At 38.6% G+C, this 286151-nt stretch overlaps 21 protein-coding genes and 2 non-coding genes across 50 annotated transcripts in view; 10 read left to right on the top strand and 13 right to left on the bottom strand.

Moving 5' to 3' along the window:
• The window catches only part of LOC103712903 (KH domain-containing protein At4g18375-like), a 13590-nt gene extending 10943 nt beyond the window's left edge, over positions 1-2647 (top strand). For all 6 annotated transcript variants that reach the window (XM_039128760.2, XM_039128761.2, XM_008799609.5 and 3 more), the window contains 4 exons: positions 1-78; positions 1491-1546; positions 1628-1727; positions 2077-2647. The exon at positions 1-78 is cut by the window's left edge and continues 225 nt beyond it. In XM_039128760.2, the coding sequence (XP_038984688.1) occupies positions 1-78; positions 1491-1546; positions 1628-1727; positions 2077-2244 (402 nt within the window). In that variant the 3' untranslated portion in view covers positions 2245-2647. The remainder of the gene's footprint in view (positions 79-1490; positions 1547-1627; positions 1728-2076) is intronic.
• Positions 2648-4166: 1519 nt separating this feature from the next.
• On the bottom strand, positions 4167-5888 carry NAC058 (NAC domain containing protein 58). Its single transcript, XM_008799608.5, has 3 exons — positions 5582-5888; positions 5077-5342; positions 4167-4978 (listed from the first exon to the last, which is right to left on the bottom strand). Exons 1-3 carry the CDS (start codon positions 5733-5735, stop codon positions 4460-4462), a joined length of 939 nt encoding a protein of 312 aa, XP_008797830.1. The 5' UTR covers positions 5736-5888; the 3' UTR covers positions 4167-4459.
• A 14890-nt stretch (positions 5889-20778) lies between these two features.
• LOC103712900 (uncharacterized) lies at positions 20779-23098 on the top strand. The gene is made up of 6 exons (XM_039128762.3): positions 20779-21050; positions 21122-21480; positions 21575-21880; positions 21972-22346; positions 22453-22655; positions 22757-23098. Exons 1-6 carry the CDS (start codon positions 20815-20817, stop codon positions 23000-23002), a joined length of 1725 nt encoding a protein of 574 aa, XP_038984690.2. The 5' UTR covers positions 20779-20814; the 3' UTR covers positions 23003-23098.
• A 3552-nt stretch (positions 23099-26650) lies between these two features.
• Positions 26651-40520, top strand: LOC103712899 (caffeoylshikimate esterase-like). 4 transcript variants are annotated; one of them, XM_008799604.6, is made up of 11 exons: positions 26651-26898; positions 27107-27149; positions 27236-27491; positions 29635-29664; positions 29880-30006; positions 30112-30258; positions 35802-35932; positions 36009-36146; positions 36415-36513; positions 39646-39877; positions 40213-40520. In XM_008799604.6, exons 1-10 carry the CDS (start codon positions 26685-26687, stop codon positions 39871-39873), a joined length of 1413 nt encoding a protein of 470 aa, XP_008797826.2. In that variant the 5' UTR covers positions 26651-26684; the 3' UTR covers positions 39874-39877; positions 40213-40520. The 4 variants fall into 4 exon arrangements, with proteins under 4 accessions (XP_008797826.2, XP_088578152.1, XP_038984692.1 ...); XM_039128764.3 differs by lacking the exon at positions 40213-40520 and having other exon boundaries at positions 26805-26898; positions 27226-27491; positions 39646-40086; XM_088722026.2 differs by lacking the exons at positions 27107-27149; positions 40213-40520 and having other exon boundaries at positions 26782-26898; positions 39646-40198.
• Positions 40521-44986: 4466 nt separating this feature from the next.
• LOC108511508 (zinc finger protein STAMENLESS 1-like) lies at positions 44987-47584 on the bottom strand. Its single transcript, XM_039129669.2, has 5 exons — positions 47455-47584; positions 47243-47349; positions 46892-47014; positions 46637-46718; positions 44987-46413 (listed from the first exon to the last, which is right to left on the bottom strand). Coding segments are annotated over exons 1-5 (822 nt in total). The 5' UTR covers positions 47457-47584; the 3' UTR covers positions 44987-45905.
• A 19943-nt stretch (positions 47585-67527) lies between these two features.
• On the bottom strand, positions 67528-76654 carry LOC103712898 (cleavage stimulating factor 64-like). 2 transcript variants are annotated; one of them, XM_008799599.4, is made up of 7 exons: positions 76459-76654; positions 76234-76311; positions 69799-69837; positions 69138-69707; positions 68975-69055; positions 68205-68393; positions 67528-68115 (listed from the first exon to the last, which is right to left on the bottom strand). In XM_008799599.4, exons 1-7 carry the CDS (start codon positions 76552-76554, stop codon positions 67990-67992), a joined length of 1179 nt encoding a protein of 392 aa, XP_008797821.2. In that variant the 5' UTR covers positions 76555-76654; the 3' UTR covers positions 67528-67989. The 2 variants fall into 2 exon arrangements, with proteins under 2 accessions (XP_008797821.2, XP_088578151.1); XM_088722025.2 differs by lacking the exon at positions 76234-76311 and having other exon boundaries at positions 76459-76582.
• A 9506-nt stretch (positions 76655-86160) lies between these two features.
• Positions 86161-106732, bottom strand: ATSYTF (C2 domain-containing protein). Of its 9 annotated transcripts, none has more exons than XM_088722019.2 (14): positions 106564-106732; positions 101964-102038; positions 101779-101886; positions 100809-100841; positions 100618-100707; positions 99800-99925; positions 96929-97072; positions 95833-96252; positions 95557-95691; positions 94060-94281; positions 93646-93921; positions 93295-93432; positions 87865-88170; positions 86161-86665 (listed from the first exon to the last, which is right to left on the bottom strand). In XM_088722019.2, the coding sequence occupies exons 1-14, from the start codon at positions 106600-106602 to the stop codon at positions 86450-86452; spliced, it is 2328 nt and encodes a 775-aa protein (XP_088578145.1). In that variant the 5' UTR covers positions 106603-106732; the 3' UTR covers positions 86161-86449. The 9 variants fall into 9 exon arrangements, with proteins under 9 accessions (XP_088578145.1, XP_088578148.1, XP_008797817.1 ...); XM_088722022.1 differs by having other exon boundaries at positions 100789-100841; positions 106564-106613; XM_008799595.6 differs by lacking the exon at positions 106564-106732 and adding an exon at positions 103807-104335.
• Positions 106733-124420: 17688 nt separating this feature from the next.
• On the top strand, positions 124421-125430 carry LOC103712926 (uncharacterized). Its single transcript, XM_017844241.5, has one exon. The coding sequence runs from the start codon at positions 124546-124548 to the stop codon at positions 125218-125220; it is 675 nt and encodes a 224-aa protein (XP_017699730.4). The 5' UTR covers positions 124421-124545; the 3' UTR covers positions 125221-125430.
• Positions 125431-127635: 2205 nt separating this feature from the next.
• LOC103712895 (uncharacterized) lies at positions 127636-142154 on the bottom strand. The gene is made up of 9 exons (XM_008799594.6): positions 141597-142154; positions 140749-140983; positions 140441-140610; positions 138073-138215; positions 137716-137893; positions 136950-137517; positions 133977-134089; positions 128942-129185; positions 127636-127999 (listed from the first exon to the last, which is right to left on the bottom strand). Exons 1-9 carry the CDS (start codon positions 141785-141787, stop codon positions 127772-127774), a joined length of 2070 nt encoding a protein of 689 aa, XP_008797816.4. The 5' UTR covers positions 141788-142154; the 3' UTR covers positions 127636-127771.
• Positions 142155-149487: 7333 nt separating this feature from the next.
• LOC103712894 (uncharacterized) lies at positions 149488-158403 on the top strand. The gene is made up of 10 exons (XM_008799591.6): positions 149488-150119; positions 150227-150364; positions 153947-154135; positions 156349-156486; positions 156600-156721; positions 156810-156942; positions 157034-157163; positions 157301-157380; positions 157486-157620; positions 157814-158403. Exons 1-10 carry the CDS (start codon positions 149631-149633, stop codon positions 158042-158044), a joined length of 1785 nt encoding a protein of 594 aa, XP_008797813.3. The 5' UTR covers positions 149488-149630; the 3' UTR covers positions 158045-158403.
• Positions 158404-162400: 3997 nt separating this feature from the next.
• LOC103712893 (protein MAO HUZI 4, chloroplastic-like) lies at positions 162401-167866 on the top strand. Of its 2 annotated transcripts, none has more exons than XM_008799589.6 (6): positions 162401-162553; positions 162742-162928; positions 166845-166945; positions 167073-167201; positions 167287-167375; positions 167578-167866. In XM_008799589.6, the coding sequence occupies exons 1-6, from the start codon at positions 162506-162508 to the stop codon at positions 167714-167716; spliced, it is 693 nt and encodes a 230-aa protein (XP_008797811.2). In that variant the 5' UTR covers positions 162401-162505; the 3' UTR covers positions 167717-167866. The 2 variants fall into 2 exon arrangements, with proteins under 2 accessions (XP_008797811.2, XP_089786900.1); XM_089930774.1 differs by having other exon boundaries at positions 162413-162553; positions 162792-162928.
• An 89-nt stretch (positions 167867-167955) lies between these two features.
• On the bottom strand, positions 167956-170108 carry LOC103712925 (uncharacterized). Its single transcript, XM_089930773.1, has 4 exons — positions 169337-170108; positions 168990-169263; positions 168702-168901; positions 167956-168436 (listed from the first exon to the last, which is right to left on the bottom strand). Exons 1-4 carry the CDS (start codon positions 169675-169677, stop codon positions 168151-168153), a joined length of 1101 nt encoding a protein of 366 aa, XP_089786899.1. The 5' UTR covers positions 169678-170108; the 3' UTR covers positions 167956-168150.
• A 971-nt stretch (positions 170109-171079) lies between these two features.
• Positions 171080-175754, bottom strand: LOC103712892 (endonuclease 2-like). Its single transcript, XM_008799588.5, has 8 exons — positions 175396-175754; positions 175069-175237; positions 173820-173921; positions 173597-173736; positions 173367-173459; positions 171794-171861; positions 171449-171522; positions 171080-171365 (listed from the first exon to the last, which is right to left on the bottom strand). Exons 1-8 carry the CDS (start codon positions 175504-175506, stop codon positions 171241-171243), a joined length of 882 nt encoding a protein of 293 aa, XP_008797810.4. The 5' UTR covers positions 175507-175754; the 3' UTR covers positions 171080-171240.
• Positions 175755-177997: 2243 nt separating this feature from the next.
• On the bottom strand, positions 177998-182196 carry LOC103712891 (endonuclease 2-like). Its single transcript, XM_008799587.6, has 8 exons — positions 181998-182196; positions 181737-181908; positions 179595-179696; positions 179366-179505; positions 179182-179274; positions 178633-178700; positions 178418-178491; positions 177998-178341 (listed from the first exon to the last, which is right to left on the bottom strand). The coding sequence occupies exons 1-8, from the start codon at positions 182118-182120 to the stop codon at positions 178211-178213; spliced, it is 903 nt and encodes a 300-aa protein (XP_008797809.1). The 5' UTR covers positions 182121-182196; the 3' UTR covers positions 177998-178210.
• Positions 182197-183027: 831 nt separating this feature from the next.
• LOC113463085 (U1 spliceosomal RNA) lies at positions 183028-183189 on the bottom strand. Its single transcript, XR_003386772.4, has one exon. It is a non-coding gene; the product is annotated as a U1 spliceosomal RNA (small nuclear RNA).
• A 4503-nt stretch (positions 183190-187692) lies between these two features.
• Positions 187693-187787, top strand: LOC148703596 (small nucleolar RNA snoR109). The gene has a single exon (XR_015987766.2). It is a non-coding gene; the product is annotated as a small nucleolar RNA snoR109 (small nucleolar RNA).
• Positions 187788-192533: 4746 nt separating this feature from the next.
• Positions 192534-197414, top strand: LOC103712924 (endonuclease 2-like). The gene is made up of 9 exons (XM_008799635.5): positions 192534-192741; positions 193639-193810; positions 194828-194935; positions 195061-195116; positions 195194-195277; positions 195462-195554; positions 195732-195799; positions 196910-196983; positions 197062-197414. Exons 1-9 carry the CDS (start codon positions 192625-192627, stop codon positions 197151-197153), a joined length of 864 nt encoding a protein of 287 aa, XP_008797857.3. The 5' UTR covers positions 192534-192624; the 3' UTR covers positions 197154-197414.
• LOC103712890 (universal stress protein A-like protein) lies at positions 193652-201350 on the bottom strand. 4 transcript variants are annotated; one of them, XM_089930772.1, is made up of 4 exons: positions 200998-201350; positions 200623-200714; positions 199237-199355; positions 193652-193790 (listed from the first exon to the last, which is right to left on the bottom strand). In XM_089930772.1, the coding sequence occupies exons 1-4, from the start codon at positions 201230-201232 to the stop codon at positions 193775-193777; spliced, it is 462 nt and encodes a 153-aa protein (XP_089786898.1). In that variant the 5' UTR covers positions 201233-201350; the 3' UTR covers positions 193652-193774. The 4 variants fall into 4 exon arrangements, with proteins under 4 accessions (XP_089786898.1, XP_026662665.4, XP_089786897.1 ...); XM_026806864.4 differs by lacking the exon at positions 193652-193790 and adding an exon at positions 194442-195380; XM_089930771.1 differs by lacking the exon at positions 193652-193790 and adding an exon at positions 195961-196437.
• A 3675-nt stretch (positions 201351-205025) lies between these two features.
• On the top strand, positions 205026-219479 carry LOC103712889 (endonuclease 2-like). The gene is made up of 9 exons (XM_088722017.2): positions 205026-205142; positions 206018-206189; positions 217440-217547; positions 217675-217730; positions 217815-217898; positions 218036-218128; positions 218337-218404; positions 219160-219233; positions 219313-219479. The coding sequence occupies exons 1-9, from the start codon at positions 205026-205028 to the stop codon at positions 219405-219407; spliced, it is 867 nt and encodes a 288-aa protein (XP_088578143.2). The 3' UTR covers positions 219408-219479.
• Positions 219480-224578: 5099 nt separating this feature from the next.
• LOC103712888 (uncharacterized) lies at positions 224579-230608 on the bottom strand. 3 transcript variants are annotated; one of them, XM_089930770.1, is made up of 6 exons: positions 226885-230608; positions 226652-226771; positions 226398-226463; positions 226220-226319; positions 226081-226143; positions 224579-224944 (listed from the first exon to the last, which is right to left on the bottom strand). In XM_089930770.1, exons 1-5 carry the CDS (start codon positions 227272-227274, stop codon positions 226118-226120), a joined length of 702 nt encoding a protein of 233 aa, XP_089786896.1. In that variant the 5' UTR covers positions 227275-230608; the 3' UTR covers positions 224579-224944; positions 226081-226117. The 3 variants fall into 3 exon arrangements, with proteins under 3 accessions (XP_089786896.1, XP_008797805.2, XP_017699726.2); XM_008799583.6 differs by having other exon boundaries at positions 226081-226158; positions 226251-226319; XM_017844237.5 differs by having other exon boundaries at positions 226251-226319.
• A 4704-nt stretch (positions 230609-235312) lies between these two features.
• Positions 235313-242178, bottom strand: LOC103712887 (alpha/beta-Hydrolases superfamily protein). Of its 4 annotated transcripts, none has more exons than XR_005512743.3 (8): positions 241700-242178; positions 240684-240728; positions 240419-240566; positions 240131-240200; positions 239966-240014; positions 239229-239342; positions 236924-237062; positions 235313-235647 (listed from the first exon to the last, which is right to left on the bottom strand). XR_005512743.3 is itself a non-coding variant. In XM_008799581.5 (8 exons), exons 1-8 carry the CDS (start codon positions 242081-242083, stop codon positions 235489-235491), a joined length of 1092 nt encoding a protein of 363 aa, XP_008797803.4. In that variant the 5' UTR covers positions 242084-242151; the 3' UTR covers positions 235313-235488. The 4 variants fall into 4 exon arrangements, 3 of the variants coding, with proteins under 3 accessions (XP_008797803.4, XP_088578141.2, XP_088578142.2); XM_008799581.5 differs by having other exon boundaries at positions 239229-239326; positions 241700-242151; XM_088722015.2 differs by lacking the exon at positions 236924-237062 and having other exon boundaries at positions 241700-242174.
• Positions 242179-252388: 10210 nt separating this feature from the next.
• LOC103712886 (transcription factor MYB2-like) lies at positions 252389-255833 on the top strand. The gene is made up of 3 exons (XM_008799580.6): positions 252389-252823; positions 252978-253107; positions 253340-255833. The coding sequence occupies exons 1-3, from the start codon at positions 252676-252678 to the stop codon at positions 253980-253982; spliced, it is 921 nt and encodes a 306-aa protein (XP_008797802.3). The 5' UTR covers positions 252389-252675; the 3' UTR covers positions 253983-255833.
• A 7614-nt stretch (positions 255834-263447) lies between these two features.
• Positions 263448-273280, bottom strand: LOC103712885 (mannose-6-phosphate isomerase 2-like). 2 transcript variants are annotated; one of them, XM_008799579.6, is made up of 5 exons: positions 272807-273280; positions 272458-272625; positions 267411-267623; positions 265727-265993; positions 263448-263999 (listed from the first exon to the last, which is right to left on the bottom strand). In XM_008799579.6, the coding sequence occupies exons 1-5, from the start codon at positions 273113-273115 to the stop codon at positions 263685-263687; spliced, it is 1272 nt and encodes a 423-aa protein (XP_008797801.4). In that variant the 5' UTR covers positions 273116-273280; the 3' UTR covers positions 263448-263684. The 2 variants fall into 2 exon arrangements, with proteins under 2 accessions (XP_008797801.4, XP_088578140.1); XM_088722014.2 differs by lacking the exon at positions 265727-265993 and having other exon boundaries at positions 272807-273239.
• Positions 273281-286151: the final 12871 nt, after the last annotated feature.

Genomic DNA, 286151 nt, shown 5'->3' with positions numbered 1-286151 from the left:
GAAGGCTTTTCTGGTAGAGGATTACCATCACCTGGCATGGTTGGATCTGGGAATGCTGTTAATTATGATCATCCAAAGGTATTATAATATTTTTATCATTTACCCTTATTTCTGTTGCCTCTATTCTTATAAATGGTACTCTTTTATTTTCTTATTGATTGCTATGACTTGTCAGATTGGTAAACTATGTGATTGTCCTAGGAGCTTAATTTTCTTCTTATGGTTGTGAATATGTATTTGATGTTTCTTGTTCTTCTTTAACATGCATCATCAAGGTTGCATTTTGGATGTATTGTGGAATAATGGACATTTAGTAATCTCGCATGCTTTTGAGGATTGAAGTTATAATTTCTGTAAGTGGTTGTTTGGGTGTGCTTTATATTGGTTTATCTGAGATTATGAGTTTATTCTCTCAATCAGCAGTTATAGTATACTGTTAAACAAATCTCTTCCAAAATAATGCTAATTATCAATTTGATTTTCAAATTTAAAAAATTATTCTTTTTTCAATTAGATGTATATAAGGATAGCGTTATTTTTGAAAGAAGTCGGTTACTCTCACTTACTAACAAGTTAAAAAACTTCATGCGTAGCATACCTATTAGCATTTATGTTGAATAGATTATATTTATGGTCTTCAAGTATGGTGCTTAGGGTTATGTCAGGCACTTATATGCTTGATGCAGTTTCTTTTAGGGATATAAATGGTCTGAATTAAAATTTTGCATGTGCTCTTCCTGGAGACAAGGCAGCCCCTTTATCTAAAAATATAAGGCTTTTGTTATTAAAATAGACAATCCCTCACGAGTCAGTTAAATGTATTCATATAATAAAGTCATTGATTGAATCAATGCATCCAACTTATTTAAATTATATTGAGTATTTCAGATGCATCACTGCTTCCTGGGCTTAGATTATTGCATCAATAAGAAGGAAAGGAGGAAGAACATTTATCAAATGTTATATTTTTAAAGGTTGAATTATTAATTCATTTGAATGCTTATGAAAGAGAATAAATAACTAGGGTTAACATTGACTCTGTAACTTTATGCTGTTTTGAATAATTATCACGCCATGTCAAGTGATTTGTGTTTTCTTCTTGTGTATTTAGCATTTAGTTCTTAGGTCCTCAAGGACCTCAACTTCTGGTTTATGTTCTTTTATCTCTCATCTTGCTGTTACCAGTAAGTACGATACAAATGGTTGATAATAAACTGAAGCATGTATAATACCTCAACAACAAGAAACTAATAGCTCGGTCGAAGCACATAGTTTCTTATGGTTATTTTGCATCCAATTCAGCCAAGTTGTGATGGATTGTCCAGCCTAAGTTTTGATTGAGCTAGAAACTTTGTCTGCAATGGTTTCTAAGTGAAATGTGTTTATTTGCTTATTCATTATTAGTTTCTCTCTCCATTTATCTTTGTTTGATGTACAGATAATCTGGATTCCAAAATGAAACATTTATTTAATTTTCTTTTTTACCCCAGGGTTCTGGAATGATATATGAAGCTCACAGTTATCCAGGTCCACGAAATGCTACCGGGTAGAGTACCTTCTAAATTTATTCTATATCGAGTTATTTTTATAGATGTTGAAAGGCCTCTCACTTTTGTATCTATTCCAGTTATCCAACTATGAATAGTTCTTTGGAGGTTAAGATTCCTAATAGTGCCGTGGCTTCTGTTCGTGGATCAGGTGGTAGCAATATTTCTGATATCCGTCAGGTAAGCCATTTGGACATCTTCAGGATTCCTTGGAAAATTGTAACTCCATGAAAAAAATCTAGTTAAAATAATCACATTTCAGATATTCAAAGATATATCGGGAATTATATCAATTTCTGAGAAGCCTTACATTTAACTAGTGATATTTATGAATGATGTTCCACTCTGATTGTCTGTCAAGTTGGAATCAGATCCAAATTTCTCAACGAAATACAGACCATTCTTTCAATGCCTGTTACTTTTAAACATGCAGCCAGTTAAATTATTCCTTTCTGAGATTCTTTAGTATAGTATACCGTCTGTTAGTTCAGTGAGTGAGAGCCTTTTGTGTTCTTTTTGCCAATTTTAGATATCCGGAGCAAGGGTTAAGTTGCATGATCCTCTGTCTGGTGCATCTGAGTGCGTTGTTGAGATACACGGCTCTTCTGATCCAATGAAGGCAGCACAAAGCCTCCATCCGTTCATAGCTTCTGGCGGACAGAACCTACCACCACCGCAAGCTCCCCGCCCGTATTAGTCTTTCACCTGGAACCAGAGGTCTTCCGTTGCCATCTTAGCTGTGCAATGCTGTATGGCTGTTGTTTTCATGGCTTTGCTGGCATGAGTAAGCCACTACTTTGACTGTTTGAGGTCCTGATTTACAGTGATTACTGTAGGCGATTACGGAAATTGAAATGTTGACAGGATCCAAAAATGTGAATGTGATTATCAAGTGGTTCAACAATGGAGGTCTGTTGTGTATGGCCCAAAGGTTAGATCGTTCGATTAACTATGTGACTTTGTAGGTCGAGCATTTTGGTGCTTTGAATTCCTCTGTTAACCAGATTTAATAGATCCTTTTTTTTGTATTTTTGTTTTTTTTTTGTGGCAAAGTTCATGTCTGAATAAGTTATTCCTTTATCATTTTCTTCCATTTTCTATGGTTTAATTAGTCTGCATGATTCTGACTCTCGTGAAAGTTTCTGTTTGCCATTGTGCTTATAGGTGGTGTCAGGTGGTTTGTGTGATTTTTTAAAGTCTAAAAAGATGTCAGGTGAGGTTTATGGAAGATTTCATAAATGCTGTTGAACAGTTATGCTCAGATTGCAGTAACATCGCGAAAATATGTCGTTTGTTTAGTTTGATGTAAGTTGTTCAGAATTCTCAGTTGGCCTTTCTTCTTGCGCAAAAAGGGGGAATTGTAAGATGTAAATGTTGTGGAACCAGATTATAGGGTGACATTGAGAGAGTTAAAATGCAGAATTCTCCTTAATTGGCCGTCGGATTCAATGGCCTTCTCAGATCTGACGCCTCCCCATATCCTGCAGCCTGATTGCCTGTTATTCCATGATTGGATGTAGAAATACGGAATGCTGTAGGCTGTGTTGATCGAGGAATGAGGCTGCCCTTGCTCCTGGTAAACTAGCCTACTCCTGAATCCGGCATTACAACTGGAATAAGGTTCTATATTCATGTCGTGCCTCAGTTTTAGATGCCTCCCTGGACTGTCGTTTGTGATGATTTGTTAAATTTGACGATTATTTTGTACCATTATCTAACGCTGTTTAAATGGACCTGCAGTCTGCAGCAGTAGGCATGGAAGGGCAATTGACTTGAAAATTGTCTAGGTTGGGCTGGGCCAAACTTGATTGTCTAAGCATATCCTAACAAGTGTTTTATGTTTGGAGACAGTCATTCAAAAAGGCTAGGCATGCTATTATTTAGCATCCTTCTCTCGTACCCACACTTTATTATGTCGATTTAAACGCATCCCTATACTATGGGTCCTCATAATCGATCTGCGATCCATATGGATCCTCAACATAGAATTTTTCACGCTTAAACTCCCTCGTATTGCATGCAGTAAGAGTAGAAAATATATTTGAGGACAAGAGATAGACAAATTAGGGATGAGGAAGGGGGAACCATATCAACTCATAAAAGCACCATCCTTCTTACGGATGACCAAAAAAAAAAGAAGAAGAAGAAAGAAAGAAAAGAAAAAAAAAATGTTTGTTGCGCTGGAGAATCACCTGCAGTTTTTTATCAAATCAATTATATGCGAATAAGACTGCAAAAGAAACACTAAATAAAGTGTTGAAGACAAAGGTTCCTGCAGTTATCTAAACTGAGCTCCAAAAATTTCTTAGGTGATTTATCTGCTGCTTAATGTGAAACGGACCGTGAAATGTGCCGCCCTCAGCTTCAACAGAATAGTAAATAATTACTTTTTCGCGATGCATGATATAAAGAAGAGCGAATAACGAGTTTGGAGGGGAAATAAATCTACAGATATATGAAATATCACTCTCATTTTGTCATCACGGCAACTAATTTGGCAGGACACCTCCACAATCAACTCCAATCTGTAAGAGTCGTGTCATTTTCCTATTGTATGGTTCCGGTGAAGGCATGGTTCGGCCATGAGCCAGTACGGAACAAGCATGAAACGACTTAAAATTATGCACCTCACAAACATTCTTTTCCAATGGGCTATGAAACCAAGACAACTTCATCTGATACATACTGATAACTTGAGACAAATGTTGGTTTCGTGCAGAGACCTGCATGCGACTTTCATGCATTTGCTTTATAATTAACAATACCTACTTAACAAGTGACGGACATTGTACCCTTTAACTGGTTGTCTAATTTAATTCTGCACTTACACGAGGGTTTGATTCCAGTTAACCAACCTTAATACCTTATACTAAGATGAACTTAACAACTTTATAGTTAGACTTTTCACACAATCAATAGCCTCTCCAAATTGGTCCTTGATCAAATGGCTGCTGCTGTTGTGGGACTTCTATAGCTTTAGCGGAAGAAGAAGGGAAGCTCGATTTTGATTCACTTCCAAGGAGGGGATTTGCTTGTGCCGCGAAAGAGCTTAAGCTTGTGAGATTGGTGGCTTCCTGTGGTTGACAACCGTTGAATGGCAGTGCTTTCAGTATTGCTGGACTTGGTAAGTAGCCCATGCCTAACAAGCTTGACGTCCATGGAAGTGAAGGTTGGCTTGTAGCTTCTCTAGCTAAGACCCAATTCATGTACATGTTCATATCCACCTCCTTGTTGATGCTGTCATTAACTTGCATACCATCGGGACCATTTGTGACGAGATTACTTAAGATTGATACATCAAGTTCTCCTAGCTCGCTTAACGAGGTTGTATTGCATGGAGACTCGAGCAAAGGTGGCAATGGTGGAGTGTTCGGTTGCGTTTTCTTTCCGTTGGAGCTCTTCTTGAAAACCCTACAAACAACCCATTCCTCCTGTGGAACAAAAGGGAATGTTATATATCCATTGTTATTGCAAAGGTCTTACGTACAACGATTACGATGCTCTTTTGAAAGTTCCATTTTTGCAAGACCTTTGTGGTTCTGTAGGGAAATTTGGTCTGGAGCCTATACTCATGCATCACCCAATTGGTCTTCTCGCCCTTGGGAGCTCTTCCTTTGTAGAACACCAAGGTTTTCTTCATCCCAACCAAGACCCCGCAGTGGAAGATCTCCTTGTCTTTGCCTGTTGTCTTCCAGTAACCAGCATCGGTCGCTCGGTTGGTCCGCATCCCGGTTGGGTACTTGCGATCCCTCAAGCTGAAGAAGTACCACTCTTTCTCCCCCATGCTTGCCTTCGCTGCAATCATTTAGAACCAAACCAAATTCTCTTGAAGTATTACCACCAATATCAAATAAGACCTGCCGCTGCAATATATCCTACAACTAATTCTTTGTTCTAAACAAGATATCTTTATTAGTCGAAATAAAGATCATGATTCGGTGCCATACAAAGTGGTGTTATGAAAGGGAAAACACTAGTATGAAGACACAAATTAATGAACATGTAGCTAGAGTTAGAAGACGAGACTTGCGTACCTGGGAGGTCCCAAGGCTCGCACTTATTGAGATCGACATCGGCAATGGCTTTAGCAGCGAATCCAAAGTCCGAGACCTTGCGGGTTAGGTAGTAAGTGATGAGCTCTTCGTCGGTAGGGTGGAATCTGAAGCCAGGAGGAAGGTTTTCCTCCATTTTAGGCTAAATGTGAGTACCTCGCATGGTCTCTGGACTTGGGGACGAAGAACTCCTCTCGTTTTGGGATCTGTCTTGGTAGAAGAATAGCACCAGTAGCAGTGGAACATGAAGGACTGATATTAATAAGATCCGGGAGTCTCCCCTGCCCGTAATGGAGGCTGTCCTTCTAGATCTTTTTTAAATCTCATCCACCTCATTGAAAAAGATGGCGAACCTATTCTATAAGTTTGGACTGCCGGTAATTACAAAAAAATAAGTTCTATTACGATAATGCCATTGAAGTACCGAATGGGAAAGGTAGTTCTGGGGTTTCCTTGGTGGTTTTTGGGTAAAACAGGGAGGAACGGAGGGCATTTGAGGGGAAGTTGGAGTATGGGTCACACTCCTCCAGATCTCCTTGTCCCCCGTTCCAACCAACTCCAACCGTTCCTATCCACCCGTCTACGCCCGAACAGCCGCACACGTGGCTGCCATCAGCCAATAGAAACAGGACACAGTTTCCCCTCCGGGTCTTGCACGTGAGAAAAAGGCTCCACTGCAAGCTTAGTTTTTGTACGGAATTCCTGTCCGAAGAGACGCTAACAATTATTTTATAAATACAGAAAGTCACAAGTACTGGACGATTGCAGACACTTTCCATTCCACTTTGAGAAAAAACTTATCCTTGTTACTTGACGTATCTTTGGCATTGCTTTATCTTCAGAAAAATGGAGAGTTCTCTAGAAATTGGATTTTTTTCTTTTTAACTTCTGCAAAATATTCTTTTGTTATTTTAAGCACTTTTTAGATGATGTTATCAAATATTTATTTTATTTAAAGATATTTTTCAAGCAAGTCAAATCAAATTATGTCTAGTTTTGGGCACTTGTCAAGGTATTAACAAATATGGGTAAGTTTCTACATGGGAAAAAAATGGATGTTAAACAGCAATAGCGGTATGTAGAAATAATCCTATACATGTAGGCTCGAGGAATAGAGAAAGATAAATGCCAAAAGAGTTACCAACCATGGATGGAGTATAGCCATTCTAGCATGGATCGATCCTCTTCAAATAACACGGCAAAGCTTGGTACACTATATCTATGCAGTATTTGTAATCCTTGTTACCATAATGGATTGTTAAAATTTTTCTATATGGGCAAATAAGCTTTGCCCAATCTATATTTTATGATCATAATGACTACAGAAATATATGTATCATATATAAAAACAGCAAATATTTATATTGTTAAATATGATTACATTTACATTGTCAAACATGATTGAATATCTATTACAACTCAATGTGCTTTAGAAAATATAAAAATATACATATAAAACTTCTAAAAAAAATTCTAAGGGCTATTAGGAGTCCATGGTAGCATCATCATCAACTCTACGACTACTGGAAGTATGAGGAACCTATAAGAAAAAGATAAAAATTTTAGAAGTTGAGAATATAAAAATCATAAGATATTATAAATCATTAAGCTCATACAAAAATATACATGATAATTATATAAAATATTGAAATAGATATAGTTATTTATCTGAGGAGGGACAAACCTATGCAATAAGAATACAATCTGGTCAAGCTGAGCCCTCAAAAATTGTATCTCTCTTTGATGCCTTTGCCTCATCTCCTCTATCTCTGCCTTCAGCCTACGAACATCAGCAATGCTACTATTATATCTAGCATCCTTGGTATATCTGCTCACTGCAAATAATTAAGTGAAAATAACCCTAACGCCATAATCCCTCACTCAACTATAATGCTCCGGTCCCATCAGTTCGATGAATACTTGAGCTTCGATGCGATTGATCTCTCTAGAGGATGATGAGTCTTTGACATGCTCTGCAATAAGGAATGTAGCCCTCTCCTATATTTAAGAAAAAAAGTCACTTATTAATATTTTAAAAAATAAAACTATAAATCATTGCATAAATCGATTATCAATGCATACGACTATCTCTCTTGACTTCTTCCGAACAAAGCTGCCATCTCGGTAGGTATGAGTCATTCTGTAGAACTCCACCTCACCAGATTCCCTCCTATGCTCTTCCATCTACAATAAAAAGTATATGATACATGATACATAGTTCAATATGAAGATTAAACTTTTAATTTGAAGTAAATGAGTCAAAGAATTTTAATAAGACGTATAAGTATCATGATACATGGTACACGATACATAATACATAGTTTCATTGAGAAGCATAAGTGTTTCAATATAATAGAAATAAATTTAATAAGGAGTTTGAAACATGACAAAGAGTTTCAAAGAAATATACAACTTCATCTCTACGCCTCACATAACTCTTAGAACCTGATGTGTGAGTAACCACCTGAGATCCTCGTGCAGCTCTACTAATATCAAAATATGTCTGTCAAAAAAAATAAACAATGTAATATATTCAATATGTATATTTGCAATCTATATTAATAATAAATATAATATAAGGTATTGAGAGAGTATATACAACCTGTTCTGTCTTAAAAAGCTAGTAGTAAACAAACTTCTTCCAATGATGAGGGTATACATCATGAGGACAATTACGAGCAATCTCTCCTCTATCATACCCTCTCCTTTGTAATCCTTCTTCAACTTTCTCTTAAATTCTTTTTACTTGCGATTGAAGAACTTCAACACCATGTTATGGCTCTATAGAGGGAGCATAAACTTATTTTACAACAAAGTAAAGAATATTATAATTGTTAAATCAAATTACATAATTATGATAGCTAGCAAATTAACATACAATATCAATATCAATTCTTTACCTATACAACTCGTAGAAGCTCAACCTTATATGAAGGAAGCATATCATTCTACATACTTGAGCGAACAAAACTGACCTTCCGCGCAATCGATCCTAGAAAACCAGCTAATATGCTTCTAGCCCTCTTGATGGGCTCCCCCATTTGGTTGCATCAGATGATAATCCTCTCGCCTTCATGAAGCTGCCACACATCCCATGCTCGAGTGGTTCTCCATTTTGTCCTCACTATCCCCTGTCCATCTATGAAAAACACATATTCAACACTATTAAATATGCATTAAATAAAATAAAGTCAAATGTAATAAAATATTTAAATTGTAATAGATATTAAAATATAATATTTTAATTAAATTATCCTAGATCTGCAAGTCATCCATAATAATCTTCTCACTTGGGTAATCAGCAGGAGGCGTGTACCAGAACTAGGGCTCGTGCTGCTGGAGCTTGTGGGGCTGCTAGGGCTCGTAGGGCTGCTGGGACTGTAAGGACTGATCAAAAGACGATCTAGCCTGAGAATGCTAAAACTCCACATCTCTAAATGAGAGACTTTATAAACTCTGATTGCAGTATGTGTATTAAATTCTCGACACATGAGCTATTAAGTTGGTAAAAGATGAGAGAACAAAACTTTCCATTCTTATCAATGCATGCCAACCACATAATACAAGTATCTACTATTTAACATAGTTCAACATATTGGGATATATCCATATCATGTAATAATTATGTTTTTTTACGGGTGATTTCAAATACTCTGTCCCTCCCTTGTTTGTAATAAAGTAGGGCCAAGATATCCAAAACATGTTGCAATCAACGAATTCGGGAATAAATTTGATTTCTGATACATATAGAACAGTACCAGATAGCTGCCCGCAGCCTCTCAAAAGTCTCCCCTGTTCACAAATCTTTTAAAATTGCAAAGGTAATGTCTCCACTAAACAGCATCATCACATAACAGGGGAGAATCAAAAGGTATCCTATTGACATTCTTTTCCGAGCATAAGTTTCCCCAAAGATGGAAGGAGTGGAGGATCAACACCTTCCCATCTTTGACATTAGTATTTTGGTGTTAGAGTAAGGCCTTGTTTGGGGGAGCTGTTGGCAGTAGAGCTGTTGGAAGTAGAGCTATTGGAAGTAGAGCTGTCTGAAGTAGAGCTGTTATAAAAAGCTGTTTGCTGTTTGGTAACTACATTCGTAAAGTGCTGTAGTACTTTGTTTTGTGTTTGGTAAACAAACTGAGAAAGTACTTTTATATGACAAAATTACCATAAAGGACATTGCATAGTATTATACAACACAACATAATAAAACATAACATAAATTAATACATAAATATACGATATAGTATAATATTATTGTAATATAAAATAATATTATGTTAATATAGCATAATAGTAATATAATTATTAGAGTAAATTAATATTTGGTAATATAACATAATATTAAATTATTTAACCTAACATATTAATGTATTATGATATAATGTAATATATATTATATTTATAATATAATACAATAATAAAAATATAAAATATTATAATTATTAGTATAAATTAATTTTTCATAATATAACATAATATTAAATTATTTAAAATAACATATTAATGTATTATAATGTAATGTAATATAATACAATATTTATAGTATAATACAATAATAAAGGTATAAAATATTATAATTAATATTATAAATTAATTTTCCATAATATAACATAATATTAAATTATTTAAAATAACATATTAATGTATTATAATGTAATGTAATATAATACAATATTTATAGTATAATACAATAATAAAGGTATAAAATATTATAATTATAGTATAAATTAATTTTCCATAATATAACATAATATTAAATTATTTAACATAACATATTAATGTATTATGATATAATATAATATGATATTATATTTATAGTTTAATACAAAAATAAAAGTATAAAATATTATAATTAATATTATAAATTAATTTTTCATAATATACCATAATATTAAATTATTTAAAATAACATATTAATGTATTATAATGTAATGTAATATACAATATTTATAGTATAATACAATAATAAAGGTATAAAATATTATAATTATTAGTATAAATTAATTTTCCATAATATAACATAATATTAAATTATTTAACATAACATATTAATGTATTATGATATAATATAATATGATATTATATTTATAGTATAATACAAAAATAAAGGTATAAAATATTATAATTATTAGTATAAATTAATTTTTCATAATATAACATAATATTAAATTATTTAACATAACATATTAATGTATTATGATATAATATAATATGATATTATATTTATAGTATAATACAAAAATAAAGGTATAAAATATTATAATTATTAGTATAAATTAATTTTTCATAATATAACATAATATTAAATTATTTAACATAACATATTAATGTATTATGATATAATATAATATGATATTATATTTATAGTATAATACAAAAATAAAGGTATAAAATATTATAATTATTAGTATAAAATAATTTTTCATAATTTTTCATAAAATAATTTTCCGCGGTCAAGGGGCTCTTCTTCATGGTCCACGCTCGAGGAGGACCTCAGCGTGGGCCGCGAGGTTGATGATAAAAAAAAACAATAGATTGATTTTGGAAGGTATGGAAAAGGATTAAATTTTTTTTCTTCTAAAATGTGGTTCAAGAGATGCATACAAAAATTGAAAAGAAAAATACTTTTTCTTACGGAAGGGAGTCTGACGGCTTGGGTTCTTGGCTCTAGCAGATTTTTAGGTTTATACAGGGATAAACTATGTAATTATGTTATTTTAATATGGGCATTTTTGTCAAAAATATAGCTTTCCGAAAAAGCTGAAACAGCTTCCTCCCAAAAGCTCCAAATTGGAGTTTCCTCCCAAAAGCTGTTTTCAGCTTCCCGCAAAAGCTGAAACAGCTTTTTGAAAAATTTACCAAACACAGTTTTTCATCTAAAAGTACTTTTGGAGGGCCAGAAAGTGCTTTCTGGCCCTCCAAAAGCTCCCCCAAACAGGGCCTAAGAATCTCTAGTTGTCCTTTGTCGATAAATGAAATGCAAAAGGCCCAAAAGCTCAACAACACTCAACTTTCAGTCCAGCTGAGTCCACTGTAATTCTAGAAGAATCGATCGAGTGTCATGATTTCAAGACTATAATAAGCCAACAAAAATTGCCACCGTTGAGGGATAGAACTCTCCCAATGAAATAAAGTAGGTGGCACATCCGAACATATATATACAATGTAACAAATCATAATCATAAATCAAGTGCTTCAACTACAAATCAGCAATATCCGATCGATTAGGATAAGAAATCAGTAATGAAATTATATCCAAAATTATGACATGCATAAAATTCAGATGTCTCAATCACCTCGGTGGGACACTATCCAAAGATCTAACATGCATAAAAAAAAAACCATACACATCATCAATCCCCATGGTCACTTAAAAATCTGTCACAAAATGGATAGTACGTTTGAGCCGGTTAAATCGAAAACCTATACCACTTGGGGATTATTAGAGCATTATGCAAAAATACCACCAGAGAGAAGAAACGAAAAATGATCATAGTTGAGAGTGGGTTACCTGAGATTCGTGGGGGCGGTAACAGCATCATCGATAGAGGAGGACGATTCACCAGAGTTTCAAAGACCACCGCAAATTGGTGGTGGCTAGAGATGGGGAGGAGGAGGAGCAGCTTACGAAGGAGGAGAATGAGGCCGGTGGAAAGGCGAAGGAGGAGAAAGAGACCAGTGGAGAGGCTCTCTGGAGGAGGAGCTCGGCTAGCGGCTCTGTGGAATAGAGAAGAAGAGGGCTGATGGTGGGCCGGGTAGGGATTCAGAGAATGTATGGCTTCCAACGACGCTTATAAGCGTTTTTTTGTTATTAGCTTCTGATGACGCTTATTCGCGTTGTCTTATTATTGGAATCCGATGACACTTACCAAAAAGTGTCGGTAAAAGATTTTCGACGCTTATATGCGATGACTAATTCTTGGCTTCCGATGATGCTTACCAAAAAGCGTTAGAAAAACCATGTCCTTCGTTCCTGACGCTTTTAAGTGTCGTAATCTACTGACGCTAATAAAAAGCTTCGCCGAATTTTGGCGCAGTAGTCAAATTACCGACGTTTCTTTCTAGCGTTGGTACATTAGGGTCAAAATTTTTTATTTTTTCTATAGTGTAAGCAATTCTATCTAGCTACACCTCTATTCCTTCTAGCTAATTGATCAAATCATATGCCTAGGACAGTACGCTTGTATTTGAAATATTTGAGAACCACGGTCATCGTATCAATCTTTCATATGGTATCACAAACGTCAATTCCGTTATGTTATCGATCGCTGAATTTATTACAAGTAAAAGCTCAAATCTAGATATGAGTTTTCATGCAGTTCCTGAGCCAGTAGTTGGCAACTTGTCTATCAGGCTCTGGTGCTGCATTGCTTTCATTCTACAAACTGAGGCAGGTGTAATCTCATATTAATGATTTTGTGGAAGCTGTATACACAAATATGCATGAGAAACGGGCACCTGTATAATTTTTTTTTTTTTATGCATGCAATAGACTTCTTAACCTATGTGATTCACTCGATGATCCCTGCTATATCATAGTATAAAATCATTCTAAAACTCTTCTAACTCTTGCTAATACGTGCCTACCACATTTTCTGATAGAGTACGGGCACCCACTTTAGCCATGCGTCACCACAATCATTTCCTTCTAACAATAATCTAATCAGACTCAGCCACTCGAGAGCTCGACAACTTTCGAATATCATTCAATGAAGTCACATCATGCTGACCTTCGTACTAGCTAATGAAGGAGGACTCGCATACCACACAGAAACAGATATACTTAATCTTGTTGGTCACACACACTGATTACTTTATTGGTCAAGTTAATCGCCCCATCCAAACTTCTCGTCATGCAATTAGGATACGCAAGGTTTGGCGGACCACGTAAACAAACAAGGAGGCTACAGTGGTTAACAAGAGGTCACCAAACCTCAGGACCCTATCTCGTCCGGATGCGTGCTTTGGCATTTCGTCGGTTTTGAAATCTTGCCTTCATGCAGCTTCTCGGCTGCCCGTTATCGCAGGGAAAGCGTGGTTCCGAAGGTGAGAGAGCATTTCGCGGACCGTGGCCTAGGTTCACGCCTACAGACTCCGGGTGTTCGTTCCTAACAAGAAAAATTTCGTTGGCCGAAAGCGATGGCTTTCTTGGCAAAAAAAAAAAGCGATGGCTTCTCGAAATCACCCTCCGTGGTACTACTGACCAATTCCTCTATCATTACCAAACTTCATTTATAAATGCACGAAGGGAAAACAGCTCAGCTCCTCGCAGCACTGCGTGCTTCTAGATGTCCCTTGCTTTCGTAGGGGAAGAGGTCTTAACTACTGTTTCACTGGTTGTGGCCGTCAGTCGCCTCTTTCACTAAAACAACTCGCAGTTTGGGTCTGGTTCGGTCAATTTGAAGTTAGGTTGGCTGGGTCATCAGAGTCCAAAGGTCATGTAACCTGAAGTCAACATAAATTTCTACGTTGGGTGGTTTTCCCCTACCATTTTAACCTAGTTTAACCAGAAGTTGGCACATGCGGATAGCGTTCCCTTTCGGGGAATGAAACATATATGATACGGCTCCTAGCCCGGCGTAAACCATCCATAATTTGGCCCGGGTTGGTGGGATTCCGACTGCATGCCAAATCTATATATAAAACCAATATAATATGTTGAAACATATGATATGGTTTCATGTTGCTCTGTAATACATAAACAGTAAAAACTATAACCAAATTAGAAAATCATAATCATTCATATTTTCCTGTCAAGTGAATGGCATGCACCGAATTGGATCCACCGTCCAAACACTAGGGCAACTTAAAACTTTTAATGCCTATCCTTTGGAAGAACTAGACTGGACTTATCAGTATCCCATATGCTAGAAACTCTAGTTAATAAATGCAGTTCTCCAGAACAGTGCTTTCTTTTTTTATTTTTGCTCCTTTAATTTTGATTCTCTATAATCATAGAGGAATTGGCCGGCTTCTTAGCAAGTTGACGGAGATTTGGAGGATCAGTTTCATCCCCTGTATCAGTGTGATATCAGAAACAACAGTGCAGTTTTAAGACATGCCCTGCAAGGAGTTGATTAACCCCTAGGACAGATCTTTTAGTTTTGTCCTTCTACTTTAATATTCCTTCTTTTCCAGGCACAAGATATAAATCGTGCACCTCGTTGCAAATTCCGATAGACACAAGACAGAAGTGCTAACTCACATCCTTTGAGCCTATGGAGAAGTGGATTAACACCCAGAACAGAGTTGTGCCTTTCCCTAGTTTACCTCCTCTGAGTGGCAGAATTAGACTCTATCTCCAGATGTCTCGAACTGTGGCTTTCTTTTATCTTATCTGCTGCCAAATTGGCAATCCTAGATGTAAAGCTTACATGAGAGATTCCTGGAATCCTAATTTTGTCGGAAAAAAGGATCATGGGACAAGTACACTTCATTCGAGAGCCGTCCACGTATAAGCCTCATGGATACTCGTCAAAAGGGACACCATCATCCTCATCTCATCCACAACCTTCGCGCCCAAGTATTTTTATCTACTGGGTGATGCATGAAAAGGGACATATGAGATAGGCTTTAGCTCCTGTGGGATTTTAGTATGACCTTTCCTCCTGCCTAAGAGGCAATCTCAATATCACATTACTGTAGAGAGTTTTGAAGCAAGGAGCAGATCAGCTAGTTCATTGGCTTCCCTACAGGTGTTTCGTGTGCATCGTACTTGTTCTTTACTCTTTTAGATGTAATTTGTACACAGTGTAACTGAAACGATTTTTTCAGCTATATTTCTACCCATATGTGGTTATCTGTGAAGCTAACCTACGATCGGCGATTCTGAAAGCACGACTGAAGTATTTTTCAGAGAGTGAGCATCGATCGCATTATCTTGCTTTGAAATTAATGGAGTCATGGTTATGATCACGGTTGAGTATGTCTTAAGTTTACGAGCTCTAAAAAAGCAAAAACAAACTTTTTCTCCTAAGCAAAGTAAATGAAGCATGGTGCAACAATTGGGTTCGCAGAGGGTGTTTCTGCCATATCTGCAATGCCCTTTTGACCTTTTTAGGCAGGCTTGCTGGTGAGGAGATTTAAAGTAAAGCTGATCATGGGCCAGATTTGAGGATAGAAAATATTAAATTTTACGTAGTTTCGGTCTAAAGACTGATTAAAAATGAATGAAGTTTAGGCCCGAGATTTGGCCCATGTTCTAATTCTAAGATTCGAAGTTTTGAACTATGACCGAGTGGTTTGTCCAAACAGCGTATTTAGCCCATTGGTTTGGAATCGTGGGTGGTCCATTGCTGGAGGGATTGGTTTTGGAATCGGGCAGTACGTTTGGGTTGCTTGGGCTCCTCTGCACTTTACTTTGTTTTTTATTTATTTTTTCTTATTTTTGCCCTTCTATTTTATGTTTTCTGTGCTCATTTCATATCTAATAAAATGGTGATAGGTTCTTTTATCTGGAGTTCCATAATTTCCATAAATTTGAGTGCCTTTCTCTCAAATCATCTTTCTTTTTTTTCCGGTTTTTTCTCTCCCACAATTTTCCACTCGGTGCCTTCGTACCTACGGCCATATCTACAAAAGCACCAGAATTTCCTTGGGGTGGCATATTATCGATGCTGTACAGATGTCATTCCTCTTGTTTTCTCTATAAATTATATTAATTAATATCTAGAATAAATTATGTAGGTACATGGTAAATCATGAGCCAAGTCGATCATGCTGCTTAGTGCCGTGTTGATCAATCCTAGTATTGGAAATTAAGATTCTCCTCATTGCTATCATATCATATGACATGAGTGTATTGGCACAGTTTGAAATGCCATTTGATTCACGGTGGTAACATGCCATAAAGTACAAATCCTATCATGCCATTCGGCATGCTTAGTTGCGAAAGAAAATTTTGATACTAGATTTGCGCTCTGTAGTATTTTCTATATTGAAGTAGGCTTACACGCCAAACTGAGTATTCCGAATTCCCACCATATACTGCTCAAATTATAATATTATATTATAAAGCTTAGCTCTCTCTGAACTCCTTTTGGTTTCTAGATATCTGATGACTTAAAAAAATTATTGTTGCATATTTGGTTGACCATGAAAAAGTGGTATATTTCAAATTAATTTATGTTTAGTTGAGTATTTACTTTTTTTAAAAAAATTATATAAACATGTTATACTCTTACCACATTCTATTTAAAATCTTAGAAGTAGTTTTTTTAAAAAAATTATTCTAATTTTCAGTTAGTGAAAATTAAATTTCATATAATTTTTTATATAAAATATAAAAAAATATTCTTATAAGAAACTATTTTTTATTTTTTAAAAAAAATCAAATATAAGATATTTCTTTATGTTTTCATTGTTTTTTTTTTTTTTTGGCGAACCCAATGAATTCAGAGAGTAACCAGCAAGTCCAATGAGATAATAGGCAACAAGATTGCAGTGGAGCTCATGTGAATAGAGCATGAGCCGAGTTTTCTGGAGTCAGAAGGCAAGTGGGGCATCGCCAAAGAGTAATTTTTTTTTTTTGCAACTTTTTCTTCTCATGGTTTGTCCTTATGATTCATTAAGCTCGAACTTTTAGACCGTTCAGAAGTCGACCCGCGTGGGGTAAAGGGGGCGGAGAGGAGTGGTGGAGAAGTCCTTCCGAAGATCATCAAAGTTTTAAATGATGATCCCAGAGACATCATTTTCCATACAGTTTTTTGTTCTAAATTAATACAAGCTCGTCTTGTAAGGAAGTCCTACCAACAATAAAAGCACGAAATAAAACTAAACCCCAAAGACACATACAAAAAAAAAAAAAAGGAAAACTAAAACCACAGCTACAACCATATAAGGAAAAAAGATGCATAACTAAAGGCCAAGGCAGTGGCTCAGGTGACTGCTGGAAAGCGGAAGAGAGTCCTGCTAGGATGTGATCCGTATAAGATGTGGTGATTTTGATATTTGTTCCTATCAAGAGCTCACTAATACACTGATGAGTTAATCCTGCAAAGTATTGTTTGAATCTCAAACTGCGTCATGTATTGTGTATGGATCGAGGGCTCATGTGGAAACTCTGATTTCACCTGGTAATGGACTTGATTCACTTGAACTGCAGCCAGAAGCAAATAGTGAAATCCCTATAAAAATTGCCTGGTAATTTTCAATGTTTATTGTAAAATTATATTTACTTTCTACAATAATCATCCAATGATATCTAGAAGGGAACTTATTACACCATTAAGGGGGCTTTCAACTTTTGCTTTTTCATGTTTTATTTAACATGTCTAATTCTATTGGGTTAATGAAGATAATTGAACATGACAATGGTTAGCCAACCCTAAGGTTAAGCAAACAGTGTGGATGCAAAATTGGACTTATGCAGCGGAGACAGCATATTTCACTCTTTATTTGCCTACAATGTAAAAAGATATTATTATCTCAGATGATACATAAGAAAGTAATGGTTCAAGGTCTCTCAGCGGCTATGTGCCATGCGCATTTTGCAGGGTAAGAAGTCTAACGATCAAATTATTTATTCCTTTTTTTTCTGGGGAGAGAACAACTAAATGATTTTTGTCATTTATATTCAAAATAAAAATCTATTGTAATAATATCCTTGAATTGTTCGGCTGTTGTCGTACAATGTTTACCCGTGCAGTCTAGGTGGTGAAGGAAACTGATGCTGTACATTTAAGAAAATCAACTTAGAATCTAAAGAATTTAATTTCAAAACAAGTTAACTTATAAGTTAATTTTCAAAAATTAAATCGAAAGATAGAATAAAATTTATAAACCGAATAGATCATATAATACTTCTTAAAAGAATAAGAAATAGATTATATAATAAAAAGTTGAAAAGTTTTGATCCCACTAACAAATGCATAGGGATAAAACTAAAAGCCTCACTGCATACGGATCTAAACAAGTTGTATCACGCCCCAAAATTAGGACATAACACGGTCATACTGAGAGGTACAACCTACGATAATACAAAACCAACAATTATAATCCGCTCACAAATCCATCACAAGTAAAGTATAACAAAATGAACCAAATTCATCATTCATTATATAAATAAGTATCGATCCAGAGCAACTAAATCCCAATTTAAATATCAAAACCCAAAATCTCAAAATTTAGAAAGTCATTAACTACAAATTTATAAACAATTAAAATAGCCAATCTTGCTAGTGCGAACTCCAAGGATCATTCTTTATTCTTAGTGACTTTATTTGTCTGAAAAGAAGAAAAAAAAGATATGAGCTACACACCTCAGTAAGTAAATCTTATATCATCTTATTGGATCAAGCATAAGTTTTTACATACATCAATAAATCATTTGAAAAAGATAACTACTATTAAAAAAAGAATATTTCATAATAACAAATTAATCATAAATCAATCATACACTTGTATATGCATAAATCAAGCCAATTACTAAATATGGTTTTAAGTGTATAAACAAAATCACAAATCATATTAACTTTATAAACTCATAAATTATTTTTTTGTTTTGCTACATCATGATTCTTAATATTCTCTTAGACTAAATGCTAAGGGTACCTTATAACCATGATAGGATCATAATTAATATCATGCAGACTACTATAACCTGTTGGCGGGGCTATATACTAAACTACTACAATCTGCTGGCGAGGGCCATATGCTAAACTACTGTAACCATTAGCGAGAGAACTGTATGCCAACTACTATAACTCCCTAGCGAGAGCTATATACCAACTACTATAACCTGTTGGCGAGGATCGTACATAGCTATTTGAGAGCCTATAGTCATATTTTTCTTAAAACAAAATTTTAAAGTCATATTCCTTAGGTCATACATGAATAAAATACTAAATGGCTTTATAGTGTTCGTAGTCCATAAATAAGCCTTTAACAATCAAATAATCATAAAATTATTTTTTTATAACAAAAATCTAAATTTCATAAATATGAAGTTCATAGTTCATAAACAAGTCATTAATATTAAAATATTTATGAACCATTATTTCACAATAAATCATGAGTTTCAAAATATCATATATTTGATTCTTAATTTCAAGAAAATATGATATCATCAATATTTAATATTATTTTTATATTTTTATAAAAATCATAAGTATGAAAGATATGTAAAAAATTGAAAAGGAATAAGATGTGTTAGGGTTATTTATCTTTTGGAAATAGAACTTTCTGAAGTAGAGCTTATATAAAAAGTTGTTTATTATTTGGTAACTATATTTCTAAAGTGCTATACCATTTTAACATGTATATGGTAAACAAACTGAGAAAGTACTTTTGGTATGACCAAATCACTATAAAGGATATTGCATAGTATTATACAACAGAGCATAATAAAATATAAAATATATTAATATATAAATATATGATATAATATAATATTAATGTAATTTAATATAATATTATTATAATATAATAATATATTATTGTATACTATAGCATAATAATTTAATATAATATTAAATTATTTAATATGTTATATCAATGTATTATGATATAATGTAATATAATATTATATTTATAGTATAATACAATAATAAAGATATAAAATATTATAATAATTAGCATAAATTAATTTTTCATAATATAACAAATTTTCTAACTAGGTGATTTTATGTAATTGCTATATTTTATCACGGATATTTTAGTCAAAAAAATAGCTTTCCGACTGGGCCTAAAAGAGCTTTTTCGGAAACCTCCAAAATAAAGCTTCTCCCAAAAAGCTTTTTTTAGCTTTTTAGAAAAGCTAAAACAACTTTTCGGAATTTTTACTAAACACCTCTACTTCATTTAAAAATGATTTTGGAGGGCCAGAGAGTGTTTTTGGTGCCCCAAAAGCTCTCCAAACGGGGCCTTGGTAATAGCATATGATAAACCTTTCTTAGGCTATGTTTTGACCCATCTTCTTAGAAACTCGCAAACAGACAAGCCCCTTAACTTACCTAAAGCATACGAAACAGACACGCTTTATATCCGGGGATACCAACTTGCTTTCGGGTCAAGTCACTTGAACCAAAAACCGAGTTATGTCAGTCTTATTGTCGGATTGGGTCCCATTGGCATCCCTAATCTCTGCTTTAGAGGCCATTCTTGTAATCTCGGCTTGAGAGCCGGTTGATAACTTGATATCTTCCAACTTCGCTTAAATAAAGCAGTCATCTTAGTCTCCTCAAAAGCAAAACCACTTCCTCCTCCTTCCATCATAAATGCCCCGGGCGTCCTTTCACGCAGTGCTTGGCCTGGAGACTGCCAGTCAGCCAATCTCCTCCCTTCCTTGCCATGGCCAAACCACCATCCTTTGCCAGAAGGAAGAGGGTGTGATGTTTCTCCTCCATGCCTCCATCTCTCTTGGCTTTTTACTATTCCTTATCCACCTCTCTTGCTTCCTCCTCACCAAGCTCTTCATCTTTCTCCATTCTAGAGCCATCTCCAAAGACCAACGGTAACTCCTCCCTCTCTCTCTCTCTCTCTCTCTCTCTCTCTCTCTCTAATTTACTAACTACTTTAATGCAGGGAAGTTCAGCTCAAAGCTCTTCAACTTGAGAACGAGCCCGTGTCAACCTCCGAGGAGCTCTCCGAGAAGGATGGCTTGATCACCGATGTGGTTTGTGGAGAAGACCTACTTTTCTTCTACAGGGGAAGCGGTGTCAAGGATTCCCTACTTACCGAGCAAGGGAAAGATTCCGACGAGCAGCATTGCTTGGAACTAGAGGATACCTCTGTCTCGGAATCGCTGTACGGTTCTCCTCCAGAGAATCTTGGCCATGACAAGCTTGGAATCGAGCATGGTGGTGATCTGATCACGGATGTCCTAACACCTTCAGATTGCGCAAGCCCAATCATATTGGCGTCTCAATATGTTACTTGTGAAGGTAATCATTCAAGCCCACGTCGTGAATGTTACGATTTGACCATCTCTTGTGTTGACATTGCCTGTGCTGTTAATGGATGACTCTCATGAAATAGAAACTAATCAGACTCATGAAGAGAACTTTTGGGAGGATGAGACATTCTCCGGGGTCAACAACACTCACTCAGACAGAAAAAAAATTAAGGAAAATTTTGGCGGGTCTCTCACTGGGGAGTCCACGTCCAAAAGCTCTATTGAATGGAGAAGCTCTACAATCCTCAGAGATTCGGAGACAGAGTATCCCTTCTCCTCTTCATCCCGGAGGAGCTCTGCCAACTGGGAATCATATGCACTTTTCCACCAGTACGACGAGGAGATGATGTTCTTCGACCGAATCAGTGGACAAAAACTCAGAGAAACAGGTTCGTCAATATATCATCCTTGATAGTTCCTCAATTTTTTTTTTTTTTTTTTACGGTCACAAGTTGGCTTAGTGTAAGTACTTGTTTTCAGAATCATTGAGGTCCATAAAGTACCAACCAAGATCAATTTCCCAAAGGATAGTTCGCAAAATATTCATGACAAGTAAAAACTCATCAAGGCGAGTTATGGATCCATATTTGGAATTGGAGAGTGCTTATGTGGCTCAGATCTGTCTGACATGGGAAGCTCTTAATTGGAATTACACTAACTTCCATCCAGCAAATTCCTACCGAGACATGGAAGGTTACTGCTTTCCCGCACGAATTGCTCAGCAGTTTCAGCAGTTTGAGATCTTGCTGCAACGATTCATAGAAAATGAGCCTTATGAGCATGGTAGAAGGCCTGAGGTCTATGCCCGAGTGAGGAGTTACTCTCCAAAGTTGCTCCAAGTTCCAGAATTCAAAGGTACTATAATTTCCAAGTCCTACTCGATGGCTGCAATGCTTTTATTTCATCAAAAATTATGCTTAATCTTACTTCCTTGGTGCTATTTCAATTGTTTGATAAAAAGATTCGGAGACTGATCAAGGCAAAGAAGAAATGATTTCACCTACTGAATTTTTCATGATATTGCAAAATGCGATCCGGACCTTCATGAATTTTCTCAAGGCCGATAAGGAGAGCTGCTGCCAAATGTTGAAATCACTCATAAAGATGAAATCAATCTCGGTTGATCCAATTCTTCTTCATTTGCTCAAGAAAGCTAATAAAAAGGTAAGTTTTTTTTTTCACTGCCTATTTAAGGTCTACTATCACTCTTTTTTCGCTTATCTTTTATTTGTAGTCTCATATTGTTCTTAACATAATATCTTCAGAAAAAGATGAGGCTCAAAGACCTTGGGAGGCCGCGGAGATGTCCGAAGAAGAGGAAGATAGAGGAGGAAGAGGGGATGGAGATTCTGATGGGCCTAATAGACATGAAGGTTGTGTCAAGGGTTTTAAGGATGTCTGACATCAGTGAGGAGCAGCTCCATTGGTGCGATGAGAAGATGAGCAAAGTGAGAGTTTGGAATGGGAAAATAAAACGAGATTCCTCCCCACTTTTTTTCCCCGTTCAGTGACCCTACCATTGCATAATCTACTCTACTTTTGTAGGTTGCTTGATGACTGGATAAAGTACTTCGATATGATATGTACCCAAAAAAGTACTTGGATTTGAGAATATGCATTCCAAGCTTCTCTCTACTTACAAAACACTGTAAAGATCTGAAAAATTAAAGGCCCGACTGGTTGGTCGGAAAAAAAAAAAAAAAAAAGTCAACGAAAAAATAATAAGATACTTCTTATTTAGTTAGAATTTTCAAAGAAGAGAAATAAAAATATTATATTTCCATGTGAATATGATTCTCATATTTCATGAAAAAGTCTTTTCCATAAGAAACATGGAAAAGTTATTTTTCCGTAAGTCGGAAATCATTTTATTTTTATTTTTTTCCAAAAAAATCCTTTAAGGATATAATAGAAATTACATATGACTTTTCCAGAAAAATAGATGGTCAACTAAACATAAGCACTCTGTAAATCTGTCACTTTTTCATTGCCAACCAAATATGCCAAAAGTACTTTCCCAGGCATTCTCTTTTCAGAAATCTGTTTTCCAGAAATCATATTCTTAAGAGGAAAAATGTTTTCCGCAAACCAAATGAGCCCTAAAAGGCGAGGGGAGGGTTGTGTAATTCGGACCTCGACTCCAGAAGGGTGGTAGCGGACGATTGTCAATTATTCGACATTTCAGTCCCCAGTACGGAGCTAAAGCTATTTGGGAGGGTCTTCAACATGCGCGGCGAGTGCTACAGACCAGCTCAATCATTCTATAGAGTGATTCGACTACAGTGATCAGGTGGCTCCAGGGGGGTTTGAGGGGTGTTGGTTTGGATCATCCCTTACTTCGAGACATCTGCATGATGATGAGGGATGGAGAGGTCTTCTAGTTCAAGCATTTATTTAGAGAGAGACCAACGAAGCTGCGGATTGGGTAGCTATCTACGTGACCAATCATGTTGGTAAACCATGTGGGCCAGAGAGGGAGAGTTGTCTCGAGCACTCCGCGATCTTTTGTTTTCTAACTTTCTTAGGTGCATTCATGCACGTAATATATGAAATCTTGCTTTAGCGCAAAAAAAGAAAAAGAAAGAGGCGACACCTAAACATGGTTGCATGTGATGACATAGATTTCGAGGATTTGGAAGCAATGTTGGCTATAAAAAGGTGAAAGGTGGATGATTTCTTCATGAACATTGAAAGACAAAGTGGAGTGAAGAAAAGTGAAAGGCATGAGAGTGTGGAAGGAGTGGAGATAGAGACAAGCGCAACTTTAGCTTTCTTTTGCTTTACAAGGGAGATTTGTTTAGTGCGTGGGTAATGGGCCCGAACATGGGTTTTGGATCAGCAGAAGTTGAAGGCAAGTGGCAAATCAGAAGTCTCTATGGAGTATGGAATGACCCTGTAAATGTTTTGATGGCTGGGGCTCATACGTCATCGAAAGTATATTGCTCAGCCTTTGCATTAGTCAAAATGGCCCTCCAATCTTAATTAAACATAATCCACGGGCCATCATGTTTAAGAGGAAAAGAAGGGAGTTAGTTTGAGAAGTTCTCTTTGTCCCACCACTGTTTGATGTCCATTGTCTCATTATCCGGTTGGAGGTCAGCAAGGTACAGTGCACGTGCTTAACCTATTAGTCTTCAGCAATTTATTTAATTGCTGCAGGCAAAGATTCTTCGGAGGGTACAAGTTAATTTTTATAGAATTTGGAGGACTTCATTGATTTTTCTAGACTCGGTCGCTAGACTCATGATCATTAGCTACCAAAAGAAGCTACTGCAATATTACGGGAAGAAGTGGGAGATCCAGATTAGCAAGGCCAATTTTAGTTCTATTTAGTCAATCAAGAGAACTAAACTTGTACCAAATAACAAAAATAAATACATAAAATAAAAAAATAATTATGATGTTCAATTAATTGCTTTTCTTTTGATCTGATCGAAGAAAGGAGGAAGTATAATAGAAAATAAAAAAAAAACCTACGAAAATAAGGTTCTAATTTTTTTTCTTTCATTAATTAAATAATATAATTGATTAAAATTCCTCTATTTGAACTAATAAGGTCAACTGTTACCAATCTTGGTTGGAATTCTTTTTTAGGAGGAAGAGATTATGATTTTTCTAAAATAATCATGACTAGTAAAAATAATCATGATGTGGAAGACATCAGTCAAAATCTTAACAAAAAAAAAAAATCTTTTACTTAAATTCATTATGCACAATGAATTTTTTATAAGTGGCCCTATCTTTATAAGATTCATTCTAGTGCCCGACATCTTAAAAATAGACACTGAATAAGAAAGTTATGGACTTTGACAGTTAAGATTTGCGATTTCAGTCTTGATATAGTAGTTTTTGCTCCAAAATCCTGTCTAAACATATTTAGAGTGGTTAGAGTTATCCATAACGGGTCTCATGATTCTCTTAAATTACTTTCACCTAATAATTAGCTTCTTCCCCTAGCATGGAATATATCCTCATATATCTTAAAGTATTATAAGTAGCTCAGAAATGTCATGTTTCCTAATCTTCACAAATCAAATGAGAAAGAGTAACAAATAAGCTGTTTCATCAGGAGAAGAAAATATCATGAAAGAGAAAAAGAAAAAAAAAGATTCTCTAAATTATTTTAGAAGTGACTCAAATATGGTACCCTTGCCCACACACCCAAATTAAGGACTTCATGCTGGGTAGATAATTTTATTGTCTGATCCGTGGTCAACTGGTGGCTTAAACACGTGGTCCCCGTTCATTGGTGGAGTTGGGCTTAACGAAACTAAGTTTTTAAGCAGGCCCGAGTCATGTCCCAGCACAACCTAGTTTACTATCCAGCTCAAGTCTCAGTTTTTCGATGCAAATTTGACTACAAGGAAATTAAAAACTGGGCGCAAATGAAACGAGTAGTAATATTTGATTTCTTTCAAAAATAATATATGGGTTAAAATTGAAATACAATGGAGTTGATATACGAGCTCATCCCTTACTTATTTTATATCAAAATTTGGCTCAACTTCTCAACTGGTTGGATTGCAGTGATGTTTAACTTTGAATTGGCCTTATATGACTTGTTTAGTTTGTTAAAATTTACACTTAGATCATTGGTTGATTATAGCCCAGCGATTCTGATACTTATCCAAATGGTGATTTTCAAGTATTTAAAATAATTTCTAAATCACTTCTTAGAAATGATCAACAAAACGCTCATTATTCTAAAAAGAAAATATATGAAGATTATATGTGAATTTCTATACAGCCACCAAATAAAGAAAACAGATGCGGATACCATGATGACCTTTCGGGTCCTCCAACTTAAGCCCATGAACCATCTGCGAAGAGCATGAAACAGTTTGTTTAGTTGCAATCACAGAACTGACCTAATATTGATCCAAATTAGGCGTATTTGATTTGGTTTCATATTAAAAAAAAAAATCATAAACTTGGTCAATTATGAAGGCAGCAACATCTCGCACCACATTAACTCCACAATTGAAATTTCGAGTTTGACGATAAAGAAATTGACGCTTCTACCCTCTTATCTAGGAGAAACGTGTGGAATAATTAACGCCCAAGGATGGAGACATCAAAGAAACACCCAAAATTTTACCAAAAAAAAAAGAAAAAAAGAAACACCCAAATTATTTAAACACCCAAATTAATAATTTGGGTGGACGAGGAATAATACCAGTCTAAGGAACAGGAATGGCTTCCATGTTTCCACGCCTCTTACTTCATCGCTCGGGACTAGTCGTTGCTTTACTGGGTCAATCAAATGGACCTACAACTGCCCTGGACCGCGTGGGCGTCAAACTGCCCTCACCCTGTCCCTTGAGAGGTTTGGCCTGTTCACCAGGAGGAAGGAAGAAAAGAGAGGGGAAGAGAATAGCAGCCCCTCTTATTTCTTTCCAAGCTTCCGGTAAGACTCATCCCTCTCTTTTCGCCTCCAAATCTCCTCGCAATCCAAGACTCCTTTTCTCTCCTCGCCCCCAAATCAAATCAGCCCAGATTAAGAATCGCCAACCACCTCCGCTAAAAAGTCCAATCTCTCCCTTTCCCTTTTCTATTTTATAATCTATTATATAAATAAAAACCCTGAACTTTTCTTGCTTTAAATGGCGTCAAAGCCTCCGGCCTTCGCCAATCTCTTTCGTCCGCCTCCCGCGCACGGTACTTCTTCATAACCGATTCTCTTTCCCTTTTTTTCCCCAGCCCTTGGAATATTCCTTGGTCTGACCTTTAATAGATTTTACTAGGGTCGGGATCTGCTTCGACCAGCACCAGAAGAAAAAGAAGCAGCCGCCGGCGAAAGAGGAGGAGGAAGGAGTAGGAGGCCGGGGGAGAGTCGCCAACGCAGTCCCTCCGATGGCGGCCGTCACGAGGTGGGAGGGCGTCGACGAGAGGCTCGCCAAGATGGTCTCCAAGGCCAATCTCGACCAGGCCCCCGAGCGCCGCAGGGTCCGGGAGGCCTTCAAGGACGTCCAGCTTGGCATCGACCACTGCTTGTTCAAGGTATCCCGTATCTATATCTATATCTTTCTGCTGTGAAGCCATGATCCACTTCATACGTTTCGATTCGTGTGTTCTTTTACTGGCACGGTGTGATTGTGCAACAATTTGGAGGTATAAAATTCATCTTCGAGTTTCTTTAGCCATGGAAAAGAATGGCGAATTCTTGAAATAAAGACGGGGTATCATGAAAGATTAGTGGATTGAGTATCGACTTGTAGGGTGTGTCAGATTTGCCTATGGGTTACAATCAAAAAAAAAAGAAAAGAAATAAAGATGTGCTTATGGGAAATCTTGGAATAAGGGATTTGGAGTGAATGATTTTTGTTAAACAAATTTCGGAAATGAATAAGAAGCATGAAGTTTTATAGCTGGTTGGGGTGCTTCTACCTACTTTTGGGCGTCTTGCTCTTTCTACCAGTTGGCACCAATGAAAAAAGGTGTTGCGGCATATTGAACGGGTGTGCACCTGCTGGTCTGTATGGTCCTTTTCATATGTAATGGTGGAAAAAAGAATAGAATAGTGCAAGTGGTTCTATTTGTTGGTCATTCGTGAGTTGGACTTTAGCATGGTTACCCTAAAACATACTGTCATATTCTTGACCACAACTTGGATGTCTAGCAGCTAAAAAATGCCAGAGTAAACTATTTTTGTTGGTGGATGTGATTTGGAAAAGTGAGAGGAATTATTGTCAATTGACGTATCCGCCGTTCCTATAATATTGAGTAAATTTTGATTTCTAGTTTCCCTTCTTCTAACAAAGTCGAGTCTATCATGAGATTAATGGGGATTCAGAGAAAACATGCTTAACATGTTACATGAACCATTACTTGATTTTCATAAATATAGGGTTATCTGCAAGCTGTTCCTCACCAAATGCAGTAAGGGGGTAAAATTTCTATAAAAGAAATAAATTTGAACCGATGAAATGGAGAATCAATATTGCTGTTTTACAAACAACAAATTGGATAAAAAAAATTAGTATATCAGAAGGTGCTGGCTCCAAGCTTATTTCCTAGGAACTAGGAAGGGTAAAACAATAGAAATGCAGCTGGAGTGTTGTGGATGTTGGTGTGAAGGATAGAATAGTAGATATAAAATAGTGTAAGATGAATGGACAACTACTAACAGGTTACTGCTAATGGTCTTTGATGCTTAAGCATTTGAAGTTTTATTCTTTCAAATAATTAAAAAAAAACTTATGGAAAAGTTTTATGCATTGCTAAACTTTCAAATCTGGTAACTTGTGGGACTAGAGATTATCTTCTAACCGATTAAGCCAATAGTATATTATTGAATTGAGAAGTGAAAAAAAAACAAGAAGGAAAAAAAGGGGAAAAAGAGAAGATAGATGTGTATACAGAGAGAAGCAGAAGAAAAAATGGTAAAAAGAAACAAGGAAACGAGGATTTGGTTGCAATAACAAAAAATAATTGTGGATATTGGCCCTCATGAAGCCATCAAACCTGAGTTTAAAATAGCTAGAATGTGGTAGTCTGCTTGAGGATGGTGGTTGTTGGAGTAGAATAGGTGAAATGCCTCTTACAAGATAGCTGCCCTATGTACTGTAAGTGCACTTCTCCAAGTAGTCATCCCATTGTTGATACGCTCCCTGGTAAGGGCTGTGGCATCTGCACCATGGGGTAGATATCTTCCTTTCTTTACATATCATCCAGAAAATGTAGCTCAAGGCAACATTGTGTGACTTGATGCAAGTACTGGAGCTATACCTGATAATACTAACCAAATAACTAATACAAGTGCCTTCAAACTAAAATATTAATTAAACATCAAATAAATTAAATTTCTGATTCCAAACCCATCTTACTGAATACAGTTGACACCATTATGGAGTTCAATGTAGGCTTCCAATGTTGATAAAAGTTGGTTAGACATCTCCTTTTTCTGCTAATTTAAAGCTCTAGCCTCCGAGCCTCATCCTACTTGGCCATATTACTTTCGGTGGTTAAGTAGTAATTTTTATTCTGTCCTTTGGTAGCTGTATTAGCTAGTTCTTATAAACATTTCTTTAATAAGGGGCATTCATTGTTTTAAGGGATTTATCATATCTTTGATTTTCTTACTGTTTATCCATGAATGTTTATAGGAAAACTACTCATAATTTTTCCTTTGTTTGTATAACAGGCACAGTATAGTGGAGTGATAATGAAGGAGGTAATAATTTTTTTACATATGTACAGTTTGTACTTCATGTCTTAAATAAATTATATATGATGGTAAATGGTCATAGTTGAAAAACCAATGAGAGCCCTAATCACACGATAGTGGCTTGAAATTGGTATTTGTCATCGTATTCCTTGTATCATATTGCATTGTTGCTATATGTTCTTGCCTTAAAGTACTATACTTATTAAGTTATTTATATATAGTCATACGAGGTAAATTCTAGAGGTTTGGAAATCTTCTCCAAAAGTTGGCTTCCAGAAGGGTCTAAGACAAAGGCACTGATTTGTTTCTGTCATGGTTATGGAGACACGTGCACATTTTTCTTTGAAGGTGTGTATTGTTCACTTGCAGCTTATAATCCTGTACATGCATTAGTTCGTAAAGTATAGATTGCTTTACTTATAACTACATACATTGCAAACATGTTTCTCAAAGGGATTGCAAAAAAGTTAGCGTCATCTGGATATGGAGTTTTTGCATTGGACTACCCTGGATTTGGTCTTTCTGAAGGACTTCATGGATATATACCAAGTTTTGATACCCTGGTGAATGATGTAGCTGAGCATTTCTCTAAAATCAAAGGTATTGATACTGGCTCCCACCTCGTTAAGGAACTTCTAACCATTTAATACAAATCATATGACACACTCTTTTCTTGCGACTCATCAACATGTTAATGCCCACGTCACCTCTCTAAAGTCTTGAGCATGCTACAGCTTGGGCAATTCTGGTCAGATCCATGACAAACCTAAAGTTACTCCAAACAAATGCCTAACCTTAAAGTTAATGAATCGGACTTCACTATGAATCTTCTAGATGAGGCATCCAATTTGACACCAAAATTTTAATTCCAGACATGAAGAGTTGGGCTAAACAGGGCAGGATGGTTCTAGTCAGTTAAGGTTGCCTTAATAGGACTTTGATCATTGATGCACAGGATAATTTGGTCTTGGTTGATAGTTTCGGGTTAGTTTTGCTTAGTCCTACCTCTGGTTGTGTTGAATGCAGCCAGAGCTGTAACCAGGTTGAATTATTCTGTCCCAAACCTGACCCTAGTTTGGTACTTTGTTCTGACCAAATATAAACTATGGGTTAAGTAGCCTTGAGTATAGGTACGTTAACCTAGGTTGTTGCAGCCCTTTATCAAAAATTCAAGATTAAGTTCTGAGAAATGTTGTTAGCCTAATTGTTGAATTCTTAAATGCAAACATATCATAAAAGAAAAAAAGAATAAGAAGACATGGCTTGTACCATCGAACTGGATTGACTTAATGCATCCTATTTCACCATGAGTCTTGCTATTACCTAATCCTCGAATCTGCGAACTTGTCTTGAAAATGTTTCTTAGTACCTCCTTCTAAGTTTGCTTTTGTTCTTTGGGGTTTATGATATCCAGGCAAGACATGGTAGGCACTTAATTGAAAAGTGATTGGCAGTCAAGAAGTCGGTTTCTGTTACAAATTTGAACAAATATTTTTAATAAGGCAATAAGGGGATTTAATTTCAGCATTCACTGGTCAGGGATTTCCAGAGGCTTGACAAAGTTTAAATAATTCTAGGGCGACTCTTTTATGTTTTCTCATAACAGGAGAAATAAATGGCGAGTTGCTACCAGTAAAAGGTTTTTGGGAACTAGGTTTTAGGTAAATAAGGTCAATGCAAGTTATCAGGTTGAAGAATAGGATGTAGACACATTATATTTACACTGTAAAAAGATTCTGATAAACCAATCAGATCTTCTATTTGCAGAAATAGGGAAAGAAAAGTTAGGTAGAAACAGACTGATAGATGACTGATAGATTGAGAGATGTGAGAGAGAGGAGATCTGAATCAAGGAATCATCTTTCCCACAGACCACTTCTCGGTCGCCCATTCCTCTCTTATTGCTTTTCTCACAGCCTCTTTGTTCTTTTCTTCTATGGCCACCAACTGGCACCGTCTCCACCCTCCATGGTTCCAATCAACTAATATCTTGTCAAAATTTCTTGTGATATCTGTGTGTTCATTCTAATCAATTGGGATAATGACTAGACACTTGGTGATAGAATGGTAGACAAGATCCTTATAGTCATGAAATATTGAAATCAAAAATTTTCTCTTGTGACCTATCCCATGCATCAAAGAAACCAAAGTTTCAGTGATTTGCTCATTATTTGTGCCATCTAAATTTTATTTGCTAATAATGAAAATGCTTAATGTAGCCAAAATGTCTAGGATAGCTATCCTAAACTTCAAAGGCAATTTGACTACTAGAGCAATAATGAGTATCCCTGAATTTTTGCAGATGCAATTATTGTGCTACTGGTGATGATGTAAAAATTAACTAGTATCTAAGACAAAGAACATGTATATCAGCTCCATTTTTAATATCATGGAAGAGAAACATACCCTAAAATAAATATGTTTTCTTGTATAGTGCTAGCTAGGAGTATCCAAGAACCAATGATCTTTTTGTAGGAATGATGACATAAAGTAAACCCACTCTTGAGTGATGCACAGGTTGTTGGTTCAAGGATATAGGAAGTAAAGATGATTATAGAATATAGACCTTATGATAGAGATGGGACTTCGCTCTTTGATCAGAAACTAAGAGACCTAGTTTTCTTCTTTTTTTTTTTTTTGATTTTTAAGACCTTGAAAGATATCCAATTAGTTATGTACTTTTTCTAAGAACTGGCAAACATCTGACAGTTTGTATTTTTAATGTCATTATTTATGGAATGGGTTTCTTTGCTGGTTCTTTTGTTCCTCAAAGGCAACTGAGTCGATCAAGCATCAAAGTCTTTATACAACTATTATAGCGGATTTTTCCCATCCAAATAAGCGACCCTCCTATAGTGGCTTTTGACATTTGCTATAGACAAAGAGTTTCAATTGAGATGCATCTTCCTTTAAAAAAGCAGAGAGAGAGAGAGAGAGAGCTCTTCAAATTTGTAATTTATATGTGGAAGCGAGCCATCCCCATGGATTGGAGAAAACTCCTCTCATTTCATAATATTCCTTCACATCATCGAGTCATACAAAATTTATGCTTGACAGAAATGATTTCATGGAAAGCTCAACAAAACATGAGTGACTTTGAGTTGAAGTTTACAAGGTCACTATAAACAGGTAGAATAGACACTTATATGGGCTCTCAAAGATTCTGTGAGCAAGAGAAAAATTTGGCACTAGAGAACAGAAATCAAAAGGAATCAAAGTGTAGCTTCTCCAAGAGTTCAATTGGAACGAAGAGGCCAATAAACTATGCAAGTTTGGTGAGAGGAGGGTGGTTTGGTGGGACATGGTGGAGTAACCGGTAGCATATAGTCAGAGGCATAAGGAGATAAAAGGGTAACGATGTGGTGTTTGGAAGTGGGTGGAAGGGGCCAGTAGTGGTGTTGGTGTTGGGAGGAAGAATAAAGGATGAAAATGAGGAAGATGGAGCTTGTCACAGATTTCAAGCTTCGGGACATATGCCTTCAAAATCTTATGAGATACTTTCTTCTTATGAGATATAGTTGCTCCAAATTACCAAAAGTGCCCATGGATAACTAACTTTGGCAGCTAACTTTATAAGGACATGAGCTGTCCTTTTAAACGGAGGACATCTAGCTTCATTGTTCCCTAGGAACAATAAAGCCATGCCATACACACACAGGCACACAAATAAGAACCTTGTTTACCCATTCTTCAGTTCTCTTTATTTTTTAGAACCTACAAGAAAAGAAAAAGAGAAAGAAACAAAATGAAAATACAACTATTTCAAAGAAAGCTTTGTGTTCCAAGTGATGGAGGCCAGCATAGGCCTGTGCTTTTTTAAGCTTGTGTCAAACACCTAGTAGAGTTCTTAAGCATTGAATGTGAATCACTACAATATGCTGTCAATTATAATGATTCTTTGCTGATTTGAGAACCTCTTAAGTGATATATCGGAATTATAGGAATTATAATCCTAATCATAATCATCTGGCCTTTTCCCAACTATTTGGGATTGGCTTAATGGATTCTTATTTGCTAAGTATTCCTATCTAGGGCCATCTTTGATGTTATTCAAAGTTTCTCCATATTCGTCCTCACAACCTCCATTTGTATTAATTTAAGTCTTACTTTTCTTCTTATAATCTTCAATACAAACTCAAGTGACTCTCCTTACACGAGCCTACTCAGATCTTTTCTGTACATATCCATACTATCGAAGATCTGAAAGGCTCCTCTTGAGTCATACATTGGAAAGAATAAAAAAGGCAAAGGATGCCATGCACATTTCTGATTGCAGTTTATTATCAGAATTTTAGAACACGAAAGGTTGTAGGGATTATATTTGAGGATTTGGCTAAATGAATCTTAAATGATAGAGATTAGCAGTTAAGTTTACAGCATGAATTGGCTAGCTTTCTAGTTTTAAGGCTGGCTCATGCTGGTGGTTGTGTTTGATGGCTGGTTGAAAAGGAGATGGAAGTGAGGGCTTTGAATTTGATTTTAGGACTGCTTTTTGTCCTATGGTTGCAAAAATAAGAAAAGGAACTAACAAATAGAGGGTAGAAATTGAAGAGAATAGATAGATCGAGAGGGGTATCTGGACTCACTTCCACAAGTTCTCAGACCATGATCATTTCTCCAAACCAAGGCAAGGGAGGTGGCGCAGAGAGAGGATGGAATTGTGCAATAGAGACAGGATGTCTAGGGTTTGTGAAAATTCAGTAGGGTTTTGAATTTATTTTAAATGATAATAGACATTATATATTTTACATTAGTGAATATATATAAATAATGATACCAAATAATATATATAGCTTTAGGTAAGCTGGGTTAATATACTTTCTAGCTAGTTTGAGCTTACCCTAATGTAATTGAGCCACATTTTCAAGCATTGGCTTGCTGACCTGCTGGGGCATATTCCTTTTGTTCATGCCTGCCCAAAATTGGGTTGGCAGGTTGGACTAGGTGTGTAGGCTGTGGGGCCTAATTTGCTTAGGTCAAATCCAGGATACTTTCAGATACCTTCTTCTTTTCTCTTTCTTTGGTAGATGCAGATACTATGACAATGAATGGTTAATTTTAGGTCTTGTTTGGATGCTTCAACAAGGCATCCACCGAATATATTATATATGGTGGTGGCTGGAAAGAGCTTAGTCGGGGAGAGAGCATAGGAAAGAGAGTTTTTACAAATGAGGGAAGTTTTGATCTGTTGAGTCCCAAAAAATTGGGATACCAGAAATCAGTATCCATAATTTTTGGGATTTTGTGGTTCACATGATCTCCCAATTTCATCATTTTTTCCCACGGTGGCTGCCTTTCTCCATGACAAATACTGTTTTGTAAAAACATTGCCCGATAGATGATTCGGGCATCCAAATAGGGCCTAAATATTTTGATGTTCGTGTTATTTAATGGAGTATGAATATGGATTTAAATGATTACTAGAAGATTGAATTTGTGAACATTGATGTAATTGTATATATTACGGACTATGTTACTGTGATAGTGCATTATGCTTTGTTGATGCATTTCAACATGTGAATATGTATATCGCTATATCGTAGTCATATCCTATCCTATTTCGTTCCAATATTTGTTCTGTTGACATATCTGTTTTTTGATGTATCCATATCCTGTATCCATGTCCATGCTTCATAACTTACAAGCTAGAGTTCTTTTGCTAAAATCGATAGACAACACCCAGAAAACTAAATTAGAAATTTGAAAAGCTCATTTTTCTCTAAGAATGGATTGTAGCATTAATTGTCTATGCTTTGAGCCTTGAAAATTATGAACTTGAGTATAATAATTATGAGCTTGAGTATAATAATTACACAAAAGAAATGTTGCATGGCCTGATCCTGCTTGGCTTCTTAGAGTGAGCTTGTTTAATCATAAAATTAATACTGTGATGGTGGTAATGATTCACTGAAAACATAATAACAAAATTTGCCCATGCTGATCGTGCAACTATTACCCATTGTGACCATATGAGTTCCATACTAAGATGATTGCTTGATTGCTGCTAAATGAAAGGATTAATTTTAATGATCCAAAAATCTGAATGTGCTGTGATTTTTAACACTAGATAAGACCTAACTGTTATTATTTCTTTCTAGAATATAAATATAATATTTCTACTTGTTCCATACATTGGCTTGCAGAAAATTCTGAATATCAAGGACTTCCTAGCTTTCTATTTGGACAATCCATGGGTGGAGCAGTTGCACTGAAGGTACACTTAAAACAGCCTCATGTGTGGGATGGTGCAATCTTAGTTGCGCCAATGTGTAAGGTAATTGTGCCTGAACTTGATTTAGGGGTCTTAGTATCTGGCATTCTTGTCTTAATAAATATTTTTTTTCTAGTAGATGGCAGAAGATGTTGTTCCACCTTGGCCTGTTCAGCAAATTTTGATTTGTATAGCTAAAATTCTTCCAAAAGAGAAGTTGGTTCCTCAAAAAGATTTAGCAGAAATGGCATTCAAAGATATAAAAAAGCGACAACAGGTTGGTTGTTGTACTACTAATCGGATTAATTTAGCTTGGGTATGAGTAAGTTATAGCAGATCTGACTTTACATTAAAGTTTGAGCTATACGAGTCCTGTATCATTAGTTCACCTGTTGGACATTGTAGCATGTATTTATGTAATGACAAACACTTTGCATTGCGTGTATTATGTGCTGCTTGTTTTTTCCCCTTAAAAAGTTGCAAAATTCGTCACTGCTACAAATTTATTATATGGAGGATATGATTTCATTTTCTGTTTAATGCAGTGTTCTTACAATGTCATTGCTTACAAGGATAAACCACGCCTGAGAACAGCGCTGGAGTTGCTTAGGACCACCCAGGAGATAGAACGCCGATTAGAAGAAGTATGAGATTCTTTTCCAGATATGTTTGCTATATTTTGATCATGCATGCAAGAGAATTTTGTGTGAAAAAAATATTCTCATTGATGTATTTGTCGTGCATAGCCAAAATATCCACAAAACTTTGCAAACCACATTTGGTGTCAGAAAAGCGCAAGTTTGTGAGAGCAACATTTACAACATTTACCTAATTTCCTCTGGTGCAATACTGAATTTTATCCATCATATATGATAATAATAGAGTTTGTGGGAATATGAAAAAGGACCAACTTGATTTAAGAGGATGTTGTCGTTTGATTCTAGGCAATTAACCACCAGCAGTTATCTAATAAAAAGTTGCTGGATTACTAGATTTTTGGAGTTGGTAAATATGTGTAAGTGCTGCTTGTCATTGTCTGATTGGGGTTTTTAAGTTCAGTTTAATGGTTTGATTGGATGTGAGGGTGAAGAACTGAGGATGGAGAACAGTGAATCTCTATAAGCAAGTTCTGGTGTCAATAGTGAAACCTTAGTAGCTTGAATCTTCTACGTAGGATGATGCACTTGCTTGGAATCTTCCCAGATTCTCGAATCTGCACCTACTTTTCCTTTCTAAAGAGTGTTTCTATAGTATCTGCTTCCCTGCACTCGCACCTGCACCCGATTAAGCAAGTTTTGGTGTCAATAGCGAAACCTTAGTAGCCAGAATCTTCTACGTAGGATGATGCATCTGATTGGAGTCTTTCTATCGCACTGGCACCTGCTCGCCCCTGCACCCAATTCTAGCAACTAAAGGTGAAACCTGGATTTTGCTCTTATTACTAAATGGACCATTTTTAATGTTAGGTTGTAAATTTAGTGCACCTTTTATTGAATAAAAATTTACCGATGATAAATTGTGACTTTGGTGGAGTGCTTAGGGCTTAATTCTATCTCATCAATATTCAAGATTGAACTTGACTTTCAAGAAAAGCATAGAAGTTGCCCCAATTTTTTGGGGGATGAAAGGAACCAAGCAACAAGTTGATTAAGCTATTTAAAGTTTCCACAGTATTTTAAAGCTTATTATTTCTTTTGGTTCCTTGTGATGTCGCTTTTGATTCTTCAATTATTGATGAATTGAGTTTAATGAAGAGTAAATATATTTTAGAGAGTACAGGAGCTGTGGTTAATGTTTAATTATTAAATAAGTCTTTTAGGAAGTCTTATTGTTGCATGTATTATTTCTGCACAAATCAATCTAGACTCACAGGCACTAACATATACACACACATATAAAAATATATTTGCCTATAGACATGATTACTGATGCATGCTAGATTATTTGAAGTTCACTTTGGGCTTCTAGTAATGAATGAATGACAGTTATTTGTGAAGGGGGTGTTGCCTAGGTGTTGCCTAGGGGAAAATACATCACCATCCATTTCTGACATTATTTCATACTTTAAGTTATTCTTCCCCTCAATTTTCTTTAGTCTTCTGCTACTGCCAAGAGTCACAAATTTTAGAAATCAAGGGTTTGGTGAACCCTCTAGTGTGTGACTATTCATTCGACTCATGTTGCACTCAATGAATTCTCTAGGGCTGAAAGCAGGTTGGATCGTATCCGTCTCCGTATTTAGTTCGGATCAGATTTGGTCCAGTTGGATTCGGATACAAATTTCGATAGTCAGTTTAAAAATCTCCCGGATATAGATATGAATACAGATACACCTGATTTTTCTAGATTCGGATCTGGATATCCGTATAATAAGGGTAAGTAAAAGAAAGAAGTTTAAGTTAAGTTAAATCAAGAAACCAATTAAGTAATTAACAAAACCTAAATTAAAAGGAACCCAGATATCAGATGGTTCTCACTTAAGATACTAACGAGAATACGGAATACCCATTTCAAATTACCCCGCACGCCTGAAAGGCTCAAATCTCTTGTTTGTCCGTTTCATCCTTTTTTTTTTTCTCTTCAAGCAATTAGAGTTTCGAAGATTCCATCCACTTCCTATTTTCCACCAGGCAACTGCAACTGGCGATAGCCGTGAGATGCCTTTGAGGCACCATAATTCCGTTTACTTCGGCGACGAGCAACCTCGAGCAGTATATCCGTTATAAAATTATTAGATTTTATTATTGATAAATGCTTGTTAAAATTATATTTTTTTAATTGAATCTTTCTTTTACAATCATATTTTTATTGCTAGTTTTTATCATTGAATTTTGCGTAGGTATCTAATTTATATCCGTATTCGGACAAGAAAATGTGGATATGTTTAATATCCAATTCGTACCTGTATCCGTTTAGAACAAATATGAATATTAATTTTGATAGCCGTTTAATATCTGTGTCTGTGTCTATATTCGTTAAAAAATATGGATACAAATATGGATATATCAATATTCGATCCGTATCCGATCCGTTTTCAGTCTTAGAATCTCATATGGTTTTTGGGTTCCATGAATTTCCACCTCTATTGTAGAAAAGCATTTACAGGTCTCCCAAACAGGGCTACCTTCAACAGTGGTACATAGGGTGTTAAAGTCTCGGTCAACAGGGACTAAACACTATAGTTCGGTCATGGAGGGACCAGAGGTAACTTTCCCTGTAATTTGAAGGGTGTAACCTGTAATGGTTTTGAGAGTATCTCCATTACTACCCTTAGAGTATATAAGATTTCAGTATATCTAGTAGTGCTTCATATTCAGGAATAATTCAATAACTCGTAATATTTGCTTAGTTTTTGCAGAAGTTACTAATTTACTTGTTTTTCGGCAATAAAACATTATATAATGATTTTTTACTCAATATAGAAAAGCTAAGTTTGCAAAAACATTGCATGTAAAACTTGTATTATGTGATTAATATACTGTTTGTAACCATTTTGGCAAAATAAGTACAGTGCCCTCTTTTTAATGATCTCAACCATGAACCCATCAGCCAAGACACGCTTCCCACCCCTTGCATCTCTCTTCTTGCCCCATCTTGCCCACAATCAAGCAACAAACAACAACCCCTGTTATCTATCAAATCAGTGACCAGTCATCAAATCACCTCCCATGCCGATGCATGTTTATCTTCAGCGATAGCTTCCTTTTTGTGGTTGCGGAACTATTATTCGAGATTATATGCCCATAGAATATAACGGATCTCTTTTTCATTTTCAGGTTTCCCTGCCACTGATTATTCTGCATGGTGAGGCAGATATTGTAACTGATCCATCGGTGAGCAAAGCTTTGTATGAGAAAGCAAGTAGCTCGGACAAGAAGCTGTGCCTTTACAAAGATGCATACCATTCTCTTCTTGAAGGTGAATCTGATGAGATGATATTTAAAGTCCTCAATGACATTATATCATGGTTGGATGAACACTCTGTCAGAAGGGTTCCTTCGTGATCAGGTTTACTTTGAAATCTTCCTCAGTGCAATAGTCCTGGCATGCAATGTTCATTATATTGGTTTGTCAAAAATCTTTTAAAGATCAGGATGCTAATCTTTTAAGCTGCAGCACATTGCTGCTTCATCCATCAGTAGCACTGATCTAACTTGATCATTCTGTAAATAGTACCCATTGATTTCTTAAATTAAATTTTGTAGACTATATCCTCATTTCCTCTCATAGGTAAGTAGTTGTTTTTTTTCTTGTTTTCGCTTTCCCTTTGGCTTCTGAAATAAGGATAATTTTGAAGTAAATAAAATTAAATCTCTAATATTGCTTCTGTTTTTGTGATTTAGTGCCATGTGATCTGCTCAGGAGATATTGAGTGTTTGGGGATTACAGATCTCTTGAAAATTTCAGTGAATATATTTTGAATATCATGTAGTAGTTATAAAGGCTATGGTGTATATGTATTCCTTCAGCCCACCATGGGCGAAGGTTATTGTTAGTCTCTTGGCACGATCAGACTGGTCTTTGTTGAATCCATGATTGAAAAACAATGTAGACCTTAGTTTTTTTTGAGCATTCGGTGACATGATTAATTGGTAGCTAATGCTCAATTGCTCGATTATTTGATATCTATAAGAAGACACATTCTGTGGAAGATATATTTATCCAATATAATTATCAGCATATAACATTTGATGGAAAAACTATCAAGTACTGAAATTTAAGGATATGTATGTGCAGACGTTGTCCTCAGTCCAAAGATCATATTGCAGAAATCAATTCCATGTGTTCAAAGAACTAGTATTACTTTATTGTCTGTTATAATAGAACAGAACCATGTTCTTTATCAACGACACCTAGTAGTGCTCAATTAGCATGTCGCTCCAGTCCAGCATATCGAAAGCCATTCACTTAGAATTCACTCAAAACGGGGATGTTTTACATCACTCACAAAGAACCACAAGAGAAAGCCCCTTGTCAATTTATTTATTTTGCTTTTGTGTGTTGGAGGTTGCCGGCAATTTTGTGCCTGCTAGACGGTTGGGGTTGCACTCCCCTGAAAAAGTTCTGTTTGTCATTTTATGAACAGTTTTCTCTAGTTCTTATAAGCCTAAAATTTTTGATTGACAAAACCAAAAACTTCAGCCAACGAAAACTTTTTGAACAGGGCTGTATGCTTATGGATTTAATCATGTCTAAATTTTTAATGTGTCATTTTAGTCTGTTAAGTTTGTTGATCTAAACTTTTCCTGTATTAATCTGATTTTGAGACTGAAAATGTAGATGCAGTCGTGAGGCATCTCTTCAAAGAAAACTGCCATCTTTTTTGTAATAAAAAAAATGCACGGTTTAACATAATGATCCCTGCCCGTGATAAGGGTACATTTCAGTCTGAAGATGCATGCATAATTTATGCGACTATTTTATGTGTACCTTCACGGATTACTTTTCCTGTTCTTAGAACTAGAGAACAATAATCATACTTGTAGCAGCATATTATTTGACAGGGAATGATGTAACAAAAGCTCATCACACATGTATCAAAGGAAAAGCAGTTCGTTAGGAATATGAAAAGTCCTTCAGCTATGTTAGGAGCTATGCAGCACTAAAACGTTTAGTAGAAGAAACTATCTATTAAGTTGACCCTGTATAGCGCTCCTAAAACAATTTCTTGCCTCCTTACGATAACCATTTGTTCTGAATATTGATCTTGAAGTATACACTTGTTTTGATAACCAGGGAAATACCTCTCCCAGATTTCAGCTTGTTCAGGTGTGGAAAAAAAATGCCAATCCTCGTGTCCAACGAGCATGGTTTCAACAAATCTAGAGTATGTATAAAAATATAAGTAGATCATGCACATACCTAACTGTACTAGTTTTCTGATTAAGGTACGGGGAAATCCCTGTCCACAAGAGAAGCCGTAGAGAAAAGGACCGATTATTCAGGGACCATGAAATTTGGTTGTGACACTCGTCCTCTATAAGTGAAGTCGTCCGACCGTCAGGTTGGGAAGTCCCAACTGGAATTGAGCTATTTTTCCCCCCAAGAATAAGAAGAAAAAGACATGTAGGGGTTAGATTTTCTGATCCGAACTTCATACAAGTTGGCTATGACCAAAGCCTCGCATTGATCGGGGTTACAAGAGCATGGTTGTATTTTGCTATTATGGGCCTAGCTCGGCCTGAGTCAGGACATGGATCTTAAAAGTAGAATATGGTCTATTTGCTAGTGCTGGTTCTTCCAAGTCATCAGCAGTTGTATCTTCTTTTAAGAAATACAGCGGTAATATGCCATATCCAAGGGTTCTAGCTTGGTTCGCTCCACCAAAAGTTTGGCTAGGTGAAGTAGATTGATGGCTGGTCCGACAGGTTGAATCGAATGATCTCAGTTGGATTCGGAATGAGTCAAGGTTTCATATGTTATCATCCTATGTCGCCCGATCCAAGTATGACTTGGCCCGACCAGTTGCGACCCCTACCTTCACCTCTTTTCTGTGCTGCTTGTTTCTCGCTTGTCCCCATCTAAACTCTCGTAGTTTAAGTAGGAAAAGACCCTAACCGGGGGTCTGTAGAGCAAGTTAGGCCGAAATATGTAGATATCCGGGGATGAGATCGAGATTTGTCCTTCGGAGAAATCTGAAGGGCGAGTCGCAAATCCTCCGAGTCCCCAGGGGTGGTGGAAATCTCTGTTTTAAGTGGATTAATCCATTCCTAGTTTTAGGGATTGAGGGATCGACAGGCATTTTCAACCCTTCAATTTCTCTTGCTACTGGATAACACGCAGTGTGAAGCATTTCTCTTGTTCCAAGTTGCATGTTGCACCTTTGCTAGCCTCTTCCATTAGCTATTTTCGGTGAGATTGGCTTACATTTATGGTTGTTTTCATCAATGTCACTATTTCCTCATGCTTCGGTAGGACACATGTAGGGTTTATGACCTGATTACAGGAAAGTGGAGAAGTTATCAACTTAAGACTAAACTTGAATAAGCAAGCATATGAGCACCAATTAAGTTCATTGCTTCTGTTTCTTTGTTACACTTCATGAGTTGAAGTAGCGTGGTAATCCACTTCTTCTCAAGGGACGAGAAAAAATTAAAAGGTTCATCGCTCGAGTTAGTTGCCTGAAAAGCAAGCATCTAGAGCATCTTAACGACACAATATAAATCATTACAGATTTATACATAGGGCTACAAATAATGGTTTCACCTCCTTCACTTGGAGGAAATTCAAATTCGAGTTCAAACCTTCTTGACGATGGTGACAAAATGGCGACGAAGATGTAACATAATTTTTTCATTGATGTGAGATGTAGTTTAACCATTGATGTTATTCCCTCTTTATTTATTATATTCAACTATGGCATGCTATCTTTAATGATGGTGATAGGGTCAAAATTATGATAATTACCATGGATAAGCCTTAATTTTTAATTTTCTTTGCTTAAGAATATCTTTTCAATTTTAATTATTAGGAAAGATATTATTTTTCATGTTTTCAAAAGATGCAACTTATTTCGGAAAAAAAAGAAATCCATAGATAGAGGGTCAAATAACGAGGTTTTGGCTTTCTTTAAATGCCCCTAACCTCCCAAGCATCTGTTACCATCATTGAGAAAGTTCCATAAACTATTCTAATTGTGAACGAAGTTGACAATAGCAAACATGTGAATTCAATTTCTTTATCTTATAACAAATTATAAATAAGATCTATGAGTTTCAATTTCAAAGTCAATGATGGCAATAATATAATTTTTAAATATATTTCAAATAAATGCCATCAAATTCATTTTAGTTTTTCTTTTTTTATTTCCTTCTCAAAAAATAGGTGCAAAAATGTCACGACCTATCTTGTTTTATCATTTTCTCTTATTACGAGGACCTACATTCTTGTCTTTATGTGTATCCCCGTTAAATGGAAAGAAAAGGTATATATAGACGCAGTTGAAAGCAAGCAAAACGTCAAAAAGATCACGTCACAAAGTATGAATGACACTGTTGAACTGGGAATTAACTTAATGGATGGAACCAAAATAGTGCTTTGGACGTATCTTCCTGGACTATTCTAGGAACTCCTTGATGATCTGATAGAAGACAACACTTACATGCGTATAAAAGATCCGAAACTTGTGAATTAATTTCGATCAAATGAGAATGATTTTTGCAATTATAGAACCTAAATATAGTTTCATACCATATATCACATGACCCTCATCATCAGTGGCTTCTAGCTCTCGAAAGGCCATTATATATACTTCAAAAATGGACAAATGATATCAAGGTTCTTAGATTTTTTTTTTTTTTTTTTTTAAATGAGTAATAATATGTGGACATGTTAGGTTTAAACTAGGAATTAATATATATAATCCTAGTAGGCACAATTACTGAGATGTTTTCTTTCAGATGGATATAAGATTCTTGATGGTCACCTCTAGTCTCTTTTATTATTGTGAACATTGTCTTTGATAGTACTCCCAACTTCTCCCTTGCGAACAGGTTCCGTATAACCATTATTGCCATCTCCCATGGACCAGCGCCATAAGACCTGAACAGTCCTAAGATGTTAAAATTTTCATTGTGGACCTTTGTCGACATGAGAACTCAGGGTTGAGCCAAGATTAGTTAAACCCATTTTATCTTGTTGCAAAAAAGGCCAGCTCTAGTATGTATAGAGACAGCAAGTGAAGAACTGGTCATTTACAGATACCAAAATCAAAATTCAAGACCAAGAGGAACAACCAGAGGACCAAATTTGGTAGGGCAGTATCGTCAAAGTCAAGGTTTGTGACCAATGAACCATCACCTTTGAAGTTTTGCCACCTCCCAAGATATTTCAACTTGGCTCAAGTTGAAATCTAGCTTTAGATTCATAACTTCAACACATCATATTCATGCATGTAGTAACTACTAATGTTGGATTCTCTCTCTCTCTCTCTCTCTATCTATCTATCTCTATCTATCTATCTATCTATCTATCTATCATTTCTATTCTTATAATTCTGGCATCTTGCTGAACCATTTAAATTGCTTGTGTCTTGCGTTCCTTTGCAACTGCTGTTGAGTTGGATTTGCCCTGAAGAAGATTGATGTATCTCCACTACTTAAGATCATCAACCCTTAAAAAAGAAGAAGAAGAAGAAGAAGAAGAAGAAAACCCTACTTTTTTCCTCAAAGGAGATTCTTACCAACTTCTCTTGATTACCCACTAACGGAATCTAACCATACCGGATCTCTAATGTACTCTTGGCATCTTAACCCACCACCTGCCCCACCAGTGCAGCTGCACAATCTTCAGTCCAATTTAGTTTCTACTTCCATTCAGGAATGGTCCAATCCACAATTATTCCAAAGGTAGATTTGAGCCTTTTCCTGAATTAAATTGTTATACTACCTGGACTCTTGTGGTCGCATGCATTCCAATCATATAACACAGAAAGGAAGCATAACAAAAAGATGGTGAGCCATGGGCTACGGTATACATATTCATTCTTTTTCGTTTCGCTTTGTTTTGTTTCTTTCTTGTGGTTTGTGCTCCAAAGTAAGGATAAAAGCGAGCATAGACTGGTCAGGCTACATATGTTTAGCTGGATGGCTTTGCCATAACACTTAATTGGAAAGCTTTTATTCGGTCTCAGACTCACTGATTAAAGTGTTTGGTATCATCCAGAGCTCTAAGAACATTAGCTTTGACAATTCATGCTCGAGAAACTAAAAATATTACTGAAGGTGGGTTGGGAAACCCTTGCCTCCTTTCATTCTCTAGGCCTTTTTCTCCTATTGTCCCAACAAGTCTTCAACCAAGAACTGCCTTGGGTTTTAAGGTGCCCAATTCGGGAGGGTTGGGAGGGAGAGAGAAAGAGGCTGAATAATGCAACATTCCTCAGTTGATATCCATTTCTCTTTCACTTCACTCTCAAACCCAAAGCGGTGGGCGGAAAAAACATGCAAGAAGAAAAATAAAGGTTTGTTCCAATAACTCACTTGGATGGGCAATTCCTTATTTCTGTTTTCATTCAGAATGAGCAAGTGGTTGCTGTCCCTTAACCTTGGAAGTTATCCCGAAATCGATCCATGGTAGAGGGGGAATCCATGTGCTGGTCATGTCCATAGCCACAATTCCAATTCATCGCATCTGCTTGATTCCCGGAACTGTCTCTAGTCATAGGCGCTTGTACCCCTTCCATGGAGAAGCTGTGAGCAAGAGGGGCTCCAAAGAAAGCGTAGCTCGAATCGGGTCCATAACTGGGGTGATGTGGTTGGCGCTGGGAGCTACTGCTGAGGACATGGCCTATGAAGTAATCACCGACGGAATGATGGGAAGGAGGGTAGGATGGTGGGTGAGGTATGGGGTGTGAGGAAGAGGTAGGGTAAACATATGGTTGTAGAGGTGGTGGTGGTGGTGGTGGTGGTGGTGGTGGTGGATGTGATGGTAGCCTCGGATAGACAGGCCGGTATTGAAGACACGGGTCTCCCATGCTGCCACCTCTATGCTGGAATCCTCCTGGAGGGATAGGTTGTGTGTTCCCGAGATTTAGATCTCTCAAGCTGCTGTTTTGATCAAAGAATCGATATCATTAAGGACTAGATTGTTGACAAACTTTAAATCTCTACGATGAAGAAGAAAAGGAGAGTCTCTACCTAGGAAAGTAAAAATACTTTTGGTTTCGCAGGAGGAAATGGAAGATCAATAAGCATTTGGGCTCAAAAGGGAAGGAAATATTTATAGATATAGGGAAATGTAAGATTGAGCAAAGTTTCTTTGGTCACTTACCCCACATGAGCGCTGGCCCCAGCCAGACCTTCATTGCTGAACACGAGTTGACGAGCACGGTTAAGAGTCTCCGTCTCCCTCTCTGATCGAAATCAAAAGAAATCAACATGAATGCTCAAACACTACTAGCTAAAACAAAGTGCTTGCTGTACATATTATCAGGTAGTTTAAAAATAGTACTAGTAAATCTTATATTGAGAACATAAAACCCATGATTCTAATCTGGTAGTGCAACTGCTATAGCAGTGCTCTTGCCTTGGCGATGCCGGTTCATGTGACCACCCAATGCTTGAGACTTGCAGAACTTTAGGGAGCAAAACCGGCACTCGTAGGCCTTTGCGCTGTCATCTTTTCCTCCGCTCTTCTTTTTCTTAAACCCTGCACCATTTTATCCTCTTGAGTAAATTAGTAATTGACTAGGAGAAAAACGCATGATAAAAACTATAATCAGAACAAATAGACCAGTAACTTTACTGTTCCTACTCTCTCTCTCTCTCTCTCTCTCCCCCCCTCCCTCCCTCCCTCCTTTACTTAAAAAACTCTAAATCATCATGTAAATTATTTTTTAATTTGTTTCTTAATTATTTCTTATGCTTCCCAACGTACTAGCAGTATCGGTGGATGCAGCAGTTGTCGTCGAGCTCTCCTCCAAAGCCTGCTTACCGTATTCCTCCGGCAAGTTGTTGAGGTCTAATGGGTTTCCCTCTGGTCTCCTGCAACCAAAACAAAGAACACACTTGTTAAGTTTCCAAAAGGACAGTTTAAAATAAGATGAGAGGAAAAATGAAAGAAGAGGATGAATGGAAGAAGGGTTATACATGGGAGTGCAGTCAAGGAGAAGACAAGGCAAAGAAAAAAGAGAGATGGAAGAAAGGTTGTGGAGACGAGAGCAAAGACTGCAGTTTGGGACTGCAATGTAGGGAAGACTGTTTTTAAGTGAGGGTGAAGAGAAAGTGATAGAGAGAGAGAGAGAGAGAGAGAGAGAGAGAGAAAGAGTAGAGAGAGGCGATGAGGCTTGAAGGTTCTCTATCAGTTTTCCACTGCCCAGCCGTCGCTTTCTCTCTCGTCATCTTCCGTTCTCTTCTCTCTCCCAGTTTCAGTTGTCCCCCCCCCCCCCCCCCCTCTCTCTCTCTTCTCTTAGGGTGGTAATTTCGCGTCCCAACCTGCCAAATTGATCCGCAGCCGCCCCCTTCAAACGAGCTCTATTATGCTTCAAATCTAGTCCGAGGGTGACCACGCCGGTGGAGCCGAGGGAGCTGCCGGTGTGGAGAGGGGAAGACGGGAACCACCTTTTGTGCAACGGCCGCGGACATGCACAAAGTCTCACTAGTTTTTCCGGTGAGGATCCTCCGACGATCAAGTTAGAGTAGACAAATTTTGGTCCAGCTCAAAGGGTCTCTTAGGGATTACCTGACCGAGCTATTTATAGCCTCGGTGGAGTGGCCCACGTGACGGAGGTACTGTCAGTCCCCATCATGAGGAGGTATGGTTCTGAGCCGGATGGCGTGCAGCACAGCCCGTTCTTAAGAACGGTAAGGCTTTGTCAGTTACAGCAGGGTATGGCCGGAGTAGTCAAGGTGCCGTGTGACTGCTGTAGGCCGATTATGGAGACATGATACGACAGTATGGTGGAGTACGGCCTCATAGGTGGGCGTAGGCCTACATGTGGATGTGGTTGTTGGCGAGGCCGAGCTCGTTAAGTAATCGCGTCAGGCGTTTAGTGAGGCCGGCTCGGTGTAGACTGGGAGGGCTCGATTTTTCGGATTTCGAGGTGTACTCGAGGGAGCGCTCCGAGCTTGGGGGTCGGAGCGTATGCTGTGTCTTGCTGGGGTCGGCATCTTGAACTTGGTCGGGATGGGTTAGCGTTTGCCTGGAGGCACCCCAAACTTGATCCGAGGGGTCGGCGAATGTTCGGAGTTGGTGGAGTTCCGAGGACGAGCTGGCTCTGGGTAGAAGTGAAGGTTTAGTCATTCATCGTTGGTATTTACTGGGCCTAAACGAGGCGGCCTTTTAGTTGTGGGCTGGACGATCCGTTTTTCCCTCTATCATTTGCCCCCCATTTTCGAGGTCGAGCTGCTTTGCTGCTCGGACGATGGAAGTAGTCGGACTTCTGATCGTCCAGTACTTTAAGGCCGTCTTAAGGCTCGCCACATGACGATTCCGGACCGGATGATCATTTACGTCGCTCGATCGGAGCTATTGCAGTGGCCTATATAAGGCCTGAAGAAGGGGTCGTAGGATCGTTGCTTGACCTTCCTCCTGCCCTGGTCTAGCCGCCGTTGCCGGAGTGTTAGAATTCTCTTCCAAGCGTTCTTGAGAGTTCTCGGGAGTTCTCGGCTAGCCTTTGCGTCATCCATCGTTTTTCTCTTTCGGAGGTCATTCTTCTTCTTTGCTCATCCATCTTTTCCGGCGAGTTTTCGGGTAGGCATTTTATCCTTTTTTTCGGCCGCTTGGAGAGTTTTTCGATTTTCTCCTCCTTTTTAGTTTCAAAGCCTGGGTAATGGACTCATCGACGAAGGCATCGATGTTCGATGCAGGTCCATCGCGAATTTCGACTTCTTCTGAGGTGGAAGAGGTTGGAGTAGAGGTGGGCCCGAGCCCATATGGAACCGGCTCGCTCATGATCGATGAGGATCTGGGCTCGGTTCGAGCCCGATTTTTCATTCCTCCGGAGTTCGTCCTTGAACTCTCGGACCTCGGAGGCCGAGTTACCAATCTCCAAACGGTTGGGTCGGAGTGTATGTAGATACACTCCAAGCAGGGCTGAGGTTTCCTCTTCATAAGTTCATGGGCGAGCTTCTGACGGCGTATGGCCTGGTGCCTGTGCAGCTTGCCCCGAACTCATGGAGGTTGATTATTGGCTTCCTCGCCTCTGCCTAGCACATAGCTTGCCCCCCCTAGTGAATGTCTTCAGAAGCTATTTTATATTAAAAGGCAACCCTGTAGATAAAGGGTGATGGTACTTTTTTTCTTGAGGAGGCCGTAAGCTATTTGGGGGTTTGCCCACTTTCATCCATGGATGGAAGGATAACCTTTTCTATATCTCCTCCAAGCGGTCGTGGGGATTTAATCCGACCTGGAGTTTTTTGTTGGCCTCGGTGAACAATACACTCCCGCAGTTGTCGCAGTTCGAGTAGAGAACCCTAGATAGTTTGCTTGGACTGAAAGAGACTCCTCGGCTTACCGACCTGCTCAGCGAGGAGGCCTTGGTGAATCTTAGCTTGAGTCCGGCCCGTCCCGAGGGTAAGAGCAATTTGACTTTTTCTTTTTTCATTCTTACGTTAGGGATGCTGACAAAACTTTTTGTCTTGAGATATCGTATCGATGATTTTCGACACCAATACGCTGGTGGCCATATGTAAGAGGACAAAGGCCGCCCCCGAAGGGGTCCATCTTGAGGTGAGGCCAAAGAAGGCAAGAATCGCTTCTGGCCTTGAGGTCGGACAGGGAGAAGTCGTTGCCCCTGCTTTGGTCAGTTCTAGCCAGGGGCCCGTATGGGAGGCCGAGGTGCCCTAGTCAATGACTGGGGAAGATCTTCCTGCCCGGGCGGCGATCACGCTAACCGACCAAGTTCCAGAGATTGCCGCCGCAGCTCAACCGTCCAGGCTGGATTCTGAGCTGAGGTGTGGGCCTGGGACTTCAGTTCCTCCCACATTCTCGGCGTGCACCAAGGTTGTAACTCCCTTCGAGGCTCCGGCCTTGGGGAGAATTGAATCAATGATTCCCCAATTCGGCGGAGAGTCATCGAGGCGCGTACCTGAGGGCGATTCGGCCCTCGGATCCGAAGATGTCGCCCGTGGACTCATGTGCAGCATCATGCTTCCGCGCGACTGCGTACTGATGGAGGGCGACCTTGGCAACCTCGTCGATCATGTCTATTCAGCAAGCATACGGGTAAGTGATGTTCATTCTTTTGTCCTTTTTGTTTTGTGGATGATTAACTTTCACTGACACTTCCCTTTCTGTGCCAGTCTCTTTACGTGATCGACGTGTTGATGTCCAACATGCTCGCCGACCGAGAGGAGCTCAAGGTACTCCAGCGGAGGACGGAGCGTGCCGAGCTCCAAAATCAAGAGGCTGAAGGCCGGCCAGCGTCTGCTGCGCAACGCCAGTAGGAAGCCGAGGGTCAAGTGGAAGCCGTCGAGCAGCAGCAGCATGAAGCCGAGGAGAAAGCTGCTGCCGCTGAACAACGGCTTCGAAAGACCAAGAAGAAGGTAGGCGCTTCCGAAGCAGTAATAAAGGATAAGGTTGCTTAGATTTAAGTCATGGAGGCTGAACACTCCCGAGCCTGCTCCTCCTCAGCGAGCCATATTGCTGAGCTCGAAGTCCCTCTAGCCCGCCTTCGGGGCAAGGCGGAGGAGCGGGAGCTGAAGATCGGGAAGCTCGAGGGTTTGGTGGAATCATCTGCCCACGAGGCCGTTGAGAAGTTTTGTCAGTTGGGGGAATATATCGCTTAACTGGCGGAAGGGGCTGCTGCTGCCATGATCCAAGGTTTTGACAATTGTCGTTTCCAAGTTCAGTAGCTCTGCCCTAGGGCAGAGCTCAGCGGCCTTGAACCGAACACGGACGGGGCCGCTGAGGAAGGAGAGGATGCCGCTGAAGTTGCTGGCGAGACCGAGCCAGAGATTGCCACTATAGGTGCTAATGGGATGGAATCATCAGCCATTCTTGAGGCTGCCCCTGGAGTTAAAGCCACCGTAGCGGACGGGGATGGTGCTTCTGAAGTTGCAGCTGAGCCGGAGGCTGCGACCGATAATAACGTGGAGGTTGTCCACGTCGATTGATTTTTATTCTTATTTTTGTAAGGCTGGCCGCTTGGGTCCGTTGTAATTCTCCTGACCATGAGGTCGGGTGCTCTTGTATTCGGCCTTTGGCCTTTTCTGCTAATAAAATCCCCTTTTTCTTTCAATTAGTGCTTTGAGTTCGCTCTGTCTCGTGCTTGGATATTAAGATTCAAATTATGTGACCCAAACTCGGGCTCGTCTTACATAGCAGGGGATGCACTTAGTACTTGGAGGAACTCCGAGTTCGGTACACCCCTAGGATAAACCTCGTGTGAAACGAGCTCGCAGCTCTTCGTTTAATAGCACGGGCCGTTTCAAGCCATGCCTGAGAGAGTGAAAGAAATGATCATAAATTATCTAAAGAATAGAAGCTTGTCCGGGGGCATTTGTCAACTCAGGGGCGTAGATAAGTTCGGGGATAGGCATTTATCCGAATGCGGAAATCTACTCGAAGCTACCTCGGAAACAAAAAGTTCGGGGATAAGCATCCATCCGAACGTAAAAACCTGCTCGAGGGGCCGAAGCCACCTCGAGGATAATAAGTTCGGGGATAGACATCCACCCGAACGTAGAAATTTGCTCGAGAGATCGAAGCCACCTCAAGACTTAGAAATCCACCTAAGGGGCCGAAGCCACATTGGAAACAATAAGTTCGGGGATAGACATCCACCCGAACGTAGAAATTTGCTCGAGGGACCGAAGCCATCTCGAGTCTTAGAAATCTGCCCGAGGGGCCGAAGCCACCTCGAAAATAATAAGTTCGAGGATAAGCATCCACCCGAACATAGAAACCTACTCGAGGGGCCGAAGCCACCTTGAGTCTTAGAAATCTATCCGAGGAGTCGAAGACACCTCGAAAATAATAAGTTTAGGGATAAGCATCCACCAGAACGTAAAAACTTACTCGAGGGGTCGAAGCCACCTCGAGACTTAGAAATTCATCCGAGGGGCCGAAGCCACCTCAGGAATAATAAGTTCGGAGATGGACATCTATCCGAACGTAGAAATTTGCTCGAGGAGCCGAAGCAACCTCAAAAATTTAGAAATCCACCCAAGGAACGAAGCCACCTCGAAAATAATAAGTTCAGAGATAGACATCCACCCAAACGTAGAAATTTGCTCGAGGGGCCGAATTCACTTCGAGACTTAAAAATCCACCCGAGGGATCAAAGCCACATCTGAAATAATAAGTTCGGAGATAGACATCTACCCGAACGTAGTAATTTGCTTGAGGGGCTGAAGCCACCTCAAGACTTAAAAATCCATCCGAGAGACCGAAGCCACCTCGAAAATAATAAGTTCGGGGATAGACATCTACTTGAATGTAAAAATTTGTTCGAGAGGACGAAGCCACCTCGAGACTTAGAAATCCATCCGAGGGGCCGAAGCTACCTCGGAAATAATAAGTTTGGGAATAAGCATCCACCCGAACGTAAAAACCTGCTCGAGGGGCCGAAGCCACATCGAGACTTAAAAATCCATCCGAGGGGCCGAAACCACATCGAGAATAATAAATTCAGGGATAGACATCCATCTGAACATAAAAACCTGCTCGAGGGGCCGAAGCCACCTCGAGACTTAGAAATCTGCCCGAGGGGCCGAAGCCGCCTCGAAAATAATAAGTTCAGGGATAAACATCCATCCGAACGTAGAAATTTGTTCGAGGGGCCGAAGCCACCTCGAGATTTTAGAAATCCATCCGAGGGGCCGAAGCCACCTTGGAAATAATAAGTTCGGGGATAGACATCCACCCGAACGTAGAAACCTGCTCGAGGGGCCGAAGCCACCTCGAGACTTAAAAATCCGCTCGAGGGGCTGAAGCCATCTCGGAAATAATAAATTCGGAGATAGACATCCACCCGAACGTAGAAATTTACTCGAGGGGCTGAAGCCACCTCGAGACTTTACAAATTCATTCGAGGGGCCGAAGCCACCTCGGAAATAATAAGTTCGGGGATAGACATCCACCCGAACGTAGAAACTTGCTCGAGGGGCCGAAGCTATTTCGAGACTTAGAAATCTGCCCGAGGGGCCAAAGCCACTTTGGAAATAATAAGTTCAGAGAAAAGCATCCATCCGAACGTAAAAACCTGCTCGAGGAGACGAAGCCACCTTGAGTCTTAGAAATCCACCCGAGGGGCCGAAGCAACCTCGGAAATAATAAGTTTGGAGATACGCATCCATCCGAACGTAGAAATCTGTTCGAGGGGCTGAAGCCACCTCGAGACTTAGAAATCTACCTGAGGGGCCGAAGCCACCTCGGGAATAATAAGTTCGAGGATATATATTTCCGAACGTAGAAATTTGTTCGAGGGGCGGAAGCCACCTCGAGACTTTAAAAATCATCCCTTCGGCCACATCGAGAATAATAAGTTCGAGGATAGATATCCATCCAAATACAAATTTGTTCGAGGGGCCGAAGCCACATCGGGAATAATAAGTTCGGGGATAGACATCCACCCGAACGTAGAAATTTGTTCGAGGGGTTGAAGCCACCTCGAGTCTTAGAAATCCATCCGAAAGGCCGAAGCCACCTCAAGAATAATAAGTTCAGGGATAAGCATCCATCCGAACGTAGAAACCTGCTCGAGAGACCGAAGCCACTTTGAGGCTTAGAAATCCGTCCGAGGGGCCGAAGCCACCTCGAAAATAATAAATTCGGGGATAGATATCTACCCGAACACCTTGTGGATCAAGGGCAAACTCATAGAATCCTGCAGACGGGGGTGCTCTGCCTAGGCTCCCCCTTGATGCCGCAGGGCACCCCGAGCTGAGCTCAAAGGGTAACTTTGTAGATGCCCCTTACTCAGATCAGGAGCAAACTTGTAGAATCCTGTGGACGGGGGTTCTCTGCCTAGGCTCCCCATTGACGCCGCAGGGCACCTCGATCCGAGCTCAAAGAGTGACTTTGTAGATGCCCCCCACTCAGATTGGGGCGAACTTGTAGAATCCTGCGGATGGGGGTGCTCTGCTTAGGCTCCCCGTTGATGCCGCAGGGCACCTCGAGCCGAGCTCAAAGGGTGACTTTGTAGATGCCCCCCACTCAAATCAGGGGCGAACTTGTAAAATCCTGCGAACAGAGGTGCTCTGCCTAAGCTCTCCGTTGACGTCGCAGGGCACCCCGAGCCGAGCTCAAAGGGTGACTTTGTAGATGCCCCCCACTTAGATCAGGGGCGAACTTGTAGAATCCTACGGACGGGGGTGCTCTGCCTAGGCTCCCCGTTGACGCCGCAGGGCATCCCAAATCGAGCTCAAAGGGTGACTTTGTAGATGCTCCTCAAGGCGTATGATTCGCGCTGCCGGAATATCGAATGTGTGCCGAGCCTCCTAAGATACTTTAAAGACACCTTGGGAGAATTTCGGAAGATAACTTCATTAGGTTACGGCCTAAGGGAGAAAGCCCTGACTTGAAGGGGGCTAAGGTCTTTCCTTGGGGGAGTAATTTTTAATCGGGGTCACCAACCTCGGGCCGATGAGTGTGGCCTCTCTCTGGCCCCTCAACGTAAGGCTTATAGGCGGAGCATTAGTAGTGTTTGCACTGGGGCGTCCGTCATCGGGTCCGTCGGATGGTTCTGAAGTCTGCCCCTCCGGCTCCGCTTTGCTAGCTGGCCTACCAACGAATCGGCTCAAATGGCCCTGGCGGACGATCACTTCGATCCTATCACGGAGCTGATAGCAATCCTCCGTGTCGTGGCTGTAGTCTCTATAGAAGCAGCAGTACTTGCCCGCACACTTTCGTAACTTGGACGGTCGCATCTTCAGAGGAGATTGGAGGTAGCCGCAACCCTCGATTTCTGTAAGAATTTGGGCTCGAGAGGACGTAAGAGGAGTATACTCTTCAAAACTCCAATGGGAGAGGTGTCTCCCAGATCTTTGGGGGGACCGGCTTCTCGACCGATAACACTCCTCGCGGAGTTCTGCGATCTAATCCCAAAGCATTTGGATTTGTCGCCTCGCTTCCTTGACCTTCTTGTCGAGTTCGGTGATTGACGGAGCTCCAGCCGGATGAAGGGTTTGGATAACCACGACCAAGGTTTGGACTTGCTGGGCGAGTAGGTAGAACTTCTCTGGCTGGATTTGAGAGGTTTGGTCCGCAGGGACAGGTGATGCAGGAGGCAGACCTTGTAGAGAGCAGTCGGGTATTGATTTCCGGCTGCTCGATACGTTTGGAGCCCCTTGGCTCATTATCTTTGCGATCACGACTCAGGCCCTCCTTCTAGCGCCAAATATGTTGTGGTTCAAATCTAGCCCGAGGGTGACCGCGTCGGTGGAGCCGAGGGAGCCACTGGTGTGGAGAGGGGAAGACGAGAACCACCTTCTGTGCGACGGTCGCGGACCTGCACAAAGCCTCATCGATTTTTCCGGTGAGGGCCCTTCGACGATCAAGTTAGAGTAGGCAAATTTTTGTCTAGCCCATAGGGTCCCTTAGGGATTACCTGACCGAGCTATTATAGCCTCGGTGGAGTGGCCCAGGTGACGGAGGTACTGTCAGTCCCCATCATGAGGGGGTATGGCTCTGAACCGGATGGCGTGCAGCACAGCCCGTTCTTAAGAACGGTAGGAATTTGTCAGTTACAGCAGGGCATGGCCAGAGTAGTCAAGGTACCATCTGACTGCTGTGGGCCGGTTATGGAGACATGACACGGCAGTGTGGTGGAGTACGGCTTCGTAGGTGGGCGTAGGTCTGCACGTGGATGTGGTTGTTGGCGAGGCCGAGCTCGTTAAGTAGTCGCATCGGGCATTTAGTAAGGCCGGCTCGGTGTAGACTGGGAGGGCTCGATTTTTCGAATTCTGAGGTGTACTCGAGGGAGCGCTCCGAGCTCGAGGGTCGGAGCATATGATGTGTATTGCTGGGGTCGGCGTTTCAAACTTGGTCAGGACGGGTCGGCGTTTGCCTGGAGGCACCCCGAACTTGGTCGAAGGGTCGGCGAATGTTCGGAGTTGGTAGAGTTCCGAAGACGAGCTGGCTCTGGGCTGAAGTGAAGGTTTAGTCATTCATCATTGGTATTTACTGGGCCGAAACGGGGCGGCCTTTTAGTTGTGGGTTGGACGATCCGTTTTTCCCTCTATCAGGCTCCATTATTGGAATTAAATGGATTTGGATAATAAATGGGTCAACTTTGATGAACCAATTTATTAAGTGAGTTCGATTCAAATTTAGATCTCTAACCTATTTAATCCATTCTCACCCATTTTATAGTTGGATCATATCATGACCTATATAAAACCTACTTAACCAATTTATTAGAAACCATTTAACCTATATAAACGACGCAACTGTAAGATTATTTATTGTGATATAGAGTTCACAACTCTCTTCAGATCTCACAAGAATGAGAGCCTCGCATACCAAGCCATTCTTTTTTTTATTTAATCTGTTTTAAATCTATTTATACCATTTTACATCTATTTAACCTATTTAACATATGCTCAACTCATTAACTTAATCGGACAATTATGCAGGTCCGATTGTACTAGCTGTTTAATGGAAAGATCGAGTTCAAGTTTGAAATTTTAATTTATTTGATAAATGAGTTGTTTTCAGAATGGTAGATTTTTTTGGATCCAATCCCGAGTCAACTCAACCCACATCTAACCCAACCGGCTAGCCTGCTGATACTATAAAAGGGCAAAGGGCGAGCAAAAGGCCTTGGTTTCCGTGACTGTTAGACGATGAGGGGCTTGGGGCGAAGTACGCAGCTGTTTTTGCTTTTTGATTGGGATGTGGGAAGTGTGAGAGGGACGTGGCCTTCGCTTCTTTCCACCCCCTACAAACCCTACTCTACTCCCCTCCCTTTCTCACTGTTCCATATCTGGCGGCCAGTGATAGATAAACAGAGCCCCTGCACGTATAATTACTGTAGGGAGGCTTCCATGCGAGCCTCACACCCTTCTCTTCCTGTATAAGCTATCCTCGCCACCCTTGGATACCTGATATCAGAGAGATGTGGGCGAGTAGGGTAAACCATGGAAGATACATTGGCGGAGAATTTCATCTAGCTCCTGTGGCTGTGGACACAGGAAATTAAGGCTCATCCTCTAGCGGGCAATAAAGACAAGGGCACCTCTTACAAAGTGCTGCCCGGATATTTAGTTAAGAAGGGCATGCTAGGCTTATAGTCTGCAAGAGGGCCTACCTGTATGATGAGATCCATCACAAGGTACCTTTGCTTGTGGTAGAGTTCTTGTCGAGTGCACTTGACTGTACCGTATTAAAACCTGTCCGGAAATTGGAACAGCGGTAAAGTTTAAGAGGCTTTTGGTGGCATGGATACAAGGTTACAAATTTGCGTCACCATTGGGTCCCTGTTGGCCCAAACAAATCTGTTATGTGCTAATGTACATATTGCTTGCATCTACTCTAGTAGTTACATCGCTGTTTACCTAGGATTTAGTAGAGCATGAGAAATGACACGATGGATACATGACTGTTTTACCTGGAAGTTAGCTTAATTGCATCAACATCAGAGACTGGGTTTGAGTCCTCTTGGTTTCTCGCATGCAACTCTCTGCTGTCGGACGCCGCTCCATTAATGTTTCCCGCTGCTTCTCCCATCGCTATAATAAGTTAAAGTGTCCTGCATAGAGCTGGCTTTCTTGGATTTCTATTCACATTGCTCGTTAGGTGTCACCATTCCAGAGAAACTGCACTGATCCCAACGTACGTGTCTCGGAACAACTCTTACCTTGAGTAGGAAATACGTACGTGAACCACCATCAACGAGTAGTGCAAGCCGGAAGCAAGTTAGGTACTCTTCCATGTGCTTATAATTAAGCTCAAGAGCTCATATTGCCGGTGGATATTGTTAAACATTTTTGTTCTTTGAGAGAAAATGGGTTTCCCCAATATTACCGTGGTTCAAGCAAGTATATGTTGTCTTATAATCATTGTATATTGTTAAAATATTTGTAGAAGAAAAAGAGAGAGAGAGAGAGAGAGAGAGAGAGAAAAATATTTTATTTTTTTATTCCATCACATTCAGTACATCTTAAGGGTTATATATATTCACTCTATACAAAAAAAAATAATATAAGTGGATATAGGAGTATTCTAACAAAGAAAAATATTACTCACTGATACAAGTTTTTATGTAATCTCTAAAATCACTCTAAAAAAATCATGCTAAGAAAAAAAATAATACTGATCGATACACGATATGTTAACAAAAAAAATATATTATAGGCTGATACAGTTTGTTACGTGATCTCTAAAATTATACTAATATCCTCACTCAAACTCAAGATCGTACTTTAAATGCCAATTTAAGTTTGAAAACTAGATCACGAATGTACCCAGAAACTGACATACTAGATCAAGAGCTAAAGTAATAGCTTATAAAACCCACGTGATAGACTAGAAGTTGACATAGAAGCTCGGAGGCTGACGTAATGGTAGATCAAGAGCTGACATGATAGCATAAAGTCTGATGTGGTAAAACATGAGTTGTTATAGCAGCTCAAAAGCTGATGTAGTAGATTTGGAGTTGATATAACAACTCAGAAATCGATATGACAAACTAATGTGTCAAGCTAATGTGATAATATATAATTTGATATGACAGGACAGAAGTTAACATAACGGCTTGGAAACTGATGCAGTAGATCAGGAAGCTAACACAGCAAACTAATATATTTAACAATGCTGACGTAGCTAACTGACACAGTAGCCTAATGCGTCTACTGATATGACTAACTAATATAGCAAATTGGTGTGTTTGTCTTTGTGTCTGATTGACGTGACAGACTGACATGTCTGCCAATGTAGCTGATTGACTTGTCGATGATGTGGCAATGACAAGACGTATAGAAAATGGCAATCGCAGCAAGGATGAAGCTTAGAAAGAAGGCAACCGAAGGTCGAGGATCATCGTAGACAGAGGCGCAATAGAAGAGGAGCAAGAGACCTCAAACTAGATAGTGAAGAAGCCAGAGGCAGCAAATAAGATCAGAGATGAAGAAAAAGAGGCCAAGCGACGATGATGAGAGATGACCGAAGATCTAAAGCTGGGAAGAAAAGAAAATAGGTTTCTATGATATTACTGTTGTTCAAGCAATTATATTTTGTGTTATAATCATTATATATTGTTAAAACATTTGTAGAAAAAAAAATACGAGAAAAAAAGAGAGAAGTAATTTTATTTTTCTGTTCTATCACATTCAGTACATCTCAAGGGTTATATACACTCACTCTATAAAAAAAAATAATATAAGCTAATATAGGAGCATGCTGACAAAAAAAATATAACTCGCTGATACGAGTTGTTATGTAACCTAAAATTACTCTAACAAGATCTTGCTAACAAAAAAATAATAATACTGATCGATACATTATATGCTAATAAAAAAATATTATAGGCTGATGCAGCTTATTACGTGATCTCTAAAATTATACTAATATCTCTTCTTAAACTCAAGATAGTACTATACGTACCAATTGGAGTTTGAAAACTAGATCAGGAATGTACCCAGAAATTGATGTACTAGATTAACAGCTGAAGTAATATCTCAGAAACTGACGTGAGAGACTAGGAGTTGATATAAGAACTCAGAGGCTGGCGTGATGAAAGATCAAGAGCTGACATGATAGCATAGAGCCTGATGTGGCAAAACACGAGCTGTTGTAGTAGCTCAAAAGTTGATGTAGTAGATTAGGAGTTGATATAACAACTTAGAAGCTATTATGACAGACTAATGTGTCAAGCTGATGTAGCAATACATAATTTGATATGGCAGAATAGAAGCCGACATAACAACTTAAAAACTGATGCGGTAGATCAGGAAGCTAACATAGTAAACTGATGTATTTAATAATATTGACGTAGCTAATTGACACGGTAGATTAATGTGTCCACTGACATGACTAACTAACATAAAAAATTGGTGTATTTGTCGACATGTCTAATTGACGTGTCAGACTGACGTGTCTGCTAATGTGGCTGATTAACTTATCTGATGATGTGGCAGTGAAAAGACATATAGAAGATGGCAGTTGTAGCAAGAGCAGAGTTCAGAAAGAAGACAAGCAAAGATCAAGGATCATCGTAGACAGAGGCGCCATGAAAGAGGAGCAAGTGACCCGAAGTAGATGGTGAAGGAGCGGGAGGTAGCAAATAAAATCGCAGATAAAAATAAAGAAACTGAGTGACAATGATAAGAGATAACCAAAGATTTGAAGCTGAGGAGGAAAATGGTGGAGATGAGATGCGAGCTATTAGAAAATATTCGAATGTTGATCTACCAAAAATAAAGGATATGCAGATCTACTAAGAAATATGGAATCTTCAAATGTTGATTCATGAGTAAATAGAGAATCTGCAGGAATACAGAGGATCTGTGAATCCACCAGAAAATAGAGAATCTTCGGGTGTTGATTTATTAGAAAATAAAGATCAATAAATCGGCACTATAGATCTTCAAAGCTTTTAGACACGACAATAACGACCATAGCAAAAGCGGAAGAGATAGCGACAACAAATTAGATGATCTGTATCTTTGATACCATGTTAAAATATTTACAGAAGAAGAGAAAAAGAGAGAGAAAGAAGTAATTTTATTTTTCTATTCCATCACATTCGGTACATCTCGGGGGTTATATATACTCGTATAAAGACTCCTTACAAGAAAAATAGTATAGGCTAATACAGGATCATGCTAATAAAAAAATATTATTTGTTGATACGAGTTGTTATGTAATCCCTAAAATCACTCTAACAAAATCATGCTAACAAAAAAAAATAATACTGATTGATATAGAATCACGCTAACAAAAAAAATTATTGTAGGCTAATATAAGTTGTTATGTCATCCTTAAAATTATGCTAACATATATCATTATTGTCAAAAGAATTTAAACACTATGATGGAGACATTCTAGGAAGTCACTTCTCATAGTCGACGCTTTTGAATTGAGTGTAACTTTAGCTAGTTTACCCATTAAGCTTCCCTACCTTCCTGTTGCCATTACCTAGCACCTCTTAATGGATATAGCGGAGTCCATGCACTAGTTTTCGTCATATTCTTTGTGCTACAATGCTCAATGCCAGTTCACTAATTTTAGCTTAATTAATACTCAATGTAGGTACCTAGGCATCTGAATAATCCTGAAGTGCCTCCAAATTATAGTCTCAAATATTCCTTTTTTTTAATCCTTTTTTAAAGCTTCCCTACCTTTACAAATTATATATATATATATATATATATATATATATATATATATATATATATATGTATGTATGTATGTATGTATGTATGTATGTATGTATGTATGCATGCATGTATGTATCTATATATCTTTATGTGCATATGTGTGTGTGAGAGGAATATCAATGTTTTTGTTTATTTTGTAATTTTAAAAAAGTCCAATCAGTTGGTGAAATGGATGGAAAATGGAAAAAGATTTTTTTTGAATAGAGTCCACTTAGCTTTGGATATCTAGAAAAACTGTATAGATGAGATATAGGGATGTAGAAATAAATAGAGGCATACATGAATTATATATCTAATTTTTTATCATATTTTTGTCAAATACTTGTTAAAAGATAAATTAAGATATTTCAAACAAAATTTGATAGATAAAATCTAAAATGATATATTCATCTCTTATTCGATAATGCAGTATATATAGTGTAAATGCTTTCACAAAATTTGAGAGGTTCTTTACATTATTTTTGACTAAAAAGCATTGGGAGCTAAATGCTCGGCAGGGCCAAGTGAATGAATTACCTCTAGACCCAAATCTTAGACTTGCAGCTTGTTCCGGTGCATAACCCAATCTAGTCCACATGAAGTCCTTCTCATCCATGGTAACAATATTAATTAGACCTTCTATTGGATTTATTTCCCTGCATCAATAATATTAAAATTACCGCTTAAGCTAATAGGATAAGGTAGATTTATTTATATATTTTATATTTTCTTACACTCCTCCTCATATGTGGACCGGACTTTTCTTTAATGGGTGAGCCCAACATGTGAAATTTTTAATAATGAGGCCAAAGAGTGCGGAGACAGGGTTCGAACTCAAGACCTCTACTCTAATACTATGTTAAAATCATCACTTGTCCCAAAAATTTAAGCTAATAAGATGAGGTAGATTTCAACATAGTATTAGAGTAGTGAGTTCGGACTCTATCTCCGCACTCTTTAACCTCATTATTAAAAATTTCACATGTTGGGCTCACTCATTAAAGAAAAATCCTGCCCATATGTGAGGAGAAGTATAAGAAAATATAAAAAATATAAATAAATCCACCTCATCCTATTAGTTTAAGCTTTTGGGACAAGTGGTGATTTTAACATGGAATCAGAGTAGAGATCCTTAGCTCGAACCCTGTCTGCGCACTCTTTAACCCCATTACTAAAAATTTCACATGTTGGGTTCACCCATTAAAGGGAAGTCCGACCTCCATGTTAAAATCACTATTTATCCCAAAAGCTTAAGCTAATATGATGGGGTAGATTTATTTATATATTTTATATTTTCTTAAACTCTTCCTCATATATGGGTCGACTTTTCTTTATAAAATTTTTAGTAATAGAATTAAAAAGTGCGAAGATAGAGTTCGAACTCAAGATCTCTGCTCTGATACCATGTTAAAATTATCACTTTTTTCATAAATTTAAGCTAATAGGATGAAGTAAATTTATTTATATATTTTATATTTTCTTATAAATAACATATCTATCGATCGAGAGAAGCCGAGGCGGTCGATTTCCTTGTCTAGGAACAGGCATCATAAATGCACTTCCTTTCCTACATATGGTTGCACTTATCCCCTCTCTCTCTCTCTCTCTCTCTCTCTCTCTCTCTCTCTCTCTCTCTCTCTCTCTCTCTCTCACTCACACACTCACTCACACACACACACACACATACGCACGCAAACGCACACAATCAAACAATAGAAAAAGGCAGCGGGGTGACTCTCAAACAAAAGTCCCTTGACTAGGACTCGCATGGACTGAACTGCCCATTTTACCTTCGGAGGAAGACAAGAAAGGAAGAAATGACCCTTGAGTGACAAGATGTCATAGATTTCTAAGCATAGTCCTCTGCCGACCACTGACAGTTGGGTCTGGAAGGATGCCTTTAGTCGGGGATAACGATAGGAGGACTTTTCTCTGACCCGCTTCACATGATTTGATATCTTTCCTTCCCCGTCTTCTCATTGTCCTGCGCTGCCGGATGTTTGTGAAGCATCTTTCTCTCTGCACCCCTGTAGGCCTCCTATCGAGTTCCAGTTCACCATGCTCCAGACTCCCCTCCACCGTATAATATGTCCTCTCGATCAACCCAGGAATGAGAAATGTCTGTATCAACACAGGAACGAGAAAATGGCGCCAGAAGTTAAGCGGCCTGTAAGCTTTTAGTTATGCTTCCGAGATCTTGTTTCGACTTTTGAGATATATATATATATATATATATATATATATATATATATAGTTGTGACCAAGCGATTGCAGGCGATACTTGATTGATTGAAGATGAGCAGCCAAGATTTGTTTTTCGAGAGTGTTCAACTAGTCAAGCGTTGTCCCATCGACAAAATGGATCCTGAGCCGCTTCCATACATTGAGAAGATAATGCTTGGTCAACTGCTACTTCGCTCACCACTACGGTGCGGGTAAAACTGTGAGCACGTAGGGTGCTGCTCAGGATAAATAATTTCCATTTCTCTAGTTGTATCTATTATTCTTTTCGATCCACGAGATGTTTTAGAAGGAAGAGAGAGATGACAGGAGTGCATCTCCAGAGTGTGGACGCACTTCTCAAATTTCAAGACAAGCTAATGTTTATCAAGCATTAATAATTGGTCATTATCAATTTAAAGATGAAGCTGGGAGATGACAAATGAAATTAGAGTGGATATGGACTGATAGATATTAATTGCAACGTGCCGACACCTCTCCTCTAAGAGTGCCTAAAAGAGAATCAGGGTTCAAATCTCGCTGATGAATTATCACCACCAAGTTGCTAAGAATATATCAATTAAAAGATAAACAACTCTACTTTGGGATAAAAAAATAATGCTGCAGCCACAATAAATCACGTCAAAGAAATCCTGGCTTTTCAATGTTAGAATGGTCCTAGCAAGTCTGACTCATCACCAAATGATTCAAGTCCAAGGGCTTGTGTCTAGGCCGAGGCAGAAGTTAACAAAAGATTTCATTTGAGTGCAAAATGATGCCTCGACGAGATCTTTTGAGTGATAAGGGCAGCAGGATGGGTCTATATCTGACATTACCTTTTGAGGTTTGAAGGGCCAATCCCTCCTACTCAATACCTACCTCGTATCAAATCCCCATCCCCTTTCTCAAATGACAAAGAATGATACTATCAAAGCAAGTGCTCGGCAATATAAAAATATGTGAGGGAACAATCAATATGCATGTGGGAAACTAACAAGGTGCTACCATATGGAAATATTATACTTCAACCCTGGCTAAAATCATGACACTTGCCCTTTTGCTTGTACCAGTGTGACAAGTGATTATTTATTTCAAGTTGAAGCCTTGCTAACTGTTATACTACCACAAATTCATTATGGCTTAAAGATTGCAGGCATGTCTCGTGCTTGTGCGATAATTGGCCCGTCTGCACCTTCTGGTTTCCAAGTCACACGTTGATCACCATGCAGCCATGGAGAGGTTCGCAGGCTCCAAAACATAGAGGATCTCCATGCGTGAGCTATATATATAAAAAGTTTATATATTCTAGATTCAATGATTCGATCAAAGAGAGAAGATTTTTTTCAACCCGTTCAACTCTAATCTCTCAAAAAAAAAAAGAAGAAAAAGACAAAAAAGGGGGCAAAAGTAGGATTTTATGTCTCATTTTCTTTCATTAATGATCATAAACTGAGATACATATTCATATTTATAAAAGTAAGGTCCGCCTTGTACAATTCGGATCTAATTTCTTTTCAAGTTTTAACATAATACAATTTTGTAAAATAGATATGACTAATAAAAATAAACATAAAAAAACTAAAATTCTACATAAGTTAAATCTTAATTTCTACATCAACTTTGCCTTCTATTATTCCATTTGTTTCTTCTTGGATTGAGAGATACATCCGTTCAAAATCTTTCTCGAAAAAAAAAAATTGGTTTGATCGACCTGTTTCAAGATCTAAAAAATAAAGTTTGAGCCTGATCGCTTGGAACACTACCCTCCTTAGGAGATGGCTGCACAACGTAAATCTTGAAGAGTTATCTTTTTTTTTTTTAAGAAAAAAAAAGCATCTCAATCAGACATCATATAATCAAATTATGACTTCCAAAAATTTGGCACATAATTTAGTTTTTTGATATGCTGGATTTCGCTCCTAGACCTTATAAAACTTTATTTGTAGTAATAAAAATAAACCACATCGAGTCTGATGATCTTTTTAGAATATCCAATAGGAGACAATAGTAATTAAAACTATAAAGCATAGCATTGTTGCGGCAACAATTATCATAACAACAACGAGAACCAATTTGCTTGGATATTAAATGACATACTTCGTTGGGGAATGTTTTCTGCATATAAAATCAAGTCCTTGTCCATTGTACGATGAGAGAGAAATGATTGGCTAATCCCTCAAAAGCTGCATTCAATTGTCTTGTTTTATGAGTTGGTGATCACATCCCGCATGAGATAACGCGGACGGCTATCACTCAACCTAGCCAGCCATCTAACTTTGTTGTGGGGCATCAAAATTATTATTGAGAAAAGAAAGGAAAGAGAGAGAGAGAGAGAGGAAAAAAAAGTAATACCACCGCACCACACATGTGCATGTAAATTTGAAAGAGTGTGCAACCCTGCATGAAAAGAGGACGTACCCTACTCTCTCCCTCTTATGTAAACCACAGAGCCCCTTCCCCATTTGAATGGCAAACAATCTCAAGCCATGGGTCGCCTTCCTTTCGTCGTTTCCCACTAGCAGCGATGCAGTCTTTGGGGTTAGCTCTCCCCTTAGCAGAGGCATGCCACCATTATAGCATGGCTTACGATTCCGTGCTTTATGGGGTGCGGCCTCCCAAGGAGCCGGTTCTCCTGTGCCTAATATAAAGGCATTTACGGCTGTTGAGTTTGTCTCCTTTCGAAACCTCCCGCATATAAATTTCTCTGCCGCCCACACCCCGGTGTTCCTGTTCTGGATTTGGAGCACAGCATAGGAATTTCTATGCGCGCCTCCGGAGCGATAAATTGTCAGAGAGGGACGAAAAGGCTGAGGACTCGCGTGTCGGTGCGCTGTCCGCGTGGATGAGATAGATGGATAGAGAAAGAGAGGGGAATCATTCCAACAGCGCTCTCAAGTCGCCATCTCGCCATTGGATACGGCCATCCCGGGGCGGACGGTCTCAAATGGGAACCCTGCCACGCCGCGGTGGAAAGCACATGGAGGAAATCCAACAACAGGAGCTCCAGGGATAGCTCTAGATTTTCCTGGTCATCTCCGCTCCGTATCTTGTGCGATGGAACTCGGACACAGCAAGAAAGTTTCTCTTTTTTCGGTACACAAATAAGAAAGTTTCAGTAAAAGTAAATAACCCCTTTTTTTTATTTTGATTATTAATCACTTACATACAATCAAAAGTCTTACTTTTAAATGGCAGGTCAGTGGATCTTGATTCTTGAATCTTTCTCCACACATTCATTGGCGCCCTAATAGGATGGTTGCACTTACGGTAGAAGACACCCGTATGTGGCCCGTGCAACTTGCTAATTAAGCCTTGAGAACTCTCTGATAATGTAGCTGATTTTTGAAACAATTTGTAACTAAGCCTTGCATTGAACTCATGGAGAAGTGGAGGGCTATACGTAACTAAATAGTGTTAAAGGAAACATCCAAATTGCACGCAGAGGCTAAAGCAATAAGGAGCTAAATAATTGTACAGCACTGCATTGAAATGCCGAGCTAGTTAGGTTATTGCAGTGAAGAAAATATGAAGTGCTACTGAACTCCGTGCAATCATTAAAGTGAGGCGATTGCAATCATTGTATATGATTGCACAAATAATGAAGACAAAAATTAAACATCACATCCCACAGACAATCTTAAAGAATCTCAACAGTGTCAAAGACTCCAGGATGAACTCTTCAGATTACTTGGACAAAAGTCGTGAGAAAGGATCTAACAAGATTTATAAATACGGTTATTGACCATTGATAGGTAGCATAAGTTTACCCACAAAGCCAGCTTTAGTCTAGCTGGACAAAAGTTGTTGGCTACCCTTACAATAATGCCTTCACTCACTGGTCTTAGCACACATTTTGAAAAAAGTCCAAAAACAAAAGGCAACGGATTTAATACTTGATGTTCCAAATAACAAACATGAGACGAACCTGAGTGACACAAAAACACTAACAGAAGATCAATATCAATAGATATTATAGGCTCTGTACCTTATAGAAAGAAACCTAGATCACGGATAGGTTAGCAAGCAGTTGTCAAGAACAGCTCAATTGAGAAGGGCCTGAAAAAGCCACTCCCCCTCACTGTAAAAGCTGATCCTTACTCTCAAGCATTATACTGCATATCTTTTCAATAAAGCCATTCCACGCTGCACGAAGCGCCAATTTCATCACTGTCTTAACATTTCCTGTAGTTGAAGCACCTGATGTCTTTGCTCAGGAGGCAGAAGATTGATCTGTTCCGGGGTAAGGCTCATGACTTGCTGAAGCAAAGCTTTCTCCATCTCAGGAGTCAGCTGCACAAACAAAAAGACGGTAGGATCAATAAGAGGACAGCTTGGAGCTTACATAATGAACACCTAAACATGGCCATGATGATAGTTACCGGTGGTGGGCAAGGTGGCTGACCACCTGCGCCAGAGGCAGTCTGCCCAGAAACCAATGGCACTGGTCCCGGTAGCTGGGCCCCAGAAGCTGCTTTTTCAGGCAGGCTGGGTGCCCAAGCAGCCCCTCTTTCAGCTTGAATGGAGGTCCCGGCTTGATTGCTATAATCCTGACCTATATGTGGACCACCCTGGAAACAACACAAAATTCGATTTTGTTAGGTTAAAGTTGCACCTAGGTCAGTGAACAGCCGCACAACTGACCATTCATTCAGCTACCAGATAATGTGCAGTGAAGATAATTAGGATGAAGCATTAAGCAATAAACCTACTTAAGTATGTTACAAATTTTTTTTGATATTTAAGTGATTATAGAGCATGTACTATTATGACTGCAAAGTCATTCAAAAATCATGCAATCTGTTTGTAACCCAAAGTGAGCATTCAATGACAATTCTTTCTGAACTTTACACCATGACACTTAAGCTTATTTGTATAGAATTGACTTGGTCATGTGGTGACTTAAAGAGCTAGATGCAAGTCTATTAATCAATTTAATCACATACATAAATCAAGCATGTGTCAGTTCCAAATCTTGGCATCAGAAGTAGTCCAAATACGTAGTATTTAAAATACTTTACATACATACATACATACATATATACATAATATGAACTAATGAGAAAAATACTCTGAGCCAAATGTTACAAACGTTGATTACAACAGCGAGTTACAACTCAATGCTGTCCAGGAGCAGAAATGACATGCCAACCTGATAGAGCTGCTGGGGTGGCGGTTGACTTGGTAGCGGTGGTTGTCCTTGGGAGAAAGAAGATGGAGGATTGCTACCTGACTGAACAATTCAAAAAGTTTATCTCATGAAAAATTCACTTATTAGTAAAATTAAAAGCAAGAAATTGTAATAGCCAGCTTACATGAAACATAGGATGGGACAAGAGCTGTTGATGTGCACTTGATGGTTGAAAACCAAGAGCATGAGGCATCTGTGAATGAAGCTGATGAGATAAAGGCTGCATGGAAGGTGGCCTAGGTTGTTGTGGCCAAGGTGGCTGCAGTGGCTGATTAAATAATCCAGCAGTCTGCAGAGGTTGTTGTGTCTGGCCAGAAACAATAGGCATATGGGATGGAAGTATAGAGTAATGTGGAGGAGCAGGAGGGGGTAGAGTAAGATTATGAATCTGGGAAGATTGTGGAAGTGATAAAGGAGCTTGAGTGTTCAGAAAACTCTTAGTCTGCTGTGCTGAATGTGGGGGATTTGATTGCATGGTCTGCGACTGAAAATTCAATGGAGGAACTGAAGCAGATGGCAATGCAATGGAGGGTTGAGTAGGATGTTGCTGTTTAACAGATACAGAGGATTGAGGTAAACTAGCTTGACCCTGCATTCCAGCTTGTACTGGCAATGATTGAGCAGTTTGAACATTTGGCTGCTGCACCACCTGTGCTGATTGTGGTTGTGACAAAGCCTGCTGGATGGTAGGCATCTGAAGAACAAGGATTTATATTTTTTAATACAGCTTCTAGTTCTACTTTATTATGAAATGATATATTTTAAAGTTAAACAAAAATGATTACCACTTGAGGAGGCTGCACCATTCCCAGCATAATTTGTGCCTGTAATGAATCATTAAGACAATTACATTCAATTTCACATTGTGAGTGTAGCTAGCAATAAGTAATATATGACAATACATGTGATATGGAATGAAATAAAGCTAAAGTGCTTAATACAACATACAAGAAAAAATATTATTCAAACTGAAATAAACCAAAAAAAAATCATAATGCACCATAAATCAAAGGGATTGGTACTCCCCATGCTTCCCAAGATCAATAAACAATTAAAAACAGGAAATTTATATAATAAACTCATAATTTGACTACATCATACTTTGAAAGGCAATGCTTTGCCCTAATATGATTGCTATGTAATGAACAAACTCTCAGAATAACAAAAGAAAACCAAAAGATTTTGTCAGCATTCCTTTTTCCTAGAAATGCCAATTAGCTTCCTCATCCAATACGAGAGTCATTAATCCTTTCTCCTTCTCTTGTGGCCTTTTTCCTCTTCATCCAATCCTTTTCTTAATTATTAGTTGCATCACTCCTTTGTGAGAGGCAGAATCCAACATATATCAATTATGGCAAGGCATTAACACAAACCAATTCTCAATGAATAAAGCTTATAGGAGTCTAACTTGATATATTTTCTCATTTACAGGCTGGATCCATCATGCATATGATCTCAAAATGTGATCATCCCATTGAGCAATAACTGGAAATATAATGAGCAAATCAAATCCATGGGACTTTTGAAATCCATTGCATTTGTTTAATTCAAACATTTCTATAGCATATCCTATATAGAGTTATTTCAGTCATCCATTTGTTTAAATTCCAGGGTAATGGACCGCACTTTGTGAATTAGTGCACATGAAGATAGCCAACATGTTCAAGAAGAAAGTGATTGATAAATTTTTCATCATTGGCCAAAGTGAATATCTCGAGCAGCCCATGCAACTCCAGTACTCAAAACTAATTTTGCAAAGTATAAAAACCCATGTCGTCATGGAGGGAAGGAGGAAAAGGAGAGGGCAGGGGGCAGGGATGCCAATTAATGGAACTATTTGAAGTCCATGATATATCCTAACTACTTTGTTTGTTGTTTAGTATTGTAGAAAATAAGACCTTTGAATAATGAAAATGTATTGGTACTACAGATAACTCAAAGGAACTTAGGCATCTTGCAATCAACCACTGGAACCTACTTTCTCTTTCCTGTTTATTTTTGATGCAAGATCAGGTCAAAATAGTAATAGAAAAATTAACTTGATATGCCATTGTGTTTCTCCATTTTGCTTTTCTTAATTTTAGAGTCTTATTTGGACTCATTCATGAGAAAGAAGTATCGGTCCTGGTGAGTTCATATTAGATGTTTAATAATTGCTATCCAGACATTCTACTCGTACGGGATCTAGGAAACCTAAGAGGTCCATCTTTCAAAAGGTGCCCATGGTATGTAAGTGGTAAAGAGAACGCATAGAGCATATGTGGTATGTAAAAGCATATGCTGTTAGTATTTTTTTAATATTTTTTAAAAAAGATATACATAAGAATATAATAATTAAATTAATAACAAATACTTACACACGACAACAATAGTTGTGATATTTTTTAATTAATTAATAATACTAATAATACCTGCATAAGGCTCAACTATAACCTGCATCTAGCCACCAACTGACTGAATCCACAATACTTGCATGAGTTTGCATAACAGTGGACTGCATTTGTGGCAGCATAAATGCTAAGTCAAGCCGTATATGCAGCTGCAAAATGCTAGTTGGGGTTGCATATACAGCGGAAAAATGCTAGGGAAGCACACACATACTTAGCAAGATTGCATATGTAGCTGCATAATGTTAAGTAGGTGACCTATTCAACCCATATAGTAACTGCGTATAGGGAACACAGTGCAGTTAGAGGACCAGATTCACATGTGCCGCCATACCACATTTTAAAGATGGATTCAGGATCCAGTTTAGCGTAGGAGAAGAAAAAAAAAAACCTCCAATTGAGGTCCTAAACGCTTGGGCTTGATCTATGGACTTTTTTTCACTCTTTAGCTAGCTAAGAAGGGTAGGATTAAAATAAAAATGAAAATAGATTAAAAAGAGGTAGGAAAAATAAAAGAGAGATAGAGAGGATGAGTGTTAGTGAAGATGTCACATCATCATTGCTTGTTGCCAGATCACTTCCTTCACCCTTGTTCTTTACTATTGGGCCTTCACAAGAAAAAACCCCTTGCTGAAGTAGTTTAGGCGGGTCTTCTTGCTCCTAAAAAGGGCTAGAAAGAATCTATGGAGATGGAAGCAGCATAGACAATGATGGAGGAGAAGGCGGCGGCATAAAAAATTGCGTTAGGAAAGTATTTGGATAGAGTATCACAGCATTTTTCCCCATCCTTGCCCTATTCTTGAGGGCATGGATGATTGTAAAGAAATTTTTTAGAGAATCCCAAAGGTTGGAGAGTCAGGATAAAGGATGAGATGGAGGAATTTGACTGGTGGATCTTAGTTGCATGGATTGAAGCCTAAGGTTGAGATAGGTTTCTAAAGGCTTCTGCTGGATGGAGATTAGGATGAAAGGGACATGAAGGGGGGTTGCTTAATTAACGGGGAGAATTTAGCTAGATGGTGTGATGGTAATAATTATGCAGGTGAAAGGATGGCAAACTAAGATCATGTGAATGAAAAGAGAGATGGGTGTAACTGAGGGTGTTGACTCGGTTTTTAGGTGGGTGCACTAAGCTGGGCTGACTGATATATGAGGTTCTAGTGGGTGACCAATGACGTAAACAGACTTATCTAGAATTTTAGTTTGTACAATGGGGAATGAGTCGGTAATATAAACAGAATTCTATAGAACTTTTTTTGTGTGAAAATGAGGGGAAAGAGATGGAATTAATTTCTAAATACAGGCATGTAGGAAATTAGGGCTTTGGGTTGAGGTTATGAGGTAGGGCATAGGTCAGGGATGATGAGTGAGGATCTTGGCATTTATTTCAAGCAAGAATTCATTTATTTACAATGGCAAGGTGTCTTCAGTTGGTTCAGCAAAACCCTGTATCCATATTATTGTTTCCTCTGGCTCCTCTGTCCTTTCAACCAACAAATTGTAACATGCAATTAGTTTATAGTAGAAATTTTTCTCCAAAATTCACCTTTGTTCAAGCTATAGGCCTCTCCTAACCCTATATCAAATATAAACCATACTCACCATGATTTTTTACCCTAGAAACCTGAAACCGCTTCCAAAACTTCCTTTTTCTCCATTTTCACTCTCCAGATTTTCTATTGATACCTAGAAATGGTCCTTCCACTTCCATATGAAAGTCAAACAGATCAACTCTCTCTAGCACCTTTAACATACAGAACCTCAGCAACCTTGTCTAGTTCTCCTTACAGAATATTTTTCATTTTAATAGTTGGCATGTCGTATGTATATATAGAATTCTAGAATGGAATGCTATCTCTAAATTAAATGGTTGCCACAATACTCTACTAGTTATTAAATCCTAAACATTTCTATCCATAGCACAAAATAACCATAACCACTAAACCTTTTGCAACTGTATATGCCCCAATTCTTCCTATTAAGGACCAACTCCTATATTATTGCATGTTTTTCCAAATTCTAACAACTTTCATCCATGTTACCTTGGTCTTATGTACTTTTCTAACACTTGAACACAAATTAAAGCAAAACCTAAAAAATAAATCCTTTTCAGATCTCCATTGGATGTGCCTGAATCTCTACGAAAGCATTTATCTGGTCCATCTACCCACATCTAATCCCATTAAATATGCATTCATCGATCTCTACAACTTTGTAAGACACATGATAGCAAGTTTGTCAAGATTCTAGAACCCTATCTTCATTTCCATTTTGCAATCAACATGCTTTGCCTTTGCTATACCATTTAATTTACAAGACTTTCCTCCGATATTCCAAATTGGCATGCAACCTTGTCCTTGTCCCATGAATAAGTATATATGTAGCTAATTTGAAGTGATATGGGCTCAGTACTGTTGCAATCATACTATAACAAGAAATCCGCTTGTTTATCACTACTACAATACCCAATTACGCATCCCTATAACAATTTCAATATATCATCTCTGCACACTTTCTCATGAATAGATCATCTATCATATGCTTAGTGAATAGTGACCATATATAGGTTCATTTTCTGTTATTATGGCTTCAATCAATAACTGTAAGCAAGAAAATCTCCGTAGTTAACCTTCTAGACATAAATTTAAAAAAAAAAAAATCAATATATTTTCTCTATCATTGTCTCCTATAACTTCATGGTGTGGTTTATAAACTCAATTTTATGACAATTGATCGAACTTTGTATATCATTTATATTCTTATAGATGGTACCAAATACCTTCGAAAAATATCTTATCCTCATTAAAAAAGCTACTCAAGCACCTCATTTAATATTTTCATTTTGCCTTGATGCCTTATGATTTGCATCATTCCGGAAGCCTTTATCTACTTTTATGGATTAAATGATGAAACGTCTGAAAATCTCCTAACTCTGATTCTTCTAAACATATCCCTTCTTCAGTCTTCAAACAATATTTTTTTAGAAATAACCTTAATTTATTTATGAATATTAAGTAAAATCATATTAAGCTCATTCTTCATGCATCAAACATGATATAAAAAATTAATGTTCATCTTTGTTATCCAAGCAAATTTTGGAACTTCTTACTTAATCTTGAGCCAACTTATCATGTAAGTAAATATAGGTTTCATAGTTTGCATTCCTTTTCCTTTTTTTGAATATCCTTGTTAGATTTCCTATAATTTTTCGATGTGCTGAATGTTAATAGACTCTTCTCCCCCTGATCACCTATCACACCAAACTATTTAACCAGTTGACCACCGAGTTTCTTTTCATGTCAATCAACCCCTTGATCACCTCTCACATCTAACCACTTAACCACCCATTTTTTCCCCATGTGTCTCATTTACCTCTCTAAGAACTTCTCTAACAACTTCTCAAGTTGTCAAGTTCCATTTTTCTTTAATACTTTGTCCATAAATGAATTCTTATTTTCTTCTTGAAAATTTCACCACCTTATTATTGGGCATTTAGCAGTCCCTCTCCCCTTCATGTTCCTAATATATGCATCTACCACTACTACACAATGTTGTGCAACCAAGCTTTCTCTTGGCATAATTTACTGCATTTGTATGCTTATTTTTCTTATAAATAAGCATTTGATCATCAGCATTTAAAAGTAAATAAATGTTCATATCCCTTTTTATATTACGTATATGCTACTGCTAGATCATAGGCCGACACAATCTTGATTATCAAATGTTTCATAGCATTTCTGTCACCAAAACTATGTATATGATGTACTTCTTGCCCTAACGTTGTGAAGTTTGTTACACAGTTCATAGCAGTGAAATTATATTTCAAGACAACTAAACATAATGAATCACAAGAAGATTAATTTGAAATGAAATACATCAATTGGTGTTTTGAATTATGGCTTACAGACATGCTATCTTTATTCTCTTCTAAAAACCTCCATTCTCTATTGGATTTTAAAGGGGTGAAGCAAGCATATTCCTAACCACTATACATCAATCACACATAACTTCATTCAAATAAGGTTCTGCTAGCAATATATAGTACACCATATATTCTACCTCATAATTTATATGCTACCTCCATGAGGAGTTCCATTTGAAGGTATAAGATTGAGATGCTATATTCTTGAAGTGCTTTGGCTTGTGGCTTCACTAGTACTAAAGATTTTCAATCAAGGGGAGGTTATATTCTCAAGGGTATATATAGGACTTGGAACTTTGACTGAATAGTATTTGATGAATAGCATAAGGATACATCTGGTTGAACGGAATCTGGGGGCATAAGCCAATTATCACAAGCTAATACTAAGAGCAGCAAGAGATTACCAAGTTTCAAGAACATCTTAGTTATTAATAGACAAATGAAGAGCCAATGTGGTCGCACATGGGACGACAACTTTCCTTGCAGCAACACTAGTACTCATTTAGAAGAAAAGAAAACAAAAATAAAAAGCTGAATCTTGCTTCATGTTGGAAATCAAATTTCGGAATTCTTTCTTAATTGTGCGAGGTAGGTTGCTCTAATTCTTTGACTAGAAAAGGAACACCTAGATAAGAAACAGGGATCATCAGAAACCCTCAATTCCTTGTCCGAAAAATTATATCATAATAAGACGTGCCCGTACTTCTCAATCATGTCCTCTAATTTTGCCAAAACTACAAACTCCAATCGGCGAAATCGCATCGACTCCTCTATCCAAGAAATCGAAACAGAAGAGGAATCCCCGGAACCCCCAATCAACCCTTTATCTTCTTTAAAATTTAGAAAGCATAAGCAGAACCCTAGCTTCCGGGGAACCACATAGAGAGAGAAAAGAGAGGGGAATCAAGAACCTGGAAGAGAGCCCGCGTCAAGAGAGGGTTTTCAATGAGGATCCTCTTCGCCTGCTGCTGGTTCTGATCGATCAGAATCTGAGCGTAGAAAGAATGCACAATGACTAGAAATCAATTCCTCCTCCTTTTCCCCTTTTTTTCCTTTAATTCGAAAGGAAGATAGAAAGGAATACACATAGGAAAGAACGGGAGCAAAAAAAAAGAGGTGGGAGGGTTAGAGGTTACCTTCATCTGGCGCATAATTTCGTAGAGCTGGCTCTTGGACATGCCAGCCATCTGCGAGGCCAAGCCATCGCCGGATGGAGGCTGCTTCGCGGCCATCGTCTCTTCCTCCGCTCCGGTTCGTTTCAGATCGGGTTATAAAGTAGGACGCTCGCGCTCCGGATCCACAAGTGAAATGGGTTCGGGTCCTGCCCCAACCCAAACAGTAATGTCGAGCCATCTTAGGTAACCCAAATAGAGTTGTCAAGATGATCTGAACTCCAATTATCTAAGATCAACCTATTTGATATGCTATATTCTAATAATTAAATTTTTTTAAATATTTATAAATTATTTATTTGATATTTTATAAAAATCTAATATTTTTTATCATATAATACTAAAACTACCTCAAATATATTCCAATAAAAATATATTCATAATCATATAAAATATATTATAGTAAAATATTAATATATTTTTCAATGTATTAATTATTAATATATTCTTATAAATATATATTAATTGTTATTATAGAATTAATATATTTATTTATACTTATATATATATATTTTGGTTAGAAAAATAAGTTAAATAGAAGTAATATATTAAATAATTCTACTATATAAATATAAATTACAATATATATTTTTTTCTTGAAGTTAAAAAATATTTTATTTTGATTCTCTCTTTTTTTTACAACAATAAAATCCCTTCTTGTTATCTTTAAAAAAAAATCAATTTTCAAAAAACAAATCAATCAAACAATCATTATTCCACTAACTTTCTCGCCCTTTTCTCTAGCACTCTCATTTTTTTTATTTTTTTTAAAATATCGAAGAGGGCATAGCTTTCCTCTCAATATCCATTTAATACTTAAAGACATTTCTCCATTTGGTACTTGGGCTCAAGGCTCTTTGACAAGACGGCAGACATTCTTTTGTAAAAAAAAAAAAAGCTAATTAATAGTTAGGATTTTTTATATAACAGTTTTTTTAAATATCAAATTTTATATAAATATCTTTCCAAAATTGATATATATATATATATACACCTTTGTAAAATGTTTTGCTATTATACATTTTTCTAATCCTTATTTTTGAATATGTACCCATATCATCTAATGCCATTAAAAATAATGGTTTCAAATTAAAATGACTAAAATACTCTTAGTGGGTAGATGTATAAATAGAAATATTTATAAGGAAATACAATCAAACATTAACTTTACAAGAATATTCAAGCAATTTTATATATTTAGAAGGGTATATATGCCCAAAAAAATCTAATAGAAGGAAAAAAAATTAGACACATTAATTAATGTGATAGCCTTCAGAATTCTGTATTTCTTAGTTAATATCATAGCCTTCAAAATTTCATATTTATTAATTATTGTTATAGCCGTTAGAGTTATGCATTTATGCTTCTACATAAGTAGGATGAATTAATACATCATAAATTAACATAAGTCTCAAAATCTTAAGTGTTGCTTTTGTATTGATAATTTTGAAATAGTTAAAGAAAAATTAAGAGCTCTCGAGAAAATTTGTACTCTCTTTATAAGGTGACATATTCACAAAGAAGGAGATGTCGAAGCTCCAGAAAAAAAGAAAAAAAAGACTCATTATTCAATTTGTTTTCATTCTCTAGAAGCTTCAATTCCGTATTTTATAGTTTTCAACAACTTAAAAGAAAATTTGTTAAGTGGAACACACTGTTGAATTCAAGGACAAGATCACGTTAGAATTATAAAGCAAGTTGTTAGGAGAAAAACCCTAAGTCATAAAAGCTGCTCGGCCAAGGAGTGCCGACCGGAAAGCCGCTCGGCCGAAGAGCGCCGACCGGAAAGCTGCTCGGCCAAGGAGTGCCGACCGGAAAGCCGCTCGGCCGAAGAGCGCCGACCGGAAAGCTGCTCGGCCAAAGGATGCCGACCAGGAAGGCGCTCGACTAGAGGGCGTCGTCCAGAGCGCGCGCCAAGAGGTGCCCCACCCAAAGCTGCTCGGTTAGAAAGTGCCGACCAAAGACAGCGCCAAGGCGCTCTGCTAGAAGGTGCTCGCCTAAAGGGCGCCGACCAGGAGTACTTGAAGCAACCCCGCCACAGGGCGCCCCATTGGGCGACCAGCTCGGCTCGGCACCCTTGCCGAGCCGATGCCTTAACCAAATGTTCAACCTCCGCCTAAAGTCCAAGGGACTTGACAACTCCTACGACTTGCGACCTGCCACTATCTCCAAGCCATCAAGGCATAAGATCTCCGCAGGCGTTCGGCACGACCTGCCATTAATGCATGAGACTCCCTCAAGTCTCCGATGCACTCAGGCATTTAATGAACACGGCCCAAGACGATCTCCGGATCACTGAACCGTCAGAGCGCATGGCTCTACCTGACCGCCGGTTCATTCGGTAATAAATGCACTTACCATCTACAGACCCCAGGCCCGCTACGGCCGGCGGTTCAACCACTCCAACAGGTCCGATCGACCGTGACAACTCCCTGGTTCCGGTCTGATTCGGCCCCGTTCTCCACTATGCCATAAATGAGCCAAATCGTGCCCAATTATCACAGACAGGGACAAATCCCCCGGTTACCTCCCAGGTAACGTAATCCCCTCCTATAAAAGGGAAGCTGGGAGAACCAAGGGGGGGAACAACAAAAAACGGAAACAGATCCCCGGGACTGAACCCGCCGGGAAGCACAGACACAATTGAGGACATCATCCTCTTCGTCTTCTTTATCTTATCCAAATGTTCTTGCTGCCTTCTCCATATACTCTCTTCCCTGCTCTCTCCACATATTGGCCCCCTCTGACTTAAGCATCGGAGGGCCGGCGCCGGGGAGCCCGGCCACCGGCTTTTTGCAGGACTTACACCCTCCAGGAGGACGTCGCCGGCCGGCGCACCGCCGTCCGCCCCCTGTAGCAGCGGAGCTCCTCCTTCCCCGGCTTCGCGGCGGCCCCCGGGTCCAATTTCCAGCAACACAAGTATATATATTTCATTATATTTTTTAAATAATAATATTATGATAAGCAAGTGAAAACGGCATTGTACATTGATCATCAAATATAAACCCAAATTAGAATGCAGGCATACCATACGGATAAATAAAAATTTATTCATATTTCTGTAATAAAAAAAAAAACATTATCTCATTGGAAGATTATCTCCGCTTTCTTCTAGTCCTTTGTCCCATCTCTCCTACCTTCTCTACCTTAATGGAGGCGGCGGCAAATCGCCCTTCTGGTGGGGGATCGGGTTTTCTTTTTTCTTCCTCCTCCTCCTCGTCGTCTCCCTTCATGGGTTTTGGAGCACTCTCTGCTTCCAAGCCCTATCCTTCTCCGCCTCTCGGGCCCGAGATGGAGCCATTCGGGGAAATCTTGGACTTCTCCGCCCGACCTCCTCCTCCTACTCGTCCTGCGGAAGAGCTTCCCCCCTACCGTTTGGGGCCTTCGTCGTCGTCGTCGTTATCGTCTGGGGATGGGGCGCGTGGAGAGAGTGTGGGGATCCCTCGGCCTCAGGAGGCTCTTCAGAGCGCGCCGATCTCGCCCTTCCTCTCCATTCTCCAAGACATATGAGCTTGTGGATGATCCCTCTCTGGATCCGCTCATCTCGTGGGGTTCTACTGGGAAGAGCTTCGTGGTGCGGGATCCCGTCGAGTTTGCCAGGGCCGTTCCGCCTCGGAGCTTCTGAATACTTATGTGCGTATTGCAAAAGCTTTGCCGGAGACGGCTCTTGTTGCTTGTATTCATTCAGTTTGTTTCAGTTCGTATTTTAGATTCGTTCTTTGCGCTTAACAAGCATTGGATTTTGACCAATGATTATTGCTCTGTAGGTTGATTGCTGCTGAGGACTTTTTTTTTATTTAGGATCGCAGTGTATCCTTTGATCTTATTGGTGCTGTACAGATTTCCTGTTGCATCGTTGTCTTTTTTTTTTTTTTCTTCTTTTTCCTTAATTTTTTTTCTTAATCCTGATGTATATGCTCTTGAATCCGATGGCGAGAAGAAGACGGAAGATAATAAAGTAATTCCAAAATTTTATTTTATTCTTAATTAAAATAATTATATTTTTTATTAATGATATTAGAAATTTATATTTTATAAGAATATAGATATAAATATAAATTTTAAGAAAATATTTACGTAAATTTAAATTTTTAGAAATATATTTATGTAAAAAAAATAATAGTTATTAATATTTGTTAGAGGTATCATGATGGTGCTATTTTGGTAGCACCCAAATTTAACCGCCAAAATCTACCAAAGATAGAACCTCCAATTTACATAAAAAGAATTTTTTTAAAAAAAATAAATAATCTCAAATTCTTGTCAAAGTACTGTACTACTTTTCTTATATTTTAATTTATTATCATGGATTCCAGCTTTTTTTCTTTTTTTTTTTTTTTGCTTAGGAAGAGGGAAGAGGGGGGTAAGGAGAACCTCACCTGCGTAACAACCCCACTGAGCCTCCTCTCCGCTGGAAAATATTCAATACGGGCAGACAAGTTTTACTCATACCCTTTCTATCCGTGAAAAAACCCCACCAACGTGGCAGCCTCTTCTATGTATGAGTACATCACATCAACACCACCTAAGTATCCGCAAATTAGATGGCAATTTCATCGGGCAAATCAGAGGAGACATCCACTCCTCGCATTTAATCGACGCCCGCTGTAAGATAAACTGAATAAGGAAAGAGCCTGAGAGTTTAAATATTTGGTTTTTTTCATCCCACTCTGTTTGTATTGAGTTTGTGTTTATAAAGCTATACATGAAACCGAACTCAGAAAGATCAGGAGTTTGTTCAAACTATCTAACTATCTAACGTATACTTCAAACTCTAACGTTTGTTACAAAACTAACAAAGTTTCAAAAAAACTTCAACCATGCGAGGCTTCAGTGGAGACAAATGTGGAATTCCTCAGACTTGGTCAGCTTCTCCAGAATGTACTCTAACACCCCCCTGCAAATTGATGGGCAGCAAACAGACCAACAGTTTGTTTCGAAGAAAATGAAAACGTGAAGTAGTTTGTCCCTTCGTAAACACATCTGCAATTTGATCTGTTGTGGAAATATAGTGCACTGCAATGTCCTTGTTTACCACTTTCTCCCTTATAAAATGATAGTCGACTTCAACATGCTTAGTTCTAGCATGAAAAACTGGATTTGAAGCTAAAGCAAGTGCACCTATATTGTCACACCATAACACCGGTGCAGAGGAAAGTGTAATTCCCAACTCACAAAATAACATACGCATCCAATATAGTTCAGCTGTTGCAATTGCCATAGACCTGTATTCTGCTTCTGTGCTAGACCTGGATACAACATTTTGCTTCTTTGCACTCCAAGATATTAGATTCTTTCCTAAATAAATTCCATAACCACTGGTGCTGCGCCTGTCATCAAGATTTCCAGCCCAGTCCGAATCACAGTATGCGTTGAGAGTTATTGAGGAAGGAGTATAATAAAGACCAAAATCAATTGTACCCTTAAGATATCGGAGAACCCTCTTAAGAGCAGTTAAATGCAAATCTCTTGGACTATGCATAAATTGGCATAGCTGATTTACCGCATAGGCGATATCTGGTCTGGAGATTGTGCAATATTGGAGTGCGCCTACAACTCTCCTATACTCAGTTGGATCATCCAACAATGTACCAGCTGTTGCAGAGAGTTTTGAACCAGAAACTGTTGGAGATGCTAATGGCTTTGCTCCTGCCATTTTGGTTCTGTCCAGTAGATCTGCAATATATTTACTTTGCCTTAGGTGGAGACCTTCAGCATTACGGGAAGCTTGCACTCCTAGAAAGTAGCTGATTTCCCCCAAGTCTTTAATCTGAAAACTGTTCTTCAGCTTGTCTATAAATTGCATGATGGCAGTAAAGTTTGTGCCTGTAACAATTATGTCGTCGACATACACTAGCACAAAAATCTTCAAATCATCAGAGTGGAGTGTAAAAAGTGAGTAATCAACAGAAGATTCCGCAAAACCAAGCTCCAATAATTCTTGAGATAGCCTACGAAACCAAGCTCTAGGGGCTTGTTTAAGCCCATAGAGTGATTTATGTAATCTGCAAACAAAATCAGGATTAGTTTCATCAATAAATCCTTTCGGTTGCTCCATGAACACTTCCTCATCAAGGACTCCATGCAGGAAGGCGTTAGACACATCTAGTTGTCTAATTGGCCAATGGAAACTAACGGCAAGAGAAAGGATCAGTCTGATGGTAGATGGTTTAATTACTGGAGAAAAAGTTTCATGAAAATCGACTCCATCTCTCTGATCAAATCCTTTAGCCACGAGCCTTGCTTTATAACGTTCAATGCTTCCATCAGGCCTCCTCTTAATTTTGTATATCCATTTGTTGCGGACAATATGTTTATCTGGTGGTCTTGGACATAGAGACCAAGTCCCATTCGCCATCAAAGCATCGAATTCGCGTCCCATTGCAGCTCGCCATTTCGGGTTTGTCACTGCTTGTGTATAGCAATGAGGTTCAGTTTCTTGCAGTACACTGGACAACACTTTGAGTGGATGACGCGTGGAGTAAAAGGTCATGAAACCAGGGAATTGTTTGGGTTTCAGGTTTCCAGTTTTGGACCGGGTTACAATTTCTCTTGGTTCATTGGCTGGAGTTATTGTTAAGGGAGGTGAACTAGCAGCAGGCGGATCACTTGGCTCAAGGATGTGATGTGACTGGGTCTGGCTTCTGTCTCGGGATGGGTAAGTTGGGTTTGAAATTCCTCAAAGTGCGGCATGCAAGTTGTCTCCGCAGAATCATGAGGATTTTCAATATCTGGAGGTGTAGTATTCTGAGGGGTCGGTCTGGGTATTATTGTTAATGTAGTAGGGTTTGACTGGGTTTCTTGCTGCATGGGTTGTGGATGAGGTATATTAGATAATAACGGCAAAGTAAAAACAGGAGTTGTATTTGAATATGAAGACTTACCAGACAAGACATTACCATTCAAGGTAGAAGAGGATGAGATGGTATCCACTGCTGGAAAAGAACCTTCATCAAAAATCACATTACGTGAGACATAAACTCTTCCTGAACTTAGGTCAAGACACCGATAGCCTTTTTGTTGTCCAGAATACCCTATGAAAACACACCTTTTACTTCTATAGGCTAACTTATGTTGTTCATAAGGTCGTAGTAAAGGGTAACAAGAACAACCGAAAACACGCAATTCAGCATAATTCGGGAGTTTCTTGTATAACAAGAAGTAAGGAGACAGGTCATGTAAAACCTTTGTAGGTAGTCTATTTATGAGGTAAACTGAGGTAAGGAAAGCATCGGCCCAATAGCATTTTGGTAGTTGTGATTTTGCTAGCAAAGTGATTCCCATCTCTTGAATATGTCTATGTTTTCTTTCGGCTATCCCATTCTGTTGGGATGTATGTGGACAAGTCAACCGATGAAATATTCCATGTATGGATAAAAATTCTTTGAATTGATTTGATAGAAATTCACCACCATTATCTGTCTGTAATTGCTTAATTTTGCAAGAAAATAAATTTTCCACAAGAGCTTTGTATTTTATAAAATGAGCAAATACATCAGATTTGTGGTGCATGGGATACAACCACGTGAACCTAGTATAATCATCAACAAAAATAACATAAAAACGACAACCACCAATTGATGCTATTGGGGATGTCCATACATCAGAGTGGATAAGATCTAAAGGTTGAACAGACCTACGCTGGGACTCTTCATACGGCAATTGTTTGGCCTTACCAAGTTGGCAAGACTCACAAAAGTCAATCTTATTGGTAGATTTCTTAATGGAAAGACGATCTAACCGAACTAGGCAATCTAAGACAGCTTTGGACGGGTGACCAAGTCTGTTATGCCAACACTCCATTGTGGTCTTAACTCCTAGTTTGCTTGTAAAGCATTGGATTTTATTTGAAATGCTCTTGTGTCCAGCAATTGGATACAATCCATTCTCAACCTTCCCTTGAAGTAGTATTCTGTTTGTCTGATTCTCCTTCACAGAAAAATCAGCCCCAGTTAGTACAAAGTAGCAGTTATTATCAAGACAAAATTTATTGATGGAAAGGAGATTGGTTGATGCATTTGGACAATGTAATATATCGGTAAGACTAAAGTTTGAATTGCCAACTGATAAAGAAGTATTGCCAGTGTGTTGAATACTTAAACCTGAACCATTGCCAATAGTCACAGCTTCATTCCCTTCAAACGGCTGTTGGTTAGCGAGATTGGATGCATCTGAGGTGATATGGGCATTAGCCCCGCTATCTGCATACCACACTTGATGATCATAAACCGAGTTTGCTTCTGCCGCCATTGCTGCAAGATCTGATGGTGGAATCCTCCCCTGGTAAGAATAGTCAAATCTATGGTAACAGTCAAGGGCAATGTGCCCTACCTTACCACAAATCTGACACACAGGACGTCTATTGGAGTTATTTTGTGGCTGTGCTGGACGAGGGGCAGGATTGGTGTTGTTTCCATGGGGTGGATTTTGGTTTTGCTGGATAAATCTAGGGACATTGGTTTGAGGTTTAGGTTTCTTCATGTAGTTCGAGCCCTTAGGTTTGACAGCAGCAAAGGCAAAGTGGGAGTCCGAAGACTGATTGATTTGAGTTTCAAGAAGAGATTCGAAACTGAAAAGTTCAGCTCGAAAATCGTCAAGTGAAAACTCTCTGTCACGAGTAGCAAAGCTGTAGGAGGTAATGAACGGAGTGTAACTCTGCTTCAATCCTCCAATGAGGTAGCTGATGACATCTTGTTCATCAACAGATTTCCCTACTGCTGCTAACTGGTCAGACAGGGATTTTGCTTCCTCGACATAAGCAAGGCAGGATCGATTGCCTTGAGTGATGGTTTGCAGCTGGCGCTTGAGCATAGCAATTCTTGATCGCGATGTTGAGGAATACTTGGATTGAAGAGAGTCCCAAACTTCTTTAGACGTCTTCAAGCCATATAGAGTTGCTACCAGCTTTTCTGAGATTGAGCCAAGTAGCCAACTGAGCACGCAGTTGTCCTTCCGGTACCATGCTGCGTAAGCTGGATTTGGTGCTCCTCCTTCAAGGGTCTTGGATGGAGCAGCCTCTATACCAGTGATGTAGCCAACCATGTCATGACTACGGAGAAACACCATGAATTGGAGGCTCCATGCCATATAGTTGGGGCCTTCAAGTTTTTGAGAGGTAGGTGGGGAGTTGGATTGGATGGAACAATTTGAGAGGGGAGGCATTTCGGTGGAGTTGGAAGACATCTTCTAGAGATTGCGGAAGCAGAACAGAAGGATCAGGCGTTAGCCTTTCTAGGCTCTGATACCATGTAAGATAAACTGAATAAGGAAAGAGCCTGAGAGTTTAAATATTTGGTTTTTTTCATCCCACTCTGTTTGTATTGAGTTTGTGTTTATAAAGCTATACATGAAACCGAACTCAGAAAGATCAGGAGTTTGTTCAAACTATCTAACTATCTAACGTATACTTCAAACTCTAACGTTTGTTACAAAACTAACAAAGTTTCAAAAAAACTTCAACCATGCGAGGCTTCAGTGGAGACAAATGTGGAATTCCTCAGACTTGGTCAGCTTCTCCAGAATGTACTCTAACACCCGCACATTTCAAACATAGGCCACTCCAGTAGAATCTTAGCTCCGTTCCAACCATGCTACCACCTCGATGGTTTTTAGCTCTATTTCATTTACAACAGTACTTTAACTAGTAAAGTAATTCCACCAAAATTCTGTAAAGCATATTACTCCCTTAAATTACTGGAGGTTCGTATTGACTTGCCAGTTATCTCTACAGTCGATGAAAATGCCTTTCGCTGTTTCACTCCCTTGCGAACCCGAAAAAATAAAATTTAGTTGCCACGTATGCTTTAAGCAGCTATACAACTTCAATTTATTTTTAGTAAACTAATACATGTCACTTGTCATAAAAATGTCACAATCACAGAGTATGATATCATGCATGGGGCAGGCGTGGATGCAAGGGCTTGCTGACAAAATCAGTGGGAACGCTCGCACAATCTCAATATGTCATCTTGCTCGGAGCCGATGATGTTCTACTAATTTCTCTTCCAAGTTCACTTATCTTATGTATCAGCAATTCCTTCTCCCTTTCAAGCTGAAGCAGGTACTCTTCCTGCGCGTCTTCAGTGCTTTCTACTTCACTTAAAGCCAGTGACAGGCCCTCAAGATCACCATCGCCAACTAAATTTTGCAACTTCTTCAGGATCTTTCTGATCTGAATTGTTTGCATATCAGAAAAACCATCATGACAAATAAAAATAAAAAACTATGGAAGAAATTTGAAATCATGCAGCAAAGTATTATTCTTAAAGTTTCTTTAAATCCTTTAATCCATATCTGAAAATAAATACAATTTGACTCGAATTACGAATCCATCATCCAAACATTTTTTTTCTTTTTTTTCAGTAAGCAATGAAGCCAAATAGATGAGTTAGCACAAAGCTCAGTTAAAATCTAGGGAAGCCTTTGAAGGTTATCAATATTCAAAATCTTATATCTTGGCAAATAAAGTCTTATTTTTAATAAGGTAAGAACTCATTTAAGAAGGTGAGCTACGGCACAATGACAAGGTTGCTCTATTGTAACCATCAGGGTTCAAAATACAGAAACAACCTCTATGCATGCGAGGGCAAGACTGCCTGAACTTCCCAAGACCCTGCAACAGCAGGAGCCTCATGCACAGGGCTGCCATTTTAGTTTTAGATCTTATTTTAGTTTGAATAGTTATACTTTAAATCATTTGAATTATGGAAGTTGCTTTAAAAAATATGTTTTAATTGTATTTAACTTTATCCGAAACATAAAATATTTAAGCCTTCTACAGTTTTTGTTGAGATAAAACATTAATTACCATTTACATGCATTGGAAAAATATATAAAACACGAGAACTAAAACATGGTTGCAATATGCCACACCATTTTGCCATTAGAAAACCTGATTTCAAGTCATTACCAACATTTAAAATGAAATCTGCCACTTGTCAGTGAATCATATGTACTTTCTCATCCATCTTAAATACAAACAAATGTAAGCTCAAGTTGTTATATGGTGCATTCAAATAAAACCTTAATTTGTCATATAAATTTAGTATAATACCATGGGTAAAAAAGTAGATAGCCACTAATTCATTTTCATTTGATATAATTTCTTATATGAAATTCAACACATTCAACTTTATGGAATCTACAGTGAGAGATCGAAGTAATTGTAAAATGGTTGCCCTTCATCTCTGAGCTATTATCACATATCAAAATGTCAAAGTGCAAGATGCTGGGTTAAGACAGGGAAGTGCAGCAGTTCATAAAACAGAGGACATGTAACAGAAGGACATTTTGCACGCTGCATTTCCCTATAGTATGAAATATAATTACAGAAAGTAAAGCAAACACAGTTCTTAAACAACCATAGCTCACCTGTGCAGACAATGCATGTGCTTTGCTTAATGCAGAAACATTTGTATCCAAGCTGGATTTCTTTGGTAGTTCGGGAATCCTTCGTGTTATCTGTACATGGATCTCTCCACTCTTAACTCCTTGGAGAGGTATCCATCTGTCAGCTGTTTGATTTGGAGGAAGCCTTTCATATTCAACAATGCAATGACCTATACTTCTTGTGGGGAGTACAGCATTGTGATCCTTAACATGCAAAATCAAGGGGCTGCCAGTATCGGGAAACTCTAGAGTCTGGTTCCATCGAGGATTCAGTGTTCTGTAAACAATCTGCATGGCATGTAATTGGATTAGGGCATATAGTCCAATTAAAATTAATAGTGACATCCAAAATACATGGTTTCATGTGCAGCTGTAAAGTAGGAAAAAAGATTCATAAATATACACTAGGGACTGAAAACATATAATGAACCATATAAATCAAGAACCCGCACTGTTAAAAGACATTATTATACCATGGGTAGATTATCTATTGTTTCACTTGTATGTCCTTAGATACTATTCATAAGAGGCATGTTCATATCGTCATTGTATATATAAGGTATCCCCTGTTAAAAAAAAAAGCCATTGCAGAATTTTGCAACCTACTCCCTTTTTGATCTTTTAATTGTCTTGAAGTCTCAAGATCATGTTAGGCACCTTCTTAACTTTCACAGGTTTTAGTTCAGCAATAGTACATTGCCACTCCCACCACTAGATGTAATGATCTCATCAAAAGAGCACCTTGATATTTTTTTCCCCTAATAGACATCATTGATCATTGAACCAAGTAACTTTCAGTTTTATACTTTTGGCAGTTCCTAAGCTTTCAGCTCTAGTTGGCCTGAAAATTATTAAATATCCACAAAAATAAATTAGAAATGAAAATGCAGCTAAAACAAAGTAAAATAATTGAGAAGCAGATTGGACAGCATTTTTAAAGTATAATATAAATTTATAATGTTTGGGACCTCCAGATGTACCATTTTAGTGATTTCGAATTATAAGAATCGAAACATTATTTTTTAAATACAAAATGTTCAAAAATTCATGTCTGGAGAGTAATATACAATTTTCTTGTTTGATTTCAGTGTGGTTTATGATAATCTAAATGTCCATGGGACTTGAGCTCTAGCATAGCCAATTCCCAACCCCCACCCCCGCTCAAAAAATAAAAATCCTCTAAAAAACCCTTTAAAAAATCTAATGTCGCATTGCTTCCGAATCTCCTCAAAACTCAAAATTAGCATGCAGAAATGTTTTTCAGCACCTAATGAAATAAAGAAATGGCAAAAAAGGCATTAGCAATAGAATCCATATACACAATAAAATTGGTTGAAGTAGTTTTGGCCGAAATTTCAAAAACAGTCCTACTTTTGAATTGCTTTAAGCCAATATCAGAACATTTCAATCTTACATTTGGAGCAGGGTCGGCAGAACCATCCCGAACCAGACGGTTCCGGCCGTCTCGAATCGTACTGGTGGCTCACCAGTACGGTTCCGGCAATGAAAACGGAACCCGTTGCTGGAGCCAGAGAAGGAGAAGGAAAGAGAGAGTTAGCGGGAGAGGGAGAAAGAGAGAGAGAAGGCGCGACGCCGACGGAGTGTCGGCAGAGTCCGGTGGAGAACGGCGAAGTGTCGACAGAGTTCGGTGGAGGCCAGTGAGGCCGCGGCTGGCCTCGACCGCGGCAGCTGACCCTGTTTCGAACGCAATAGCGTTTGACCGCGGTCTTAAAAAATCGCAATTTTTAAGTGAAGTCGGCAAGAGATCGGCCTTCGCTGGCCTTCGATGGCCTCCTCTGAGCGCCGCTGATGTCCGCCGCCCTCCTCTAGCCCTCCTACCTCCGCTCGATCTCTCTCTCTTTTCCTCTCTCCCACGGTTTCTCTCTCGGTACAGGCCCGGCACGGCCCGTACCAAGTCATCCCATTGGAAAACCGATACAGTGCCCGGTACCGATTCCTGCGACTTTGATTTGGAGCTTCAAGCCAAACTTCAAGCTAGCAACTAGGTTAAGGCGCACTTGTCCATTATTAATGAGGCCATCTCATCCTCATAATTGGACGATGGAAGCACTATCTTGTTAGAGGCTGATCTAGATCGCCCTTTGCACACTAGTAATTATATTCAATCTTGTTTTCTCTTTCCCAGCATACGTATTGCCTTGGGATTCTATGGGGAGTTGGACACCAATCCCAATCACATTAATAGGTTCTGGCCACCGAATCATTAAATTTTCCTACACAGCATATTATTTTTACCCTACTTTTGGGTTCAAGAAACCCCATTTGGCCTTAATTTTATCATTGATTATCCTTCCTGCTGGTTCTTGTCAATATGTTTTCCCAACCTATGACTGCTTAAAGGGCCTTTCCTTTTTGTTCTGGATAACTTTGGGGTGGTTTTCTCCTAGTCGTGATGTTTCCTATCACCTAAATGTCCTACTTGTGATGCTGCATATGATCTAAATGTCCTACAAAACCCTACCTGGTGTTTCTCAAACAATTTAGATAGTGTTGATAGAAAGTTGTTGATTGAAAATTGTAAACCTAGTGGCCATCCAAGAAAGATTCTTGTTTTCTGTTTTGGTGATGGTGGTGGGCAGGGGCGTCTGTGTGGTTGCCTAATCATGGTTTAGTGCACAATCCTCCTTGTCACATGTGATCTACCTCCTACATTTCTTACAAGAGGTTTACTAACTTAGCACCTCCTTGTCTCATGCAATCTACCATCACCTCTATCATTCCTTGAAGGGATTGACCAAGTTGCATATTTTGGTCCATTCAGTTCATCCTTGTGCCTACTGATTCCTACAACTAACTGCTGATAATGGATATTCAACTCACTTGTACGGTCATCTAGGGACATCCTGATGCTCTGAGCTAAAGTCCACCTCCACAGTTACTTGGGAATTGGTATTATAATTTATAAGTATCTGGCTCCATTTCATCATCTTCTGATGGCAAACATTTCATTGATGAACATTTTCTTGTGTTTAACAGCATCAAGTGAGCCAAATGTTTGTCCTTGTATTGCTGTCTTTCAGACAGACTAGGATATCTGGAGGCATTTATTTAGTTTAGTCATGTATTAAGTGAGCACTAGGCCTACATGAGTACCAGCTGCTCTGCAACTGTCGATCCATACGGTAGGCCAACCAAGCAATTCCAATGTGCCAAACACCGGCAGTCAAACTGGATTAAGCTACAATCCATTCAACCAGCCTTTTTCTTCTTTTGTTCAGGTCAAAATTCCTTAGATCTGTGATTATCAAAAACCTTCAAGCTACTTGGCAAGCATTCCTACTCATCATCATTGCACCATTACCCACTATTATTGTCAAGACTCCCCTACAGTATGGGATGGACATAAACATAAGAATCAGATTCAAGGAAAGAATCCAAGTGTTTGACTCAGCGAGTGGGGAAAAGAACAAACAGGGACATAAAAAAAAAATTATATAATATTTTTAAAAATCATAAGATAGATGGCACTAAAATTTATTACTTGTTAAGACTTGTCAATATACATATTTCTCATCCAAACTTCTCAATTAGCTTAAGGATATTAGAAAAATGGCATTTTGCTGAGTTATTTTAAAACTTCCATCCCTACCCATATTCTGAAACCTACGTCCCTAACCAATCTCTACAGAGAACAAGAGCATATACATAACATTGTTATGGATCAAATTCGTTGTTGGAAGTGTCCAAGCTCTCTACTAATCTTTCAAAATCACAATCCCACCTCAAAAAAAAAAAGAGAAAAAAAAAGACTACATAAAAAGACTACATTCAAATGTCTGATGCATATCTGATTTAAATACATATCCAACATGGATTCGTGGAACAAAATTTGAATGTCCAAGTAAGATTAAGATGTTCCCTGTCTCGTGAAAGAGCAAGAAAGAAGATATTCTCTCCAATTCAATTAATGACATGATATTCCCTCCAATTCAATTAATGAGATGAGATTCCACATTGCCCACACATATGCTGGTTTTCACTTTCATCATACTCTCAAACATGGCCATCACTTTCATGTCACAGTTCCCTATAATTCAATAGTTGAGGAGTAAACATATTGAGGTACATGGCCACTTGGTCACTTATTTACTTCTAATCTCTCTTCTCTAGATAGCATATACAAAGCAGCTCTTGGACTTCTTTGCAAAGAGTGATAAAAAATATTATAGCAGAGTTTTAGTATCTTCTTTGCTCCCAATTTTTGATCCTTGTGACTTCAGAAGCAGGCAGAGAGTTGTATTAGACACATTATTGCATGTGTGTTGTATAGACCTATAAATCCTCTCAGTTATATTGACAAGACTCACTGTTCATGCAGGACACATGCCCATGTTCGGTGTGTATATAATGGCATGTTTGCCCCCTAAAAGAGAATGATTGCAAATTTGCACAACATTTTTGCCTCCAGTTTGACATGTAATAATCATGATCTACCAGAATATTTGCAAACAAAATTACAGTTGGTTTAAATACTTCCAAATTATAGTTCAGAGTTTCAAACAAATTGTCCAAAATCTGGTTATTTAAATTTGTCCACTCGATGCATAATAGGGAACTTCAGAACACGTAATATTTGGTTTTCAGGCATAAGAGATACAATTTATTACTTAACCATGACATCTTATTGGGTATATAATTCTTCAAATCATTGGAAAAAATTCAAAACGATAAGAAACATTTTACAGAAAGTTATTTCTTTCCTACCACCTAAGAAATTCTATCTATTTAATTCCTAAAGCAGAATAATGTGCTTCATTGTATTCTCAGAGAATTTTATGAAGAGATGCTCACAGTATGCATGTTCACAAATTATTTCCAAAATATGTATGTGGAATCCAACCGAAAAGCTTAAGCCAGGAGGTGGACAGGTCTGTATGTATTCAAGACCAACTAGAGTCCCTTACCTATCTGATTGTGGGACTATTCCCACTCTCCAACACCCCCTCTCACATGGAGAACCTGCAGACTGAAACCCGAAGAAGGGCAACAGATGAAAAACACAAGTGTGGAGGGAGATCGGTATGCAAAGAGAAAGGGACAGCTGGGTCGGATACCCTAATAAAATCCAATGCAAAAGCTTAAGCTAGTAGGTGGATAGGAGTCCAACATAGGACTATTCACATCTCCAACAGTATGAACCGTAACAGATATTGCACATCAATGGAGGTGTGCTTCTGTATTCTTTCAGTTCTTGCTGCATGCAGATTTGATAAGCAACGACATTTTACAGATGATTGATTTCTAACCTAGCAAAGTTGATCCTGCATCTGTTGCTATTCTTTGAAGTTAACATCCCAAGAAAAACAAAAATCAACATCCATTAGGTAAATGCAACTCCAGCACTGAAAATATATTACAGATATAAGTAATTTAGTGTTCTTATCAACTGACCTTAGTTTGTCTCTTCATGTTCCCATATTGCACCCTTACAAAAGGATCGCTTGTTCCCCTCAGATCAGCTGCAACAAGGTCCTTAGCTTCAATAAGGACTAGCTCAATACAGCCAAATCCATATCTGGTTGCTGAATTCTGCATATATTTAGAGGGTTCTTTTATGAAGCTACCAAAGCATTAAAAATCTGTATCTAATCTTCATAAAAGTGCATTTCAAATGAAAGATCAGCCATTCACTATTTCCAGCACATCATTCTACAAATGTAAAAGCATTTTATCTGATATGTTCATTCTTTTCAATTCATTTGCTAAAAATATATCAAGAAGAACATGCAATTATATGCATACCTTCAATCCTTCATGGTCATCATTCTTTACTGCTTCTATCTGGAGCCTCACCTCTCCTGAATTCGCTTTTTCAAGGGGAATCCAGACTTCCCTGTAGGAAGCATCTGGAATTCCTTCCAGATTTACTCGTGCACTTCCAATAATGTCATCACCAAACAAATCTGCACTATAACACTTGATCTTGAGATACTCACTGCCTCCTATTTCATCAAACTCAAATGTGTGGTCCCACTCTGGATTTGAAGTATGAGGCATTGTTTTTGTTCTATAGATAACCTAGAAAAGTAGGCTTTAATTACAAATAATTACAGAAAAACATGTGCACAGTTTCGCAACCTCTTCTCAGCAATAGATTAATGAAAGTAAACAAAAGCAAATGATTTAATGTGAAAAAAGAATAACATCACAACCAACCTTGCCATACTGAAGCTTTACATAAGGATCACATTTTCCAGATTTATCTTTTGTAGTTAAATTTCTTCCTTCCGCCACTGTTACCTTGAGTTTCCTTCCTGTCCTTAACTGGAGGTTGGGCGAACCAGATAACGATGGTTGAGATATACCGCTTACGTAGTGACTTAAGCTAATTGAACCATCCGAAAATTGCCATTCTTTTAGTACAAGACTCACGGTCAGCTGTTAAACAAATGAAATTGCAACATGTTAAAACTTACGCTGCTTAAGGATTAACAGAATGTATGGAAGAAAAGGATGGCCAATAATGTGTAACTTCTTATAGCAGAAAAGGTATCTTATGCACAAAAACGAATATATATTTCTGTGTATTTCTTTAGCATTTGACTAGGTTCAACTTTGGTCAAAGTTCTGAAAGTAAGTTTCTGTTTAAGTTCGTGGATCCTGCCCAAGGTTCATTGTACCAACCCATACCGCCAAGCACCAAGTGTATCATACCGAACCAGTAAGGTACTAATCATACGGAGAAGCGCGGCGCCACGGTGGCGGCGGAGGGGGGGGGCAGTATGGTACTGTACTGACACATACAGCTGCTGTCTCATCTTGAGCAGCATAAGATGTATCACTACAGGAGTGTACCACACCAATCCATACACTAACAGTAATCTACTGGAACGCTGTCCAATAGCACTTCAGCATACCTTGACCCCACCTAGAGAGTAGCAAGTGATTAAACAAAAATGTAAATATAGACAAGATACAAGATGATGAAGAGAATAAGAAACAAAAGTGATTCAGCCATTAAGAGTTAATCATTTTCACTTGCAATGTTACATAGAAATAAGAGTCACTAGCATGCTGCATATCTATTTATTTGCCTATTTATTCATTATTCATTATTCATTCATTCATTTGCCTATTTATTTGTCTTTATGCTAAACGCATATCGATGTGCTTTTCCCTAAAAAATATTAATGTAGACTACAGATAACTAACCTATACACAAAATATTAAATAAAGGAGAAAAGAGTAGGTAGAGTTTCTGTTTTGTTTATTTATTTTAGATTGCTTTTTTAAATAACAATTATTTTTATTATTATAACCTTGGTAGTGGGGCATCAGTAGTATTAGGATTCAAATTTCAGGCATACTGGCACACCCACAGGGCAGATCCGTGGAATGAACCTCAATCAGCCCCATATCAATGACATACTGCTCAATAGCAAGCTTATAGTTGTTTTCACATCCTTCTTTTTTTTTCTGCTTAAAGCCATACCAACCAGTACCTTGTGTTGGTGTGGTAGTACATTGAGTATTATCGGTACAGGCCTGTATCTCAATTTTTAACATATTGAGTATTAGCATGCATTTGAGAATTTGATATACATATAGACTAAAAAGAAAGTGGGCAGCATATAAAACATGTATGGCAATGTGATCCAAAAAATGTAGGAAATTACAAATCAATGCCAAGAGATACCAAGAAGAAACATGTACCTCCCCTAAATCAACTTCCTCAAAAGGAACAACCATCTCAACTTCTTTTCCACAATGCTCAGCTTGTTTTGCCACAACACCACATCCATGTCCTATAGCCCAAAATGTTGTAGAGTCATCTGCAACATATTTCATCTGTTCATAATCAAGGGTTTTAATTACTTATATCCAAATGAGATCCTGATTTAAGATAAAAAGAATTATTCAATATGTAACAAATGTAACATGCTGAAGCTTCCTCAAGAAGTGCAAAAGTATCTGTTATGTACAAAGTACCTTTATCTCACAGCTGGTCAAGTAGTTTAACTTCACACTGCTTGGATCCCATTCATAAAGATTAAATTTGAGAATTCCAGCATCCTCATGTAATACCATATTAAAAGTACTGCCCCACCTAGGATTCAAACCTTGACCAACATCTGTTCTTCTCGTCAAATCACCGAGTTCTACTTCAATCAATGTCTGCAAAACTTTATTTCCAGAGTTCCCTGACAACTGACAGCTTACTGTTGAGCTCTGTCTAGTTTCTGAGTTGTTGTTTTTCATGCTTTGCCTACCCATATTACTAGCTGAAATCACGGTGACTGAAAGAACACCTCCAACAGCTTTCTTCCTTAGATCAACTGGTGGCAAAGAAAAACACTGACGGCGAGGCTCGACCATCCTTTTAACTATGGTTTCCGTACAAAGCTTTACCTGAAATGAGAATGCAATATTCTAAAGAGTAATGAACATATTTAAAGAAATATTTTAATCAAGGTTCGCCGTATTAGACCGGTACCGGATCAGCGTGGAAACTGGTTTCAGAGGCATCTCGGGCCGGAACCAACCGGCACGCATGCATAGCAGTCATGTACCGGCCGGTACCGGTGCGAACCGGCCGGTTCCCACTGGTACGGTATTTTTTTTTATCCACAGTGCCGCGTGCTATGGATTTTTAAACAACAGCGCAGTGCTGTGGTGTCAAAGCGCATGGCCAAAAGGGCCACGCACTCCCTCAGGGAAGAGCGCCCACGCAGGCGCGGGGCTGAGCGCCCGCGCGCAGCTTCCTACCCCCGCGCAGTTCTGCCGCGCAATCATTAATGCCACTCTGTGGTATTTAATAGGGACGCACGCGTCTGCGCGCGGATGCGAAAAAAAAAGTTTGTACTGGCCGGTTCCAATACGAACCGGAACAGTACTGGTCCGGTAGGCGACCGGTATGCCTACCGGTATCGGTATGGCAAATCTTGATTTTAATTGAAGTATGATTAATTGAACTATAATATATTTGCAGACTGTTATTCAACAAACTATTGAAGAAAAAAGCTATCTTAACAAATTCCAGGAGCACTTGTAACAAAAGTACATAATCATTGAATGAACAACACACCAGCCAGTTTGAAACACCGGGTAATTCTGTAGCCGGAAGTGTTTGGCTTCCACCGCTTCCAAATGCAACACCTAATCTAACCTCAGGAGTAGACTCAAATGAATAAAGCACTGCTTGCCCATCAAGTATTGGTCTTAAGAGGAGCTGCAACATTAGACGTTTAGAAGACAAACTGAGTGCAACAATGATAATATACAAAATTATCAGAATCTTAGTGTTTAAAGCATCAAAGCTGGAGCAGTTCTACAAAAATTACTTCCATATTAGACAGAGCAGTACTGGAAAAGCAAGTGACAAATAATATCTGCTTGAACAAACTGTAGAAAAGATAGTATAAGATATGGTAGCAAAGACAGATTTCCAAGATAAATTTCAAATATGGGAGACAAAAGGAAGGCATGGATACTCATGTTTGCCATGTTGTGATTAGAAATATCAAGGTAAGGACTGCAAACATAAGCAGCAAGCTGTGCAGCATCTATTCAACATCAGCTTCTCTGCTTCACCATCAACTTCGAATTAGACCAAATATACTACATCATAGCATTTTTTTTTAAAAAAAAAGAAGTGCATTTCCATCGCTTCTACATTAACCTTTGTCAGTCCGAGTCTTTTCTTTGAAGATTTTCATAACCAGAAGCTGAGCACCAAGCAGTGCTCAAGGCCATCATTTTGTAGATGGCCAAACCCTTCCTGAAATTCATCCATGTATGGCCATTGTACTCAATTCCTTATTAAATAAATAAATAAAAGACCCACTTCCTGCACCCACACCACAAACCTGTTCCTGCATCTACTTCTGTAAGATATCAACACACATCACAGTTGACATGTCATTATAATCTATGTGTGCAATATATATCACTTCACCATCCTTGATATATATGATGAAGTCCAGAAGAATCCTGAAGAAATTTTGGAATCAAATAAGCAACAGAAACTGTTGAAATATAATATCAGAAATGATCAAGAAGAATGACTTCTGTGGGCTAGAGGAGATGGTAGAAATAGGGAAAGCAGGACATAGTAGGCCCAATACAATCAGTGTGAGGACCACAAGAACCTACAACTTAGTCAATGAAGTTCGACCAGCAATAAATGGACTGCTTTACTAATGTAAGAGAGAAAGAGAGGACACTATGTGGTTTCCTATGGAAAACAAGGCACAATCTTTGAGTTAGCAAAGTAGCTGGCCAGGTACAAAATACAAGAAACATACCCCCAATTCACAAAATCTGGATATGTGAGAGATCCTTGGAGCCCAATCAATACTATTTGCTAGAACCCATAATGTGTTTCATGAATTTAAATAAAAATGACAATGAGATCTGCATGTGAGTTGGAACCATGGAAATGAAGTCTGGAATATCAGCAAAAAATAGGCAAAAAAGTAAACAGTGCGACTTAGATTGCACGATCAAGATCAAAGTGTCCGTCCGTTCAGTGGCTAGTCGGTGTATGTAGTCCGTTCGGTAAGTCAGCCAGTCGTGATCATGCCGAGCCTGCCTTCTAGAAGAGAAAAATAAGGTTGTGCTTATTATCTCTCACCGGGAGAGTGTCGGAAATGAAAAGTCGCAAGTGATGGTGTGGAGCACAATTCTAACTAGCGAAGCGAGGCGATCAGCTCAATTGAAAGAGAGTGTAAACAGGCTAAAAGTCTAGAATTTATGGCACAAGGAAATTCTATTATTGATATCGAGCACCATTCACAGGCTAAGAGAAACCAGAGTTAAATGTACTTAACCTAGTGGTGATTTGTTGTCTACATGGCCTTGTTTGGTCCCTTCCAGAGACACAGAATGGAGCCCTGGGGTTTAGTGACAAAAATGATGTTTCCAGTATCACAGTGATGTGGGTAAAATCCAAAAAGTTTGAGCAACAAAGACAATGATCAGTTTGTGCTGATAAGTGTTACCCAGACACTTTAAGTTTTGGGTTTTAGGTCATGTCCAGATGCTTGGACACTTGGACAATTTACAAAACTCCTTGACACTTCAAATTGATAAAGCATGATGTCATCACCATTAGTTACGTTTTGTCATTTATCATTGGAAGTTTTCTAGTCTAACATAACATTTAGCAAAATTTTATCAATTATATCAAGTTAAAGGCAACTGATCTGACAAATTCTTCATTACATGAATAAATCTGTACTGAACACACCTACAAAAATGGGTATGCCTTTTTAGAAGGTTCCAGTGTCTGACTTTTCTGGACACTTGAGACCTCTGTCACATGTCCAGGTAATAGTCGTTGTGATTCAATGCAATGATGGAATTAGCCAAATTTGGTTAGATATCCTGCAAGAAGCCTAAAAGCTCTTCCTTTGGTTTTGAAGCTACAATAGAAGCTCAAATACCATCAAACTTGAACAAGTGTAAAGAGGAAACTTCATTATTTTGTCTGGCAATGTGCACAGATCTATATGTAGACTCCAACATGTCAAATCAACAAACAGACTCATAAGTAAAAGAGCAGATCAATTGATATCATACTGAACATACGTATACTGCTATGAAGATACACAGAAAAAGCCTGCAATGTTAAGTATTTAACTATTTTTTTTAAAAAAGGAAATTATTTCAGATGAGTAACACTAAATTTATACACATAAACATATTAAGCGTAATAATCAAATTGAATGATCCCATGCACCAAGATATCATCTCAAGTACTCTTAGGGATTGGGCTAAAGAGATTTTATAACTGAAAGATGAGGATAAAATTGAAATCAGTAGATTTGATTAGTGAAAATTGATAAAAAAAAATCAATTTGAAGTTATGTACATCCTTTTAACAATGAGTACAATTTTTAGACAGCACGATGTGAAAGTTATAAACAAAAATCAAGTAGGAAAATAATTTACATACATCTCCCTTAATGTGAATATGGTTAATGACAATGCGGCCAGTCCCCATCAATGGCTTTGCCAATTTTGCTAGCATCATTACACTCATTTCGTTAGTATCCCAATCGAAACCCAAACGCATGACTTGCTGTGAGCATATAAAATTGGATCATCAGTTAGCCATCAAATAAGGAAAGCAAAAATATGATTTTTGAGAACCTCATAAATTCCAATAACAAAATGATGGCACATGTAGATGCAAAGTATAAAAATGATGCAAATATGACTTGCACCACCAAAGATGAGAACTACTAAGCTAGACTTGTTTCCACAACTGCATCTCATATTCATAATTAAATTATTTTAGAATGTAATTCTCCATCAATACATTTTTCTGAATCCATTGCATCAAGTTCAACCAAAATTCCTTGAAGTTATTAGGATTTTGATGTGTTAAATTTTCTTATGGATGATCTACCAGTTCCATTAATGCATATTTTTTTATTACCAAAGTATGAAATGGCATTATTGTCGAAGAGAAAGGACTGCTCATGTAAAAACTGCACAAGATAGAAGAAAAGCAGATGTGACAGAACTGCGGTTTTTTTAATCCAACCTACTCTACTTATAAGTGGTGGAGAAGAACTCTAGAAGTTTCAAAATACTGAAACAAATGGACCTTTTCTCATGCCATTTTTTTCTCAATGTTTCAGTGTATCCTAACTTCATATTCTATCTTTTGAAATTGGATTAATTTGATAACTATGACATATCTCAAATATAGAATATAAGCCAAGCTATTGAGAAAAAACTATGGCAGTTTGAGAGTGAATACCAAACCTGGTCACCTGAAGTAATCCAGTGTGTTCCCTGCCGTCCCAAGATGGGTGGACACGAACCGAGTGAAAATTCCTGCAGTTCTATCTTTTCCTAAAATAAAGAATAGTATTTGCCCTGTCAAGATCTTACAACTTGATAAAAATCACCAATAGAGTCTTAAAGACAGCTAACCTCAACAAAAGAACACTTACTATCAACTTTGGTTTCCGGTTTTTTAAGCGACTCTGCAAAAAGGGATAAGTTTGTTATGTTTTCCCCATTTCAGAGCAATACGCTAAGAAAATAAGAAAGCATCATTCCAGAGTTCTGGAGAATTCTTTCAAGGGGTAAATGGTAAAATAGCCTGTACCTCACATGCTGGCTTGATTAAAATTCTTTCAAACTAATTACACATTATGTTGTAAGACTTTTTTCTGAATGCTCAAAAATATGGTTATTATCCTAATCACTCTGTTCTGGATAACTGCCCAAAAACCACAATAAAATCAAGGTTATTATCCTTATCGCTCTGTTCTTGGTAATTGACCAAAACCCATGATTTTCATTTTGTAAATAGATTGACCATCCTAGGATTTATAATGTTTTTGCCCGAACCAAATAGATGGCTGATTTTCATCTTGCTGGCAGCTGCTTTTTGTTCATTTTCTTTACTTCAGTATGGTTTCAGTTATGGTTGGTATAGGACAGGGCAAGACCAAATTTCATTTGTTACATATGATTTTGGATCAGAAAAGGATCAATTTTTTAAGAAATTATGTGAGATTCTTCGAAAGAGAGAAACACAGTTTCCAGGCTAAACTTTCCTAGTACAAAAATTCAATCATTTCAGAGTATGTTAAACCAAAGAACTGATATACAATGAAAGAAATAAGGATAACATGCAGATTGGCAGGTGAACTCCCACTATCAATTTGTCTTCATTTGTCCTCTTTAATATACCCACCTCTGATTTAAATTATGGGATTGCAAACTGGCTATAAGTTCAGTTTTACATGTAAACAGTGGAGTACAGATTACTTCATTTGAATCAGGTGCGGGTTGGGGACATCATCAGCTCTTCATTGAAGTTTACTTATCCATTTTTCCAGTAATAACAAGTTTTGAATTTAGTATGCATTTGCAAATCAAAAACCAATAATTAATGAAGATACTGAGTCTCACCTCTACGATTGAAGAAAACTTTTTTGAAAGTTTTGGTTCCATAAAATTGGGCCAGATCTCCATCAAAAGCTTGTTTAGCCATTCACAAGGCTCTAATGGAGTTATGGGCTGTGGGATGATATACAAAGATATAAATCACATAACCAAAAAGAGAACTCTAAAGAAAATAAAGAAAAAGAACATACAGATGTGCTCAATACAAGCTGCTGCCATCTTCTATTTAAATCTTCTACAAGTAGCTGGCGTTGAAACCTCCCATACTGTAAGGCCAAAAAAAAAATGCCAGGCCCGTGCCAGGTAACTTTTAAAATATATCACGTTGGTTTCGCTCCATCAAGTCATCGACACAAAAATTACTCTATAAAATATGATAATGAAACATTAATCTATTGAAGAACTATCTCTAAATGTAATATCCACAATAAAACTCTGCTGTTTTCATGAAAAAGAAATTTCATAGGCTTCAAAGTATTGATCCCAAGCAATAGTTTAAGTGGTATGAGATGGTTTCAAGAGCAACATAATATAGGTGAACACTATGCTTTTCAATAACTGTGGCCAACTAGTGGGATCCCTCAAAATGCTCTTCAACTACAAAGATAGTATTCTAACCGGATATATGGATATTAGATACCAACCGACCTTCTCAGTTCCATATTGGATATATTCTAACCTAAGACATAGATCTGAGCTACCAACTGGCCATCTTGGTTTTGTGTTGGATCCTGCTGGCCAAAGTTTCCTTGGCTAAAATTTTACATAAACTCATTGAGGGTTAACTTTGAGTTGAGATCTGCTCATTAAAAATTTTAAGCTTTCTTACTATACCTTCATTATATATGATCAATCCTAATCTAAAATAAGGCCTGTTAGTTTAGGTTGAAGGTTAAGAAGTGAGAATTGGCTATTTTATAATCAACTAGAACCACTCTTATAAAAGTTGCTAGTTACCACAGCTGGTTGTCATCAAATGGTTTATCTAGTGACTCATTCAACATATTATTGCTTGTTGCATCATCGGCTAATAAATGATGATCGAAACTTGTGAACAATTGCTGGCATGAATGCAATATGGTGATAATCATATGTTCCTATACTACAAATAAAATAGTACTTTCTAGTTGATGGAAGGATAATAATTAGTTTTCAATCTTTTAGATTAAATTTATCATGTTTTCAGATTACTTAATTTTTAGATAGTCCTCGGTGTATTACGATTGATGATTATGCTCCAATAAGGAGTCTAATGTCATATATGTTTTGGAAAGTATGTAGACTTTGATGTAATAGAGTCTAGATTGATCAACAAATACTAAACAGTTTTCACCAACTCGCAACACAATGAAAACTTTCTAGTCCAGAAATCATCTTCTGTTTGTACTGACCGAGTTTATTAGATTTTGATCCCACGTTCAAGTTTTAGTTGCATCCTATCAAAGATCAATCAGAAACCAGCTATCATCATTATTAACCTATCATAAATCCGAATATCTAACCAAAAAGTATACAAGAACCCAAGTTTCCCATGGATGCCAAGGTTTTGCAGATGTGCACGGTCAAAGCAGACTGATTCAGAATCACTGGTTGAACAGTGAAGATTAGTAGCATCACAAATATCACAACAATTCCAACAAATCTAAGGCCGGAAATCCTAACGAGACCCTCCCAAAAAACAATCACTTTCTTCAGTAATTAAGAACAGAAGCACTGACTGAAACAGAAAGCAGAATACAATCTAACCAACGAACACCAGCAAGTCAAACAGAAATCTTTCACCCACTGAAATAACCAAATTGTGCTTTCTATACGTTTCTTTCAAACTACGAGCACACTAATGAAGAAACGAAAACAACTGAAAAAAAAGAAACCAAACACGCACAAGAATTCCAGCCCCAAAAGGACAAGCCATCAAAATAAACCTACAAGTGCAGCATAATTCAACATATAAGCACCACAATTCCACGACAAGACAGTCCAAGATCCGATCTTTCTTGACCCAAACGAACCCAAACAGCAAGAAAGACTGACCTGGATAGTCGCCCACACAGCTGCAGCCAGGGGCACCCAGTTGGAGAAAGGCACAAGCCAACGCTCAATAGCCCAGGCAAACAGCCCCAGCGGGATCAAGAACGGCAGCAAAGGCTTGTCCTTCATCATATGATTCAAGAACTCCACTGCATCCTTGGTACAGAACCTCTTCAGCCTCCTTCTCACCATCTCCCCCCCTCTCTCCCTCTCTCTCTAGAGCTAGTCAATGGAAGGAAACCCAGACGAGGAAATCATTACGAATTCCGCTTTCCTATGGCTTGGAATTGGGATTGGTGAGAGAAATCTGGGGAGAGTATCGATGGAAATGGAGACGGGGGCTTTGGGAGGAGAAGGAAAGCCGAGGAAATAGAAGAAGGGATTTGGGGACCGAAGAATTTTCAAGTCTTCTCCAGCAAAAATATATATATATATATATATATAAAGACTTTTTAAGTCTTCAACGTCCCCATCGCCACACTCGGCACCACGGAAACCCAAGCTCTCCATTCGATTATTACCCTATCGTTGCGGAGGAATAGGGAGGCCGCTCTCCTTCCCCTTCTAGAACTCGGAAACCCGGGGACCGACTTTACGTGACGGTTGACGGTTGACTAATATCCGACGGGGACGCTGACGGCGTGACTCTTACCGTCAATTTAGCAAAATGCCCTTGGAAACGGACAGTTGTACTTGTGCCTGTGCTTTTGATTACGTGGCATTTTTGGTTGCTCGTTTTGGTGTTTTGTGAATTGATATTGTAGCTGATCGTATCGGGACCTGGAATATTCTGGGATGCACTATGTTTCCCTTGCCGGCCGGAAATTATCCGGACACCTTCTTTTTTTTTTTTTTTTTTTTTTTTTTTTTTTTTTTTTTTTTTTTTTTTTTTTTTTTTTTTTTTTTTTTTTTTTTTTTTGCTAATACGGGTGAATCATACCTGTCGGGTACGGATACACCCAATAAAGTCAAAAAATAGGATACCTCGGAGTGCCAAAGGCAACTCCCCATCTTCAGTCCACAATGTGTCTCCGGAATGGCGAGCTACAAATGCAGCCACCCAATCCGCAGCCCCATTGGCTTCACGGTAGATATGCTTGGCCTGAAAGGCCCCTCCATCCCTCGCCATAGCCCATCCGGACACCTCTTCGAAGGCTGCTCAGTGTTATGTCCTTGACCGTTAGATTTTGATCAGACGGTTGTAGATGGTCCTTGTCCCAGAATATTAGTACCTGGTGTTTGACTTCTTGTTTTTTTTTTTTCGGGTAGAATGACTTCCTGTTTAGGATACGGCCCTTCCTTTGGGCAAAATTCCGCTTTGTTTGTACTTGTTTCGTTCGTTGCAGGATAATTACTATATTTTCAAGCCTTTGCAGAAAAATTAAAATCCATCATTGCTCTCAAAAATTAAAATCGAAACTAAAATTAATTTAAAATAAAAAATTATAACCGTCACAAGAAAATATAAAACCAAAATGTAAATTGAAAAATTGAAAGTCATTTAACTTTTTTTTATTCATTTACAATTTTCATATGTAATATCTAAATTAAACATATTATCTATAATTTTTATATAATTCATACTAACTCAACTAATAAATATATCCAAAAATAACAACACAACTATTCAACAAACTCGATAATTTTGAAAATAGTAAAACCACCATCCAACAAACACAATAATCCAAGCTAAAACTAAATCCACCAACATCAAAGAAAATAAGTCCAACAAATATAATAATCGTAGAGAAGAGCCCTCTAGGATTTGTTTCATTTAGTCATTTATCCACCTATAGTCTATGGAAGGTCCAGATTGAATGGGATAGAGGGCTAGAATTTATATTAAATATAAGGAGTACTAAGAGATATTGGGTATATTCGGTTTCGGGTTCGATGTTGGGTTTGGTTTCGGATCGGGTTTGGATAACGGTTTTTTATTTCTAAAACCATCATCGAAATCATCCCCATTTAATTTCAATTAAAACCGTCCCATTTGATTCGGAGACTGCTAAAATATTCAGGTATCTATCCTATTGACATCCCTAACCAGAAGGAATGTTGGGTTATAAAGCGGGATGCGAATCAAAATTAAGTCATGGCACTTTTTGGAGAGCTAGAGAGGGAGAGATATCCTACTATTATATTTTTGTAGGTTCAAATCTTTAGAAATGGACCACAAAATAAACTCAAAAATCTTTGATTATGAATCCAAGAGGCATGACTACTAGGCAAGACCTATTTCATGATCTTGCAACTAGTTTAAAAGTGTTTCTTGGCATGCCAAGACTATGTTTGGATGCTACTTAGAGATGATAGCATGCACTTGTCCAACTAAGGTGCCAAAAACACCATACAACTTGCTAGGTCAATGGGTGAAAAAGATACCAACCAGGTTAAAGTTATTTTAGAGGAAGGATGAAATAGCTTCAATCACTTAAAGCTCTCTCTACTTTTTCACTTTTTCTATAATTTTATCCCATTTATCATGGAAGCATCAACCAAACAATGAGTAATGTATTTATTGATTAGCTGGTTAATAGGTGAACATCAATGGTAAAATTTATTTAAGGGATAGTTAGCTATTTACTTTCCAAATGTAGCCTAAAGATTAACTACCGTGCAATATTAACCATGGTGCAATTAGAAACTTGTCTTCTTTTTTTTTCTTCTTTTGAGAGGGTTGACACTTAATCATAAGGACATGGTATCATGGTCAACTATACTAGTATCTTTCATGTTCTCCATGTATCTCAGCCATACCTGAGCTAGTGGCTGCTTAAAAGAAGACTGGTTTACCATCAGGATTTGATTTGAGATTCATCCGACTTTGAGATGGATTGAGCATTGTTCGTCTATCATGGAATATCCCTTCAGCTTTTCGATCCCTAGCAGCCAACATCGTGAATGTTTTTCCTTATAGACGTATCAAGAAATCTAGTGACCAGCAGGCTCGCCAACTATGGTGTAAATCACGACTAAAGCCTCGCATCAAATGTTATGCTATTAGTTGTGTTGAGATATATGGATATTCCATATATCTCCTTTCTTTATACTCTTATACTTTTTTTTTAAATAGTACACTTATACTTCTTCTTTATAGTATTTTTTGTACTACTCTGTACTTCATCTTCTTTGTACTTCTTCCTATGGTCACACTCTTTATAAAAGGGCCACTCTTTTGGTCTCACCCACTGTGTCATCTCAATTATCTTACCAGCAAACTCAAGTTGTTTTCTATATCACCACCTTGAGTTTAAGAGGAGAGATTACATATATCTCTTTTTTTTTTCTTTTTTTTTCTTTTTTTTTTGTACTCTTATACTTCTCTTTTGAAGTACATTTGTACTTCTTCTTTGCAGTACTCTTTGTACTATTTTGCACTTCACCTTCTTTGTACTTCTTCCTTTGGTCTCGCTCTCTATAAAAGGGTCACTTCTTGTATAGCTTGGATAGCATGAAAAACTTGGAAAAATCAAATGCATACGCGGCCATTCTCGAGCCGCATGTGTAATAGCCAGCGGGCACCTGCTGGCGCCTGCGGTGGTTTTCCTCCGCATAATTACCGTGGACGTGTTCGCGGAAGGCACTGACCAATACTCCTACATAAATACCTTGATTTCATCTCTTTCGGGATACGAAAAATTAGAAAAAAATACTAAAAAAATTCTGAAGAAAAGTTCTTCCTCTTAACCACTTCTCATTTTTATTTTTACAATTCTATTTATTTAATTTTTTTATTTCGTTCTTTATTGGATCTGCAAGTTCGATCGGATTCGACTTGGCTTCTTCCGAGATGTACCGAAGAAGAAGTTTAGGGTCGTCGTATCTCTGAGGAGAATTGTCAAGAGATCCGTACGTGAGGGCAAACAATTCTTTAGGACAGCGTCTATGCGCTTCGACCTGTCTTCAATCAGACTATTTCCTCTAACTTTTATTTTAAATTTAATATTAGTAGATCTATAGTATTTATAATTTTATGATTTAAATATATCAAATGAATAGGTTTATTTTGTGCTAGAATAAGTTTCTTTTGTGCTAAAATAGAATTATTTTGATGCCAAATAATATATACATATATTATTCCCTTTAAGATTTTCCATTAATTGTAATTTTTAGATTTATTTGTTTATTTAGATAATATATTGCTAACAATCCAATGAAGTGTTTATTCTTTTTTTGTTAGTAATATATAATTCAGTAAATCATTCTAAAAAGGTAATAATTTGTTTAACCTCCACAAGGTTTATCATACCTCTATTTGGACTCCTCAAAGAGTAATTTCCAAATCCCATTCAAACAAAAAATTTGAAAATTAGTTAATACATAATTATTAATTCATTAAATTGACTTATTAGATCTCAATCAATTATTCTAATAAGGTAATAAATCATTATAATATATAATTCATTGAATTGACAAATTAGATCTCAATTACAATAATTGATTTGCTAGAACAAAATTAGAAATCAATTATTCTAATAAGATAATAAATTTTATAATTTATTGAATTGACATTTTAGATCTTAATTACAATAATTGATTTGCTACCACAAAATTAGTAATCAATTATTCTAATAAGGTAATAAATCTTATAATTCATTGAATTGACATTTTAGATTTCAATTACAATAATTGATTTGCTAGCACAAAATTAGTAATCAATTGTTCTAATAAGACAATAAATTAATTCTAATATATAATTCATTGAATTGATATTTTAGATTTCAATTACAATAATTAATTTGCTAGCACGAAATTAGTAATCAATTATTTTAATAAGATAATAAATTATATAATTCATTGAATTGATATTTTAGATCTCAATTGCAATAATTGATTTTCTAGCACAAAATTAGTAATCAATTATTCTAATAAGGTAATAAATTATATAATTCATTGAATTAACATTTTAGATCTCAATTACAATAATTGATTTGCTAGCACGAAATTAGTAATCAATTATTCTAATAAGGTAATAAAATATATAATTCATTGAATTGATATTTTAGATCTCAATTACAATAATTGATTTGCTAGCACAAAAATTAGTAATCAATTATTCTAATAAGATAATAAATTATATAATTCATTGGATTGACATTTTAGATCTCAATTACGATAATTGATTTGCTTAGTAATCAATTAATCTAATAAGATAATAAATTATATAATTCATTGAATTGATATTTTAGATCTCAATTATAATAATTGATTTGCTAGCACTAAATTAGTAATCAATTATTACTAATTCGAATAATTTTAATCAAAAATTCGGAAATTGATTGATACACAATAACCAATTTAAATTTGCACTTAGGCTTTTGTAAAAATTAAATTTGTGTGATTTTTAGTGACTATATCTACTAACTAATAGTGTCAAAGAAAAGCTTATCAAAATGGCATACATGCCTAAAAAAGGCTGGGACTTAAGTGAGCCTAGTGCTCCACCATCAATCTGAAGCTGATCTGCCTATTATTTTTTGAATATATCAACTAGACATTCAAAATTTAATACAAATTTTAGTGCAATCTTTTAACATAGACTTTTTGCCTTCATTCAGGTTTCTGTCTCTTTTTTATAATCTTGAACCTATGGCCCAAACCTAAAAAATTTAATGGCCATACTTTAGGAGGTGGCAGAACCAAATGCAGTTCTAGCTCACCACATTAGGCTTGATCTCAGTCATAGGTGAGAGCACGACTAAAATTGATAATGGATCAAACCCAACTACTTCACGACCTGCTACTCGCCAAAATCCAAACCCAAACCAGAGTTCATCCTCCTTCCAAACTGAACCTTCTACCTCCACAAGCACACCCCCTAGGACGCCTGACGAGATAGACTATCATTGCATCCATAGAATCCTAGGTGCCCTTTTTGAAAGATAGTATGGCATTTATTATACAACCAAGAGTGCCAAAGAACTCTGGGACACCCTAGATGGCAAATATGGTCTTGATGATGCTGGCGTAAAAAGTTTCGAGGCATCCGACTTCAATAACTTTAGAATGGTGGACTCAAAGCCTATGAATGACCAAATTCATGATTTTGAAATTCCGATCCACCAACTTAGGGCTAATGGAACCAGTTTGGATGAATCATTCCAGGTAGCTTGTCTGATAGACAAACTACCCAATTTCTGGTCTGATTTTGTTAAGACTCTGAGCCATACCCCAGAAAATCTCATCCTAACTCAAGTTTTGAACTCAATTTTGTGAAGATCATAGAATCATTCATGAAGTGACTGCTTCCTATTCTTCCCAATCAAATGGAGTAGTAGAAAGGAAGAATAGGACTTTAATGGATATGGTTAACTCCATGCTTATAAGCTCAGGAGTACCAGAGAATTTGTGGGAGAAAGCTCTAGTTTCAATATGTTATATCCTCAATAGGATTCCCTTCAAAAATAATGATCTAACCCCATATGAAGTTTGGAAACATATAAAATCTAATCTTAACTATTTAGAAGTGTGGGGATGCTTGGCAAAAGTGAAAATATCTGATTTTAAGATAAAGAAAATAGGGCCCAAAATAGTGGATGCCATATTCATAGAATATGCAGCCAATAGTAATGCCAATAGATTTCTGGTGATTAAGTCAGAAGAAAATGATATTAGTAACAACACTATTATAGAAGCCAGAGATGTAACATATTCTGAAGATACCTTTCCACTTAGGACTAAAGTAGATAGTGGTATAGCTAGTAGCTCTAGTAGAATAAGGACAAGAGAAATAGAAGTAGAAGCAAAACCTAGGAGTGAGAGATCCAGGGTAGAAAAAAATTTTAGAAATGACTTCCATATCTTTCTTATAGAGGACTCTCCAACTACTTTTGAGGATGCAATGAAATTCTTGGATTTACCCTTTTGGAGAGAAACTATGAACAATGAGATGCAGTCAATTATCCAAAATCATATTTGGAAACTGGCTCCTCCTGGCTATAAAACTATAAGGTGCAAATGGATTTTTAAGAAGAAACTTAAGCCTGATGGTTCTGTAGATAAATTTAAGGCTAAATTGGTTGCCAAGAATTTTACACAGAGACCTGGGGTAAATTTCTTTGTTGTCTATGCACATGTAGCTGGGATTACTACTATTAGGGTCGTAATAGCATTAATCTCCATCCATAATTTAGTGATTCATCAGATGGATGTGAAAACAGCTTTTCTAAATGAAGACTTAAATGAAAAAATTTATATCGACCAGCCAGAGGGATTTATAATCCCAGGCCAAGAAAAGAAGTTTGTAGATTAATCAAATCTCTCTATGGTCTTAAACAAGTACCCAAGCAATAACACTTGAAATTTGATGAAACCATACGGACATTTGGATTTGAAATCAATAGTACAAACGAATGTGTATACCATAAGAGAGTTGGAAATAAATTTGTGATCTTGTGCCTCTATATAAATGACATACTGATCTTTGGGACAGATCTTCAGATAGTTGATGAAGTAAAGCAATTCTTAAGTCATAAGTTTGATATGAAAGACTTGGGACAAGCTAACTTAATTTTAAATACCAAAATAATTAAAAGTGCAAATAGTATTAAGTTATCCCAAAGTCATTATGTTGACAAGATTCTCAATAAATTTAATTATACCGATTGTCAGCTTGTTTTTACTCCCTTTGATTCCTCTACACACCTTAAGAAGAACTTAGGAACTCCTATCCTTCAAAGCCTATATGCTCAAATTATAGGCTCACTAGGATTTCTAGCAAACTATACCAGGTCAGATATAGCATATGTTGTGAATAGACTTAGCAGTTATACTGTTAATCCAAATAGAGATCACTGGACAGTATTAGAAAGAATCCTTAGGTATTTTAAGGGTACCAAGTCTTATAGTTTGTACTTTAGTGGATTTTCTACTATTCTGGAAGGTTATAGTGATGCCAACTGGATCAGTGATACCTTAGATGTTAAATCTACCACATGATATGTTTTTCTTCTAGGAGGTGTTGCTGTGTCTTGGAAGTCCACCAAACAAACCTTAATATCTAGAGGTATCATGAAGTCTGAACTGATAGCTTTAAATACCACTAGCACTGAGGCTGAGTGGCTCAGAGATCTACTTATAGATCTTCCTATAGATGAGTCACAGTTACCACCTGTTTCATTACATTGTGATTATAAATCTGCAACAGATAAGCGCAGCCAAGAAAATGCTAATGTAAAAAATGAACATGCACTTAAAAGTGTGTCATAAATCATTAAGATATAATTAAAAAATAACGTTATTGCTTTAAATTTTGTAAAATCGGAAAATAATTTAGCTGATCAGCTTACAAAATATTTGTATAGAATAGTAGTTCTAGAGTCGTCAAAAGGGATGGGGCTTAGCCCATAAAGATAGATCACCACGGTGGGAACCCAATCTTAAAAAGTTCAATGGGTAAAAACAAATCAGAGTGTGACTAAGAGGAACACTATTTTATATTTTTCTCATCCCTATGGCGCTAGTGCTTATAAATGCAAGCGGTAATATGAGTTTATTTGTATAATTCTTAATGAGTCCGAGATCTAAGAGGCAGGAGCCTTCTTGCTAGCTTTCTTATTAGGACTCACCTATATGTGCAGTCGTGATGCCGCGATTATGAAAAATAAGTGATTTTCTAAAAAAGTACATGAAAGATACCTGTGCATGGCCATATTAGCGCAACCCGCTTAGAACCTAGATCGGGCTATATTATATGTGCTATTGATTTAATCTGAGCCATGGACCGAGGTTCAAGGTTAAGACCACCTTGGCTCCACAGATGTAATCAACTGTCACTAAGTGAAGGTTCAAACCGAAAAGTACCTACACCTATTACATAATATAAAATATCCAGCATTTTATTTTGATTTTAAAATTATTTTTAAAAAAATAAATAATTTTTTGTGGGGGATTGTGGAAAAAATTAAATGCGCATGGGGCCATTCTCGGGCCGCATGCGCAATAGCCAGCTGGCGCCCGCTGCGGTTTTCCTCCGCATAATTATTGCGGACGCGTCTGCAAAAATGACCAAAAAGCTCCTGACTAATACCCCTATATAAACCCCTTCATTTCATCCCTTTCAGGACACGAAAAATTAGAGAAAAATACCAAAAAAAATTTGGAGAAAAGTTTTTCCTCTTAGCCACTTCTGATTTTCATTTTTGCAATTCTATTTATTTTATTTTATTCTTTTTATTTCGTTCTTCGCTGGATCTGCAAGTTCGATCGGATTCGATTTAGCTTGTTCCGAGACGTACCGAAGAAGAAGTTTAGGGTCGTCGTATCTCTAAAGAGAATTGTCAGGAGACCCGTACGTGGGGGCAAATACTTTTTTGGGATAATGTCTACGCGCTTCGACCTGCCTTCAATCAAGCTATTTCCTCTAACTTTTATTTTAAATTTAATATTAGTAGATTTGTAGTATTTGCAATTTTATGATTTAAATATATTAAATGAATAGGTTTATTTTGTGCTAGAATAGATTTCTTTTTTGCTAAAATAGAATTATTTTGATGCCAAATAATATATACATATATTATTTCTTTTAAAATTTTTTACTATTTGTAATTTTTAGATTTATTTGTTTATTTAGATAATATATTGCTAACAGAAAATATATCGAATTTTCCTCTCTTCTAAACTTCCGCTTGCTCATCTCTTACAATTTTTAATATTATTCCACTTATGAAGCATTCCAAGCTGAAGTAGTTGTAGCAAATAACTATTGTAATCCGGATACTAGTATATGGCCATATGGATGCTATATTTCAAATACGAGATATTCCAATCCCAGGTAGTTTTTGCAAAAAGCAAAATTAATCAAGCAACTAGTATTGGCAACATGCTAAGTTGCTAACAATTCTAGATGGCTTATCTGAAAAGTGGCAGAATTGCCACCAAGGTGGTAGTCCAGTTGGAACGGGGCGTTTACTTCTAACCAAGTGGTTCCAGGTTCGAAATGCATGGGCGTCGATTAAATTTGGAGACCGTATGCCCCGCGCCTGGACACGGGGTCTAGAAGTGCTACTGGTCGGCTGGTAGCCTGGGTGGTGCCAGGTGTGACGTACTCACACGAGGTACTCGTGCCAGAGCCCAGTAGGGTAATGAGCCGAGGCCACGGGTGGGGAGGGTATAAGTAATATATGGCTGGGGCCTGGTGAGCTGGGCCTATACCAAACGGTCATTCTGCCCGCATCGAACATGCTCCTGGCGGGAGGAGGGCCCAGTGTGGGGCTGCTACGCGGGGGTGGGCTTGTCCCTTCCTCCCCTCTTCCTCTTTTTTTCAGAAAAAAAAAAAAAAAGTGGCAGAATTATGTTCATGATTATTTCTATTGGGTATTTACATCAAAAAAGATTATTTCCATTAGGCGTTGCATGGAAGAGCTTATCCGTCCCGATCCAAATGTTATCTGCGGGCCCTGCCGTTTACGAGCGTAGGCCACCAGTTTTAAAGTCTACTGACCGACCATCAACCATCAGGTGATAGAACGAAGTGAATTAGGGATGAGATGTTGACATCCAGGGGACCAGCACCCAGTTCATCTTGTCTTTGAATTTCTTAACATGATGTTCAGAAATTTGTCCAGTCCGAAGATATGTATGGATTGGACGGCTAATTTGCTAAGTATAAATTACTTGATCATATACTGTATGTATTAGCAAATATAATTCATGACCACGCAGAGGAAGAAACTCAAAATTTTGGAACAAGAGAAAGGAACTCGAGGAAAAGAAAAGTCTCACAGATGGATACGACGGCTTGACAAGAAAGAATAGAAAAATATCGGCGAACATTCTCACGGATGACGCTTTATATTTTTTCTTTTAAGTCACATAACAGGCAGTCTTATTGTCACGCCCCGAACCCGTCACTTGGATTGATTACATGATACCGCCGCATGAGCTCTAGAGTGATGCCATAGAGAACATACAAGGCCTAAAATAAACAAATATCCAATAATTCAACAATGAATAGTCGAATAATCTAACTAGATAAACCATCATAATCAAATTGGTTCTATTATAAGATTTTCAAATGTTCATCGGTATCGGAAAATAAACTGGCTAACTAACTCATAATTCTAATGTTCGAACTCCACGCCCAACCCATCCGTAGGGGGAATGGGTCAGGTCGGATCGGGCTTGAGTGACCCCGACCCAACCTGTTTCTTTTTCTAGTCCTAATTTTGGATCCGAACCCGACCTATTTGAAGATTGGGTCGGATCGGATCCACGGCTATAATTTTTGATCCAACAGGTAACTCAAGTCGGGTCGGGTCCATATATAACCCAGACCCGATCCAAAAAAAATCAGGTTCGGTCGTGTTCGGGTCGAATTCGGGTCGGATCTGGGTCGAGTCCGGGTCAACAACAAGGGGGGCGGACGGAGGGATTGAAGGCGCAGCCCGTGACTTTGTCAACAACAACGTTGCAGTCTTTGATGGGTTCTTAGGGATCGAAGACCTGAAGGAGGGTCTCGCGTGTGGCGTCCCAACCGAGGCCGTGGATGAAGATCTTGAGGTGGGAGACGTCATGATCAGCGACGACATGGATGCAGGCGAGGAGGTCAGGGTCGGCAACGGCGACGTCAAGAAGAAAGCCGATGAGCTGGTCCTTGGTGTAGGGCTCGAGGAGGCGGTGGAGGTGGTCAGGGGTGGGCAAGCCGGAGGAGTTGTCATCGGAGCCCCCACCGCAACCCCAACCGCCGGAGGTGCTACCACTTTCGGCGCCGAAGAGGATGAAGTCGTGGTCGTGGGTGGCGGTGACGGTGGGGTGGTTCTGCTTCGTCTTGGGCTTGAGGCCAAGCTTTGCCTTCGACTTTCCCATGGCTAGATGGATTCGAGAGAGAGTTAGGGTTTTGGAGACAAGCGGGGTAGGGGAGAAGGAGAGGGGAAAAGGATAAGATGCTGCACAAAAACAAGGGCGAAGGAGAGGAGAAGGAGAGGGTTTTGAGCTTTGCCTCTTCCCCCGCACAAAAACATCCCCCCGCACTAGCTCTTTTCCTTGAAAAATGCTTTAGAAGGTATCTCAAAAGTAGATGGCAATTGATAGAGCCATCTCCTCGGTACTCGTACTCGTGAGTCCTTGGATACAGAGGCGGGGAAAAGGTTGCGGGAAGAGTCGGAGCGACTTGGGCCTATAGGCTGCGGCCTAGGCCTATGAGCCAGCAAGTCCAAATGAGTAATCCAGATTCAGATCAGGTCATGAATAAACGTTCCAAAATTTAGCCAAAAACTAATGGATCAGATCAGATCCGAATCGTGTCTAGATTTATTAAACCCAGATCCGATTTGAAAAATAAAATAGGTCCAATTTTAGAATCCAACTTAGCATTATGGGTCCTTTAAAATAGGTCGGATCGAGTCATGGGTCAACCCGACCCATTTGCAGTCTCACCCATCCGAAACTATGCATCCTAGGACTCCAAAAAAAGAAGAAAAATGTGGTGCGAGCTTTATAGCCAAATAAAAATTTCACACAATCACACCAATATAAATATAGTAAATTTAAAATAAGGATTAACTACAAATATCATCAAAATGCAGACAAAAATCATAAAGCCTTATACTGATTATTCAACATAGCTCAAAAAAATATATATATAAATATGCATCCATAAATGTATGTCATCAAACATATAACCCCTTCCAGAAAATATGTAAGATGTTATCATACAGTATATTTTTATTTTTAATCTTTAATTTTTATCCAGATTTTCGATCGACTGTTATCTTTCTGATTTGGACTATTTATGGTCACACTTTAGCCCGTAACTGGCAAACCATAATTCTACGCTTCGGCCTGTAGTGGAAAACCAGAATATCTGCACTTCGGCCTGTGGTGGCAAACTGATATGTCACGATTTAGCAATCTATAATATGTCTAGTCTAAATTCTTCTGTTTATCAATCAAATTATTCAATTTCATTTATATTTAGAAAAATATATTTTCATATTATATTTCATGCACAAATTCCACAATAATCAATATCATATCCCAACACCCAAAACCATAATCCAAGTAGCCATAATCACCAATATTTAATATATCTATATATTAACGAAATATATATGCCAAAAATCATTAAGTAGTCATATAGAAAACAATGCAAATCCCAAATCATCAACACATGTTACAAAATATATATTATCCATAAAGGTGATTATGTACAGAACATCTTATCTCAGACTCAAACACTGGGTATACTGATTCTCTCCTTGATCTAGGAACTCAAGGGCAACGTGGTCTGCTCGACACCTTCTTGCCCAGTCAATTGTCCCACTACAAGATCAGCCTAATTATCAAAGTAACCACAATAACCACGATCAATGGTACGAAATTATAGAATAATATTAAAATTTAACATTGCCTACCCGAACCCTCAGGTCGCACAATGCCGACTCGAGACCTCTAATCGCACAATATCAGCTGAGACCCCTCCTACTGGTCAACTCGGGTTTATCCAAATATTTGGATCCTCTCTAGTCTTAAAATATCTACAGAGAGAAAGAGCGCTAAAAAGAGAAACATTGGAGAGAGAGAGCAAGAGAGAGAAAGAGAGAAACAAGAGGGAGAGAAAGAAGAGAGAGCATTGGGATCGGCGATGTTGCCCGGCTTATTCAGCCCGGCTCATAGCCGAGACTAGACTGTGGCTGGGTGTGGAGGTTTGGGCTACACTAGAGGGTTGCTCTTTTCCTCTAGAAGGTGGCCTTGGCGCGGTTGCCGACATGCTCAATGCTGTGTAGACGTGGTATGAGCCTTTCCCCCTCATGTCCGGACTGTGGGGCGGACGAGTCGGTAGATCATGTTCTATTCCACTGCGTATGGGCGAGAGTTGTTTGGAATTTGACTGGGATCCCGGGGGATACCTGGAGGAGTGGGGTTTTTTTCCTGGAGAAGGTTCGGCTTTGGGCTGGTGCTCCTCAGATGCGGGGATTGGCTATTAGGGCGTCTTGTACAGCGTACTAAATATGGCTAGCCAGGAATGCCCAGGTGTTTGGTGAGCGCCGGCTGTCCCTACGATTCGTGATGGAGCGGGTCTGTGCTCAGACGACAAAGATTATCCAGGTAGAGCCAGCTCATAGACCTTTGATAGCTCGGGACATCTGGGGATCCCACATTGCTTCGGCAGCTCCACACAGGGTATTCTTTACCTGGGAGCCCCCACCCCCGAGTTTCCTCAAGGTCAATTTTGATAGCTCTGTCTTGGATGGTGGTAGGAGGGGAGGGGCCGGATTCGTTATTAGGGACCCGAGGTCTGATGTGGTGGCAGCAGGAGGCCGTCAGATTTTTGATATTTCTGTTCCAGGGGCAAAGTTGCGAGCGGCCTGGATGGGCCTGTCCTACGCGCGGCGGGTACTTCGGGCGAGCTCGGTTCTTCTGGAGGGTAATTCAGCTACGGTGATTAGTTGGATCCGTAGGGGCCCGGTTAGTCACGGAGGTGCTCATCCTCTGCTTCACGACATTTGGATGATGGTGAGAGAGGGGGTCACGCTACAGGCTATGCATGTATATCATGAGGCCAATGGGGGCGGCCGACTGGGTGGCCGCGTTTATTGCGAGCCACTCTGGAGGCACCCTATGGGCTGAGAAGAGAGAGATGCCCGGAGCACTTCGGGACATTTTGTATTCTGACTCTTTAGGGTGTATTTGTATCTGTGATATATGAAATGCCCGCTTTAGCAAAAAAAAAAAAAAGAAAAAAAAAAGAAAAAAAAGAAGAAGAAGTTGTGGCCAACCACCCCCCCCCCTCCCCATGGCAGTGGCCTCCGATAACAACGGTAGCAACAACAGCCGCCACCTTAGGCAGCAGCAACGCCCTTAGCGGCGATAGCCAACCGGACGTGAAGAAGAAGATAAAAATAGAAGAGAAGAGGGCTTTCCCTTCTCGGCCAAAATTCGGCAGCCAACAACTCTAATCAGGCCATCAAAGGTGGTCTTTGGGGTCGTAAAAGAGAAGGAGAAGAAAAGTCAGGGGTCAATACCTCAACCCCAATAAGAAATCGACGGTAATACAGGAAAATTTTTCAGCTGGAATCAAGGGCTCGTTTGGTTCGCGGGAAGTATTTTCCCTCCTAGGAATATGATTCCTGGGAATCAGATTCCTAGGAAGAGGATACCTAGGAAAGTACTTTTGACATGTTTGGTTAACCATGGGAAAGTGACTAATTTCCAAAGTACTTATGTTTGGTTGACCATCCACTTTCCTAGGAAAGTTATGTATAATTCCTATTATGCCCTTAATAAAAATTAGGTCTTTAATGCCTCTTTAATGCTTCTTTAATGCTGAAGGGTTTTTTTGGGAAAAAATAAAAAAGGAGTGATTCCCACCTCATGGGAAAGTAACTTTCCCATGTTTCTCATGGGAAAGACTTTCCCATGAAATGTGGGAATCATATTCCCATGGGAATACAACTTTCCCATCTCTCTCCTTTGAAAACTCCAACCAAACAAGAGGCATTTCATTACTTTCCCGTTGACCACACTTTCCTCCTTCGTTTTCCTGCGAACCAAACGAGCCCCAAAGGGAAACTTGACGAAATCACCGGTGACTGATCGAGAATGAGAGGCAATGCAAAAAGGGAAAGCGGAGTGCCTTTTTATAGGCTCAATCTAGTGTTCCAATGAGCCCTAGACTCTGCGTGCCTAACAGAGTTTGTAAAGAAGTCACACTCCTTTCGGAAGTTAGCTCAAAAAGACTCACAAATTGCTAGGAGTGAAAATGGATCAGCTAATATCTAATCCATTCTGTATCTTAATTTATTTGCAAAACAAGTATAAACATGAGCATTCCAGTAATGTCTGTATCTAAGTCTGCAACTTTATTTTCATGCATAATATTTCTTTTTTTAAAAAAAAATCGTGATGAAATAATATTTCGCTGCATGCCCATAACTGAATAATAGGCTGGTACCAATTTTTCTACACTACGTCCACCCTATATATTGAAGGCTTACTTTAGCCAAACTTGAACACCCACCTCCCTGCCCAGGTAGCAAAAGATAGATACTATTTGAGCAAACGCTCGGTAGTCCTTATACTAAAAAATTGAGAGAATAATTAATAAAAAAAGTATGGAGTTGGTTGCCACAGCATTAATTTAGTCCCTAGATATATTAGTGTCTACAAAAAAAATAAAGAACAATATTTCATTTGTTTGGTCCTTCCAGGCTATGCTATAATATGGCAATATATAAAGCAGGCCTTTCGACATCGAAGCTTACGCGTTGATCTTAATTTACAATAGCTAGCTGATGAACGAGGCCCATAGTAGCGTTGTTCACGTTCCAGATTCCCATAATTATTCTATTCAAGTTTTGCTCTAGTGCATATATTTTTTCTCTCTTAGAGATCCGTATATTTTGATTGAATGGTCCAAGAAACTATAAGAATCTAAACTGGTTATCCTCCATATGGTATCGTAGCTTGTTTTCTTTTATTTTTTTATGCCAGGTATTTTTTTAGCAGCTTTTGGAACGTAGCCTTTCATCTTTGCCTCCTGGGGGTTAGGTGGGCTACATTTCAATGCTAATTAAGTCTATCGGGCTTTCAACTTCTTTGGTTCTGGACCAGAAGAAGGGCCTAGTGGTTGTTGGTCATAAAGGCCTGCCAGGCTAGATTTGAACCAACTTGTCCATTCAAAATCTTAAGATAAATGTTGTTGTAATATATTTATATATATACAAAGCAGATATTTGTAGTTTTTATGATCTGAGACTTGTCCTAGTAGTTCTTTCTAAGTATTGGGATCTAGATAATTATAAACGAGTAAATCTTTCTCCCATTTTCTCATTAAAAAAAAATCGTTTTTAGTACTTGACAAATTAAAGGGCTGAAAACCATAATATGTATGTACAAATAAAGGATTCTTGAAGCATGTTGATCAATCATCATTGTACAAATAAAATTATGCAGGTCACTGTTATTGATGCTCTTCCAATGTTCATTTGGCTTTGAGTGAATATTTTCATATAATTCTGAGTTGGCAAAAGAGACAAAAGACCACGATCAAATCTTCTTGCCAAAATATTTATAGTTCCAATTAGAGCAACCAGGGTGGCACCAGACTCTTACCAAGCTACACATGAATGTTACTAAATTGTTATGATTATTGGAATTTTGACTCTATCCGTATGCATTTCCAATCACTTGCCATCTTTATTTTTTTAGTAACCTAATAATATCATGGTAAATGACTAACCTTTCATGTACTTAACTAGAATTTGTTTTGTTTTGTTTAAAAAAAACATATTGCAATGGAAAATTATATATTGAGAACTTTTGATGCCAAATTCCTATATTAATTGCAATAGTTAGCTCTCAAGGACAATATATATGGATGACCAAAATATAAGGAGAATGCATACTCAAGTACCACCATAAATTAATTCATACCCAAGTACCACCATAAACTTAACCTTTTTCTCAAAAAAAAGAAAAAGAAAAGGGGAGAGAAAAAAAATCGCCATCACTTAGTTCGTTCAATGAGAAATTGAAAATTCTACTCATAGCAGCGTTAGGATGAAGCCTTTTTTTTGCTAATGTTGACTACTCAAGGAATAATATGGTTTGTGTGAAAACTCTCAAACTTGTACTTTAGTTTTATTGTTTTTTATTGTTGTCAAAAGATGTTCACAGCATGGACATGCAACAATTGACTAGACTTACAGAAGCACAATTCCTCTCTAAATGTCAAAGGTCAAAGTGCACCAAAGTATGTCGATATATATATTTAGCCGAAACCAGTAGTTGTGATGAATTTACTTTGTCCGATGAAGCCGTGATCAAAGGAAGACCAGCTGCTGGCTTTGTTCACGGTCGCAACTTCAGAACATATATATATATATGTATGGCCGGCACCATTTCGTTCAGGGTCAGGGGTCATGACCCCATCAAATGATGTGGATCTCAATCTATATTGTAGATAATGAAAGGTTTCAACGAAGTGATCACACATGCCATCAGTAATAGATTTACACAGGTCGTACTTTTCAGGTACCCATGACACCAACGTGTATGACATTGGTTTGGATTGCTTGATTTCTTGGAACATGACTGACATCCTTTCTTTAGAGCATGGCATTCAAAAAATCACTCAGTATGACAATAACTACGTAGTTTCCCACTTGCCGAAGCAGTTGCCATTCGACAATAGTTCTCCATTGAATCTAATGTTGTCGTGTTGAACTCAATCTAAATGGATATGTAATTCTGGTAAGCTACCATCTTTTGCTAAAACAATATCATCAGATAATAAAATTATCTATACTTTGATTGCTGCTGCATTATTTTGTGAAGGACGATGCGGTCGTGCATAGCGTCGTATTTTGAACAAGGATTGGAGTGCATTTCTTGCAAGACTCTACTTGCCTAATGTATTATGCACGCGAGAGAAATTATGTTTTAATCTGTCCTTGTTTAGTTTCTATGCACATTAAGCTAGCCTCCTTTAGCAAGAACGCACAATTTTAAGCTTTCAACATATACATTTTGTCAAACGTAGATTAATATTTCAAATAGATTATCAGAAAGAAGGGGGTATAGACTAAAAAGAAAAGAACAGAAAATACGCAAACAAGCGCGAGGAATTATGCTTTAACTTGTTCATGCTTATCCACAATAAACTAGCCGGCCCCTTCAAGGAAGAAACTAAATATACGGTACTTGTCCGGAAAGGAGCAAATCAAAAGATTAAAAGGGGAAAAGTCTCCATACTAATCCTACGTTTTTCTTTGCCTGCATATGATAATAGATAAATAAACCTAGTAGCCTAAGTAGATGCTATTAATTAGAGGGGGGAAAAGAGAGAGAGAGAGAGAGAGAGAGATGTAGAGTCTAGCTTCTTCAAAGGAACATGAGAGAGACGGGTAAGATTGTTCCATCTTTCTCTAAAAAGTTTCCACTGACCAAAGTTGATCTTTGAAAATTTGAATGCCTCGATCTCTCTCGTGGGGAATGGCTACCTAACCTCGTGTTCGAAGGACCGGCAGAGCAGAACACGAGAATTCAGAAAGTGGCCAACCCAATTGCATAAAACAAAACACACCGCTTTAGGCTCATCAATCATGGAGCCCCAGATCTATCATATAATTCAAGGTTTTTCCATGGGATCGATGCCTTTTTCTCATCAACTCACCTTGGTCCACATCCAAAGCAATCGGACTTCGTGTAGTAGTAAAACGTGTGCCGAACCGCAGGACGGCCATAGTATTCATGCGCGCGTTACGGCTGTACCTGAACTCGCCGCTTCGTTTGATGTCACGGTGGTGAAGACGTTGACCATGAATTTTTTAGATGCTTGCAGAGAAAGCTAGATATTTTTTTTATACAATGGCCCCACACACTAAATAATACTAAATATGTATAAGTGAATTAAAAAAAATAGCGAAGCGCGAAAAAAAGACCACTTGATTCTAAAAATAAAAAAAAATCAAAATGATGGACGCGACTCAGTCGGCAGCACTGTTCTTCTCCGATAGACATAGGAGTCCGAAAGAAGCTGCACTCTCTCGATAGCCCACATGTATCACGGAGCAACTCCGATCCGCCAATATCATTTTACCGGCCTCAAATTCTTTTGATCATTATAGTCGAGTCTCTTTCAAGATGAATGCAGTCCGCGTCCAGAACAAACATCACATATATCATACCCTCTCACGCAGTTCTTAATTCTGCTCCAATGATAGTAATTAATGGCGAAGATATGTTAGCCTCCGGCTGTCACAAGTCTAGCATTATGGTATCTGATAACAATGCTAGAATATCTTTTCTCTAATTAGAAAAACCCAAATCTGGCCTATGACTAGGGTTTTGATTAAGATAATATTAAACCGGTTTCTCAATTTTTTTGGTACATAAACTATTTTCCTAGTAGTCTGGAAGAATATATTAAATTCATGCAAATTTTAAGGGTTTGATTTTTTTTTTCGTTTCATTTTCTATTAGATCCAAATGGTAAAGTTAGATCCTAAGTGATTTGGTTCCCACGAGAATCATACCTCGCCAAAACTATATTTGGCCCTCCACAAAGTAACAAACACCACGTCGTCATTCCCTGAATGAACCACTACGAGGCGCATAGCTAGCGCTGCCTCTACCGCGTAACACGTGTCCAATGTGGCTTGATGGAGAAGAGATGAAAGGCTGAGAGCTGGCAGCCAGCTGGCACACACATGTTCCATTGTCATGTAATGATCACACGTGTGAATATCCTTACCCCCGTTCCCTCTCACGCGCACCATGAAACCAAAACCCGTCTCTGTTTTGGTTTTTTTTTTTTTTTTTTTTTTCTCGCTTAAAACAGGTGCTTCATACAGAAACCCGTCTCTGTTAAGAATGCTATTTTTGGTTCGGATCCATATCCCAACCTTATCCACATGCAAAAACATACGTGTGAACTGCCCTCCTTGGAAAGAGGGCGCGAACCCAACCGCCCACGATCCTCTCTCCCGCCATCCTCTCCCGCGTCAACATGTAACCTTCCCTCCAACTCCCTTTTACCAACGGCCTCCCCCTACAAACCCTGCAATCCCGCCACCACATCACGCTTACCCTTTCTTTTTGTCAACGGTCAATTTGGCTGGCTCCTGCCCTCCTCCCTCCCTTCTATATATCCTCCCCCACCAACCCCAAATAAAGCATTCCTTCCAGCTCAAAAATAAACACCACCACCTCCTCCTCCCCTTCCTTCATCCATTATCATCATCCCTTCTCCTTCCATCCTTCTCTCTTCCTTGAATCCTTTTGAATTCTATTTTCATCATGAGCCCTTCGTCGCGAGAGATCAGCGGCCCCCGCCCGGCTTCTCTCAAGATCCACAAGGACTCCCACCTTATCCACAAGCAATCCTCCTCCTCATCATCATCATCCTCCTCCTCCACCACCACCACCACCTCCTCCTCCAGCACCCACCACCACCACCAGCGCCACCACCCCGTCATCATCTACACACACTCCCCCAAGATCATCCACACGCAGGCCCGCGACTTCATGGCCCTGGTCCAGAAGCTGACCGGCCTCTCCCACTCCACCGACGACAACGACGACGCTGCCGCCGCCGCCGCCGCAAACAATCCCCCTCCCCCGCCATCCAACATTACACGCAAGAACGCCGACACCGTCCATGCGGCTACCGACGACTCGTCGTCATCGTCCGAGAACTACAGCATCGCCGGGGACGTCGTCCACCACGTCGGCTGCTCCTCGCTGCCATCTGCCGCTGCCATGTCGCCGCTTGGCTTCGACCCTTCACCACCGTCTAACCCGTTTCTGTCGGAGATCCCGCTCTTCACGCCCAACTCCTCGGACTTCTTCTGCCCGCCGAGGTCCTTCTACAGATACCCGGAGTCGGCGGTGTTCTCGCCGTCCATTCCGAACATGGGCGGCGCCATCTCGCCTTCCATGATGGAGGCCATGAAGGCATTCCCGGAGTACTGATGAGACCGGCAGGAGGCCTGATTTCCATGGATTGGTAATAATTCTTCTAGTTTCGTTTCTTTTGGTTGGGTGATCCTATGAGCTCAGGAAGCGGGGCAAATGTGAATAATATGATTCAATTCATTCGTTGTTGGACTCCTTGCAATTGGAGGTTGGAGGCCTGCATCTAGTTTTCATTTTCTTGTTCTTGTAATAAAATGGATTTTGTAATGCTTCTTCGTTGGTTCTTTTTTTGTCATCAAAATCCGAACAAGCTTAAGAGATCAGACTTGTTTACAATCAAGAAGTTTGCATGGCAAGGCAGTTCGCTGACGTAATGCAGTTCATACTAAGGTATTAATGCAGGGCAAATAACGAACACGAAAAACTGATCATTCCCATGGAAAATAAAACATGAATGCAAGTAGATCAGAATACAGGACGTTCATACCACCAGGCAACTGAAACTTACTTGCACTCTCGATAATTAGAAATTATGCATGAATATGATGGGGGCTCTATATAACAAAAACTTCGGGATATAACCAAGAATAGAATAGTTGCTAAAACATAGATGGATAACACACACAATAAAAAAATAGAGTTCATATATGTGATTTAAGGATCTCGATTTACTGATCGAGCTAGAGTGTGCTGTGCAGCCTCCGTCATAAAAACCTACGGAGGCCATGAATCATTTCAAATAGCATCAAATAAAATCCACTGCATGGTCCGTATAGATTAGAGAACACTTCAACAAGGTCGTTCCGAAAATTATTGCATTTAAAATGGCCCTAGTCAAATACTCCATATATAAACTTTCCGAAAGCAATTTAATTAAAAAGATCCTTCAGAAGTTTGCAGAATTTACTTCCTTGTCTCTAAATGAAATGTATTTTGGAACCAACCATTAATATGCATGTGGAACGTTAATATCTTCAGATATTGGAAATTCTTTCATGAAAATCGAAAGTAATGATAAAATATGGTACTTGTTTACTTTACAAGTAATTTATTTCGCTTTTTGAGAAGGGCGGAGGCCAATTCGATATCCAATCAGGGATTATTATTCCCAGTAGAGTTACAATTTAGTGGTCAAGTAAAACAGAAGGAAAAGTTTCTTTTCTTTCGGAAAAGGCATATATATATATATATATATATATATATATATATATATATATATATATATATATATATATATATATATATATATATATATATATATATATATATATATGCGCGGAGCACGTGAGGGCCACATGAGGGGAAAATACGGAGCTCTCCTGCCAGATATTGTCCGGTTCCGGGGCTTCACGCAAGCGTCCTTCATCCCTCCCCGGTTTTGTTTTCCACCCAAAACGCGTCTGCAGGATTAGAAGACACCCGCCTCATATGCCCAGACTTTGGAACGAGTCTTTCCGATGTGGGACTATTGGGCCTCACACCCTTCCCACCATCGGACAAGAGCCGTTCTCGACTCTGATATCAAATATATATATATATATATATATGGAAAGCCGGTGCGGAACACCACGGTGGAGTGGAATTTCGATGTCGACCACCTAATTAGAGCACAAGGTCATATGTGAGGAAGAACTTTCATTAATGGCGGATTCCGAAATTCTCGGAATAAGTTGAAAGACGCAGAAACCACAGCTTTCAAAAGAGAATCATGCAGTAGTTGTGTCGGTGATAGGAGTACAGACTGCACGTCCATATCATTGAATTGCTTTCCGGAGTTTGAATTAGTGAAATCTTTCTAAAGCACTGATTCTCCCAAGTGGGCTCGGTGGAGTTGAAACCCAAGCATCTGCATTAAATAGTAAAAAAACTATTTTTATATTAAAATCTAACAAAAAATAAATGACAAATAATGGATAAAGCTAGGAAAATTAAAATCCTATCAAATTGTTGTAAGTCAGATTATGCAGCCCACTTTTAGGAATCATACTACAGTCGCTGCATCACCAACTCAAGGCCTTTTTAGATTAACGCAGATTCTAATATCAAAAAAAAAAAAAAAAGAATTCAATCAATAAACAGGTTAAGCCAGCTTCCCGCATGCCATAAAAGTTTGTTTCATATATGCGCGAAAGCTCATCCCCTACCCTGAAATCTCTGACGTTCCTCAAAAGTGATTGCAAATGACTGGAGAACATACGTAGAAACCAAAATACCTGCGTTAGGACATGGGAGAGGGTATGGAGGAAAATGGAAAGCACTCCTGAAAGCTCCAGTAGCACCAGAAAATTAGAAATATAGGATGGTGCGTTTCATAAAGAGCAGCAGCCATCATGGGATGAGACCATGAAACTTTTTGAGCAGTCTACGGCCGCCATTAGTAATTGTTTTCATGGCATGAGCTCAAGAAGGACGAGGATGGTTAAAAAGATGCCTCCGGTAACTGCAATGTCATATAAGCTGAATACAGTAATGTGAATCGAAAATGTCTTTTTGTTATTTGTCTTCTTATTTCCATGCCTTGTACGTTGGGGTGTTGATGTAGGTAATCAGAAAAAAATCTTATTTATGGATACATGAAACAATTAAGCATACATGATTATATACAAGGTCACTTCCTCTTTTTATCTTCTTGGTCCCGTTCAAGCACTACAGGAGCAGCTGGTATGCTGAACCACCACTCTCTTATTCTCCTTGTCCACCTCTCTGTACTAGACCTTCTTGGAGGCGAGTTTCTTGTGAATGTCTCCAGAAATATCATTAAGATGATAAGTTTACCAGGTAGAAAGGCTACAGCCAAGGCCATTAGAACAAGCACCAGTATAGCTCTGTCTGTTGCCTGCCTCACATATGAATAAACAGTTACATATAAGAATTTGACATTTAAATGCATGCATATATGGGAAAAAAGGGCAACATCTATTAAAGAGACTATTGTCTCACTCAGTTCTTATAATCCAACAAAAGCTTAAGAACTTATGTTTGCATGTGCATATACTCCTCTAGGTGACGCTGTGTTGAATTCGTTACATAATTGGCAAACATATGCACTGTAAGATCCAACCAACAACTAGCTACTAGATGAAAATAACCTTCTATCACATGGATGAACCTGTTAAAGCACTGTGAAGTGGCTGTGGACAGAGACATCGTCTCAGATCAAGCTAACCAATAATGTGACCACGTGAAATTCAATAAACTTGGGGGTTCACTTGGTGATTCACTAATTTAGATAACGTGAGTTTCAAGATCCAGGTATTAAATGTGGTGTTACTTGAACTGTAATATCATCCATCACAAAAGAATGAGAGGTAATTGAAAGAACTTTTTTGGTATAAGAAAAGACGAACTTGAACTGTGTCATCCTGATAATTCAGTATATTTGTAACATGCACCAGATCCAAAGATATGTTCTGTATATTCCTATATATGTGTGCATGCCCATGCATTTACACTTATATAATGATAGACAAGAAAGGGGACACCTCTCTCACCTTCGAGCTCAATACAAGTAGTGAAACATAAAAAGGAAAGAGTGCAAGTACCCACCAATGCGGCTAAATGGAAAAGTCAGGAAGGATTAAAGAAGATAGCGTCTCCCTCACACTAATGACTAATCACATACAGTCTGAATAACTTCCTACTAAAACCCCTGTACTAATGAGATGAAATATTTCCATGATCTTAGCTCCAAATTTAAATTATTTATCCAGGCATGCGCACACACGCACAATGAAAAAATATCAGAGATATGTTGGTACAGAAGGTAAAGAAGAATAACCTGAGAAGGCACAGCGAGTAACAAGGCTCGTAACTTTAAGAGAATGATATTCCCATCCTGGACCAGCTCCTCAACTTGGGAAATAGCATTTTGAACAGCCAAGAGCTGCTCCATAGTATTCATTGCCGGAGGGGCCATCACCTTAATATGATTGATTGGCCGGCCTTGACTACAAAATCTAGTAAGCAGCATGAAGATTGCAATAAAGAGAAGCACCACAACCAGCACATAACCTAGCCATCCCCTGCATTCGTTCATATTGACAGTATGAAAGAGCCATGACATGAATTAATAATAATGCTTATGAAAAAGAAAATATTCTAAATAAGCAAAATATTCTTTTATGAACCAGTCAAAAGCAAAGTTCCATTCATGAAATTAGAGGACAAACTACACAATAATAAATGAATGAAGAACTAGCAAGGAAGCATCTTCCTGCAAAGCACAGCATATGACTCAATGTGAGGACTCAAGTACTAATGACATGGATATTGCAAGAGCTGCAACAGAAGTGTTTCTTTTGAAAGAATTCCAGATTAGCAAGCTCCTAGTTTGAAGTTCCAAAACACTGAGAATACAAATTTTAGTCTTGCAAAATATCATCATTTATAATCACAACATAATGCCTACCACCATGCCACCTGATAAAAGCAGCATCTAAAACTCCTCCAATATTATAATGTATTTTAATACCATTATGGCTTCTATGCTTCCACTGAATTCTCAAAAGTATTTGTCCCTCTCATATGTCAGCAGTGTCTACTTTTGTGTGTAAAGAGAGCTGGGCATGGGTGTGTGCATATGCATTCACGCATGTCTGCAGGTGCGTGCATGCATGTGACTTGGTATTTTTAAGATATACATAGCAGCGCTTCTTACAGTGGACCTTGCTTTCCATAATTATTCCTGAAACTTGTGCTCCAGCTTTCATGGCACCTGAGCAGAGCATTGATATTGTAGGTCTCCATCATTAAATTTTTCCCACAATATGCATTGTATTGCGATCGGTTGTCGATGCTGGATTCCTCTCATAGTTGCTAGCTCTGCCAGGCTAGTATCAGTGCCCAGCATAGGTCACCATGACATCTATCTATTCTTTCTTCAAAATTATAGGTCACCATGACATCAATCCATTCTTTCTTCAAAATTATTTTTAATTAGAAAAGATGGTAAGGTCTTTTTTTTCATTTTGACAAGGTGTGGTACATTCGCTGGCACACCAACTGGCACCAGCACATAAATCTTTGGTTAAGCACCAGCACTTAAATATTTGGTTTGCATAGCCTCCTACAATAGTTTACTAATTATTGTGCTAATGGAGCACAAACTCATTGTTTAGGATCTTGAAAGCCAAGTTTGGAAAACACATACAATATTCCTTCTGCATGCCAGCAAATTTCAGCCACAATCAACTTTCATCTACAATTCCACCACTAGTGATCAACTCACAATTTGGTTTATAACCTTTGATAGACATCCACAGGACCATAAAACATGTGGTGTTGCATAAATGGCATAAAACTAATATTACCTATTCCTATCTAAAAGGTTTCAAAGCCTTTTCGTCCTCCATCTTCAGACCAGATGGGCAACAGGTTAGAAAATCTGCTTAGACATTACAAACTATTGGAGCTCACTCCCTTGTCTAGACCTCCCATCTTTCACATTGTATACAAGGTTCAGTATAGCTTCTTATTGCTTAGAAAGGTTGCACTACAAGCAATCTTGTCAAAGGTGGCCGCATAAGTCCTTTGCACATGGTTCCTAATGGTGACACCACCTTGATACATAGCAAGCGCCTAACAACCGCCAATTGCTCATGCTAATGCCTTTGCACATATAATAATGACACAGCTTAATCCATATATATGCTACATATATACGCACTTGTGGTGGACAGATGGACAGATGGATGGATAGTCATGATCATGTAAGTCCATCAACAGGTGAAATATTGGTTACATTACTACGAATATAATGAATCTAGGTAATTTTAACTCCAAGGGCCTGCACTGCCACCTCGGCATTTCTTCTAAGGTGCTCGAGGGGGGAAGTGTCTAGAACTGCCTAGTCAGATTAGCAACCATAGATATGAGTATCAAGAGTTCATCTTTTGAGTGCAGACTTTTTGATTACTGCACTTGAAAATGATAAAACCAAATCTAAATTCAAAAGCATTGCAGCAATCAGGTTTGTACCATCAACATCCCTTTTTAGTGGAGCCTGGAAGAACAAAGTTGAACTTGAATAAGATAAAATGAAGGGAACAACAATATTTCCATTGAGCATTGCTTAAAATAGTGTCTTAAAATGGAGTAGGACAGGGAGATAGAGCATGGTTCCTAGAACAGTTCAACCAGATAATGTTAGTAATTCTTGCTAATTTGCTATTAAGTACTAAAGTATCAGCCGGTGATCATCAAAGGTTCTGTCAAATCCTGATACAACTTTGACCAACTTTGAGCTATCATGAGGTCAGTTAATCCAACATAAAATCCTTTTCAATTTGACAGTTCAATATATGAGTAATAGGACCTATTTACACACCCTCAACTACCCCTCACAGTTTACCAGCAAACTTTTGCACTCTCTACTTACCTACTAATCTACCATAAATTCTAATTACATTCCTCTTATATAATTGTTCATAGTATGTTTATTTCAAACCAAGGTCTGCTGAACCGGCATGAATCAAACCGATACCAGCTCCGACCAATACAGTTCAACTATACAAAACGGTTCCAGCCCAATGGGGCCGGAATTATAGTGTTACACCAGTGCGAACCGCACCAATTCCATTTATTTTGGGCTTTTGGCGGCCCAAAGCCATAGCGCGTGGGCGCTGTGACTTTTTGAAAAGGCCACAGCGCGCATTGTGGCCTTTTTGGCCAAATGCCACAACCATAACTAATGGCTTTAGTTTAAATGCCACAGCCTATGGTTGTGGCTTTAGTTTAAATGCCACATGCTCTTTTTTTTGCCAATTCGGTACTGGTACCGAACCGGTAATGACGCCGACCGGTACCGGTTTGGCAATCTTTGTTTCAAACAATCAAGTTCTTGTAAAGCCATCTTACTGGTCTTCTGTAGTTGTCTTTAGTTTAGAGTTATTTCATCAAGGTGCATTTTACTAAGCCTGCTTTCTTCTACCTTGGCAAGAAGCTTCAACTAATTCAAATGACCTTTGAAAAATAACTTCTGTCCATCTTAGCAAGACTGCTTCACACATTTGCTACCTCAGATATTATCTGATTGATGAAACCAAATGTAGCACTATAGCATGTATGCCGATGTATTCAGAATGTTCCAGGATTGAAAAAGATGCAGATGTTTCATAAAGTTTTGATGTCCCAGATACTAGACACTATCTAAGATTGACAAATGATCTAAATGATGTGCTCCCAAAAAATTAACATTTGAATAGATTTTGAAGGAACTTGAGTTTCTCAAGCTAGAAAAAACAAGAGATTTTTGTAAAATCTTTAAGAGCTTGTGTTCTGGTTTTTGCTCAAGGAGACCCCTTGCAGCAGGCAACTGTTGGCATTTTGCTGAGCATATCCCCAATTGTTCAACTACACTAATTTGGCATCTGAGCATCAAGGCAGTTTTTTCCATAATTAACCTAAGCATGCCTAGCTCCAAACAAATCAGGCAATTTGGGCTACCTAACAGAAGTAAATGATGTATGGATAACTTGCGACATCAGAAGTTGCAACATCCTATGTTATGCTACAAAAGGCTTCTCCATCCACGAATGACAAATAGAAAATTAGAAATGTTGAACTACATAATCAAGCTTGGACATTTCTGACTGACGAAACCAAGAGTAGCAGGTATGCTGGCATATTTGGAATGCCCCAAGTCTAAAAAGATGCAGACATTTCATAAACTTTTACTGTATGATAAATGATCTAAAATTCTAAATTATGTGCTCCCAAAAGATTGACATTTCAATAGATATTGAATGAAGTGGAGTTTGTCAAACTTATTGAAAAAAAAAAAGGAGCTCTGATAAAATCTTGCTTTTGCTCAAAGAGATCCCTTGCAGCAAGCATCTGCCAGCATTGTGCCGAGCATATCTCCAATAGTTCGACTGCATCAAATCAGTTTTCTGCAAAATTAACATGACCATGCCCAGTTTCAAACAAATCAGGCAATTTGGGCTCCTTAACAGAAGTAAATGAGGTATGGATAATTTGTGACATCAGAAGTTGACACTTCCTGTGTTATGCTACATAAGGCATCCCCATGAATGACCCCATAGAAATCTACCAACCATGAGAGTACAATATCTGGCATCATGCAAATAAACATATATCTCCATGATTATACAATTTTAATGAAGGTTTAAAAGCTTAGCCACCATGGATGGCCGAGGCCTACCTCACATTACACTCAACACGGCTTTATGCACCCTATCCGGCTATCTTTAAGCATAGTTGCATATTTTATTACACATGAAGAGGGTATGAAAGAATGAACCACAACAGGAAAAACAACAAACAAAAGAAAAGAAAATATAAAGTTGATGTCAGATTCATGTATTTCATATGGCTGGTACTGATTCTACTTGAGATCTTATACCGAGAAAATCTGATACTCTAAACTTATGCACAAAAAAACCATGTCATTTGTACTTTGATGTGAAATATCCTTCAGAATTCTCCAAGACCATTACTTTATGAATATTCAATATGCACAAGACAGAAAGCACCATTCAGCAATCACTGCTCCCTTTCTTTTTTTACTTTTTCTTTTTTCTTTCTTTTTTTTGGATGTAACCCCATATCATTCAGAGGTTGGGACATTAAACCGAATGTAACACTCATTGCTTTGGTGCTAAGGAACCTTCAGAAAACAGATTAATCATCTCTATGCTGATAAATAATATTTTTTTTTCTAGAAAAAGTAGCAACATGCTTAAATACATTATAAAAAACAAAAGTGAACAAGTATTCAAAATGAGTTGGACTAGTTACAAAGAAAATCATGCACTATTGATAGATTTATCTGTGAAAAAGCAACAGAGTCAAACCTGAAAATTATGTAACAAGACAGAGAACAGAATGCCAAAGACTTGAGAGATTCATCCCATGATGCCAAAGAAATGAGGATTTTTCCCAGTTCAATCATAGGATATAATAGCTCCTGCAAGTTGAAGGCAATGTGATAAAGCATATAATATCTATGCAAAACAAGAGCATCAATGGATTTAATGACAGATTGACAGTTCAATTGACTATATTTGACTAAAGTGATACTAGTTATTCAAATACATCATTAACTCATATTCCACAATTCACAGAAAGGAAACACAGCAAGAATAAACAGGAAACAAAACTTACACAATAACCAATTTATGGCATTCTTCTAGAAATGGATACTGGATGCTCAGAATCAAGTTGTTAAATAGAATCAAGCACCGATTTTTCCTCAATATGTCGTTTCTTACAGTTTCAAAATTTTGTAAAGAATACTACAATCATTTTCAAGCCAAGGTTGTGCTTTGTGCTCATGAATTCCTGCAAAAGTAGACTATTGAACCCCAGATCCCCATGATTATGTTTAAAATTACGTAGGATGAGAAATGTCCTGTGAAATGGGGGTAAATGACCTCATTTAGAAGAAGGCAGGAGAAATACAGAAGTAATCAAGCATCTTAGAAGGACATGCTGGCAAAAGTTGAGCAACTGGTCATTCCACAGATCCATGAGGATCGAGGACAGACAGTTAAATGCTGTCTATTGGAAATATATTAATTGACAATATTGTATCTGATAATGCAAGAGCAAGAACTTGGACAAACAACCAGAAAAAGCAAAGAAAAAGGTATGGATATATTCAAGGATGAACATAAGCAAGATGACACAAGTTTTGGATAATGTAGGCCGTTAATATGTGGTTACGGGGCTCAGCCCACCACTTCAGGCCAGAATCTTGTTGCACATAACAATTCCAAGTGCAAAATCTCAGCCTAAGGATTGCATAAGTTGATTGCCTGCTCTTTCCGGCTTGTCAGGCTAACATAGTATAAAAAGGTTCGCCAAACCGGCCAGAGTATCGGACCAGTCCGACCTGTAACCAGTACAGCGGAGCCGTGGAAACCGGTACAGGGCCGAACCTAGCCGGAGCCAGGAAAAAAGAAGAGAAGGAGAGAGAGAGCGAGGAAGAGAGGGAGAGAGGAGAGGCCTCCGCCACCCGCGGAGGGCTGCAGGGGCTGGCGGAGGCCGAGCGGGGGGGCGGTGGAGCCGCAAGGGGCAGGGGAGCCTGCGGGGACGTGGCGGAGGCCGAGGTTGCGGCTGCGTCCCCCGTTTATACGCGGCCGCGGAAAAAAAATTTAAGAATTTTTAAGTGAAGTCGGCAACCAATTTGCCAACTTCACTTAAAAATTTCTAAATTTTTTTCCGCGGCTGCGTTTCGAAACAAGGGACACGGCCGTAGCCTCGGCCTCCACCACGCCCCTGCAGGCTCCCCCGCCCCCCCGCGGCTCTCCGCCGGCAGCCTCTCCTCTCCTACCTCCCTCACCCGCTCGCTTTTGCCTTCTCTTCTTCTTCCCCGGCTTCAGCATGGAAGAGCTAGCCGGTTCGGTACCGGTTTAAACCAGTCCGAACCGAAACCGTACCAGTCCGATAGGCGACCGGTACGTCTATCGGTATCGGTATGGCGACTGGTACGCCTATCGGTACCGGTACGGCAAACCTTGGTATAAATTGTATGCATGTAGCTTAATTAATGTGTATAGTTATAAAATAAATAGGGTGTGGTGCTTATACTTCAAACTCTGGCTAGAAAACAATAAAACAAATGATGTAATAAATTACAACAGCAACATAACCCCCGAAATATTTTCAAAAAAAAAAAGTCTCAACTGTTATTTTCTTTACTAACACAAAGCCTTGCTCACCCATGTATAAAAGAAAAGGGAAAAAAGGTTACAAAAATTTGGATCCTCCAGGAACCTATCTTCAAAGACACAAATATTCCCAAGCCTAATCACTTAGGGGCTTTCCTTTATCAATGCATACCAGAATAGGACCTTTACAACCTAATCCTATCCTAAATAGGACTAAAGCAGACCACAAATAACCTCCATTGACCCAAAAAAGTAGGACTCTAATACCCTAAATGACTTTATATGAAACTACAACTCTTGCACCAATTTAAATAAAAGCTTGGTGACCCATTTCTGTATGTCTCTTGGACTATCTTTGATCACTTTTTGAGTTTGAAGCCTACAAAATCATGGCTCTCCCACGACATCATAACAACCGAGTAACTTGTTATATTGACAACAGTGGCACATAATACACATGATGCATATGCTTACCTGCAAAGTGCGATCTAATCAACATGCACCATATGAGCACATCTTCATATAAACATTTATACCATATTAAAAAAGAGCATGGGGGATCCTTGGGTCTACCAAATTTGCCCACCGGTGGAATATTATTTGATTCATAAAAACACTATTATATAACTATCATCAGCATGGGTAGTTTTAAAAAAAATATACAAATAACTGATCTCAATCTTCTCTTGCACATCTAAATCACACATCAGATTTGATCTTCCTGATGCCCCAAATTCCTCTTCTCGTATCCGAATTAACATCTCTCCAACTAACAAGCTTATTTCTATTTCTATCTCTCTCTAACAACCTTATCCACCTCCAATCTCTATCTTATGTTTTAATTTTTATTTTCTATTCTACTTCTTATCTATTAAATGTTATTTATTATCTTTGTTTGGTACTTTGGCCTTAAATCAAAATCATGATAATAATTTGTTGTGTGTTATCTTGTTACCAAACATGTCGCACGTACCTATATAATTATATAAAGCCATTTCAAGCCATGCACAATCAGGCCCATATGAACTAAAGAACACAATTATTTTTCATATCAGACTATGAAGATGATACAGTAATATAACAATAATCAGTTGCAGTAACACAAGGTCACTAGCAACATGCATACAAGAAAATAGATGACAACATGTTGAATACCTTCATCACTGCCAAATTGGTATCAATTCCATCTACTTTAACTCCATCAACCGTGGCTTTTGCTTGCTCTACCATTTTGTAGTTATCCCGGGACTCGCTAACAGCCTTCTCTAAGGAACTCATCTGCCCTACAACTAGTTCGCCAACAAGAAGCCTTTCATTATTAGCATCTAGAGACACCACCCCCAGATTTGACAAGATTGCTAGAGCAGATATAGAATACATTCCACTTCCAGAACTGAATTGGTTAACCCGATCCAACCCCCTAGAAGACATCATATCAGCAAGTGTTTCTAGTATCAGGTCACCTCCAGGAAGCTGATCACAGAGGTTGAACATTAGAAGCGCCTCACATTTTATGGGCATTGAAGGAACTACCTCTTGAATAGCTTGTAAACGCAGAATGCCTAGTACAGCCTTCAACAGTGTTTCTTCCTTCTCAACACCCTTTATTTGGAACTTTCTAATAAAACTGTGGGCATAAAGAATTTCTTGCATAACGGCTAGCCAATAGTCGCGACGTGAATGACCTGTAAGCTCTGGAAACTCCATGATCACTGGTTCTGATCTACAAACAACATTAAAGGCATAATTAGTTACAATGCAATTATCTTCTTCAAGAATATTCAACGCTTACTAACATCAACAATCCATAAATTATCCACCCAATACCCAAAGAAAAACAACATGGGGAAAAAAAAAAGTGGCAGTAAGGGAAGCTAAGAGTGCAACATTAGTAAACAGGCTGATAAATAATATGACTTACAAGGATATTGATTTGTACATGACTGCTTTGTCAAAAAGACGTGAACCCCATGGCCCACTCAACTCAGGCTTGATAACCTGCTTCAAATCATCTGCAAGTTCATATACTTTTGCTTTGTCATAAGTTACAACTCGTAGAGGTTCAAAGTAAAGAGCATGATCTGTCAGTGTTAATCTTCCTGCATTAATAAGGTTTAATAAGTAATCATATAGCAGCAAGAGGACATGAACTGTGAACAAAGATTTGTGAATCTAAGTACCTAAAAATAAGCTGTCTATCCTAGATCATTAATTAATTACACGACCTATATTGTTCACCAAACCAAAAAGTAGAATGTTAGTAAGCACAGAAACCCACCAGGCCATATAGAAATTCCTACATGTTCAAGTACTGGTTGGGTAGTCAATGTTCCATCCAAATCAAGGATCCTTTCTCCTCTATCTGATCGAAGACCCGAAAGAAGAGATGATTCTGATTGAGTCTTCATTTTTTTTATTGCTCTGTATAAGGGGAAGAAATTCTAGAATTAGACACAATTTACCGATAATATGTTCAGTTATGAGCCAACACAGCATATGCATAACTGAAATATCATTGGGAATGAAGAAAGGTAAAAATCCTGCATATGCAAAAAATAAGACTTGAAAGTAGAGTGATAGACTAAAAGGCATTGTCTACTTTGAGAACACCGAAGTATCAAAACTTTTGTAAGTCTTTGGAATGTTTTACTCATCACCACTTACTACAAGTAATCTATCAAATATAATCATGAAACTTCCAACATTAGACATTATGCTTGCCACAAACCTAACTTGGCATGAATATTCCCTCAACCAGTATGGACAAATTATTCATGTTAATTAGTAAGTTAGCCATAATTAGCAGAAAAGACCACTGGACTTCATGCCTCAAGTAACATAAAGAGATGAAATTTTGTCCAAAAACAAGATAAGTTAGCATAAAGACATCCAAATATTTATTAAACTGCAAAAGAAATTACTTCAATTCATCAGGAAGTCACGAAAAGTTGCAAGAAGCTAAGATACAATGCCATCAAACCCAATGAAACATTAACAAAAGTAGAGAAGTAGACAACATAATAGATAACAGTATATTATGCTGTGCGCTCTCGCGCAGGAGGGGCTAGTGCAGTTTATATCACGGATTTAAACTATATTAAATAATCATCCGAATACTCAACAAGGCGATGCCAGGGAATAAAAATTAGTGTCCTTTATCTTCATTATCATGTGAAGAAGCAGGAACTAAGGGAAGAAAGAAGTAGAAGAAGTTGAATGGAGATTCTTGAACGTGGAAATCAGAAAGGTTAGGTCAGGAGTTTCCTAATTTAAGTTTTACGCTCATTTGAAGAAACATGTACAAAAGGAAGGAGTTACATTCTGTTTTTCACATTCCAACAGCTGCATTACAGCGCTATGGATTTGGCTTCAACTTCTACATTTCAGTTATCATGCTTTGGTACAAGTATATTGCTCATGACAGTGAGGGTGGTTGTTTTCTTTATTTAGAAAAAATACAGGAGAGAGTTATGATCAATCTGGGCCACTCATTTTATCTGAGAACTAATATGAGTTCTGCTAATAAGATCAACCAGAGAGGCTATTTTCTTGGTTGTGCATAGTTTTCAGTGAAATGAAAAAAGCATGGAGCAAAGTGACATGAGAGGTAATTTGAAGGGGCATAATTGAACAGGTTCACAAAAATTGTTATAGATATGAGCAGTTAAAAGCATTAAAGTAGTGTTTTATTTTATCTGAGACACAGGATTTTCGACAAGCAATAGACCCATGAGAAAGAGCTAAACTATAATATAGTTTTACCGACCACATATGTTTAGGAGAAGGTGCAATTTTAATGCTATATCAAACATTCCAATAGCACCAGAACAGGGACAAAACCTCAATTCTTATCATGGAGAGAAGCTCCAAAGAATGGGATTATCTAACAGAAAGAATAAAACAAGAAAGTATACAATTGTAATTTTCCTGGAAAGTGAATAAGAAAATGGTTCCATTCAAATTTGATAGTGTGAACAAGCACCAGTTTGATTGTTTAGGTTCTCAGATGTTTACTATGCAGAAATTTGCACATGCGGACAAGCACGTACGATGAGATGGCAAAATGGGATGTGATTTTCTACAGGTCAAAATGTTTAAGTAATATGAACGCACAAAGTAGAAGCATCAAAAAAGTGAGGATACTAAGGTGGTTAAAATTGAATGCCATAGGGAAAGCATATTATTTGTACAAATCAAGATAAATGGAAGAGAACACCAGTAATGGTATGAATACACTAGGGGAATAGCATAAGCAGATACCAGCATAGACTAAATAAGAACATTGCATTTGTTAGAAATGAATGTGTTAGGAGAAACATACAAATATAATTGAAGAACAATGCTGGGTATGGTCTGTGCAGGTGCAAGCATACTTAGATGTTCTTAGTTGAAAATGTTAGAAGAGCGATGTTCTTAGTCTGTCCACTGTGGTTCATCTGAGATGTTATAGTTTAAGTTTGTAAGAAGTCCTTAATTAGTAAGATATGCCTTCACAAGTTAACAGGCTCTGCTCTAAGACATTTGTGAAATAGATTGTTTCATTACATTGTCAATCACAGGCATAAAGTATTAATAAAACAGATAGTTAGCAATATTGTACATTTTCCTACTGACAGCATGGTGAATGAAATATGTTGAATGGTAACCTGTCTAGTGCTCCAAGGTATTTGTCATATATAGCAAATGAAAGTCGACCTCCAGTCGAAGTTGTAAGCACATCAAAAAGATTGAAGCAGGTAATTACATCTGCAACGGTGGGGATTGCAGGTGCTATTCGAGAAAAAGCATTTACCCCAACAGTACTCTCCTTGTCCACCTGCAATAAGGATGAGACACAATTGAGTTTGGAAGAACCAGACACTCAGGATTGTGAGATATGTCAGCCAAATAAAAAATATTGGAATAAAAAGTCCGGTAAAATCTATGTGTGAGAGGGTCTCTTTAAATTATCTACCTTGAGTAAAGGCTGACTCGCGGCAGCAGGAGCTTCCCAGGCTAACATCATATCAAATGTCAGGCGGCGAAGGTTCTTATCAGAGAGGTGGCCTGTGACTTGAGTAGAGAGAGATAGTGCTCTAAAGCAGCAGTACTCCAAGAAATTTCTTGCATAATTTGATGGGTGTTTTATGGACTCAGATGCTTCCTTGTCAAAGTTATGCTGAAGCTCATCCATAGAAACTTCAAGAATTCTGCAGCAAAGTGGCAATGAAAGCAAAAATTAGCACAACCTGACAGCAATCAAACATTAAAAAAACGACCATTTACAGAAACATCTAATAATCGCAAGGTTAAAAAGGTTGTGTCCCGGCCTGCAACACTGCTTACAAAATAGTGCAATATTAAATGTTACAAAACAATCCCCCAACTTTCACCGCATAGTGACTGATCAAAAAACAGACACCGTAACCTTTGAACTTTACTGACAGTTTATTTTGATGAGAAATAATGATTTGCTCCCAGCATTTTGTACCGAAACTAGTAATTGGATAGCTAGAAACCTTTAGAAGTCACTTTCTTGAAAATTGAGAGGAGACAAGACAAAGAAACCCCGTTTTCTAGCCCAATTTCTGTAGGGCAATCCCATGTTCCTTTTCTCATTGCCAACAAGTTGAGATGAAACTGCTAAGCTGAACGCTACAACATATAAATAGTGCTGCTCTCTGTTGCGTTTCAGGGGGACAAAAAATCGAAGCTCGATCTAAACACACACGAAAAAAGAAAAAAAAGAATGCATTCGATTTGAAGTAAAATCAGATGGAAACGAGGAAAGTGACAGAAGTATCATGATAATAAGATATATACCGGGAGCAACGGCCGACTATGACGTTGGCCATGGGGGAGAGCTCGGAAATCCACTTGCGCTTGCCGGAGGGGGAGCGGGCCATCTCCTCGAACTCCTCATCGAAGGAGTTCCGGCGGCTGAGCGCCCACTTGAACGCCCCGTCCTTCACGAGCCCTTCCAACACGTTCCGGGTTTTGCTCATCATCGGCATCTCCTTCACCTCCCCCTCAAAACCCCAATGCTTGGACCGCTTTAAATTTCCCAATTCCAATGCCTCAGTCTCTACGATCTCGTTCTCTTCCCCCCTCCCCAACGAAAGCCCAACCTAAATCCTTCTCCGCTGAGATACCCATTTGGGCAAAAGGGTATTAGATTTCTCGGAGTAATAACCATTAGAAGAATGTCCTTGTTCTTGCTTCTACTGGGATTTGAAGGAAGATTGTAGGGAAAGAAACGGATAGGGCAAAAGGGGAAAGGGTGGGCGGAGGCAAAGCGGCGAGATTTTATTCGGGGCGCGGGGCCGCCGTAAGGAAAACCAAATGCTGAGTGGTTTTGTTTTATGACTGCGGTTTTGGCACAGCGACAGGTAGGCTGGAAAAAAAGAAGATTGGGGCGGTTTTTTTTTTTTTTTTTTTTTTTTTTTGCTAAAAAAAGGGGAGCAGGGGGGAGGAAAGGACAAGCTCAACCCCGCGTAGCAGCCCCCACTGGGCCCCCCATCCCGCCAGAAGAATATTCGATGCGGGCAAACCGGGTCGTGTGTTGGGCATGCCGACCTATTTTACTTATATCCTCCCCACCCATGAGCCGGCTCGGTTACCCGACCCTCCGTGTGAGTACGTCACACCTGGCACCACCCAGGCTACCAGCCGACCAGTAGCACTTCCAGACCCCGTGTCCAGGCGTGGAGCATTCGGTCCCCAAATTTAATCGACGCCCGCACGTTTCGAACCTGGAACCACTTGGTTAGAAGTAAACGCCCCGTTCCAACTGAGCTACCATCTTAGTGGGGCGGTTGCTGGAGGGGCTTCTTTGGGTACCTGGTCTATTTGGAAATACGGTCGTGGGCACGTGCCGAGCACCGTGCGTGGCTGGATTTGGTAGCTGTTAATAGTACACGAGGAGAGACTATCTCCGGTACTGCATGCATCGCTTGGATGTACACACGGCCAATCAGAGCGCCCATTTTTATGGTCACATTCATTAAGCATTTATTTGAGTACAACGCTAGTAGGAATGAAACTAGATCTAATAACATCGGTTCCAACCTATTTTCATATCCAACTAATATTTATATTTATATCCATCAAAAAGCAATAGTATGAATATAGATAAACAACTATTCGATTTGTATCCGAATATCCGATACTATTTATAATCCTATTTAATTTTATAAAATATTTATGAACTTTTTAAAAAAATAAATAACTATATTAATAGACTTTTAACTTGATTTATCATCCACTTAGCAATATCTTTAATTCTGTGATCATAAAGTTTAATTATCCGATTTATATCCATATTTTTGGTATTTATTTTGTATTCGCATCTTTTTAAAATAAATATAGATACGAATTTTTGCATTCGACTAACATTCTTATCTATATCTATATTCGTCAAGCAAAATAAATATGCATATAAATATATTGGTGTTCGATCCGATTTTAACCCTAACTGCTAGAGAAATGAGCGGTTATGATTATGGACGTGCACCGTCATATGTCACATGGTAGGATGTAACTTCTTATATATAAGATGGGCGTTGTGTCATGAACAATATTCTTAGCAGGTTATTTTAAGAGAATTTGGATTGTGAAATACTGGGTTAGAGATCAGGTTGAAGTGAGAATCCAATAAAACTGACCAAAACTTGGCTCTTCAAGCTGGTTGGTTGAATCTTGTCTGGCTGTGTAGGATTGTTTATTTAGTCTGAGCAGACATCTGATGCTGGTCTTCACTCTGACCATGCTTCATGCTAAATACAAGTTTATAAATTAGTTATTTAGAACCGTGGATGGTTGGAGAAAGTCCAATCCAGAGAACTTCATCGACAAAATTTGAATCATGACTTCTTGCAAACAAAATTAGGTGCTGATTGTTTAAGTTGAGCTCAAAGTTTTCATCTTGGTCAAGATCCACATTTGCATTAGTACTGCACACCAATTAATATAAAATTACTAAATATTGCACTCTTAAATTCAATCTATTCCAAAACACGGTTAATAGAATGTTAAATTATTGGTTGAGATTTTTTTATTTGAGAACTAGGCATAAGAAAAAAGTTGAAGGAAATAGAATGAAGTCACGCTTAGAAACAAGGTTATTGATCCCAATGTTCAATAACTTTACCCAACTACACTAATTGGTACCTTCTTAATTAATCAAGGTTCTTTGATCTCCCTTTTCATAACTTTAATTAAATGCTCTAATATTTGAACAATAAAAATGCTATCATCAGAATATTTAGATGGTCAATGGTTAAGCTTGAACCATGCAATTAAGGGCTAAAACTTGGTATAGGTCTTTAATAAGACACATGCCGCCGCACATTAGTGTATATTTGTGCTATGTTGTACTAGCCGTAATGCATATGTAAATGCTCATGGCTGCTAATGAATTTTAAATATAGGATAATTTTAATTTTTATAAAAAATTAAAAAAATAAAGCAAGGATGGGGTGCCAATATATGGTCTTTATAATTTTTTAGATTTATTTATTAAATTACAACTTAAACTAAACAAGCTTTTAGTTTTTGGTATAACCAACAAATCATTGTTCATTCAGACTCACTAGCGCTTGCTATGCATAGAACGTAGAAACCTCAGTTAAGGAGAATTTTCCTTTGGAACCATTTACCAGAGTCAATCAATGTTAAAATATTATTTTTCCATATAGATTTATCGTAATTCAAATAATTAAAAGAGAAATCTAATTAAAGCTATTATGGAAATTGTAAGCTGCTTTTATATAGTTTTAGGATTGATGCTCCTTTTTCTAGGCTTGGCAGGCTTCGGGGAGATAGAAGTGCATCAATCCTGAAAAGTGGTTAAATGCGTATATTTTTTTATAATTTTTTTGCATACATATTCTTCTAAATATTGAAATTTGCGTGAATACTCTTCCAAAATTGATATTTGCATATATACTCTAATCAAATACTTATTTTATATGTATACTCATGCCATCTAATGCCGTTAAGAAATTAGCAGTTTAAAATTAAAATAATTAAAATACCATTAATGGATAAACATGCAAAAAGAAAAAATTATAAGGGTATACATGAAAATAGCAATTTTGGAGGGTATCCGTGCAATTTAATATATTTAGGAGGGTATACATTCAAAAAAAAATTCTTAGATTTTTGCATAAATATTCTTCTAAATATTAAAATTTGCACAAAATACCCTCCAAATTGATATTTAACTTGCCTGCCCTCACAAAACACTATTTTTGTATGAATACTTTTAACATAACTATTCAACTAACGTAATTAGCCAAAATTATATTTATTTAAATTAAAATAATTATAAAAGTATCCTTTTATTACTAAAGTGGGTAACAGGTTAACAAATCTTATTGGAAACTAAAATTAGATATTTTTGCATATAAATCCTCATAAATATGTAAAATTGTATGAATACTTTCACAAAATATTATTTGCATATATACCCTTATCAAATATTTCTTTTTACACATCTACCTATTAAGGTTATTTTAATTATTTTTAATTTTAAGCCACTATTTTTTTAACGACATTAGATGGGATGAGCATATATGCAAGAAAAAAGAGAAATGAAAGGTATATATACAAAACAAGTATTTTATAAGGATATATATGGAAATATTAATTTTGGAAGGATATTCATGTAAATTTTAATATTTAGAAGGATATATACACACAAAATTTTTATTTATTTATATAATATTATGCATGTATATAGTTTTCTAGAAAGGTTGCTTAAATGTACAACAAAAGTTATTTGGCTAAGTGTCAACATAATACTCAAACCACCCTTCATGCTTTACAATAATTCTTGTGTCATACCTATCTCTTTGTTCTTGAATTAACAAGCACAATAGTGCAGTTTCGAGATCTTGAATGGCCATTTTTTTATATAAAAAAAAGATCAGATGTTACTATTTTGCAGTTCACCCTTTCGAAGATCTCGGATCATAGGACCATAACTAGATTTTTATTTAAAGATGATAAGTCTTGATGCAACATTGAAATTATTTTATTGTAACCTAACTATTATATGCTCAAAATATGATTATTATTTTTTGCATGCAAGAATAAAACTGACCCTCCATATCATATGATAGTAGGAGCCTCTTGGCCGGCCTCTGGCTCTTTATTCTATGCGTGAAATGGGCCCTCCATGGCATTACACGTTATCCCAACCTTGGGCTCGATCCAATGTGATATCCTCCCAGGTTTTAGCAAGCAAATCAGCTCACGGAAACATCAAGATTACAAGCATTGGCCTGTCATGGATGCTACTATTTATGCTTCGATATGTGCCTCAGAAATTGTGCCTGTAGCCACTGAAAACTCACAATCCTGCGACCAAGATGGTAAGGGAGCTTAGACTCCACCCGAGTTGTTCGGGTTCAAAATGTGCAGGCATCAATTAAATCAGAGAACCGCATGTCCCGCGCATGGATGACTCTGTGTGGATATGCTTTTCTAAGCTTCCTTCTATTAGTACTGAGATGGCGCTGGGGTAACATACTCACACGTGGATGGCCCAGTTTAGTTTCCCACGGATTGAAGAGGGTACGTGAAAACTTGCAATCCGCATCGGACATTTTTTAATGAAAGGGGAGCCAGTGGGAGCTGCTATACGGGTGCCTCGCGCTCGCTCGATCGCCCATGGAGCCTGGATGGATGGTTGAGCTGCAAACCTGCCAATTGGTCTAGAAGATGCAAAGATGCGCAAAAGCCTGCATAAAAAAATCTAACCTGTCATTCCAAGGTGAGGGAGATGGATAAGATAAACCACTCCGATTAAGCACTCAATCGAGTTAGATCGGATGGATGGCAATGTAGATCGAATCAAAAATTTATCAATCTAAATCTAATTTATTTATTAAATAGATCAAAATTTTAGATCTGAATCCGATTTATTTATTAAATAAGTAATCCAATATGATCTAATCTACATAACAATTTATTAAACATATCAAATTAGATTAAATGAGATAGATGAATTTTTAATAGTTTAAATAAATTAAAATAGATTAAACAAAGTAAGCGAGTTAGAAACAAGTTAGACAGATTTTAAATAAATTAAATAAATTTTAAATAGATTAAATGGATTAAGTTATAATTTAATTTAATTATTAAATAAATCAAAATGGGCCTACACGGATCAAATGGATCAAAATGTTTCCACAACGAATCATAAATTGCCACGCTCCGAGTCCGCTGGGTACAGTGACTTCCTTCGTGATCGTTTCCGGTATTTATTTTTTAATAACAGTACTTTCTATTATTTAATAATGCCTAAATCCACGGAATCCATATCAATCCAGCTGTCATCTATTTCCAAATGAACCGTGAATCACACCCCAGTTAGATATAGATGGATTTGGACCGTCAAAGATATTTTGACTCGAGTCAAACGCTTTAGGATCACGGAATTGACGGTTGGTTTTTTTTATTTTATTATCAAAAAGAAATAGGAAACGGTACCGCGTGGATACCGTAACAAGAGGGAGAGAGGATTTATCGCCCAAAAAGCGCGTCGAAGAAATCGCAGTCCACCGCGGGTTCGGATGTTATCTTCCAAACGGAATGGACGGTGCAGGGGTGCAACATGGCCACGGTGGAATCTTCACATGCAAACACCCTCGTCTGTCTTTCAAATTACTGAAATGTCACCTAAAGATCGTCTTCTTCCTCTGATTTTTCTTAAATAACAATATCCTATGATGGTTAAAAAATAACGTTTCATTTTCTACACTTTCACAGAGATTTTCTTTTGGATGCATTCATTTACATAGTCATAGCATATTTTCATGATAAAGTGTATTTATCAATTACTACACTTGATTAATAATTTAGAGTTAAGAATATTGCAATTGGGGGCGGACTGCATCCTCCTCGAGGATGATTCGGTCACGATGGTTGAGTGGATCTGAGGTCGAAGCCTCGACACTAGCTTTAAACTGCTGCTACGCGACATTCGCAAGCTTTTAGTTGAGTGTGGACTCTCGGAGACCACACATATCTACACGGAGATGAATAGTATGGCTGACTGAGCGACCTCATTCGCAGCCCACTATGTTGGAGGCTTCATCTGGGCCGATTACGTGATGGTGCCTCATGATTTGTGTTATCTTCTTTTTACTGATTATGCTGATTGTACCTATGCTCGACATGTGTAAGCTGTCGTTGTTAAAAAAAAATATTGCAATTGTTCTATAAAATATTATTTTGTGAAAAATATAGTTTTATGCAATGAAGAAATGATGGATGAGATGACGCTTAGAGAAAACAAAAAATAAATAATTGCATAAAAATAATAAAATCTAGTGCAAATGCATGAGTCATGGATAGATATAGGACTAAATTAATTTTGCTATATATAAATATGGTAGTTTTGAGGAATATTTACACTTGTTTGTCTTTTGGATTGCCAATTTTTTTTAATTGTTTTTTTGGTAAGTTTTATTTGTAAGCACCTACCATAGCAAGACTCTTGTTATCAATTACAAGAACGTTGTGAGAGCTCCGAGGGCATAATTTGATCAATTATATGGTATAATAAAAATATGGTCCATATATTACTCAAAATGATTTAAAGAAAAAGGAATATAGAACAACTAGTTTGCCTTTATATGAGAAAAGGGGATAGCAGACGAAGTTAAATAGAAATAGAAATACATCCAATAATATCTCGAGCACATGATGCTATGGAAACATAGGATACATTGGACTTACCAAAGGATTGCCTCCAACTTTGTGAGGTAATGGGATTACGTTATATATTTTCTTCTCCATCACTAAACTATTTTAGCATTAAATATATTTGGCCTAGACTTTGATGTTTGCTATTCTTTTTGTTACCCAGTAAAGTGTCTATTTTGCATATTATATGTCAATAGTATGTATAAGATACATTGCATGTGCACATGATTCATTGTATAGCTTAAAAGCGATGGATAGCCAATATGTTGGGCCTAACTTGGCTCTTATTATAAATAATATTTCATAAATATTTTTAATTTGTGTATAGCATTACTTTCAAATATTGAAGTGATGATGCATCCAATTGCATGGCAATTAAGCAGCATAGTTTATTATTAAATTAAGCAAGAAAAATACTTGTTGCTTTTGATGATCTTATCAGAATACTTCTCCATAATTTCATTTGTGCCTTTAAGGTATGGAAATTGACTTCCTTAATTAACTATTTTCTCAACCAAAATGTTAAAAATTAATAATTATTTTTTAAACCTTTTATTTTCTATGCGGGTCTACAACATATATCAATTAGGATTTTCACGTATAATCCTATAATCATGTTTCTGGATATTGATCTAGATTTTCGTATCTCAAGGGTAACTAAGAAACAAACCAAACAAATATTTGGCTTACATGGAGAATTTTGAGAATCAAATGTATGCTTCAACTATTTTTTTAAAATCAAATTATATATTCTTAATATTATATTCATTCATAAACTAATATTTCTCATTAGATATATTACATTTTCATTCAGAATATCAAGTTCAATAAAAAAATAATTTTTGAGAATATTCTAGAAAAAGATAACTAAAGATATGGTGACCAAAAGATATACTTCAAGTGAAAAAGAAAGAAAAATAAAAAAAAAAACTAATTATCAGTGACTTCAAAGTAAGTGGCTCCCCATTTTAGATGACGATCCGAATTAGAACACCCGTCCGAAGGGGGAGCCTTCCCCCTCTCTCCGCGCCTGCTCCTATATAAAGGATAAACAGCCCCCCAACCTCCGTCCGTGGTCTCCTCTCCCCCTCTTTTCTCTAACTCTTGCCGTCAAACCCCAATCAAGAGCGCCCACCCCTACCCATGGAGGACACTTTCGGTTCCCCCATCGTGGATGAGTCCTCCTCGTCCGGCGCCGCCGCTTCGGCGGAGGACCCCGACCACGGCTGGCAGAAGGTCACCTACGCCAAGCGCCAGCGGCGCCTGCAGAACGCCGCCGATCCCGACCGCAACCGCTCCAACGGCCTCCACCTCGCCGGAGATCGCCCCCACGTCTTCGCCTCCGTCGAACAGAAGGCGCAGGAGCGCCGCCGCGCCCTCGAGGCTGCCGCTGCCGCCGCCGCGGCGGCCTCCGAGGCCGGCGCTGGGGCTCCCAGATCGAAGACCGCAGCCGCCGCGTCCGACGATGATGACGATGATAGCGGTGCGGAGGCCCCCCGCGGGGGACAGGACAACGGGGAGGTGGCCAAGAAGGTGAAGCAGAAGAAGCCTAAGAAGCCGAAGGTCACGGTCCAGGAGGCCGCCGCCAAGATCGATGCTGCGGATCTTGGCGCATTTCTGGTCGAAGTATCGGTGAGAATTTGATCTGATTGGGTTTTGGGACCGAAGTCTCCGTTTATTGCTGCAAAGATCGAATCTTTGGAATAAATTTATCCCCTCCCCCCTCTTTTTTTTCGCAGGCTTCCTATGAATCGCAACAGGATATTCAACTCATGCGGTTCGCCGATTACTTTGCGCGATCCTTTGCCCCGGTCAGCGGATCGCAATTCCCATGGACCAAGATGTTCAAGGAGTCCCCTGTTTCCAAGATCGTTGATGTGAGTTCGCTCTGCTTCTTGTGGCATGAATTTTTGACAAAACATAGTTATTATAATTATTATAATTTTGAAAAGGTTCTGGGTTATAGTCTTTTGTTTTTTAATGAAATACTATGCATGCATTAGTTGGGTCTACAGACCAATACCTTGAAGACGGCATGCATCATGAATAGTTGATTTGAAAAGGTTTCTCTTATATTTGATGTTTATATTTCTTGAATATACTGTAGTTATTATTTTCAACTTGCATATGCCAATTTGGATTTGTTGTTCCTGAATTCCAACACATCTGCAGACGTCTATAGCTAAGAACCTGAATTAAGGTATGACAATATATCACATTATGTAAATCTAGTGTGATCCAGGTCATTGTAGACAGGAGTTGGTAGATCTGCTCAAAATGATGGAACTCAAAGCCATATGGAGAAACCGAGCAAGAAATATTCTAGTGCCTTCTTTAAAAGAAAAGTAACATGGATTTATTGGGAAAATTTTCTCTTAATGCATCAATTTGGTGCATATGCTTGCCTAATATACAATTTTTTTCCTCAAGGACAAGAAGATAAGAACTTTTATGTATTAAGGGGCTATTTGGCTACGTATTGTTTGTTCTCACTAAAAGGATTGTTTTATATAGATTGATTTTTAGGAAAGTTTCAATCAAGGTTCGCCAAACCTGTATTGCGGCTCGTACATGCCGGTGAGTAGTTCAGTACGGCACTGGTATGTACCCTACCAAGTTGGAGCATGCTGAACCAAGGGGATGGAGAGGGAGGGGGATGGAGGAAGAGATAGAGAAGGAGGGGGGGGAGGGGAGCGAGGGAGAAAGCAAAGGAGGAAGAGGGAGGGAGGGAGAGGCAGGGGAGAGAGAGAGGGAGAGGGAGGGGGCTCATATAGAGGGAGAAGATGGAGAAGGAGAGGGAGGGGGGGGATAAAGAGGGAGTGGGCTCACGTAGTGGGAGAAGAGGGAGGAGAGGGGGAAACAAAGAGAGGGATGCAGGATGAGGGAAGGTTATAAACCGAATTGACTCACCGAATTATCTCGATATGGTGTCAGTTCGGTGCAAGTCGAATCGCGTGATTCGGCTATTGCTGGACTTGCAATTATTGGTTATGGATTGGTGGAGCTGTTTAGGTTACTTCTAATGCTTTGATGTGTCACATGCTGAAATAGGAGCTTAAGTTTGAGTTTGCGTCACCATTTTAGCAGCTAGACAATATAATGCTGCTTAATTTCTTGATAGCCATGGATGATCTGAAAGGAATCATTTTTAGAACAAGCTCATTATCTTTTATTGTGTAACACTTCTCTCGATTAGAAAGGTCTAGTTTGAGCATAGTTGCCCAACCTCGATTATGTAGCATTTGGGTGACCATGATAATTTAATCCAGTCTTGATCAACCATTAACAACCATGTGTTGGAGGTTGAATGCTGTTGACGATGGTTGGCCTTGTTTGACTATAATGCAGATGAATGGCCAAGATAATCTGAGCTTACTTGCTAGGAGATCCATTTCACATGCAATGTGTTTGTTCTCAAGACACAAGTCCTAGAAATGGTTTTTATTTGCTTTCTTGGGAGGGGGAAAGGGTAGGAAACATACAGGCAAACACTCAATAGACATAGTAAACCTTTAAACAGTATGGCTAAATAAAAATGACAAAGGAAACTACTGCTAGCCTCTTTCAATGCATTTTTGCATGTGTTCCTCAAGTATTTCATGAGTGTTCCTGTTTGTTTCTCAAAATGCTCATTTTCCTATTTTTTGTGTTTTGTTTCTCACACGTTTACTATGAGTAGAAAGTATGAAGTATGAAAATAACTTGTCATCCATGATTGTAATCAGACATAATTGGTCATGGATATAAAACATAGATTGTTTATGACCATAATACCTGCTGTTTCTGATCTTACCAATTTGGCAGGTGGTTGACCAAGTTATGGAAGTTAGTGTATAGTTTGTTTTGGCCTATATTCTTGCAGCATAATTGTCTCTTTGGTGGGGCATGGTTGAACCGCTTTGTTTAGCTTTGAGTCTTGTTGACTCTGACAAGTATTATTGACCAGCTAATGTCTCTAATGTGGAAAAGGAATGAGTCAAGATTCAGTTTAGCTGCTAGGGCTTTTTGCTTGCCAAATAATAATAACTGATAAAAGCCTTTATTGACAACAGAATCCAATAGATGATGGCCTAAGATGATATCTAGGTTGCTCAAGGGACTTTAGCAGAAAGAAATATACTTATCCTAGTTTATTTATTTTTCTTTTCTTCTCTAAGATTTTCTGTATATATTTATATATATTTACATGTATATGCATCTAAGGCCTTTGAGGCTAAGGAATGCTCGGGTCAAGTTACAAATCTAACAGATGGATGAATTTAGATATCATTGGTTTTAACAGGTGATATGACATAATATGAAATAAAATCCTCATGGAGGTAATTGCAGGACATTTGCTGACAAGTTAGCTTAAGAGAAAATTGAAGCTTATATTAGACGAAGTGCATGTTCAAGTAAATTTTGTTTTAAGAATCAAGAAGTGGAAGCAAGTGAAGCTTTTGGAAGAGCTGGAGAAAGCTAATTCACACTGCATATGGACTGGATTTGGGTTCACGACTGTGCAAGGAAATGCTGTGCATGGATGCTTATCAACTGCTTACTAGCATGGTCAAGAGCAAAGTCTCTGTGCATGTGCTATCTTGTGCATAAATCCTGGTGTGCCAATGAATGGCAGATGGGTGGCTGTGCATGGGTATTTTAGTGTGCAGTTATGCTCCCAAGATTTGTCCCACAGCACATTTCTATGGTTTATTTTTTTTTCGTGGTCTAATAAATCAAAATTGGGGCTAAATAAAATCCTACCTGTTTCTGTTCATATGATAATTTTGTGAATGTAATCATAACCTCACAAAGAATTGTTATCTATGGACTGATGACTGACTTCTTACACTCTAGCTACATGTTCTCCTCTCCACTTAATTAGTTTCTGTGAATTTGTATTTTTTGTTCTGTCATGTGGGGCTTTTTGCATCCATTTCTGTAGCACAAAATCAAGCCGCACATTTTCCCTTTCTCAGCTTTCATATCTAAATGGACAAAAAGGATAACACCTTTATGTTTTAACTCGTAACATTTTGATCTTTTAAGCTGTTGGCGGTTTGATTACTGTGGGTGCCTTTTTTTGTGATGCTGGTTTTCAATGTTGGTTTTTGGCAGCAGACTTGCGAACATCTTGTTCTAACTGTCTTTACCCGATATTTTACACTTGACGTGGAGCGATATTGCTTATTTCTCAGTTTACAAGTTACTTACATGCCTTCTCTTTCACCAAGTTTATATCATCATTAGCATTTTGTTCATTTGATTCTAACTGCATGTAACTGTCTGAAATATGTTAACCTGCACCTGATAACTCTTTTATAATGTTGTCATTCACTTTTTGAGGTTATAGTTATTAAGATCTTAAAACTATATCAGATCTACGAAAGAGAGTGTTAGATGCATTAGAATTTTTTGCTTTCAATCTGCTTCTTCAGTTTAAAACAAGAAATCTAATCACCTTCATTTGTCTGCAACAGATTCCTCTTTGCCACATATCTGAATCTGTTTATAAGACATCAGTTGATTGGATTGCTCAGAAATCCACAGATGCACTTGGTGATTTTGTTTTCTGGTGTCTGGATGCCATCCTCGCTGACCTGGCAAGTCAACAAGCGGCTGCTAAAGGCTCAAAAAAATCTGTTCAACAGTCTCCAGCAAAGGCTCAGGTGAACATTCAACACACCTTGCAGCTTTACGAAATGTGCTAATAGCATGATCCGAATAGCTAATGAGGTTTAGTAAATTTAGAACTGATGCAAAGGCAGGGAGCAGCTTAAACTATATACATGAAGTTCTTTTTTTGATGATAGAAAACAATAGGTGGGATGAAGTTAACCAGCTGAGAAGGCGAGAAATCAATTTTAATTTGTCCAATATGCTGAATGGCTTATTCACAAATTTTCTACTATTTTTTATGATAAAAACTACCTAATTTTCACTCTTGATATTTTTATGCAGCTTGCCTGGAAACATTTCCAATTTCTTGTATTTGTTTTACTTCCCTATATATTGCAACAATGAACAATGTTTGAGCACTCAGGGCCATCTTGACAGTTGACAATAAACTTGAAAAAAAGTTTATCTGATGCATGCAGTCACGAAGGTTATGAATTTGACTTATATACAGAAGGCAGATCTTTTCAAACATTATTATTAGCTCATATATGTAGGTAAATAAAAAGAAGAAGCAGGCATTAAGGCCAAATTCCTAACTCCTTATCTTAATCGTATTTAAACAGATATGGTGTTTACTGTTGGTTGAAGAGATAAGTTGGACAAAAAAATGTTATGCATTAAAAAATAGAATACGAGATGCTAAGACATTGACCAATTACACTGAGGAAACAGAGTGCTCCATGTAGCATCCTAAAGTGGACACTAACCAATTAGCATCCTTCTAGTCTTTTTTATTGAGAATATATATTTAATATAAATTTGCCTGAAAGCTAATTTTTTAATTTCCCATATTCCTTTTCTTTCTTGTCTGTTTTTTCTTCATTCTTTATTTTGACCTTTTCTTTGTTTCATCTAACAATTCTTTGATTCTTCCCCTTTTATTAAACTCTTCTTTATTAGCCAATCAGTTAGTTCTTTTACATGTCTCTTGAGAAACGAGAGGGGCCTGTACAAGTCCTTTATATTCTGCACACATCTTTCAACCATCTGAGGTTTGCTTGAGAAACACCGTGGAAATCATCCTTATTTTCCATCACTGCATGTATGCGGTATTTAATTGATCTATTGAGAGGCTATGAGAGCAAGTTCAACTTAGTGCTCAGTATGCTTCAACTGTCATCCACATAAAGCAATTTGTTTGTAAGTGTATGTATATAAACACACATATACACAATGCACACATACATATATAATCATATCACAAGGCATAGATTTTTTTTTTATTTGTGTCTTGGGTTATGAAGTCCAATTTAGCATTCAGTATGCCTTCAAATTACCATCCGCGTCGAATTTTTATAAATTTAAATTTTACTAAAGAAATTATGTAAACTTTGATCAGCAAAACATTTTTTTTTGTGTTTTGTGTTTTTTTTTCTTTTTTTTTTTTGGGGGGGGGGGGGGGGGGGGGGTTGTTGGGGGATGCATGAAGGATCAGTCCTATGGATAATGTAGTCTATAGCATTCAGTATGCCTTCAAATTGCCATCCACGTCAAATTTTTATAAATTTAAATTTTACTAAAGAAATTATGTAAACTTTGATCAGCAAAGCAATTTTTTTGTGTTTTGTGTTTTGTGTTTTTTTTACTTTTTACTTTTTTTTTTGGGGGGGCATGGGGGTGTTGGGGGATGCATGAAGGATCAGTCCTATGGATAATGTAGTCTATAGCATATTTTATGTACTTTATGATTACTGTAACACTGTTTCTGACCTTTCTGTTCCAAATTGTTGGGATCTGGCTTGATTACTAGGGTTATGGCAAGTGTAGTTCTCATGTCATTCTATTATGCTTGACTAAGTTCACTTTAGAGTTTAATAACTCAGCTATAAATAAGTTGGGTGTTTGAAAAGTTAATAGCATGTCTACAGACTGACATATGATTTAAAGTTTTGGCTGTGGTTTTGTTCACACTGTTAAAGTTAAGCAAGCCATGCGAACTTGTACATATTGAAAAAGAATATATACATTAGATAGTTTTTGACAACTATAATTTAATCTGTAATTGCAGTCACAGAGTTTTTGAACTGAACTTAGGACATGAGTTTCCATAAATTTTGCTTCATAGAGTTATGACATGAAATATTTTGGTTTTTTGATGTTTATAAAAACATAAACTCAACTTATTTATTGTGAAAAAATTAATGACAAATAACTAGTTAGAATATATTATTAATATCATTGTACATAACACTACCAACTGCAGGTTGCAATATTTGTTGTTCTGGCGATGACGTTAAGGCGGAAGCCTGACATATTGATAAACTTTTTGCCAAGACTAAGAGAGAACCCCAAATATCAAGGACAAGATAAACTTCCAGTTATAGTTTGGGCGATTGCTCAGGTAACATGTTGATTGCCTTTTCCCTTGTTTGACTGAAGGAAACAAGCTGTCATTATATCTGCTGTCATATAAACCGATAAGATTTTTTTTTTTTTTTTTTTTTTTTTAAACAGGCTTCTCAGGGAGATCTTGTCATAGGGATGTATTTATGGGCACATTACCTGTTGCCTCTGATTTGTGGAAAATCAAGTGGGAATCCACTATCTAGGGACTTGCTTTTGCAGTTGGTCGAAAGGTTAGCCTCAGGAAAATTGTAGTTCTAGTGACATATCTGCCATCTTCACGTGCTTGGAATGCTAGCTTCTTTTGCATTTCGTTTGCAGATTTTTGTCAGTGCCAAAAGCTCGACCTATCTTATTGAATGGTGCTGTCAGAAAGGGGGAACGTCTAATACCACCTGTTGCACTTGATCTGCTGATGCGAGCTACATTTCCTAATCCCAGTGCTCGAGTCAAGGCATGTTATCCTTTTGCATGAAAGCTTTGCCATCTTCTTGGTTGCACACAGTTGGAGTTGGGCATTTTTAATAAACATGTAACTTATGCAGGCTACGGAGAGGTTTGAGGCGGTATATCCTACTCTTAAGGAGCTGGCTCTTGCAGGTTCTCCTGGGACTAAAGCTACAAAACAAGCAGCGCAACAGCTTTTGCCTGCTGCTGTCAAAGCTATGCAAGAAAGTATGGGAAATTGGTGGTGTTGGATTGTAAATATGTTCGCATTATCATGTTTTATGTCAATATTTCTGATCTGTAAGGAAGCAATATATATAAAACTTAATATCAATAGTGATGATAATTAAAATCATTCTTTGCAGACAATCCAGAACTAACCAGAGAAGCTACTGATACTTTTATCTGGTGTTTGACTCAAAATGCTGACTGTTACAAGCAGTGGGTGAGTGTTCCTATTCCATTTTTGAACTTTCTTCCAATAATATTGACTTGTCTAAGTAACCCTCAATAATTATTGCTTAATCTGGTGTTGAAATAACGATATCAGGAAAAACTTCACTTGGACAATGTGGATGCTAGTGTTGCTGTTCTACGAAAATTGTCTAGCGAGTGGAAGGATTACTCAACAAAACTCTCTCCTCCTGTTGCTCTGCGGGAGATGCTGAAGCACCTAAGGGCTAAGGTAAGCAACTTCATTGATGCTCTATTTATGGATGGGCAGTTGAATCCTAGATTTTCATTGTTGTGAAACTTGAATCTGTGTTTCAACTTTTTCAACATGAATTGCAAATATGCTGTCATTTTGGTTTTAGTTGGTGTCCGATGTTACAATGCAAGCCCAATTTGTTAAGAGGCACTTCTGTTTTGTCATGCAGAATGAGGAAGCTCTAGCTGGGGTTGTGGATTCCAGCAAGCAAGCATCCATTAAAGATGCAGACAAGTACTGCAAGGTGATCTTGGGAAGGTTAACACGGGGCTTTAGCTGCTTAAAAGTTGTTTGTGTGTTCTTGCTTGCAGGTGCCGTTGGTTTTGCTGTATCTCCAAACATGGACTCCTGGGACTGGAATAAGATCCGTGAGACGTTTGGTTCCCTTCAGTCTTTCTGAACATAACATAATGCCTAGTTAACCTAATCTGTCCACCAGTCAAAAGAGTAACAGAGCAGGAAATCAGTTCCAAAATCAACGGCAATCATTTGCTTTTCCTTTTCATCCTTGGAAAAGTGTTCTGAGGAAGTACTGTTAGTAATGTTAAAGTTGTTGAGCGAGGGGAGGTTTAGGTAGTTTTCTTTTAGGACTTTTTTATCTCCTTTTGCAGCAAAGGATGAAGAGTTGTTTTGTTTTGATTTTAATTGCTGCTGCTGTCCTCAGGAATTCTTTTGATTAATTGGTTGTTCTGTGCCTCTTGTTACCTGATATGGTGGCCCAATATTCATTTCTTGGACGTAGCAGCTTTTTCCATGTCATTCTATGAGTTAAATCTTGATGTTTTTGTGATCTCTGTTGGAATTTCATTGTTCATTAGCAGTGATCGTTTGTGTGATTACCGGCTAATTCTATGGAGATCAATTCCAGGAGGGAGCAGGCTTGTGGCCCTTGACTATCAAATTTGCTAATCCAATCAGTTGGAATGCCGTTTAATTTGAGCCTGCAAGGCAGGCCTACTTTGCCTCGAGGGAAATGGTAAGTCGGTCACAAAGGTTCATGAAACTTCCCCGCACATCCTTTGCAGGCATTAAGGACATCTGAACCCAGTTCATCGACAGCTGGTGGGAATCTCCGGTCCAGTAGAAAGAAGGTTTAGTTTCACCCTCTAACAAGGCATACTGAACTGATATATGCATCGTCTCAAGCGTGGATTGTTTGTCAAACTTATATTCCTTGCTGAACCAAAATCTTATTCATTGCATGAGATCTTAGCGAGCCAAATTTTTGCCGAACATGAGCTGCTTGGACGCTAGTAGATCCATTTTGGAAGGAAAATTTGGTAATTTGCAGATTTTTTTTTCTTCATGTTAATCTGCAGCAAATCAGAAAGTAACAGATGCAAACGATTTGTCAGATCATTAACAAATTCTGATTTGGTGGCATGGAAATTTTCTTTGGGGGCCATCATTTCTCATCTGACATGCGTTGGATCTGCACCTGGCGCTGCGTTTCAGGTAAAAATTCGGTGCTTTCAACATTATTCAGTGTTGGGTTGCAGTTGGGCTTTTGAGTTTTATTTTAGCTGTTATGAAAGCTCTGATCCATCCTTCGTTCGCCTTGGGTCCTTCTGAATTCCTGAGCATTGATATGATGATGTTGTTAACTTGGAAAGAGCTCACTTTCTCTCGGTGCACGCTGCACCAATTCCTTCTCCTGTCCCTTTACTTAGGTCGATGGGTTGGATCAGCTATATCATCGACTCAGCTAATCAGCGTCTGGTCAAGATAATGGCCAGACGAGAAACTGGCCCATAAATTATATCTGCCCATGTCACTTGGATTGTGCTCAATCACACTATTCCAAACCTAAAAGCTTGGAGTCGTCGGTTAAATACCTGGATTACTATACGGAATGTTCAGCGGGATTCAGTGATGGACAGTCGGTGGTATCCATTTCTTCTCATACTTTTTCCAACCAAATCTCGAAGACGAGGTGGTAAAGGTTTCACCGACGATACAGTCGTGGCACGATGGCTTTCTCACTACTGGCCTCTAAACATACTCTCTTGAGGGCCTTTCTTTGTTTGTTTGCACTCCAACGGACTTTGGGGGCCTTTGGATTGCATGTGCCCATGCTTTTCTTCGTTCCGACACACTATGGGCTAAACTGGTAAGGGCGAAGTACAAGTTTTGTGGTTCCTGGTTCCCATACAAAAACCCCGTGGGATGCTCCCCGATATGGAGCAAAATCTGCAGCTACGGACCTACGGTTGGATGGCAATGGCACACAGGGCAATGTCTTGTGTGTTCCTTGGCTAGCGCCCATCCCTCTTAATCATTGACCGACCTTCATTAAAATGGATGTTAATTTATCTGATCTTTGTGTGGATGATTTGCTGACAAACGATCGTAAATGGGATGCTTCTCAGTTGGCTTTGTGTTTTAGTGATGAAAATGATGACCCAGATCCCTTTGGCGCAAAGAACCTACCTAGTCTGATCAGCTTGGTTGGGGGGGCTTACCAGGTGATAACATGAATTTCAAATGGGTTTGGAAGCTGGATGTTCTTATGTGGGTTAAGTTTTTTTTGTTGGAAACTGTTGAAGCTAAAAATTCCATGCAAAAGTATTTTGTGCGGTAGAGGCATCCTTCCATGTGAGCTTCTAATTGGGACTTGCATCCGCACCAACTTGAGGACTGCCAAGATCTCATTGTGGCCTGCCCTTTTGCTGCTCGCTGTTGGAGCCTGTTGTCTGAGCCGCGTGCTCTTGGATTTGTTCCTTCGTCTTTGCCGGATCTGGTGAATTTTTGTAACCACATCCAAGGTAGAGAAAGGGATTCAATCCATTACTGCATGCATGGCATGGATTATTTGGTCCGCCAGAAATTAGAGGCTATTTCATGCATTGCAGTCTTCACCGGCAGATTTGGCAAGGAGTACCCATCATCTTTTTACCAATATATTCAAGCATTAGATGTTGCATTCCTTTACTGATATATTCCAGAAATTAGATTGTGCTATGAACACTTTTGCTCACAATAGCGGAAGGGAAGGCGATGCAATTAGTGAGATACTGTGGAATTCATGCGGAGTTGGTTTATTTTCCCAGTGCCATGTCGGATGGGAAGTGGAGTCGGTCAATAATGTGGTGAAGCATGGTATTTTCCTTGCTTCAGTAGAAAAACAGTTTATAGCTTGCCCGTGGCCATACAAAGACGGGTAAAATGAGTTTTGGTATTTCCCAAACAAGCTTTACTTTTTATTTTTTTTATTTATTTCTCTCCTGAAGCAGAGGAGGTTTGGGGTGTTATTTACTTGCCAAACGGATGCCGGCATACCATATCGGCTGACACATAGGCGTGTTATTTTCTAATATTACTTTTTCCATATCATCCTAGTGTCATAAATTAGATGTTAATCAATTTTCCGGGGGCAAACGATCCTAAGTCTGGTGCTTGTTTGCTGCTTTTCCTCATGTTTCTGAAATGAACGATTCTGCACACGTATTATAAAAATACAAAAATAAAAATTTGGTGCACCCAGAAAAAATCTCTAATGGGCCGACACGTGTTAACTGCCGACTGGGGTTCTCAACGGAGCTGCTGCCCGCCACCCAACATCCAATCCCACCGGCCTTCCACCCAAATTCGGTGGCCTTCCCAGTCCCAGGGCAAGCGTGAAGAATGGGGAGGCATACACGTCTTCCGAGTCAGTATTTAAATATTTTATTTTAATATATTTAACAGTCCCATCAACCCTCCTAGTGGTGGTGGATGCATCAGCAACGGTGGTGCTACTACAGTTGTTTTTTTTTTATACGAGTGATGATGATCGTTGATACATTTTTACTATGAATATATTTAAAAAAATCAAAAAATAATAAGTCACACCAATCTATAGACTCCAAAAGTGATCAGCCACTCAATCTATCTATAATTTTATTGGCATATATATATATATATATATATATATATATATATATATATATATATATATATATATGATTTGAAAAGTAATGTTTTAGCATATTATGGTCCAAATATTTTAAATATTTTAAAGCAAACCCAATACGGTTTATGTTCACGGAAGTCACGCACAGATTCAATATATTCCATAAGGGTTACAACGATCTCTTTTCTCCATTGGAGATTGCATAATTAGGGCTTATAAGAGAGATCAAAATTTTTTTGGGTTTACAATAGAGATAGAACTCAAAAAACCTTATTAAGGTTTACAAAAGATCTATATTTATAGGTTTCCAACATATAGGTATCTTCTCTACAAAACCCTAAGTCAAAAGCTCATCTTGCCATCGTTTCAATTAATTCCGCGATCAGGAGTCGACTCGACTCCCGATAAATTCGAATCGACTCGAAAATCCTCGGATTAGTTCAAAAAACGGCACCGAAAACTGGCACGTTCTGTCTTTGAGTCGACTTTTTCAGTTTTGGAATCGACTCGAGCAGACTTCGAGTTGACTCGACTTCTGCAAGCAACCTGAAAAATACCTCTCTGTCTTTCTCTGCGGCACTTAGTGAGTAGACTCTTTTTAGTTCAGGAATCGACTCGATCAAACGTGACGTCGACTCCTGTAGCTTTAAAACTTTGCAGCTCTCTATTTTTACTGTGACACGTAGCGAGTCGGCTCTTTCATCCTTAGGGTCGACTTAAGCTTCACATGGGTCGACTCTTAGATGCTAAGAGTAGACTCTATTTAGCTGGTTCAAATAAATTTGAGTTAAAATTTAACCCAAGTCATTTCGAGTTTTGCGGCATCTTTCCTCGACATGTACCCTCTCTTTTGTTTATTTCTCCAAGTCCCACCGTCTCTCCCTCCCCCCACCGACGTCCCCCACTCCCCTACTTGTGTCTCATGCTGGTGCTGGCCCCTTCTGGACTCTCTGTTGTTTCCCATATAAAATGCCTCGCTTCTTCTGTTGCTCCTGCAACGCCCCCTTTTCCCCTCAGGTTCTCACCTCCTCTTACTCACCCTCCCCGCATTTCCTTTCTTCTGGATTCCCCCTTGGGGTCATCTTTTGGATATCTGGGATCTTTATTTCTGATCTCTTCATGCATAAAAATTTATTCATGTATCGGTTTCTAATTGGAACGCTTTCTTCTTGGCTTAATCTAGCTCGACACTTTTCTTTTTCTAGGCCACTGCGCCACTGAAAACTATGTCGCATTTACCAGTTGCTGGTTTTAGATATGCTCGCACCGGACCTGTTGCCCGACGGGAGGCTTTGGGCTTGAGAAGTAAGCTTGGAACTCAGTGGAGTCTTGGTCGGCCGAAAGTTTCAAGAATCATCTACCATAGGAGAGGATTTAGTCCGTCAGCTTCGGGTAATTCTCGGACTACCAACTACAATATTTTTTTTTTTTCCAGTCTAGCCATCATTTTTGCTTTCGTAAAGCTGGCTGCATTTGTTGTTGTTGCTGACATCCAGAGGGTATCATTCTATTGTTACCGTTGCTATGAGAATCTTTGCTGATATGTAGCATCTTGGTTTCTGCTAGCCCAATTCAACGCTTTCATGGACTAAGTTGGAAACCGAGTTGACTCTGGTTGCTATGTTAGAAGATTTTGACTAATTGATATCAGACCGACCACTTAACTATATCTTGATCACAAATTCTTAGACATACCCGTAACCTTAATCAATAAGCCCGGCCTTAGATGACTGGGGCTGTTTTTCTGAATTCTAATTTGCCATCATCATTGGAAACCTATGATGTTAAGATGTAAGCCCTTTTATAATTGATGAAGCTCCAGATTGAGAGTTGAGACTTCTTTGTGCCAAAAACCTTGAACTTTGACTTTGCGTCTTAAATGTCTCATCATTACAGGAAGAAACCATATACTTGTTCTGCTGACTAATGGATCCCTCCTATATCTATAGCTTCCATCCATCTTGGTTACTGGGTCAGGGCAAGAGTTATCATCTTTTAATTTCTGCCACCGCACGGAGCTTCCCTGACGATCACCTTGTTTTTTGCTAATTTATCATATGTGCAAGTTGGGTAGAATTTCTGATAATAAGCTGTATATAGCGTGCTGTTTTTAGGGGTCTATGCAATTCAATTAAAAATGTTATATGCATGGTAGTTGTACATGATATTGTTTTTAGGGGTCTCTGCAAGCCAATAAAAATTTCATATGCATGGTTCGATTAATTTCTCATGGTTTTTTGAACTTTGGAAAAATACGTTTAGTAATCTACGAGTTTTCTAAAGATATCTGTTATTATTTTCAACGTCCATATACAAGGCATTAAATACTTCATATTGCTAGAAGTGTGAGGATTTTTTTTTCCTCAAAATTTTAAATTAGATGGGCTTAGCTTTAGCGGTAGCATTTTCATGATTCCCTTCCCCACTTCAATGATGCTAATTTGCTTGTTTACCTGCTTCTGTCTTTCGTATCATTTTATCTGCTCATCTAACATCATCATTTCTTTTCTGGTCTTTCTTATATAGTTTTATTTTCTTTTCTTTATACCCTCCTAAATTTTTATCCACTATCTCATCTTGTCATCTTAACCATAAACATTTGTTTGCTCACATACTTGAGGAAAGATCATTTCTTCATGGTTGTTGTAATTCTTTAAATCAAGGATCCTTTTAAGAACTAATCTTTTTGAGGGAGAGGAAAAGGTGGAAGGGGATTGACTGCTGAGTACTGGCTTTTTCGTGCCGCTACAATTTGCAGGATGGTTCTGTTTAGGCAATACAGTATACTTAATGCATGCTGATTTTTAGCTATGATTTCTGACACAACAGGTTTGTTCACTAGTGTCATGTCTGTGAGTTTACAAACTTGGAGTTGATGGTTCTTTTAATTTTGCCTGCAAGGGGTACTGTGGTTGGCTGGGGCATATAGTACTTGTAAATGTAGTCATCAACTTTTGCTCGCAATTTCTGAGCTATTCAGCTGAGTTGGAACATCCTGCTTCACTGCAAAAAGTTGGATCCTTTCCACCCTTTGGACGTTGTAGTTATATTATGACCTGCTTTTTTTTCTTTCTTTCTTTCTTTTTTCATTGTAAGTTATTAGTTTACTCTTTTACTTTCTCTTTTACACTCTTTTTCAAGATAAATTTCGTTTGATCTTCATGATTTTGCATTAGTATTTTTATTGCTGATACTTTTGTGAACTGAGTTATCACTGGATGGTTGATACTGTTATGCATGGTTATGGAATCTGACTCATCCAAATGATTCTACAGTAATGTAGCAAATGTGAATTGAACAGTTCTAGACCCATTATAATAGTCCCAAATTTGCTATTACTCAGGCAAAATGCCACTTTCTTTATGTGCATTTCTGTAACTCAGGCAAAAGCTGGACCATATAAAACAGTCTATTGCCGGACAAAGATAGTTTAGGGAAATGACCCATCTATAGATGTGCTGACTTTTACCAAAGCTCCCACAGGTCCTCCTACTATGGGCTAGAGTTGATATGAAGATATCAACTAATTAAGAAAATAGTGGCTGCGAGAGGAGAACGCTTTAACAATAGTTAAATGGTTTAACATCTAACTTGGCAGCTCAGTAACAGTAAAGAATACCAAAACTATTGAGGATGAAGTTGGCAGAAACTTTGGTCAAGCTTATGAGCATGTAAGTCAAAATAATTTGGCTTTTAAAAGAGAAATTTGTAAAGACAACTGTGTCTATCATGAGAGGCTTAGAAGATGAAGGCGTGGCACTTGTGATGCCCAAAAGCTCTTCAACTTAAATAGGGGAGGAATCAAAACTGCCGCAATTCAGTTTTATTGAAAATGATCTAGGTCAAAAATTGGTACAAATAACTTCATGGAAAGAGGTAAGAGAAGTAGATGTCTCAACCATTCTTATTTATTTAAGGATGTTTAGGTGTCAACTGGTGAGTAAAGATGAGATTACCCTCATAAATTCTTATATTCATCTGTAAATGAAATAGTATCAGAACACACTCTAAGCTCCATGACAACAGCAATAATCAGTGAATGATGGAATAATATCGGAAATGTGATTTCTGGCGCTATACGGGATCAGGCAATAAGGAGTGGCCATAACTGCTAATGTAAGATCTGATGCCATGTTTACTTGAGAGATTGACTTGATCCAACTTCTGTGGTCTGGAATGTGTTTGCTGATATTGTCAAGAAGAAGATCCATAGGTTCTGGAAAATGTTTCATGGAAACAACCAAATTGGTTATGAAGATGAGAGGATGGCATCATGTCAATACAGGTTCTTTTTTTCCCCCAGGGGCTGTGTACGTGCATGTGCATGAGTGTTGTGGGTGGGTGTTGGGGGAAGCGGTTGGAGTGATGGTTTACATAAGGCCCATAGACAATGGGCTACACCTACACAGTACAGGGTAGCCATCCCACAAATTCTTCTAATCCTTGGAATGGCGGTGAAGGCGAGATTTGAACAAAGGTCTTTGGTACAATTATCAAGAGATATTAGCAACCTGGTAAGCTGACATCTTCCTATTGTGTACATCTAGTTCAACAGTACATGATCATGAATGAGTCAGAAATTCTGCACCATGGTGCTTTCTTGAAGCTTTCATGAAGTTTCCATGACTTCTTTCACTTGCACTCTATGAAACTTGAGGAAAAGTCTGTGTTTATGTATTTTCTTAATGTACAACAAAACATTTGCAATTTCATACTAACTTACTCTTTCATGTGTAGAATCCATGATATGACTCTAATAAGCAGGAGGAGGCTGAGCATAGAAATAAAAACACCAAAAACATAGGCATAAGCAATAAAATAGGTGATGCTCTCTTTTTGATGGTTATCGTTCTATATACTGATGTTTTCTGCCTCCTCTATTGTGAAACTACGGGAAGCAATCTGTCTAACAAGCACCTGGTTCCAGTGCTGGTTTTCATGTCCACATCAACATGAGACCTTTATCACATGAATTTTGCATGACACATGCAATATTTCATGGTCTCTGCAATGTAAAAAGAATGAGAGCAAGGCAAGATTTTAAGGACATTCTTCTCTAATATCTTTCACAAGACTATATCATATGTACGTTGCTCACATTCTGTTTTACATTTACTCTTATAAGAAAGAATTGTGATTTTGCATGGTCATTGAAATTTTTTTTCCTGAAGTAAGAATGTGCTGATCCTACTAGATGGCTAGCTCTATGCTAGGCGTTGCTGCTTTTTGACATCATGTTGCTGAGCACCAATCAACTTTTTATTTTTTGGTTTTTTCCACTGGAGAATAAAGATATTTACCATAACAGGGATTACGACTTCGCAAATTGCCAGCAGTGCTTTCACCTGGGGCACAGTTGCAGTTCTTCCATTCTACACTCTGATGGTTCTGGCACCTAATGCCAAACTTGTGAGTATAATTTGTAGATTTATGAAGTGAATATGATTTCAAATTGACCAGTGTATGAGCATCTCAATACATGCACGTTCTACTTGAATTTGTATATTGACTGGATTTCTTAATTGCCAAAACTCAGACTAAAAGAACTATGGAAAGCAGCACTCCTTTTGTTATTCTCGGAGTTCTGTATGCATACCTTCTTCATCTGTCATGGACTCCTGACAAATTAGGTTCGATGTTTGCAAGTAAATACTGGCTGCCAGAGGTTCGTATTCAGTTTATGCTGTACAGTCTTGAATTAATCCTTGCAGTATATCTTTGATCTGGCACATCTGTCATGCTATCTGCAGTTACCTGGCATAGCAAAAATGTTTACAAATGAAATGACTCTGGCTTCTGCATGGATTCACTTACTGGCTGTAGACCTTTTCGCAGCAAGGTCTGAATTTTGCTACTCTTCAAATCTTCTCTCTCCTTTTTGTGCTGCTTTCACTGCTCCCCTCAATCTCAAGTTCTGTTCAATCTCTACACCGAACAAAGTGAATGATGCATCATCTCCTATTTTTCTGTGTTTTGTATAGAGTAGCCCATTCTTTTTTCAGTACAGAAATTCTTATGCACCCTGCGTTTTTGTCATCCAGGCAGGTATTTCATGATGGTCTGAAGAACAAAGTAGAGACCCGACATTCAGTTTCTTTATGCCTTCTTTCCTGCCCGATTGGAATTGCTACTCATGCCATCACTAAGATGCTAACAAAGAGGGCAAATCGATCACATTGATGCTTAAATTTAGCTGAACATTTTTTTTCAGCAATTGTGTTAGAAGAATAATGGACATTTGAAATTATGCCACCCTATGCTCTAGTGGGGTTAATATTTGAGCTTGTAATACCAGATTTTTTTAATACATTATTTACTTGAACTGGCAAACTTCGATAGTGCTTGCTTTCCAGTTGCTGGTAGGAGTGCACCAATTTGCTGCAGTCCAAGTGAGTGATTATGGCCTGAAGAAAAACTTTGAGACAAAAAAATTTATTCAGCTATAGATATTACAGATCTTTTTTTTTAAAAAAAATAAAAATTGGTGGAGATATCACAGCTGAAAAAGATGCTGCAGGAGATGTAAGATTACTCCAAACATATATAAAAGGCTGGTGGACATTAAATTATGTCCAAAAATAGTTCTTAGAAAAAACAGAATATACTCAAATAGTTTAAGTTCTATAAGGTAAATATTTTATTTCCTCTTTGAGTTCTATCCCAAACATTTGATCGACTCTCTCTTTGACATGGTTAATCAGTGCAAGCATATCTGCCGAAGTGGACCCATTGAAGTTGATGAAGAAATTGGCATGAACCTTGGAAACCTTGGCACCACCTATCTCAAGCCCTTTGAGCCCAGCAAACTCGATTAGCTCTCCCGCCGATATTCCCATTCCCAGGGGATTCCGAAACACGGACCCGGCGCTGCGCTCTCCAATTGGTTGGCTCTTCCTCCGCCTGCATTTTTTCATACAGCTTACGATTCCACCGAAAACGAAAAACGAAGAGCAACGACAATAAGTTGCAAATAAATCAGAAAAATTAGCTGAATAATTGATCTATGAATTATTTATATACGATGCATAAGACCGATAATTTCATTTAATTAGTTAATAAATCTAACGTCTGCTCGGATCGATCCAATACAATTCGTGCATCCCTACTCAAAAGTGCAGCTCTAGGAGGAGACTAACCAGAAATAAATGGATGGATTCAACCTCACCTCTCCAAGAAGGCCCTCTGCCGCTCCCTCGTTCTCTCGGCCGGCACCAACCGGAACGTGACCGCCGCAATGGCGGCCAAGTCCTTCATCCGTTGGAAGGTCGAGCACCGATATCCGAAGGCCATGTCGCTCCTCCTCAGCACCCTGAAGTCTCCATCCACGGTGACCATCTCCACGCTATCAATCACATCTCCAGTCTCCTGCCGCAAATTACACAACCGCTGAGATCAGATGGACAGAAAGAAAGCCGAACACGATAAAGAAACCAAGGCAGATTAATGAATTCACCTGCCCACCAGCTCCGGCATTCATGAAGACAGCCCCGCCGACCGTCCCCGGGATGCCGCCGGCGAACTCGAGGCCCGAGAACCCCGCGATGGAGCAGCGCACTCCGAGGCGGTTGAATGGGTATCCGCTGCCAACCCGATAGACGCCGGGCTCGACCACTTGGAATTGGTCGAGGCGGTTGAGCAAGACAAAGCCGTCGAAGCCGCGGTCGTCGAAGAGGCAATTGGAGCCCTTGCCGAGGATCAACAGGGGAATGGACCTCGCCCGGCAGTAGCTGCAAAAAAAAAAAATAGCGTGAGTTACGCGGCCGACGAGCGTATGGTGTTTGGTCCGAAGGTGGTACCGACCGGATGGCGGCGACGAGCTGGGAGGGCCGGGAGACTTGGAGGAAGTAGCTGCAAGGGCCGCCGATGCCCCAGCTGCCGAGCTCCTTGAGATGCTTTTGGTTTCGAAGGATGCATTGCTCGACGAGCGATTGCTCTCGTCGGTCATCTAGCGAAGGTATGGAGGTCAGGGAGAGCTCTTCTTTGATGGATAGAGCATTTGAGGTGTTTGAGGGGAGGAGGAGTTGGTGTTGGGGGAAGAGGAGAGAGGAGCTTTTAGCTCTCAAAGAGCCATTTGGGTTGGCTTGAGTGGGGGAAGAAATGAGGGGAGACGAGGGGATAGAAAACAACGCCATGCTTCTCATTCTCCTCTCCCCTCTCGCTTCTTTCTTCTTTCTTGGGCTCTTAAGCCTCAGGCCATAGGAACCATTCCATCTATTTCTAGTTAGTTCTCTATTTTTTTTTTTTTTTCATTCTGAAATGGAGAGTCTCTGAAGCCATAGATCAAACACGGAGGCCGCGCAGTGCAAAATACTGCGGATGGTTGCATTCATCTCTTTCTCGTGGCATCAAACCTTTAATAATAGCTGTTTGTATCAGTCCTTGAGATCTCTTGCGGCATGGTTCATGTGGAACTCTACCTCTCTTCGGGTGCCAATCTGAGCACGTTGGGGTGGAAGCAAGGGTCTACTTTTGCTTCAGCGACGTCGACAAACACATTTATATACGTGCTCGGACGGGCTCCTGATTGCTTTTTGGGTGCTTGCAGGTTGACAGGATGGTGAGGCCTCCCAATCTAAAGGGAACAGAGATAGGATTAGAATTTACTGGTGACAGGATTTAAATCATGGAATTGTATTCTAAAATTTGTAGGTTAGACCGAGATAGGTAACATTTTTTTTGTTTCTTTTTAGTTTTTTTCTTAAAAAAGAGAGGAGAAAACGAATGAAATACATGAGGGACGAACGGTAGGAGGGAAGCAGAGAGGCCACGGCCTCTCTGAATACTGATGCATGAATGGTGGAAGATATTTGTTTTTGACCCTTACTATTTGATGGGTTGTACTTTGGGGATGCTGAAAGTTATTTAGCATGTACTTGGATACATAAATTATAGATATTTTAAACCACACCCCCCTACCTTTCTTCATTTTTATTTTTTGTTTTTTGGAGGAAAAACCAGATTTCAAGGCAGATGTATTATAGTCTCCAAGTAGAATCGCAAAGCTTAAATTCAGGAGTTTATTGTCATTTCCCTTCTAAGGAATAACGTAATATAATAAAGTAGAAAGGTAATGAAAGAAAGTCGAGCATTGGTTTTAAAAGCAATAGATCCTCGGATGCAGGGTTCCTAGAATAGAACCCAAGAAACACACAAACTACAATAAAAAAACAGAATCAAAGGTCGTCTAATGGGTGTTCTAACAGGTTTAGGAAGCTGAAGAGAAGGATATCTTGGTTTTGGGGCCTCACTCTTAGAATGCATTTAAAGATCACATCAGCATGCATTAAACATCCATTTGGATGAAACTCGAATTTGAATCCCATCTTGAACTTCCAACAGCTAGGAACCTATTGCTGACGAGAAATCCCAATAATTCTACCTATTGCTGATGAGAAATCCCAATAATTCTAGGAAACTACTTGTCCCAACAATTAAATTGCTTCTTGTTCATATGTTACTTGCTGCTAGTCATCTTGTAGCATATATTATTCAAGTATTTTTCATATGAATGACCGGAAAATGATTCTACCTATAAAAATGAGATTTGGTAAGTACATTATTCTCTGGTACTATGATAGAAGATTTAAATCCATGTTAGATCCACACATACAAGAATTTAGCAGGCAGCTTATGCTTGTTCAACAAGAATTATGAGTTATTACAATTGTAGTTTCTAATATGCTCCATCAAACAGCTCGGGGCTTCTAGTGGCTTTGTATCATATCATCAACACTCCCATCAAAAATTCGGTTGAGAATCAAAGCTAATCTGACACCAGCTTGGGCAATCCTCTCCACCACAATTGGTAATCGGGAAAAGAAATAATCATCTGCACTCCACAACTTTGTATTATAATTTAAAAAAAGGGTCCAAAACACTAAAAACAACAAGAAGTAAATTATGATGACTCACCTTCTAATGTTGAATCCTGTTCAACATCCTTATATGCATAACGACAGGCAAAGTGATTGCTCTCTATGGCATAACTGCAGTGTTGGTTAAATCAATTTTTAAATAGGTAGCTAAGAAACTCAATCAATATAAATCAGCATAAAACATAATGGGATAATAGGCATGCTGCTCTTTAAATGATAGAAAAAACTTTTATTTATTAGACATAATTTTTAATCTTTAATTTACTTTTATTCGGTGAAAGATTTTGATTGAAGGAATGATAATAATAAAGAAATAATGAGCAAATAATTTGTTGATGTGTAAAATAAATAATGGAGACATATCAATTGGTTATATGCTTACTCATTGGCACAAGTCTTATATTTATTACGACAACTCTCCCAGTGGTCGACTTCATCAGACCATCCATTCTGCAATGAAAGATACATGGTAGAAGATCACTTTTGAACTCAAAAAAGAAAAGGAAGCAATATTAAATAAGATTGCTGTTGTTTTGCATAGGTTTAGTCAGTAATTTGGGACCAGAATTTTTATATCACTCCACTTTCATCTAGGTCTAGAAACATTAAATAAAAGAAATCATACAGAATAAGTTAACTAGAAAATGTGCCTTTCACTTTTTTTAATAATATATAGCTCTCTCTCTCTCTCTCTCTCTCTCTCTCTCTCTCTCTCTCTCTCTCTCTCTTGTAGCTATAGTATATGGCCTGCAAAGGTGGATACAACCCTATAAACACCTTTGTCATTATCAACTGAGTCCAATTTTCTTTGACAAAATAAAAACCAAGTGCAGAATGACTTTCGCATGGATATTAGTATGGGAAGTAATACTTTCTACAGCCTTGTATCATTGAAGCCGCTGCTGGCTGCATATTGTTTGCACTTTGCATAGTAAAGAAATGATTATGTCCTAGTTTTTTTTTTGTTTTGTTTTATTTTGAGGAAAATCAAGGAATGAAAGAAACATACATATGTTTCGAGAAAAAAGGGAGATAAATATATGTGTACAACACTAAGTAAGAGGTTAGGTATCTTTATGTGTAGCACAAACGAGAAAAGAAGCAAGAATAGGGGGAATAAAAATAACAACCATCCAGACTGTTATGAATTACTTCTTAACATAGAAGTTGGCACAGAGTTGAATCCTATTTCGGACTTATAGATGCTCATTCTACAGAAAGAAAACTAATAGATGCTAATTGATCTCAAATATCCAATTTAAATATAGAGACACCACGGTAGGGTATTCTCCAAAAGCCTGCTCATCCACTAATCTACTTACCAGAATCAGAGCCAGCTTCCTAGAAAGGGCGTCCACTGCTACTGGCAGATCAGCTCCTTTTGGCCTACTATATAGCAAGCTGTCCACCTAAACCCCCTCTGACATCTCTCGACTTCTAATCTGTTTTAGTTTCTTTCGTCATTCCGTTTCTTCCCATTTCCCTTTTGTAACATATTCTATTCTATTAATTCAACAAATTTTAGGGGAATGCCTCCTCCCTCACATTGAAAAATGTTTGTACTTCAATTGGTGCATTTATCTCCTATCCCCATGTAGCATGAACTACTAATATGATCAAGGACCTCGTGAAGCAGAAGCTAGAGGTCGGGCAATTCGATAAGATATTAAAAAAAAAAAACAGTGTGCTTGTTAAATACTATTTTGAAATGGATGCATTAAAAGAAAGAGTAAGGTTTTTGTTTTGAGAAAGAATTGAATGTTTAATAAATGATGATTTACATATTGCAAATTCACGCTGAACAATTTTTTAGCCTTCAACAGCAGTGCATTTGTTTTATCTATATATTTGCATGTGGTAGTAAGAAAAAGAAATCAAACATTATAATGCAGGCTAGAAAATTAAAAGCTAAATGTACATCAAATAAAAAAAAGGCCAAGCAGGAATAAACTTACCGTGATATTCCTCTGGATGGCTTCTAACATGGAATCGATGTTATCATCATAAAAATCACTCATTGCAGTATCTATAATGTTCGTATCCCATACCTAGTAATGTATCAAAGCCTAAATGTTAACTATATACTCAAGGGCGATAGTTAAAAAACTTTTAGCTCAGAATGTTGTCGGATATCCTAATAAATCGAAAATATACTAAACATAAATGGAGAGGGAAGATACTTAACATGATGAAGGTTGGTCTTCCTTCTATACCAATGGACGATTATGGTATTACCACCTTCATCAGCCTTCAATCCTACGTGTAGAGGTTGATGTACATCTCCCACAAAATGTGCGAGAAACATCAAGCTTTCTGTCAGATTATCTAATTACATATATGATATAAAAGAAATTATTAGAAATAAAGGCTAAGAAAATAGAAAGTAAAAACTAAGTCAATGTTCTCACATCTATTTGAAGAGTCCCCATAGCTTCGGAGTTGTTCAGTGTAATTGTTGATTGCTCCAACCACACACATACCTTCCTCACCTCTGTCATTGAAACAATCCCCTACATAAAAATTAATTCTTTAATTGTTTTCAGCAAAATAAACATTTAAATAGCTCATGACTCATGAGGTTTTCTTGAATATTATGTGAGTGGATAGGAGAAAGGAGCCTTGTTTCTTTGTCTATAGTTGAAAACTGCAAACTTAGTTGTAGTTGTTCGCGCGGAAAAAGATATAGTTAACCTATAACTGGGATATAGTAAATTTATCACCCCCAAAAAAATAAACTACTTACATCTTTAACAATAGTATCATGTTATCATATTTTGTTACATTTATAAGAGAAATACAAAATATTGATATATAATATTTTTTGATATTACAATAATTAGATATATTATTATGATCATAAATATATATATATTTACAATATAATCATATTATATTGTTTTGCCTACAGTTCTGATTATAAGTTTGAGGCCTTTTGTATGGTCGAACTATAGCTTGCAGCCTGAAGTTCAAATCACAGATAAACAAACATCTCTTAAAGAAATAAGAAAGAGGTCTTCCTAGATCTAGATATCGAAATATGTTACGTGTTTCTTTCAGTAAAATTATTCTTTTCTTCTTTACCAAAAGATACAAAACGATTTCTTTGTCTTCCTTCTGAAAGAATAAACAACCTCACCCACTAATTCACGCAGGAAATTGTTCGTAGAAATATATAATAGGGGAAATTAATTCCCCACCCTCCGGATGACTCGGCTATAACAATATCCAGCAACTTGCCGCGTGCCAGAAAAAACCGACAAACTTGCGGCTGTATCCAAGGCAACGAAAAGAAGGGTGATCCAATCACGCGTGGGAGCGCTGTCCCGCACGGAACACCGAACACGGCAACAAAAATATCTCTGGGCATCCTCGACGCACAGCCAACAAGAGAAGGGGAAAGTGTGATCCCTTAGGCAAATGCGGATTGAAGGTTTTTTTTTTTCTTTAAAAGAAATATAAAGATAAGATTCTCATGTTTAGAAAAATAAAAAAAATATATGGGACATGAGAAAGTTCATGAAATTAAAATCCACCAAAAAATCTCATGAATTTTTTTTTTAAAAAAAATCAAAATCACACTTGCTATCCAAATTTGATAGTAATATTTTCATAAAAATGGAAGAGGACCAAATGAATTCGGCAAAGAGGAGAGCATACTCGAGTACTTGTAAGTGCAATTAGGGGTATCGACGTAGTGGAGAGGGCTCGACCACCGATAATGGAACCGGATCTCGTCGGCCCATGCGCACACCGACGCCAGGTCCCCTTCCGCCGACTTTGGAAGAAGATCCAATACTGCCTTCGAAGTTTTCTCTGCGAAATATTTCTATCCCAATTGGAACAACAAAAAATCCAGCTATGAGATTTTTTTTTTCCTTTTGTTGCTAAAAGGAGGAAGCGAGACACTTCCCCCATGCTCCGATCCCTTTGAGAAATCTAATACAAGAAACCAGCAACGAATTGAAGAAATTAAAGAAGGCTTACCTCTGCTATTTTACAGACCATGAAATGGCCATCCTTGCCCCAGGCGTCAGCCCATGGAGCTGCAGCCATTACAGAGAGAAGAAAGACATGGAGGAAGACCAACAGACCCATCTCCTCTCTTTCTTTCTTCTCTTGCCTCTGCTCTTTTGTGCTGTGTCCTCTCTTGTTACTGCTGTTCCGTCATATTTACGGGTCTGGTGTATTGGGGACGCCTATCAATGTGTACCAAGGGACCTTTTGCCTTCTTGGAGAAGAGATTATTTGTGTCCGAGCTACCAGGCTGCAGCATAGCTCAATATATGTGGAGAATTTTTTCAGGCCGGGTCTTTTTCCGATGAAATTATTGCCGTTTGCCCCACAAGGAAATGGAGAAGGTCCCCCAGAAGAGCTGATATAGAAAAACGGGTTCTTACGTGGCTCGTTTAGTCCGCGGAAAATTTTTTTTCTTTTAAAAAATATAATTTTTAAAAAATAGATTTATAGAAAGAAATTGTCTGAAAAATATTTTTGGCATGTTTGATTGATCATAAGAAAGTGATAGATTTTCAGATTTCTTATGTTTGATTGACCATCCATTTTTCTGGAAAAGTTATATATAATTTCTATTATACCCTTAATTAAAATTAGATCTTTAATGCCTTTTAATGTTGAAGGATTTTTTTGGAAAAAAAAATAAAAATGAAATAATTTCCGGCTCACAGAAAAGTAATTTTGCCATATTTCTCGTGGGAAATACTTTTCCATAAAATGTAGGAATCATATTTTCATAGAAATACAACTTTTCCATCTTTCTTCTTTGAAAACTCCAACTAAATAAGAGGCACTCATTATTTTTCTGTTGACCACGCCTTCCTCTCTTTTTTTTCCGCGAACCAAACAAGGCATCTGTTTCTTCATATATGAACCCTAATAATTTTATATGATTGTGATGCATTTGGAGTTGATGAAACATTGAATGGGCATTCTTTTATTTTTATTTTTATTTTTTTTGAAAGCAATAAGGAGGAAGTAAAACACTTCCCCCAATTTATTACATCAAAAAAAAACTGCACAAGGACTTTTTTTTAAAAAAGGAAATTATCCAGTGGAAATGTGGGGATTGGTGGATCTTTATCTGTTCATAAATAGAAGAACAAAATGGCACAAGATATACCAACCCAAGCGCAAAAATTAAAAAATAATTAAAAAAAAGACCAAGTCATTATATCTTTCCAGGGGAAATTGGAATAAAAAATTCTCGACTCAGCAAAGTAGGCTCGATCTAATCTCTTTAAGATGCAACCATGGTGAGGTATATTCTTAAGTGGTCCAAATTAAAGTATCTTAACGAGGGTAGGTCAAGAGTCCAGTCATGACATTAGTTATGACATAAGTTTATGATGCTATTGACTTCAGCCCCGTGTAGTTTGATAAAAACGAGATATGAAATTTTCTTTAAGAGGGTGTGTTAAGGGTCTTGGTGACGTGAGAAGGGAGCAATTTGAGTTGAAGATAAGTTTTTTTAAGGGTAAAAGTAATTCAGGAATTCTGGTGTATAAGAATGCTGGAAGTGGAAAAGCTAGGATTTATGCGGATATTCCTGAGTTGTGCTTCATATGTTATTAAATTCAGACACCAACCTTCATCTAGAAATAAATTCAGACACCAACCTTCATCTAGAAAACTTTTGATAATGTTTGTGACGTTCAAGCCTGTTCAACCTTTAATTCTTGGCTGTGGAAGCAACTATTCTATAATCCTTATAGAAAGACGTGAGGAGTCCACCATTCCTACATGGATCCCATTGCTACTACGATCTCCCGTAAGGAGGAAAAATTTATGACATGAACGAGGCCCAGTGCTGAAATTGACTGGAAATTGGAATATTTAATTAGTTAAGGCTCTGGAACCATTGCAAGAATGCATCCTCCCCTATCTTAAAGGGAAGTTCTAGCTTAACCAAATACAGTTTCGGTGCTGCCATTCAACTTTTCTCTCATGTCAGAATTTTCTAATAAGTTATGAAGAAGCACTCTCTGGATCTCATAACTCATAAGCTCGATCTTTGAACTTGTTGGTTTTTTGCTCAGGCTATTGAATTACAAGTCAAGCAACTTGAAAGCCTTATGATTTATTGCTATGCTTGGCGTGGTTGATGCGGCTAAAGAACAATCTACCTCAATGAAGTGTTACTTTTCGCTGATATATCGTGCTAGTGCCATTTATGGACCAATTTCATATCAAGAAATCTAGGTTTTGTTGGAGAATTTGTTACGTAGAATTTCATCGCATCTTATTTTGTTATTTTAGTTGTTTATTTCATGACCTCTTGATTGAGAAGTCACAAGGCAAGCTGTAGAAAAGGGGTTCTCCTGCATTCTTTCATCTAAGTAAACTGAACAGGTAGTGAACTTCTGAGATCTGGCCCTGTTTCTTAATCCACATGGTTATAACTTGCATTATTGCTGTAATTATAACATGGAAAGCATGACAGACCTCGCTGTCATCACCTTTTCATTCAGCTTCTTCCTAAGTTTGGATTTCTTGGTGTAATAAGTTTTAATTGCGAAACAACTTGAAACAAGATTTGCATCTTTTCATGAACCTCGGTAGTCTTGATAGCTTTAAAGAGTCAATGGAAAATATATTTGATTCAAGCAAATCTTAGGAAGAAAATATAGTTTTAATTGTTACAGAAGAGTCATTTGCACATCAGTGTTCATCCAAATAGAAACTTAATTAGGTCTATCTTACAACAATTTACAGAACAGTCATTTGTACATCAGTGTTCATCGAAATAGAAACTTAATTAGGTCCATCTTTTTGACTTTGTGAGTCAGTCCACGGATTTCAGGTCTTCTCCTTCAATTTTTTTACTGAAAATTCGGTTGAGCAATGCAGCTAATCTCACACCACCTTGTGCTATTCTCTTTTCCACCACAGGAAGCCGAGAAAAGAAATAATCATCTGCAACACATACATTAGTAACATTGAGAACTAATCAACATGCAATACTGATTCAAATTGAAACACAATTATCTACCTTCTAAAGTGGAACCTTCATCAACCTCCTTGTATGCATAATCACAGGCAAGGCGAATGCTTTCAGAGGCATACCTGAAAGAAATTTTCTCTTTAGTCTCCAAACAATATCAAAGAGCAGCTAATTTGGCCTGATTTGCTTTCAAATGCTAAGGAGAAATATTCTCATACAACAATATGGCTTAGAAAGAAAGATTACTCAATCTTAAATCTTACTTGTCTGCACAAGTGACCGAATCTCCATGACAGGCCTTCCACTGGCTAACTTCATCTGACCATCCATCCTAATTAAAATAGAGAAAGATAAATAATCATTCTGAAAAAAATCACTTTTATAAGGTCTTAAAGGAGTATATGTGCAGAGGATAGAGTCTTGCACCATTTTTCACTTGAACTAGTAAATGAGGCTTCAACAATGTCAAGCTTACATTACATGCATGGAATAATTACATGGCTGGTCTGCTTTGTAAAGTAACGATGGATGTATCTTAACTTTCTCTTGGAAGGCAATATACCTAATTTCTTTTTTTCTTTAGGGTAGACTCGGCATTGGCCTTCACTCTTCCGGATTACATACATATCATGGCCAATTCGTCCATATTTAACTATGAGAAAGTTGAGTTTTCTTCAATACTATTTGCAAATGTTATTAATCCAATAATAGTCTCGACATTATTTGCATTTATCTAACAAAGCAGAATGAGATTAATCAATTCTAACGCTTGCAGCAATTAACGGGCGAGCTGGCGAAAGCAAGAAACTTACAGTAATGTTCTTCTGAATGGATTCTATCATGACAACAAGATCCCTCTCGTAGAAGTCACGCATGGCGGTCTCTATCATATCCACATCCCACACCTTTAAATAAAACAACGTTCATGTCAATTTTTTATCAAGACAATAAACTAGAGAACTTGTTAGTACCGATGTTGTAGGAGAGTCACTTTACATGGTGAAGGTTGCTCTTCCTTCGATACCAACGGACAATTATAGTATTACCACCTTCATCGTCCTCGAAAGATACATGCATAGGTTGGTGTACATCTCCCATGAAGTGGGCAAGGAACATGATGCTCTCAGTCAAGTTATCTAGTTCGCGTGCAAAAATCACAAAAGACTGTAATTAGTAGATAAAGTCTCGGAGACACAAAAATCTGGGACCAAAATGGTGTTCTTACATCCGTTTGATGAATCTCCATAACTTAATAGTTGCGTAGTATAATTGTTGATCGCTCCAACTACACACATATTTAGCTCGTCTTTGGAATTGTGACAATCCCCTGAATCACAACAACAACAACAACAACAAATTTTCTCAGAAAAGAGAGGAAGAAATGAAATACAAAATTGTTGGAACTTGTGAAACTTATTGTGAGTCGTACGATGGCTTCAATTATCTTGTAGCTATTCATTTTAAGGTATTATCTTTTCTTTTCTCTTATCCTTTTTGAATCTTCCTATCGGAAAAAGGAAAAAAGAAAAAAATACCAGCATCATTCAGCTTCAAGTATTCCACATTAGTAGCTAATCTAGCCCTTATTCATCCAATGAAAGATTTCAATTAAATGAATATCCTGTTAAAGCAGACCTCTTTGAAACTTTAGAATAGAATAGCAGCTATATACATCTTGCCTAGTATTTAACTACATTTTTTCCTTAATTTTCTTTTCGCCAAAGTATCTAATAAAAAATGGATTATTTGATTATGTCACTAATCACAAGGTCAAAAATTGTTTATTATCTGTCTAGACTTTTTCAATCAAAAAATAACATGAAAAGAATTTAAAATTATTATTTCAATTTTTGTCCAATTTTTTTATCTAAAGTTTATATACGAGACTTGAGTTCGACTCTACCTTGCTTTAGTATTTCGCTGAGCTTACGCACACCCTAATGCCTAAAATATTTATGTATTTAGACTATTTATTGGTTATTATTTTGTACACTAGCTATTATATAAGTGGATGATGGCTAAATAACAACCGTTATTTCAATGCCCATGGTAATGTAGATATTTTATAAACTAGTAAAAGGCCTTTGAAACTGTTTATTGTCATGTCTGAGCTACTCTGAAGTCATGCTGCGAGAAGCTCCTGCATAGCTGAAGGTGCCCAAAATCTTCTTTTTTCCCCCTCTTGATGAAAAGTTCCAGAGCCCAACTTCGATACCCAAGAAATGCTCCATGTCACGCGGAGACGGTGCCGATCCAAAGAATTTTACCAACGCCGTTGACTTCAACCGACCAATCCGCTTTTGGTAGAAGTAATTTGTTTATTAATTTGTTTATTCTTTTATTTTTAATTTGTTTATTCTTTTATTTTTAATTTGTTCATTCATTTTTCAGATGATGAAAGGCTAATTCCCACCTACTATATTTACCCATCACACCCAATCTAGACCGGAATCCGGTGCCGGCACTTCTCGTCGAATCAGAGACTTGCTAATCAGGGATGAAGGAGGCCAGGTGTCGCTATTTGGAATCAAACCCCTACCTTCTTCCTTTTAAGGGCAAAAAGAGATAGAAGCAACGTAGCAATTTGATCCCCTCCATACTAAAATACCAAAAAAAAAAAAAGTTGGAAACGTTTCCATGCTCTTACGGACCTCATTCAAAAACAGCTAGTTGGATGATATTTTTTAGGTTTCTTAGTACTTTACAAGTACCTGAGATCTTTCGGACGAATAACCGATATGAGACTAGACATACGTTGACACGGATCCTCACATACTCCTCTTGTTTAAGTCTTGACATTCTCATCAAGCTAATGGTCCAAATCAATTCAAATCATCTAATTACAAGCACTATGATTGGCCCGTGGTCAGCCTCAATGAGCATGGGCTATAGGTCGAATTTATTCTAATACCATTTGTAACAACCCAAGGCCTCATTTAAAAGGGCTAGCCGAAAGGTATTTTTTGAGTTTTTTAGCTCTATATAAGTATCTAAAATCTCTCTGACAAATAATCAATATTGGACTAAACACATGCCCGCATGAATTCGCATCTTTCAAACTATGAAACTATATATTTTCTTGAATAGAAAGAAAGAAATCCGGAGCTATAGATGTGAAGTGCTAGAAGGTTAGCAGTAATGCCCAACTACCATATTTTCATGACATATCTCACTTGAATGGAAACGATAATTTGGTCAAGTGGAAAGCTAAAGAATAATTCAAAACTTTTTAAATAATTTGACGAATATCGTAACTATGGTTTATGTGCGCCTAATGATGTAATTGATGCTGGGTATAGCATCACTAATAAATCGACAAGGAGCAGCCCGGCATGCAGAAAGAGGCTACATGAGAGTTTGAGCTCACTTGAATACTTGAAGTTGCAGACTCCCGGGGTGTTGGCATAATGGAGTGGGCTGGCCCAGCGGTACCGGAATCGGACCTGGTCAGCCCATGAACACACCGATGCCAACTCCCCTTCCGCCGCTGGTGGAAGAAGATCCAACACTGCATCTGAAGCTCTCTTCGTGAGATATTGCTGAACAATTCCAAAATACTTCATTAGTCAGCAAACATAGCTAACATGAAACAGCAGATGCAACAGCAAGAAATAGGTCTGTATACTACCTCGGCAATCTTGCACACCATGTAATGTCCCTGCTTGCCCCATGCATCAGTGCATGGAGCCTTTGCCATCATAGAAAGAAGAAAGACATGGAGGAAGAATAACCAACTCATGCCCCCCTCCATCTTTCTTCTCTTGTCAATGCTTCTGCTTCTGTTTTTGTTTCATGACTTGTTCGTGCTGCGTCTATATTTATAATGGCAGGTCCGTGTGATTTGAAGAAAACGTCCACACTATGAAGTGTTTTTTAAAAAAAAGGCGCTTATGTTTGTTTGTTTCCTTGGTAAACCAACCTTCCTATCAGCATCATACAAGGAGTTGAGTGTCCACAGGGGGAAGAGAGCGAGTCAATGAGTTGATGACAACACGTGAAGAAAAGGTCATTCTCTTTTGCATAGTTCTTATTTTTTATCTTTTGGTAGATGCATAGTTCTATTTTTATGGATACATTGAGATAGATGTGAAACGTCATCACGTTTTAAATTTTTTAAAACTAAAGGATGGTTTTAATTTATAATTAACAAGCTAGATATATCTCTTGACACATCATCTCCACATTAGGTTGATAACTTAAAAAGCAAAACAATTATTGCCAATGGGTGAGAATCTTTCTTTTTTGCATTGTCCCTCTTTTTTTTCAGCATGATATCTCACATCCCAATCATACCGTATGTACTCCAGTTGAAGAACATGTTTGGCTGTCCAGGAATTTTTCTAAAACAAGAAAGCATATAAAAAGTATGATCTGTAAAATATATTTTAATGAAAAACAGAAAATTACTAATTTTCATAAAAGTCATTATTTAAATTTTATGACTTACCCATCTCGGTAAAAACAGATTTCATAGAAAATAATCAAATAAGTATTTTCATAAAATTTTATGATTTTAATTTTTAAAAATTTGTTTTTGGACACATGTGACATGGCTGCTTTAATGTCCACCTTTTTTTTTTTTTTTTTTTACATAGACACCATTTTATAAATACATATTGGATGAAATCTGTTAACAAAATATTCGCATTGAGGAATTGGCAGGGGCCGCGCGAACGCGTACCCCCGGCTACCACAAATTATGACGTCCACTCTCCCACTCGGGGAGATGGTAGGCCAGGGCTCCCACCAGGTGCAATGTGGGCCCCTGACCTAGGCCATGGGCCTTATTGATCGCCCATGGACCCCATCCAGGTAAGTGAATTTCACGGGGCCCGGGCGCCTCCATTTATAAATCTCCGGCCCTCTCCTTCATCTCGCGTACCCGATGTGGGACTAAACAAAATAATAGTCCGCTCCTCAACGACGCTCGAAGCTGGATGGTTGGCAGCCGGGGCCTATTCTTGTAACCGGACTCGCAGGAGTTGAAACAAAATAAGACAAGCCATTTATTCCCCCAACGCCAACGCCTGCTTTCTTTAATTTGATAGTTCTCAGGACCCTATCAAAGTAGATGGCGAGCCCTTATGCCCACAATTTTCAAATATTTCAGTTCGGTGTTTCACTTGATCATAACTAAAATCCAAACAGCGTGCATGTATGCTAATGCAGTCATATCGGATAAAGTTGCAGTAAAACAATTGGTATTGTAAGAATTTGTGCAGGCATATATTAGTTTTATATCGATTATTCATTGGGTAATTTTAGAAATTTATACAGAATCAAATAATCCAAATAATACTTTTTGGCTAGCCATTTTGGATGGGGTTCTGAATTGTTATATGTACATATCGAATTGAAATGAGCAATTAGAAAATAGATCATGATATCAAGTTTTATGAGAGTGCTGAATGCATTACATACACATGATTCGCACGGACTCATTGAAATAAAAGCCCGGCCACCCGCAGAACATGCACTCTTGCGATGATAAATTTATGACAACATTCAAATTAATAAAACGACAGATCATAAACTGATGATCATGGGTTTGATGGTCACCATGCATGTTGTGGTTAATAATACTAAGATGATTGGCTGAGTTGCCATACAATGTGCATATCGTTATACCATGTGCCGCATCTATAATCTAGTATCCATGGAAAAAGGAAGAACACTTGATTCAAAAACAATTGCAACTTTCTCGTTACAGAGAGAGTGCCCATACTGAAATGACATCTTGATGGCAAGAAAGAATACTCATCTATTGCAAACTCCATAAGCTGAAGATTGGTAATTCCGACACTCAACATATGGATCACTTTGCACGGCACCAACAACAGAACTCATGCAAGAATAAAGTATACACTCTTAAACCTCAATTGGGGATCCCAGGACGAATTGAGATGCTGAAAGAGTTGCTTGACCCGGACTAGAAGCTAGCTACGTTCATCACGGATTGGCTTCGTGTCAAAGTTAGCATGTCTATGCTTACATAAGACGGTAACAGCACTAACACATTGGCATATTCCTCCCTTCGGATCTCAAGCAATATAGTGCCTGAAAATATTAGGACTGGGTTCAATATTCTGCACCATTTTCCCAGGTCCGTTATCATAACGAGTGTGGGGAGAGATACGGCATGAACATTGTCGTGGTTCACATGTAAAGTCCATTTCTGTACCACTGGAGTCTGGGTGCGTGAATAGTTCAAGTACCTTTAGATCTCTTGTTTCTTAAGAATATAACCTTGTTTTCCCAACAGAAGGACAACAAGTTATGCCTTCTATCATGTCCAAAAACTACGGGCTTTGTCCATCCCAAATAATCGTAATATAATCCGATTGCTTGTTTATCGCAATCATCTAACTGATGGGGGAATCGATATGGTTGTGGATGGCTTGAATTAAAAAAGACTTGATAAAGACTCGCCTGCAAGTAGGTTGGGCACTTCCGGATGGGCATATCCTTTGGTATCTCAATGGTTCTTCGTGCCTGAAGAAGAGGTTTCTAATTGGAATATATCATCGTTTTTTTTTTTGTGTTGAAAACGGCAATCCGTATAAATTTAACATGAGTACATCCTGCCAAATCAGAAAAAAGTAATATATTATCATTTTCGTGGATGGAGATTGTGTCAAGTTAGATGCTGCATACCTCACATACCCACCTAGAACGAGAGCTCGACAGAATGTGAAAAATACGGATCGAATTTCCAAAGTTGGAGGCAGTTTGAGCTAGACCGTATCACCATCCATTAATTGGTTCCTCGCATGGTGCTTGATGCAATTTACTGCAACTAACGCTAATGTAGGCTGACTCGGGCCAACTCATACTCTAAGACTAGGAGAAATTATATTCTACACCACGTGCTGGTGCACCATGCTGATTGCAGTCATTGGTTTCTATAGCGGTTCATCGGGATGAGGACTTGATGAATGGGAACCATAGAAACAAGTGCCTGTGATTGGCATGATACACCCCATGTGGTGTAAGAATATAAAATATATTTATATCAAATCCAGTGTTAGTATCAGAAAAGGCTCTTAGGCATGATAGATGGCATGGAGATTAGTATGATAGACAAGACTGATGCTAGGGGAATAAAACACCAATCCCTTCATAACTCGTGGAATTTTCTTTCTTTCTTTTGACACTAAAACTGGATCCAAATTATTTTTATTTAATCATTAAAGCAAGTTTCAAGTTTTTAAATAATTTCTGAAACGTGCAAAATTTATTTAAGAAAATTGTGAGGATCTGTGCGGGCATGTATTTAGTCCCACATTGGTTATTCGCTGGGTAGATATTGGGTACTTATACAGGATCAAGGAACCCAAACAATAACTTCTGGCTAGCCATTTTGGGTGAGGTTCTGGGTTGTTACAAATGGTATCAGAGCGGACCCGGCCCATAACTTATGTGGACTAGGAGACACTGCAGCACGGATCCATTGGGGTTGACTATGGACCGATCGTGGTGTTTGTGATTAGATTTGAATGGATTTGAACCCTTAGCCTGACGAGGACGTCAGGGCTTGAACGGGGGGAGTATGTGAGGACCCGTGCGGGCGTGTGTTGAGTCCCACATCGGTTATTCGCTGGGTAGATCTTGGGTACTTATACAGGATCAAGGAACCCAAACAATAACTTCTGGCTAGCCATTTTGGGTGAGGTCCTGGGTTGTTACAAAAACTTCGTACGATACAAAGCTTATTTAAAAAACTTGAAACGATTATTTAAAAAATGTGAAACTTACTTTTATTATTAATAAAAATACTTTAGGTCACTACCAGAAAACACGCGTATAGTGACGGAAAATTAGTGACGGACCGTTATCAGTCACTATTTGTGACGGATTAGTGACCGACATAAATTTGGTCACCGTGGTGTAAACTTAGTGACAGATTAGTGACAGGCCGGTCACAGAATGCGCGGGTAGGATGGGCGCCAAAACTTAGTGACCATCGTAGTGACGGGGTATCTGTCAGCAAAATGATAACCGAAATTGCAACCAGATAGTGACAAATTCAGCCGTCACAAATATCGTAACCTAAGTGTTTATAAATTTTTAAAAGATTATTTTTGGCAGTGACGGGTTATTGACAAAAATTTCCGTTACCAAATTTAAATTTTAATTCCAAAAATATTAAAAATATTATTTTTGAGTAATTCTAAATTAAAAAAAGATAAAAGGAGGAAAATTCAAAATGAAACTAAGTGTGTCCGCCGTCCCGCCCAAATTCCTTCGATAACCCAAATTTCAATCGTTCTCCAGAAAACTCAAATTTCTTCTTCTCATTTTCAAATCTCATACTGCTGCTTTCCTGCAATGGGATTAGATTTTGGAAGAAGGTCTGGGATTTTTTTTTGTCCTCGTGAGTGGGGAGCTGGGAGACATCAAGTTCGGTGCAATCGGCCTTATAGATAAAAAATAGTTTGATATGAAATTTGGCTTGCAGACCGACTTACCTCATCACTTCCCCATCAGCCCGGTCGAAGCACTTCCCCATCAGCCCGGTCGAACTTAAAACATTGGCTTCGTCCCGATTGGACGGTTAGGGCTTCTGGCATCGCCGCTTCCCCTTTCTTGTCTCCCCTCTCCTCTCCCCTCCTCGACCTCCGCCCTCTCCTCTCCGGCTCCTCCTTGCCGACCATTTGTGCCTCCCCGTCGACGGTGACCACGGCTACATCACGCCCCCCGATCGGCCGATCCAACTCTCACCCGGGACAAGATCATCACGGCTACATCACCCCGTCGACGCCCCCCTTCTTCTTGCTCGTCGGCTAGGGTTTTCAGAACCCACAACTGGTTCTTTCCCGAGCAAGGTAAACCCTAACCCCGTTTCTTTTTACCCCATGATAACAAAATAAAAGAAACGAAGAAAAGGAAGAGGAAGGGGGAAGGAACTTACCGAGGGTCTCCGCCTGTGGATCCAGCGCCGCGCTTGATCGCCGCCGTGGCCGCAGTTGTCGACGGCCGCGCTAGGGTTCTTCTTTCCCTCCTATCCGGGTTCTTTTCCTTCCCCTGCTGCAGGTAGGCAAGGCAGAGAGGGTCATTCCTCCCCCCTCTGCTGCGGGTAGTCCAGTCCCAATTGGCATTCTTCCTTCCCCTGTTGGTCGCGTTCTCTATGATGTTGAATTTTGTCCTCTCTCTCTCTCTCTCTTTCAGTATAGAGCTTATCCCTTCTTTTTCCTCTTGATTTTTGGGGTTTTCTTCGTTTTCTCCTGATATTATGTGGTAGATTTTATAATGGTGGTTAGGATTTGCGCTACAAGTACCAAGGTTAGGGTTTTGGGTTGCCCTGGTCTTGAAGTTGCCGGATCTGGCTGTAGCTATATGAATAAAGAGAAGAGGGAAGAAAACTGGTCGGCTTGCTCTCCTTATTGTTGGCAACCCGCTTACCAAGCTTCCCACATTAATTTGTTCTTAAAATGTAGCTTCCTATTTTATTCTTTTTTATTTTTTGTGAGAAGGGCAGAAGAAGGAGATGGTGCATGTGTTAGCCATTTTTAGAGGACCTTCTCACACATCAAGAGCTATCTATTTTCTTTGTTTTTTTAATGTTTTTGTTAATTTTTCAAAGTGATGATATCTCGGCCATTATCCAGGCAAGCTGTTTTTTAATTGCTGCAGATTGTGTCATCAATGCCTACATCTGAGTCTTATTTCCTTTTAATCTGTCGCTCTATTGTTCCATGCTGTTCTCTATGATCTCTCTAATTACTTTTTTGGTTGTGTATTGCTATGAAACTTTTTGGCCCTCCTATGTTTTGGACTTCACACCTAGGTGCAACCAGTTTGATCTGGGATTATGGCTGATATGCCACCCAAACAATAATGGATATTTTTCAGCTGTTAATTTATGTCTCCAGAAAATCAATAGTAACTTAACATATTCAATTTTACCATCAAATTAGAATGAGGTTGCAGAGCTTAATTACTGTAGAAAGAGCTTTATAAAGATTTTAAGTAGGTGATAGATATGTCTTTACCCTGTTGCTGATCATCATAAAGATTGAAAACATATGGTCCTGGTATTTTGGATTGGGCTTTCAATCTCAGGATCGAAATGACACAAAGTCTTGTACTGTAGCAAATTCTTGTATTTTGGATTGAACAGCCTCATTACTTGCAGCGTTCGAAGCGGCAATTTCTTCTAGGCGCTTCCATACAACTTCACGTTTTGACTTAATCTCCTTTTCTTTAGATTCATCTTCTTCAAACTTCTTCAAGCACTCCATGAATAGCCCAGGATCATGATCAGAAAATATCTTACGAACATTTAGCGTGAGGCTCTGAACAGCTTGGTTCCAGTGAGACTTTGTATTTCTCTCCAAAGCAGGGAAGATAATTGGTAAAATCGCCTTACAGTTTTGTTTTGTTTAGTCTTTATTAACATCTTGTAAGGACTGAATTTGCTTTTAGTATCGGTGGGCGGGTACTTGATAAGTATCGTAGTGCACTTAAACTGAATATTGCCGAGGCCTTGATTTGTACTCAAGATTGGGTGTTGGAAAAGAAAGGTATATGTTTTATTAATTATATTTCTATTATTTTTTGAATAATTTATTATTAATTATTGCAATATTTCGATGTAGATGTTGAGGATGCCAAGTTAGATGAGATTGTAGAAGATGTCATAAACTCAAGTTTCTACAATGAAACTCAATCAACTCAATGCTCGGCCAATGTTGAATCCAATTCATAGTGAGATGAATCATGATCATGGGATACTCCCTTTTGGTTTTGGTTTAAATATGGATGTTGTTATAGTTTGGGACTTTTTTAGTTTTGCTTTGACTATGGATGTTGTCATTGGTTATTGTAATTTTGGTTAAAATTTCAGCTTCTCAGGTATGCCCTCATCTAATGTCACTCTTAACTTTTGCTCATGTTTTTATATTTCTGTAAGTAACTATGAACTGAATTGTAATGCTTTCTTTTTAACTTCAGATGGGATATGCTTTGCTAAAGGAAACAGGTTAAGGGAAACAAAAGGGGCAATGCTCTCTCTCTCTCTCTCTCTCTCTCTATTTTTTTTTATGCCCCTCTGATGAATGGAATGAAACAGGTTAAAGGAAACAACAAGGGGCAATGCAAAAGCAAAGGGTCAAAGCATACTGCTGGCTTTCTATCTGAACGAGTACAAGTTCTTATTCCGACTCCTTCCCGGTTGACAGAGTTGAAGTCATTTATGTCAGTCCATTGGAATCATATACTGACGACATTTATATATGTCTCTTGTATTCTGGAAGGAGAGATGCTGAATGAAAAGCTTTCAGCAGAACACTTCCATTGTTTTGTTTATGCATATGACTGGATGAGGCTCTAGCTTGTATTTTTCTTTTATTATGAGCCAATCAATGTACCAAAAATACCAGATTATTGGAATGTGACCGGTGACCAAATTTGGTTACTGAATAGTTTACCAAGTATTGTGACGAGCTAATATAAACTTAGTGACAGGATTTTGGTTTCTAAAAATTGATTTTGCTCAGTGAGTCAGTAACGGAATTAGTGACAAATTTAGTGACAAAATTTGTGACCATGTCTGTGACGACTAAATCTGTCACTGAAGGTTGTGACAAATCAGTGACCAAATTTGTGACCGAATTCTGTGACAAAATCAGTGACCAAGTTATCTTCGTCACTAACTCAATGACTGGTTAGTGACGGAAAATACGTAATTTTTTAAATATTTAATTTTTTGGATTTGTAACGGCTTAGTGACGGCGGTTCTGTCACGGAGTTTAGTGACGGGAATCGCCGCCGTCATTGAGAATTTAGTGACGCGTGTTTTTGTAACTAATTTCGTGACGGGAGCTCCGGTCACAAATTCCGTATTAGTAACCGGAAACACGGTATAGTGATGGGAATCTCCGTCACTATACGCGTGTTTTCTGGTAGTGGGTCATGGGTTTTTCTACATGCCAAAATAAGGTGGTGTGCATCTAATTTTTCTCAAAACTTTGCTGAGGTGGGATTCTTTTACACGAGGATACTTTTTTTTTCCCTTAATGTACAATTTTAAATGATAAAAAAACTGCCAAACCCAACTTATTTATAATTGTAAAAAGAGAAAATCAATGATGTTATGGCACAAAAGAGATCGGTGCCTTCTATCGTAATCCCATCTTATATGAGTTGGGATCCTTTTCGGTGCGTGTTTACACCGCAAAAAAACATTGCATATTTGGGTGGACAATATAGCTTAGAAATGAATAGTTGTTGCCTATCTTAATCCATTGCGTTGGGCATATTTATATGATAGATGATAGCCATCCATTTTCGAAAGAGATACGTGACGAGTCATCTATCCAAACTCCTCTTATATTACGCTGATCCCACAAATATTTATAGTCTTAGGGTTCGTTTGGTTTGCGAAAAAAGAAGGAAGGAAAATATGGTCAACGGAAAAGTAATGAGATGCGTCTTGTTTGATTGGAGTTTTCAAAGAAGAAAGATGTGAAAGTTGTATTTCCATGGAAATATGATTTCCACATTTTATGGAAAAGTCTTTTCCACGAAAAACATGGAAAAGTTACTTTTCGATGAGGCAGAAATCACTCAATTTTTATTTTTTTTCTAAAAAGGCCCTTCAGTATTAAAGGGGTATTAAAGATCTAATTTTTATTAAGGATATAATAGAAATTATACATAATTTTTTCGGAAAAATGGATGGTCAACCAAATATAAGTACTCTAGAAATCTGTCACTTTTTTATGGTCAACCAAATATGTCAAAAATACTTTTTCAGACATTTTCTTTCTAAAAATTTATTTTTTAAAAATTATATTTTTTGAAAAAAAAAATTTTCCGCAAACTAAACGAGTTCTTGGGATGCAGTGTCACGCACTTGCAGCGGAGGAATGGACCGAATGTTTAAGATGCATGCAGTCCCATCGATATGCTTTCCAAATGCGTCTTTCGTGATGTGATGTGGCCTTATTTAAAGTACTGCAATCGGGGCGGATGGATCACGCTATCTTCGCGGCTCGTTGGCTCCTGGCTCCGATGTTACTCCTTCCTTGTTTCTTCTTTTCTCCCTTTCTCACTGAAACCAGCTTAATTTCCACTTCTTTCCGTCGTGTTTCCTTTCACACCACCAATCGACGAAAATACCCTTCAATAAGCTAATGGCAGACATTTCTTCATACTTCTGACTAGATCCCATAACAGAGTTTTCGATCAAAAAAAAAAAAAAAATCCATAACAGAGTTATCCCAATCTCACGAACTATTTATCTTATTAAAAAATAAAATGGAAAAAAGCTATGGATCACCTGCAAACTCAGATTCCCAAATACATGATATCGAGAATCTGTTGACTGCAGGCAAAACCCAATTGACATCATTGGAGCGATCATGAAGATGATGGTAATAGCACTTACAAAATTTCCTAGTATTATTTATATTTCACCTCATATCATTCACATGACCTTAAATCACCTCATGTCATTTACCGGACTCGTGATATACTTGGGTCGACTCGTGAAAGAACAAATTTTTATTATTATTTATATTTTATCTGTAGCTATTTAAGTGTGACTCTACTTTTCTAAAAGTCGACTCATGATCTTTAGGAGTCGACTATTTCTTCTGTAGAAGTTGACTCAAGAAATTGTTGATTTCTGTTGTGCTCTGCTCTACACGTATTCTGTCTATGGCCATTCTAGAGTCGACTCGGCTTCTTCGGAGGTCGACTCGTGATCTTTAGGAAGGCTTTAAATTTCAAATTGGTCAGCTTACTTTTCAAAAAAACAAAATGCCAACTAATCAGAAATGCCTATGAATTGAACACCAATCATGCACCACGACAGGTTTAATATCTGTATATGCTTTCATTATATTAATATTTTCTTTCATTTTAGTTCTTGGTTGGAACAAGGATTAAGCATGCGCGAATTAATAAAGCCCCCCCGGCTTTTTGCGTATTTTTGTTCGTTATTACCAATGGCAATAGGGCATTTTGGTCTTTTGACAAAACTTAAACCAGAAGCGCGTTTAGGTGTGGAAGGTCTTTCCGTTATCATGGCAAGATTTCTCGCTTCGTTCTTGCTGTCCTGACTCAAGATCTCCCTTTCGGAGACTATTAAAAAAAGGTATCAATAAAAACACCAACAGTGCACCATAGAAAGTTATCTATCAAGAAAGGTACCTATAAGTAAAAACAACAGTCCTCCACTGGGTGCATCATTCGGTTCTCCCTTTTTTCTTCGCTCTCTTAGCTCCTTCGGCGCACACCTCTGAAGGGGGATGGCCTCTGCCTCTGGAATCCAGATACCAGCTCTCACCCTGCTGCTCCTCTCATTTCCAGCTATCATCCTTGGATGGGGAATAGATGGCCACTTGACTGTGTGCCAGATAGCACAGGTTTACTCTTTCCCGTTGATAGCATTCATCATCTATCCATGCAGAACTTCTTCTCTTTTATTTTTTTGATGAAAGATCCATGTGAAAATTATCTACATGCCATGTAGCCCATTTTATGATGGAAACGTTAAAAAAAATTAAAGGTATGCGTGCATAAACTTATATCATGTATAGGTCATACTATCATTCATCTTTTCCTTTTTAGTTTAAACACAACACAAAAGTATAGAAGCTACTCTGGATGGTCGCCAGTTCAACAAAAAAGCATGATATTTTTCATGAGAGATAAACGAACGGCTCGAGGCTGTGATTCAAGCAACATGCTTATACCCTGCAGAATTCAACAGCATTGGGTTGGATTTCCAATTAGATTTGTGGATTGGGCAGTCTGTTTAGGTAGGACCTGTCTCAACCCAATGCCCTCCTGGTCCGAATCCTATGGGTCATTGTTTCCTTCCTCCAAGTCGGCAGGGCCATGTACTGATTTTTAGGTTAAGTCTTGGACTTTTAGAAGACTGCGGACTGGGTAGGACAATATACTTGATTCCTGAATGACCCTCGGTGATCTTAGGCCCATCCCAAGTGATCCCCATGCGTCACTGGGAGGATGTTGGGTGTTTGGGAAGGTAAATCTACCATTTTTTTTTCTATGATTTTTTCCCATTTTAGGAGGGGATAAGTTTCATTTGGGAGCCGCATCAAAAAGAACCCAAGCTTGAATATTATGAAGGTTATAAGAATCGTTTATATAAAAGTAACACTGAATTATGTTACAGGTCACAATATCTATCTAACTCTTTGGTATGGCAGATCCAAAGTCGTCATTGAGATTATAATGTTGGCAGGTATCTTTTCTCGCTTTGTTTGATCACTACCTGTTTTTCTTTGGGTGTTTAGGCACGTCTAAATGATGCTGCGGCAGCAGCAGTAAAGGAATTGCTCCCAAGCTATGCTGATAACGATCTAAGCAGCCTCTGCTCATGGGCGGACAGGGTCAAGTTCCACTACCGGTGGTCATCGGAACTTCACTTCATTAACACACCAGAAGTCTGCAATTACAACTACAACAGTGAGTAGTCTGTTCGCATTTGTACAAGCTTTATAAAGATATCGGCTTGCGGATAAGTAGCTTACAGGTGCCTGAATCAAGTAGAAAACAGCATACATCTTATTCTTTTATTATTTTTTCTGTCTTATTCTTTGTTTCTTTCTAATGATTCGTCACTAAATTTTATTATATTAATCTTCCTCTTCCTCTATTAATTTTCCTATTTTGAGTATAAGATTAGGAGGATAAATCTTAATTTGTTTTCACTAAATGTACTTCTGAGTAATCCATGAAAAAGAACATCTAGAATTTAAAAACAACACAAATGAGTAAATCATATAAAAAAGAATGTTGCTATGATCATTGTCCCTTGCATACATCCTTTGCTACACTATTAAGAATGATTCAGAGTGTATCACTAGGTGATAAAGCTTCATGTAATTGTAGCTTTCACAAAGGGATGTTTTATGCATATATATATATATATATCTATATCTATATATAGTTTAATGCATCTTATTGTTTGCAGCTGTCCTTTTTTTGAGTACAGAGCTGTATTTTTTATTTAGTAGTGATTCACCCTATCATCATTGTAGCTGACAACTCCAACTTAAGTTGGATCAGGTTTAAAATCCTTGCCTTATGTGCCAGCAATCTTATCTCCATTAGAAGTTTCTTTTTTTTTAAAGAAAAAAATAGAAATATGGTGAGAATGACCCACGCCATCCTCAGTGTACCAGGGACCTCTCCAAAGATGAGGGGTTGGGCATCTGGATGGCATAAGCCATCTTCTCTATGGAAGTTTTGGCAAATCTGTTTTCACAGCTTTACCTTACCGTTTCACTTATATTTCATTTCCTTCACGTCCATTGAGTAGTTCTTGTTAACAATACACAGTCTGATCTTCATACAAGTCCATATTCTCTCAATTATCCAGAGTATGCTCATTTCATATTCTCTCAATTATCCATACTCACTGCCATATAAAATTATTTTAATGAATAGTAAGTAACCCGGCTAATTTTAAAATCTAAGCAGGAGACTGTAAGGATGAAAGTGGGGAGAAAGGCAGGTGTGTTTCAGGAGCAATCACAAATTATACCAATCAGCTTCTCACCTATGGAAAGTCTTCTGCTGACAGTTCCTGTAATGTATTCCTAAATTTGGTCCTCGATTTTTTTATCAATTCAATCCTCACATGTATGACTGAATGAGAAAAGATGATCAATTGTTGCATGTTCATTGATCATTACAACCAACTGCTACTCCAGATAATCTCACAGAAGCACTTCTATTCCTCTCTCACTTCATGGGAGACATCCATCAGGTATGAAGTTTCTTTAAAATCTCCCTCTCTTTCTTGTGCTTTAACTCTACCTAATGGATCTGCCTTGCAATCTGCAGCCACTGCATGTAGGTTTTGCCTCAGATAAGGGAGGAAATACTATTGATGTCCATTGGTACAGAAGGAAAACAGTGCTCCACCATGTGAGTCTGATCATTTCCTTTTTAGTATCACAATTCACCTTCTGTCCTCAGATATCCAGTGGAATAAACAACTAACCATCTCACTTGCTAGCACTATTCCAGTCTGCAGATAGTACAACGACAAATAATTTATAGATATCTCAGTACTTCAATTTGCCTATATTGCTCATAAAAATTCATGCAGGTGTGGGATGATGACATTATTGAGACATCAGTTAAACAATTCTATGAGTCCAATGTGGAAGAGTTTGTCGATGCTATCAAACAAAATATAACGGTATGCTATTTTTGTTAAAAAAAGGTATCCTGTTGTGACCTCATTTCCTATGCACTATCAATGGCCATTCAGATCCAGCAATTCACCTCGAAATATTTCTAACCACTTCTGAGTTTGTTGCTTATATTCAATGTCTTTAGCTGCCAACAGCTGATGTTTTGATTGTTCGAAAAACAGGGAGACTGGTCAAATCAAGTTCTGAAATGGGAAAAATGCACTAATAACAACATTGTATGTCCGGACGTGTAAGAAACCCTTCACTCTGTAAGACTGATATGATATTTTATAAGCAGGTAGTCTGCAAAATCTAACTTACACTGACCTACTTTGTTTGACTAAAATAACAAACAAATTCTGAGATAAAGTAGAGCTTCATGTGTTAATTAATTTTGAAAGATTGATTTACTTTTAGTTTTTCAAATTGTTAGATGTTACGTTTTTCACTGCCTTTGAGTTTAATGAAAATAAATGATGGTAAACTTGGACGTTTTATGTATGGGTATATTGTTTCTTGTATAGGTATATTGTATCTACTTCTTGAGGCTGTTCTTTTTTTTTTTCTGTCTTCTACGCTACTTCAGTTCTAATGGCTGGACAAGAAGGCCTCACTACTTATATTGGTACAATAAGTCTCTTACAACTGAAATTTGAATCTCACACAACTTATATTGGTCCAACTGAAATTTACTCCATAAGGCTCATCAAGTCTTCCCATTTGTAGTCATACAACAAATGCCTTAAACAGTGGCCGACCTACAATTATTTGAAGATCATGCCACATATTGAAATGGAATTTAAATCTATAACATCAAGTTCCAACAATTACACCCGAAATACATAAAATTCAATCCCCGAGTTTTATATCGATCCATTTTCATAAAACCTGGCAATCAAACATGTTAATAGGCTAGAGAAATATCAAGTGTATGGCATATGAAAAGTTCAAAAAGCACCCAAAGTGGCATCTAGTATATATATGTATGTGCATGCGCATATCAAAAATAATTACAGACTTGATCTGAGAAGTTCTCAAGATTCCTTTCTCCATCATGGTTTGGTTCACAAATGTGCATATTTCATGAATTCTATGAGCTTTAAGCTCATGCCAAGTTGCTAAATGCCTATGAAATTTATATTCCTAGCATGCACACACACATGCATACATAAAGAAATGTTAAATAATTTGTGTTACAATAGTTTACTCACAAATTTGGAATGACGATACTAACACTTTAATACCATAGAAGAAAATAATAGACTATGTCACATATATATGTACTACCAAAAAGAAAAAGAATCTGAAACAAAATACAAAGCATTGAGACTCCAACTTCTTTTTTTTTTAAATTCCACAGATATGCATCTGAAAGTATCACTGCAGCATGTGATTGGGCATACAAGAATGTGACAGAGGGTTCAGTCTTAGAAGGTACGTGAAACATCCCCAATTATCTCTAGATTCTTTGTTTTGACAAAGGATAATAACACCGTCAAGTGGTGCATGCAGATGACTATTTCCTCACCAGATTGCCAGTGGTAAACCTGCGACTAGCTGAAGGTGGGGTTAGGCTAGCTGCAACACTCAACCAAATTTTCTGATGAAGGCTCAAATCTAACTCTCCTTATTTTCAAAAGAAAAAAAAAAGGAAAAAGAGGCCTAAATATTGCTTCTTTGATGTTGTTCATGGAGATCTACATGCAGTTAGTCATCTGGAATTCAGATTGTCAATTGATTGTAGTGTGGGTACTAGTTTGTAATTTGATACTATTCGTAATTAGATATTGGCAAATGTCTAATCATATAACTTTCAATCAAACCAGTCATTGCTCCTCTATAAGATAAAGGCAATATTACAATCAGTTCGGACATGATTATATTCAGAGTCTTTCATAGCTCACATCTATAATACAAGTATTCACACAGACTTCTTTACAACAAGAACTGGACACTTCGCATTATTCACACAGTAATTGCTGATGCTCCCTAAGAAGGCCCTGTTCCATGGAAGTCAAAGATTGATGAGTGATTGGATTTAACTATTCCTTAAATTTGTTGAAAAATGTAGGCATGCCAAACAGTGATCTCAAATTACAAGGTAGAGCTGCAAAAATGATGCATATATAAGACACGTACAATGGAAATTCAGATGGCTAATAAATACAAACATCACAAGGAAACTGCGCACTGTTGGAGCTTTTGTATTCTTAGTTATAAATTTTAATCAAGGTAAGCCAAATGAGAAATGACGGTCAGAAACTCATTACCAATACAATATGGATATGTTTTGGGCACCTCCCTTTAGATGTCATGATGTATCACCAAGGATAAGCACCAAAACATCACAGATGTAACATTTTCTTTCACCAAGAGAGGGTTCCATAACTTACATGTATATATTCGTTGATGAGATGATCCCTTATTCAAAAGCTTGACATTTTTTTTTTGAAAAATAGAATTCAGAGTTTTCAGGATTTTTAATTTAAATCATATTTTAGGTTGATTATGACAGATTAGTCATTTAAAGATTTTGACTCCCATCAGGTTCTAGTTTGTGATAGTATCAGAAAATAATTTTGTCACTGTCATCTACTTTCTGTCTTTTGGAAAATAATACTAAAAGTTCTAATATTTGATAAAGTATTGGAAGTCCAACAGTGTTAGATTTACTTTTCTGCTGTATATATTGAAAGGTCTTTCTGGACATATCTGTGTTGGTTAGTCAATTTTCAGCACTTCAATGCAGACCATATGACTGGTTCAGTTTTTTAATGCCCTCATACACCACCAATCTCCCCCCCCCCCCCCCCACCGCAGTTATCATCAATTTAAATGTTTGATGATCAATTTGTACTTGATTACTAGAAAAGTAATATAAATTTAAGGTATGATGATAAATCCTTCCTTTACAAACATACCAGGCATGTTTCGACCTTTTACAAATTATATTAGAGAACCTCAATTCGAGGAATCAATGCAGTGAGAAAATGGAGGAACAAGATGGAATGGCTGTCAGTTATTTTCAGGCATTTTGGTGCATCATGAAAACAAAACAACTGCATACAGTGATACAGAGATAAATATTCTGGAAGGGACATAGCTTCAAGTCGACTTCTATCTTTAAAGGATTATGTGCAGAATACTGAATAATCTGACACAAAGGAATTAGCAGTTTCAGCTCTTAAGAGTGCTGCTACCAAACACTACAGGACGGCACAGAAAATTTGAGAGTTGTCAGGAATAAAAATCTCCTAGTCCTACTATTATGATGTATCTAGAATTCTTGACTTGGCGACTGTCAATTGCATATTCATTGGAGAGTTAGAAAATGTTAGGTAAAAGTTGAGCAAGAATCATTTTGAATTCAAGAGTAAATGTTGTTTTTACTTTTCAGCAATCCAAACAAATGCTGTTCTCTACCGCTGAAAAGATGGCATGATCAGCCTATTTCATCCTTTAAGTATTTATAGTTTTATATGTACTCTATAATGAATCACTAAATTTTTTAACCAGTTAACACTAATCCAACAGAATCATCTAGGCAATACATAGATATGATGATTTCCTATCAAGCTTGCATTCCAAAACATCAGCTTTGCAAGTATAAAAAAAGGTTTCTGGTGGTAAAATTACTAGAAGAAACATTCATAAGTTGCAGCAAAGATCATCCAAAACAACAGTTACCTTTGTAAGGCTCCTCGACCATGGCTACCCATGATAAGCAGGTTAATCTTGAACTTTTCAACAGCTTCACAAATAGCTTCTTTTGGATCTCCTACTTCTGTTATTTTTTCTGTGACTACCTGTCATGATATAAAATACTTTTACCAATATTTATTTTTTCATGTGCTAAGGATCGGGGCACTAATTGACGGATCCAGAATAATAGAACTCATTATTGTGTCTAAGCATGTGTGCACCCAGCCTTAGTATTAAACCATCTATTTAAGATACTTTAACTACAGGACAATGTAGAAAGTATCAAATAAGTTTTGTTTAATTATTAGTGGAGTTAGCACCAAGCAACTAAACTTGCACTGATAATGGTAAATTGAAAGAACAATATATGAAAACTAGGAAGCTTCTTGAATGAAATTAAGAAATGATGAGATTTTCATTTTTAAAAGAAAGAAAGAGTTTAAAAAAAAATTATGCGACCAATAGGTCATGAGTGAATATTATATCAACCTAACAACTAACAACGCTTCCTCTCATCAAATAAGGGAACCGTTTTTATGCATTAATACATGTGTTTTCATTCCATCATGGGACATCCATCCAAGACCTCGGTGACCCAAAAATTCACCAAAAGCTCCATCTATGCTGCTAACTGTTGCTTTTAGGATCGACAGACCAAATGGAGATACTATTAATAATGACCACAACCATCGAATAAATTGAATTCAAGATCAAGATTGCAATCCAGAAACAGAAACAGAAAGATCAGTAAAAGATATCGATAAAGCAATGTGTCGGAATAATATTTCACTTGGCCTCTTAAAGAAATGCAAAAGCTAGACATGCAAGTTCAGTCATGAAGGGATGTATTTTCTCTGCGTACCAACTTTTGCCATGTTAAAGTGCCAAAAATCACCTACAGAAGTTAAGCAGATCAAATAATTCTTATAAGCACATTAGCTACTTTTTATCTCTCATACGTGAATGTTGTATCTAACAAACATCATATTAAACACTCTAATTTTAAAACAATCACCAAGCCATTAACTACTATAGAAATAACATTTACAAGCAAAGAAAATCTTACAAAAAACCAACAAATCGTGCACCTTCAGATGATATTGCAGTGTATCACAGCAAAGTAACCAATACATGACTATATGTTTGATTTCAGAATTTCACTATAAATTTCAATGAAGTAAAATTTGAAGAAATCATATAAATTAATCATAAAATCAAGACGCTGACAATGAAAGTGTAGGTTTATCAAAGAACAAAACAAATTATCATCAAAACCATCTGAAAGAAATGGAGGCAACACGCATATATCTTTATAACTAATTTCAAGAATTCCAAATCAGATTCCCAATAAGCAGAAGCTTGTTCTCCTACCCCTTTCGTAGCACAAAGATCCTCAGCGCTTTCCAACAGAGATAATGCAATCTTCCTCTGGTGTTCTTGCAAAGATTTAATTAACCCAGGAGCTGCAGTTTATAAAATCATAGTCATTTCTGTGCACAAATCTTATAAAAATCATCTAGGCCATATTTATAAGAATCAATCCAAGATTTTCACTATAACCACCACAAGAAACCAACTTCCGCAATGGAAGATGATGAAAAATTTCCACTATAGCTTAAATTTTATTTCCCATTTAAAAGAAACGAAATTTCAATGGTGTTGCATGAACTAAACTCAAAAATACCAAGCGACATATTGATGAAAACTGGCAGGAAGAAAGAGGAGATGCTTGCGAGTGAGCACTACCGGGAGGCACGGCAGCGAGAGCATGAGCGGAGCCGTAGCCGGCGGCGGCGGCGGGGATGTAACCGAGGGTGTTGAAAGGCTGGACGGTGAAGAGGAGGAGCGGCAGGGAGGAGGCGAGGGGTTCGGCGAGGTGGTGGAGGGCCCACTCGAGGGCGTAGCGACTGCACTCGCTCTCGTCGATGGCTACCATCACCTTAGTCCTCCTCCCCTTCTCCTCCACTCCCTCCGCTGCCATCGCCTTCTACACCCAGCACCTAAACAAAGACTTTCGCTTTGGACTTCCACCGCTTCAGATAAATGATCTCGCTTTGGACTTCCACCGCTTCAGATAAATGATCTCGCTTTGGACTTCACCGCTAAGCGGTTTCCGAAGTTCGGCTCTTGCTTTTTGGTAGCGTGTTAGGTTGGAAGGATTGGGACAACGGCTAGCGAGACACGTGTAGGAAAACCGTGATTGGGTTAATGGATATGGCGGGCGCGTTTAACCACATTAGGATTGGATAGGTTTGGAAGCCGTGGGTGTTGAATGGTGGGCCCAGCCTATAAAATCTTGGTCTTTTTTTTTGGTTGTTGGCACCGTAATTCTCTCATGTCTCCCATTTGAGCTACATGCATTTTAGTTCTAAAATCAAGCAGATGGAGGACAGGGTTCAGCATTTGGTATGATGATCCTACATGATTGTATAAATGCCTGAGTCGCCAAATCAAGATAAGACCATCATGGCCATTTGTTCCCACGCTATTGCCTTGTTGATGCTGGCCCTCCATCTAGAGCTCCATCTCTGATCAGTGTAATCCAATTAAAAAAAAAGAGAGGCTCCAGAACCTATCCCTAGCACAAGAACCGGCAGAGTGGTGCCAAGTACCAAGTTAAACTTCATTTAAAGGCCAGCTATTGAAACACTTATTATTGCCATTACCAGTGAAGCTAATTCATGCCATACATGTGTATTGGAAGACCAACTGATTGGGTGGCATTTTATGCAGCACAGCATGCTGAAAATTTTATTTGAAGAAACCAGGCGGATGTTCCTCACCCACTGGGCTAGTTTTTTTTTTTTTTTTCTAATTTTCTTGGTTGTACTCATCTACGTTTAGTATGAGGTACCGGTGTACCAAAAGAAAAAAATGAAGCTAATCCACGTCTTCCCCTAATGCCGTGAGTTTGTTTTAGTCTGAAAGGCTTATGTGGGTATCTGCATATTTACAAATGAATCAATTTGTTCATGAGTATCTCAGTCTGAGATTACCAAGCTCAGACAGCTTTTATATCTCAGCTTGAGCCTAAATTGAAACTCTATCACCAAACGCAGCTCGAGCTCTGCTCCAATTTAAGCAGTCTTTTCATGTAACAGGTGAAGCTTAAGAAAGTTGTCCTACAGCTTGGTTCGGCTTGTTTCCATCCTATGTGTAAGTATTCAAGCTTAGTTGGGCCAAGTATAATAAAGTTTGGTTACTAAGTGAGCTAGAATTTATTGAGCCGAATGCTAGAACGAAGCTGAGCTCCTCATCATTTATTAAATCAGGCTGGGCCAGGTACAGGTTGGGTCAATATGGATTGGATCAAAAATCTGTCAATCCCATCTTGGCCGACAAAATTAGATTCTAACACAACCTTTTTATTAAACTGATGACCCATCTTGTATAACATGTTTAATAAATGGATTGAATTAGGGTGGATGTGTTAAATAGAATTTAAGCAGGTTATAAGTGGATCTTGAATGGATTAAATAGATCTCGTCATCACTCCACTCTGCCCAACTACTGAATGGGTCAAATGGGTTAAATGGCTCAAAATTTTAAATATGCTTCTGGCTCGTTCAATAAATGGGCTAGACCTGGTCAAATGACCTAGTTTGCCCAACATGAACCTGATTAAAGCGGCTCAGTTATTCATTGGGTCATCAAGTATCGCTAATAAATAATTCTAAAAAAAGTGCATTAATGAGAAATGACTTTATCAATAAGTGTATCAAGTGTAACATTGAACGATGTTTAAGCATATTCATATTTTGATAGTAGCATCCATATCCACTTTGAGGCCTTGGGTTTAGATTCTTGCAATGGCATGACCATTATACTTCTAAAAAAATGTGGAGCTTCAAGAAAACCATTCAGTGAAATTCATAAATAATCACCACATTCTCTAGATGAAAATGTTCGCATCAAAACAATAATCGGTGAGCTCTTATCGGCCGATGAAAATTTACATCACATAGTTGCATTTCAGCTGTGGGGGCCATTAAATTATGATTTTCGAGTATAGTAAGGTCATTAGCTAGACCAAGCCACCACCTTAGTATTTCAGTCATAGCCCACAAAATATCTTGGTGCCACATCACACTCCATCAGCTTAAACAAGTGCACTGCATATTAGGGAGACTCTTTTTGGAAACCATGTTGCGACTACCTGCTACTGCTGAATTTTAATTGAGCTTGCATGGGAATAAGTTAAGCTAATTATTGGAACAATTGATTATGAGAATTATTTGTTTAAGATTTTGATTTAAATTGATCAAAGAATTATCATTATTACTTGAGATTATATGCATGCTTGTATGGTCCGCCATACAGGTATGTGGCGTTTGTTGCACTTCCAGTTCGAGGCATGACATACCATATATATTGTAGTTGACAACACCGAGATGATGGCCAGGTTGCCATATAACGTGCATATCATTGTACCAATGTGCCACATCTATGATCTAGTACCCATGGGTAAAAAAGAACCTTTGATTCAAAAGAGTTACAAAAGATGATTTGATTCAAAAACAACTGCGACTTCTTTGTTGCAGACAGTCCATAGACAAGTGACATGTTGATGGCTGGAAACAATAATCATCGATTGCAAAATCTTTCAGCTGAAAATTGGTAATCCGTCACCGAACATGTTCCCTGGCACCACCTCCGGTGACCGTGTTGGAGTTGGTGATGGCTATGGGAGGCCCAAATGGTCGGCGCAGGTAACAGGTAAGTCGATGGAGTAGGAGAAGTATTCAGAGCTAGGGAAGATTAAAACTTTGGTTGGGAAATATTGGGATGGAGATCAACAATCACAACATGGTTGAGAAAGGCAAAGATTTATTAATTTTTACCCATTAATTCTACTCCCCTAACGGACGCCATTAGAGAGAGGTAATAATTATTTTTTTATTTTTAATTCAGCTATGGTAGAAGAGTTAAGAGGGGGAATCATAATTGCAACCGAGAAATGGTTTTTCAGTAGAAAAAAGGCATTTTTTTCAAAAAACATTTAGTTGCCATAATTACTGAAGAATTTATTAATGCGAATACATACAAAAGAAAAACAAAAGTGGTTGTCCTTTTTTTTTGGACAAGCCATATATGGCTGTTTCTTTCCCTGTTATTATGATGATTAAGTTTGTATTTGTAATATGAATTTAATAGGTTTGTAAGAGTAGAAATTAAATTTGGGATGCTTTAGGAAAGGAGAGAAAATTAAGAAACACACCCGTTATGCCTTATTGATTTCACTAATACAGTAACTCAGATATGGTTTTCATTTAATCTAATTAATTTCTATATTCATTGAATGTTATAATAGAAAAGTAAACAAGCCATAACGCCTAAACCCATATAGTTTATGAATCCCTACATATAATCTTTATATAGTGTGTCCATGTATTAAGTTATTAACAAGAGTATAAGCCGTGCTCATTGCATGAGAAAGATGAAGCGGATGAAAGAAATGGCTATCACATAATTATTATTCTTAAAAAATTTTATAGGTATCTCTTCCATTTAGACGTGGACGACAAGAACTCATACAATTTATTTTTTTAGAAGTACTATAAATAAAAGTCAAATATTTTGAATTAATTGCTCTATGCTTTTGGAGAAAAGGATTACGGCTCCTCCGGATTTTCCATTTCAGTTATGATGGTATGATGACACATTCTCCCTGTCTTAACTCGAGATCTCTTTTTTGGTAACTATTACGAATCGTATGCATAAATTCAAACGACAGTGCACTACTGCTGCATCATTCAGCACGCCTCCGAAGAGAGATGGCCTCTGGCTCTGGAATCCAGATACCAGTTCTCATCCTTCTGCTCTTCTCATTCCCGGCTATCATCCATGGCTGGGGAACAGATGGCCACTTGACTGTGTGCCAGATAGCACAGGTAGGTTTCTCCTGCAACAAATACTAGTCTTTCCTGTTGATAGCATTCATCATCTACATACGTAAAAAAAAAAAAAATTATTTTCATTTTTGATGTAATATCCATGTTAAACCTATAGTAAACTACATGCCACATGGCCCATTTCATGATTAATGGTCTGCATGCATGATCTTACATCATCATGTAGACGACATACTACACCATTCATCTTCTCATTTTTAGGTTAAACAAAAATCGTAGAAGCTACTCTGCATGGTCACCAGTTCACCACAAAAGCACGCAAATTACTATTCAGGATTGTCACCAGTTCGCCACAAAAGCATATGGCTTAAGCCATAAACAACACACGCAATTCATTTTTCTCCAAACACCATGATACTTTTCATGGGAGATAAAAGAACGGCTATATGACTATGCTACGCTTTTGTAATTCCTTGCAGCATATCCACAAAAAAAAGACAGGGATTGTAACTTCCATGCGAAAGAAGGATTGACCTTTAGCAAAAAAAAAAAAGAAGGATTGACCCCACTTCATGTGATTCCACTCAGATCACCCATCACACATATCTCAAAGCATATCAAAGTCTACTATTTATTTGTCTGCATAGATCTTAAAGCAACTAGTGGATAATCCAATGATTGATTCATGTGAAGGAAGATGAACCCTTCTTTTGCCAACCTCGACTTGCTTGAATATTATTAAGGTTATAAGGATCGTTTGCACAAAAATAAATTTATAATTATATTTTCTCTCTTTGTTCTCAATTTCTACATTAACTTTACCATTATGGATTATAAATTCTTATCTTGCTGATACCGTAGCCATGCTTGTAAATTTGACCAATAATATGAGTATCTTTTTATTTGGTGTTTAGGAACGTCTAAGTGCTGCTGCGGCGGCAGCAGTAAAGGAACTGCTTCCAAGCTATGCTGATAACGATCTAAGCAGCCTTTGCCCGTGGGCAGACAGGATTAAGTTCCGCTACCGGTGGTCATCGGAACTTCACTACATTAACACACCATACGTCTGCAATTACAACTTCAACAGTAAGCAGCAATATTCATTCTGTTTGCATCTGTACAAGCATTGTGAACATTTTAGTTTGCATCTAAGTAGCTTAAAGGTGCCTCAATGAACTCGAAAACTTTCACTACATAACCTTAATTATGTTAGCAACATACTGAAGTACTTAAAAATTAGAGTTTCTACTGAAAGATAAAAATGGCTTTGGTTATTAATTTTATTTTATCTTTCTCTTCATCTACTATTTTTGTTTCTAATATTAAGTATAAGATATCGAAGGATAAATATTAATATGTTTCTACTAAAAGGTTTTATGATTAATTCATGATATCAAAAAAAAAAAATTTAAAAATAACTCAAATTTGTAAATCATTTAGAAAGGGATGTTGCTATGATCATTGTCGCTTGCATACCTTTGCCTATAACAATAGTTACCAGGCAAGTATTCAGATGGCTCCTTATGAGGCTTTGTATGGTAGGAAGTGTAGATCACCTATCTGTTGGGATGATGTGGGGGAGAGGAAGATTCTGGGTCCAGAGATTATTCAGCAGACAGTGGAGAAGGTCCAGCTGATCAGAGAGCGACTTCGGGCAACTCAAAGCAGACAGAAATGTTGATATCAGGAGGCGGGATCTGGAATTCCAAATCGGAGATCATGTTTTTCTCAGAGTGTCCCCTTCTAAAGGGGTAATGCGATTTGGAGTTCGGGGTAAGCTCAGCCCGAGATATGTGGGACCATTCGAGATTCTCGAGAGAGTTGTAGCTGTTGCTTATAAGCTGGCACTTCCACCTACTTTATCGGGGGTTCATTCTGTTTTCCATGTCTCTATGTTGAGGAGGTATATTGCTGATCCCAGTCATGTGATTGAAGTGGCACCTTTGCAGCTCCACGCAGATCTTTCTTATGTTGAGCAGCCTATCCGTATAGTGGATAGGAAGGACCAAGTTTTGAGGAGGCGCACGATTCCTTATGTAAAGGTGCAGTGGAGCAATCACAGTGAGAGAGAAGCTACCTGGGAGCTGGAGGAGGAGATGAGAGAGAAGTTTTCTGCCTTGTTCTTGGATTGAGGTATGTTTTAATTTCGAGGACGAAATTTCTTTTCAGTTGGTTAGAGTGTAAAGATCTGAATTTGGGCCCGTCCTTGGGCCCAACGAACTGAAGTCGGCAATGGGTGCCGACTTCAGTTTGTTCATCGTGGTCATCCCCACGATAACCACGCCGGCCGAACGGCCAGCGAAACCCCCGCACCCCTCTCCTCTCTCTCTCTCTCTCTCTCTCTTCGTTAAAGAGAGTTTAGGAACTCTCAGAGGAGCCCCCATCTCTCTAAAAAAAAAAAAATTTAAGCTTTCCCCTCTTCTTTTTCCCTCTTCTTGAGAGGATCACCGGAGCCACCGTCACCACCGGAGCCGCCATCGCCGCCGGAAATCTACTCGTCGACGACCGGAGGTGAGAAAGACAACCTATTTACTATTTTTTTTATGGATTTAAGGAGAGAGGAATGATGGTATGTCAATCGGTTTCACTTCCCCTATTTCGGGAAAGTTTTTGTGAGTTTCGGCCGGCCGACGGTGGCCGGCCGGAGTCAATCCGGGCCGAAATGAGTTCGGCCGGAGGTGGACGAACGGGGGGCCGGGCTTTCCAGCCCCGGTCTCTCTCTTCCCTCCCTTTCTTCCTCTCCTTCTTCTGTTCTTCTTCTCTTCCGCTGCTCGTGACAGCGGCGTGGCCGACGATGGCTGGCCGAGCGCCGCCGCCGAGGGCCACGGTCGGCCGCCGAAGGCCGACCGGAACCACCAGCCACTGATGCCGGACCAAAATTTCAAATGGGAGCAGAAGAAGAGGGGAAGAGAAGGAGGAAGAAGAAGAAGAGGAGAAGGAGAAGGGAGGAGAAGAGAAGAAGAGGGAAACGTGGGGAAAGAAATCTTTAATTCTTCATTAAGCTCTCATCAACATAAAAGTTCCCTATAAATAGGGCCCCATAAGAACAATTAAAATAAAACCCCTTACATAAAATAATTCCCAATAAACCTACAAATAAGCCCCTAAAATGCAAATAAGCCCAGAATAAAATAAACTACAAATAAACCCTAAAACACAAATAACCCAGAAATAACAATAAACAAATATGCAAATAAAATGGGGACCTAGCTGATGTCCCCATCAACTCCTCCCGGGTGAGAAAAACTCGACCCCGTCGAGTGTAGATCGGGTCGGCTGTCGTACTGCTCCAGAAGATCCGGGTCAAGACGCTGCAACTCAGCTCGCGAAATCCACGACACATCTGATTCGGGTCGACCTTTCCACCGAACAAGGTAACGTTGGTAGCTCCCTCTCCTGGTAGATATAACCTGCTCATCTAATATATGTTCTATGTGTTCTCTGCGTGCATGAAACTGTGGAGGTGGAGGCTCACTGGCAGGTGCTAGATCAGGGTGATCAACAACAGTGAATGTATCAACAAAAGGGTCAGAAGGAATGAATGTTGATTTCTTGTATGGGACTAAATCTTCAATATTAAATGTCGCACTAATCCCATAGTCTTCAGGAAGATCGACAACATACGCATTCGAACTGATTTTCTTTAGGACTTTGAAGAGTCCCGCACTACGAGATTGTAACTTTTTGAACGTCCCCGAAGGAAGTCGTTCAGGTCTAATTCTTACCATGACTGAATCGCCTACATTTAATTCTTTATAACGTCGGTGCAAATCAGCAAAGGATTTATATTTTAAGTTATTAGAGTGAATAAGTTTGCTGATCTCCTGATGCAATGAATGCAGGTGTGAAGCAAATGATTGTGCAGACTCAGAGACTCTATGTTGATGAGACATGGGAATCAAGTCTATGGGTTGCCTAGGTTTATAGCCATTCACCACTTCAAAAGGACTCATGCCTATGGTCCTATTGACCGAACTATTATATGCAAACTCGGCAGTTGGTAACATGAGATCCCAAGTCCTAGTATGCTCACCTACCAGACATCTGAGAAGACTCCCTAGACTTCGGTTGACAACTTCGGTCTGGCCATCAGTTTGGGGATGATAGGCAGAGAAAAATTTTAATTTGGTACCCATCATGTGCCAAAGAGTTTTCCAAAAATAGCTCATAAATTTAACATCCCTATCGGACACAATAGATTTAGGGAGACCATGGAGTCTAACGACTTCGTCAAAATAAAGTTTCGCAATCCTAGAAGCATCAGAAGTCTTAGAACATGGGAGAAAATGAGCCATTTTAGAGAACCGGTCCACTACTACAAAAATGGAATCGTGTTTGGTCGAGGTACGTGGAAGCCCTAACACAAAACCCATGCTAACATCTTGCCACGGACAATCAGGAACAGGTAGTGGAGTGTAAAGCCCAGTATTCTGTTTACGTTGTTTGGCTAATTGACATGTGCGGCACTGAGCGACGATCTTGGCCACGTCTCTCTTGAGACTCGGCCAGAAGAAACGTCTTTCCACCATCTCAATGGTTTTGTCTCTCCCAAAATGCCCAGACAATCCTCCAGCGTGTACTTCCCATACTAGAAAATCTCTCAAAGAAGTTCGAGGAATACACAATCGGTCGGAGCGAAAGAGATAATCATCGTGTAAAAAGAAGTCATCGTGCTCTCTCTCTACTCCATCTCGTAAGGTCAGGTATACATTACTAAAATCGGGACAGGTGGTATATTGTTCCCTGATCCTTTCAAAACCAATTACTTCAGTGCTCATCATGGATAGGAGGAAGATCCGTCGACTGAGCGCATCAGCAGCTTTATTCTCAACTCTAGCTTTATGTTTCAGCACAAAAGTATAGGCTTGTAGAAACTCAATCCATCAGCCGTGTCGAAGGTTTAATTTCTTTTGAGAATTGAGATACTTTAAAGCCTCATGATCTGAATACAGAACAAATTCTTGCGGTAGCAAATAGTGTCGCCAATGTCGCAAAGTTTGCACTACCGCATAGAATTCCTTATCATAGGTGGAATAACGCAACCTACCATCACTTAACTTTTCGCTAAAGAACGCGACAGGGTGACCTTCTTGGCTCAACACACCACCTATGCCAACGCCAGAGGCATCACATGCGACCTCGAATACCTTAGTGAAATCAGGGAGGCGCAAGACAGGTGCTTCGGTCATCCTATGCTTAATATCTTTAAATGCTTGGGATGCCGACTTAGTCCAGATAAAGTCTCCTTTCTTCATGCAATCTGTGATGGGAGACATTATTGAACTAAAATTTCTAATGAAGCGACGATAGAAAGTAGCCAGACCATGAAAACTACGTACTTCTGCTAAGGTCTTGGGCTCAGGCCAATCGACTATCGCGCTTACTTTTTCTGGATCAGCGGAGACACCCTTGGAAGACACTATGAATCCTAAGAAAGTGACGTGATCAGTCAGGAAGGCACACTTCTTAGGGTTTGCAAAGAAGCTTTCTTTCCGCAGGACTTCACAAACCTGCCTTAGGTGTGAGAGATGGAGTTCTTGAGTTTGACTATAAATGAGGATGTCATCAAAGTATACAACGACAAATTTGTTCAAGAAAGGTCGAAAGATCTGTGTCATCACCCTCATAAAAGTACTTGGAGTATTTGTTAATCCGAAAGGCATTACTAACCATTCGTAGAGTCCATCTTTGGTTTTGAATGCAGTTTTCCATTCATCCCCAGGACGAATCCGAATCTGGTGGTACCCACTCTTTAGGTCGATCTTGGAAAAAACTGTAGCACCAGACATATAGTCTAAAAGGTCGTCCAGCCTAGGAATGGAAAAACGATACTTAACCGTGATTTTATTGATCGCACGGCTATCGACGCACATCCTCCAAGAGCCATCTTTCTTGGGAGTGAGGAGTGCAAGTACAGCACAGGGACTCAAACTCTCACGAATATACCCTCGAGTGACTAGTTCGTCAACTTGGCATTTCAGTTCAGTGGCTCGTTTGGATTGAGTCTATGGTGGGGAAGATTTGGCAATGACGCTCCAGGAATGAGATCAATTACGTGCTGGATATCACGCATTGGAGGGAGTGCCTCTGGAAGATCAGTGGGGAAGACAGAGTGAAACTCCTCCAACAGAGGAACTACGGCGGCCGGATGTTCGGCATTTGACTCCACATTGATAACTCTAGCCACAAGGGCGAATACAGGTGAATGGCTTTCGATATCTTTCATTACCTCTTTCGAAGTAATGATGTGAAGTGACTCATCTTTTTGTGGTGTAGCACCCTTCTTTTCAGGGCCGGGCTCTCTAGGAGGCAATGAATTCAGTATAATTTTCCGACCCTGGAACATAAAACTACACGAATTTGACCGACCATGAAGTGTGACGTCCCTATCGTATAACCAAGGTCTTCCTAGAATGACTTGACCTACGTCCATCGGAAGGCAGTCGCACCAAATCTCGTCTTTATAAGATAGGAATTGAATCGGGACAAGGCATCTTTCTGAAACCGAAATGGATGTCTTGTCTACCCAGGCTACTTTATATGGATTAGGATGAGGGGTAGATTTCAGGCCAAGGCGAGAAACAACTCCGGACGCAATGGCATTGATGCAACTCCCGCTATCAAATAAGATTTTGCATGTTTTACCATTGATCTTAATAAGTGTATAAAATAGGGAGGTTCTTCGCCAGTCTTGTTCGGTCTTTATTTGGGCTAGTGTGCACCTAACCACATGGAGCCTATGGTTTTGGTCATTCCTATCAGTGGGCTCATTTTGGTATTCAGTCTGAACAAACTCTAACCCGGTCTTTTCATCTCCAAAGTCATCTACAAAATCCTCAATGTTTGGTTCATAGACTTCTTCGACACATTCAGTATCCTGGGTTCCTGCTTCCAATTCAGTCATTAAATAGGTCTTGGCGTTACATTGGGACGCAATATGGCCAAACTTTTGGCACCTGAAACACTGGGTTTGGTTTCCTAAGGGCGGGTTGGACCCTAATATGCCTTTTCCTTTATCAGTTGATGTACTTTGAGCAGGCACCGGGAACGTCCTAGTCGGTGTTTGGCTAGAACCGGGCTGGGTAGGATGGTTGGAGAGTGGTCTGGGTGGTGGAAGATGGCTTTGATTAGGTCGGGCTCCTGGGGGTAAGAACCGAGAGTCGGTACGTCTCACCACAGGGACTCGTAAAAAACTATCCACATCTTGAGCCAATTGGTATGCCTGGCCAAGGGTAGTAATCTCTCGGAGGATCAATTCTTTCTGGATCTCCTCGCGGAGTCCTGCTCGAAACCTAGAAAGAGTAACAGTCTCCTCTTCGATTACACCGCACCTCATGTGAAACTCCTCAAATCGTGCAATGTAATCGGCAACAGTTGAGGTTCCTTGAGTTAGTTTCTGCCACCTATCCATAAGGCGTTGTCGGTAAGAGAATGGCAGATACTTCTTATTCAGTTTTTCTTTCATATCCTCCCAAGTGGTGATGCGTGGAAGCCTTTGGGTCTCACGCCGATGTTCAACGTTATGCCAGTACCAGTGAGCTTGCCCAATAAGCTTCATTTTGGCAAACCGTACTCTTCTATCATCAGTCATATCGTACCACTCAAAATAATTATCCATGGCTGCTCTCCAATCAAGGTACACGCTCGGCTCTAATTGACCAGCAAATGTGGGGGCTTCTACTCGCACGGTACGAAGTAGTCGCTCATCAAGATCGCGCTGGTGATCAGGATGATGTTGGTTCCTAGGGGGATGGGGAAAAGCTACAGGCGGTGTGGTCAAACCAAACTCGGGATAAGCTGCGATTGGGGATGATGGTTCCGGAGTCCTAGGGTGTTGTACTAGAGCACGGTTCTCACGTTTGAATTCGTCTTGATCAGCTCGTATTGCAGCTAATTGTTCCAGAATATCTTGTATAACTCTGGGGTCCATGGTGGATAAAGGGGTCTGAGAGTCAGTGAGGAGGTACTCTCTACCACTACGGGTGGGCATACAGGAACTACTCTAGTTGGTGATATGATATGCAATGCTATTAATGAACCCTAATTGTCCAAATGTGATGCAGGACAACCTACTAATGCAACCTACTATGAATTCGGAAATCAGCAACTTTTCACAAAAGTAACTTAAAATTAAATGTTACTAATTTGTACTTTGGTTATTTCAGAATTAAAGTAGAAAATTAGTCACTATAAGAAGTTAGGTTGCAAACACGTTTTACAGTCATTCAAAGTCCGAAAGTAATCTGATCTATGGATGTTGATGATGTCCTGACACTAAGGTGTGCTAATTTAATATTTAGATTTAATTGATAGGTAGGACGGGTGTGGAGAAAAAATGTTCTAGGTTTTGCAGTTTGACAAGAAAATAAGTTTCAAAATAGGATTGTCATGCAAGAGAACTAGAACATAATTAGATAAACAAGCCCAAAAGGAGGAAAAACCTGATACCTGTGGCGGATACAGTCAATCAGAATCATGTACTCGTGGGATGGTGCGATGGTCGGGGCGCGGTGAGCTGGCTCGTCGGATGGCGTGAATCTGGTCGGGTTACAGCAACTTTGGGGCCTGCGGAACCTGTCAACGATGGGTGTACTGGGTGGTGTGGCTAGCGGGCCTGTAAATGAGGGAGGCTTGTGAGTTGATCCTTGAAGCAGTGGCGGGCCTCCAGTCGGTTGGGCCGCAGGTGATGCAGTGGGCCCTGGATCAAGCGTGGGTGTAGGCGCGACCCGTAGAGTGATGGTTGGGCTCTGAAGAAGGGACGGGCCTGTTAATTGGTCCGTGAGGGACTGTAATCCTGGGAACCGGAACCTGGAGAGCTACACGGTGGCGGTTGAGGAGTGGAGCTGGGGTGGTGTTGCTCGGCTGAAGGAGGAGCGGCGGGCGGCGCTGAAGAAGACGAGGTAGAGCACGGCGGGCGGCGACGTCGACCGGAACGTCGGCGAAGGCGGTCGCGGAGGCTCAGACAGTGCGGCTCGGCGGGAAGCTCGGGACGGGCGATCCTGGCGGACGCGGCGGAGGCTTCTCGGCAGCGAAGGCGGAGCGGCACGGGCGGCACGGGCACAGGGGTAACTCGGAGGCTCGGGTGGAGGTGCCGGAGGCTGGCGGCGCTCGGAGTAGGCACGCTTGGCAGAGGCGGCGTTCGGACAGAGGCAACAACGGCAGCGACGGGAGGCGGTCGGCGGCTCGGGCTCTGGTGGCACGACGGTGAAGACGCGGCAGAGGCGGTGGTGGCGCGGCGTGCGAGCGTCGGCGGCGGCGGGAGGTGGATTGGGCGCTGCAGGCTAAGCTCGGCGACGGCGGCTAAGGAGGCGGTGGAAACCCTAGGGTTTCCTTTTCGGCAGAACAGAGGTTAGTGTTTTTTTTTTTTTTTGGAAACACGTGCAGGTCACGTGATCCTACGGTTTTTTTTTTTTTTTTTTTTTTTTTTGGGAGACCCGGGTTATCGGGTTGGGGTAACGGGTTTAGAACCGACCCGTTACCGTAACTCCTTCTTCAACCTCCCGATCGATTCGGGAGGGCGTTCCGGCCGCTTCGGCGGTGGTTGCGGAACGGCCGAACGGCACGGTGACGGTGGCTCCATTGTCAGCGGCGACAGGCGGCGGCTGATCGTGGTGGCGGCCGGGATTCCCTTGTGCGCGGTGGTCGGCGGGTGCGTCGACAGTGCCGAGGGACAAGGTGGCAAATAGATCGGCGACGCTCTTCCTCTTTCCGGCAGCGGGAGTCACACGCGGTCCTTCGACGCGCTCCGGTGTCCGTGGTCGACGTACGGTGTAGTATTCGTGCGGCCACAGGAATCCGGGAATCCGGCGACGCTCGGCCATACACCGGTGGTGGTGGCGTTGGTTGCAGGCTCCGGTGGAGGGCCAGAGGCGGCGCTGCAGGGAGGGCTCCGGAGGATCTGATGGAAAGAGGTGGTTGCGGCAGGGAGGGGCACAGTGGAACTGCTCGGCCACGGGGAAGATTCCTTTTTTTTTTTTTTTTTTTTTTGGACACTGACAGAAGGAAAGAAGAAGGTACCGAGAGAAGCCCGGTGAACCAGGGGTTGTTCCCCTCTGTCCCTTCTTGTGAGAACCGAGAGAGCGAGAGATTTTTTTTTTTTTTTTTTTTGCTCTCGGTTTGGAAGAGTAGCCGGGAGATGGAAGTGCCCAACACAGTCTTCTCTATTTCACAGGAAGGCTCGGACGATCTGGATCGGGCTTTGGCAGCAGGGGCAAAGCCTCTTGCTCTGATACCAAGATGATGCCGGACCAAAAGTTTAAATGGGAGCAGAAGAAGAGGGGAAGAGAAGGAGGAAGAAGAAGAAGAGGAGAAGGAGAAGGGAGGAGAAGAGAAGAAGAGGGAAACGTGGGAAAAGAAATCTTTAATTCTTCATTAAGCTCTCATCAACATAAAAGTTTCCTATAAATAGGGCCCCATAAGAACAATTAAAATAAAACCCCTTACATAAAATAATTCCCAATAAACCTACAAATAAGCCCCTAAAATGCAAATAAGTCCAGAATAAAATAAACTACAAATAAACCCTAAAACACAAATAACCCAGAAATAACAATAAACAAATATGCAAATAAAATGGGGACCTAGCTGATGTCCCCATCAGCCACCCTCCCTTCTTCCTTTCTTCCCCTTCTTCTTTTTCTTCTTCTTCTTCTTCTCTTTCTTCTTCTTCTTCTCTTTCTTCTTCTTTCTTCTTCCTGGGTTTTCTTGCTTTGATTTCCGTTCCTCATTGTGGATCAGACCCTGAACCGGTTGAGGCTATGAATCGGTTCCACCTATTCCTTGAATTGGGTTTGATCTGAGTCTGAGTGAATGGGTTTTGGTTATGGTTTGAATCTGAGTCAGAAATTTGGGTTAGTCTGATTTGAGTGTAATCTGGTTCGTTAAGATTGATCTAATCTGGTCTGATCAGATCTGGTTTGGGTTGGACTGGGGATCTGTTTTTGGGCCGAGTTGGACCTGATTGGATCTGTGGGCTGGTTTGTTTTGGGCCCGAAATCTGATCTAGACCTGTAATCTGTTTTGGTTCAATTGGGCCTAATCTGTTTTGGGCCACAATTGATTTTGGGTTTAAGGGATTCTGATTTTGGAGTTTTGGTTTACTTGTTCTTAGGGTCTATGTTTGATCTTAGGGGCCCATTCTTGGATCTATGAACTTAGGAGTTTAAGGGATTGGAAATAGTTTAAATTATGTTTCTTAATTAATTAAATAATTAATGTTTATGTTTTAATCAGGGGTTCGTGATATCTGTGGCAGGGATTGTTAAGCTAGCCCAGGTAGGTGACCTATTGCTTTAAAGTAGAATTTTAACATGTATCTTGCATAGGTTGATGTTATAATTTATTATTGGCATTATGTGATAGAATTAGAATTAAATATTTAATTTCATAAACTGTTATATGCTTTACTATTGGGAGCATGATCATGACTTTGATTTGGAAATTTACCATGTGGAAAGTTGATTTATTGATTTTTAAAACCGCGTGACTATAGTCTAGGCCCCGCCAATGGGATGATACGTTGGCCCTGTCGACTTGTACTGAGCAACTAGTTCCGACACTGCGACCACCGGTGATAGAATGGTGGCGACACAGGGGTGCGTTTTGCTCTTCGGAGCGGCTCGGTGGAGCGTGAGATTGGCATCAGGGGGTGCGGCACAGTGGTGCGTTGGCTCGGTAGAGCGGCTCTGCGGAGAGTTGTATTGGCACTTCGGTGTAACCATGCCACTGGGTGATGTGGCCGTAGTCATGCGGTTGAGTTATGTTGAGTCTCGGATCGGGTTTACGGTTTATCGTGTGGATTTTTGGATTCATGAGTTTTAGCTGCTTTTTATATGCATCATGACTTGTTATATGATGACTTTATTGCATGATGTTACCTACTGAGCTGTTAGCTTACTCCTACTATTTACATTTTTGCAGGTGATGACATATGATTATAGGGATTACGGGATGGAGTGATCTTGATGTATTTAGTTAGTAGATATTGACTTTTCTTTTGACATATGTATATGTGGACATTTGATATGAAAACTGAAATTTATTTTTATTTAGTTATTGATGGTTGATCTGATTTATCTACCTTGTGTGCCTGCGGGGTCCGCCCTGCAGGTGCGCGGCGTCTGCTCGCGTCCCGGGCCCCGGGTTCAGGGCGTGGTCTGATCTTCATATACAATGCCCATGTTCTCTCAATATAATTGAGACCCCACAAATTATCCAGAATATATATGTTCATTTCATATATTCCAGATGCTATTATTCTGGTATTACTTCCTCACTGCCATATGAAATTATTTTGATGAATAGTAAATAACGCTTGCAATTTTGAAATCCAAGCAGGAGACTGTAAGGATAAAAATGGGGAGAAAGGCAGATGTGTTTCAGGAGCAATCACAAATTACACCAATCAGCTTCTCACCTATGGAAACTCTTCTGCTGATAGTTCCTGTAACGTATTCCTAGATTTGCTCCTCGATTTTTTTTTATCAATTCAATCCTCACATGTATGACTGAATGAGAAAAGATGATCAATTGTTGCATGTTCATTGATCATTACAACCAACTGCTACTCCAGATAATCTCACAGAAGCACTTCTATTCCTCTCTCACTTCATGGGAGACATCCATCAGGTATGAAAGTTTCTTTAAAATCTCCCTCTTTCTTTCTTGTGCTTCAACTCTATATATCTTAAGGATCTGCCATGCAATCTGCAGCCACTACATGTAGGTTTTGCCTCAGATAAGGGAGGAAATACTATTGACGTCCATTGGTACAGAAGGAAAACAGTGCTCCATCATGTGAGTCTTATCGTTTCGTTCTTAGTTCCATAATTTTTTTGTCAGCACCATTCCAATCAGTAGTTGCTTTAGAAGTCAGACAAGTACAATGACCGCAGTTTACAGAAATCTTAGTGCTTTAATTTGCCTTTATGCAGGCGTGGGATGATAACATTATTGAGACGGCAGAAGATCAATTCTACGAGTCCAACGTGGAAGATTTTGTCGATGCAATCAAAAAAAATATAACGGTATGCTATTTTTCTTTAAAAAAAAGTGTATGCCGTTGTGACCTTTCCCATCGGTGGCCATCAGGTCCCCCAGTTCACCTCCAAATTAATATTTCGAACCACTTCAGAGTCTATTACAATAGCTAATGCATCTATTTGAAATTTGCTCATTGCTGATCTTCCATCCCTTAGCCCCCACCAGCTGATGTTTGGATTGTTTGAAACACAGGGAGACTGGTCTTATCAAGTTCGGAAATGGGAAAAATGCTCCAATAACGGCGTTGCATGCCCGGATATGTAAGTCACCCTTTGATTTTAATGAAAACAGATGATGGTGAACTTGATTGGAAAGTTTATGACCAATGGAACAGATCATGATGGTGAACTCTCCAAGTCTTTTTACTTTGCCTCTCTTTCGGTACTTCAGTTCTAATGGCTGGATGCAGGAGGCCGAATAACTTATAGTGGCTCATGCCTTAGACGGTGGCCGAATCCAATTACTTGAAGATCATGTCACACATTGAAATAAGATGTAAATCTATAATATCAAGTTCCAATATATAGTTACACTCAAAATACATAGAATATATTCAATCCCTGAGTTTTGTATTAACCGATCATTTTCATAAAACTTGGCGATCAAACATGTTAATAGGCTAGAGTGTATCACACAAATGGCATATCAGGAAGTTTGAAAAGCACAAAAAATGGCATCTAGTATATTGTATGTATGTGCATGCATCCTTGCGTTTTTGTTTAGAAGAAAATCACAGACTTGATCTGAGAAATTCCTAATGAATCCTTTGAGCTTTAAGGACATGCCGAATTGCCGAATGTCTCTGAAATTGTATTGCTGAATAAGTTGTAGGCTGTTAAGAACAAAATTGAAACTAATATTTTGTGTCTATGTGTGCATGTGTGTGTGTGTATATATATATATATGCGTATATATGCATGTGTGTATACATGCATATGCACTACAAAAAAAAAAAAAAGAATCTGAAACACAATACAACACATTCAAGCTCGAACATTTTTTTTAAATTCCACAGATATGCATCTGAAGGCATCACTGCAGCATGTGATTCGGCATACAAAGATGTGAAAGAAGATTCAGTGTTAGGAGGTATGTAAAGCAACCTCGATTATCTCCAGATTCTTCGTTTTGACAAAATGATAAGGACACGGTCGAGTGGTCCATGCAGATGACTATTTCCTCACCAGATTGCCGGTGGTAAGCTTGCGGCTGGCTCAAGGAGGAGTTAGGCTAGCTGCAACACTCAACCGGATTTTCGGATGAAGGCTCAAATCTCTCTCTCTCTCTCTCCTTATTTCCAGAAAAAATGATCAAATATTGTTTCTTTGGTGTTGTTCATTGAGATCTAGATGCAGTTAGCTATCAGAAACTTAGGGTGAGCTATTGAAACACTTTGTTATTTTCATTGCCAGTGAAGCTAATATTACCATGTCTGCCTCTAAAGCTGTGAGTTCGTTTTAGTCTGAAAGGCTTATGTGTGTATGTGCACGATTACAAACGAATCAATTTGCCCATGAATAAAGCTCATGCAGCTTTTACACCTCAGCTAGCAAATGACCTGAGCCTTAGTTGAATCTCTGTTATCAAACACAGCTATTCGAGCTCTGCTACAATTTAGGTAGCCCTTTCATATGCGTGAGCGCTCTCAAAACTTAATGGGGCCAAGTACAAAGAGTGTGAGGATTACTAGTACCTGAGCTAGTATTCATTGGGCCGAACTGCTACAAGGAAGCTGAGCATCATGCTGCCATCCGTGGCATTCCTAGATCCGCACATTTGCAAGCGGGCCGGCACTTTTGGGTTCTTGTACGTTTCTAGGCCTCAAGCTGGATGCCTTCATAAAAATTTATATATGTTTCTTTTTCTAAATTAATAAAGTATAACGTACTTACTAGCAATGCACATGTAAAATGCACATTAAAGAACATATAAATAAAAACATGGATACGAAAAATAAGGTACATGGTTTAGATAAATAGTATGGATGTTTTTATTTTTTTTTTTTTTAATTTTAAAGGAAATTCAATTTGATGGAGTTTTGGATAAGAGATGGATGGAGATTTTCTTTTTAAATAGAGTTCAATTGATTTGAATATGTAGATATTGTTTTTTTTCTCTTAATATTGGTGAAAAGTGGAACTAAGAATATTCTAATCGCAAAATTCGATAAATAAAATGTAAAACAATATATTTCTCTTTTATTTTAATAATATAGTATCAAAATAGACTGTCTTGAGATTTGTTACCACGATTCAAGTAATATACTGAATCCATCCAACATAGGTGTAACATGTTGTTCCTACCACAAGTCGCGTGACATGACAGCATTCATCCAATATTATTATAACTTATATGGGACCAAAAAATCTAAAAAATATAATATAGCTAGTTTTTTTTGAATGAGGTCCTGAGTTGTTACGGATATAGCATGTTGTGCCTACCACAACTCATGTGGCATATCCGTCCAAAATATTGCTGTACTTGGTCGGTACAAGGACCAGTTCGATGAACTTGGAAAAAGAAAAGCAAAGAAAAGGCTGACTTGCCTCCAAAGTGGTCAGTTAGGGACAACAGGGTGCCGATGGGTAGAAAACAATGCAGCGAGATTGGTGACAATTCGTAGCCCAACAGAGTCAAGGTACGATGCCTTAGCGCAGCACGTCCAGCGGTCTGGTTAGAGATCCAATTTGGAGTCAGTTGATGCCTATGGATTTTTCTTTCCCCCTATTCCAACTACTTGGTCATGGAGGGTCAGCAAGGTGTTTGGTTGCGTTGTCAAGTACTAGCTTTGGATACCCTGTATCTCCATTTGGATTCTTTGCACTTGATGGTCAAGGCGAAGATGACATTCAGTCCAAGGCGAAGATTATATTGAGTTGTAACAGAGTCAAGGCGAAGAAGAAGACATACTGGAGTCCGGATTCTTTGCACTTGATGGTCTTATACTGTATCTCCATTTGGATTGGTCACACTCATAAGTAGTGGGTGATTGAACGTGTAGTGCGATCCACTCCAAATCTCATTTTAGGTTATATTCAGTCCCTCAAGGCTACTTAGTAGCTGGGATCCACTAAAACAAAATATGGTGAAAAGATCTCTCAACTTCTATTTTTTGGGAAATTTTTGTCACTGTACCACGACTCCTGGTGCCATTTCATGCGAGCATTTGGAAATTAAGCTGCAAACCAGTTGAGCAATTTGATTTCCCCCCCCGCTTATTTTTCTCTTTATTTATGCACGAGTTTGTAGCTAATATATATCAACACTTATGGCAACTAGCCACACGAGCCAAGACCATGCATGAGTTGCAGGGGATTTGGTCCACAAAACGCACCATGTAGCACTTGTATGCTCTGTTGAGCTGCACCTAAGCTGCATAAAACTGCACTTTAGTTGCACCATACCGCACATATCGAGCCATGTAGGAACTATATATGAACATGAAATATCTTACGAGATTGAAATGCGGCATCACTTGCAACTTAAGATCGGCGCCGCCTTAGGGTTAAATTCTGGAATCACTAGGCACTTTGGATTGAATTTAATTGCTCTGCTTTTCTCCTCTTTCTTGACACTTTGTTTCCTCTCTCATATGTAGATTCCAATATAGATATAAAAGTCCCTCACATCCCTATCAATATCTCTTATAGTGTTCTTTCTGAAAGATATGATGACTCACTGCCAACCTTCTCTCAGGCATGGAAGAGCACCTTTGAGCTTGCGCACAAACGTTCTCCTTCCTAAAAGCCAAATCCAACTCATGCCCAACGATCTCAACCCACTCAGCCATTGTGGGCCAAGGCCTCTCCCTTGTGACCTGTCCATGCGTGGTAGAGGGATGGAAGCGGTTCAAAAGACCAGGACCAAAAGGGCGGATGGGGTCTCTCCATAATTCCCACTGCATGGTTTGGGGGATCCATCGTAACACAAACCCATCCCTCCACAGGGCCCATTGAAGCTGTCCCCTTCTCAAAGGAAGCCAACCTTTTCATAGGTTCAATGCATCCACCACATCACTAACACCCTCCCTAGCTCTCTCCCTCTCTCTCTCTCTCTCTCTCCAAAACACCACCAAAGAGGATGAGATCTACTCCCCAATCTCCCCTCAAAAACTTCCTCACCGGCAATCATTCACCCTCTGAATGAAGCTTTTCAGAGGATCTGTAGCTTTTTGTTGTCAGCGTCAGCCATTTGGATATGTCGTGCATGCAGATGCAGTTGTTAGCACGTCCCGTTCGGTCGCCCGGAGAGAACGGCTGGGGAAGCAGCACTCCGTGATGGTTTCTGGCATGGGCTAAGGAAAGCCCGAAGAAGTCCGAATCAATAGGTCTGATGACAGACAGTTGTACATAGTGTTTCTGTGAGCTTGTGTAAGACTTTTGCACAAGCATGTGAACGTCCTTCATCATCCATATGCTCCCGAGAAGTGACGCGTATTCAGGTCTAATTTGAGGCTGGCCGGTTGAAGCTTGTATAGGTGATCTGTTCTGCTGGAGTTGAAGCCGTATGATGGAGATTTGTGTTGCTTTCAAACCCATGTAGTTAATGCTTCGCATCTACCATTATGAGGGAACAGCATGAACCATAAGAGATTTCGAATGTCGACGGACCATTGATAAAGAGAGGGATGCTCGCAGCTAGAGAATGTCTTTCAAGGGACCATTGATGAAGACTTTGTTTGGTTGAGGCATGAGTAACAACTGCGTATGATATGGAAACAAGTGTGATAACCCTAGAGATGACTAGGTAATTAGGTCACTCCATTAACAGCAAACTGTTTAGTTTTAACTGCATTCGATTAACAGATGACCAAATAAACCTTTTCCTAGATGTTATATATATAACACATAATTAGTTCATAACCTTATGCATTTATAAAGTCCTTAATATTTATTAATATAGCAACAATATTTCCATTACTATAATGGTAATGATTATAGTATTATTATATTATAAATAAATGCAATGCATGCCAGTATAAAATATTATAACAATTACTATCATATTATATAATAATAATGATTACAATGTACAATGTTATAATGTAATAGAAACATTATTTTAAAATTATAATAATTTTAATAATATGGCCTATAAATCAATGGGCACTCTCTGGAACATTTAGAAGGATACAGAATTATGACAGGAGCTAAATGAGAGGACAAAACCTTATTTTCTGACAGTACCTTACAGCACTGTAGAGACACGGCTTCGGTGATAAGCATATTATGACAGTACCACATGATATATATGCATCTCATTCTTTATTAATCTTCTCTCTTTTCACCTGGATAGTAAATTAAGAAAAGATTTATCAATAAATATAAGAAGATGGTAGAGACACTACTCCAGTGACATAACAGAATTTTCTGATCCATTATAGGAAACAACTAAATCAAACTTTAGCATGCACCATGTCCCATTCAATACTCTATTTCATGGGGGCACCAATTTTTTTTGTAATTATCATCATGAAAATTGTATCATAACTATTATAACGATAATTACTCCAGTAATTAGGCCATTATAAAATATTTAGACATTTATACAGTTAGATATATGAATATCTTTATTAGTGTAATCGTAAAAATATTAATAATATGTTTGTACAGTTTATATAAAATTATCATGTCAACTATGTCATCATTATATCACTATAAATTATTTAACAGTATAATAGGTATATGATTTATTGTAATCACTGATACATATTCATAATATTTATTATTATAAATAGTAATTATTGTATAATAAGAATCATTATCATACAATGATACTAGTTAAATAATTATATTATGATTATAATAGTAATTGCTATACTATTAAATGATTATTGCTCATAATATCATTGTAGTCATTTATTTTTGTAAAATTTATTTGATATTATAATTATTATGTACATTATTAGGATAATTAGCTAATATTTTATAATATATTTATTAAAATAACCGATATATTTAAGATATGAAAATTGTATGATTTATAATTATAATTTATGTTATGTGGGTGAGAGGGTGAGATAATACAAGTTGCGAGATAGGGTTTAGATTAAGTTGAAATTTTTAGGACATTATTTTTATACATTGCAAGGAGTGGTAGATTGATGCTCCAACTTTGACCATCTTGCTTTTGAACAAAATAAAAGGCCTCCCTTATGGCCATAGAATATAGTTATTAATACTTATTCACTAAAAAAGGCAACTCAATGCACAAGACTCCTACTATCATGACGTCTAAAGAGGATCAGATCGACATAAGCAATCTTATCCCTGTGCTTGGAGCAAATTTACTATATATTGCGTCAAGGCTCCAAGGCATATTCACTAAACAACAAAACTATTGGGTGAATTATCGGAGGGCGATATTCGAAAGTTTACTAAAAAAAGCTAATGCCATGTTGATCATAACCAAATAGAACCGGCACCTTTCGGTCATCGAAAACACGAGGCCGTGGCACATTAAAATATATCATACGATAAGATTATTTTTTTCCCTTTCTTCATAGAAAATAAACAGACGAGAAAAATACATGACAAAGGTATATGCTATACGTTGCCTTGCACGTGTGTGGGGAAGTACATGGTTCATGTGCAGGTGTGTCATGCATGGGATGATGAGGAGGGGCAGGCTTCTTGATCGGGCTGGGAGGAGGAAGGGCAAACGTATGCGGTCGAAGACATGGCAGAGACAAGAGCCAAAAGTGCGAGTCAAAAGGGATTTGTTGAGTGGAAGCTGGTGCACCACCCACACGCTTCCGTCCTTGCCCTCTCCACATCTTGGGCCTCACACGCGTCGCCCACCTGCAAACAGACACAGCCCTTCCATTATGCGCCCCCCCACAAATACGTCACCTCGCATGACAAGCATAGTAACCTCATTCATATAAAATATAAAGATTTCAAAAATAGCATTGCCCGTCTCCTTCAATTAATATACAATGATAGGTTTAGGTAAAATTTGCTGTCTTGATACCGGACACCATACCAGTACCATATTAGCATAGCATTAGTACGGTACGGTACGGAATTTTTTTTAACGTATCAAGTACCAGCATCGAACCGGTATGGTACGGTATATTCTGTACTATCCAGTTTGGATCGGTACGGCGAATTTTCATTTTAAGGCAATCTAGATGGTACTCTAAATGAGATAAATTTCAGTGCTCTTATCAAGAAAGTTCTATGGAGAATAATGGTAGGAACACCATCTTCTAGTAAAGGGTTGAGAAGGGAGGTGCTAATTGATGGATGAACATCCTATTAGCTTATAAATCAAAAAAAAAAAAAACAATTCTAAATTATTTTGGTTGGTTCTTTTTTAATTTGAAAATGCTTTTATATCAATCAAAATTGGGGTTCCCTTGTGTTTTTGCATTGGTTTGCTCGGACTAAGATGAATCAAACATGATGTTTATCATGAGTTATATTAGATGCAAGGCAAGAAAGAAAGAAACAAAGAAAGAAAAAAAAGAGGGTGCATAGTTGATGTGATTGAGGACTGTGTGATAACACGGGCCCACATATTGATATTAAGGTATATGTCCAGTTTCCATCTGGTATGCATGCTTTTGGCTTGCACGAGCTGGACTCTACACGCTATCTCCATAGAAGTAAGATACTTCTTCGCTCTCTCTGACTTCATATCATTAGACATCGCTAAACTTTTATAACTTCATCTCGGCAAGCATTGCATTGTTGTCACCTTAATTACTAGGGTTGGCAAACTAATTCTTTGACATGGGGAGAAGATAGATATCGTTGGAAAAGGCGACAAGACTGTTTAGAATCTTTCCTATCATTTCCCCATATAGAACAGTCTTTCAAAATATAATCTTATTGTTCAGGAAACATAAAGAGCAAGGTGTGGTCCCTGCTCATCTGCCTCTCTCCCTAACAATACTGCACATGAACAGGTGGTTGGTAAATTCGAAGTGCACCTGTGGTGTCGCCATAGGTTCCAAGTCCAAGCTGCAGTCATAGAACGAGCTTGCTGCCGAAAGCTTCATTGAAAGAAACTGTTTATACACACAGGAATGGAGATTCGAAAAATGTGAAAAAGAATTGAAAGAAACATACATGCAACAACAACGAGTAAGAGATGGATCACCTCAACTTGGTTCTGCAGTGATTGCACATAGTTAATTATTTCGTCGAGCATCCCCGCCATGCCCATGGCCTACAAAGCCATGGTCACTCTTTAGAAAATTTAACAGTATAATGATAGATATCAAGTCATATTTCAGATAGTATATACCTTATAGCATCCAGGAACAAGGTCCTGCAAACATCTCATTTTTTCATTAATCCTCTCCCTCCTTACCTAAACAGTGAAGCAAAGATTTGTCAATGTCAGAAGGTGGCAGAAGCTAGCACTACTTCCATGACAAACCAGATTTTCCGATACATTGTATGAAGCAACCAGCAAGCAAACATTATCACCATGGCCCATTCAATATTCTAATAAGTGGGTGCACCCAAAAGAAATTTTGTGAGAAATGGCAATCTTACCCTTTCAGCTAGACTGTGGCTGTCAGTAGCTTGGCCTCTTCTTGCCCTGACATGAACCACCTCCTTTGGCTTCACCACTTCCTTTGAATTGCTCCTCCTCCTCTTCACACTCCCTGAACCCTGAAAGGCAAAATGCAGTACAAAAGAAGGCAACGCTCTTTAATAGCTCTTTCACCTGCAAAGAGTGAAAAGAATAAACAAGGAATCGAATTACAAGGGCAAAATAAACATACAGTCTTCCTCTTAGACTTGTCATCTCTTAAACAACTCTCTGTAGGAGGTTCAGAGGAGTTCGCAGAGCTGGTCTCTGGTGCTGCCTTCGCCTTCCTTTTCCCGTCTCCAGGACTCTGCTCCCCGTTGGAAGTCACAGGCTGACTAACGGTAACCGGTTTCGCGCACTCCAGGGGCAAAAAGCAAGACAAGTTATCAGCGAATGGCATCGAGAACTCAGGCTGGTGAGACAAATAGTTCTCACTGGGGAAGCCCATCAGTCCCACGCTGGAGTTCTCCATGGCAGTGCAATTAAGCTCTGCAAACTCGCCCATCAGCTCACAGCATGGATCCATTTCCATGAAGGGCAGAGAGGGCTTAAGGCAATTGAAGTTCTCCACAAACTCCGCCATGAATTGAAACAGAGTCCTTGAAAGGAGTCCTGAGAAGAGGAGAGATAAATGGAGGGGAAGGGAGTTTCTGTGAGGAAGCCTGCAATTTGTTTTGAATGGGAGGTGCCTCTGGCTCGTGACAAGGAATAGGGAAATGAGCGATGTATAGTTTCTAATAGAGCCCCAGATTCTGTGGTTAGGTTCGCCTTGCGGGTCAGTCTCACAACTCTTGGATTTATGCTGAAAAATTTATACCAGTTAGATTTAAATAGCAGTGGGAACACTAATTATAAGAGATGCCACAGTATAAAGCAATCAGGAACTCCCGTAAAGCATTGTGCATCCTTGGATGGCTGTCCATCAGTTAGGTTTAAATAGCAGTGGCAACACTAATTGTAAGGGATGCCATAGTATAAAGCAATCAGGATTTACTGCAGAGTGCTGTGCATTCTTAGATTAGCTGCCATCGGGAGATGGACCTCCATCAAACAAAACACGATGTGTATAACATGCCACGAGCTCGTGGATTGCCCTGTTTGATGGTTGTCCATTTTTTGATGACGACCATCCACTATTGCACATCAATCTGCGGTGCAACGCATGCATCGTAGAGAATCCGTGCCTTAGTATAAAGTATTGATGATGACAGAATTCCTGTTAGATAAGGAGAGCAGGGATTTTCTTAGATCAATCTAATAGTCTTCTCAATTTAAGAATTGATAATTGATGGTTCCATATAGTTCTTCCCTCATGCAGGGTGAATACACACACACACATGATTAATCACAATTTCAAATCCAAAATTTCTTAATAAAGTGCTTATCCTTATAAAATCCTCACAATTTCTAAATGTAACAAAGGTGGAAGGTCGGATAGAACCTTCATTAATTTTTGAAAGTATATGAAATGATTCTATGATAAGGGCTGAACAATTATGACACTGTGTTCTCGCCTAATGTTGGGTTTGAAGAACTATTAGAAATCTGTTTTTGGTATGGATATTGAGGAGTATGGACCTGAGTTTTGTAAGAACTTTTTATTCTAAGGAATATGTTTTTCTTTTGTGGCAGAGAAATTATCTCTATCTAGATCACCTTTGGAAACTATCAGAGGATTTGTCCCCACTTCTCTTGTAATAGTCCCCTTGGTCTCCATTCTTGTAATTCCACTTGTACTTTGGGGGAAGTTTCTCACTTCCTCCATTGTGGCGTCAAAAGATAAGTTCAATCATAATAATGCCTAAAAAAATTTTGATTGGCATTTCTCTAAATGATTTGGTATCTATGTATTTCGATCTAAAAGAAATCACTTCTCTTCTGAAAATCTCTTCATTGGGTATATCCTTTTGTCTTGCAGACAATATAGGTGTAGCTTACTAGGATCACTAAACAGAACATTTGGCTGACTCTTTAATCATTACACTTCCTTGCAACGTTGTTTTTGGTAAATTGTTACATCTGTAACATAACATGGAAAATAACCATCTAACTAGAGTTGAAACTAAAGACTGAAATGCGTATATTGTTGCTTCACCCTGTGGAAAGAAGTTAGGTTGTCAGTGGAGGAGAAACCATCCTGAATATATTAATTATCTCTTGTCTATATACATTTAAGATAAGTTTAATTTGAGGGAAGAGAGATGGGTTGTAATGTCCAAGTTAGCTATACCTTTTCATCTCCAAAAGGATTTAGAGGGGAAAAAAGGGGTTAGCTCTGCCATTAGATGGAACAACAAGGGTTATTGCTGGACCTACATAAAATATAATGGGATTTATAATTTGGTTTGAAAGGCTGGCCACATTCATATACCCCATTAACATACCAATAAGCATCTGTACCATTACCTGAAATTTCTAATCCATGTGTATTGCACTTCAACCTTGTGGAAAAGAAGTTGTCTATTTTGCAGCGGAGGTAATTCATATTGATTAATGTTCTCCCGTCTCCAATGGCTTAAGAATTGGATAGAATAATTTAGAGAGGTTCAATGGAGAGGCAAAATGTTTGTAGTCCCCTTTTTCTTACAGGTTGAAACAATTGAGTATTAGGATTAAGAAATCTAGGATACAAGACTACTTTTATACGTAGCACGATGTCTAGGGTTGAAGTCATCCATGTTTTCCTTATGAAACAAGTTTCTCGAAAAGAAAAACATAAAAATAGAAAACCTAATAATGCATCGAAAATTAGCACAACCCTGTTATTATATGGTAAGGTTGTTATGGAGCACACTTGCATTCGTTAAGCTTCCATAATTTGGAACGCTTCCGATATATAAATTTCTTTATTTTTTTAAAAAATGGATATTTTTGTTATTAATCCCATATTAATCTCGGTCACGTATGAGCTAAGCAACAACGACCTATTAGCAGGTCTGATCAAGCATGGAATAAGGCCATGCGTGATGCATCTAAAAATAATGTTGAACCAACTGCTCAAGCAAATAATCTGTGGCCACTCATAAATCTCACCATGGTATATTTAATGAAGCTACGAGTTGTTTTTACCCCAAATTTGGTGTAAAATGCAACATCTACCAAGGACATGGACTAAGGGACAAAAGATCAATTGATCCTATGGAAATGGTCTTCTAAGCTCTAGTGAGCAGAGTTCTTAACCTATAAAGCCGTGTCATTGGTCACTTTCATGGTGGTGAGCCATGGCGATTAGATCCTTTCTATGTCACATATTAGCATTTCCCACAAATTTTCCTAATGAATGAGTCGCAGTGGGCAAGAGACACATGTCTTTCAAATTAACAAAATTTGGCTCCTCTATGGCTTAATGACTTGGGCCAAAATTCTAAGAGGGCAAGTCAGTGGAAAGGGTAATAAATACATGAATTGAAGTTTTCCCGCTGCATTTAAACCTTTTCATTTCACTTTGACATTTCAGTTCAGTTGTTAAATAGTGAGGGAGAAGTCTTATGGAGCAAATCTTTCCTTAGGAATGATTAACCATTCCTACCTTCCTTTAATGTAGCAAATCAGCTATCTAACTGTAGGCAATATATCAAAATAACACCAGGAAATATAAAATAAGATATCATGGCTCTCGTTGCTTTCTTCTCGAATTAAGATGGCAATCTCCATACTTATGCTACAGGCAATGTAAATTTGGTGCAAGGCAACACATGTTGATGGATCTTTTGTATGCTTGAATTTAGCCATAAAACCCATGGGGCTTTATATTTTGGAATAGACTTTGACTCTTAGGATGCTTTCCAAGTATAATTTATGGAACAGTATGGCTGATCTAGTCATTTTCCAACCAACAATAAAGTATAAGCAATATTTTTTGTCATATCATCTTCATATAGATAAGAGTTGTCCACGCCAGAGGACCAGTTCGTACAGGTTATCCATCGGTGGTCGGGCTGCTCTCAGATGTGCCGGGCGGCTATTAAAGCGACTTGCACAGCATACCAGATCTGGCTCGCAAGTAGAGCTGATCACACGCCTTCTGGCCCGCCCAGCCCGTCCCGAAATTTTTCGGGCTTGGGCATTAAAAAAAGGCCCATGGGTTGGGCCTGGTCGGGCCATTCTGGCCCATTTCCATATTCCAAAAAAAAAAAAAAAAATCGGGCCTGTCGGGTCGGGCCTATCGGGTCGGGCCGGGCTAGACGGGCCTAGAACTAGATTTATAAAGTCGGGTCGGGCCTGGACAAAAATTTAAGCCTGACAGTTGGGCCGAGCCGGGCCTAGGCAAGACCATTGGGCCTAATTTCTGCTGTAGAGCCCGGCCCAGCCCAGATTTTGATCAGCTCTACTCGCAAAGAACGCTCGTACCTTTGGTGAGCGTAGCGTGTCACCAAGGTTCGTGGTAGAGTGCGTCGGGCACAGGCGGCAGAGATCAGTTATGCTACCTCATCACACGAGCTTTTGACAGCTCGAGACATCTGGAACTCCCATTCTGCTCAGGCAGTGTTCCGTACGGTGTTCTTCACCTGGGAACCCCCACTTCCGAGCTTCCTGAAGGTTAACTTTGATGTGTCTGTTTTGGATGGAGGCAGGAGGGGAGGTGCTAGCTTTGTCATCAGGAACCCAAACTCCAGAGTTGTGGCAGCTGGCGACCGTCAGTTTTTCGACATTTCGATCCCTAATGCTGAGTTGCAGACTATTTGGGCGGGCCTTCATCATGCGCGACGAGTGTTACAGGCCAACTCGATCATACTGAAGGGTGACTCGGCCATAGTGATCAGTTGGATCTAGAGGATCCGAGGGATGGTGGTGTGGATCACCCCTTGCTTCGAGATATTTGGGTGATGGTGAGAAATGGAGTGGCCTTCCAAATTAAATATGTATTCAGAGAGGCTAACGGAGCTACAGATTAGGTGGCTGCCTATGTAGCCAGTCACTCCGAAGGCACCATGTAGGCCGGAGAGGGAGAGTTGCCCCAAGCACTCAACGACCTTTTGTTTTCCGACTTTATTGGATGTATTCGTACTCATAATGTATGAAATACATGTTTTAGAAAAAAAAAAAAAAAAAAAAGTTGTCCACACCAACAAAAAACATATGGTGGTCAAATAAAGGGTCTAAATCAATATCTTAACAGAGGATACCTTGGTTCACTTAGTCAATGAGGAATAGTCTCTTTAATTGTTATTTCTATTCAGAACCTAATCTTACAACAACTTAGTTACATAAGTTCAAATTAGAATTTCATTTCATTTTTGTGCAAGAACACATATGCTAACTACAAAATCTGGACTTTTCATGCTTAATCTATGATACTACATGGACCTTATTTTGAAATGGAAATAAACCTTGTTCAGCATGCTCTGCACTCCATCTTCAAGGAATTAAAATTTCAAGTATTGGAATATATTTTGAGCTTCTAAAGGAGTTAGGCATGCTGTAAATGACATTGATATAATATGGGATCCAAATACAAGACTACACCAACCATCCAAGAGTGTATTTTTGTAGCTAATTGGTTTGCCAAGGATGCTGCTTAGATGATGGCTAGATGATGGGAATGCCCCAGTCACAAGCTTGACATTTGAGAAAAGGTTAGCTCGGAGCAAAGATTTGGAATCAAAGAACAATAGAATATATAAATAGAAGTGATAATCAAAGAACAATAGAATATATAAATAGAAGTGATCGAAAGCTCAAAATGAATTTGAGCAGACAATTATTAAAAAACAGAAATAGAGAATGCAAGAGTTTGACATATTTATATTTTTAATCATTTAATAAAATGTATGAGAAAAGTGGAAACAAGTAATAATAGTAAAACCACCATCACTGACAACAACAAATATCATCACTAACTGATAAGTAATGAGTTCTCTTATAAGAAAGAATTATTAAACAAGTCAGGAACTCATAAAAAACTAAGCAGTTGTTTATTTTGATAACCCAACAATGATTTGAGGACGCACTCATTGAAGGGAAAGAAAAGGGGTCACAAAACCTAATAAGAAATATTCAGTAATACAGTGAATTTTATTACTATCAGAACTGCTTTGAAGACGATGGGACTGCCTGCATTAGCTGTATATTTAGCCGATGTCAAAAAGCAAAAAAGAAACAAAAATGTTTTGGACCTCCTCTGAAAGCTATGCCTGAAAATTAGAGCTAAAATCCATTCATTAAATGACATGCATTAAGTGAAGCTTGACTACATGGATAAAGCCATACACTATGCAAGGCACAGTATACAATCACTTTCTGCTCATTCAACTATAACTAGCAATGGAATTTGACAGCCCTCAACCACAAAAAGAATACATATCTTGAGAAATCACTAGACAAGTACCGGGACCAAATGAATTGACAGCCAGATTAGACTTTTCAATTAGGCACCTTGTAAAATTTTAAACCCAAACCCAACTTTGGGATAAGGGGAAGCCATCAACCTCATGCTCATTATATGTCGCATGACCAATTGAAATGAACCAAATCCGATGGGACATTTCATAAAGATATTGAGGTTAAGGGGTTAAATTGGTATGGTAAGAAAATGAGAAACCAAATGGCCACTCTAAGAAGGCTGAAGGGATGAATTCATGTGGACTTCTTAAGGCATTCTTCTATAACAATTCTATCAAAATCAAGACTCCTTGACTTTGGAATGTGAATTTAGAAAACTGGAAGGAGTGAAGACATTGAGTTGGGTACTTTCTATTCAACTCCATATAACTAAGGTTCACATAAATTATATACATTCATGGCAATTAGATGTAATAAAGTGTTATTTTGTTTTTTTCAATGTTCAAGGTTAAAAGACATAGCAGGATAGTAACTTGATTGAACAATGGACTTCATATACACTTAACGTAGGAAAGGGAAACATATTCATTTGTTCTTGTGGAAAGCACATCGGATCATATAAATTCGGAAAGAGGATAATTTTTATGCATGTTGTCCATGACCTATCCAAGTTCACCAATTTAAAATGCAATAGTAACTGCTAGTCCATGAATTTATAGGAAATACAATTCTTTAACAAAAAGTCTAAAATCCGTATTATTCACAAAATCCTTGAGAGACAAACTTTAATTCACTTATCAAGCGGGTTTTATCCTCACAAATATTACAAGACCTAAAAGAAATTTTGAATCATTGATCACAAGTGTAACATGGTTACCTCAAGTAGTCAACAACAAAATAGAATCTAGATTGTTTAAGATTTTCTGACAAAAATCTGGAGTAGATACATGTTGATCTAAAAGAAAGTTCTTGAATCTCAGCATCCCAATTGACAGTCCTTGGATAGTATCTCCATGCATAAATAATCATCAAAATATGATTTTTTTGATAAGGTTTTTTATAAAAAAATGAAAGGAAGGAGTCAAGCTCCACCTGCTTCGTTAAGAAAATGAAGAACATATACGGCAAAAGCAAGAAGCAAAGCCCAGGAAAGTTAAGGATAAGGGATACAAGTTTGATAAAGACAGGATTAGAGAGGGTGGGTTAATTACATTCCAAGACTAATACAACTGAAGAGCATCTCTAAGAACATCTGCACCATTCTTGCCCTTTGATAGGAAGATTCTGGCATTGTATTCTCTCCATAGAGTCCAACAAATTGATCTTTACATAAAGTTATAACCAACTTATTGAACAAATGTTGTACTAAATATTATGCAGATTATTTTAACAAATCAAATATCTGCTGTGAGGTAAGCCTTGGTGCAACAGTAAGGTTGCTCCATTGGACCTGCATGTCATAGGTGGAAATATCGAAACAACCTCTCTGCATGTGGAGGTAAGGCTATGTACATCCGACCTTTCTCAAATCCTATAGTAGTGGGAGCTTCATCAACTGGACTGCTCTTTTCTTAAGATATCCACTGTACTACTTATAAAATTCATACAATTTTTGTTTAATAGATGAGGTTTATTCTTGAACAACATGGAACTAAGCTCAATTCAATATTGTACCATGTTTTGAAAATATGCCTTTCAGGTTTAGGCTAGAACTATTTAATCAAAGAGGTTTTGATTAGAAACCTTCAAATCTATCATCATGTTTGAAGTTAATTATCAAGTACAGAAATGATGCTTACTTCATGGAGATCAGATCCAATAGTCAGGATCTCTCACTGATGATTAGTTTTTTTTCCTTTTTATTTTCTTTTTTCTCTTTTTTGGAAGTCTTTAAAAATGATCACACTATGTGATTACAGATTTGATACAATAAAATTGAAGAATTGTTCGAGAGTATGCTATTTTCTCATTAAGACAAAGTCAATATATACAATTAAATGGCTTATAGTCGATCAACATGACACCATGCTATGGTTTGCATATACTACATCGAGGGTCCACGTAGAAACCCATACAATAAATAGAAGAACAAATTTACACACAGACCCAACAGTGTAGGCTACCATATTAAACCACAATGAGGCCAATAATGTTATCTTGAGGTGGTTCATTCCAAACTACTTGTAGAATGTAAATAGAATGATTGCCATAAGAATGATATCTGGTTAAGGAAAACAATGTATGCAGGCTTCACTTATAATAATGTAATATAAGATATTAATCATGTAACTACCGATTGAAGTAGGTTTGGAAACATCAAAGAGAATAACCTTCATAAATAATAAGAAAAGAATAAAGCTTGTATTTCCGTTATATTGTTAGCATGACAGTTGTGACCTTTTCAAGTGGTGCATATCAATCTGGAATTTCAAATAATTTGCACAGACAAGAAAAATTATGGCACTAAATCAAAAGTTATAGGAAAAGGAAAGCTCTAGAAGATCTTGTCAACTAATCAAGGAATTTTCTCATAATGTAAGTTCTTCAGCCATGACAAAATTATTTCTGCACCTTTTTCCCATGAAGAATCTAACATCATATCATGGGCAACATCTTCCACGCAAACTGGATGCATATCATAAAACTTTGCTGTTTCATGAAGCCCTTCTGCGTCCTGCAGTTTAATAAATTTTATAATCTAGCGTAAGATATTTTAAAGGCAAATAATGTCAGAATAAGAAGCCAAAAAATACACTTTTTTGTTTAGACGTCATGAGTCCAGAAATGGCCCTAAATTATCTACAGCAAGCAATTAAAAAGCAGAAGAGGACTTCAAGAAGAAAATCTAAAAGGCATCATAGAGATATTTTATGAGGAACAATTAAGTACCATAAAATAAAACCACCAATGTATGTTCTGCAGAAACAGAGAAAGAGAAGGAAAGAAAGTGAGAAAGATGGAAAAAGGCAGCTATTCTCTTTTGAGCGTTCCATAATAGATGCCCATAAACACGCTTTTGCATGTACACATGCATACATATGTACGTGCATGCATCCATGCACGTGCGTTCATGTGAACACGTTGCAGGCACAAACCCAAAAAGATAGAGCAAAAAATATAAATTATAGATAAAATATAAATCATGGAATGCCGTACCGGCCCGTACCGGCCGGTACGGGCCGGTACGTACCGGTCCGACCGTGGACCGGTACCGGAACGGATAAAAAACCGGTATTTCCCGGTTTTTTATCCGAACCGGCCGGTTCGGAGCCCGTACCGGCCGGTACCGGCCTCGTACCGGTGCGAACCGGCCGGTTCGCACCGGTACGAATTTTTTTTTTTTTAGAACCACAGCACCGCGCGCTGTGGTTTTTGAAACCACCGCGTACCGGCCGGTACGGGACCGGTACCAGCCGGTACGTACCGGACCGGTACCGTACCGGTCCGGCCGGCCACCGGTACGGCGGACCTTGATATAAATATAAATTCAGTCATCTGCTCAAAGCTTTAACAAACCTTTGGAGCTGATAGTTCAGATTTTATCTCATCTTAGTCCTTTCTATGGTTACCAGCAAAATTATCAATGAGATGAAAGCTACTGGATTAAACTTTTAGATTCAAGAGTGGAAAAGTTGACAAATGGTCCATTCCTAAACTTTTGGCAATTACAGCAAAAGCAGCCACCCATGCCTGAAGATTAAAGACCTAAACCTGCAGAAGGAATACTAGTGATGCTCAAGCTTCACGCCTCAAGGTCTCCACCTGAGCCTCTACGCTTTCTCTTTTTGATACATTAATCGCATTCCATAATTTACCATAGTATGTGGAAAGTGATTTTTCTATACATCCCACAACTTCATAATAATTAATGGAACATTTCCTATCATAGGATCCACATAATCAAACAATGTTAAAGAAATATGTACCGATAGGAAAATATAATTACTCACAACTATGAAATCATCACTTGAACCCATTACAAGGAGTTGTATAGAATTCTTTGACACTGAAGGTACAGGCAAAGATGCATTAAGCTTTTTTAGGTCGAATAATGGCAGCTTCGAACTTTCTTTCATTAGCTCCTGATACCTATAATGAATCAAAAGCAGGATCCAGAAGTCCATGTGAGAAACCAATAAAGGATTAAGAAAAATTAGAAATTAAAGACAGTTAATGCTATTTACTTTTTAGCCATTATATTACCTCTGGACTGATGTAATAACTACTGCAGGAACATCCTATTACCTAACTTGGCCTTCAATGTGAAACAATGGCAATAAGGAGACACATACAAACCACAAGTTGACAGAAGGCTTCTATATGTATTACTCCTACGATATGTTTTTACTATATAACTAATTATTTAATATTTCACAAGCAAGTTGTTGACCATTGTCATTTATGGTGTCTATCTATGAACTATAAATGTTTGTATTTTACCGTGGTGATACACGTGAATGCTAAGTGCACTAGTTGCACATTATTGTTATTATCTAGCAGGAAGGTACATAAGATTTTTTTTTTCTATCACAATCGCATCATAAATTGTTAGAAGCTGGATTGGATAGAATCTCTACAGGTAAATATAATATTGATTCCACTTTCTTTTAGAGTATGAGGTAAGAAAATGCTATCTATAAATAAAGGAAGACAATTTCAACCTAAAAGAATAAAGAGTAGAGGACCACAAAATCAAAATATGTTTCCAGGTTTTCCAGCATCATAGCCCTATATAGCATGCCAGAAAACAAACATGATATCTCCATACCCATTATTGTAAGAGACTGCCACATAAGTATGTGTAAATATGAGTATAAAACAGAAGTCAGGAAAAATATAGCACTAGTTGATAGAGAAGCAGAATAATTTCCATGCCCTCTTTCCTTGCATGAGGGCTAGCTTCCCATTATACAGTTAAGAAAAAAGATAATTTAGTACATTTTTTTTATTGAGAACTCCTTAGGGTGATCCAAGACTTCCACATTGTTAGGCAGAAATTGAAGTGTAGGTGGATAGCTTTAAAAAACTAGTTAAGAAAAATACTAGTCAGGAAATAAAAATAACTAGATGAATTATGAATTAATTAGTAAAAGAAATAAAAATATGAAGTTGCGTGGCTATTTGAGGATCTAATTGTAACATGAAATGTTAATAAGTGAAAGAACAATATTTTCCTATAAATATATAACACAACCAATCAGCAATCAACTGTTCAAAAATTCAATAATCAAGCTAGTGCAAAACAAACTTGATCAAATGACAAATGATGAATACGAAGTTGGATGCAAATATCCTATTGAAAGTAATGAAACTTATAGGATGCATCAAATTTAAGGTGCTAGGAAAACCAACAAGATAGACATGAGGTTAAAACAAATAAACCCCACACATCCTGCCAACTACCTATCATTTTTATCCGAGACAAAAGTATAGTCCAAAAGCAGTCCAGCTGGGCTACCTAGGTCTAGGTGTCCAAGACACTTACAGGGTCCACATAAGCACTTTAGTCCTTAGCAGGCCAGCTGAGCACCTGCCTAAGGCTACGTGTCTGCCTATTAAAACAGTGCTTTTTGTCCTTGTCTGGATCTCCCAGACACCTCTATTCCAATAACTCCCCTTGCCCCACTATCAATTACCCCTACCCCTTCCCTTCAGCCAAAATAAATAAATAAATAAATAATAAAGGAAGAGGAGGTAAACAGTAAATATCGACATTTTCTTGAGCAAGATTTGCAACTTTATAATTACTTTGTAATAACAGGTCAACATCTTACCAACATTCAAAATAATTCGGAGTAAAAGCAGAGTTCTTTTTTTCCTTCAAGTCTCAAACAAAAATGTGGCCCTTTTTTGCATCACATGGGCTACAAAAGTGATGAAGGATGATTAGGTGCTCTTTATGCTTGTTTCTTGCTGTTCTTTGAAGACCTAATTTATACATTCGATGGGCCGACATTTGATAAGCAGTTTGTAAGAAAGGTAACCAACCAAGAGCTTTCTTCTATGTTCATCTGAACTATGTATGCATGTCAAGATAAGTTTCTAGGTACTAGCAATATGAATCTGCGCCAAGTTTATGATCGATTCAAGCTAGTATACTCTTGGAACAGTAAAATTTAATATTTTTGATTGAAAAATAAATGGGCAAAGACATGAAAAAATGGTGGGTTCATTTTCCCTTTCAAAAAGAAAATGGATTGGTCATTTGATAAGAGTTTAGTGCATTAATAAATTATAGTGCAATCATGCACATACCTTAGGACTAGTTGATCTTCCATTGTTGAAGAAAAAAATGTTTCTCTGCAAAGGGGCAGAGAATTTGCAAAAGCTTTTGCAGCCAAGCTCAGCGTTACCTGATAAAGGAATAAACTGAGTATTGATAATATTCACCTAAAATCCAGAATGTCAAAGATCAAATATTATGCATAAATGACAATATGAAAAAGTAGGGCCACTACTCAAACTAGATTTTCTTTCACAAATCTTCATGATGCACCATCTATACCTCAAAAATTAAAACCTGCCATCAACGATAAGTTGGAGCTTGTGCAGTCAAGCAAACAAGTGTGTGCATATGCCAAATTGAAAAAACCGAAGGTTGTGGAAAAGATTTATAAGTTAATGATTGATATAATGAAGGTTTTAAGACATATATGTATTTGACAATGCCAACAGCAAGGCCTAGCATTTCTAAGTAAACATCAGTGTCTGGAAATGATTTCAGCTTTCCAAGTGATTCTTTTGTTGTTAATAATTATGGATTTGATAGAAACATGGAACCATTCCATGGTAAAGTGCAAATGCATTCATTTTCACAGTGAAGGTTGTTGCCTTTATCAGCAGGGAAAAAGGACAAACTACTCCTAGAAAGTTGAAACATCTACTAGATAAAATATAAATCAATATATGATATACTACATAGTATACTAACTGCATATAAATAAATGTCCAGATCATGAGAGGAAAAAACAGACAACTTGGACACTATTTACCTTAATAGCGGCAATCGGCTTGGTCATGAGATACCGCCACACTAGACCACTGCACGTAAATAATATGACATACTTTATATATGGGTCATTTTATTCGAATAGGAAAATAAAGAGATTAGTCACATAACAAGATAATGGTCACCCTTTTTCTGTATGCACAATCACCTATTTCCAGAAGGAGGAACAGAACATACAAGCACAGCTCCTGCAAGCAGTGGGTGACAAGCATTCCTATCTACAATCAGGAGAAATAGTTTTTAATATTCTTAAGCCCTCTAGTAACAAAAAAGAAAAACAAAGCATAAAAGTATGTTGAAGTATATTTTACCAAATCAGCAGTTTCATCAAATCTGAATCACAAAATAAGAATTTGAAAAGGACAACATAGAGAATTAAATATGAAAGTTAGGGCAATAAAAGAGAAATATAGTTAAGTGTGAACTGTGCACCAACCATCAGAAGATGTTTGACTGGAGGAATACTGATCCATCATGTTTGAAATGTATGACTGCACAATGAGTCCTCCAAATGAATGTCCAATCAAAACGGGTGGCAGGCTGACCTCTTTTCGGATGAAATCAGCTATATCACTTGTATGTGTCTACTGCATAGGTTTTCAGACTTTGATAAGATTGAAGTACTTAACAGGGCACCTCCAAAACCTTCCAGCTGAAGCCAGTAGGAGTTACTCTGAAAAATAAAAGATCTGCTGAAATACCTGGAGAGTGCCTGCTACTGCTCCTGTAGGCACATCACTTTCACCCTGACAGCATAGCAAAGTATGGTACTTAACAATATAAACTAGATATTTACATAGACTGATCAGAGGACACTGCTCAATTCTGACCGACGATAATGAAATAGTGTGGTAACTCATCATGAATATTAGGTTACAAATACATGGTATTTGAAGAAGTAATTAAAGCAGTATCTCAGTATAACTAAATAAGATTATAATGAAATATGCAAGTAATTATGTAATTATATGCTTATAGAAGGTCCAAGAGATCAGAGAAAAACTTTAAAAACCAATTGCTGCTTCAATTCCTCCTATCGGTATAATTCTAGAAAACTTAATGTGTATGTGTGTGTGCATGCATGTTTTAAATTATCATTCTACTGGTTGGTTTGAAACCCTGATCCCACCAAACAAACTGAGGAAAATACAAGGTAGACCATCTAAACTCAGGGTCTCGATACTAATTCAAACTTAACAACATTTTAAAATTAAACACATCGATTTCTTACCTATGCATCAAGTGCTCGCAAAATTCATGCCCCACATTCCCTCTTAACCGACACAGTGATCTCATACGTTTAGCTACACATCAATTTACGGACCACCTTATCTTCCCAAACCTATTCACAGAGACGATTCTCCTCTATCAAATCCATCACGGAATCTCATTATCGGAGTCATCCCAATTCCTCCCATAATTTTTTATATTTCAGAAAGATAAATCACAAAATCATTTCAGAACAAAATCATACAAAAGGAACCACAATTGACTTAAAACCCCCAAAAAATTGTCCAACCTGACCCTGTCGAGTACTCTACATTGTCAGCCTAAGCCTCGCCACTTTCCTCTTCTCACACAAGCAGTAAATTCGTCGAGCATCTAACGGGCAAAACTTGACGACGACTACTCCAATGGCATCATCTTCGTATCCAAATTATATGCATAGCCGAAAAATAAATAAATAAATGATAGAAGTGATCAAACGAGGTTAGACCTGGCCCAAGAGGCTGAGGGCGTAGCAGTCGAAGCCGGCGCGGGAGAAGAAGGGGAGCCAGTGTTCGGCCCAGCACCAGGCCGCGTGGAAGCTCCCGTGGACGAACACCAGAGGCGGAGGGCGCCTTCCTTTCTCCGCCTCCTCCTCCGCCGCGGCCGCCGCCACCGCGGCCGACGAGAGGCCCTTCTGGAAGATGACCTCCATGTTGAGGCCGGAGGGCAGCCGGTGGAAACGACGAGACTGCCCCTCCATCAGCGGGTACGGAGCTCGCGCCCTGTACGCGGTGGCGAGGGCTGAGAGGGGTATCGGGGTCTTTTTCCTAGGCGGCCGGAAGGATAAGGGTAGAGCGGATTGCGTCGGGAGCGTGAGAAGGACGGCCGCCATGGCTGGGGAGTCGCGTGGAGACCGGCTCACGTGCCGTGCCCGGAGGTCAAAGAGAACAGCGCACGTGATTCGCTCACGGAGCGTGGAGGATTGCCTAAGACTGCCACGTCATCCTTACACGGAAAAAAGTGAGATTTTGTGGACGGCTGTGATGAAACCGTGGGTTGATGAGGCAGTCATCCGAGCCTCCCTGTAACTTTCCGGGAAATATATCAAGGTCGGTTAACGGCTCAACCTAGTACACAGTCAAATTGGTGGTGTCGATCAAGTAACCAATTATCCACCTTGATTCCAAATTGATCGAGAACACAATACGACATTTTTTTTTATTCTAATATAGAGATCGAATCATTTGGATACGTACTTAGCTATCTTTATCCATTGATGCTTGGCATCAATGCTTGATACTCAAACATGAGTATAAATGGACAAAGAGGAACATGTTCCAAAAGCAATGCAGGCATCAAATTTGATGATCCAAAGAAAATTAATCTACATGCACATGTAGAAACGAAGACACATGCAGTAATATGTAACTACTTATTCCAGATTCTCAGGTTGTATTGTTGAAGGTTTCTTATTGAGCAAAAGTAAGTTGTTTATTCGCATAAGGTAAAGGTTCAATGATAAATAGCCTTTTTCATGGATAAATTTAACAATACATATCATGAGTAGATACCTTACTTGTGTTGTTGATGAGGAGAGATTAGCTTATTCTATTCTATTTGTTCTAGAAGGTTGATCATTTCTATTAGCTTGCCTAGATGTTTATGGGAAAAAAACCTTTCCCATGGATAAATTTAACAATATATATCATGAGTAGATACCTTACTTGTGTTGTTGATGAGGAGAGATTAGCTTATTCTATTCTATGTGTTCTAGAAGGTTGATCAATTTCTATTAGCTTGCCTAGATATTTATGGTAAAAAAGTAATTGTCTAATCGAAACTAGTCAATGAATGTATCCTAACCCAACAAAGTCTTCAAAACCGACCTTGATTCCATTATAATTATATCTTATCTGACTTGTCACCTACGTAAATTTGACGACATTTATATTATCTGAGTGACAAAAGAAGGTGAGAGAGCCAATTGGGCAATGGTCCAGGCTTGACAACCCACATTTGCGAGCATATTATTTTTCTGATTTCTTGTCATTGATCTCAAACGGGGTAGTTTAGTGTTTGGTGTAGGGTGTACAGCTACTCACTTATAATTTGAAGTGCTTCTAGCCTAGTTGAATTATAGGTCAAGTGTACAAGTTACCTAATGCTCAGTTTATGAGAAATTCACGTTTAGAGCTTGTTGGAGTTGTTCAATTCAAGCTCAATACGATGAAGGGACAACCTTTTGTGTCATGTATCCACTACTTAACCTATTTAACCCGTTTAATCTGACTTGATCAATTTAATAAACGGATTATGTAGGTCGGATCAAGTTATCTATTTAATAAACAGGTAGAATTGATATATGAATTTTTAATCTATTTAATAAACATGTCGAGTTTGAGTTGACGAAGTTTTGATCCGATCTGCATCCAACCTAACCCGAATCAAATCCGACCTGACCAGATTGCCACCCCTACCCAATAGTAAGAAACGGACCTCTCGAGTGTTAGAGATCCATTCAAAACTCAGTTTATATAAAGTTAATTACAATCATCACAAAGTTGGATCTGGCCATGTCCATGTCCAAATTACATTGGGCTAACTGGCCTATATGTCGATAAAAACACCATTGTTTAATCATTTTTACATGGGCTGACAGTGTCCTAGGCCCAACAAGTGGAGTTGTTGTGTCAATATAATGTGCTCAGCTAAACCTCCTGAGCCGGTTGCTAATTATTAGATGAGCATAGAAACTAATTAGATTCCACATCACTGAGGTTGTGTGCAAAAGAAGGCAAACAGTGTAAAATATTGCTAATCAGAGCATTTATGGTTTGTAGCCCCGAGGAGAGAATGGAATTGGGCAGGTCATAGGTGCTGGTCTGCTTAAGGTTAAGGTTGTTGATGACTTTATGCTGCATTCCATATATAATTTCTATCACACTTCCATAAAAAAGCTAATGCTGAATAGATTCTGATAGGTAAAAATATCATTGCTTATGAGCTTGTAACTCTCGGAATAAAGAATATTTAGCGAGAGCTGCATGCCCGCTCCACCACCTGCCCTTCTAGAATGCTTATTGCTAACGTCTTGAGTGCGGTCGTAAACAACCACTCGAATACGTAAAGTCGAGAAGCACAAACTACCTTGACCATCCCTGTATGATAACTTTATTAAAGGTTCTTCTGGTGGCAGTCCCAGCTAGCTCGGCGCACGTGTTAAATATCCTCTTAATCGGATCATGACTCCTAAACAGAAGGCTTTCGAGTCCAATAAAATAATGCAGGCAGTCACCTTCTAGCTTAATTTGGAGCCTGAGATCCATCACCTTTCATTCCCTGGTCTTGAGCCTGTGACTTAAAGACCAAGGAAGCATCGACCTTTGGTGCTCGTTCCAGTCTAAGACGTGCGTCTCTTGACAACCCTAGATCGCACCAGCATCCGAGGACCGATGGTTTGTAACGACAGCTAATCGATCTAGTGCTGACGAATGACTGGAGCTTAATAACAAATGAGACATATCGTCTTGACCTTCTTGAGCAAAGTGATCTGGTGTCACATGATATTATATGTATATTTTTTAGGAGAAACTTTGTTATGTGGACTTTGATGAGTTTTGTATGATTCCTCACAAACTAGCATCGATTTGTTCACGTTTTGAAGAAGATTTATTTTATATATACCATCAGTTTACTCTGAGTTGTTTATGACGTATGATTTGCATGACTGCTGAGAAAACCTCCATTCTTACTGCCTAACTTTATTTTCAGCATATAATGGCTGCTTTCAATATTTAATGGCATAGCAACCACCAACACCGTTCTAAGAACCCACGTTTTTTTTTCCCTCAGCATTTCAAACACCCAATGCCGACGTTGTAGATCTGCAAATGATCAGTCTCAGGTACACATCTTAATTACATGCTCTTCTAATCACATTTTGAGACCAGCAAACTCTGGGTTCGGTTCATTTTGAACGTTGGCTCTCCAGGGACAATATAATTAAGCAGTGACATAGACCATCTTCTGAACTCTGGGCATGGGATCTCCAAGTGCTCAGCCTGTGCTCTCCAACCATAACAGATGTTGCTGTGGGAGCGTGGTTGCTCCCAGCACAACTGAAACCATATGCATGTTCCCCTTGGCAACCAGTCACAAGGACAGCAGAGAACTAGCAGCTAGTTCTTATGAGATAATACATCATTTCAATAAGAAAATGGCTTACAACTTCAAATAACAATATCCAAATGAATTGTTGACTGATGACTACAGCCTTACTATCAAAAGGAGCATGCTAATGACCTTAAACAAATCATTTTTTTCTCATGGGCGGTGGTAGCAGTTACCAATGGGATGGCAGGACCACTAAAACTAATATGAAATTAAATGTCGATCCATCTATAAGACAACGTTTGCTGATTATTCAAATGTTATGGATAAAAAGTTGTCTTTGAATACCTACTTAAGCCTATGGTGAAGATACTAGCCTAGGTATCAGGAAAGAAAATTTACTCCACTCTTTTTTTCTCTAGTTCCTTCTTCAAAAGTTGGTCTATTCAAGAAAGAACAGATCCAGTAAAACTAGTGGAACTTAAACTAATGACCTCCATTAAGTAAAGTTGATACTCTTTAACATTCCATGATCAAGCAGAATTGTTGTACTTAATTAGCTCTCCTCAGTATCGATCCCTGCTTATTTTAGTCTTGAATTGATGTCAATATTCCTGCATGTAATGCTTCCTGGGCTCAGTAATTCTCTCCTTAATCCATGGGCATAAACAACTAGTGGGCAATGTAAAGATAGGTCCCCCCCATGCATGGTAAAGTGCAACGTGACATCTGTCCACCATTGAAGAGGTGTATACCAACAAACTTGGTTTAACTAATGATGCTTCACCATCCTTACCCATGTCATCATAAGTATTACGGTCGTCATCGTCACTGTCTTCCGTGTCATCGCTTAGAATCGATCTAACCCTAAGAGTAGGTTTAGACTATACGATCCACTAGGATAAAATAAAAAAGAAAAGAAAAGAAAAGATGCGTGAAGGGAAAAAGAGAAGAAAAGGAAATGATCATCGCAATCGTTTTCCATCCCTTGGAGTCATGAGGTGATCAATGACAATTTTTATCAGATTCATTGGATGTGCAGCACCCTGAATTGAAAACCTGCCTGGTGTTGTCACCACCTACCAGCGTGTTGGTGGATAGGGTTGCTTCCAACTAGGCATCGTCAAACCAGACCAATCTATGCTTCAAACCTTTTTTCATAAAAATATTCTTCTTTGAAAAGAACCTCCAAGTCCATTTAGCTATGGTGCATTTAGCACCAAAGTATTGGCACATCAAGTACTTCTTGATCTTTTTCACTATTTCCAACTAATGAGAGGAATTTGGACCTGGAGAATTGGCAAATAAGGACTATTCTCAGTGTCCCAAGTCCACAGAAAAATGCTCCCATTTCTCCCATCCCCTAAATTCGCAACCATAACCCTAGACTTCAGTGTGGCATCCAACTTTGGCCGAGCAAGAACCGAACAAGCACCCCCCACCCAGTTGTTCTTTTTTAAAAAGACAACTGCTGACTAACAGCCCACAAATTAAACAGTGAAGTGGGTTAACTTTAGCTACAGTGGGAGAATCTGGCCATATAAATGGCACAGTTCGATCATATTATTGGCAGGGAATGTGATGCTGTGCACACTGGATCGATCACACTGTCCTCACCTGAGGGTACCTTTGTCCTCCTCTCCAGTTGATTTGGATGTTACATGCTATGGGTACTCCACTCCAGGGATGGACAGTGATCTGTGACTAGTCGAATGGCCGCAGCATTTATTATATCGTTTGTTTGACTGTTAAACTGTTATCCTTAAAGAGTACCAGGAGTCTTCAGCAAAAAAAAAAAAAAAAAGAGTACCAGGAGAAGCTGATTCTTCCTGCTATTAGTTCATAAAATAATCAGTGTGATTCGTCCTTCCTATGTCCTTCATATGGGTTTCTACCAACCAAACATCCATAATATATATGGATGTTTTACTTTATTTCTTTTTCTCTGAACAGTGCTATCATATATGTTACCTGTGCCTTTTTTTTTTTTTTTTTTGTTGTTGTTGTTGCCTGCCTGCCTGACAGCATACATTTCCTATCTTTTTTAGAGTTCACATCATTTGCTTAATTTGATGGGCTGCAGTGGCTGTAGGTTTTTCCAAAATGCTGAAGTAGACCATCTAAAAAGGAATAGTAAGTCCTGTGCATTCCGGAACCCATAGTTCAGATGATGCTGGTTTCAGAAATGAGAAAAGACACACTAATCCTGCTTATCATCAAGGTGGGCAGTTGTCTAGGGCTGTCAAGCTAAAAAACTATATTCTGCCTAATGATGGTGGGCAGTTGTCTAGAGATATCAAGCTAAAAAACCGACGCTGTGTATACTGTGTAAAACGTTAGATTGCACCAGTAATCTGATTCCAGCAATTCGGTTTATCTAGCTTCTGCACTTTTATGTCGTCATGATAGGATGATAGCTCTGTAGATTGGGTAAGGTGAACAATTTGGTAAACTGCTCTAAAAGTATTTAAAATAAATAATAAAAATATAGAACTTTTAACTTTATATTGCAGTTGCTAATTAATGATGCAGATTACCTTAAATAAAGGATCATTTACCAAATCAAATAGAAATGGATCTTAACACCTTGACACTGATGATGCCATTGATTTGGAGAAGGACAAGATCATTTTAAGTGATTAGTTATGCAAGGCCTCAATGTTTACACCTAAGAAATAAACGATCATCGACTAAATATAGTAAATAGTCAAAATATAAGATCAATAAAGATTTTATTAATCATTTATGCATGACACAAGCCATATTTGGCCACTTGTCATGTATACATGCAAGTAACTACTCGCAATCACCAAGAACAGGTAGGATAAGAAACCAACCAAAGAGGATAGTGATTGTTGGAAATATTTACCAATCTGCATAATAAGAAGAGAAAGATGCTTTATTTGAGCATACACTCTGCATACCTGGATATTTAACTATCTCAACATTGGACAAAGTTTTTATGCCTCTCCTATGTACCATGATGAGCATCGGGAGGATTCCGCATCCATGACCTGGTCTAAAATTTTCCAACATAACATTCCATTCCAACTTGGCGAACATTGATCAGATATTATATGAAAATCATAAGATCTATGGACAAAGGCTACAGGCATGCTAGATCAAACAAATCGATCAAATATATATGGTCAATGAAGGAAAATAGGTTCTGTATCTTAGCAAAGGACTTCAACTTTCTAATAAGATGCGAATATTGCAAAAAAGAAAAGAAAAAGAAACCACTAAGGAAAAGTAATAACTTACAAGTAGGGAAACAATGAAAATTCGATTATATAGAAAAAATAACATTAGATACATCGACATTTGTTCTCCAAAGTACAATGGACGTCATGCTAGAGAATGGGATAAATCGATAGAGATTTAAGATGGTGGCACCTAATAGAATAGAATCTCAAAAGAAAAGAACTAAGACAGATTGTTAGGGTGAAACTTTCAAGAGAATGATAGCATGGAAATGTTGAAATCACAATCAATAAGTATGAAAATCATTCTAGTAAGACGAATTTATGTTGTTAGAGAAAACAACAGGGAAAAAACTTTTGATTCTCATAGAAAAGTCTCAACCAGTTCCTTAGACCAAGAAGTGGCTAAAATTTTTGAACAAGACTACAAAACAACTCAAGAGACAATAATTGGAGGTCATAGGATGGCCAATGTATTGAGCGGTGAGATTTTATTTCATGAAATTGGTCAACTATAGTTGCACTCTAAGAGAAGATTTGGCGGCCCGTGCAAGCCATTGAGTAATTATTTCATGTGCTATTTGATTTTAAACTCAAAGGGCATCACTATAATTGGTTTAGAAAAACCAATCAATTGGGCATTCAAAAGATATGGTCAATTCATGTAAAGATCGAACGTATATCCAAGTCTACCAATATTTATTTCATGTTCTTCTTGACTTCAAATTAAACCTAGGGGCATCATCACAATTGGCTTAGAAAAAGCCAATTAGTTGAATGCCCAAATACTTGAGGGGTACATTTGAGTCGGTTAGAAAAACCGATAAAAGTATGGATTATTACTACAATTGAACCATTCAAAATCATGACAATTATTATGGTCTCTATGTATGATTGATCTATTCAACAATATGGCTATTGTCATAGTTGATGAGTTTGATCAATCTAGTCAACACTATAGTTATTATGATGGTTGATAAGTATGATCAACCTACTCAACAATATGGTCATTATCATAGTCAATAATAATGATCAACCAATTCCAAGTTATGGCAATTGTTATACCGATTGGCATAATTGGTTTGTTTAAAATTATGTCCACTATTGTGGCCAATAAGTGTGACCGACCTATTTAAAATTATGGCCATTATCATGACAAATATATAATTAACTTCTTCGAACTTATGGCCCATATCATGATCGATAGAATGTCTGATCGATTTTAAATTATGATTTATCATAGTTAATATATATAGTCGAAGGGTTAGATGTTATTATGATGTGTTGTAGTCAAGATGATTGATCAATTAGTAGCATATTGTTATGATCAACCTAACCTTTTCTACATTTGAACTTATGGTTATCCAACTCAACAACAATATCCATCTTCATTAAGCCACAGGGAAAAAATGTTTCCACCCAAAAATTAATCAATTTTCTGTCAACAATAGTAAATGATCAAAATTTTGAGACTGATCAAGATTTGGCTAATCATTTGTGCATGATGCTGAAAGAAACTAGCCACTTGTCACTTATGCAAGAGGCCATTTGGGTAGTTAATTTCTGGGATTAAGTTTCTAAAGGATATTGAACAAGTAGGAGTTCTTCATGTAGGTAACCTCAGGCAACCAACAAGGAGGGAGTTACCAAGATGACAAGAAACTAAGCAAAAAGTGTGATTATTGCTAGAAATTCATAACTATCAATCTGCATAATAAGAGAGAGGCTTCTTTTGGGCATATTCACTCTACATATATGGACAATGGACTGCTTCGATGTTAGTCAAGATTTCATAACCTCTCATCATGTATACCAGAACAAACGTCGAGGATTAGCTACATCTGTAACGTGATCTAAAATTCTTCAACACGGCATCCCTACCTTGAAGGTGGTTCATTGAGCATCAACAGAATTTCACATCCAGGCCCTTATCGATTTACTACCCCATTCTCTAACATGATGGTCATTTCCTTATGGAGAATACTTATTGGTGTATTCAATTATATTTCTTTTATGGAATCAATATCTTTGCTATTGTTTCTCTACCTATGATTTATTACTTCCCTTTGCTTTCATCGTTGTAGAACATTCACATCCTACTAGAAGGTTTAAACCCTTTTACTAGGGAGCCGAAGCTGCTTTCCTTGATCAACTATATCTATCTGATCAACTTGTCAATCTGACATGCTTATAACCCTCAATATATAGATTTTGTGTTTTTAGGAAACACAGTCATATGGTTAAATAAGAATTCTATATATCCATATTAAAGCAAGCAACGATGTATAGTCTTAAATTGAATCCCCCATCCATCATGCCTACATATGGAGATGTATGCAATCTTCTCATAGCAAGAGAAAATGTGTCATGGATTTACTAAAAATGTGAAATTAAAGAGGAAGCAAAGACTGACATCAAATTGACCCTCCTATATTCTTAAAGGGAATAAGATAAGTATTACCTAAAGATGCCGTGCATCTTTTTCTATAGGTATAAGATATGCAGATATTAATTATTCCGTGGCATGCTACATTCAACATGAGATCTGCTGCTTTATAGGTGATAGAAATGTAATTGTATGTGGTCCATGAAAGACTATACATTTATAAGAAAGACAGCATCATCGAGACTTTTGGACTGTCTTAGATAAAAAGAGCTTTATGTGCATTCAAGGAGAAGGATGGAAACTTCCAAATCATGTACAGGTAGAGAGACACAGGCCTTTTTGCGATGGAGAAAGAATATTGATAGTAACGGCTCAGTTCCTGTAGCACTCAAGCCTATAATGTCGTAATATGCAGATGTATAACCAAATTTGTTGCTATCTAGATTGCACCCTATATATAAATGGCATCTGTAATGTTTTATTTGTTTAACTTTGCAAGATTTATTAAAGCCTTCAGTCTCCATGTACAATTCTGATTATTACAAGCTCTAAAATTAATTTTTCTTTAAGTAGACGGACACGAAGCAATTTATCTGTCCATGTTGAATAATTAGATTTTATAGTTATATAGATTGTAATGCAAATTGAACTAGCATACATAACAAAAACAAATCTCTGGGTTGGAGAAATAGGGAGAAGCTATTTATTCTTTCTCCATTGGATACATGTTGATTAATTGTATGATTTTTCTTCAAACAATGAGAGAGAGAGAGAGAGAGAAAGAATCTTAGAAAAGTGGTATAACTTTATTAGCTTTTACCACGGCTTTGGACGCAATTGGAATATTAGAACAAGAGTTGTATCATGTATGGAAGGTTAAACTTGGTGGGGGGTGGTTCTCAGGTGGATAGTGATATAGATTCTCAAGTTTTAACTCCTTTTGCTGCTATTCACCTGACATGTCTTATCCAAATTTTGGCATAGATGTTCTGATGGACAATCCCCTAAATAGGCCTAAACAATAAAGAAAAGCCCATGAAGTGAAGGATGCCACAATAAACAATCTAAATACCATGTTCACACCTCAGGACGCTGTCTCTTAACTGGATGCCTAATTTGGCTTTTGAACCAGCAAGAGTGCATGAGGAAAAGGTGCTCTTGTTTTTGTTCGTGTGAGGCAGACATCCTTTGAAAGATGAAGCCTGAAAGACCTCAGATGAGATGAGAAAAAGGATGTCCTTAAAATTCCAACAGCTGAAATGCCGCCAGATTAGGCAAACCAGATAGCTCCCACCACTCTCTCTCTCTCTCTCTCTCTCTCTCTCTCTCTCTCTCTCTTTCTCTCTCTCTCTCTCTCTCTCTCTCTCTTCCCCCTCCTAAATCTCTTAAGTTCAATAATATAAGCTATGGTGTGATATATTAGTCAGTCAAACACGTTTCATGTTGAAAAGAATCCGCAAACACCTTCCAAAAGCAGCTTGAATGAATGACCCATTCCCAATGAAAACTCGGTGTCCCCGTTCTTTTTTTTTTTCTCCCACTAGAAGCCCCAAGTCTATGAGTAGGAGTAAACCACCTCCAAAAATTCCTTCATGATTGCTCCAGCTCTTTAAATAAAGGAAGCCTATAGAGTTCACACATAGGTTGCTACTTTATTTTCCAAAAATCTATATCCCATTATAGGTGGGCTTTGGCTCTTCTTGGAATGGTCTATATAACATGGGACTTAGCTGCCCATCTCCTTTGTAGCATCTCCTAGAGAGCCTTTTGGGAGGGGTGATAACAATGTCTGAAAAGAGGGGATCCAACAAATATGAGGAGGACAAGATGGAGCTCAGGAGGGGGCCTTGGACTCTCGAGGAGGACGCCCTCCTCATCCACTACATTGCTTGCCATGGCGAAGGCCGGTGGAATCTCCTCGCTAAGTGCTCGGGTAATCATCAAAGCCTACATATAGTTCTTCTTTTTCTTTTTTGTAGCAAGCTAAGCCTATACATACTTAGCGAGATTTTCCGACAAAAGTCACAGCTGTGTTGTATGGACTTGTTACTAATCTATGTAGCTAATCTTTTTTCGTATGCCTGTAGGCTTGAAGAGAACAGGTAAGAGTTGCAGGCTTAGGTGGCTGAATTACTTAAAACCAGATGTAAAACGCGGCAACCTCTCTCCGGAGGAGCAGTTCTTGATCCTTGAACTCCATTCCAAGTGGGGAAACCGGTAGATGATCATTTTTTTCATCAACTGATCACTTATAATTAATTCTCTAGCATCTGGTCTTATTCCATGTAATAGATTAGTATTTGTTTGGCGAAGTTTCTTGCTTCATATGTTGTCAGATAGTAATTCCAAGCATTCGTCGCATGATACCAGAGATAATATTCTGCTATAGTCAGCACATCTTTCTCTCGTCACCTTCTGGTGTTTTTTTTCCCTTTTTTTTGGGATTTAGTTGGTCCAGGATTGCGCAACATCTACCAGGGAGGACCGACAACGAGATCAAGAACTATTGGAGAACCCGGGTTCAGAAGCAAGCAAGGCAGCTCAAGATCGACGCCAACAGCAGCATGTTCAGAGACGCTGTCCGTTGCTACTGGATGCCGAGATTGCTCGAGAACATGGGTTCATCTCAATCCATGCCATCTCTAGTAGACTCCAATGCTACGACCACCGCCGGTATGATGGAGCAAACTCCGCATGGGCCTCCCAACCAGTTCTCGAATCCACCCATGCACCGCCCATTTGAGAGCTGCAGCTCCTACGAGCCGCCGGGCTCCGAGAATCACAGTCCCAGCACCTCCTCCCGCTCGATGGCGCTGCCCCAACTCCCAAACTTGTCCGAATTCTCATCGGGCCCTCCCGATAATTACAGCGGTGTCTCCTTCAATCCATTCATGACCGGCCACTTCGTTAACAATAGTTACGGCCTAGACGCTATGGATCTAGACCCAGTAGTGTCGGCAGCGCAGCTTGGCTTTTCAGTCTCAGACTACACCATGGCTGACAATAATTGCGTCGACAACATTGGTGATGCCTTGTGGAACATGGATGAGTTATGGTATGCAAGAAAGCTAAATGAGTGGGGTGGAATCTAGGTCCCTTGTAAAATTTTCCATTGCGAGTGTAAGTGCAAGCTTATTTTTGCGTGTATGTGTGCTTTTGGAATTTGAATGAAAGTCGTTTTCTCCAAGTGAAAGAAAGATCTAGCTTGAGAAGGTGATGGAGGCTGTGGGGATAGAGAAAGAATGGTTGGCTCCCTGACTTGGGCTCTCAAGCCATGCCAAAGAATCGCATGTGTGGTCACTTCACTTTGAATCAAGTTGAGGCCGGGGAGGGGAGGGTTTAATTGGATGGAGGTGGACCATGATCTTTAGTCTCTCAAATTCTTATCCTCCCCCCCGAATCATCTTCCACTCAGCTGTTTTGGAGGGTTAGAAAGGCATGTTTCAAACACTCAAGACCCACCAAAGTCCTCTCCTACTGATTCTAGGAAGCATGGCTTCCAAGCTATCTGCATCTCTACACTCCCTCTTTAGAAAGGGCCCCACTTATAATTGGATGGCATCACCAGCATGACATAAACTAAAGCCAGGGTTATTGGGATCAAAGGTGTGATGGCCGAGGAAGGGGGCATGAGGCTGGCTCTTTGTGGTCGAACCATCTCATCAAGAGTGCGATGGATCACCCTCTTATTCCCGTTCGCCCTTGGCATTTGCCCGATTACCTGTCGTACGTGGGACGTATCCATGTGAATGCCACGTGCCACGTGGGACACGCCGACCGTGCCGGTCTGCAGAAAAACGATTTGGGCTACATGTGGTGCCGTGGCCGATCCCATGCAAATCCATCTCTTTTTGCAGTTCCAGTACTCGTCCGACTCTGCTTCGATCGAACCAAAATTATTCTAATCGTTTTACTGATGACTGATGTCCATACGGAAGAAAAAAAAGAAGCAAGACTGTTGCAACTCTCCTTCATTTGGTGATTAAATATTTCAATTGTGAGTAGTTAGGTAATACTTCATTAATTTAAAACATTTGGTAGTGCCCCAAGAGCTCTTCTCAAATTGAAGACCAAGTTGGCAAGTGATTCTTAGCTCACAACGTTTTAAATTTCAGCTAGATGAGCCACTTGCTAGAGTTGCTAATATGCCTGAAAGGAATGGTTAGAGGTCCCAATTAATATGCCTAATTTCAGTCAAAAAACCTAATATGCTTGTTGTCGATAGCGTTTAAGGTTAGACACCCATACTGTTATAATAGTTGTTTAATGTTGATCAAACTTCCAATAATTCAGCAATGCTCTGGTTATCTCAAAGCGATCCACATTTTGCGTGGATATTTGAATACCAAGAAAGAAAGTGCAAGAAAATTTATACGATTATCATTGATTATTTGTATATGATAGGAAGAAATACTCTATTTTCACTACCAAAGTAAAAAAATAAAACCAAAGAAGCCAAGAAAAAATATATATTGATGATTGCAATGAAGAATCCATACTAGCAACTGTGCTTGGACGAGAACCTAATTTACAACATATTGGCTGCTTAGCCTTCTTAAGCTTCCTTTTTGACCCGGAACAGAAGGGAAAGAAGAATCCATCCTAATGCATCCGGACCGTCTTATTGCCGGTAATTTGCCATCCCAATTTATGGTACAAAATTTGTGGAAACCTTAATGTGTTGAACTCTAAGTACACATCATACGTTTTCATACCATATGAACTTATAAATCAATCCCTGCTTTGCTTGAGAACTTGTGGTTGGTTAATCCTCAGCAATTGGAAATTAGATTTATCAAAAGGAGAATACCGTTTGACAAAGCAATGGAATAAAAGAATTGTAGTGCTTGAGAGCAATTCAAAAACCTGCTCCGAGGTGGATGATGATATGGGCCAGAGCGTGACAAATAGAGGTTGTTTGTAGTTAAGAAGCATTGACCGATTATACCAATCCCTAGGATTGAAGAAAGTTTTCTCTGAAGAAAGCGTACAAAAAGAATTTGACCACCGGTACATGGTTTGAAATGCATGACACAACAACGATACTAAATTTTAGGGAAGCCACCCCTGGTCCTTTTATGTTATGTCAAGTCTATTTCATGGGTCCCATTTAACCATATAGTTCTAGAGAGAGAGAGAGAGAGAGAGATGTAACTCCAGTTGTGAAAGAATATGATACAATATCCAATCATACATTAACACTTGCAAATTGGGGGGTAAGGCTTTAAATTACTTGCTTGATGACTGGCTTTTTTTCCAGAAATTGTAGATCTAATCGATCCCCATCAGCCCTTGATTGAAGGGAATTTTATAAATATTTTGGCAAATAAAAGTATAGTATATATAAACTCTGGTGTGTTGCTAGTTGCAACACAAACTTGTACTTAGGATGTGACCTCCATCCGAATTCTGATATTATGGATGGTATTTTTCTTCGAAGTATCTATCCAAAAGGGATAATAATAATAAAGTGAGTCATACCCCATATTGAATCTTGAAGGATTTGTTTAATTTTGTGCTTTGTATTCAAACACAAAGTTATGTTGCCTAATGTACTATAAAATAGGCCAAGTAAGCCTTGATGATAAGATGGTTATAGCACGTTACTTAGGCTTAGCTGTGCTATAAATCATATAGAATTGAGGACTCATTTCATGAATTCTCAAGAATGAGGTAAGAAAATGTGAAAAACCTAATTACGGATTTTTTTTCTTTTTCTCTCTTTTTTTTTTTTTGTGCATCTTAGGGCGCATATTCCGGTAAAAACCACAAAGGATGCGTAGCAGCATCAACAATCAAGAGCATCCCTAAGCATGAAAACTACATAATCTTATTGAAGTTGAATTGGTATGTGTAAAGTTTGGGGCCTTTTATTGTCATGTAGACAAGATGCCCGCAGAGGCAACAATATGGGATAGCAAGTATACATTAAATTAAGAATCTGGATATTTAAATAGAATTGTAATATGAGTTCTTTGTTATAGATTGAACTAAAACACAGTAATTAAGTTCTCTCATTCAGGAGAAGATACTAACCTACTCATACTGCTTCAAACATTTTTGTCAAGATATAATGTCAGTAATCTCTTCAATGGAAAATTTGCAAGAGAACATGGTTTAAATCCTTTGACAGCAGATTTTTGGTCAACTACAAATGCATTAGTACCCACATGACTCCTATGAAACAGTGGCTAAAAAATCAATATCAGTTACAGGGGTTTTTCTTAACCTCCATTGGTTAAGTTTAGAAGGCTATAATTGCTTGTCGATATATTTTTTAATGAAACTATCAGAGCTACATGCTATCAGAATTATTCCCTTGCTTCTTTTTTTGTGTGGAAGTAAACGTACCATTCACCATTTTATTCCTTAGATGCAGGTAATAGCTTCTTTTTTTTACTCCCAGTAGTCCTGCCTGCAGGCTAGTTTGTGTTGCACAATGGGGGGGTGGCCCTCTCAACAGTAGGCCGCTTGGACGGGACTCAACCTAGGCAATCGGCCTGCCCCATGCATCCACTCAATTGATGCAAAATTTGATGTGAAATGCCTGATGCCAGATGCGTCTGATACGGTATGTACTTTAATTCACAACCAATCACAAACAAGAAAATCTAGTTGGAACTATTGGGGGAAAATAAATCGGGCCGCTGCACGTCAGCATACCGCCAACACGTGATCAGAAGCGTCCGACCTGGAGCCGCCAGATCTGAAGGCGCCCGACCTGGAGCCGCCCGACTTCAGGGCTCCCGACATCAGAGCTTCTGACCAGAGGCCCGACTTCGAGACGTCCGACCCGGGCACCCGACCTTAGCATTCCTCATCTCGAAAGCCCGGCCTCACCATTCACCTGCTGCGGTCACATCCTTCTGCAGCTCGACCGGAGACCATGCCCTGCTACTGCTGTCAACAATTAATGTGCATGGCCTCTGCTGATCTCCGGCTCACTCAACAATTAATGCGCATGGCCTCTGCTGATCTCCGGCTCACTCAACAATTAACGTGCATGGCCTCTGCTGATCTCCGGCTCACTCAACAATTAAAGCTATCAACGGACCTCAAGCCCTCCAGGGCAGACAGCTAAGCTCCTCAGTCACGACGACTCACTGACTCCGGCCTGACTCCTACGGTAATGCATTGATTCACACGATCGCGCATTAATTCATATGATCATGCTCAATCACAACGGTAACCCGTTCACCCCATCACATCATAGGTACACCTGTACCCCTCTATAAAAGAAAAACCCCTCATTCTTAGAGGGGGCTGGACTTTGAAACTCTGGGATATATTCTCTCTCCCTCCACATACTTGCCCTCTCTGACTTAAGCATCGGAGGGCCGGTGCCGAAAACCCCGACCACCGGCTTTTTGCAGGTCTTCCGGAGGACGCCGCTCGCTGACGGACTGCCATCCGCCATCTTACGCTGAAGCTCCTCCTTCTCAACCACTGGTCGCCTCCGGGTTCAATTTCCAGCAACAGAAACCATCTCATGTATGAATCAACATGCATAAATAATAGCTAAAGAAAATGACATCCAATACCGACCAATCACAAACAAGCAAACCTAGTTTAAACCAACTCATTTTGAATCATCATGCATAAGTAATAGCTAAACAGAATGACATCTCATACCATGGTGCTTAGCAAACACATCACTCATAGTCTTAAATCAAACGTGGATGCTGGCTGGAGATAAAATGACACTATCTAGAACAATAACCATGCAAGATATGCATTGCATGCATAATATTATTTTGAATATTGCAGGCCTAACATTCTTTTCTTCTGTTTCCTAGCCTTGATCCCAAGCACAGTACACCTTTATAGAAGGTTTATGTGGTGAAGCTTATAATTCCTCCTTTGATGCAAGGTTGGCTACTCCATAGGGTTGACCTGAGGATTGACTAATTAAGTGAAACATGAATCAATCATTTCCTAGGTTGTTTTCTCAAAAAAAAAAAAAAAAAGGAAAAAAAATCCTAGCTAGGTTGAACTAATGTATATGTCCACTTGGATATTATTTGGCTAGATTTTGGGATGGACTAAGTTTGAGTCTTCTAATCATAAATCATGGACTTCACCACTAAGCAAGGACTTTTTGTTAAACATGATCATAAATATTGAAAACTCATATGCAGGTTGTTCAATTTCATAGATAATTGAGTGATGCATAAAGTTTGTCAGATAAAACTAACCTCTTCCTACATAAGTCGTCACACATAGCCAAATAAGATATGCCTAAAGCTGCAAATGGATCAGATTGACCCATGACCCGATCTGACCTACTTAGACTTGACCTAACCTATTTTGGAGGACTAGTAGGGCTGTGTCGGGTACTAAAATTTGACCTATTCCATTTTTTGAGTCAGGTCTAGGTTTACTGAATTCAAACCCGCTCTAACTCGATCTGATCTATTTGAAATTTGGATAATTTTAAATTTTCAATCCTATGATCCGACCCGAGCCAAGCCGAATCTGTAAAATTTTTTGGACCTGGGAGCTACAGCTCGTGGGGGTACAAACACAAGTTCTAAAGTCATAAATGAATTGATCCGAATGGGACCCGACCCGGACCCAAATTGGACCTGAATTTTTTGGGCTGGGTCTGGGTTATACATGGACCGATGTGACCCGAATGACACGTTGGGTCAAAAATTATGGCGGTGGACCTGACCTAACCCATTTGCACCTCTAAATATGCCTGACATTATTTGTAACAACCCAAGGCCTCATCCAAAAAAGCTAGAATGTGTTATTTAGAATATTTCTTGATCCTTGAGATCTATTTGGTTCTTTGCCGATGAGGAACTAACTCCACGCCCACATGGGTTGGGCTCTCACAGCTGGTTCAAATTTGGCTCATTGAGCTTCAAATCAAGCATAAACCAAGCTTTTCCCTAGTCGAGCTTGAGCTAAGCTTGAGCTATGCATGCAGATTGCTCAACATCTCTACTTAATAACTCTACACCATATGAAAGCTTCTTTGCTGTAGTGACTTTTTACCCTTGAGACATCTGGGATACATTTTTATGTGAATTTTTAAACAAGCATTTTTCCCTCAAAGAAAAATATGGCTTGTTTGTTCTTTCTCATAATTTACTTGTAAAAAACAAATGATCTAGTAAGATCTTGCAAGCTATTTATTGAAATTAGAGCGCAAAGTATATCTCACTTAAGTTGTGGCTTAATTGGGATTATAGCATCTCTCTTGGAGAAATATTTATATTCATATCTTACTCATTTTTCACTCTTTTTAACATGACTTTAATTGTCCTTCTTTTTTTTTGAGTATGACTGCCTATCCTTCTCTTGCTGTAATGCATATATATTAGACTACAATGGTTACTTGATGATCTCATCCACCGAGGGTTGCCCGAACTACTTCCGGGTGATCTGAACGCTGTGAACCACCATTCCTACCTTTTGAACAAGAACGTCAGTGAAGAATCCAGAAAAAGGAAGCCAGGTCTTTAATTGCTTTCCTTCGAAGTCATGCACAAAGTGGTTTTTATCTTCCGGGCAATGCATTTGTGACCAAGTGGAGATGTATTCATGCATACGGGACCCCTTCTTTCAATCAAATCAGCATTTCCTTGTCAGGTAGACCCGTGAAGGGACTAAACTCTCGGGGATGGGGCCACATCATTTAGATGTGTCCGTTCACTGATTGTGAGGATAACTGTAGCCAGATGCACTTACATCAGCAAGGAAATATCTTCACAGTTTTCTTATTTGAGAACAAAACATTTCTACAGTCTTCAATTCCTCTGAAACCTTAAAAATCCAGCTTGCTCAAACTTCTCAATGTGTTGCATGCAGCAATTGCTGCATTACGAGGAGAAAAGAGCTCCTAACCACCAAGGCAGCCATGTCAAACCATCAAACAGTTTAAGAACATAGATCTTTTAATCAAACTGAATTGTACTTGATGTCCGAACCTAAATATCTTGGACAACTAGCTCCTGTTTCTTCAGTCTAAGATTGACAAAGAGACTTTTTTTTTAATAAAAAGATTGCGTCTTCTTTTAAACCGGCTACCATCATCATTCATGTTTGAGTGATTTTGCACTGCTTGTCCGAGTCCGTGGGAGTTTGAGAAAGCAATGGTACTTGTCTAATGATTTTGATAGATCATCTACAGATTCTTGTCAAGAACTCAATCAATGGTACTCGTCATTCTTTCCCAATCCAGTGATCACCAGGCCCTGTATTCCACTCGCTCCATTAGAAGCGGGAAGAGAGTGTGACATAATATCTGTGGAAAACTGCAAGCTATTGATCCTGAAAGCCCTCATGCTGTTCTATGTAGTTTATTAGACTACGTTGGGTGAAGGCCTGCAGGGTACTTGATTAGTTAGTTGATAGACTTTTGCTCTCTTTTTTTTGTCAGGGAAGAAAGAAAAAAAGGTTTCTTCACGCCATCTTAGTATTTTATTCAACAATCTTCTGCTGTGGTAGAAGATTAATTTCGCTCCATTCATTCTTTGTTATGTTGACATCAAATGCCAATCCATAGACCTTGTTGTCAGGAGTCTCTGGGGAACCGAAAGCAGGCACAGGCGGAAAACAGTTACATTTCCGTCGTCACCATCCCAATTACAGCTACTAAAGCTTTTTGCGACAAGACCATACGGAGGTTGGAGTTCCGAGTCCCTTGATGTGATTACTTGTTAGAATTTATCCCCCACCATCCCACATGCGTAGAAAAGTAAGCGCCGGCGGGTCCTCATCCTGGTTGCATGAGCAATTATCGAACCACTGGTTTGGCTGAAGAAATCAACAAAAAAACCCATCCTTAAAGAAATATCACACACCGATAGATGGGGCTAAAAGATATGTGACGTTGTTATTCCTCGAGTGAGATTTGTTTGAGTTGTTTTCGCACAGTTTGTCATCATGGGATTCCTCCTTTAAACCAGTTTTGGGTGGCAAATCTCCCTACCAACTTTTTCTTTAAAAATTTTGCTAGTTGGAATCTATGACCGTGTGGGTTGTTGCTTGTAACCATGGAATTTCCTTGACCCTGCTGAGTACTCAGAGAGAGAGAGAGGAGATGAACCTAATTTGAAGAAGTTGGACCAGATGAACCGATATTAAAGTATGGACTAAGAAAAGGATGAGCTTTCATATCCAAATAGTATCACCTGTCAAGACAGCACCTTAGGCACGGTACGGAACAAATCTTAAATTGAAAGCATTACGTGTTGGTAAATTCTTAGCTATCTTGGTCATGATCGAAGGCATTCTTTAATTTGTATCAACTAAAATTGCAGGAATTTATAAAATTTTAGTACATTTGGTTTCGTTGGACCCGTGGTGCCAAGCGGTCCAATTGTGCTCCTATATTTGGGGGCAATAATTTTGGGCTGAGAGGCCTTGGCTGTTGTGGAGCTGGCCTTTTGGCATTAGAGGCTTCTCTTTTCACTATCTTGATGTACATCACTTTTTTCTGAAGTAGTTCAGCCAATAATCCTTGGATTGATCAGAATTGCGGCAAATTTACAGCAGATTGACGAAAGTATCTTAGGGAGTCGTGGAAGATCCCCACTTGACCACCTTCTCTGAGAACATTTGTCGGTGATTGAACATCGCATGCCTTCTCACGTTAGAGTTATATGAGATGAGTAGCCGCTTTTACCAAAAAAAAAAAAAAAAAAAAAAAAAAACACCGCATGCCTTGGTTTTAAATTTTCTTTTGTAGCAAGAAGTAGTAGCTTTCAAAATGTATACATGCGTACATCCATTCATATATATATAATTGGTAACTTTCCAAATATAAACATACATAAATATACAGTATATATATATATATACATATAAGATCCAAACAATTGAAATAATTTGTAGTTTCATTCAAAGACAAGTAAAACAATTCATTCAATAAATTCTCTGTAACCCTAATAAACCCTCTGACTTCATCTTTTTTTACAGAGAGCCACAATCATGTTATTTAGGCTTGAGTTTCGGCCAGATTCGAGCCTGATCGTATTTGCAATGTGGCAAATTCAACCCTAAACCACTTCCATCCATCCACCTCCGTTCAGGTCACAGATCTAAACCTTGTTTGAGTAAACCATATAATCCATCGGGTTTTTGGGTCAAATGGGATCAATAATAACCCAAACAAACATCAACGGAAAAAAAAAAAAGAAAAAAAGAGAGACCATGTTTACCCCACTGTATTCATAAATAGTGTGGAAAAAAAAAATACTAACAGAGTATCACCGACTACTCATTCCAGTAAAAATTGTTTAATAACCACATATGTGACCCATCATTAACAATAGATTGGTAATAAATTGCACAAACAACTACTGACAGCGCCTTCAAATTAAATATTCTGATTTTCTTGAATCTCATCCATTCTGATAATTAATGGTATAACAAACTACCAATACAGGACTAATACAGCTTCCACAAAGTGAACCAACTGATAAATTCGCAAGCCCCATATACGTGGGGCCTGTGTGTGCAAGCGCGCACTCGTGCACGTGTGTTTCTTCAACTGCATATCAACATATCAAACTTCAAAGATGCAGAAAATAAATACAAGAAACTTTTCATGGTGCAATACAATGCGAAATTCCTTTTTCATTTAACTATACATATCTCAGCCGGTCTCTGTTACACACTGTAATACGGAAAAAAAGACTTCTCCAACCGCTTCTGGAGACAACACTAGAACTTTCCTATATATATTTGAGACCTATAGTAATAGATCTTTGATGATTATTAATATTAAAGTTCCTATATTTATTTGAGACCTATAGTAATAGATCTTTGATGATTATTAATTAAAGAACTCTGTTGTTTACCCCAGCCCTATAAAGCTGCAATGGTGCAGCAGCACCAGCAGTTAGCCCAATCTCACTATGAGCAGGCACAAAATATACATGACCCTCCATAACCATTTCTTCAATTGCAGAACCCATCTGCATTCTTCCCTCCCCAGCCACAACAACAAAAATAGATGGGCCTGGTATGGCTGGGAACACCACAGACTCTTGTGGCGAAAGTGAGCAGAGATCAACTTCAAATTCATCAAATGGAGGAGTATACCGTGAAATGTAATGATTTACGGGAGTCCCTCGTAAAATGTCGGGAGAGCCCTGCACAAATTTAGATGAACAGGATTCATTTTTCATTCAGATTCATAACTACAGAATTGCGAAAATAATAAGTGGAATGTTAAACAAGTTTCATTTCTCACAAATTCATGAATAGGAAAATGCAGCAAAACCTAAATGTGGTTCCTGTGGAGAAAAAAAATATAATATATATGCTACATGCACATACAAAATAGACTAGCATCTTTACATCGATTCCAGTACACGAGAAGTAACAGTCAAAGAGCCACCTACTCTTAGGACCAATGCAGCTCCTACACAAGACACTTTTAACGTCTCCCACTGCCAGTTATAACAAAGCACCAAAAAACTGCAGTAGGAAAGCCAGTAATGAAGATATCCAAGCACGACGCGCAAACAATACAAGCAGATTTGACTACACTACCACAGGGGACAAACCAACTGATGGGACAAGGGCACAAGAAAGCCACGTGCAAGATCGACCAATACATCAACACATTGATATGGCTGGCATACAGGGCAACAAGCCCAAAATTCATCACTTTAAACTGATGACAAACAATAGATGCTAATGAACGGTGAAGATGGCTCTTAGGTACCTGATTCGAGGATGAGTCCGAGAGCAAAGCATGGAAATATACATAAGGTATGGAAGAACATAGCAAACATCCAAATAAACAAAAACACAGAACTATATAAAGTTATTGATTTTATACTTATTTAGTCCTTACATCTAGAGTTCAAACTAAGGCATAATATTGGGATTCAAAAAAAAAAAAAAGATAAGACAATGAATGGCATCTTTATTGTTGAACTAGGATAATTTCTCAATGGAACGATCTACTTACTTGAAGATGGTGGAGATGTTAGGAAGCTATAATGGTAGCAGGATGAGATTTCAGACAACGTGCAGCAATCCAGGTGGAAGACTGCAGCTACTGAAGTTGGCTTGGTAGGACAGTGGCAAGGAAAATTTGTAAGCAAACAAACCCAGCATGTGTCCATTCAATTTCAGATTATAGAAGAATCTAGTATCTACGATGACATGACAACATTGCCCAAGACCTTCAATATGGTTCAAAGGGATAGGAACACCAAAGGACGGTGCCATTAAGTTTGATTCCTCTTCATTTAGGAAAAAGAAGATTTTACATCCAACGCTGTCTAAATTTATTATACAGCAGTTTTCCAACTTTGTTGAGAAAATGATACTTGCTACAAATAGTAGTGGAGTTCATACTGACATCAGTAGTTTTACCACTCTCCAACCACAGATAAATAGGCAGCATTTGCTGTTAACTGTTGAAGTTCTTTCACAGGACTCGAGTTGCTTTAGTTACAAGTGAGGTAATTTTGCAAAATAAATCCTCAATTAGTATGAGAAAATTTGATGTCCGAGCTTAAATTACACAAAAAATAGATCTCAACAATGTCCAACAATCATCCAATTTCAGTACAAACATGTCACCATCTATATGAGCATAAGTAACAAAAATAGTTTGCATTTCTGTTTCTTAGGTAGAAGAATGTGATAGAAACTCAAAGTGAGGTATTTGCTACTACATGTTTAGTGTTGACACTTCAAGAATTATCAGCGATAAATTTCGGCAAAATACTAAATGAAAACATATACATAATCAACATGTTATATATTAAAATTAAACTTAAATTGCCTGTCAACAAGGTAAACTAAAGCATGAATAAAGGGAAAAGCTCTTCACCAGGGATAGATGATAAGAAATACAGACCTGTTTATATGTCAGCATAGAACAAAGAGTCTGCACGTCCCTGTACTTAGGTGTTAGCCCAGCTCGTACAACATTATCTGATGTGGCCATGCATTCTATACAGTCACCAGAAATATAGGCATGTGGTTCATTTGCACCGATATACAGTGCTTCACCAGGACTAAGCTTCATGTAATTAAAGAAGAAGGCTGATATAACTCCAACATCAGCTGGATACTGCTGCTCTAATAGCAATACTAGTTGTTCCTTTTCCGTTAAGTTCCTAATCTGATTCAAATTACACGCTATCAACATCAGAAAATCCGATAAGATATAAAAATCTGGAAACCATAAATCATCTGATCCTAGATCTTTCATTAGACCTAAATGTCACCGCACTGGCTTACTAGGCAAAAGGGACTGTAGATGATATCAATGATCTTAAACAAAATGTTTAACAGATGTAACGAATGTGTCCTATGTAACTCTATATACTTGGATTCTATGCTAGATTACCAGTCAAGAAGAAAACATGAGCACTTTCTTTACCTTCTTCCTGTTTATTTACAAAATGCAGGTTATTATATCACAGCACCTAGCATTTAAATGCAATGAAAATATAACTACGATGACAAATACTAGTTAAAAAGGCCTTGAGATATTGCGTGACAGGATTGTACATGTAAGATGCAGAATCATGAGAGAAAGCAGGTCCTCCAACAACCAATTGCCCTTTCTAAGCATGTAAGCATGATCAAAAGTTAGCATGTTAGAACTATGTATTAAAACCAATTTCCAGGTGCAGCTTTCAGAGCAAAAAGATTTTGAGATTACTGATAGCCTTTTTTAGCAGCAAGCATGTTAGATACCCAGTATATCAAACTTTTGTAAGGTGCTATCTGAAAATGGGAACAAAGTCTGGGAATTGCAGTAGACACCACCTATTCATGTTTTCACTCAACTAATCAAATACCTTCTACCCAATAGTAGATTTTCTAGAAACTTCTGTGCATGATCAGAAAATCTTGCAGTTAGACTAAATTTCAAATCTGGAAATTCTTTTATGAAATGTATAAGTTGCTTTTCTATCCAAAGAAATAAATATACGTATGTACTTCATCCAAAAAAAAAACATTTATACTAGCATAAGGTCAAGCAGTACTACAAGATCACAGAGAATCCAAATTTAAAAAATGCCAGTGCTGACACAGCTGGCTAGACAAGTTACTAATTTGGTGGTTCATGTTTATTGAACTATTCTTATGGATTCATATATTGGTAAATAATTAAACATCCAACTGCTATGCTAAGCTACAAATATTCACACCCAAGACCTGGAAGTAGCAAAATACCTAGTCAACTGATTGAGCTACAGGTTTGAACTATATGAACTTAGGGAGTGGAACATAAGGTTGAGTGCATACCCAATATTCACATTTAAGCTCATAGTTTAGTCAAGATATGGAAGTTAAGATAGCCAGGGGACAGCTTTCTAGAGTTTGTTATAAAGTGAGATAAATAAGGAAAAATATTAACAAGTTCATTATGAAGTGAGAGAGAATTATTTATAGTGTCATGAAGAATAACTTGGCCAGAAAGTAATTAGCTACACCAAAATGATGTAACTGAAATGGCGCCATATTTCAAAGAAATAAATACCAACCAAGAACTATGACATTCCAAATGATCCAGTAACTCCAAGTACCTTATTTTCCGCGTTCAAACGACACTTTAATTTCGATACCATTTCAGAAACTGCCTCTTTATTTGCAGACATAAGCTTAGTGAAGATTGACTGTAGAATGGGTTTTACTTCCACATATCCACCCTGTTCCGTAGTATTCATAACCTTGCTTGCATCCTCATCACCAAGAAGCTCTACAATCTCTGGCACACCTGCAAGCACATCCTTAAGCTCCTGCACAATCATAGTGACACATAAATCAAACTGTTTAAACATTTTTGCACTTATCAGATACACCAAAATATCCATTTTATACATTCCCTTCCTACAGACTAATATATAAATATATCTTTGTCTAAGAAATTAGGTAGCCCCGCATCATATCAATAACCATTGATAAGCAACATAGGTGAAAGCAAACAGTTCTAAGAGAAATTAGTAAAACCTCAGGTCTCAGTAGAAAACAGAAAAGAGAAAAAAGAAAACAAAGTTGTTCACAAGAACAAGATGCACATGCTCAAGAATCAAGAGGCTGCTGTGCAACCGATCTAATAACAGTTTTCCCACCACAAAACTAAAAGTGGCATATACACTAAAAACTTCCTCAAGAGAGATAGGCTAACTTAAACAATAGAGGAAGAGCATAGAAAAGGTAGATAGAAACATAGGGACAAAATAACTTGATCTGGTGTGCCCAAGGTGCTGAGTTTGCACGATGAACCAAGATGAGGGTTGAGGATACATGGCCATGAAGGCAAGGTGACAAATATAAGTATTAGAAAGGCAAGCCTACAAATGAATCGACTAATCCCCAAAAGGAACTAAGCAAAGCCAAGTATTAACCATAAAAAAGGCATAAAGTAATAAGACCTAATATTTTGAGTGACATCCAATAATTTCAAGGAGGCTAGAACCGCAATTCTATTGCCAAAAGATCCTCTTAAATCATGATGACAAAATAGAAATGACAAAATAGAACAAGCACGTGACACAGATGATGCAAGATGGAAAGAGGATCACTAACAGAGATACTAATTGAAGTCGGATATAGGTAATGTACATTAACATAAAACTGCAATGAAACACAAATTATGGGGTCAAATCTATGTAAGGCCAATAATGAATGAAGAGCATGGTAAAAACTGTGATTCAGTCGCAATGCAAACATCCGGATCTTATGATACATGTAGGAAAATGGCCATGGTACTTATGGAAAACATGCTAGTAGAGAAAGCAAAGAAGTTCAAGTTACAATTTAGATGCCAAGGCAAGAGAGACGGAAGTTAGATATAGAAGTCTTGTATGATGCACATGTGAACTAATGAAGAAAGATAGAAAATAAAGGAAGTGGCTGAGGGGACTCCATGAAAGACAAGCTGGTTAAGCCAAGAATCAGAACCTACAGATGAAATTTAATGGCTCGGCAAGAGAATAATACAGATAATCCAAATGCTCGTCAAAGAAAACTATTCCAAACCAAATTATGTTAAAAGACAAGATGAATCATGAAATCTGCAAACGCTTGGTGCACCATCACCATGATGGGTTGATAATATCTCACCAAACCCTAAATACAAGGTAACGAATTCAGGAAGGGGGGACTAAGAAGGAAAGATTTAAATATAGCATATCATGTCACATGAATACTTGCCATGACATGCTAGTCACATGTCAAGGTCAATTTGTAAAAATACCAGTTCCTATTGTTTCATTCCAAATCACCTATATATATATATATATATATATATATATATATATATATATATATATATATATATATATATATATATATATATATATATATATATATATATATATAGAGAGAGAGAGAGAGAGAGAGAGAGAGAGAGAGAGAGAGAGAGAGAGATAGGGCCAATTAGTCACTGTTCTAAAAGACAGACACCTTGGCCACTTGGCAAGGTATCTTAACATTTTGCATTCTGCTTGACTATGGATAATGGGACTGCGTTATGAATTGCTATTGGATTTCGTTAAGCTAATAATTACCATTCATTTGCTGCATCTTATTGGCATATGATGTTTTATTTGTTGGATCACAACTATTTTGTGGTTTATCCTTTTATTCATTTGTTCAATAATTCATTCTTTTTCGGAGACCTTAACCTCAAGGCGTCTCCATAGAGCCTAGGTGCTATGTGTTTCTTGCCCTCCTGTCTGTCACTTACAGTCTTTTAAACAAGCAACAACGACAACAAATATACCAACACACTGAACATAAATATGGACCAACCTCTATATCATGCCTGCATCTCACTGATACAAGAAGTCTGTATGTACCACAGAATACATGTCCATATATACCAGCATTAAAATCTTTTCTAACAAAACATTCCATGATATTTACCAAAAAAAATATCCAATGGATACGAGAAGTGGTTAAGCCTAAAAAACCCAAATGGAAGTAGTTCAAAACCTCCCAAAAGGTAGAAGCCTGCAGCGATTTAATGGAGGACCTGGTAATTAAAAGAGGGTATTGAAGAACAAGAATACCTACTTATCATTCAGTTCCTTTTCATTAGTACCCATCGAATGAAAGGATTATTCCTTGATTCTATCTTCTATAGTTGAGCGACAAGCTCCTGTTCCTGCTAGCCAGCTCAATAAAATGCTAGCCACGAGCAAATTCCTTCAAAGGAACAGGAACAAAAGACACACAATTTTATTACTGATCTTACCTATACACAACCCTTTTCTTCTGCAATGACAGGTAGGAGGAAGACAAAAAGCAGCTAAAGGAGAAATTACTAGCATAGTAATAGTTGATAGTAGTTATAAGGGAAATAGTCACCATAAATGGAGAATATAGAGGAACAAGGAATGAAACGAGATTGTATGGCTTAGGTTTTCATATGGGTTTGGATTTTGGAACCAAGATTCAAATATTATTGGTACAGCTCATACTAGCCAGTACATATCGACCCTTAACAACACAAGGTACTGACTATGCCAAACTGTGTAGAAATGAGCATATTCACACAGCTACTTTGATCTTAGGTTAGGTTGAAATAACAAAGACTACTTTCAGGTCAAATATGCAAAACTTAAGATAATTGCAAGAAGACAATACAAGTAACTATATTCCAAGGTTTCATTTGCATACAATCATGTCAAAGAGTATATAAACAAGAATCACTACATTTTAAGTGTTAAAGATACTAACATATATCACATTAATTTTATCAAGATCAAAGGGAATATCCCAAAGGAGATCAATTGGGGAAGAATCAAAAGCAAGATTCGCGATAATAGTGCACACAACTGTAATGATTCAAGATCTCACCCAAAAAGGCTAGCCAGAAGATGTTATTTGGATTCCTTTATCTTATATAAGTACCCAAGATCTACTCGATGTGGAACTAAATACATGTCCTCAAAGATCATCACGTGCTCCCCTGTTTAAGCCCTATCATCCTCGACAGGCTAAGGATCCAAATCTAATCACAAATCTGATCAAATTCAATCACAAATACCACGATCAATTTGTCAATTCCAAATAAACCCATGCTACAGTGTCTCACAGTCTACATAGGTCATGGGTTGGGTCCGCTTTGATATCATTTATAATAATTCAGAACCTTACCCAAAAAGATTAGCCAGAAGGTGTTATTTAGATTTCTTGGTCCTATATAAATATCCAAGTTCTACCCAGTGCATAGCCAATGTGGGACTAAACACATGTATATATGGATCCTAACAACAGTCCTATACTAGGTGCACCATACTGTGCCGGTATCAAACTGATACTTGGTACAGGATTGCCTTACTGGATATATTGACATTATACCAATATGGTACTAATACAGGGTACATACCGAGATTGTGCATCTTGATTAAAAGTATGAAGATATAGAAATATGACTAAATCTTTTCCAAATATTTTGTTGACAAAATGGGATCTATAAAAAAGCAAGGAAAGGCTAAAGGGGAAAAAGTAGAGCAGATACTAACAAGATAAAATAGGGTGTTCGAAAACAGTGGCGAGTGCAGCCATTTATAGCCGACATATAAAAAGCACCCCATTTTCTAAGTACCATGAAGTCCTATGTCATGCCACATTGTGAAGTGTCGTTGACTGCAATAGGATGCCTTTTTGCATATACAAAAAGGCAGTGCCAAGTGCTGGCGCTACTGGGCAATGTAAGAAACACACTCCATTTTCTAAATGCCATTAAGTCTCATGGCATGCCATGTTGTGCCCAAGTGCTCAAACACGTCGACACTCTAGAACGCCTAAAGTTAAAGTGTCAACATAATAGACTATATGGGGACCACGACCTAGATAGTGATCCACAGGTGGCAAGAATCACCTTACAAAACACCAATTCAAGTTTAATCATCTAGGTTACCTTAAAAAAGAGAAGGCCATATGCAAAATAATTTTCTAGGTAAAGGCATGTCCCAAAAATTGTACATAAATAATGTCAATACATAGAATAAATGTCAATAAAGAGTACATATCAAGATGGTCAATTAAATGCAACAATGGCATAACAACTTATACTTAGCAATATTGATGGGTATCGCATCCTAGAGAACTTCTTCCCCTTCAACACACATAACACCTAATATATAAGTTTTCTAATAGTATTTCCAGAAAAAGATAGCCTTTATAACATTTTCATGATGTACAACTCTATAGATTTCTTATATTACAGGTTAACTCAGCTAACTACTGCAGTAAGGATCATCTAGCTTACTTGAAATCGACAAAATTCAAACTCATCTTTTAAGCAGGTACAAAGATAAATCTTTCGCTGTCATGTTCTTGGGCAGCAATGTAATATTCAAAAGGGTAAAAAATGATGCTCCAAAGAGAAACCTCAACTGCATTCAACAAAGATGCATCACTCACTACTTCCACTCAATCTTGATCTACTAAACAAATGCACAAATGAAATATCTAGGTTGATCATCTCAAAGACTAAAAGATTCTTATCAAAATTGCAAGCAAACCCAATTTTCAGAAAGAAAATTTATGTGACTAGTTCGTAATTGCTTCAGCAGAAGTGATCCAGCAATTTTGAGCTTGAATAATGACACTGTATACCTCAATGCTGACAAACCCACAAAGGGCCTTGAAGTCGGTGAGGGCAATCGCCATCTCCGGCTTCTGATTAGGATCCTTATAAATACTCGGCCGCATCTTGTGCAGCATCCCTGCCAATTCCTTATCTGGGTGTGCCTGTATCGACAAAGCTTTTGCCACCGATAAAACCTACACAACAACCAATTCAATCGTTGAAACCTCAACCAAGCTCACACACCAAAACCAAAAAAGGAAACCACATTAAAAAACAGAAGGGGAGTTCCCTCCCCCAACAAAGGAAACCACATTATAAAAACGACAAACACATTAAGCACCAAAAAAAAAGAGAAAAGCGGAGTAAAGGAGCAACCTTGAACAAGAAGGGGAGTTCACCCCCCCATCTCTCTACGACCTTCTCTCCAAGAACGTCAGGGTTCTCCAGAATCCACTTCCTGAGGGTCACCGGCTCCGAGTCAGGGGACCCCGACTCGGCCCGGACCAAGAAGGAAGGACCGGACTCGTGCGTCCCCATCCAGAACTCGGCGTAGGGCCGTTCCGGCTCGATCTCCGCCCCAGAGTTCCGGGAGAACAGCCTCGCGACCCTCGAGTCCTCGCCTAACTTCCCCCACTCGTAGTTCTGGACGGAGCATCTTAGCCTGAGTGGCCTCGAGACCTCCATCTCGATCCCCTACTCGACCACGAAACCCAAAACCCTCAGAGAAGAGAGCGAGGAGAAAAGAACAAGAAGGAGGAGGAGAGAAGAGGTTCGGCGGTCCGCCCCTAGAGCTCGTCTCCCGGGTTTTTAAAAGGGGCGATGGGAGAGTGGAAGAGGGAATTGAGCGGTGACAACGACGTGGGAAGGTGGGGACCGAGGAAATCGATAAGATCACCGCCCTCCCGCGGCGCGGCTCCACCGGAGGCGCGAGCCGTATGGGACACTTCAATAGGAGATTATTGCATCATCATCCTTATCTTTCCTTAAATTACAAAAAAAAAACAATATTTGAAAAATACCCACATATATCTCAATCACATAATTTGCTTTAAATATATACTCTGATATTAATATATAATTTTTTGAATACTATAAATTATCAGATAAATTATCTGTTTGGGACAAAAAATAAAGTTGTAAATAAATTGAGCCAAGATAAAATATAATATTATCAGCAAAGTGTCGTGCTAGAAACAAATAGAATAGGGTGAAACGGGTTTATTTGGATTCTTTTATAAACTATAAAATTATGCTGTAATATTCTTAGAATAAGAGTGCTTTCAAATTAAAAAAAAAAACAGTTAAAAGGATGGTCAAGAAAAAAACCATAGAATTGTCAGGCGGAGCGGAGCCGGATTGCGGATTCCGTGGCGGCGGCGGCGGTTGGATCTATGGACCGGCGCCCGGCTTATGCAGTATGCACTAGTTGGGGGGGTTCTATATACACCCCCCCTATTGCTAAGGACACCCCCCAAAAACCAAAAAAAAAAAACCCAAACTAACCTTTAGTGTAATTACCATATTGCCCTTGAAATTTTCTCAGTACACCCTCCTTCCTCCTCCTCCGTTTCGTTTTGAAAAGAAAAAAAAAAACACCCCTCAAACCCCCCTTAAACCCCTCGATCCATTTACATCGTTTAGGCGATCTTTGAAGGAGATTTAAGCCCCATTCGAAGCATGGACAAGCAACTAGTGATTTGGGACGAAGAATCGGCCGCAAAGGTACGTGTTCCACCTTGTTTCGAAATTTTTTTTTTTCACGATTCGTGCTCCGTTCGGCACTGGATCGCCGAACAAAAGGCTTCTGTTCGGCTGAACAGTGCCGAACAGAAGCCTTCTGTTCGGCAACCCTCAACCGAACAGAAGCCTTTTGTTCGGCTGCACAGTGCCGAACAGAAGGCTTCTGTCCGGCACTGTGCAGCCGAACAGAAGGGTCGGCCCCATGGGGCCGAACCGAAGGCACTGGTTCAAAGAACCAGTGCCGAACGATTTGGGGAGGCGGGGGGGGAGCTACCTCGAGGTGGTCGTGGAGGCGCCGGCGAGGTGCTCGTTGCTCGGGAGATGGCCGGGGAGGTGGTTCTGGGAGAAGCCGGCGAGGTGGTCGGAGATCGGGAGAATGCCGGCGACGAGAGGGAGAAGGGGGAACGGGGGGGTTTTGGGCGTTGGCGAGGTGCTTTGGGCGGAACAGTTCAAAGGGAGACGGAGGGGGTTTGGCCGCCGGCGAGGTGCTTGAGGCGAGGTTTTTTGGGGGGAAGGGAGAAGCCGGCGGGTGTTTTGGAGGGGAAGAGCGGGGTGGGGGGGGTTTGGGGGGTGTAGAGAGCAATTTAGGTGAGGGGGTGGGGAGGGTGGGGGGTAATTTAGGAATTTTTAATTTTTTAGGGGTGTCCTTAGCAAATGGGGGGGTGTAGAGAGTATTTAATTTTTTTTTAATTTTTGGGGGGTGTCCTGAGCAATAGGGGGGGTGTATATAGAACCACCCCACTAGTTGAGAAAAGAGAAAGTACTTTCGCCCTTGCTTTTTACGGAAATTACGGAAGGAGCGGTTGGAGATTAGGCCGTCGTGCGGCACAGGAATCCGTGCGCGGACCGTCGGTTTCGAAACGATCGGTGGGTGATGCGGGTGAGTACGTGGCGGCACGGGGAGATCGTAACCAATGGACGGTGCTGATTGGCTGTCAGAGTAACCGTACGTTGCCAATGGGTGGGATTGCAAGTAGAGTACGCGTCACGCGTTGTGCGTGGCACGTTACGGTTCAAACTACGTGGTTTTGGGGGTAATTTGGGGATCCGGTTAATTCCCCCTGAAGTTCGGTGCAGAATTGAGATCGAAATGGAAGGTTGAAGTTTGAGAGGAACAGATTCCGCTTAGTTAGGTAAGTTCACATTCTTCTGGAAACTTGGACTCAAAGAATGCGACCCCGATTTAGACTTGGAGAGTCTGAGGTTGAGGTTATGTCAAACTTCCATTGGTCTTGTTTAATAAATGTCTTATATTAGGCATAAGCCCCACCCTGCTTTAGACTTGGGGTGTTTGAGGTTGTGTCAAACTTTTATTGGACTTATTTAATCAATATCTTATTTCAGCATAAGCCTTCTTTAATCAGCTCTAGAAGAAATATAATCGCCGAGTCCAAGATCAAAATGTTGCAAAACTGCTTAAGAATTGAGAAAATAGACTGGACTCCTGTTTTTATGAGCAAATATTGAGCGAGGAAGGATAGATGACTAAGTTACTACCTAATTGGAAGAGTTATTAGATAAAGATTATTTGAGATTGTATAAAAATGTGTTTAAAACAAGAAAATATTTATTATTTCCACTCTAATTAAGAAAAAGGACCGAATAGGATGATATGAAAGAACTAATATTACCACCAAATTATTTTGAAATTGACCCACATGTATAAACCCTCAATTACGCTATTTTGCGCCTAGTATAGTTTAACCTCAAAGATGCATATCGCATTATTGTCCAACATGATACATCAATCATAAGTGTTCTTCTTGTCTCAATTTATGCATTACCTAACAATCAAGCCTCATGTGTAGATATGATAATCTCAATAATTTTCTTGCAATTCTTAAAGGGACAAAGAAGAAAGATAATAAACACAATATTCATGCCCTAGAGAGAGAGCTTTATTGTGAAAAAGGTTTTGTCAACCATATCAGACGATCATATCAGTTAAGTTTTTAACAGTGTCAAATACCACCTAGCATGTCTTGAAAGCACACTGTAAATCTTAGGATGTATGCTAATTGCTTTAAGGACCAATATCTGAACTGAAATTGTCCAATAAAAAATCTAAACACAAATTGGATAGAATAAATTCTACAAAAAAATCATGAACTCGCTGAAATAGATAGAAAAAAAGTTGCCAAATTTGCATGCAAATCTCTCTCGTAGCTGACATGAACGACATCGGTATTCAACTAAATTTCTTGTTTTTTGGTGATGCAACAATTTTGCATAGCTTGTATAAACGACATTAATATCTAGCTAGATTTCTTGCTTTCCAACGAGAAAGTGTTTCTTACTTAGGATCTACTGTGGGCTTCTAAACCATTGGTCGTGAAACAATGAGTTCTTTCCAGCGCTGCAAGTTTCATATTTAGAATTTTCCACGGGCTTCTATAGCACTCATCCAAAACAATGGGCACTTTCCACGGAGAAAAAGTTTCTTGTCGAGACTAATATGCGGAATGCTAAAGCTGCCGTGCTCATGAAAGGCACCTTTCGAGTTGGAAAGACTACCCTCTTTGGACTCTTCTACGGGCTTTTAAAGCATTGTTCGCAGAAAATTGAGTGAAATAGTACTCTTTGGTTTGAGAAAACAGAGCACGCGGTCTTGTTTAATTGCCATTTGACAATTTGTTCTTACATAATTAACTATTTTGCATTTAGTCTTTTACACATTTATTTTTGATCCGAGTAGAGTTATTTTTATGTAATTAGATTTAATAAAACAGGATTAATACTAAAAAAACAAGGATGTGAATCGAATATCCATAACCGAAGACTACTAAATCCTTTCTTTGGTCTCTGTTTTTCCAATGAACCAAGTACATCTATTTATCATCAACCCTCACTTCAAGGCTTTCCCCCGCCTTGGTTTGCAAACAACCTACGCAAGCGACGAGGGTGTAAAATCCAAAGAGAATAGCGAAACATTTATGAAGGTTTACAAAAACTAGGCAGAGCAGAGCTGGCATGGCGTCGTCTCACGTCCACAACCAAATCGCATCTACCATCTTTCTTTCGTCCTTTTTTTTTTTGGTAGTATCTTTCTTTCTCCTTTACGCTTCAAAAGTTCTCTTAATTATAACAGGCTTGATTAAACTATACGGGTCAAAAGATATCACCACAACTAAACACTAAACCCTCGTAGTTCTTATAATAATGTCACGAGCACAGACCTTAACAAGAATTCACTCAAAGAAGCTTCAGTCAGGTGTATAATAAACTTCTTCTCATTTGTATTTTAAAGGATCACATTCTAGCGCAAGAAAAGGATGAGGGAATAAGTAGACAATTGTGGATCCAAAGCTCTATTTGTTCATAAGCATGTGGATGTGGTCCTGTCACAAATAAGGCTCCGTTGCTATATGTCTATATCACGCAAGTTTGCTTGGATCCTCTGGCCTGTACCATATCAAGTCAAGCGAAACTTGGTTTCTTTCTCCTTTACTTTTATGGGGCGGAGGGAAGCATTATATCGTGCGGTGGATGTGGGCCCTAAATCCCGATTGCTACTCGGCAATCGGGATGCAATTATTCTGCTATGTATAGGTGCAAGTAATGCGCCGAGGGCGACTGCCATCCATTCGGCTCACATTTTGGCAGGTTGTGGCTTAGCCCCACGAAGTAGATGGGAGGGAAAGAAATTTAAAGTAGACATTAATCAAAATTCACTTGGACTTTCAAAAGGGATGGAGTTTAACTGACTTCAGAAGTTCCTAATGTATTCAAGTTTACGTCAGATATGGTTTACAGGTATGTTGTTTTTGATTTAAGTGGATTTAGATACAAATATGGCTGTACCTTAATTATACTTCACATACTAAGCATGAATATTTTATAATATATATATGTGCGTGAGGATCCATGCATGTGCATGTTTAGTCCCATGTGAACTAGGAGGCATCACCTTGTTGGATAAAGTTCTGAATTTTTACTAGCATATACCAGAGTGGATTCGATCCATAGCGTATATAAACTAGGAGATACTGCAATATAGATCCATTTGAGGTTGGCATAAATTGATCGTAGTATTTATAATTGGATTTGAACCTTTTATTCTTGATTATGTACTAAATAAATTTTGAGTATATATATAAAGCTATGGAATCCAAATAATATATTCTAGCTTGCATTTTTGGTAAAATCTTGGGTTGTCATAATATATCACTAATACATTTTTCAGTCAATTTTATCTCACTCATATTCAAGTACAAAAATGGTTATGTTTTTTACCATTTTAATGTTGAAAAGAAATTTTTATTAGTATGCCAACATACACAAAATAAACACACATCCATGAAGATCGAACTAATTTTAGGATGTTTTCTTTTCTATTACTTTAATTTATCCCTTCACATCTTGCTATATCTTTATGAAGGAATAAACCATACCCTCCTCCAAATGAATGGGTTCTGTAATCGAACATTAAAAAGGCACTTTTCTAAGTTTTGAGGTTTGATATTCTAACATAATTTCTTTCAAAAGAGTGGTATTAGCCCCCATAGTGATTTTTGAAAAGATTAAAACATAGAAAAAAAATTGCCCACAAGAAAGATATCCGAGGAATTCTTCACCCCGGTAAAAGATGTCTTAATAAGCCAGCTTGTGGGCTTGTGGGCCCGCCCAAATAGGCTAAGCTTGAACCTGACCGTGCTCGGCACCTAAGGGGATCGGGGAAGAAAACCTCGGCTGGGAGTCTTTTTCCTCCTCGATTCCGGCGGAACTGGCGACTCTTCGAGGGCGGTCTGAGTTTAATTCAAACTCAAGAATTTTGTCTATTTAACTCTCCTTCTCCTCCTTTGATTTTTTCCACCCAAATCGCCGAGAATTGCCGCAATTCAAGCTCTTCTTCTTCGCACCTCCTCCTCGATTCATCGTCAGAAAGGGTCGTTGGAACCTTGCCGAACCGAGGTAAGAGCTCTTTGCTTTCTTCCCATTCTTTCTCGGGCTTCTAGTCATTGTTCTTGGCTTTTTGGAGCTGGCAAATTTTCGAGAAACGACACCCTATTTCGGTCTTCATCCTCCCTATTTCACCACTACCGACCGCCGATTGATCGAGGCTGCGGCCGTCGTGGCCTCCGTCAAGTGGGAGGTGGGCCACCATGGCCGTCACCCCCTTAGATTTATAAGAAGGAAGAGAGGAAGGAGCAGGCTATTCGTGAAGAGAGGAGAGAGTTTTCCCCTCTTCTTCTCTCTTCTCTCTCTATTTTCTCTCTCTTCCTTCTTCCTCTTTTTTCTCTCTCTTGGTATCTCTCTCTAGTTGACCTGGTTAGATGGTAACAAAGTCTCGGGGACTTGGTGATGGACCCCTGGTGGACGCCGATAGGCGGTTTAGGTTACTAGCCTTCTAATTGATTTTCTTTTGATAATAGAGTTTTGTTCTGTTCTGTAGAGGAAGAGTCATCTATGCAAGAAGATTCTAACCAGGGTACTCTACATCCCAGCTCGTAGATTTTAAAGCGGGTCAGTGATCATTGTGTTAGTCAGCCTTCAATAGAAGTAAGAATCCTTGTATACTAACCTGTATGATTATAGATATTTTGTGTATATATATGCATGATATGCTAATTATCAAGATAAGTAAAAAGCAAAAATAGTTTTATAATGGTTTATGTATTAAATCATATTTTGATCATGTATGTTTGTGATTGATATTATGATGGATGCATATATGAGGATAAGTTACACTTGCATAATTGGACTAATGGATGCTCTGGACTAACCATGTTATATTGCTTGCCCCGTCATAGGTAGAAAATATGACCGTGGTTAGTCTAAAGCTAGAAATAAAAAAGAATTGATGTGTAGATGTAAACTTGATTAAATAAATGGGAACTTTGGGCTGATCTCATTATCATCAGTTGCCACGTCATATGCTAGAAATATGATACTATGGAAAGCCCGTCATAGGCTAGAAATGTGATACCATTGAAGGCCCCATCATAGACAGAAAATGTGATACTATCGGTTGCCCTGTCATGGGCCGGAAACGTGACACCTATTGATAGCCCCATCAAGGGTAGAAAACATAACCGGAATTTGGCCCAAAGTCGCAAAGATAATTGATCTGGATCAAGTTAAATAGGAACAAGATGAAAAACATTGAAAATATTATTGAAGATTTATAGCATATCGTATAATATATCACTCTTGAGTCGCTGAATTTTTATTGATATTTGATGTACATATTTATACTGATTATTCGAGCATTATTTATAGTCAGTTTGTGATTTCTTGATGTATGCAACAATATCTTGCGATTTTCAAACTTAAATTATTATTGTGTTGATGTGGACGTATAAGAATTCTTATTGGGCTGTAAAGCTCATACCACCTTTTTCGATTTCTTTTCAGAGTTGTAGGTCGCTTGATACTTGGCTATAGTTAAGATTATGGGTGAAAGGATGAGAAGATAGACCATTAATACTGGTTGGATGATTAAATTTTGTAATTGTACTAGTTTTGTTAAATGTTATGAATTAAAATTATTGTTGATTACGGATATTGAGGTTGTATTAAATTTTCAGGCTAGCATATTCTCTAGGGCTCTGTCCTAGTGAGCGTGCGGCCGTGTCGCGTGCCGGATCCGGGTGCTAGTTTGGGGCGTGACAAGAATGATGTAAAGCAAGATCCTCAGCCATGGAATGCCGTACCGGTCCGTACCGGCCGGTACGGGCCGGTACGTACCGGTCCGGCCGTGGACCGGTACCGGAACGGATAAAAAACCGGTATTTCCGGTTTTTTATCCGAACCGGCCGGTACGGGTGCGTACCGGCCGGTTCGGAGCCCGTACCGGCCGGTACGGGTGCGTACCGGCCGGTTCGGAGCCCGTACCGGCCGGTACGATTTTTTTTTTTTTTTTAGAACCACAGCGCCGCGCGCTGTGGTTTTTGAAACCACCGCGTACCGGCCGGTACGGGACCGGTACCAGCCGGTACGTACCGGACCGGACCGGTACCGTACCGGTCCGGCCGGCCACCGGTACGCCGACCGGTACCGGTACGGCGGACCTTGTCCTCAGCACTCTGGCAGCCTTTGTTGTTTTTTTTTTTTTTTGAAGAAGGTTAGGGAGACCGGAAAAGTATCCACCCGGCTTTTATTAATTTGCAGAACTATTTACAGAAGGCGATGAGAGAGTTATAGAGGGGTGGATTACAGTAAGCCAGTTTTGTAGCAGTGCTGTGGAATCAACAAAAGAAAGTAAGAGAAATATGTTCACCTTAAAATTGGTAGTTTCCTTCAGCAAAAACCAACAAACTGACCCACAGTCGGATCCTTTGTAATACTATCAGAACTGAAGACATACCAAGCAGAGCATAGGCTGCAACAGCATTAAGGTTGGTTATGATAGTGCGATTGCAAATTCTATCAAGCTGCATTGCAAGATTCCAGGGCCGGCCCAACCCTTAAGCAACTGAGGTGGTCGTCCAAAACCCCGGCCCAAAGAAGGCCCACCGTAGAAAAAGCCTCAAAAACAAAACAGAAAGAAAAAAAGACCTCCTTAGTAAGTTTGCCTTAAGCCGGCCCACTGTAGAAAAGGCTTTAAAAACAAAACAAAAAGAAAAAAGCCCCTCTTAGTAAGTTCACCTTAGGCCCCTAAATGCATTGAGCCGCTCCTGCAAGCTTTAGTTCCAACTAAGTATCCAAAGAAGTAGGGGAGAACAAGGGAATTATAAAGTCCGGGTTGTCAAGCACCATTTAAAAGTTTCAGGTAATCTTGTTATATTGTGCCAGATTCTTGCATGCTCTGCCAGCAACTTTCCATTTCAGAGGTTGGACCAAAGAAAAAAGCTGAATGGCTTCCGCAGCAACCGAGCTGATATATGCATGTTTGTTCAAAAAGATTCGTGTATTCCTTTCTTTCCAGGAGGTCCATGTTATGGCTCCGATCGGCATCAGAGCTACCGGCTGAGCTGCTTTGGTAAAATTCCTTTCCTCCATTCCAAGCACAATCTTTCAAAGGTTCCATGAGATTGCAGACCAAACAAAAAGCATATTGATCTCCAGATGGTAGAGAAAAAACTACACTCAGAAAACAAGTGGTCTACTGATTTGACAGAGTGCTGGCACAGCACACATCCTCCCATATTCTTACCAAGCTTCCTCCCAATAGTCTCTAGTGTTGAACTGGCAGCCATTTTCAGAAGGAGACATACCTCAATTCACATTATATCTTCCAAATTCAGACTGAGAAGATCCCCTAGACTCCTGTAGCTTCAGTTGAATTGGAGGCAACTTTCTACCACTGCCAAACAGATAACACGGACAGTGTCCAAGACTTATTCATCAATCAATATCAAACCCAGGACCTGTCCATTGAGTAGATGGGTGTGATGCTAATTGGTGCCATTTCGTGGTCAGGCTGGAAAGAAAGAAACATCCGAATTTTCTTGAACAAGCAATCTTCTATAAGCTCCGTTGCAGCGGAAAGTTTACAGCTATTCTCTTTTTGATCCAACCTCTTCAACGCGAAGTTGCTCAATGAGCATGCAAAAATCTGGCACAAAATAAGGAGATTACCTATCCTGTTAAATAGAGCTTGACTATGCTAGTACTCACCATTCTCGGTTGTCTTCCCTTGCACAATCTAATACATTTTCGGTTCACTGCTGCAATCCAAAAATTTCAGACGAAATCTGCTACTTCAGGCATCTTACACTATTCGGATGTGATCAAATTGATTGTTTTAATGTGGGTCAGCGCATTGTTGTTTCTTTTGGTTTGCTTTGTTTTCTCTGCTATATTACCCCACTGTAATCTAATCTCTGTTAGCTATCTGTAACTCTTTCCTTCTTCTTCTGTAATTACTTTTGCAATTCAATAAAAGCTGGGTGGCTGATTTACTAGCCTCTTTTATTATTCAAAAAAAAAAAAAGAATAGAGGGGTGTCAATTGGGTGAGATAAAGGTGGCCGACTGCCATGTCATAAAAGCTAATTTCCTTCACTTTTTGAGAGCGGAATCCATTTAAAAGAGCACACGGAAGTGGCACGAGTTCATGCCTCCTACATCATTACCTACTTTGCAAGGAAAATGTGCCCTTAAAACAACACCAAATTAGACATGGCAATACATTTTCGGAAGCTACGGCTCATAAAAATTTCTTCATCAGAACCTCAACAAGGATTTATTTATGGTGCTTGATGTTCAACATGCAATACATGGAAATGTTTGTATCAGGGACCCTTCTGCTATGGCACATAAAGTAGAGGCTTTTGTACTCAGCACCAGTTAAGGTACTATTTGTATTCGTGTTAGTGAGGGTTGAAGAGGGAGAACTGGTCCAACGCCCTATGCGGCCACGTAGCAATGTGGATGAAATCACTTGATAGCATGAGATGCACGGGATACATGTAGCTTGACAGCATAACAACCCCATCTGGATGCACAATGCTGCTTCATCACTGTTCCAATTTGGAAGATAATTAAGGGCCCACAACCTCCAACGGCTTCCCTGCTTCCAACAGCTTCCACGTCTGTAAAAGAGAGACGCAAAGAACAGGTTTTTACTAAAAAGAAAACTACTGTCTGTGTATGTGCATTCAGATTAAATTGCTTGGAAGATCAATAAGAAGTGCAATTAAGGATGGTTTAGATCAATAATACAAAGGAGACATGGTTAATTTCAAATTTGGATTTTGTTGTTATCTAATGGAGTCTTTAATCATTACTCTGCATGACTTGATGAAACAAACTGCAATGCAGTCTTATTTTGTTTGTCTGAAATGTACTTGCACGTAGTATGTTGTAAAATTTTCTACTCTGTGCAAATGACTGCCCACATGCGTTGCCAGAAGTTCCAATATTGTTTTTATTATTTTTTTTTGCTAAATAGATGATTTATACGGTTCTAGTACGATACATCTAAAAATGTCAAAAAACAGCAAGTCATGGTGTGCTTTAAGCAACTTCCTTTCTCCAATCCATTGAATACCACCGGAGTGATCGATCACATAGGAGGCCATCCAATCCACGACCTTATTAGTCTCTTTATAAATATGCCTAGTCTGGAATGTCACGCAGTCTCTAACCATGGTCCGGATATCTTGAAGCAAGGGGTGGCACTCACCCATGCCGCCGATGCCCCCTAAATCCAACCAATCATCGTAGCTGAATCGTCCTCAAGTATGACCGATCTAGCCTGCAATACACGACGAGTATGACTAAGGCCCTGTTTGGGGGAGCTTTTGGAGGGCCAAAAAGCACTTTCTGCCCCTCCAAAAGTACTTTTAGATAAAAAATAGTGTTTGGTAAAATTTTTGGAAAGCTGTTTCAGTTTTTGCGGGAAGCTGAAAACAGCTTTTGGGGAGAAGCTCCAATTTGGAGCTTTCCGAAAATGCTATTTTCAGCTTTGTCGGAAAGCTGTTTTTGGACCAAAATACCCCCATTTAAATCACACTTTTTCCCCAAAACCCTTATCCCGCCTCTTCCTTTCTCCCTTTCCCTCTCAATCTTCTTCTTCCTTTCTCTCTATTTGTTAGAGAGATAAATGATCATTAGAATGATGAAAAATTAATTTACACTAATAATTATAATATTTTATATATTTATTATTGTATTATATTATAAATATAATATTATATTATATTATATCATAATACATTGATATGTTATGTTAAATAATTTAATATTATATTAAATTATTATTCTATAATACATAATGTTATAGTACTATATTATAATAATATTATATTACATTACATTAATATTATACTATATCATATTTTTATATATTAATATATATTATATTTTATTATGCTCTATTATATAATACTGGTAATGTCCTTTATGGTCATTTTGTCATACAAAAGTATTTTCTCAGTTTGTTTACCAAATACATGTTAAAGTACCACAGCACTTTAGAAATGTAGTTACCAAATAGCAAACAACTTTTTATAAACGCTCTGCTTCAAACATCTCTACTTCCAACAGCTCTACTTCCAAAAGCTCTACTACTAACAACTTTCTCAAATAGGGCCTTAGATTGGTCCATGCCAAGCTTAGAAAATTTGTATAGCTCAATAAGTTAGAAACTTTTTTTTTTTTTTTTTTTGAGAGCAGAGAAGATGAAGGAGGAGGCGTAGGAGCTTAGAGGCAGCGCATGACGGGATGGAGGTAAGGACAGGTGGCAGCAAAAGAAGAGGAAGATGGGAAGCGAGGAAAGAAAATCTTTACCTGCTCTAAATGCCCCTGAGAAAAGTCCACGGCTGTAAAATACAAAATTCCTCTGAAACCGGACAATGCTGTAGGGATGAGATCAGCAAGCTCGTTAGTCGCCATACCCCTTCTTTGACCTACGCAGGGCCATCCTAAGGGCAGGACGGTATTTTCGTCCGTTATCGCAGGCAGCTTGTCGTTACATACATTTACACGATCACAGCTAGGGTGGTTCTATATACACCCCCCCTATTGCTTAGGACACCCCCCAAAAATTAAAAAAAAATTAAATACTCTCTACACCCCCCCATTTGCTAAGGACACCCCTAAAAAATTAAAAATTCCTAAATTACCCCCCACCCTCCCCACCCCCTCACCTAAATTGCTCTCTACACCCCCCAAACCCCCCCCACCCCGCTCTTCCCCTCCAAAACACCTCGCCAACGCCCAAAAACCCCCCGTTCCCCCTTCTCCCTCTCGTCGCCGGCATTCTCCCGATCTCCGACCACCTCGCCGGCTTCTCCCGGAACCACCTCGCCGGCTTCTCCCGAAATTTTTTTTTTCACGGTTCGTGCTCCGTTCGGCACTGGATCGCCGAACAAAAGGCTTCTGTTCGGCTGAACAGTGCCGGACAGAAGCCTTCTGTTCGGCACTGTGCAGCCAAACAGATCTGTTCGGTTGAGGGTTGCCGAACAGAAGGCTTCTGTTCGGCACTGTTCAGCCGAACAGAAGCCTTTTGTTCGGCGATCCAGTGCCGAACGGAGCACGAACCGTGAAAAAAAAAAATTTCGAAACAAGGTGGAATACGTACCTTTGCGGCCGAT

Source organism: Phoenix dactylifera, chromosome 5 (genome assembly GCF_051530095.1).
Source record: "Phoenix dactylifera cultivar Ajwa chromosome 5, Ajwa_hap1_PhDact_Kaust_v1.1, whole genome shotgun sequence".
In the NCBI taxonomy this organism is placed as follows: domain Eukaryota; kingdom Viridiplantae; phylum Streptophyta; class Magnoliopsida; order Arecales; family Arecaceae; genus Phoenix; species Phoenix dactylifera.
This window is presented reverse-complemented; position numbering and strand designations above follow the sequence as displayed.

Excerpts from the sequence above, each read along its gene's own strand:
- NAC058 (XM_008799608.5), bottom strand. The coding sequence starts at position 5,735 with ATGGAGGAAAACCTTCCTCCTGGCTTCAGATTCCACCCTACCGACGAA. Across the intron at positions 5,343-5,581 it reads CGAGCCTTGGGACCTCCCAG|CGAAGGCAAGCATGGGGGAG; the intron begins GTACGCAAGTCT and ends AAATGATTGCAG. Across the intron at positions 4,979-5,076 it reads TTCCCTACAGAACCACAAAG|GAGGAATGGGTTGTTTGTAG; the intron begins GTCTTGCAAAAA and ends TTTGTTCCACAG.
- LOC103712900 (XM_039128762.3), top strand. The coding sequence starts at position 20,815 with ATGCCCCGGGCGTCCTTTCACGCAGTGCTTGGCCTGGAGACTGCCAGT. Across the intron at positions 21,481-21,574 it reads TCAATATGTTACTTGTGAAG|AAACTAATCAGACTCATGAA; the intron begins GTAATCATTCAA and ends CTCATGAAATAG. Across the intron at positions 22,347-22,452 it reads CCAAGTTCCAGAATTCAAAG|ATTCGGAGACTGATCAAGGC; the intron begins GTACTATAATTT and ends TTTGATAAAAAG.
- LOC103712899 (XM_008799604.6), top strand. The coding sequence starts at position 26,685 with ATGGCTTCCATGTTTCCACGCCTCTTACTTCATCGCTCGGGACTAGTC. Across the intron at positions 30,259-35,801 it reads GCATTTCTCTAAAATCAAAG|AAAATTCTGAATATCAAGGA; the intron begins GTATTGATACTG and ends ATTGGCTTGCAG. Across the intron at positions 35,933-36,008 it reads TAGTTGCGCCAATGTGTAAG|ATGGCAGAAGATGTTGTTCC; the intron begins GTAATTGTGCCT and ends TTTTTCTAGTAG.
- LOC108511508 (XM_039129669.2), bottom strand. Across the intron at positions 47,015-47,242 it reads TGCATCCACCGATACTGCTA|GGTTTAAGAAAAAGAAGAGC; the intron begins GTACGTTGGGAA and ends AAAATGGTGCAG. Across the intron at positions 46,414-46,636 it reads GGGGCCAGCGCTCATGTGGG|CAGCTTGAGAGATCTAAATC; the intron begins GTAAGTGACCAA and ends TGATCAAAACAG.
- LOC103712898 (XM_008799599.4), bottom strand. The coding sequence starts at position 76,554 with ATGGCCGCGAAGCAGCCTCCATCCGGCGATGGCTTGGCCTCGCAGATG. Across the intron at positions 76,312-76,458 it reads AAATTATGCGCCAGATGAAG|ATTCTGATCGATCAGAACCA; the intron begins GTAACCTCTAAC and ends TTCTACGCTCAG. Across the intron at positions 69,056-69,137 it reads TGTCCCATCCTATGTTTCAT|TCAGGTAGCAATCCTCCATC; the intron begins GTAAGCTGGCTA and ends TGAATTGTTCAG.
- ATSYTF (XM_008799595.6), bottom strand. The coding sequence starts at position 103,995 with ATGGTGAGAAGGAGGCTGAAGAGGTTCTGTACCAAGGATGCAGTGGAG. Across the intron at positions 93,433-93,645 it reads ATGACCATGAAGGATTGAAG|AATTCAGCAACCAGATATGG; the intron begins GTATGCATATAA and ends AAATATATGCAG. Across the intron at positions 88,171-93,294 it reads ACATGAAGAGACAAACTAAG|ATTGTTTACAGAACACTGAA; the intron begins GTCAGTTGATAA and ends CATGCCATGCAG.
- LOC103712926 (XM_017844241.5), top strand. The coding sequence starts at position 124,546 with ATGAGCCCTTCGTCGCGAGAGATCAGCGGCCCCCGCCCGGCTTCTCTC.
- LOC103712895 (XM_008799594.6), bottom strand. The coding sequence starts at position 141,787 with ATGCCGATGATGAGCAAAACCCGGAACGTGTTGGAAGGGCTCGTGAAG. Across the intron at positions 137,518-137,715 it reads ATGTACAAATCAATATCCTT|ATCAGAACCAGTGATCATGG; the intron begins GTAAGTCATATT and ends TGTTGTTTGTAG. Across the intron at positions 129,186-133,976 it reads TCTTGTTACATAATTTTCAG|GGGATGGCTAGGTTATGTGC; the intron begins GTTTGACTCTGT and ends GAACGAATGCAG.
- LOC103712894 (XM_008799591.6), top strand. The coding sequence starts at position 149,631 with ATGGAGGACACTTTCGGTTCCCCCATCGTGGATGAGTCCTCCTCGTCC. Across the intron at positions 157,164-157,300 it reads TGTCAAAGCTATGCAAGAAA|ACAATCCAGAACTAACCAGA; the intron begins GTATGGGAAATT and ends CATTCTTTGCAG. Across the intron at positions 157,381-157,485 it reads CTGACTGTTACAAGCAGTGG|GAAAAACTTCACTTGGACAA; the intron begins GTGAGTGTTCCT and ends TAACGATATCAG.
- LOC103712893 (XM_008799589.6), top strand. The coding sequence starts at position 162,506 with ATGCCTCGCTTCTTCTGTTGCTCCTGCAACGCCCCCTTTTCCCCTCAG. Across the intron at positions 167,202-167,286 it reads GTAAATACTGGCTGCCAGAG|TTACCTGGCATAGCAAAAAT; the intron begins GTTCGTATTCAG and ends TGCTATCTGCAG. Across the intron at positions 167,376-167,577 it reads GTAGACCTTTTCGCAGCAAG|GCAGGTATTTCATGATGGTC; the intron begins GTCTGAATTTTG and ends TTTGTCATCCAG.
- LOC103712925 (XM_089930773.1), bottom strand. The coding sequence starts at position 169,677 with ATGAGAAGCATGGCGTTGTTTTCTATCCCCTCGTCTCCCCTCATTTCT. Across the intron at positions 169,264-169,336 it reads CAGCTCGTCGCCGCCATCCG|CTACTGCCGGGCGAGGTCCA; the intron begins GTCGGTACCACC and ends TTTTTTTTGCAG. Across the intron at positions 168,437-168,701 it reads CAGAGGGCCTTCTTGGAGAG|GCGGAGGAAGAGCCAACCAA; the intron begins GTGAGGTTGAAT and ends GAAAAAATGCAG.
- LOC103712892 (XM_008799588.5), bottom strand. The coding sequence starts at position 175,506 with ATGGGTCTGTTGGTCTTCCTCCATGTCTTTCTTCTCTCTGTAATGGCT. Across the intron at positions 173,460-173,596 it reads GGAAGACCAACCTTCATCAT|GTATGGGATACGAACATTAT; the intron begins GTTAAGTATCTT and ends ATACATTACTAG. Across the intron at positions 171,366-171,448 it reads ACAGGATTCAACATTAGAAG|ATGATTATTTCTTTTCCCGA; the intron begins GTGAGTCATCAT and ends TGTGGAGTGCAG.
- LOC103712891 (XM_008799587.6), bottom strand. The coding sequence starts at position 182,120 with ATGGAGGGGGGCATGAGTTGGTTATTCTTCCTCCATGTCTTTCTTCTT. Across the intron at positions 179,275-179,365 it reads GGAAGAGCAACCTTCACCAT|GTGTGGGATGTGGATATGAT; the intron begins GTAAAGTGACTC and ends TTTTATTTAAAG. Across the intron at positions 178,492-178,632 it reads TCGGTCACTTGTGCAGACAA|GTATGCCTCTGAAAGCATTC; the intron begins GTAAGATTTAAG and ends AATTTCTTTCAG.
- LOC103712924 (XM_008799635.5), top strand. The coding sequence starts at position 192,625 with ATGGCCTCTGCCTCTGGAATCCAGATACCAGCTCTCACCCTGCTGCTC. Across the intron at positions 192,742-193,638 it reads CTGTGTGCCAGATAGCACAG|GCACGTCTAAATGATGCTGC; the intron begins GTTTACTCTTTC and ends TTGGGTGTTTAG. Across the intron at positions 195,117-195,193 it reads TCATGGGAGACATCCATCAG|CCACTGCATGTAGGTTTTGC; the intron begins GTATGAAGTTTC and ends TGCAATCTGCAG.
- LOC103712890 (XM_008799585.5), bottom strand. The coding sequence starts at position 201,232 with ATGGCAGCGGAGGGAGTGGAGGAGAAGGGGAGGAGGACTAAGGTGATG. Across the intron at positions 200,715-200,997 it reads TCTCGCTGCCGTGCCTCCCG|CTCCTGGGTTAATTAAATCT; the intron begins GTAGTGCTCACT and ends TATAAACTGCAG. Across the intron at positions 197,550-199,236 it reads GGTCGAGGAGCCTTACAAAG|GGCCTTCTTAGGGAGCATCA; the intron begins GTAACTGTTGTT and ends TCCATGGAACAG.
- LOC103712889 (XM_088722017.2), top strand. The coding sequence starts at position 205,026 with ATGGCCTCTGGCTCTGGAATCCAGATACCAGTTCTCATCCTTCTGCTC. Across the intron at positions 206,190-217,439 it reads CTGCAATTACAACTTCAACA|GAGACTGTAAGGATAAAAAT; the intron begins GTAAGCAGCAAT and ends AAATCCAAGCAG. Across the intron at positions 218,405-219,159 it reads GGCGTTGCATGCCCGGATAT|ATATGCATCTGAAGGCATCA; the intron begins GTAAGTCACCCT and ends TAAATTCCACAG.
- LOC103712888 (XM_008799583.6), bottom strand. The coding sequence starts at position 227,274 with ATGGCGGAGTTTGTGGAGAACTTCAATTGCCTTAAGCCCTCTCTGCCC. Across the intron at positions 226,159-226,250 it reads CACTGCAGAACCAAGTTGAG|TTTCTTTCAATGAAGCTTTC; the intron begins GTGATCCATCTC and ends GTGTATAAACAG. Across the intron at positions 224,945-226,080 it reads AACCTATGGCGACACCACAG|GTGGGCGACGCGTGTGAGGC; the intron begins GTGCACTTCGAA and ends GTCTGTTTGCAG.
- LOC103712887 (XM_008799581.5), bottom strand. The coding sequence starts at position 242,083 with ATGGCGGCCGTCCTTCTCACGCTCCCGACGCAATCCGCTCTACCCTTA. Across the intron at positions 240,015-240,130 it reads GTTCCTCCTTCTGGAAATAG|TGGTCTAGTGTGGCGGTATC; the intron begins GTGATTGTGCAT and ends ATTTACGTGCAG. Across the intron at positions 235,648-236,923 it reads CAAGTGATGATTTCATAGTT|GACGCAGAAGGGCTTCATGA; the intron begins GTGAGTAATTAT and ends ATTAAACTGCAG.
- LOC103712886 (XM_008799580.6), top strand. The coding sequence starts at position 252,676 with ATGTCTGAAAAGAGGGGATCCAACAAATATGAGGAGGACAAGATGGAG. Across the intron at positions 252,824-252,977 it reads TCTCCTCGCTAAGTGCTCGG|GCTTGAAGAGAACAGGTAAG; the intron begins GTAATCATCAAA and ends GTATGCCTGTAG. Across the intron at positions 253,108-253,339 it reads CATTCCAAGTGGGGAAACCG|TTGGTCCAGGATTGCGCAAC; the intron begins GTAGATGATCAT and ends TTTGGGATTTAG.
- LOC103712885 (XM_008799579.6), bottom strand. The coding sequence starts at position 273,115 with ATGGAGGTCTCGAGGCCACTCAGGCTAAGATGCTCCGTCCAGAACTAC. Across the intron at positions 272,626-272,806 it reads AACTCCCCTTCTTGTTCAAG|GTTTTATCGGTGGCAAAAGC; the intron begins GTTGCTCCTTTA and ends GTTGTTGTGTAG. Across the intron at positions 267,624-272,457 it reads GTGGGTTTGTCAGCATTGAG|GAGCTTAAGGATGTGCTTGC; the intron begins GTATACAGTGTC and ends ATGATTGTGCAG.